This window comes from Perissodus microlepis, chromosome 12 (assembly GCF_051167445.1).
Source record: "Perissodus microlepis isolate ML-2025 ecotype Zambia chromosome 12, ASM5116744v1, whole genome shotgun sequence".
Lineage (NCBI taxonomy): Eukaryota > Metazoa > Chordata > Actinopteri > Cichliformes > Cichlidae > Perissodus > Perissodus microlepis.
The window spans coordinates 17902494-18178800 of NC_140472.1; the positions used below are offsets into that span (position 1 = coordinate 17902494).

At 40.8% G+C, this 276307-nt stretch overlaps 23 protein-coding genes across 45 annotated transcripts; 13 read left to right on the forward strand and 10 right to left on the reverse strand.

The window, feature by feature from the left end:
• Positions 1-5326: 5326 nt before the first annotated feature.
• On the forward strand, positions 5327-12041 carry riok2 (RIO kinase 2 (yeast)). Its single transcript, XM_084947149.1, has 10 exons — positions 5327-5651; positions 6991-7129; positions 7220-7336; positions 7472-7647; positions 7753-7841; positions 7960-8151; positions 8244-8336; positions 9539-9979; positions 11107-11206; positions 11528-12041. Exons 1-10 carry the CDS (start codon positions 5586-5588, stop codon positions 11687-11689), a joined length of 1575 nt encoding a protein of 524 aa, XP_084803275.1. The 5' UTR covers positions 5327-5585; the 3' UTR covers positions 11690-12041.
• A 778-nt stretch (positions 12042-12819) lies between these two features.
• LOC146376094 (protein limb expression 1-like) lies at positions 12820-22683 on the forward strand. 2 transcript variants are annotated; one of them, XM_084947142.1, is made up of 10 exons: positions 12820-13101; positions 13698-13894; positions 14502-14642; positions 14722-14817; positions 15750-15827; positions 15908-18897; positions 19473-19576; positions 19768-19923; positions 21605-21695; positions 21828-22683. In XM_084947142.1, exons 1-6 carry the CDS (start codon positions 13026-13028, stop codon positions 16352-16354), a joined length of 1035 nt encoding a protein of 344 aa, XP_084803268.1. In that variant the 5' UTR covers positions 12820-13025; the 3' UTR covers positions 16355-18897; positions 19473-19576; positions 19768-19923; positions 21605-21695; positions 21828-22683. The 2 variants fall into 2 exon arrangements, with proteins under 2 accessions (XP_084803268.1, XP_084803269.1); XM_084947143.1 differs by having other exon boundaries at positions 19498-19576.
• Positions 22684-24364: 1681 nt separating this feature from the next.
• epg5 (ectopic P-granules autophagy protein 5 homolog (C. elegans)) lies at positions 24365-46785 on the forward strand. Of its 2 annotated transcripts, none has more exons than XM_084946365.1 (45): positions 24365-25063; positions 26922-27578; positions 27681-27941; positions 28023-28221; positions 28307-28446; positions 28547-28654; positions 28749-28822; positions 28990-29098; positions 31154-31268; positions 31348-31498; positions 31617-31778; positions 31875-32032; positions 32300-32451; positions 32571-32711; positions 32831-32995; positions 33079-33201; positions 33294-33556; positions 33916-34056; positions 34157-34301; positions 34859-35056; positions 35230-35337; positions 35439-35561; positions 35793-35959; positions 36053-36286; positions 36412-36535; positions 36629-36773; positions 37167-37338; positions 37436-37598; positions 37750-37892; positions 38023-38179; positions 38431-38625; positions 38721-38934; positions 39419-39606; positions 39762-39969; positions 40094-40169; positions 40594-40697; positions 40823-40998; positions 41652-41876; positions 41979-42188; positions 43308-43452; positions 44131-44373; positions 44530-44743; positions 44832-45050; positions 45171-45285; positions 45372-46785. In XM_084946365.1, exons 1-45 carry the CDS (start codon positions 25010-25012, stop codon positions 45552-45554), a joined length of 7767 nt encoding a protein of 2588 aa, XP_084802491.1. In that variant the 5' UTR covers positions 24365-25009; the 3' UTR covers positions 45555-46785. The 2 variants fall into 2 exon arrangements, with proteins under 2 accessions (XP_084802491.1, XP_084802492.1); XM_084946366.1 differs by having other exon boundaries at positions 26922-27572.
• A 2755-nt stretch (positions 46786-49540) lies between these two features.
• Positions 49541-59289, forward strand: dnajb5 (DnaJ heat shock protein family (Hsp40) member B5). 2 transcript variants are annotated; one of them, XM_084945344.1, is made up of 4 exons: positions 49541-49675; positions 50873-51136; positions 51861-52522; positions 57280-59289. In XM_084945344.1, the coding sequence occupies exons 2-4, from the start codon at positions 50926-50928 to the stop codon at positions 57511-57513; spliced, it is 1107 nt and encodes a 368-aa protein (XP_084801470.1). In that variant the 5' UTR covers positions 49541-49675; positions 50873-50925; the 3' UTR covers positions 57514-59289. The 2 variants fall into 2 exon arrangements, with proteins under 2 accessions (XP_084801470.1, XP_084801469.1); XM_084945343.1 differs by lacking the exon at positions 49541-49675 and adding an exon at positions 50090-50225.
• Positions 59290-59398: 109 nt separating this feature from the next.
• On the forward strand, positions 59399-64914 carry akr1a1a (aldo-keto reductase family 1, member A1a (aldehyde reductase)). The gene is made up of 9 exons (XM_084945346.1): positions 59399-61035; positions 61781-61878; positions 61974-62093; positions 63010-63161; positions 63273-63468; positions 63544-63593; positions 63685-63834; positions 63935-64094; positions 64368-64914. The coding sequence occupies exons 2-9, from the start codon at positions 61798-61800 to the stop codon at positions 64431-64433; spliced, it is 975 nt and encodes a 324-aa protein (XP_084801472.1). The 5' UTR covers positions 59399-61035; positions 61781-61797; the 3' UTR covers positions 64434-64914.
• Positions 64915-64999: 85 nt separating this feature from the next.
• Positions 65000-74996, reverse strand: vcp (valosin containing protein). The gene is made up of 17 exons (XM_084945338.1): positions 74858-74996; positions 72939-73050; positions 72657-72829; positions 72433-72575; positions 72191-72321; positions 71956-72087; positions 71261-71363; positions 70930-71063; positions 70465-70600; positions 69391-69503; positions 68825-68989; positions 68452-68574; positions 68137-68349; positions 67692-68000; positions 67107-67262; positions 66840-66994; positions 65000-65592 (listed from the first exon to the last, which is right to left on the reverse strand). Exons 1-17 carry the CDS (start codon positions 74872-74874, stop codon positions 65487-65489), a joined length of 2421 nt encoding a protein of 806 aa, XP_084801464.1. The 5' UTR covers positions 74875-74996; the 3' UTR covers positions 65000-65486.
• Positions 74997-75316: 320 nt separating this feature from the next.
• fancg (FA complementation group G) lies at positions 75317-87267 on the reverse strand. Of its 4 annotated transcripts, none has more exons than XM_084945341.1 (14): positions 85896-87264; positions 85249-85345; positions 84220-84345; positions 83921-84093; positions 83336-83489; positions 82880-83010; positions 82644-82790; positions 82286-82446; positions 82103-82169; positions 81705-82021; positions 79295-79335; positions 79039-79212; positions 78284-78398; positions 75317-76153 (listed from the first exon to the last, which is right to left on the reverse strand). In XM_084945341.1, exons 1-14 carry the CDS (start codon positions 85962-85964, stop codon positions 76060-76062), a joined length of 1866 nt encoding a protein of 621 aa, XP_084801467.1. In that variant the 5' UTR covers positions 85965-87264; the 3' UTR covers positions 75317-76059. The 4 variants fall into 4 exon arrangements, with proteins under 4 accessions (XP_084801467.1, XP_084801466.1, XP_084801465.1 ...); XM_084945340.1 differs by having other exon boundaries at positions 85249-85348; XM_084945342.1 differs by lacking the exon at positions 75317-76153 and adding an exon at positions 76161-78201 and having other exon boundaries at positions 85249-85348; positions 85896-87267.
• A 1203-nt stretch (positions 87268-88470) lies between these two features.
• On the forward strand, positions 88471-93067 carry LOC146376100 (uncharacterized). The gene is made up of 4 exons (XM_084946944.1): positions 88471-89346; positions 90551-90750; positions 90868-90992; positions 91088-93067. Exons 1-4 carry the CDS (start codon positions 88596-88598, stop codon positions 92403-92405), a joined length of 2394 nt encoding a protein of 797 aa, XP_084803070.1. The 5' UTR covers positions 88471-88595; the 3' UTR covers positions 92406-93067.
• A 1999-nt stretch (positions 93068-95066) lies between these two features.
• thoc5 (THO complex 5) lies at positions 95067-102427 on the reverse strand. Its single transcript, XM_084946636.1, has 20 exons — positions 102317-102427; positions 102009-102113; positions 100138-100281; positions 99863-99976; positions 99434-99531; positions 99099-99245; positions 98835-98949; positions 98570-98702; positions 98398-98475; positions 98258-98301; positions 97712-97811; positions 96812-96920; positions 96624-96725; positions 96449-96545; positions 96251-96362; positions 96066-96169; positions 95883-95970; positions 95665-95780; positions 95388-95578; positions 95067-95299 (listed from the first exon to the last, which is right to left on the reverse strand). Exons 2-20 carry the CDS (start codon positions 102105-102107, stop codon positions 95236-95238), a joined length of 2055 nt encoding a protein of 684 aa, XP_084802762.1. The 5' UTR covers positions 102108-102113; positions 102317-102427; the 3' UTR covers positions 95067-95235.
• Positions 102428-103104: 677 nt separating this feature from the next.
• Positions 103105-108764, reverse strand: tfip11 (tuftelin interacting protein 11). The gene is made up of 15 exons (XM_084946635.1): positions 108640-108764; positions 107515-107722; positions 107260-107422; positions 107006-107162; positions 106772-106899; positions 106502-106663; positions 106090-106281; positions 105752-105931; positions 105380-105514; positions 105189-105292; positions 104886-105054; positions 104482-104725; positions 103963-104105; positions 103674-103839; positions 103105-103583 (listed from the first exon to the last, which is right to left on the reverse strand). Exons 2-15 carry the CDS (start codon positions 107718-107720, stop codon positions 103237-103239), a joined length of 2496 nt encoding a protein of 831 aa, XP_084802761.1. The 5' UTR covers positions 107721-107722; positions 108640-108764; the 3' UTR covers positions 103105-103236.
• Positions 108765-109526: 762 nt separating this feature from the next.
• On the forward strand, positions 109527-111567 carry srrd (SRR1 domain containing). The gene is made up of 6 exons (XM_084946621.1): positions 109527-109805; positions 109897-109937; positions 110018-110205; positions 110300-110398; positions 110623-110774; positions 110864-111567. The coding sequence occupies exons 1-6, from the start codon at positions 109663-109665 to the stop codon at positions 111102-111104; spliced, it is 864 nt and encodes a 287-aa protein (XP_084802747.1). The 5' UTR covers positions 109527-109662; the 3' UTR covers positions 111105-111567.
• Positions 111555-124281, reverse strand: LOC146376104 (clustered mitochondria protein homolog). Its single transcript, XM_084946620.1, has 28 exons — positions 123951-124281; positions 121844-121953; positions 121355-121526; positions 120595-120732; positions 120346-120500; positions 120113-120267; positions 118741-118863; positions 118458-118590; positions 118285-118377; positions 118017-118183; positions 117670-117849; positions 117156-117584; positions 117004-117077; positions 116803-116907; positions 116620-116720; positions 116384-116536; positions 116238-116300; positions 115870-116099; positions 115689-115773; positions 115375-115528; positions 115129-115268; positions 114321-114401; positions 114109-114234; positions 113894-114003; positions 113687-113780; positions 113459-113584; positions 113302-113375; positions 111555-113117 (listed from the first exon to the last, which is right to left on the reverse strand). The coding sequence occupies exons 1-28, from the start codon at positions 123997-123999 to the stop codon at positions 112598-112600; spliced, it is 4140 nt and encodes a 1379-aa protein (XP_084802746.1). The 5' UTR covers positions 124000-124281; the 3' UTR covers positions 111555-112597.
• Positions 124282-125335: 1054 nt separating this feature from the next.
• Positions 125336-138047, forward strand: ddhd2 (DDHD domain containing 2). Of its 5 annotated transcripts, none has more exons than XM_084946721.1 (20): positions 125336-125463; positions 125942-126176; positions 127956-128148; positions 129246-129442; positions 129570-129659; positions 131052-131172; positions 131272-131361; positions 131435-131576; positions 131696-131904; positions 132002-132063; positions 132168-132284; positions 132419-132514; positions 132722-132898; positions 133008-133034; positions 133531-133686; positions 133993-134095; positions 134170-134331; positions 134530-134634; positions 135935-136103; positions 136190-138047. In XM_084946721.1, the coding sequence occupies exons 2-20, from the start codon at positions 126057-126059 to the stop codon at positions 136269-136271; spliced, it is 2418 nt and encodes an 805-aa protein (XP_084802847.1). In that variant the 5' UTR covers positions 125336-125463; positions 125942-126056; the 3' UTR covers positions 136272-138047. The 5 variants fall into 5 exon arrangements, with proteins under 5 accessions (XP_084802847.1, XP_084802846.1, XP_084802850.1 ...); XM_084946720.1 differs by having other exon boundaries at positions 125985-126176; XM_084946722.1 differs by lacking the exon at positions 125336-125463 and adding an exon at positions 125503-125747 and having other exon boundaries at positions 125985-126176.
• A 2276-nt stretch (positions 138048-140323) lies between these two features.
• LOC146376106 (transforming acidic coiled-coil-containing protein 1-like) lies at positions 140324-163864 on the forward strand. Of its 5 annotated transcripts, none has more exons than XM_084945623.1 (14): positions 140324-140627; positions 150348-150439; positions 154676-155102; positions 156360-156395; positions 156833-156887; positions 156993-157074; positions 157632-157684; positions 159606-159740; positions 159880-159956; positions 160105-160148; positions 160402-160562; positions 160983-161089; positions 161182-161302; positions 162250-163864. In XM_084945623.1, the coding sequence occupies exons 1-14, from the start codon at positions 140563-140565 to the stop codon at positions 162316-162318; spliced, it is 1524 nt and encodes a 507-aa protein (XP_084801749.1). In that variant the 5' UTR covers positions 140324-140562; the 3' UTR covers positions 162319-163864. The 5 variants fall into 5 exon arrangements, with proteins under 5 accessions (XP_084801749.1, XP_084801745.1, XP_084801746.1 ...); XM_084945619.1 differs by lacking the exon at positions 140324-140627 and adding an exon at positions 148324-148851; XM_084945620.1 differs by lacking the exon at positions 140324-140627 and adding an exon at positions 148330-148851 and having other exon boundaries at positions 159609-159740.
• Positions 163865-163953: 89 nt separating this feature from the next.
• Positions 163954-165573, forward strand: LOC146376107 (uncharacterized). The gene is made up of 3 exons (XM_084945628.1): positions 163954-164351; positions 164708-164821; positions 165353-165573. Exons 1-3 carry the CDS (start codon positions 164303-164305, stop codon positions 165568-165570), a joined length of 381 nt encoding a protein of 126 aa, XP_084801754.1. The 5' UTR covers positions 163954-164302; the 3' UTR covers positions 165571-165573.
• A 1929-nt stretch (positions 165574-167502) lies between these two features.
• On the forward strand, positions 167503-180040 carry plekha2 (pleckstrin homology domain containing A2). Of its 3 annotated transcripts, none has more exons than XM_084945624.1 (12): positions 167503-167653; positions 170589-170749; positions 170879-170935; positions 171344-171392; positions 171522-171619; positions 172757-172888; positions 173068-173157; positions 173245-173313; positions 173483-173553; positions 175874-175937; positions 177429-177506; positions 177624-180040. In XM_084945624.1, exons 1-12 carry the CDS (start codon positions 167503-167505, stop codon positions 178065-178067), a joined length of 1464 nt encoding a protein of 487 aa, XP_084801750.1. In that variant the 3' UTR covers positions 178068-180040. The 3 variants fall into 3 exon arrangements, with proteins under 3 accessions (XP_084801750.1, XP_084801752.1, XP_084801753.1); XM_084945626.1 differs by having other exon boundaries at positions 177696-180040; XM_084945627.1 differs by lacking the exon at positions 167503-167653 and having other exon boundaries at positions 170609-170749.
• A 6602-nt stretch (positions 180041-186642) lies between these two features.
• Positions 186643-198186, forward strand: LOC146376109 (T-box transcription factor TBX5-like). The gene is made up of 8 exons (XM_084947409.1): positions 186643-186931; positions 187198-187292; positions 187588-187707; positions 189180-189327; positions 190715-190867; positions 193012-193103; positions 194071-194324; positions 195923-198186. The coding sequence occupies exons 1-8, from the start codon at positions 186689-186691 to the stop codon at positions 196507-196509; spliced, it is 1692 nt and encodes a 563-aa protein (XP_084803535.1). The 5' UTR covers positions 186643-186688; the 3' UTR covers positions 196510-198186.
• Positions 198187-217051: 18865 nt separating this feature from the next.
• Positions 217052-222414, reverse strand: drc10 (dynein regulatory complex subunit 10). 2 transcript variants are annotated; one of them, XM_084945931.1, is made up of 5 exons: positions 222155-222414; positions 221109-221756; positions 220777-221013; positions 220610-220681; positions 217052-219687 (listed from the first exon to the last, which is right to left on the reverse strand). In XM_084945931.1, the coding sequence occupies exons 1-5, from the start codon at positions 222221-222223 to the stop codon at positions 219394-219396; spliced, it is 1320 nt and encodes a 439-aa protein (XP_084802057.1). In that variant the 5' UTR covers positions 222224-222414; the 3' UTR covers positions 217052-219393. The 2 variants fall into 2 exon arrangements, with proteins under 2 accessions (XP_084802057.1, XP_084802056.1); XM_084945930.1 differs by lacking the exon at positions 222155-222414 and having other exon boundaries at positions 221109-222032.
• A 22-nt stretch (positions 222415-222436) lies between these two features.
• tpcn1 (two pore segment channel 1) lies at positions 222437-235178 on the forward strand. Of its 2 annotated transcripts, none has more exons than XM_084945927.1 (26): positions 222437-223077; positions 225977-226110; positions 227210-227386; positions 228102-228215; positions 228696-228826; positions 229176-229264; positions 229404-229438; positions 229575-229633; positions 229828-229927; positions 230046-230162; positions 230277-230401; positions 230492-230540; positions 230638-230699; positions 230794-230840; positions 230924-230980; positions 232378-232431; positions 232568-232640; positions 232903-233010; positions 233109-233270; positions 233372-233487; positions 233631-233677; positions 233773-233841; positions 234071-234167; positions 234252-234391; positions 234481-234561; positions 234648-235178. In XM_084945927.1, exons 1-26 carry the CDS (start codon positions 222987-222989, stop codon positions 234789-234791), a joined length of 2478 nt encoding a protein of 825 aa, XP_084802053.1. In that variant the 5' UTR covers positions 222437-222986; the 3' UTR covers positions 234792-235178. The 2 variants fall into 2 exon arrangements, with proteins under 2 accessions (XP_084802053.1, XP_084802052.1); XM_084945926.1 differs by lacking the exon at positions 222437-223077 and adding an exon at positions 224621-225898.
• Positions 235179-235291: 113 nt separating this feature from the next.
• slc8b1 (solute carrier family 8 member B1) lies at positions 235292-244869 on the reverse strand. Of its 2 annotated transcripts, none has more exons than XM_084945928.1 (15): positions 244448-244869; positions 241992-242144; positions 241380-241432; positions 240949-241006; positions 240289-240394; positions 240035-240202; positions 238388-238501; positions 238201-238275; positions 237953-238083; positions 237714-237855; positions 237497-237618; positions 236194-236347; positions 236023-236103; positions 235867-235931; positions 235292-235765 (listed from the first exon to the last, which is right to left on the reverse strand). In XM_084945928.1, exons 1-15 carry the CDS (start codon positions 244604-244606, stop codon positions 235574-235576), a joined length of 1773 nt encoding a protein of 590 aa, XP_084802054.1. In that variant the 5' UTR covers positions 244607-244869; the 3' UTR covers positions 235292-235573. The 2 variants fall into 2 exon arrangements, with proteins under 2 accessions (XP_084802054.1, XP_084802055.1); XM_084945929.1 differs by having other exon boundaries at positions 238201-238272; positions 244448-244868.
• A 674-nt stretch (positions 244870-245543) lies between these two features.
• Positions 245544-253172, reverse strand: LOC146376113 (acyl-CoA dehydrogenase family member 11). Of its 2 annotated transcripts, XM_084945279.1 has the most exons (15): positions 253061-253172; positions 251615-251927; positions 250907-251130; positions 250699-250798; positions 249849-249966; positions 249494-249636; positions 249263-249415; positions 247672-247766; positions 247470-247569; positions 247252-247392; positions 247075-247167; positions 246889-246996; positions 246632-246803; positions 246218-246284; positions 245544-246102 (listed from the first exon to the last, which is right to left on the reverse strand). In XM_084945279.1, exons 2-15 carry the CDS (start codon positions 251897-251899, stop codon positions 245991-245993), a joined length of 1911 nt encoding a protein of 636 aa, XP_084801405.1. In that variant the 5' UTR covers positions 251900-251927; positions 253061-253172; the 3' UTR covers positions 245544-245990. The 2 variants fall into 2 exon arrangements, with proteins under 2 accessions (XP_084801405.1, XP_084801404.1); XM_084945278.1 differs by having other exon boundaries at positions 251615-253112.
• Positions 253173-253919: 747 nt separating this feature from the next.
• morc2 (MORC family CW-type zinc finger 2) lies at positions 253920-270826 on the reverse strand. Of its 3 annotated transcripts, none has more exons than XM_084945275.1 (29): positions 270705-270826; positions 270232-270315; positions 269970-270124; positions 268843-268896; positions 268694-268728; positions 268526-268594; positions 268321-268411; positions 268122-268230; positions 265172-265331; positions 264972-265083; positions 264390-264515; positions 264224-264303; positions 264056-264138; positions 263711-263796; positions 263371-263511; positions 263127-263281; positions 262621-262749; positions 262417-262522; positions 259651-259783; positions 259449-259532; positions 257889-258140; positions 257518-257772; positions 256884-256997; positions 256529-256586; positions 256318-256456; positions 256054-256221; positions 255860-255953; positions 254908-255096; positions 253920-254806 (listed from the first exon to the last, which is right to left on the reverse strand). In XM_084945275.1, exons 3-29 carry the CDS (start codon positions 270035-270037, stop codon positions 254738-254740), a joined length of 3159 nt encoding a protein of 1052 aa, XP_084801401.1. In that variant the 5' UTR covers positions 270038-270124; positions 270232-270315; positions 270705-270826; the 3' UTR covers positions 253920-254737. The 3 variants fall into 3 exon arrangements, with proteins under 3 accessions (XP_084801401.1, XP_084801399.1, XP_084801402.1); XM_084945273.1 differs by having other exon boundaries at positions 270232-270318; positions 270705-270824; XM_084945276.1 differs by lacking the exon at positions 256884-256997 and having other exon boundaries at positions 270232-270318; positions 270705-270824.
• A 782-nt stretch (positions 270827-271608) lies between these two features.
• On the reverse strand, positions 271609-275613 carry LOC146376115 (transmembrane protein 248). The gene is made up of 8 exons (XM_084945282.1): positions 275512-275613; positions 274923-275002; positions 273965-274157; positions 273111-273372; positions 272923-273022; positions 272662-272803; positions 272432-272572; positions 271609-272339 (listed from the first exon to the last, which is right to left on the reverse strand). Exons 3-8 carry the CDS (start codon positions 274124-274126, stop codon positions 272319-272321), a joined length of 828 nt encoding a protein of 275 aa, XP_084801408.1. The 5' UTR covers positions 274127-274157; positions 274923-275002; positions 275512-275613; the 3' UTR covers positions 271609-272318.
• Positions 275614-276307: the final 694 nt, after the last annotated feature.

Sequence of the window (276307 nt, forward strand, 5' to 3'; positions counted from 1 at the left end):
GCACACCAAGGATGCTCCTGGCAATTAATTTTTTAGTCGGCTACACAAGGGGGGGAAACAAATAGACTAATCAACTAGTCTAAAACTAAGAAACACACAAAAAAGAGATCCTCCAAGAGAAAGAACAGCAGGACATAGAACCGAGAGACATGCAGTGCAAACTCCAAGGCATGCAGGAAAAATACAGAGCGCTGCAGATGAAGCACAATAAAACAACAGTTGCTTCAAGAGAAGAAGCAACTGGACATAAAACAGAAAGAAATGAACTGCAAGCTTGAAGACATGGAGGAAAAATTCAGAGTGCTGCAAATGAGGCTCGATAAAACACTGCACAGGAATAAAGAGTTTCTTCATGAGAAAGAACAGCAGGACATAAAAGAGGAAGAAATGGATTGCAAACTTGAAGACATGGAGGAAAAATACAAAATGCTCCAGGTAACTCTTAATGAAACACTGCTCCAAAATCGAGAGTTGCTTCAAGAGAAGGAGCAACAGGACATACAACAGAAAGAAGAAAAACTTATTCTCCAGAGGAAAAATTAAAAACTCCAAAAATTTTATAATGAAATGAAGTACAAAGCAGCTGAACTGGAAGAAGAAAAGAAAAAACTGGAAAAACAATGCTCAGAGATGCAGAGTAGCATCAATGAAATGCTGAGAAAAAACACAGAACTTGAGGAACTTTCTAACAACTTGAAGTACAAATACACTGAAATCCAGGCGCAAAAGCAACAATAACAGAAAACACATGAAGACCTGCAGTGTACACTTCAAGAAATCCAGAAGAGAAACCAGCAGTTAGAAGACATGCACAAGAAAGTAGAACAGATAAATACAGATATGAACAAGGCAAAGCTAATAGAGGAGGCAACATTTAAAGAACTGAAAGACAAGCTTGAAGAAAAACAAGCACAATTAGAAGACGTGGAGAAAAGATGCAAGAAACTTGCAACCTCCCCCCCAACTTTTTCAATTTCCTCCATCATCTCCTAATCCTCTGTTCCCTTTTGAGAACACAGGGTTGGGAGATGGGGGGGAACAATAAACACAATTGGCCACATTTTACATGTGTCAGATCAATATCTTCATTCAACAATAGCTGCATGTGTGTTTGTGTGTGTGCATAATATACATGCTTAACTTGTTGGATCCAAATCCCAGAAGGAATTACATAAAACAAGAAGTCAAACAGAAAAACAAAAGAAAAATGTGTTTCTCTCCCTTCACAGCTTAGGTTTGGTTTTACATCCTGATTTGTATCAGCTACCAGCTGACCGATATTAGTTCCTTTCAGATTAATCTAAGTTTCTTTTAGTTGTTGTTCTAACTCTCTGTTCTAACTCTCAATACTAGTCCACTCAGTTCTATCGATTTAATTTAGCCTGATGCAGTTCACCCAATGCTTTCACTCACTGTATGCACAAAGTGGCTAATTATGAATACCCAATAACACTTCAATGAGTTACCAATATGTCAGTAGCTGGTTCTCTGACCCAGCAGTTTATTCCTCTATTTCTTTTCTTAGGTATATTGAAGGTATGTTAAGTTCTTGTTGTGGCTGTTATTAGTTTAGATCTGAGTTTCCTTGTATATTGTTATTCATTGTTTATGGTTAAGTCCATCTAGTCATAATCTCCAAGATGGCCTAGTTATACTCCTTTGTTTATTAAGATTCCTTTGTGTCATCACCTCTGTTAAGTCTCCCTTGTTGGTTAGTGTGTCTAACCTGTCTTGTTTCATGTCTGTGTGGTTCATGTTGTCGTGTTGTGTCATGTCTGCGTCATGTCATGTTTCCTATTTATTTTGAAAGTCTTGTTTCCATATTCTATGTGCTTAGTTTACACTTCCCTGTGGCGTCATTATGTTCATTCTAGTCAGCTGTTTCCTCACGTGTTTTTACTTCCCTGATCACCTCCTTTAGTCTTTGTGTTTCCTTTCAGTCTTTGTCAGATCATTTGTGTTACCACCCGTCTCGTCAAGGTTTTCTCGCGTTTTTTTTCCCTGTTAATCTGCACCACACTGCAGCACAAAACCCTTGCCCCCTCCACCACCATTATTACCATGACCACCAAAACATAACTGTTTTAGGGCCCCCGCTAATGGGTCAAGTGACTTCTTCAATATTATCACTATTTTGCATTGTTCCATATTTGTTTGATAGCTTTTCAACAGTAACACTGATATAGCTTTTAACTTACTGTATTTTCCAACAGAATACAAATGACAAGCAAAGTTCTCTGGATCCGGATACATTGGAAAATGAGGGGGGGAAAGAGCAGGGAAAGATTTACCTTTAACTATCAGTAAACCAGAAACCTTTGATTCTGAGTTTAGACATATGTGGACAAACATGGCAGCAACATCTTTAAAAAGATGCCCACTGTGAAGCACTGTTCATATTTAAGCCAGGGAATAAGGAACAGCCAGCAGCAGAGGAAGGTTTTGGCCAGGCCATTGACATCTGTCATCAGGTTCCATGTCTGGCCAGAGAAATGTCAACCACTGTTTTTAGCGGCTCTCATGAGGACATCAAGGCTGTGAAAAAAGAAAACCTTTGTCCCAATTTCCCACAAACTAGTGGTGCAAGCTACAAAGGATGTCATCCAGTGAAGACAATTTGGAGACAAACTTACCAGCAAGCTGAACTCCAGCCTTCCGGTCTTGGTTAATGTAAGTAATTCAGTGATAATCCAGACTCAGGCTGGGAATAGCATCCATCCATCCATCCATCCATCTATCTTCCACTTAACCAAAGACAAAAACTATTATGAACTACATAATATTGTTCACAGTTTGTGAACAAACTATCTTTTTGTTTATATAATGATGATGAGTTTCTATAGTCTTTGGATTTACAGGAAAGCTTTAGAACAAATGGTCAAAACATGATATAATTGTAAATGCATAGGTGCTATTATTAAGGAAGCACATTCATGTACCCTTTGCTAAAGTGGTTCTCTAAGTGTTATCATATGTGTTGCCAGAGAGGTTCCTGCACCTTGAAACATCTTTTTCTAGAGCTTTCTGTCAGTCTTACTGTGTTGTTCTATACTTAACTTTCCCAAAGAGGCTCCAGTGTGTGGGAGAGCAGGATGAGTAATGTGTCTGTGTACCTAACCTGCTGTAGGGCATTCAAAAACCTGCCAGTAAATCTCTGTTCAACACTTTCTCCCACACACACACCTGACCTTCAGATTTCACAGGGTTGACACAGTGTTTCCTGCAGTTCAGCTTTTACAGATATTTCTTACTTTTTTCAATAAAATGCGCTATGCTTTATTGCTCCTGTGCAAAACCTGTCTCTTATTCACAGCAGTGAGCTATCATGACAGCAGGACTCCATACCACTCAACATTCAAACCTACTGCCATATTTTTATTCTATACTCTTTTACAAAACATTTATCTGGCCTTTTCATCAGGTGAGAAAAAGGTTTGGGTGATATTGGACCGATCGGTTGATAGAGTGAGTTGTCTACCAATTGGAAGGTCAGTGATTTGAGCCCTGAGTCATCTACTTGTCTACCAAGGCATCCTCAGATAAAATACTGAATCCTGATTTACCCCTGAAGCATCAATCACAGCATGACTGTGTGTGTGTTAGAAAGTGCTTAGGCGTAGATAAAAGGGGCGTGTGTGTGTGTGTGTGTGTGTGTGTGTGTGTGTGTGTGTGTGTGTGTGTGTGTGTAGAAAGGCTCTATGAAAGTACCAGTCCATTTACCAGAGTTGAATTGCTTATAATAGGGAAAACACAGGTGTTACTAACAGAGATGGGCAGTAACGTGTTACTGTAATCCGATTACTTTTTTCAAGTAACGAGCAAAGTAAGGGATTACTATTGCAAAAAGGGTAATTAGATTACTGTTACTTTCCCGTGAGATGACATGACAATGACGAGCGAGTGCTACGTTCGTGGCATCAGCTGTGTGCAGATCAACAATGGATAATATATCGAGTGCGGGAGAGAGTATGAGCGTGCAGCATTTAAAGTGTGGAAGTACTGACCTTACTTTGAGTTTAATTCCGGAAAAAGTGACAAAAACATTAGCGTCTGCTGTTCGAAGAAAATTTCTTTTTACAGCGATAAAAAAACCCTAAACTTCCGCACAAGCACTGAGTACGCTGCCATGGGAATGTGAAATTCACAGAAAAACTCACGGATTCTTCCACTGACATGACAGCTGCGACACACCTGCACCAGGGCAAACCTCCGCCTGCCCCACTCCTGCTAAACAGGTGAAAATAGAGCAACAGGACCGCTGATTCTTTGATTTTGTTTATTTTCTGCTGTGTTTTACTTGCATCTATTTGAAAGAGTGAGTGTAAACACAAAAAACTATTTTATTTTATGTGCTGGAATGTGCAGAAAATAGGTTTAAATGTTAAACAAATTTCTTCCAGTCAGAGAATGTTGCATATAATTTAATTTTTGCTTGATGCATAAAGTTAAAAGATTAAAACTAATAAAACAAGTTTTAAAAAAGAGACTTTTTCATTTGATTACATTTTATATGATGGATTATGCAGAAAAAGGGTGTAAAATGTTTTTAAAAAGTAACTAAGTAACTAATTACTTTCAAAAATAAGTAATCAGTAAGGTAACAGGATTACTTTTGGCGGGAAGTAATCAGTAATTAGTTACTGATTACTTTTTTAAAGTAACTTGACCAACACTGGTTACTAATAACATTACCAGTGACCTTATTCTGTCTTCCAGTAAGCCACTGTGAAGGTGAATCACACCTCATTTGTATTCCCTGGCTTTTTTTTTTAACTTATTTTTGATTATTATTGTTGATTTGCTTCGATTCACCAAGAAAAAAGGCTGCAGAGGATGGTGAAGTGCAGGGACACCCGTCAGGTGTGCCTGGAGGTAGCAGAGGAGCGTTCTGATCAGTGGCAGGTAGAGTTGAGAGTTCTGCTCACCCAGGGTAAGTACTGACCCAACTGACAAATGAGATAAGACTAGTATTTTAAAAAATAAATGACAGCCGATGTTCTTCTTTCTATTAGTAGTTTGGGACTGAAGTAAGGGATTGAAGAGGATGTTTGGGGACACTGGCTGTTTTAATATTTTAAACAGACTTTTAGTGTTTTTAAGGATTTGTGCAGATTGTGTCTACTAGAATTTTATTTTTATAGTTATATTTTCATTTCTGTTGCCCCCTGGTTTTTATTCCTTGTTTTATTATAAATAAACAACATTGTAATATGGAAAACTAGGGTGACACTAGGGGGGACAAGAGATTATTTTAGGGTGGCACATGCCATCATATGCCCCTACAGTAGATGCAGTAGATGCGCCCCTGTGTTGGCTAATAAGAGTTAAAACTGTGTCCCTCCAGCAGATCCAATCTGGCACGTTTCCATCTGCTGGCGGGACACAGTGGGCTCTGCTGTGATTGGAGGTCAGGGTACTTGCAGCAGCGTCCAATCCGGCGTCAGTTTTTCTAGAGCCAGAAGTGACGTCTTTTCCGTTCCTAGAACTTCCGCCTTGCACGTGTGTTTACAAGAAATGTGGCACCTTTAGGTTAAAAAAAGCTTGAAGAGCTAGCTCAGTGTAACCGTGTGTGTGTCGGCTAAAATATGGGAAAGTTAAATGTTGTGATATTGAGATATTTATCCCGAGATGACTTCCGAGTCCTTACTGCGGTAAGTACAAAGCTAACTGCTAATTCGGTCCCAGTTGGTTAGCCTGTGCTAAGCCAGCGCTTGGTCAGCTGGTTATTGCTCATTAATGAACTTTTACACATGCCACTGTTACAGCAGCCTGCGAGATGTTAATGTAGTTGTAATGAAGGCGAGCACACATACACAGGCATTCATAGTTCATGTCAGGTAAACGGAACATCGTTTCACTGTACTCCTGTGGTTTAGTGACTGATGGTGGATTCACAAGACGCATATTTAAAACAATTAATTTCAAAATATGAGTGTCAGTGGTAGAAATATTCTGAGTTTGGGATCTGTCATTAGTAACAAACAAACCACTGGCGACATTGGTTGCCAAGCATACGTACTTGTCCTGTGCACAGTAGCTCTGAAGAGTCGCTTGATCTGCATATGTATTAATCCTTGCTTTATCTACCTCATATCTGTAATGTGAAATTGCTGCTGCAGCACTTCAGTTGCCCTATAGGGATTTGTCTGCCATTGAGGCTAATATGTTCCTTGTGATATGTGTTAGACCATTAAAGCAGCTTTCTTCTAAAGTTAGTGTTTGTTTTCAGACTTTTAGGCACAAAATTAGGGTCCTGGGTTTTGCTGCATGCCCTCCTTCATTGATCTATGGATCATCGTGACCTATGACGTCTGCAGATGATATTATGAACTCTGTAATGAAAGTAGGGAGCAGGTGGAAGAGAGTCTGGAGAGGTAGCAAAATGGTGGGAACAGCTCTCCAGGTTAAGGGAAAGGGGAGGTTTACAGTAAGACCTGCTATAATGTATGATTTGGAGATAGTGGCACTAAAAACAGACAGGAAGCTGAGCTGGAGGTGGCATACCTGAAGAGACTAATATTGTTGTTGGGAGTGACCAGGAAGGACAGGATTAGAAACATCTAATCATTACATCAAAGGGACAGCTCAGGCTGAGCAGTTTGGAGACCAACGTGGTGAGGCAAACTTGATACATGTGCAGATGGCTAATAGATATATTGAGCGAAGGATGTTGAATATGGAGTGGCCAGCCAGGAGGTAAAGAAGATGACCACAGAGTATGGATCTAGTGAAGGAGGACAAGCAAAGATTGGTGAGTCAATGGAGGATGCTAGGAATAGGGTGAGATGGAGGCATATGATCTGTTGTGGTGACCCCTGAAGGAAGTAACTGGAAGAAGAATTTAACATGGGAATTTTAAGGACATAGAAGGAATGAGCAAAGGCTGTTTTTCCTGAAATATACATTACAACGCAGATAAGCTTGTAATTTAATCTGTCAGCTCACTGGTGATGATAATTTTGATGACAATGATGATAATTTTTCACGCAGGTTGAGATGGGGATGAAAAACCATGAGATTGTTCCAGTAAGTCTTCTGTCTTCCATTGCAAGCCTCAAGCACGGTGGCTGCAACAAGATCCTCAGAGAGCTTGTGAAACACAAGCTTGTGGTCTATGAGCGCACCAAGAGTAAGAAAACTTACAAAAACACTAGCTTTGTCTCACAAGTTATGATGTAAGTGATTAGCTTTCTAACATGATGGCGTGTGTTGATCTCAGCTGTCCAGGGTTACAAGTTGAATTATGGAGGATATGACTACTTGGCCTTAAAGACTTTGTGCGCCAGAGAAATAATCATTTCTGTTGGCAACCAAATGGGTGTTGGCAAAGAGTCGGGTAAGTGTTTTGTTTTGTTTTTTAAATTTATAATCATAATGTGTTTTCTTTCAGGTTTTCAGGCTTTTACCGTCAATCTTTTATGTGCTCATGTTTATATAAATATTTCTTTCTTTCTGTTCACCTTGCATGTAGATATATATATTGTGGCGAGTCCAAGCGGAGAGCAGTATGCTCTGAAGCTGCACAGGTTGGGGCGTACATCTTTCAGGAATCTGAAGAACAAGAGAGATTACCACAAACACAGGAAGAACATGTCCTGGCTCTATCTGTCCCGACTCTCTGCCATGAAGGAGTTTGCCTACATGAAGGTAATGAACCAAATGAGTGAGAGTCTGTTCTGGACCACTTACAAGTGTGATAGAAAAAACTGTTTTGTTGGAGGATTTTAATGTCTGTCTCCTCTTTAATCCCAGGCATTGTACGATCGAGGCTTTCCAGTTCCCAAACCTGTGGATTATAACAGACATGCTGTAGTGATGGAGCTCATCAATGGATATCCGCTGTATGTTAATAAGCCATTGATTTCCTCTTTTTATTTGTATATTAAAATAGAAATAACGTACTGTTCTTACTGGGGGGGGTTTCTTCCATAATTTGTGTGCATTGTCTCACTCTACTAGGTGTCAGGTTCATGAATTACAGGATCCATCAGCCTTGTACAGTGAGTTCATGGACCTCATAGTCAAACTGGCCAATCATGGCCTGATTCATGGAGATTTTAACGAGTTCAACCTCATGTTGGATGACCAGGACCACATAACAATGATTGACTTCCCTCAGATGGTGTCTACATCACACCCCAATGCTGAATGGTGGGTTTATTTGCTCGAGTTTTAAAGTTGGCAGTTAAAAATATTAAAGCATACAACTTATAATTGTCTACTTTTACGACTCCTTTTTGTAGGTACTTTGATCGAGACGTCAAATGTATCCGCGACTTCTTTGCAAAGCGATTCAATTATGAAAGCGAGCTCTTTCCAACTTTCAAAGACATCAGGTAACTGCTTGTACTTTATTTTAGTCAAAACTAGGGATGGGTATCGTTTAGGTTTTATCCGATACCGGTGCCATACCTGTACTTTTGAAACGGTGCCGGTGCTTAAACGGTGCTCAAACCGGTGCTTAAAGAATGGAGAACACAAAATTGGTCCAAAAACCTCTCATGTTCAGCTGTTTTTTTGTAAAAAGATAACAATGTTAGCCTTTTCTACAGCTATAGGGGATTTATGGTATCACTCTTGGCTGGAAGCAGTGCTTAAACAATGGAAAAAACACAAACTTTGTCCAAAAACCTCTCATGTTTAACTGTTTTCCACTTTTTCTTTGGTCATTTTAGCCTTTTTGGCCAGGGTGAAGGGAGTATCTGCCATCAAACAAGAAGACAGCCGCATGTAGCTATGATGATGTTTGCTAGTTCACCTTACATGCATTAATGTAATAACGTGGTTAGCCTACTCAACGTAAATTACACACGAACAACATTAAGCTACTCACGCAGAGAAGAACGGCTGCTGCTGCCATCATCATCCGTCATCATTTCTGCTACACTGGCAGGGCTAGGGGCCAGGACTCTACTCTTCGGGTTTTTTGGGTATGTTGCTAACTCCGTGTCCGATAACAGGCACCACACCCGCAGTAGATGTGCTCGGTGTGAGGTCTTGCAGCAAGCTATCAAATACGGCGCATTTCTCGGCTTTTAAAAAAACCGCTATGCGTCGCCAGGTGTTTCATCGGATTTGAGGTGTTACCTCCTTTGACAGTATCACAGTATCAGCTTAAAGCACTTGTTGCAGGCTGCTGAGTTTGCATATTTTGCTGTGAAGTACAGCCAGACTTTTGACCGCTTCGCCTTGGGCATTTTTAATCTGTAGCTCTGCTCTAAAAGAACGTACGTACCTGGACCCGCCTACTATCCTCGGAAACGTAAAATGATTGGCTGGAATCTAAAGTGTATCACAGCTCAGGAAAAAAAAGCACCGAAATAAAGCACCGAAATGTGCGCTGCTTTTCGGTCTGGTTACTACCGTTTATGTCAGAACCGGTGCCATCATGGCACCGGATATCGGTACCCATTCCTAGTCAAAACATAACAAACATGTATGAATACAGGGAACTGAATTACATTTTAAATGGTAAATGTGGAGGTCAGACTCTGAACTGAAAAGCAGTTCTAACATGATCTCCTGTTTCTTTCCAAAGGCGGTTATATTCTCTAGATGTTGAAGTCTCAGCCAGTGGCTTTACGAAAGACATGGAGAGAGATGGTGCATTGCTACACCCAGCTGGACCTGAGGACGATGAGGAGGAGGAGGACGACGACGACGATGACAATGACAACGAGGATGCCAAAGAGGCAACAGATGAGGAAAGAGAGGAGGCTGTGGAAATGGAGGAATATAAACATGCAATGCTGGAACTGGAGGGATTACGAATCAGCGAAACACCTGCAGAGACACAAGATCAGGACGGTGAAAAGAGTAAGAACAAGGTTCAAGAGGATCAAGAGACTGAGACTGCATCTTCGCCTCCAGGTGATGAAGAAACAGAGAAGCAGTTAGATGAAGAGTTGGAGGAAGCAGAGGATGAGTTCCCAGAGCTGGCAGACCTTTCTGCCTCCAACAAGGAGTTTAAACCTTTCAGGTAAAAGCAGTGGATAGCCAACACAATAAAACACCCAAAATGAAGATTATTCTTTGATGATTATGTGCCACTATTAGATAAATGGTACTGCAGGAAAACGGCATATGGGAAATATAAGACAACTGCTGATGAACTGCTTAGCTCATCTGTGTGGTATGTCCTTTTATGTGATCATTTGTGTTTTGTAATGTTCAAATAACTCTGCAGCTGGCTAATAAAGCCCCAATCATAGCAGTCTAAAGACCAGTCACAGACCTTCTGGCAACCACTGGTTAGTAAATTTTGTTGTACCTGACAGGTTGACAAGTAGTTGTGGGGGTTGCTGGTAATCTAATCAGTTGCTAAACTCTATTGACTCAGGGCTAGAGACTTGTCTGTGATCCTCTGGCAGCTGCCACTTGCAAGGGAAAAGGGTGTTTTCTGCAATCGGTCGGCAAGTGTTTGCTGGCGCTCACTAGTGTGAAATCGGTTGTAAAGAGGTATAGTACTGCACTGAAACCTTCTTGTTATTGCTTTGGTCACTGCTACATTTACAAGTACTTTAGACAAAAGATGCCAAGTTTTCTGCAAACAGTCAAACTACAGTAGTGAAACTATGTAAGACTAATGGAACATTTTCCTTTTGAAACGTGTTGGTGGTAACAGTAATCTGCATCGTAAACCTTGAAGCTGTGCATTCGTTTTTGGTTTGTCCCATGCTTTTTCAAGTTTCAGTACAGCTCAGAGTAAATGGTGAGTGTTTGAGGACAAGTCTGTGTCTTCCATGCAAACTACAGGCAACTGCAGCAACCTGCTAGCGATCAGAGCAGTTAAAAGGTTTCTTTCTGGTGCAGCAAAGCAGCCTAACGACAGGCAACAACCACTCGGCAACCTGTCAGAGAATATACGTTTTTCCCTAGTAACCAAAGCAGTCTCTTATCCCGTGGATCTGAGGCTTTAATAGGATTGTTTGGCAAAGTATTATTGAGACAAGCCAGAAATATTTTTTTTCTGAATTGTTAGTGAATTATAGAGACAATGAATCAAAATTTATGCTAATTTGTGTCAAATTAAGCTGGTTTAATGAAGTATGTACATTACAGTACATTTATGTGCTTTGCTATGATGTAATTTTTATCTCCCTGCAGAGATGCAGATAGTCTTCTACAAATTGTAGAGCACAGGAGGAAAAGGACAGACAGTGAGGCCACGATGGGAAGCACAGGGAGCTGCTCTACCATACCACCAGTAAGTATAACATAGATTTACACTGTTGATATATCTGGTTGACAGGGACACTCTGCTAATCTACCCAGTAACCAGAAACATGGTGACAGATTTGATATCTTCATTATTTGGAAGTTTCAGCCAACGCTGCAGCAGACACATTATACAGTTTTGGGGAAAATCTTAAAATGTCCCGTAGGTGTTGCTAAAGAGCTTCAGTTTGTTAGAAGGGGAATTAACACAGAAACAACATGCCAGCACAGTGTTGTGTCTGGCTTTCAGAGACAGGAGGTGAGTATATTCATCTGTTATGACCTGTTGTTGTTATCATGTGTCCTGCAGGAGGTAATCCGTCAGAAGGTGCGGAGGCAGCTCACCAAACAGCAGAAGGCGGCGCAGAGGAGACGTCTACAGAAGGGAGAGGCCAACTTGGAAACCAAATCCAGGAGGGAAAACCAAAATAACATCAAGTCTAGCATGGAGACCAGTGAATTCTGGGGATAAAGAGAACAGCATTGATGAAATTCATGTTAACACCTTTTTTTTTTTTTTTTTTTTTTTTTTTTTTTTTTTGCTTTTTGAATTTTTTTTGTCTGAAGTTGTAAACACAATTAATAAATACTGTGTATTTATTCAAAAACTCAGCTTATTTGAATCATGACAGAGAAATCAAAGTGGAGGTCACATAAAGTGAAAACTGTTTTGGATGCTGTTCTCATAAAATCTCTTGGTTTTCTTTTTGAACTTAAGTAAAATTTTGTTGCTTGCATACACAAATATGGACTGCTTAATATAGCAAAATAGTATGATTAAACTATGGAAGTGTTTTTCTTATTAAATAAAGGCACTTGTTTTCACAAAACACTTGTTATTTATCATTGTGTTAGTGCTTCATTTTTTGTGTGTGTGCTGATACCTACATGAGCTCTACAACAGATTGAACAATGTTAATTAGCTTCCTGTTACAGAGTCAAAGGTTCATGCTCAGTCTGGATGTGCTGCTTACAAAGTGACTAACGTGGACAGGGATTTAAAATTCAAATGGTGCACATTCATAGAGAGCACACACCAACGCATTAATCATGAAAGGGTGACGGAAATGGATGGGCTACATATTGAGGCAGTCCGAAGGAAGAAAACGAAACATGTTTTTTCTTCAAATTCAGTTAATTTATGCGTAGGAGGCTTTCAGAGAGCGTCTGAATTCACACATGAACAATGGCCTTTCATAGTGAACAGAGTGAGTGAAGCTCAGTGGGCCCAAATTTGCGTGTGAAGTCAAAAATATCCCACCCCCCACATATCCAAAAAAGGCCTGGGTAAAAATTTTCGCTGTAATCCTGAGAACGGGCATTTATTATTTTTTTAAGGTGGACCTCTTCACATAATTTCCTCTTCTGTTTTTTTCATTATAAAAAATTGTGGTTTCAACTTGGCTGCTAGGTCGAGTTTAAACCGTCCGACTGTGCTCAAGGATTAGGCAGCTGCACAGCCCCAGAGGAGGGGCTCAGCATTCCAGCTCTGCACCTCTGTGTGTGTGCATGTACAAGAGGACCGAGGGGCCCTCTGAGCTAATTGGCAGAGAGGGTGACAAAGGTGGTCTGCTTCAAAAGAGAAGCCCTGGCGAGATGGTCAAACAGACGAGGAGGAGGGGGATTTGGGGAGGTGGAGAAAGGGGAGTGGAGGTTCCTTCTAATTTTGAGCCATGGTGACGGTGGTGGCTACTCAGTTACTACTCTACTTAGCTACTCAGAGTCAGACGTGCTGTTTTGGTGGATCATTTTAATAAGAGAATGGTCTGAACGTGTTTGAGGCAGCAGGAACTAAATGCTGAAAGAAGATGAGTGACGTGAAAGTGGAGGAGAGCATCATGTCGTACTTATCACAAACTGAGACTGGCGCCGGCCCCAAAGACTGTGAGTAGGCAAGAAACTTTGTGACAAACTTACAGGTTAGTTTCTACAGCAAAGACGATATTAGAGCACAGCTACAAGTCTTACTGCTTAACAGTGGTTTTTACCACTAGCAAGGCAATAATGCATCACATTAAAAGAAAGTCAGGGGAGTGTTTCATTGTTTTACTTTGTAACATTTCCTCTAAAGCTCAAATAAATGCGAGTTAAGTTCTCCCTGTTGCCATAAATGGCCCTAAAGTGACTTTCCTGCCACGAAGTAAAGGACTCTGGGAACATTTAAACCCATTTCTGGGTCAGAGTGAGCACAAAAGTGTTCGGAAATGCTGATATTGTTAAGTGGTGAGGTGCTTCCCTTCAGTTCCAGAGTCTACTTAAATATAAGCTGTCTGGGTATGCAGATAAACACAGATGTCTGATTTCTATTTTTAAGTCAAAATTTCTGCTCAGCAAGTGTGATGACACAGGAGAGTTAGCAGAATGATATAAGGGAACCCCAGACAGATGAATAACATCTCCTTGATACAAATGCAAGAATTCCTAACAGTGGCCTTTCACAAACATTTTCAATCTTCGTGCTGACATGCATGTATGTGCAGTAAACGTGGTGGCCATTCTTCATAACTTCTGGGAGCAGAAGCAGCTGAATGGTTCCTCCAGTGACTCGGATGGTTTTGGTGGGAAGGGAGCTGGCCAGACAGAGAGCCTGCTGTTGTACGAATCTGCACCTTCCCCTGGTCCTCCGTACGTCTGCTATGTCACGCTTCCTGGAGGAAGCTGTTTTGGTAACTATAAGGTGTGTTTGACATCAACAGTGCTCTAACGACACTTTCATCTAATGTGCTTATATGAATAAACAGCTGTTATCCTTAAAGCCCTACAGGAAATATACCACTATATGCTAAAGGTTGAGTACATAAATAACAGAATTAGAGCAAGTAATAGTAATAACCAGTATTAACTTATGCTACATTATCACTTCTTTCACTTTTTAATAATATTACAAAATTGCTTTGCACCAGCACAATTCAACAAAATTACCAGCAAATAAAAGCCATAGCAAGCTTTTATACAAAATGTTATTCTTTTGGTTTTTAGAATCAAATTTCACATTGTCACACTGACTTTAAAAGTCGTTTTAAAATGATGTTGTTCAGTTTAAATCTCATGATGCTTCTCAATGGGCTCATTGTGATCCAGACAGCAGCCCCCAGCTCAGAGGCAGCATATGATTGGGTATCTGTGAATTCCTAATCTCAATAGTGATGTGAGTTCAGAGCCCATGATTAGCTGCAGTCAAGTGCAAAATTATCAAAAAAATACAAGACTGGGTGCCCATTTATGGATATGTGGGCCCGCACACTCCTTTTGACGCACTTTGCTGGTTTTCTGCTCATACTCAGGTGTGTGAAACTCAAGCAGAAGCTCGGAGGGACGCGGCTCGTGTGGCTCTGATGAACTCACTTGTGAATGAGTTGCCATGTCGACGCATTGACCCTGAGTTCATCGCTCATAGTTTGCGTCAGGCGGCCAGAGACAGTGCTGTATGTGTAAGCTAGTTCAAACACACATTATTACAACTTGTATGTCTCAGTATTAACAGGCTTTGTGATGCGTTTAAAGGTTTCTGTAGAAGATGCATGTGATTCGGGTACCAGTATAGGAACCTACAGTTTGCTGCTTCACTCCTACATTGGAAGGAGCATGCTGGAGTTCCAGGTAAAGAACAAAGAAACATTCATTTCTTTTGCTTTACATAAATATGGCTTCATGACTAGATAGACTGAAAGATCCCAAGCATTACACTTACAATGTAAAGTGCCACTTTGCACTATAAATAGAGTGTTTATAATAACACCCATAATTTAAGTATCAACAGTTTATTATAAGGCAAACATTTTAAAAACAATGCCACCCACAGGGTGGCAATTCTGCCCTTCCTTGGAATCGTTTACCCCTCTGTTCTGCTCTTACATATCTGTCAGACCCTGGCAGAGACATGTGTTATTAAACACCTAATATTTCTACCTTTTGTATAAATAAGCACATGCCTGCAGACAGAAGGAAATGAGGTCATTATCATTCCTGCTAAAACTCAACTCATAGAGATGGATTGTGTCCAAGTAATACACACACTATCCACATGCACATGGGCTGAAATGTAGTCACACTTGTGCACAGGTCTGCACGCAGCATTGAGTATAAGCTTTGCAGCTGTCACTAGAATGTATAATTTATAATTGCAGTTAATGCAGGAGGTGTCAAATAGTTTCGTAGTGCAGCAGAATTGTAAACAGAGCAGCAGGTACAACACGGATGTCAACCTGAAACAACTTTCCATCTGCGTCTAATTATGTTGGTTTAAGTTAATGTATGGACTCTCTGTTTAACAGTAATGTCACTAGTTTCCCAACACATGGCAGCTGTTCACCCAGTTGGTGTTTTATAAATCGAGGTGAAACATACCTTGTGCTTGAGGATTTGTGATAGTTTTGTCAAACCAACCACTTACATGTAATAAATATTCATATTTTTGTCTTTGTCAAACTTACAACGCTAATCTGGTTTGTTAGGTTTAACTCATTACTCGTGGAGCTGCATTAAACTTTCCTTTCTGACTGTGTTTCTTTCTCAACCTCATCTTTCTGTAGGAGATGATGACAATTTTCCAGTTGTTGCACTGGAACGGGACTCTGAAAGCTCTGAGGGAAAGACAGTGCTCTCGACAGGTATGGGTCCTGCTTGATTAAGTGTCAGCATCTCCGTATCTATGAAGTGATGATGGCCTATTTTCTCTCCTCCATCTCAGAGTGTGATTAGATATTACTCTCAGCGAGGACTTGATGAGTACGTGCGCAGCAATATGGCTCTGGATTGGCTCGGATGGGAGCAGAGATCACCGGGTCTCATCGGAGCTGAGTTGCAGGTGGCACAGAGGGAGCTAGTGTTGGCCCGGCGTCGAGGCGTCGAGCTGCGCTTCTACAAGGAAAAGACAGAGATCCTTAGCTTGGCTCTCAGCCAAGCATACATTCACCACACACCTGAGGTCTTCAGCCATTCGCTGAGTCGCAAATACGAGCAAGAGCATCTGCCTTTAGACACATTTTACAGCCAGGAAACAGAAGCCCAGCGAGCCCCACCCTTAAGCCATTTGCCACCGGTCCATAAAAACACACAGCAAACAGCCTCTGGACTCTCTGATAGTCCTTCACCATGCTCAGAGCAAACATTTGAGCCTTTAGATGACTTTGAATAAACTGAATCACAAAGTAGAGGATGGGCAAAACATATTGCCATTTAACTCTATACCTCCTAAAGGCCCACTAGGATTAACCAAGAAGCTCTTTTCTGAAGTGTTTTCTGTCATATTTTACACATGAGAAGTTAGTGAGGGTATTCTTTGCCTATGCAGCTAAAAAATTCTTCTACATCTACATTTGCTACACAGAAGGCAACTAGAATGTTTTTTGTCAGCATGACTGAGAGTTTAAAAAGAGGTTTTACAAAATTGGGTCGAGGTGTTATTATGATGCCCAACCATTATTTACATACAGTTTAGTTTGTGACTATAAAAGTATGGCTCACTGTAATGTATAAGCAGCTTTAACAACAATAAATGTAGCATTCAAGTGATTTAGATTAAATGGTAGAAAACGTAATTACATTTTTAACGTGGACCTCAGTTTTTTATTTGTTTTTGTTTGTTTGTTTTATGAAGAGCACTCTGTCACTGTCCTACATTTTATTTATGCACATTCTTGTAGCAATGTAGCATGCACAGTCACAAAAAAGAGCATTTTCATAGCACTCTATGCAGTCCTACCTAAAGCACCTCTAGCAGCAGTAACTTGACTTTATCAGTCTTTTTTTTACAACTTTGCTTTAGTTCATTTAGGTTTGTTAGCATTTGTTATCCACAGCTCTCTTGAAGTCCACCTGCAGTATTTCAATAAGGTTAAGGTCTGGACTTTGACTCGGCCACTAAACACATTGATTCTTTCCTTTTTCAGCTTTTCTGTTGTAGATTTGCTGTTGTGCTTGGAATCATTGTCCTGGCATGTGACACAATTTGATCAAAGTTTTAGAGTTCATGGTGGACTCAGGGACTGCAAGGTGCCTAGGTCCTGTGACTTCAAAACAAGCTTAAACTATCACCCTTCCACCACTGTGGTGACAGTTGTGTTTGTGCTGATATGCTGCGTTTGGGCTTTGCCAAATGTAGTGCTGCGCATTATGAACAAATAGCTCCACCTTGGACTCATCTCTCAAGAAGATTTGTCATTTGTTCTGATGCAACTTGTGCTGTCATGTTCTTTTTAGACAGAATAGGCTTTCCCCTGGCAAACTTTCCAAACAACTTATACTCCTTCTGTCTTTCGTTAATTGTAACACTGAACATACTGAGGCCAGTGGAGTCTTTCTGTTTGTCAGCTAATCAAATGCATTTGATTAACAGCACCTGGCTGCCGCTCACCCTTTTAGTTCCTATGGAAGCAGTCAGGGTGTCCTTAGTTTTTCACAGGAAATCATAGAAGGCTTAGACACTCTTTTTCACATGACTGTATGTAAACTTGTTCTCCCTGCTTCACTCCTCCCTGCATGTCTAGGCTGCCATGTAATGTGTCAGGTTTTTTTTAAGAACAGTGAAAGATCCTTACCTATTACATGTTATTTGATTGTTTTACATTGATAAAGGACACATGGCAAATGCATAGTTCAGGGGAAACGTTAATTTCGTCATTTTAAAAGTACATTTCAAAATGAATGTTTTTTCTGCCCTCATAACCTGTGACTTTTTTTGTTTGTTTGGGTTTTTTTTAAATATCCTATGTGTCATTTCAGACTGTGATCATTTGATTATGTCATAGTGCATTAGTCAAATTTTAGATTTTAAGTATGTTGATGGAGGAAATTATGCAGTGATTCCACTAACTTGCAGATAAAGACATTTATGACTTTGTAGTGAGTGAAAATAATTATCTAAGGCAGGAGTGTCACACGTACAGCCAGCGGACCACATCCGTGCCCGCCTGAGAATTTCATATGTCAATTATCAATGGCCCGTCAGTATGCAGGAGCAGGCAGGGGTGAGACTTTATATTGATAGGCACACCATGCAAAGACAGACTGTCATCATACCATTATGCGAAACAAGGAATAGGGACTGATGTTCAGTCGTATAGGCCAGGTACACAAGGAGACCAAAGTTGGATTTAAATGCAAGGGTGTCGGAAAAAGGTGAAAAAACGAGCGAAGACCAGTGGTGTGCGATACTGTAAATTTAGGTATTGATGATACCAAATAAATAGAGGGCCAGTATTGCCAATACCAATACTGATACCGACACTTTTAACTTATAAAGGCAGTTTATGTAGGGAAGAGTGCTGTGTAATGATTTATGAGATAAATCATGATGAATTTGCAAATTCTGATTTTAACTACAACTAAATCACTGCACTCTAAGAAATGACACACTGATGTTGGTAGCATTATGTAAATGCTTCATGTTAAAACTAATGCCACCAATTGATTTTTAACTTTAAACACAAGTATGTTGTTTTGAATTTAATTAACAACATAATATTTCAATACAACAAAATGCAATAAATTAAATCCAACGTAAAAAGTTCATTTAAAATGAAGAGCACTTTAATTTAAAGAGGATTGTCCTAATAGGCTCTCCGTACTTCTGAGTGTGCACATGTGCAGTGTGGAAGTTTGATCATCCGCCATTTTCAACTGAGACTTGCATATGCTTAGCATCCTGGATAGAATCCATCGCCATCTGAGGATTATTTGGTAAGTACAACAATTTAAGGATGACAAATTTGATTAATGTATACTAACTGATAAACATCTGACACTTTCGGGAATACTTTTGCATTTTTTTTAAACAAATGATGCCTGGCAAATTTTTTAACACTCTAGCTTGTATACCTCTCTCACATGTTAGAAGTATGAAAACATTTAACAAATATTGTTGAACCTGCTTCGGTGTAATTTTCCAAAATCTTTTGCGATTCTTGTTAAGGTGAGACTTGCCTACTAAGACCGACAGTTTTAAAATTACTCCCAACATCTACCGCACCTGCTCCCTGACATCAGTAATGACCACTGGGAGCGCCAGCGATCCTGTAGTTTGAAGAATGAAATGAATGTGTAGTGTATTTTAGAAATGTGCATCAATTAAGTTGCTACATTGTTTGAAAGAATTCGACTCCATGTTGATTTCTGGTTTAGTGTCAAATGCAGGGATTTAAGCAATTAACACTTTGATTTGTAAAGTATAAGACATGCGTTCATCTGTTGTCATTGAAGTGCAGAATAATGTGTAATACTGTTATATATATAATGCATTTAACTCCTTGTATCAGTTTCCATTGGTTATCATCCCTACAGAAGACAGGAAATCATCAAAGACATGCCATTCATTGCAGAGGTCAACAACAGTTGGCCTGCCCTGTTTTCAGAGACTGAGGTAATTCTAACTAACTTTGTTATTGCAAGTCATTTTCATAACAACCTGTATTTGAAGAAGAACAAAGTACTGTAAATTGTTAATTTTAAAAGATACAAAATGTTTGACTGAAAGTTGTAACATTCTTGCATGTGGCCTCTAATAAAATTAATAGAGAATACTCTCTAGTTGTAATTTTTAATATGTTTCAGGTTGTTGCGGAGTTCACCCGCATCACCATGGCCCCTTTGTTGTCGACTTTCATGGCCAAGCTGGATCACTACGCTGACCACCTTCTTAGAGTATTCAAAAAGAAGGGGGGAACAGCTAAATGCAATATCAATTTAATCATGGCAGCCATGGATGAGGTATGTATTTTAGTTGACCTTGATTGAGCTCTGAAATTATTTGAATGCTTCTTAAACTTCTGTCATTAATCAGAATTTTTTTTCAACTGAATATGTGTATATTTGAATATTTTGTAGATACATGTGAATCAGTGACATGCAGTCAAGTGAGGCACCTTAATGAGAAGTAAAATACTAACAAAAGAGAAATTCAATTTGTACACTAGATTTTAAATTTGCTTTCTGTGTGATTTCAATATTTTTATGGTCAAAATTGCTGTCATTACGGATTTTCTGTTCAAATACAAGGTAAAACGCTGAGAGGGGGCAATGATGATGCTGTGTCTCACCGCGGACACACACATGTGCAATCCCACTGCTGTTTCTCTAAATCGCCAACATACATGTTTGATTACACATGCAATACAGATGATGACTTGATGCAGACTACCTCATTTATTTGACGAATGTGTGTTACATGTTTAATGTTATTGGTCATAAATGTGCTGCAAAAATGCATGGAGTGAGGCTGATGGAGGGCAGTGCTGAACCCTAAAGGCAACATGTATAAGAGGTACACGTATATGGATTCACAGTGTAATCACATTACACTGAGAGCGCCATTGACACAGTGGATAAAGCAGTGCACTTAGGGAACATCAGTAAATTTCACAAAGGACAAATTGACACCAAATCAGTCCTAAGCAATGAGACGCACCAGTTTTATTTCAATGCATCTCCTATTTATAAATTAATAAATTGATGTAAAATTAATGATTTTTCTATAATTGCTTCCAAGTCATTTGACCAATGTATTTACTACACACAAAAATGAGACACACCAAACCTAAATAAATTGTAATGCATCTTCTGTAGGGCTGGGCACTTATTGCATCGCTTATCAATATTGTGATAACACACGTCCTATGTGATTAAAATGATAGACTGCTTTCAAACCTCTAAAAAAATATATGATCATTTAGTTGAGACTATTACTTCCATTAATGTCAAACTTATCATCAGTTCAACAAGATAAATAACTGCTGGTTTGTCTAAATAGCACATTTGCTAAGTTTAATTTGCAGTATTTGTATTTGTGAGGCTGCATTGATAGATTTATAGGCAAAAATACTATTATGATCTTTTATTGTAACTCTTGTTGTTAAGAAGCTTGGAAAGAAAAGCGTCTGGACTTCTTTAAGTTGCTTGAAGACGTTTCATCTCTCATCCGAGAAGCTTCTTCACTGAAGAAGCTTCACTTTTCTTTCCAAGCTCCTTAGACTACGATGACCTAGATGACTGTGAACCTTAACAGACTTATTGTTATCCACAAAATGTCATGATAGGATTTTAAGTCCATATTGCCCAGTTCTAATCTATTTAATTTTAATATTTTTAGGGGCACAATTATTAAATATATTGTTGAACAATCTAGAATTGATTAAAGCAAAAATGAAAGCTTTCACGTAATGTCAAAATTGAAAAGCTTCGATTTTTGGGTTCATATATTTGTTAATCTGACACAGAGGAGTCAGTGCCTTACCAATCATGAACCTCACTGCACGTCACTGATGTGAGTTATGAAACATTGCTTAATCACATATCTGCATTATGTGTTAATATTTTTGACTTTGTTTTGTAAAGAGGTTGAAAGGAACCAAAATAGGAAACTTCTCTCATATTGAGTTCTTATCTCCACCAGAATCCCAGCGTTGATGTTTGACAGGAATGCATTCTGAAAGCTGTGTGTCTACTTAAATGAAAAGCCAGATGACCTGTTCAAGGAATTCTTGGTAAGTTAAAAAAGGAAAACGATCAGTTATTTTCCTTTTTTAAATTTGGGATTGGAAATGGAAGGTGGACTTACTTGTCCATATGTATATGTACGCAATTAACTTATCTTTTTTTTTAATTTTTATTTAAAGGATGTGGATCTTGGTGCAAGCAGAGAAACGGAGCAGCTGACTTTGGGAGTCTATGTTGTCAGACATGAAGGAGCAAACTCTGCAGATACACCTGAGGACATTGGTGTCATCATAGAAGGATGCACTGTGCTGCAAGCTCTTAGTGATGTGGCAAAGGGTTGTGCCCTCCTGCTTGGACTAATCTATAGTCTAAATCTGAGCTACCCAAAGCACCTGAAATACACATTTGAATTTCTTCAGAAGGTGCTGATGGAGTTGGATGGGAACAACCTATCCATGAAGGTGCAGGTTCTGAAAAACAAACTGCTTGAGTGAAACAGCCTGCAGTGAACTATAGAGGACACTGAACTTTAAGGTTCTTGAACCCTTCTCCTTGCACTTCATAAACTGTTCAGTTTGAATTGCCACAAGAACTTCTGCAAGGCCTTTCACTTTTCTGCGTTCTTTGTTCTTGAACCTTTACCAACATCCAACTACACTGAAAAAGACTGCTCCTAACTTTGGACTTCAGTTTAAGTTTTGAAGCAAAGGTTATTTTTCTAAATATGGACAAAAATGACACAAAAGTAATTTTTACCTGCTGTTTGCAGGGCTGTATTGTGGGCTTTTCATTGTAGCCCAATCAAGTTTAAATTAAGTCATGTTAATGTTAAAAATGTTGGAATCACAACACTTTCCAGTTTTAATCATTTCAGTTTAACATGACATTCTGTATCTTGTCTTCCTGCACTTAAAATGCACTTGAATATATGTAAAGATTGTTTAGGGAAAAAGATCTAGAAGCATTTGAATTGCTCAAAGTGTGCTTCAACAAGTTTTACACAAAGTGTTATTAAAGTTAGGTTAACTGAATAAACTTGTGTTCGATTTATTTAATTTACAAACTTAAATAGAGTAAGTTGCAATTCTGTTAAAGTGATTTAATCCTATAGTTTCAGTAGAGCGTGTTTTGGGTGAGTAGATTTATCAGATTTACTTAAAATTTCTTGTTCAAATTAAATATATCATACATTTTATATTTCACTAATCCAGTTGTGTGGAACCGGTTGACATAACTGGGTGGAGTAAATCCAACATGTTATTTCTCAAAGTAAGTACAGCTTGTTTTGGTTGAGTAGGTTTTATTTAGTCTTCTCAATTTAAATCAACAAGGTTAGTTATATCAACATTATGATATTCAGCTAATACAACATGATTCTTTTGATTTGCATTTAATTATCCAAATCTTATCAGATGTACTTAAAATTTCTTGTTCAAATTAAATGTATCATACATTTTATATTTCACTAACCCAGTTGTGTGGAACCAGTTGACATAACTGGGTGGAGTAAATACAACATTTTATTTCTTAGAGTGTGTGAACAATTAGTTAACACAACAAAACACACCCCTCAGCTTTTCATATATTTTGAAACTGGGTTTATTGAGACCTGGAATGTAAATGTTTATGATTTATGATTAGGCTGATGATCAATAATGGGTCAATGACCCTCCTAGGGACACTCCCAATAAGGCTTAAAAATCTGGGACTCTTCACCAACTGCTCTTAGGATTAAAGAAGCTTCTTGGACGAGTGATGAAATATCTTCAAGAAACTTAAAGAAGTCCAGTCGCTTTTCTTTCAAAGTTCCTTAGATTGCTTCTAAAGCACTTTGGGTCCTCTTCTGTAGTTTAAATGTGTTATAGGACATAAATAAAATAGACATGACTCACTTTCAGATATTTTTCATAGTGCATGTTTGAGGTATATTTATTTATTTCCTAAAAAATGATCTATTTAACACAATTAAGTGGGCTACATGCCGAACTTAAAGGATTGAAACAAAGTATCGATTCTATTACAATAATATAGATCTGATACCAATACCAGCATTGGTATCTTTTATCGATATCTGGATCGATCTGCCTATCTCTAGCAAAAACGTAAAATAATCAGCAACTGGCTGTATTTCAATGATATCGGAGACTGCAAAGCTGAGTGCAGAATTTAAAAAATTCAGAGCTGGATACAATGATACCCGTTTTTATTTTTAGCCATTTTCCATTGTGGAGGGCTAAAGGTTTTACACTTGTCCATACCTTAAACCTCACGTGTTGTCCCTAGTAGTAAATGCATAAAAATAAGGCTTTTAGGAAAACACTTAATAAACATTTGCTGCCTTGAAAAAGACTCAATTTACATTGCAGTAGTATGAATGTTACATAAAATAAACTATATACAAGGTGTCTTTGAACAGGAGCGATTCATAAATGTCTGCATGTAGCTTAGAGCCATTTGGCGCAGTGTCTTACAGTTTCTTACAGTTGAAGTCCAAAGAGTCGTGCTGACACGATTCTTTGTTTGTCACAGCAGATTTTCTTTATCGTGTAGAAAACCAGTTAAATATGTAACTTCTTTACACTGACAGAAAGGGGAGTTTCACTGGTCGGGCCGCGATGTAAAAGGAGTTTGACACCCGTCACTAAATATGAACATTTGACAGAAAATCGTCTTTGCCTATTAGGTTTGGCCTAGCTGCTACTCCGTAGAGAGGTGGAGCAGTCACGTGATCAGAGATTTTGATCGAGGAGTTCCTGGAACAAACAAAACAAACAGCAGCCTGGCAGCGGACGTGGCTGTCACTGCGTCTCACTCTCTGGGACGAGTGGAAATTTGATTTCTTATTATGTGAGCAGCAGCACGGAAAACCGAGAGCCGCTGGTAAATAAACAACTCAATAGAAACACCGCCTAACGGGCGAGTGGCTCGGCGTTAGCGTAGCTTAGCCTTCGTACAGTGTCACCAACTGTACCTCCGTGGGGCTTCATGGTTTCGTTTTCCCCAAAATGTGCTGTCTGAATATTTTGTTCACGCTAGGTGGCCTGCTAATCTTGATATTCTCCGCAGATGAATCCTGTCAACGGAATATAAAAGTGTGTTTTGTTTACAGTCAGTGACTGTGTTTATCTTGTCAGCACAACCAGCCACGGGGTGCTTATCACAGGAAATACCTCGCTGTCTGTTCCAGCTAATGGTCGCCTGTTGTTTTTGGTATATTTAGATCACCTATAATGACTGCTCAGATGATCAGCGGTTTTCAGGTGATCGGCATCATTTCCACCAGGAAACTCCTCAGTCAGCTGTTTGTGAGAGTGATCTGAGCTGTAAAAACAGCTGATGCGGACACGAACAGACACTAAAAATGGAGGCTGTGAGACCAAAGAAGAACAAAGCAAAGGCCAGCGGAAAATCTCAGGTGATTAAATCAAGTACCTTACAGGTATTCTTTACCTTCTTCTCTTTTCACGAGGGAATGAAGGGCCTTCAAAGTATAAACGTCCCAAACAGAGTGAGCTCCCCAGTAAAATACATTTCTCTTCACATGTAGGGACAGTTGCAGGTATCCACTTCGATACAGACAGGTGACAAGAATGAAAGTATTGAACCTGTGAACCATCTAGAGAGGGGATCTGCTGCTTTCCCTTGACAGTTTATAATCACTCATCATGGGCATGATTGTCATTGTAGTTTTGAGCTTTTAATGTTTGTTTTTTCGAACTGTTCTTTTTCAGGTTTGATGATTGTACAGAATACATCTTAAATGAGTTTAGAAAAAATCAAGAATTAGGTACACACACTTGAATTTATTTTAGATTTTCACTAAACCACAGAATGTCGAAATTTTACATACAGGCTCTTGCATATCCAAATAATATTAGCAAATTACACCTCAACCAGACACTTGTTGTGCCTATCAACAAAGATTCGGGGATAATTCTGGCTGAATATTTGACCACTCTTCTTGGCAGAATTGGTAGAGTTCATTTAAGTTACCTAGTCTCCTGTTCTTTTAAGCTTAGTCCACAAATTTTCAGTAAGGTCAAGTTTGGGGCTTTCGGGAGCCAATTCCAGAAGCTTAATATTAACCTGCTTTATCCATTCTAAAACAAAATTGGATGTGTATTTGGGATCATTGTCCATTTGGAACACCCAGCATTGTCAAGTTTCAGCCATCTAGCTGTCGATTTGAGATGAAGTTGAAGTATTTTGAAGTGGTCCTCCTTCATTATTCCATCCACTTTGTGCAATGTACCAGTACCACTGGCAGCAAAACAGCCCCAGAGCATGATGCTACCTCCACAAGACTTGACAGTTGATACAGTGTTCTTCAGGTTGAAAGCTTCACCTTGACTTCTCCAAACATACCTCTTGTCATATTGTCCAAATAAGTCAATTTTGTCTCATCTTACTTTAAAACCAGAGAGCATTTGGCCTCTCCATGTAGGCAGCTATAAATTTCAGTTGATCTTGAAGGTGTCGATTTTAGAACAGGAGCTTCTTTCTTGGTCGGCACCCTCGCAATGACAATGTAAAACTCACTTCACTGTGGACAGTGACACTAGTGTTCTAACACTTTCCCATTCATGGCAGAGCCACGTGAGTTTTGGTGGTTCCTGGGTTGTTGCTGAACATGCAATTTCCAGCCATCTGAGGGTAAAACAAATCACAAAGCAAAGAGGAACTATCAGTTATAGTCAGTAAGTATAGTAACCCCATCCATGGAACCAGAGAGGTTCAGTAAATTGGTTTGATTATTTTGTAAATGATGTGAGTCATATGCTGTGGTTTTTTGCAGTGGCCAGGTCTCATCCCTGTTAAACCTTGTTGGGAGATTTTAAACTGAAAACTGAAATATTAGACACTCTGCCCCAGTCACCAAAACACCACAGGGGTAGCTAGCCTATGAAAAAACAGCTTGATCCCTGCTTGATCCTCCCAGAGACTTGGAGCATGTACCAATGCAAGTTGAAGCTGTTGTGAAGGCACTTTGTTTTTCCTCTTTTTTTCTTTCAGTCTGTACTTTTATTCTTTAGAGATTGATAATAAATCAAATGACTTGCAAAACACATAAATTTAACATACCACCATGATCCAAACAACAAAAATATCCATGATTACAAATGCAGATTATTTTTTGGCACATTCATAGCAGTGTTTGTTCTGTACTCACATGACTATGGTCACATGTAAAAAGCTGTTACACAAACTTGGTTGTCCTCCAAGAAGAAATTGATGCGTCATTGTTGATTTTTTTTCTTTTTTTTTGCACACAGCTGGTCAGGAAGCAGAAGCAGGCAGAGGAAGACAAAAGAGCCCCAGCTCCCTCAGCTGTACCTGAGGCCTCCACTTCTGACTTCACTGAGATCCCCCTGAGTCTGCCCTATCAGGAAAAGGAGGAGGAGGAGAATAAGCTAGACACTGTTCAGAGTCCTGAAGCCACAGCACAGTCATCAGACCTGCCCTCTGAGAAGCCACAGGCAGAAAACACAGCATCATTGCTGAGTAAGACTCTACAGCCAAGTCTGAACTCCTCAACAGTGACATCACAGGTCACAGCGCAAGAGTCCAAAAAGGAGGAAGAGGAGGCTGATGTGCAGGAAGCTCAGGGGGCTGGGCTTAAAATTGTGCCACAAACCACTGAGCTTGAAAAGGATGAACAGTCATGGAATCAGCTGTGTGTTTTAACTCAGTTTGAAGCTTCAAATGTCCCAAGTGCCCCAGCACTGTATCCGTCTCTTCCTACACTAGAAGAAGGTTCAGTGATACAGTTCTGTGGGGAAGCTGTGGAAACATGTGGAAAGGAACCTGCAGTTTTGGCACTTCCTGAGCAGGAATCTTCTCCTCCAAGTTTGCGGCCTTTGGAGTCCGTGGCCGACCTTTCTCGGAGCAAACTCTACCCAGAATTACCCAAAACGGCTTTAGAGGTTCAGGTGATCTAATGTACCATGAGATCAAATTTATTGCTAATGCTAAGTTTTATTTACAATAAAATGGTCTGTATTACTGTATTATTTAATCTTTTTGCTCTGTAGCCGTTCTCACTGGAGCAGCTGAGTGTTTGGGAGCCAGGCGGAGGGTTGCGAGCATGGCTGGAGGGGGTTGAGGTTTGTGCAGCACAGTTTTGTGCTCTGGCGCGGCAGGAGAAACACGAACTGACTGAACTGTTGCAGAACTACTGGCGCTGCCGCAGACAGCTGACCCAGTCGCACACACAGCTTCACACACAGTCATCTGAGTGCAAAAGCACACAGAATCGTCTGTGGAGCTTCAGAGATGAACAGCTCACACTTCAGGTGTGTTTTACAAAACATCTATAGTACAGAAAGATCAAATGTCCCACTATTGCATTCGCACTTATAATTTCTATCCTACAGGGTGTGTGTGCAGATCAGACAAAGGTATGTGGGTATCACCGCTTCCAGCAGGCAGAGTTTAGTGAGAGTGTGCAGGCTGAGCTGAGAAGACTGTTTGAAGCTTGCAGTGAGCTGCTCCATCAAAAGGTCGTGCTGCATGCGTACACCGCTCTGCTGTCACGCCTGCAGGTGGAATCATACCTGTACAGTCTTATAAAAGGTGGGAAGAATTATTTTACCTGTACTTCTGATATTACTAGTGTAAAATGTATGTGTTACATCAGTTTTGTCTGTTGCTGTCTCAGATTTTCAGTTAGATGGCCAAACACAGCCGTGTTCTCTCCAACCTCTGAAAGAGGCCATCAGCGTCCTGTTTAGTTTCACACGAAGAGTCCTTGATGACACACAGTTCCAGTCAGACATCCATCACTGGCTTGAGAGATTGGTATACACACAAACCCCAAACCATTTTTCAAACTTACTGCCCCAGTGGTCAAGGCAATTTGTTGTTGCAATCCTTCATGTGTTCCTGGTCTATTCTCCAGGTCGCCGTCCTGCTGCATGTTGGAGGGTCAGGGGAGCACCTGTACCTCCTGTGCCATCTTCTGTGCTGTCCTGCTGGGGTGGGAAAGTGGGCTGCACACTTCCTTCAGGTTAGTTAGGAACACAAGCCTGTCATTTATCATTTTATCACGTCAATTGCTGTACATACAGAGGAGTAGAGTTCTTCTTTATTATCTTACCCAGATCCAAGTTTGGGGGAACACCTCTGGAGTTCAGCAATTTATGCAAGCTCTGGCCATTCTAATGTCACCTGCTAGGTAAAAATGCAAGTCTCTACATGAGTTTCTTCTTTTCACCCACCGACTGTGAGCTATACACTGCAAATTATGCTTTTGGCTTTTATGAGAATCCAGGTCATCTTTTTAAGGGCCAACAGTCTAAGATCTCAGAATGTGGAGCTTTTTTTTTGCTTGTTTTGACTCAGACATCGTGCAGAGTTCCTGGGCCACATGAAGCCGTGTGAGAGCCAGAGCTCAGGTGCTTCTGGACAAGAATCTGGCAACTGGACCTTAGTGGATGAAGGTGGAGAGGAGGTAAGTTTATTAATGTAACAATTTCATTTTGAAGAAAGAGGCACAGTTCACTTCTTTTTGCAATAAACAACAACAGTGAATCATTTAAAGTACGAGGTGCAAGTTCACCATTTCAGATGTACATTTGTACCATAGAAATTGTAAACATGACATGGCAATAAAAAGAAAATAGTTTTTATATCAAAAAAGTGATCCAAATGAGTGACTATAACAGGGAATGCTAGTGCTTTGTGAGCTAAATTGGTTTCCCTGTAAGAAAAACAAAAGTAAATTTATATTTTTTTAATTTAACTTCTCATGCAGTATTGTTAGCTTATTTGTGAAAATAAAATGTAAAATTATTATATAAAATATCATTCAGAAGCAGCTGTAAATAAATGTAGGTACATTAACTCCTCACTGACTATTGTCTGCCCCGTAGATGGTTCCTTGGTGCCCTCTAGGTGAAATGTGGCCAGTTTTGGTGCATACATGCTTACAAAATAAGAGAAAGAAACTTCATCCTCTTTTATTTTTAAGGTTTTATGTATCAGACCACATTACAGGAAGTCAGCAGGTCTTAAAATTAGCACTCTTGTTCAGATGTAGCTCTACAAACCTCAGCCATCCTGCTCTTTTTTAGAGAGGAAACGCTTTCCTCCGTAAACACTCCATGCCTGTTCAGTCTTCTCGTTGTACTGTCATGAACTTTCTTACTGAATAATGGATTTCTTTTCCCAGGTTAATTAGTAGAAACAAGTCCTTTTTTCTTTTCTTTCTTTTTTTTTTTAATCAATGCTGACGTCTTACCTCCTTGACATTGTGTTAACACACCTGAACGCTCCAGACCAGCTAACTGCCAGAACTTCTGTTTTTATAAAGGTGCTCATACTTGCCGATGATCAGTTAATCAAGTGCATTTGATTAGCTGGACCTGACTGCTACTTACCCTTTCAATTCCTGTGGAAGCAGTGAGGGTCTACTTGATATTTTTAGACACTGCTTCTCCATTTTAGCTTTGGTTTTGTTAAATAAACAATGACATGGTATAGGGCAGCGGTCCCCAATCCCCGGGCCTCGGACCGGTACCGGTCCGTGAGTCGTTTGGTACCGGGCCGCGAGAGTTGAGGCTCAGGTGTGAAATGTATGGTTTTCAGGGTTTTTTATCGGTTTTCAGCGTTATTTTGTTATCGTTTTTAGCGTTTACTCGGTTTTCCTTGGTCTTTTCACGTGTGTTATGAATAAATTTTCTTTTTTCGGTACCGGTACTAGTTTTATTTTGTTGTATTTATCCGCGACACCTGAAAGGCCGGTCCATGAAAATGTTGTCGGGCATAAACCGGTCCGTGGCCCAAAAAAGGTTGGGGACCGCTGGTATAGTGGGTCATCTGAGGTTGTATTTATATTATTTTAGGACCTGCTAAGCAACAGGTCTTAAAATCAGATACATTTTCTATTATGTCTTGATATATAAAATGTTAGACGTTAAAGAGGGTGTGCTTTATTTGGAAATAACCACATTTATTGGAAATAACCAATATGTTTTTAAGAAGCATCAAAATGTTATAGTCTCTGAAAATAGGGTCTCTTTTTCTTGTTTTCTTTCACCAGTTATGATGCAGGCGATAATAAATATTCAGTCTGCTTGTTTGTAAAAAAGAGCTGTCACAGATTGTAAATTTGTAGAGAGTGCTTTTTAAAACAAAATGTTCTTGCCTGTCTTCTGATCTTGAGTCACATCAATGATCTGTGGAGAAATTGTGCTAAATGAACACCTATAACCATTTAAATATCAGTCTGCCGGCTTAAAACCACAACTGCTGCCAGTACTAATGTGTTGCCTAGGAACTGTGGTGTTTTCAAAGCTTTTAAAAGTCACATTATTTTAAAAAACACATTTGTGATTTTTTTTTCCAACATGTGTACTGTTAAAAAAAAAAAAAAAAAGCAAGTAGCTTCTGCTTTATATTTTGCCAAAAAAAACAAAAATTAAAAAATGCCAGTCGTAGCATATTGCAAATACTTGCAACATTTAGTAAGTCGGCCCCTAACGACATTGTTGTCTTCTGTGTTTAGGATGAGGACCCAGAAACCAGCTGGTTGTTACTATGTGAGGAAGATCTGATTTTATTGATTACCCAGTTCCCCTTCCAGCAGCTCTACTCATACATGCTTGGGATGAGCAAGCAGGGTAAGAGAGTCAGTCTGACCCATCTGTCTGTTAGTTTGTTTGACTCACGGTGTGAACTAACAGGTGCGTCTGTCCCCAGGTGTGTATGAGCCCCAGGCCTGCTCCAGTCAGAAGATGATGCGGGTGTTTGCTTTCGCTTCCTCACTCATTGAAATTCTCGCTCTCGGTCTACAAACCTATAACAGATCCCGATACAGACAGCTAGTCAAACGAATAGGGCACATCATACGGTCAGTTCGCCAAGCACATAAGCAGCTTCTATGTCCTGACACTTCTCAGGCCATATCACAGTCAGAGGATGCATTAATAAAATGTTATGTTTGGCTTTTCTTTTCTGCTCTCCCCCAGAATGACAGTTTGCTATGTGAGTGATCACTGGGCCCAGTATGTGAGTGTGACTGATGCCGCTGGATCTAGCTCTCAAGTACACTCTCTGTCTTTGGAAAAACTGCAGATAGAATATGATCATCTTTTCCTCCGAGCTGTTTTACATGTACTCAGAAACAAAAGGTGAGGAGTTAGCCTCAAGTTTCCATTTTAACTGGGAGCAATTTACTTTACAGACTTTGATATTTGTTATTTATTTTGTGTGTTTATCCTCTACAGGTTGGGCATTTGGTTGTTTATGTCTGAGATGCCATATGGGACTTTGTCCAGCTCCATGCTCTGGAAGATCCTTTATGTTATGCAGAGCGCAGAGACTGCAGGGCTAGAAACACTCAGCACAGCTGGTGACACATACTCCTGCATTCAGGCTCTCAGAGGTACAATTAAACACACATAAGATACACAAAATTTTAGCTTTCACATCCTTAAAACTTGCTTGTTGAATATGTTAATGCACAGAAGTGTCCACTCAGTTTCATCATCATATTAAAAAGGAACTTTTTAAAATATCCCAAAAACATTCAATTTGAGCTTTGAACAAACTCATTTTCTATTGTACTTCTTTCCTGGATCTAAAGTTACATCATGTTGGTCTTCTTAGTCTGGAGTTGTCATTGTGATTTTATTTTTTCTCTCGGATACAGACCCACAGCATCAGGCGAGTTTTGAACAGTGGCTGTGTGAGGTGAACAGCTCTGACGGCATCTCGCTCCTCACTGCATTAGCACAAATGGCGACACCCACTCAGCGCTCTGACTCACAATTCATCACCACTATAACTCTCCTGATTTACCAGGTAGGGGGGGCTAATTTTTCTGAAACTAGTATCAACTTTGTAACACAACACAATTCATCATCACTGATTAGGATCTGTACTGTCTCCGCCTGACATCCATTTCCTCATTTTTGCTTCAGGTCTCTTATGTGAGTGTGTCCACCAGAGAAACCTACTCCAAGGTGGGGAGGGAGTTACTGGCTGCTATAGCAGCAGCCCACCCATATGTTATCTCGGTGCTCCTTGAGAGACTGAGGGACACTATACAGACTGTGGGAATGGTTGGTATTGTGATTCCATATTAAAGGTTTTAGCTGTACGTAGTTTTTAGTCATCAAATGTTTAATTTGATCCATGTGACACTCGTGTGTTTTTATTTGCATGTTTTGTTTGTGTGTAGGTGGCTTTGTACTTGTGTAAAGAGCTGCCTCTGAGTCTTTGGCAGCCGCAGCAAGAAGAAATATGCGTGATTGGAGCGTGGCTCCTTCAGCATCCTCTGTCAGCTGTAGAGAACCGGCTGGCCTGTGTCATCCTTGAGGGTCTGAACTGGGGGTTCAACACTCAGGTAGAGAGGATGTCTTAGACTCCTGACAGTGCATTCGTGAGTTTGTCACTACCAACCTTCACTAACCTTGTTTCCTTATGTAGGATGGCTCTTTGTTCCTGTCTTCAATTCTCCACAATGAGGTGGCACTGCTGGTGGCAGAAGCCTATCAGAAGTACCTTACAGACAAACCATACAGTGGGCTCATATCAGAGGGAATCAAACAGGTGGCACATTTACACTTGCCTCACATCTGCTGAAGTCTTTAATGCTTATTTCTGCATTACGCATCATTCTCTCTCTTTCTATCTCCTTTCAGGTCTCTTACCTTGCAAGTGTCCTTCGTTTGGGCGTATCTCCTGAAGCGTCCTTTAGTCAGTGGGCATGGCAGCTGCTGCTGAGGCTGAAGCTTCATGGCAATTCTCAGAACCCTAAAGGAGCCTGGGTGGTCCCTGCTTTGGCATCCAACCCACCTCCAGAGCTTACGCACTCTCCTAGCATGCACTCTGTTCTGAGGGCTGTAAAAGCAGGCATCCCGATTGGATGCTACCTGTCCATTGCAATGACAACCGTGGGACATAGGTTTGTATTAACACACTAGGAGAACATTTACGGCTGACTTATACATTGTGAAGGATTGAACTGGTTAGAGATGGGTGTAGTTTTTGGAAAACTCAGCCTTGTTTTACCCAAGAAAGGCAAAAACAATTTGAAAATAATACAAAATATGATAAAATAATTTAACACAATTTGATATACAAATATTAATCAATTAATGTTGCAAATAGAACTCTTGCTTTTCAGCAAAAGTGTATCAGGGGCTAATATAGCTACAGTATATTATGTAAGGTGTAGATGCGCAAGGTTTCTAACTTTAGTTGTATGGCAATCACATGTATAAGTTGAATAATCTTGTGTGGATTTTGTCTTTATTTTTTCAGCCTGGAACATTTCTGTACTGATGGTGTTGGCTTGTTGAAAAGTCTGATTCAGTCTCGCCATCTGAGAGCTGCTGTGCATCTGTTAGATAACATCCTACCCCCAACCTATCCTCTTAGCTACTACCTGCTCAACAACGCTCAGTAAGAAACAGGCATCCTTCGTAACACATGTAAAATCTGCAGCTAACTCGAGCACTGACTTTATTCCGACATCTCTTGTCTTGCTCTTTGTTAATGGCAGGTTTGTAAGCTGTATTCAGTTGTTCTTGCAGTACGACAGCGTGTGTCCTCAGGGCATGACGCAGCAGGTCACGCATCGAGTGGCGCCACTTCTCACTGGAACCAGTTATGGAGACAACGTCCGTCTGCTGAACAGTGTCATTCAGGTGCATGGTGAAACTTTTGTGCATGTTGTGTGCAAGATTCCTGAATTTATATGAGAAACAATGAAAAAAAAAATATGGAAAAGAAGCAGATTTTAATTATTGTGTGTCTGGGAAAAAATGCAATAATGTGCATTTATTTTTTTGTTGTTTAAATTACTATGAAACAGTAATTAAATTACCAAGTATTTTCCTCACCCTCGACATTGCTGCCCCTCTCTAAGCCTTTTCTGGAGGTTTCTTCCTGTTAAAAGGGAGTTATTCCTTCCCACTGTCACCAAATATTGCTCATAGGGGGTCATCTGATTGTTAGGGTTTTCTCTCTATTATTATAGGGTCGACACCTTATAATATAAAGCACCTTGAGCTGACTGTGGTATTGAATTGGCACTATATAAATAAAGTTTTATTTAATTTAATTATTCGGGATAGTTGAACAAAGTTTGAGCCAGCTAAACCATGTTGGAAGGGGTTTTGTTTTATTTTACTTGTAAACACACTCAATAATTCAGTCCTCATTACTTTGGGACTCATTACTCATTTTTTAACTCATCTTTCAGAGTCATGTGGTAGAAAGTTCGAAACCAGGCCTTGTTGGAGCTGCAGCAGTTCTGGAGTTTTGGGTGGGAATTCTGACTCAACAGAACTTGTGGTACCGAGACAAAACAGTCCTGTTCCTCATGGATCAGATCTGCTGCGCTGCCTTCACTTACCACCAAGAGGAATGTGTCCAAAAACTCCTGTACCAGCAACATAAGGTATTTACAAAGTGGTGTTTGATTTGCATGATTAAGCAACCTCTGAACTTCACATTAATATTTAATGAGACACAAACCAAACAGACCGGGAATAAGGTGAGGAAAGCTAATTAGCAGCAATGTTTGGTTCAGTTTGCTTCAGTTTTTTTTACTGTTTTTCATACTTTCTGCAGACTGCTTTGGGTTATCATGGAGACCGGGGTCTGCTCTCTTCTCTGGTTGGCTGGATTTCTGGAAATGCCACACCCTCCTTCATCGAGGGCCAATCCTTGAGTGCTGAGGTGAGAGACAACAAGGGAACAACCGCATGTGTAAATACAATTGATCACATTAGTAGAATTCTCCATCCTCACTGGCCTGTTAACATTTATGTTTTCTTTAGATCTGGTTTGCCTGGATGGTGCTGAATATGGAGGGTGTGTTTGAGGAAGATTCTCAGCTGAGGCGCTGTGTTGAGCATGAACTCCTGTCAGAGCTTAATATCTCCCCCGAACAAGCCTTAAAGGTAGACAGTTTATCAGTAATAGGTTCATTATCTCATTACATGATGTGACATTTTACATCCTTCTTCAGAGAAGATGTACTCTATGACCTTTGAATAAAAGTGAACAGACTATTTGCAAAGCTAAAGAGCAGAAATATCATATAAAGTACTTAGGATCCTGGTCTACTGCTGTTCAATGATTTGGAGTGTTGTGTTTAGGTGATGTTAACAATATTTCTGTTTCTGAGCCAGAAGGCTCAACAGAGGCTTAAGTTGCCGGTAGCCCCGTCTCTGCAGAGGCTTCAGGTATATCGTTGGGCATATCAGGCCGCAGCTACACCACCTGATCACCCCCTCCTACCCCTCATCTGGCAGAAATTCCTGCAGCTCTACCTTAGACAGCCTGGACCTGAGTACGGGTATGATAAACATGCTCATGTGTTATGATCCCCAGTCAAAGAAAGCAGAGAACAGGCAGAATCTGTATCTATCTGTCCATGTGTCTCTAACAGGCTGGCTGCAGGAGGATGTATCGGCAAGAGGTTCTTCCAGGCCTCTTCCCAGGCTGCTTTCCTCCGAGATCTGAGGCAGAGAATACAGGAAGTGTCTGACTTCCACCACGCTGCCAGTCAGGCCCTCCGGGTACTCCCACCGAACACACCCTCATCAGACCAGGGTGACGAAACCCCCAATAATCCCGGACCACCTTACCTCACTTCTCCTCAGCTACATACAGAACTGGTCAGGTATGGTGCTGATCCTGACACAGAGCTTTTATAAAATCTTTCTTATTTTTTGTTTAAAGATCATTTCCTATATTCCAGGCTATGGCAGGCTCTAAATTCTCAGCTGCTTGTTTGTTTGTCTACAGGTTGTTTGGAGTATTTTCTGTGTGGCTGGATGACGAGACTCTGCAGAAGCAAGAAGTGTATCTTCCCTCTCTTCCTCCAGAGTATGAACCACACAGACTGGCACAGGTCATGCAGCGGCATCAGGTGAGTATAATTTTTTTTAATATATATATTATAATATATTATTCATTTATTAATTGTTTTTGTTTTGTGTTGTTTTTTGGGTTTTTTTTGTAGGAACTTTGGCTGGAATATGTGGACCAGGAGCGTCTACAATATGATCAGAGGGAAGTTTTGTCTCTTTGGAAGAAGGTGCAGAGTGAGCCAACATTCCTCCAGACTCAAACCTCTGGTTTCACTGACTACACCAGCCTCAGCAATGGTACGGAGCCAAGCTTTATAGCCAAACGATTAAGCAGGGGTTAAATAAAAAGAAAAAATACAGATACCAAAAATGCAATTCTGTAAGAAGTTTATATACTGTGTGTCAGCTTCAGAACAATAAATAATATATTCTCTGTTCGAGATATTTTTCACAGGAGACATTTTCACTTTTTATTTGTTAGTGTTTTTCCTGCTTTTACATGTCAGAAACTCTCCTGTAATAAAGAATTGTTCTCTTGTTGATTTAATTCCCTTTTCTCCTTTGTCTTTGAGACCAAAATTATGTAGACCAACTATACACAAGTGTATTTGTTTCACTTTTCATATGTGCCACAATCTACTTCTACTTCCAAATCTAAAAATGCTTGCATTTGATATTGTCTTAATTCAGCAAGGGAGCGTATCCTGTCCAATCTGCAGAAACATCCAGTTCCCCGTTTAGCTCCTGAACTGCATAAGCTGAAGGCACCAGTACCTGAAGTGCCTACCGCCTGTCTCACTGACTGTAAAGCTGCCTGTAAACTGTTAGAGCAGGACCTCAGCATTTTGCAAGATCAAGCCAGGTATGTGTAAATCATAAAATAAAAGATTTTATTTTGAATTATCTATAAACATAAACAAGCCGCATGCAGATTCCCAAATAATTTATCTTGGCACCAGGATTGCTGTAGCACGTGAAGCCCAGCAGGTGGCAATGGAGCAGGAGCTGCTGGAGAGCCTTCCTTTACTATTTAAGAACCGACCAGAGCAAGTCACCATGGCCCTGAAGTGTAAAGGGAAGGGTGGACAACCATGCCAAGGAGCTGCAAACATCACTGTCACAGTAAGACCTCTCATACTGCAGGCTAGCCACGTTTTAAGTTACAGATTTGGTATGTTGTTTTATTAGTGTGTGTGTGTGTGTGTGTGTGTGTGTGTGTGTGTGTGTGTGTGTGTGTGTGTGTGTGTGTGTGTGTGTGTGTGTAAATTTGTAGTGTGAGCATGTGCAGAAGCAGGAGGCAGTGCAGACTCAGATAACATCACTGCGCAGGGACATCAAAAAGCTTCAAACCGATGCTATGGCTCCGCCACCTGAAATCCTGGCCCAGGCTGCCGTTCACACTGAAAACTTCATCACGTCAGTACAATCAGATTTTATATCATTCATATCAAGATGCATTATATAATGTATAGAATTTTCCATTTTACATATATGATGGTAGATGGGGAATGTCTTGACTCACGTGCACCTTGTTTCATGGTCTTAGGGCTTTGGTGAATATGCACAAAGCACAAAAATCTCCTGCAGTCCAGAAAGTTGGTGTGTCTGCTTTTTACAAGGTGGTCTCCTTTGTATGTGAGGACACGCTCCGTCATCCACCAACTCGTCAGTACCTGTCTTCATGTGTGGAGGTACTGGGACAGGTGTGTATATGCTCTAACAAATACATGCACATATTGCAGAGTAGCAGTGGTTTTATTTATTGTTGTGTGGAATATATAAGTACAAAAAATGGGTATTTGAGCCAGCTGGAGTACTAGAGAATAACCCTAACCTCCTTGAATAAAGGGCATAAAGCATTATTGTGTACATAAAGAACACACATCATAGATATGTTGGATGGATTAGCTGCGATTAACTACTCAAATTAAAGTGTATTTAATTTTGTGTGTAGGTATTTATCCAGGGAAATGCAGAGGAGTGTGGCCGTGTCCTGAAGACTATCCTGGAGCAGCGGCGGCTTTGCCCTCTCATTTCCCCCTTCTTCACTCCCAACGCAGCGCCCAGTCAGCTGGTGTTTCTCTACCAAGACGTCGTGACATCGCTGTCCCTCGACAGCGCCGATGTCGTTTTCATGCTGCTCACTAAGGTTAGTCCACGTGCAAGTGGAATGGAGAAATGGGATGTATACGCCACAAACCACGTGCCAGTTACAATGTCCACTTCTGACTCTTTTCCCTGCAGTTTGATTTGTCTCAGTGGCTGAATGAAGCCCATCCCGTGTTTTCGGAGAGGACACGTTTGCTGGAATTGGTCCATGGAGCTCTCTGCGTCTGCGGCCAAGACCCCGAGCCTGAGTTTCTCACGCCTTTTCACCTTTTCACCAAACACTGGACCTGGCTTTTACGGCATCATTTCCCCGACCATTACAGCGATTGCCTTCGCCTCCTCATGACCAGTGAGTTGATCTGTTCTGAAGTGATAAATTGCGATTACCCTCGATTTTTTATTTTTTTTTTTTGTCATTTCTTTCCCTTCAGTGTAGTAAAGAATGAAAATTTCCTTAAGAGACATCTTTCTTGGACTCTTATATTAAACAGCCATTTTTCCCTTCTTGCACATCACGTTAGACCCTGACTGCTATTTATTTTAGAAATTGAATCTAAGAAAATGCATTAATCTTCCTGAAAGGATGCAAGTTACGATTAAACTGATTAATGAAAAATGAAGTCAGTTCATTTTGAACAACAGATGCAAATTTAGTGTCCGTGTCAGTGAGTGATTCATCATTGTTTGGCTTTTGTTTTTCTGGTTTTTGTTAAGAGATTATTCCAAATGGAGCCGCTGATGTCAGCTGTGATTACAGAACTAATCAAGAATAATCAGTTTGGGTGTTTTGTTGGGAACTTCTTCAACAGAAGGATTTTTTTTAACCTCCTCAGGCTCATCCAACCAGCTGCTCAGTCCGGAGTGCTGGAAAGTGACTCTGCGAGTGCTCGGCTGTTTACCTCCATCCCGCAGCACCAAGGGCAAAGCTGAAGCAGCTGTGTGCAGCACTGAAGTCTCCACCCGTGGTGTCGCACCCCCAGCCTCCCCCTACAGGTCCCCCATCACCCTCTCTCCTCAGCAGGTAGTCTTGGCGTTGTAAATATATGATTCACATCTCTATTAAGAGTCAGCATGCTGCGCGTTAAGCCGAAGTTTCTTGCAAAATGCTAGTTTGTGTTTTTGTTCAGTTTTATGACGCTTAAATCTTCGTTTTTGTATTTTATTTGTTGCTAACAGGTGGATGAGACAGTCGATTGGCTGAGTGACTACTTTTTACGAAGTCGTCTCAGTAAGACGGACCTCCGCAGCTTCGGCCTCTATGCTTCCTGGACTCCCTACATCGAGGATGTCGTTTCCTTCTGGGACCATTTGATCAGTTGCCTCATCAATGTGCAGCTCAACAGCTGCGCCCGAGAGTCAGTGGGCAGCAGCAAAATAATGAAAGGTAGCTGCAGATTATTAGCTTACATTCATGTCAAACCTCTGATCATTTATAGAGTTTAACTTCTAGTTTTGTGCATATCGGTTGTAATGCATCATTGTGAAAAAGAAATATGGCACTCTCACAGCTCTGCAGGACCTGCACAGTAAGACTGTGAAGTTATTTAAGCCATGGATCTTTCCTGTGGACGCTGGCGAGGGCGGGTAAGTGTCTCACATCTCAGACAGGAACAAAGATCTGCTATCAGTTAGCAAGAGTTAAAACAGATGTGAGCATAGATAGAGCAAATTTTACACAGGGCAGTTATATAAGCTGATCTTTCTTAGTTTTCTTAGTTTCTTTTCACAGGGCAGTCATTAAAGGTTATAGTCATTACTTAACTGAATCACACTACACATTACCCAGAATAAAGCACTGCTGTAGCATTGTTCAGAAAAAAAAGAATGCATTAATTATTTATTGAATGGCACACAAGAACGTCAATAAAGTATGTCCTTTTTATCTCATTGTCATTAATAGAAGGGACCTGATAGGTGAATTTGCAGTTTGATTCTAATTTTAGAGGACAAACCAAGAGTAACAGCAAATTATGGACAAATAATCTCAATAACTGCATCTTTATCTCAGTAACATCAAGTGTTACCCCTGGCTGGAGACGGATGCGAGTGCAGCAGGATGTATGGTTGGCCTCTACATTCAGATCACTGACCTGCTTCATCACAAGTTCAGAGGCAAGTATGCACAAGCAACAGTTTAAGCTGCAGTGATCTTTGTCGTCTGTGCTGTAATAACACGGAGAAGCTAGAACCATAAAGGATGTGTTTACTTACACGTTGTGTGCGTGTTTATGTTGCAGATCGTCTGCTGCCTGGTCAGAGGGGTGCTCTGTGGCTGTGTATGATGCAGTACTGTGAGAGCTGTACCTCACCACGCACACCGGAGTACCTGCTCTACTTGTATCACACACACCTACGCAGTCTGCCCTGGAGACACCTGCACCCTGACACTAAGCTCATGGAGCAACTCTTCAGTGTGAGATACTTTGCCCCTAGACCCCTAACACCTCACACTGATTTAGACATGTATGTCACAGGGAAGCTTGTTAACCTGAGACCATGATCCTTGGCCCCAGCTTCTATTAGTAGCCTGCACTTACAGAAATACAGTCACAGCTCCTTGTTCTTGGAAAAAAGCTGCGTCTCAAGGCCCCTGTCAATCAATCTTTGAAGGCTATCCTGTGGAATCTATTAGCATAGATAGGATACTTGAATTCATAATAATAAATGTCTGATTTAAAGATTGAAAAGAATGCATGCTTATCTGTGAACACTGAAGAGTAGCAGAAATTAATATTGGAAGCATGAAGAAGGTTACCAAGCAACCTCTTACATTATTCAAGCTAATATATTAAACTTTAAACACTTTTGATATGTGTGCATCATTATGGGGTTTAATACTCCTACTACTGAGATGTTTAATGATTTATCATAAATAAATGCATCAGTGTATCGATATTTACACTGTTATAGCTACTTTCACAGTAACAGGAGCCTAAAATGTGATGTGCACTTTACATTTACCTTACATTAAACAGATTTGTAACTGATACTTTGAATACAGTCCAAAGCAAAAGGATTTGATGTGTTTGGTGCTTTTTCGATTACTTGCGCTTCTTGTGCCTACAGGTGGAGAGAGGAAGTCCCAAGAGCTGCTTCCTGTTTATGGGAGAAGTGTTATGTGAAGTTAACTGGGTCAGCGTCCTGAGTGACCACTTACAAACACCTCCCGGCTCCACAACATATCCAGCTGTGTCAGAAATGGCCACACAGAAAGAGTCGCACACTATGTTGGTATACCTGCTCTACATGCTCGTTTTTCTGGCAAAGGAGGAACAACTCCTGAGTCAGCAGGTGAGTTCAGGCTAGTGTGGTATCGCATCAGAATCAAGAATCAGACCTGTTTCCTTTTTTCAATCATTTTTCTTTTCTTTTTTTTCCCTATTTAACCTCCAGGACTCACCTCTGTTCAGTCTGCTGGTTCAGTCCACATCTCTACCCTGGCACAAACTGGACCTGTCCTCGTACCAGAGCATTCTGGGATACGTTAGCACCCACTACCCTCCCTCTTTGCTTCTCAGTGCTGATTCTGCACCTCAGCTGCTGCTGAAATCACTCCGTAGTGCTGCTGGGCTCCACCCCTGCCCCGGTGAAGCTCCACACCAGGTGAGACGTTACAATCCTGTTTGTTTTCTGCATCAGATTTGTTAAGGTGCCGTAAATCTCTTAAGGCAGGCTAAACCAGCAAATGGATTACTCTGAGAACGTTTCAACTCTTGCTTTTAACTTGATCAAACCAATGACAGAAAATTATAAAATATAATTATTAGAATAGTATTATGCTGTATAAAATATATGGCTTGTGTTGAAGAATATAGGAATTTTTGAACAACTTCTATTTCTGTCAGCATCTCGAGTTCACTAAACTGGCATACCTGCTATAAAAGTGCAAGGTTTGGAACATACACATGAAACTTAAACTTAAGCAGTTGCAGCTTTCGGGGAACTCAGGATGTAAGTCAGAGCCTTGGTCTGGGGCAGATTGACAGGAAAACTCGCGTGTTTCATGGTAGAGCTCCTTGACCCAGAATCCTACCACAGAGCCACTGTGCTGTCCATAACACTCAATCTGTGTAGCTGCTTTAGATGTATGTTTGCAGTACGACATTTTATACATCATCTGATATTTTTCCCAAAATATCCAATGTCCAAAAAAATATATTGGCAAGCTCTGTACAATCCTTCTAACTTTACATACGACTGTTTCAGGATCTAGCAGAAATACGTGGCAAAAGCTGTGAAAAAAAGAATACATTTAACATAAAGCATGAAACTCACTGTAAATGTAAAACAGACATATTTTACTTATTATCTACAAGGTTTTCCTCTCAAAGTAAGGAGCAATAAACAGTTCCTCGCTAGTCTAAAAAATAGTCTAATTTTTGACAAAATGCGGTCGTTTACTTCCATTTATTGTGGGCTTGGTAATTTGGGGCTTTTAACAATTTTCTTTAAACAGTTATTTTCCAAGGGTGGAATGATTGTACAGCATCTTTAATAACTTTAATAAAAAAAAACAAGAATAGGAGTTAATGATGTAAAATAATCACGTCCATTTTCGGCCTGAATTCATTTAAAGTGTTTCATCTGTTTTAGCAGTCAGGAACCTTTAGTTTACCGAAAACTGATATATATTTTATAGTCAACAGTATAACAACAAATAAAAAAAGACGAAAAAACCCTACAATTTCTTTTCTTTTTTTATTTTTTTGTTTTTCGTATCAGGAAGAGACGCTAAAGGCTGGAGCCTACATTTGCTGGTGTGTGCAATCTCTGGTGACTCTGGAGCAAGGAGGCAGCATCACCCTCACCAGCCTGGAGGCTCAACTGGAAACACTTTTGGAGAGCATCATAACCTTCAACCCACCAGGTGAATTGTCCTCACCGTCTTGCTAATCAAAATCTTCAACCATCAGTAAAAACAGTCTTCTATAACAGAGATGTCAAACTCATTTTACGTGGTGGGCCACATATACAGCCCACTTTGATCGTAAGTGGGCCAGACCAGTGAAACTCTCCTTTCTGTCAGCGTAAGAAAGTTTAACTGAGCATTTAATCTCTCAAATATCTAAATATAAGAAAAAGAAGTGCAGTGAATGCAGTAAATGTAATTGTAAGAAATAAATGTGTAAAATTTCAATAAAAGAAAGAAAGAGTCTGTTAGCTCGCAGAAAATATCCCTTTGCTTTTTACTCTGAAGCTTTTTTATTAAAACGGGACTTTCTATTGTAAAGAATTGTTAAAAAACAAACAAACAAACCAAACAAAACAGGAACCTTTCTGTGATTTTAATTGTTTGGGTTTTTTTTTTTATTGTATTGCTTAATTACTTTGGTGTAGTATGATTGGTCACGGGGGAGGTCTTTATCAGTAGGAGAAGCTGCTAAACTTATAAAAATACAGTTAAAAGTCCAAACTGCATGCCCTCCTTCTTTTTTTCAATGCTGGGCCGAATTGGAGTCCTTGCCAGGCCAATTCTGGCCCTGGGCCTTATGTTTGACACTCCATTTCTACAGCCTTATTTCTACTCCTTCCTGTTCCCTTTCAGAGGTGGATTTGGAGCAGAGGCACATGGCGTTCTGCAGTCTCTTCAGTGATGCTTTGGCTTTGCTCAACGGCGTGGGCGTCTCAACAGGCGAGGCACTCGCTGCCTATGTCATTACCTGGCTGGACAGGAAAGGGAGGGGCTTTCCAACTCTTCCCCTTCTCACAGCCTGCTCCCGTTGCCTTGCATCAGTGCGACACATGACACGCATCATGGAGGCATGCATTACAGGGTACTTCAACCATGGTAAGTAACAGTTTAGGGTATGCGGCCCTTTACTTCAGTGCTACCATTTCCCCTGAAAGTTGGTTTAGTCCTTTTCTTTTCAAAACATTTGAAGAGAACGAGAGGATGTCCGAAAATTGACTAATTTTTTTTTCCACATCCGTGATTTCAATTCAGCCGAGGAAGAGTCTGTAAGGTGGGGACCTGTGTTGGCATCGCTGCAGGTGCCCGAGCTCACGGTAGATGACTTCCTTTCTGAGAGCCAATCAGGAGGCAGTTTCCTGACGCTCTACGCCTTTATTCTGCAGCGTCTCAACAGTGAATACACAGCAGCCAATGAGAGGAGGACTCTGGCTCTAATTAACACTTGGACCAATCAGGTCTTTCCCAGGTTTGTCCCTTTCACTCGCTCTTGTGTAGCATGTAGCGTTTGTCCTCTGTGAGCTGTAAACATATGAACATGTTTCATTTGTCTCTAGCGGTCCGGCTGATGAAGCCAAGCTGTTTCTGTGGTGGCACAAATCCCTGAATCTTTCAGCGGAGCAGCTGCAGCCACAGGCAGGCTTGACTGAAGTATCAGGTGTGGTCTTGGGCCTGATGAGGTTTCAAACTAGGCTGCTTCAACTAGGAGAAGAAAGACTGAACTCTGGCCTGCTCGGAGCTATAGGCCTTGGAAAAAGGTCTCCTGTCTCTAATAGGTGAGCTGGCTTGCACATTATTAGTAAATCAAAACACCTGTAGTCCATAAAGAGTAAAAAATGTGTAAAACAAATTTACAAATGTTCATAACCTAACTGTTTATGTATACAATGCTTTAGGTTCAGGGTGGTGGTACGCAGTCTGGCAGCTTTTCTGTCCATTCAAGTGCCATCAGAGAGCGAGCTTCGACTTCAACCTACCACTGACTTGCAGCTCTCTGCAAAAGCACAGCAAGTATGCAAAAACCTGAAGTGTTTCATTTTCTAGTTTGTAATTATCACCTAAAAATAACTTCTTTTTTTCCTTTCCGATGGTTTCAGATGTTGGGGACGCTGGAAGCCATGCCCAGTAATAAGCAGTACGCCGAGTTGGAGGACTCTGTGAATAAAGCTGTCCAGTTCATTCGCTACCCAGGACATTGTCTCAAAGATGGACCCCGGCTGCTGGCCCTCCTAGCTAACCTCCTATACCCCGACCTCAGATACCTGCACATTATCCGCTGACTGTGAACTCACCTTCTACCTGAGAGTAAACAATTGTTCAATAGAGTCAAAAATCCTGAAGGAGCACAAAAGTTTTAAGTGATGAAGACACTTGTTCTGAATTGCCTTTTTATTGTGTCAGCGGGGGACTTGTGTGACAGAAACTTACTCATTAAAGCTGACTGAACATTTGTGCGGAACAAACCTCTTGACTGCTAGAGTACAGTGAAGGAACACAGATCCTTCAGAAGTTTAAGCAATCATGTGTGCTAATCTTTGACATTTAGGCACTTTATTTTCTTCTGATGTTCATGCCTTGTTGCTTTTTGCATAAGTTGCCTGTTGATTTTCAGCTCCATCGGATCTGTTCTTGATTTGAGAGGATGTTGAATGTATTTATTGAAGTAGAACTCATGAATCAGAATTCAGCAGCAGGCTCTGTGGGTGGGAGTTTCACACCTGTACATGGAATCTGACAGGAAAAAAAGATGAAGGGTCCACAGATTATTTAGAGGATGTTAAAGGACTCATTTAATAGACCTATAGGTTTGGTAGTACCTTCTTAAAATAGGGTGTGGGACATACCAGGAATGCTGGTAGTTGGGTTTCATTGCTTAACACAAGTCTTGTTTTTTGCTGCTGATGCTTGCATATCCATGATCCGCAGTCTGAAATATTTCAATCCAAGGTACTGTATACAGTAGGAGGTGATCATGTCTAGTAACAGCACATTTGCCAGTATTATGTTCATTTCCAGCCAAAAGTGCTTTCCTTGTTCTGCCAAAGAGATGTTATTTTCATCTGCTCAGCTACTTAAACCTCCTTAACCGTGATCTCTGGTTGTGTCATCAGTGTCCGTTAAGTCCAAAACTACAGTCTGGAAAAGCGAAGTACAACTTGTCTTCCTTTTGGAATTGTATGTGCAGTGTTATTCAAATTGCTAATGTTATAATGAGGTTTTAATGCTGTTGAAGCTAGAACAGAACTGGACAGCTTTCTTACTTTAATTACTCCTGTCAACTCACCACTTCTGTTGCTCTGTGCCATCTCAGTAATCATCGAGCTGCACTTCAGCAGCCTGCAGCTCGCCTTATCGCTGGTATTATGTGGTGACTGTTAATGTCAAAAGCGTTTCTTTTTTATGAGTCAGTGATCAGGAATGGGTCTGTAAGGACTGCTGCAGGAGGTGTACTCCGTAGCCAAACAGAACAAAAGAGACATGACTGCTCAATAAAGGGAACTGAACACCTCACAGCTGGTATTTATCAATATAACGCAGCAATCTGGGACCAGATGTTGCACATGGAGCCGCTGAAAGCACAAACAGGACAGGTCCAGACAGCAATTAGAGGTACAATGCATTGTTCAGCCTCTACAACAAAACAAAGTTGTCTTTATCTTCACTTTCCGCTCATAATGCTCCCGACGGATAGACTTAAACTGCATCTTCCTCGTCAAAGAAGGCAGTTATGACAGAACCTATTGTGGACTGATTTTCATGGACAGCCACATCCTCCTGTTCTCTTCATATGCACAAAGTAACAGTACATGCCCACCACTAAAAAAAAATTTTGAAAAAGTACTCTTCCCCTATAAATAGAGCCTTTAAAAAGCAGGGGGTGTTGAAAATGAGCTTTTGTGTGCATGCATACATCCAGCATTTGACACCACCACTTCTGTCTCAGAGAAAAACCTATCTTCGGGCAACTGTGGTCTCTATGGTTACTGGAAGGGTGGAAGTGAGAGAGGAGGTGGAGAGGACGGGAGAAAAGAAGGGGAGGTGGGAGATGCTTGCAGACACTCGTCTCCTCTTGGCTCTCGAAAACGGCCTTCGGCGCGTTCTGTGAAGCCGTCGGTGTGTTTGTCTCTCACCGTCTAATTCGACCTTCTGTTCTCCCGTCTCTCAGCTCAGGTGGTGAAGTGCTGTGGAGTGGTCGGTACTTATGTGAGAGAGTTTGCTCTGGAAACATTAGCCTCATAAAATTTCTCCTCCCAAACCCATCCAGCGTGTCCTCCATCCCATCCGGCCTGCATACACATGCACGTGCTCGGCGGGACCCGTTGCTGATATTCTTAGCAGACACATCAGTGTCTGGCAGATCCCTGTGTCACCATGGAAACCCAGCATCACCCCGTTTCGGTGCACACTCAGCATCAGAGGAGCACGTGGATGAGCTCCCAGGCAGTCATCAATGGCTATTAGTTTGCAAACAAACACACACATGGTGCACGGCAGCAGAAATGTGACTCTGTTCTCTGAAAGCTCACCAGTTATGCAAGACCTCCTGCCTGTAATGAATAAGAATAGTCGATTGTGTAACCAGTTCAGTGATTTGATACAGACAGATGCGGATCTTCACCTAACCGGATGTTGCATTGCAGTCAGCTTCAACATGTTTCAGTGGCAGTCACATTCCCAAGCACGAATAGCACTCCACCACTAACCAGTTGTTCTTGTGGGACAGCTGCAATGGCTCAAAGTCCCTCCCCGCTGCCAAAACACACACACACCTATTGAGACGCACAGGAATGTCTCCCCAGTGCCCTGCACAGCTATACGCCAGTTCTCTTCGTGCTTGCTTTATTTTGAATGTTAAGCGTGTGTCAGACAGACTCCTCCATTGAGACGCCCACTTTTCTCGCACCTCCTCGCTAGTCCAGTGAGGAGTGATGACTCAAACCTAAATGAGCCTTTATTTCTCTCTCATTATCTCTCCCCGTCTCAATTCGACAAGAAGCGTTTCACCCTGCTGGGTGTACCTTCCTGTGCACTTAACGCTAAAAGTCATCAATAATGACTCAGACCTCCGCATTACATGCAATTTTCTTCTACTTTTTTTTTTTTTAAAGCTAGGTAGGCTGCTCCTTGATCTGATCTGCACAAAGGAATATTTCTCCTTTGAGATGTGATGTGTGGAATGAAATCTCCCTGCAGTGAAAGACGGAAAAAAAATCTCCAAATAAGGCAAATTTTATTGAACACGATCTATTTAATGTATCTCTGGGGATTTTAAGCACGTGGCCACCACTCTTCTCTACTGTTACCCACACTTTGTCTTTAGGTCCTACATCTGGTATCTGAGTTCATATTAATGTGAACTCAGATATTACAAGATGTGAAATCTTGTAATATCAGGTTCACTTGTACACAAGGACAGTCCAGGGGTCACTCTGAGCTTTAAGACCATTTGTCAACAGGTTTGGGTAAGTTTAACTGTTTGTTTGGGAATCCTCACTAGTAAAGCACATAACCCGATGAAGGCCTAAATGTGGATGCTTATTGCTTACTGATTTGTCAAATTAAGACTTATTATACTTATTATATATACTTATATACTTATTATAATAAGACATTATTTAGAAGCTGTGTATGTGTTGAATCTCTACCAAACATCAACCTTGATGGAGCCATTTTTACTCTCCAACAATCTCCAAGCAGCTCTGGGTCAAGGTTTGGGGTCAGATGGATTATTTTGGAAATGGCTAAACTTGGATTTATAATAATAGGTGAAAGGCTTAAAGATTGGGAGGAAAAAGGGTAATCTATGTGTTGGGGGTAAGGTTAAGTGTAAAAGTGAAAACATTAAAAAATAAGATTTGGGTTGAGGATGTAACGGGTTTTTGAGGGATGAGAAAGCGTGAAAGTTGAGGTTTGGTGTTGAGAAAGTAGGATGTGACTGTGAATAGATGTTAACTTTTCACAAAGATAGAAGATGAAAATGCGTGTGTGTGAAAGAGGGGAGTCATCACATGACTCAGCAGTCAGTGTTTATACCGATTAAATCCAGGCACGACTGCAGGATCACACGCATTAACACACACCGCTTTCTTTTTCCTTTAAAAAAAAAAAAAAAATTAAAGCAAGGTATCAGGACGACGCCTCTCCAAATATGTCCACCCAAGCCCCAGACCTGCCAGCTTGGACTGCCCATAAATCAAAAAGTTAAACCAATGCCACTAATTTAACTTAAATCCTAAATAGAAATCAGCCTGTGCTGTTTGTGTGTATGTGAGCAGACCCTGAACAAAGAGTGCTGCTGGCTGCTGGCTGACAGAGGGTTGGGTCTGCTCTCCCGGCTGCAATTTTCAGACACAGGACCAGAATCGGAAACAAGGCAGCAGCAGCAGGAGGAGCAGGCTCGGTAAGGAAATGTTTTGACGCTTTTTAAGGAAAAGCTTTCTATATTTGCGCAAATTTCAAAGTCGGGTGGACCAGAAAAGAACACGACTGCGGACGAGAAGCGGGGTTAGGTTTATCAACCATCACCAGAGTGAAAGGAGTTATTAAAAACCGAACACAGCCCCGTATCAAAGAAGTTACAATCACTTAGTAACTTTTTCATAGATTCCTTGCGCACCCATGCTTTAATCCCTTTTTAGAGAACGGTATCCTGATTTTAAAATATATATTATTATTATTATTATTATTACCCAAGGTGGATGTGGACTCGAAGGTTCACGGACATTTGTCCGAGATTTTTCAGAGAAACGTCAGGGGGATCTCGGTGTTTGGTCACCGGTTATTTCGGAGCCAGTGATCCTCCCGGCGTCCTGACGTCAATTTATAAGGACCCAGCAGCATCAGAGCAGCAGGCAGGCAGACAGCAGGGGCTGAAGGGAAGAAAGACAGAGAGAGACAGGGAGAAGCCGGGCCATGCTGTTCTGATTCTTCATTAATTGCAAAGCTTCCTGGTAGGATTTTGCTTGTATTTCTTCTCACTGTCCATTTATTCGTTTTTTATTTTTTAGGCTTTTCCTTTCTGTCGGAATGTGAGTCAGATTAAACCCGCCGTTGGTTTTTACAGTGGCACAAATAAAGCTGAAATTGTCACGCTAAAGGATTTTTTTCCGTGGGAGTGGGCTTTACTGTAATAGCGAACGGTTTCTGTAGCAGCAGATAGTCAGGGTGTTTTAGTGTTCCAGATGAAACCAGGCTTTCCCCCTGCCTTGTGCGCTCCCGCTGTGTCCACCGCAGTGCTTCGGCGAAGCGCTTCTGCCTGTCCATTTGGGTTTATATGCCCGGATGGTTAAACAAAACTGGGATGGAGGCAGATAATCATCACCATTATTATTAAAGTATTATCTATACCCTGCCTAACAGGCTGAGCTGGTCGCCAGAAGCCCTGTGATGAATTAGATGAAGGGGGATTCCTCGGCACTCTTGATTTTTCAGCAGTGAAAGCAGCACTTTCTATTTCCAGCTACAGCATCATTAAATAGTGTTCACAGTAAAACCCTAATGGATGCAGTCCACTCTGCACCTTTTCCAACTCAAATATAACCTCTCCTTCAGCGTAGTATCCATCTTAAGACTCTAAAGTAGTCTTGTGTCTCACCAGTGACTGACAACAGCCTGAGCTGAAGAGGGGGTCCCATTCCTGAGAGTGCCACCATGGGGAAGGACTACTACAAGACCTTGGGCATCCCCAAGGGCTCCAACGAGGAGGAAATCAAGAAGGCCTACCGGCGCATGGCGCTCCGCTTTCACCCAGACAAGAACAAGGATCCTAGCGCAGAGGAGAAGTTCAAGGAGATCGCAGAAGCCTATGAGGTGCTGAGTGACCCCAAGAAGAGGGTGGTCTATGATCAGCTGGGAGAGGAAGGTAAGGAAAGGGCGTTCTGGGTCATTTGAGTGCAAGGGGTCAGAGAGTGCAGGCTTTGTTAGTGAAGCCTTATTAAGCCGGGGTTATGATGGATTAAGTTGTTATTGAAATAGCTCAGGAACCATCTCATATCGCAGCTTGGTGGGTTTCAGTCACTGAAGTAATAATGCCGTCTCTTCCATGTTTTCATGTTTATGTGCTGGCACATGTTTAATTTTCTGTTGCTGTCTTCGGTGTCAACAACACTTACCAGCTGTAATACCTTATAGTCTACCTCAGCTGCCCGTGGAGTGTGTATGTAACTCTGTGTGCGTGTCTGTGTGGTGTGCTAGATGACAGACAGATGGCATAAGACCATTACGTGGTTCAGATATGAATAGCAGCGACTGCTGTAGTTTGCATTTGTGGGTGTTCTGTGCATGTGTCTCTGCTGAAAACGTGTGCGTGTAAGTGTGTGTTTTTGTGCGAGTGTGTTGGATGGAGTGACCTGAGTTTCTCCAACAGCAGTGCTTTTGGAAGACCGGTGATGCTGTGGGATTTTTCCCACCTACGCGGGCACCACTCTTCTCTCTACTGTTACCCACACTTTGTGTTTAGGTCCTACGTCTGGTATCTGAATTCATATTACTGTGTGTATTTTAGCTGGTGGGTGTTTGAGTGTGTGCATGTGAGGTCTCACATTCTTGTTCTCTTTCTCTCTCTCTCTCTTTTTTAAATCTGTCAGGCTTAAAAACAGGAGGCAGCAGCTCTTCGGGTCCTCCCGGAAGTTCATCGTACCACTACACTTTTCATGGAGATCCCCATGCCACCTTTGCCTCCTTCTTCGGTGGCTCCAACCCCTTTGATATGTTTTTCGGCTCCAACCGCAGTCACAGTCGCTCCAACGGCTTTTCCTTCCACAACGACCACAGCAATGACACGGAGCAGGACGCGGAAATGGACGAGGATGATCCCTTTACCCATTTTGGGAGGCAGTTTGGCTTTCCGGGGGGGATGAACAATGGCTTCCCAGGGGAAGGCCGCAGGAGGAGAGGCGTACCATCAGAGCGCCTCGGGACCAACCGAAAGCAGCAGGATCCTCCGGTCGTCCACGAGCTGAAGGTCTCGCTGGAAGAGATCTTCCACGGCTGCACCAAGCGCATGAAGATCACGCGCCGCAGGTTGAACCCAGACGGACGGAGCATGAGGACGGAGGACAAGATCCTCAACATTGTCATCAAGAAAGGCTGGAAGGAGGGGACCAAGATTACTTTCCCAAAGGAAGGGGACGAGACCCCTGAGAACATTCCCGCCGACATAGCGTTTGTGCTTAAAGACAAGGGGCACGCCCACTTCAAAAGAGACGGTTCCAACATAATCTATAACTGCAAGATCAGCCTAAAAGAGGTGCGCCTGTCTCCTTTGATTTAACTTCCCTCTCTCTTCTGTCTTGTCTTCTGATTTTCCCTCTGTCACCAGTTGAACTCTCTTTGTTGCTGTTCTACATGTAGTTGGTAGCTTCTGATGTTGATTCCCAGTGGAGCAGTCCCAGGTTAATTTTTAATGAAGATGTGCAAAGTTTGAACTAAAAATACAAATTATTCATGTCATTCAGCCCAGAGAGGTGTGTCTGTAATTTAACAGTGCTGGGTGGGTGGTCATATCAAGGTGGGAGAGTGTGTGCATCAGAGTCTCTGCCACTGCGCTGTGATAGAGGAAGCCAGAATGTGGTGTATTTGTGTGACTGGCACAAAGCCATTATCCTCACTTGTTCTGCACACTGTATGAAAACATATGCATCAATACATAAATAGACACACAAGCACAAAGCTGCACACAAGCGTGTGTGTGTGTGTGTGTGTGTGTGTGTGTGTGTGTGTGTGTGTGTGTGTGCGCACACTCTCCATCTTCAAGCGTATTTGCCAACACACTCCATTAAAGACGGATTGCAGTGTGACATTGGTGATGATCCAGGCTGTTATTACTGTGACTGGCAGGACATTTAATTAGAGGGCAGCGAGTCCAGCACCAGCTCTGCACTGGCTCTATATTAGACAAACTTTAATGTTTCTAATAGCGCTGCCACTCACTGGCCTGCTCTCCACGTGATCTGCTTAATGGCAGGTGCTCTCAAATAGCTGGAGATGTCAGGGGAGATGTTGTTTTTACTCAACTCGGGCCCATTTTTTTTTTTTTAGCAGGTTTCCTCTAAAAGCAGCACTGACTCTCGCACCGTGCAGTTAATGCGCTGGAAAATAAGTGCGTCTGCACACGGAAAGACAATGAAGCCTAAGTTGACGAGAGCACATTAGAGTTTGTTGAGTCACATTAAGCAGGGGATGGTACTTGATCAAACCAGCACAGTGATTAGGTTTGCACTGCAGAACTCCCACAGCTAAAACCCTCTGTTCCCACAGCAGCCAGATAAGAGACTTAATTTCTGACGCAGCTAAAGTTGAGATGAGGAAGCGAAGGGGAACTGTGGCAGGGATGTGTGTGTCAGGGGGGGTATCTAGGGAATATTAGGGAAGCGGGTCAGATGATTCAGTATCCAAAGCAAATAAGAGCTCATATTCCACTGCTCTCCTGAAGATGTGATGCTAAATACTGCAGTAAAATCACAGCACCAGATGCATGCCGCATGCTAGAAAACCTACCACGCATAATGTGGCAAATGTTATCCAGTTCTTCAGTAGAGAATATAGCTTCACTAATGAGATGATTGATTATATTAGTAAAAATCTCTGCAAGTGCTCATTACAAAGTAAAAACCAAAAGGGGTGAGACTGAGGCATGCTGATATTTGCAATCGCCTTTCTGAAGCAGGTATCTCTATTTAGTCATATTTTGGCTGCTGTATGAGTGTCCAGATATTTGGCTGTTCAGTTTTGCTTTCTGCCTGAAGCATGCCCTGATCAGCGGCTCAGTTTAGTGTCTCCAAGTTTGTTTGGCTATGCTATAAACTCCTGGGAGACATTAGCAGAGGTAACATTCAGCCCCGCTGTCTTTTCACTGTGACAGTCAGAAGCAATTTGAGAGTTTACCTCAAATATGATACACTGGCTTCCCTGAAACCAGTCTATATTAGGATCTATAGGTAGGCTCTATGGCAATAATGAAGCCTCTGAGTTGTCTAGCTCCTGTCATTGCTGTAAAATCCACATCCAGGACAACTGTGGCTGCTGGGCTCTAAAGGCAACGTGGACAGCTTTTTTGCAGCTCTCTGGCAAATAACTGCTGAATCTATGGGAGTAAGACAGCATTTGCATTTTGCAGCATCTGTTGTGTGTAGCATTAGCAACCAGTATTTCAGGACAGGCTCTGTGACAGGCGGCCCACACTTGTAAGGACACTTCGGACTATGAGCACGCCTTAAGCTGGCTCTGACAGCTAAATGTAACAAAACTGTTGGGTTTTAACAGTGAAAGTTAACATTAGCATATGGCCCTCAGTAATACAAGTCTAGAAAATGTTCTTTCAAATATAGCAAAAAGTGACTGTGTGTCTGTGTCAGTTTCTAAAGCCTTGTTGTCTGTGTTGAGGCTTATGCAATCAGTGGGCCCTCGGATCAGCTGGCAATGTGTGTTGAGCGTCATGGCAACCTGTCTGTGTGCGAGACGTGTGTTAGTCAATGGAGCTGTCCATAACTGAAGGATGAGCCACTGCTCTCCACTGCAGTCAAATAAATCACCCTCTAATGTATGTGATGGGTTAAAGGATGATGATGATGTCATGGCTGGAAAACTTGGTCCTGTGAAGCAGCTGCTCTCCAGGCCACATTTACACCCCAGTTTCTTTTCAAAGAAACAGGCACAGCCTGAAAATCTTCCAATTAGTACAATAGTGTCTAAGCGCATGGATTGGATCTTGGAGCTATTATTCTGGGCAAAAATCACAATTACATCAGAAGGGATTGAATTTATACATCTCTAGCTATTGAGTATCTTAATCCTTCAGGGATTTGATCTTTTATGATACCCAGGTGATATAAGCGATCTCCCTTTTTATATCTAGCACCACTACAGTTACTTGTACTAGATGCACACTCACTGCTTTATTAGGTAGGTATGTAGTGCTGGATTGGACACGCTTTTGGTTTGCTATAAGTCTGCTGGAAACAGAGGTGCTGGAGATTTTAGTCCATATTGACATGACAGCATCAGACAGATACTGCAGATTTGTCAGTTGCACATCCATGATGTGAAATCCAGTTCCACAACATCCCAGAGCCACTATGTTGGATTGAGAAAGCCATTTGAGTACAGTGTTTAAGAATCCTGTATTAGATTATTTGAGCTTTGTGACATGGTGTGTTATCCTGCTGGAAGCAGCCATCAGAAGATGGGCACACTGTGGCCATAAAGGGATGGCTGTGGCTGTGGTTTAAGTGATGCTCAGTGGGTACAAGCCCAAAGTGTGCCAGGAAAATATCTCCCACACCAGCAGCGTGAACCATTAATAAAAGGAAGGATGAATCCATGCCAAATTTGGACCCTACCATGTGAATATCATGCCATAAATAGAGATTTATCAGACTGAATGTTTTTCCATCCTTCTTTTGTTCAATTTTGGTGAGCCCTTGTAAATTGTAGCTTTAGTTTTTTGTTCTTAGCTGACATGAGTGTGGTGTTCCTGCTGCTGTAGCCCATCTGCTTCAAGGTACGACGCATTGTGCATTCAGAGATGCTCTCTTGCATACCTTATTTGTAATGTGTGGTTATTTGAGTTGTTTTTTCCTTCTTATTAGATCAAAGCACTTCTCTGCTGATCTCTGGCATCGACAAGGCATTTTCACCCAGAAAACTGACACTCACTGGATATTTTCTCTTTCTTGGAACACAGCCTGTAAACACTAGGGATGGTTGTGTTGGAAAATCCCAGTAGATCAGCAGTTTCTGAAATATTCAGACCAGCCTGTCTGACAGCAACAACCACGTGTCACGTTCAGAGTCATTTAAATCACATTTCTTCCTCATTCTGATGCTCTGTTTGAACTGCAAATGCATTGAGTTGCTGCCATATCTAATAAAGTGGCTGGTGAGTGTATTTCATCAGTCTTGGCTGTAAATGCATTTAAAAGTAGCACAGTAACAATAGCAACATGCTGTTAAAATTGGTCTATACCTGATGAACGGTAACATTTTTATCTCCTCGGCTAAAGTTTAATGGAGCCAGTAACAAATGGCATAAGAGAGCCGACCCTTTAACAACTTTAAAATGTTTAATTTTAATTTCTATATCTTTCTTTGTCTTAGAGTAGTTTGAGGAATCTCCAAATTAGGCTTCTGTTCCCCTGTCTTCATTATTTAACCTAACCCTTTAGCTCACAGTGAATTCTACTGCTGATCATTCTCACTGGTTTTCTCTCTCTTTTCCATACCTTTTTATAGTATTTATTTACTGTTTTATTTGTAGTGATGTATTTTTCAAGTGTTATATTTAAAAAAAAAAAAAAAAAAAAAAAAAAAGGGAAGTCCATTCACACAGTTGTGGATTTAAATAGTTCTTTCCATTAAGTGCAAATCTGGTGAATGATGCTCACTGGAAAGCCTGTGAAGTCGTGATAACCGGAAAGTCTCTGTGTTTAGTTTAGCGCTCTCTACACGGACTGGATGCATCAGGCACTGTGATAAGGAGGTGAGGCATGTGAGTGAGTGTGCGTCTGTGCATGTGTGTGTTTGTGTGCATGTGGGGATCTGACAGGCCCTCCAACTATTTACGAGCTCAGCCGATTCCTGCCTCACTTCATTAGTCCCAGCTATGAGACCGTTGCTAAAATTAGTCCCCTGTGCAATGTGGGGCCCTGCAACGCTGACACACTTACACACACTCCCTAACACACATGCACACACAGACACACACAAACACACTCGCACACAAAGACTAGAAAACTTTCCCACTGCCAAGTCATGTTTTCCTAAATGTTCCTGTTCCAAATACTGCTCTTTCGACCCCCGCAGTGCTGTCAGTACAATTTCTTTTCTTCACATACTTTTACACACACCACACCGAAAGCACAACAAATACTGCCTCCCGATAGCGTACTGGGGGACGATATGAAGACTGCAGACTTTAACAAAACATTACATCACCGAGATATTCATGGATTTGGCATTTTATTCCTATTAATGATGTTAACCCTTTTAATCTCCTCTCTTCTCCAGGCGTTGTGTGGCTGCACAGTTAGCATTCCCACGCTGGAAAACCGCGTCATCTCCCTCCCTTGTCACGACATCATCAAGCCAGGGACGGTGAAACGACTCAGAGGCGAAGGCCTACCTTTTCCAAAGAACCCCTCACAGCGTGGTGACCTCATCGTGGAGTTTTCGGTCCGTTTTCCTGACAGGATCCCCCCTCAGTCCAGAGAAATTATCAGACAGCACCTCCCCCAGTCCTAGAAAGACACATCTCTAACTCCTCCACCACAAACTCCAGACTAAACCTGAGGAAAAAAACCACACTCCTTCATCTACTCCTTCTTTGTTTGTAGTTACCCTCATGTCCCTGTGAATGAATACAGCTTTGAACATGTGCTGTGATAATTTAGGGACTTCACAAAAGGAAGAATGGCAGTATCAGGATGTAAAGTACTCATATTTATTTTGTCTTTCAGCCCAAACGCGCGCGCACACAGACACACACAGACCCACAAATACACACACAAGCACCCTGAGCAGCGGAGCGGTGCTGAGGATGGGCTCAGCACGATTCTGGTTTTTAAGGGAACCTCTTTTCTTAACTGTTTTATACGGATTTATCAGTGGTTTTATATGCCATCCGACTCGGATCCTCGTCTTTTTGTGATGGGATAAAGCGTGAAATATTTTATAACAAGAACAGGATTTTGTTTTCCAAACATGTCAAAATAGGATTGCTTAATTTTTACATTAAATGTACCAGCAGGTTCAGTGGTTTTTAGCATAGCCTTTCCTTTGGCACATGCCGGAGTTTTTCTTCTTTTTTCTTCCCCATGCTTTCAATCTAATAAAGAATTGTGCTTGAAAATCTGTAGGCCATTAGTATGATCTGTCTCCCCTAAAATATCCCTAGACATGCAGTGCCACAGAGCTCTAAAAACTCTTCCATTACTCCAATGATATTAGCATAGTTTAGCTGCAATGGAAAAATCTGGGAATGACAATCACGTAACTGTAACAGCAGTGTAAGTTTAGATATCTGCACATAATATCGGTGCTTTCCCTTCTGAGCTGTGAACTGAATAGCCTGGCTCAATATCTGAGGGACATTTAGGTGCCTTAGCCCGGTGTCATACCACATATGTGAACACACATACAGGTCACACTATAATAAAGACAAATAGCCATGAACACAACACATGATGCCCTATGCTGTGTTAGGCGTTACCACCAGGACCTGGTAATTTTATAAAAAATTAATTAAAAAACGGTAAGCAAGCTATGTAAAGTAATTCACCTTACTGTACTGTATGTAAGAAGGATCATTTATAGGAAGTGATTTGATACAAGACTGATGATTTTTGCCAATTCGTCTTTGTAAAGTGCCATACAAGTAATTGCTGGATTTCCCAGAGGAATGCAAGCGTGACGTTAGACCGATTCCTGTGGGAAAGCCAGCTTTGTTGTGGGGATATTCTGCTTTCTCTTGTGGCATTTGAAGGCCATGTCTCGGTGCTACTGTGAGCAATGCCAAAAAGTAGACCGCATTGTTGTCTACTTTTTTGGTTACATGGAGTCCTCAGTTTCCGATGTGATAAATGCCTCTGTTCCCTAACAGCTGTACATCAAACGTTACAAACTGTAGTAGTGCAAATAGAAAAACTGTTCTCTGTCTCAGCTGCAGGGGACGCCCTTGAGCTCTTCCTCGCTGTAATTTGCAGCAGTGGTGAGAATATGTGTGGGTTATGCTGACAGTCCTAGTAGGTCGTATAAATGAGGTGTACAGGAAAATATTTGAATGCTTCGTGTTTGATAAATTCTCTTTTATATTGTGAAAGACAAAACTATGAGATGATATGTTTTTTTTTCTCTTTGGGGAGAGACTTGAATGACTTGTGTGATGGTCCTGTGGCAACAACCAGGCTTAACAAGTGCTGCTGCTGCTAATCAAAGACTCACTTACACTGCTTATTGTGCATATGCCAATATCTATGAATTTTTCAAAATGAAAACAAATAAACCAAATGTGTGAAGTTAGCACTTTTCTTCATTTTCATTTATTGCTGCTTGAGAACAAGTACCAGTTCCTAATAACATTCACCTCAAAGTGGTTTACATTCTAAGAAAAACTCCTATGAGCAAGCACTTGGCAACAGTGGGAAAGAAGAAAACCTCAAGGAGGGGGGGGGAGAAAAGACCAACATGCAACATTATATAAGATTAAAACCCTTCTCAGCGCACAACAGCAACAACAAACATACCTTAACCTGTTAATTTTGCCTCTTTTACACCACCACGGTGGAGTTTAAACCAGGCATAAAGATGTGTTTGAAGTGCAGATTCTCTGATTTCATTAAAGGGGTTTTACAAAACACCTCCATTCACTGCTTAACAATTATGGCCATTGGCTGACAACCAGTTTCATGGCCAACTGAGGCCTGTTTTCTCATTATTCCAGGATAAACCGTAATATGAGATCCAAGGATATATTGATGGAAATGAAGGAGGATGCCATAAGACTGAAAAACCAAATACGAGTAGTTTTCACTGTGTTGTAGACCTTCTGTATTTATTTTCATAATCGAATGTAGACCTTTGAAGGATAGGCCTACCAGAGAGTGTTCTTGACTTTGTTAGATGTTGTTTCTCTTAACCATGCACACAATTCTGTCTTTGAGCACCATATTTGTCTCCTGTTGTACCAAAAGCAAGTTCATCACTTGGAGTCCATTCCAACTCCATATCTTCTATCTGCGCCATTTATCATTAAATAACAAAGGAACAGATCTCACCTGGCCATGAAACTGCGTGTCAGACGATGATTTTTAAGTATCGGAAAATGGGAGACTATAAATGGCTGTAATTTCTAAAAAGTTAATGCAATACTTTTGTAAAATACTTTGAGCTAAAGCTAAAAGTTTGCACTTCACTCACACTGTTCGAGTTCTGTTTGATCTGAAATCTTCTGTGGTTGCGTACAGAGGCAAGAGTGGACAGCATAGAAAGACATTCACAGGTATGACCAATTTAGAATCGCCAATTAAGTTTCACGAATGTTATTCGGACCCTCAGGAGTACCATGCAGGCACAGGGAAAACATGCTCCACTCAGAAAGGCCCCAGCCATGCAACATGAACCAGTAACTGTCTTGTTAACCACTTTACCACTATGACACCTGCCTGTCCTTACCTTGCTTGTAAAGTTAAAATTGTTGGGTTTTCTGTATTTGTATTTTTGCTTTGCGCATGAAGGCCACTGTAATACATTTATCTGACAGTTTTTATTACAGTTGTAAGGTTAACAAGGTCCATCAAGATTTGTTCGTCTAATCTTCAGTCATGGTTTTGTTTAACTTCATGTTTGAAGACTAAATTATCTGACATTTCTTTAGAGAAAATAGTCAAAAGAATGTAAACAAATCTCTGTATCAAAACTATTTTTTCATCTTCCCAGCTGCATTCATCTTCTCAGACATAGATAGATGGATAGATTATTGATTTGATTGGGCATTTAAGGTTAGCAAGATCAAAACTGGAATAAGACTCCAAATTCTGATAGTAATATGGAAGTAAAAATTTAGCAGCCACCAGCACCTCTAAACGAATAAATCTGCCTTGTGACCCTGGTCATGAATGTTTAACAGCGAGCATGGTGGAATTTGGACATTTTCTATCAGCCGTAGTTACAGATAAACATATGAAGACAGACTGACCTCAGCGTGCTAAAATTCTGATGGACTCAACCTTCGACTGATCGCCGGTTCATCTTCTGAAGCGATTCCAGGTACGAGAAGAAAGACTTTATATTCAAATGCTGGTTGTGTTTGATGGTTACTGGTTTAAATGTTTTCTCCTGCACCCTGGGCAGAGCAAAGGGAAGGTGATCTGTGCTGGGAGATCACGTGAAACAACTGCAGTGCCTGATGAGCAAAGTCTGTGTGTGCGCCCCACATGTTGAGGATAAAACAGGCAATTAGTGAACCATGGAAAGGCTGCCTGAGATGTGCTCCAGTAACTCTGCACTGTGACGAATGGCATCTAGCCGCATCAGCCATTTCTTGCGACGGGGCTGAGTTCACAAAGAGTTTATATTTTCACCGAAACACAGTTTTAAGCTCAAATGGCAAAAGAACAGCTAATAACAGAAAAGTGGGTCAGCAAGCAAGACGATTGCTTGTTAAAGGAATTTGCATATGTAGAGTATATGATTCATACACATGACCCCAGCTGTAGTGCAGAGTTAATGAACTCATATGTGTTTTAATCAGTAACTCAGTGTTAGGACTTGGTCATGATGACCAGACAACTAAGCCTCATATGAGCTCGCAAGTGAAGACCTCACACACTCCTCTTTGTCTTTTCTCCGCCAGGTTCTCGGAGTTGGAGCTGTAGTGCAGAGTTAATGAACTCATATGTGTTTTAATTCGTAACTCAGTGTTAGGACTTGGTCATGATGACCAGACAACTAAGCCTCATATAAGCTCGCGAGTGAAGACCTCACACACTCCTCTTTGTCTTTTCTCCGCCAGGTTCTCAGAGTTGGAGCATGAACACCTTTGTGACTCTCTCGACACGGCAGAGGATGCCCGTGATTGGACTCGGCACATGGAAAAGTACCTCGGGACAGGCAGGGACATAAACACTGTCCAGCAGGTCCAACAAATGTTTTTGGACATGGTGGAATTTTAAAGAAAGCTTACGTCTGTCTCTGTGTGTTCTCAGGTGAAGCAGGCGGTGCATACAGCTTTAGAGTGTGGATACAGGCACTTTGATTGTGCTGCTGCTTATGAGAATGAAAAGGAGGTTGGAGAGGCTCTGGCTCTCTGGGTGGGTCCAGGAAAGGTGAGCTTTGGTGGCCTTTTAATCAGCTCCAGGTGCCTTTATTCTCTTCACGTCAGCCACATCAGTAGGCTGGTGTGGACACGTGCCATAAAAATACATACAAAAGTAAAAACTACAAATATTTAGCCGAACTTTTCAAAGCAATCCACATGCTTTCTTGACTCAGAGCTTTAAAAGTGAGCTTTAGAATGATATTAAGAATTGTAGGAGCTATCTGCTGGACCATGTAATAGGGTAGCCTATCAGACACATGCAGTGCTACTGTGAGCAAATTAATTATTATTATTATTATTTATTTATTTATTCATTTTTTTACAATTAAATAGAATTTCCTGGCAGTTATTTCATGTTTCAGGCTTTACAGTGTTAACTGATAAATCTACTGACATTCAGCTAAAAAACGGATAAATATTTTCAGTTTAGTCACATAAACAAACAAGATATCTGCTCCTTATCTTACCTGTGAAGTGTTTTTCTGTTGATTGTTGCTGTTGTTTATTAAACCTGAGGGCCACTGCAGGGTTAGAGATGTATGACAGTTTTAGTTATATTTCTGAGGTTAGGAAGCTCTGCCAAGATGTTTTTTCATCTATACTTCTCTCATGGGTTTTTTGTTGTTGTTGTTTTTTTTTTTTCAAATAAATGTCAGAAACCCAAATAACATAATGTTTCTTTAAAGAAGAGTCCAAAGAGTGTATACAAATCACTGTGTCAGCAAATGGTTTTGATGAAGTGGTTAATATTTGGTCTGTAAGCCAAAACATGTAGATGAAGATTGGTTTTAACATAGGTTCAAGTCTGCAGTTCACTACCATCAGGCTCAAACTTGTCACTGTCTGTAATGTGCCCTGTTCAAGTGTTTCCCTGTATTCAGAGCAGTCATTGGTTTGTATCTGTGTCATACTTTCCGCTCCAGGCTCTGCAGCGTGAAGAAGTGTTTGTGACTTCCAAACTGTGGAACACCAAACACGACCCTCAGGATGTTGAAGAGGCATGCAGGACCAGTTTAGCAGATCTGGGTCTCTCCTACCTGGACCTTTACCTCATGCACTGGCCCATTGCATTTCAGTGAGTAACTACACACACTCAGTAATGTTAATACGTCTCCATCTGGCTGTAACTGAGCAGAGATTGAATTGTCACTTTACCTGAAGCAGCTATTCTGTGTGGGCGTTTCAGGAGGGGGGAGGAACTGATGCCTCGAAAGGAAGATGGAAGCATTTGTTACTCTGACACACACTACAGGGATACTTGGACTGCCATGGAGAGCCTCGTAGATAGAGGGCTAGTCAAGGCTATAGGTCTGTCCAACTTCAATGCCAGGCAGACTGATGACATCATAAGCATGGCCAGACACAAACCTGTAGTAAACCAGGTGCAGCTACATTTTTTCAGCTCTGTTCAAACAAGTCAGTAAACTGTAACTAATAATTGTGTGTCTGTGTTACAGGTTGAATGCCATCCTTATTTGTCTCAAGCAGATCTCCTCTCACACTGTCGGTCAGTTTAATGATTGTTTAACATTCAAACTGGCAGTCATCATTTCTGAGATTAATATGTCAAAGTAACAGGTTTCATACCTCCATCTCAGCTCAGTGGGAGTTTGTGTGACAGCTTACAGTCCTCTGGGCAGTGGAGACAGACCCTGGGCCTCCGCTAATGAACCAAGTCTGCTAGCAGATCCTCGACTGGGAGCCATAGCCCAAAGATACAAGAAGACACCGGCCCAGGTTATACTCCGGTAAGGCAGGAAAACTCAAAGTAATACAATCACCACTAATCCCTTTAACAGTTTCCTCCATTTATTTGACTAATCACATGACTCAATGACTCATTTGCAGGTGGCACATTCAGAGGGGTGTTGTGTGTATTCCCAAAAGCGTGACGCCTTCCAGAATCCAGCAGAACTTGAATGTGTTTGACTTTTCCTTGTCAGAAGAGGACACGAAGAGCATTGAATCCTTCAACCACAACAAGCGTTTCATCGCTCCAACAGTCGAGGTAAGTCACCAAGTTTCCTTGGCACCTAAAAACAATTCTGAACTGCTTCTTCCCCCAGAGCCTAAATATTTAGATGTTTATATACCAAAGCATGAACTATTGTAGTCTCCCTCTGGAGAAGGCTCACAGCTGGTGATTTCAGTAGGTCTTGGATTTTAATCAGTTTCTCAGAAGTGTACTGTGAGGTGTTTGGAGTTAGTTGGGTATAGTAGTACATTAATAGGCAAATTGTTAAAATAAACCATTAACTACAATTTGCATTTGTTTCTACAGAGAGACGGCAAGAGAGTGTGGAGAGATGCTGAACATCCTCATTTCCCCTTCCATGATGCTTACTGAGTCTCCAGTTAAGTCAATGTATACTTTTTAAGAAGAGTTGTCACTATGACTGTAATTTCATAGTAATTTTAGTTCAGTAATTTTGATCAATTTGGTTTTGATCAATTTTCACACACACCCCCCTCATTACATTTTCAGTATGGGGGAAGAAAAGAAAAAAAATCCAAGCAGCAGTGTTTCTCTCACAGCTACAGTGACACTGTGTGGACAGAAACTGAACAGCATCTTAGCCCAGTGACAGCACTACTGATCACGTCTTTATACTTTCACTCTGCTGGCAGCAGAGAACAGACAGAACTCATCAACTACAAACTGCCCTGTAAAGAGTTTTAGTGTCTGGTAGAAGAAGTAGGGGGGGAAAAAACAAACAAACAAAAACTTTGTTACATGCTGTCTTTCTGCAAGATTTACATCTCTGTCAAACAGGCAGATAAATGGCAAATAATACCAGGTACCATAAATGCAGATGATTTAACCTCACTCTGATGAATCAAGTATCTGTTTAACTTAATTTTGTAATGCCTAATATACAAGCAATAAAAAAGCTTAATAGAAACTGACAACAGTTCTGTTTCGTGAGATTTTATTTTCCAACAACATAACCTTGACAAATTTGTAATACATTATATGCTACTGTTTATTTAAAAAAACAAAACAAAAAAAGGAAGTCATTAGCAATATGTTTGTGTTTTTTTTCTCTTTTCTTTCTAGCATAGAATTCCATCACTATAGTCATTCATGTTGGTTGTGATATACTGAGAATGAGGCCACTCAAACATCACCCCCCACCCCAGGAAAAAGAAATCCACAGTCAGTTTTTCCACCTTCCAATTCCAACATCCCCTTACCCCACCCACATCAAAGCCAGGGCAAACCAAGCAGCTACATGCTTTCTCCAAGGGGGAAAAAAAAAAGAAAAAAGAGGGGGGAAAAAAACCATACAAAAGAAAAAAAAGGAACACATGAAAGAAGCACAAAGTCCTAAAAATGTGGAATCTGGTGACATTTGTACAGGTGTGATCCCAGTACTGACCACTGTGGGGCAGTGTATGTTTATCCATACAGGTCATCATCATTATCTTCATTGAACACTGGACCGCTGCCAGTTCCACCAGAGCCATGGCTTGGACCACTGCCGCCTGCAGCACTGGAGGGAAACCTGAAAGGAAACATTTTTATTTATTCTTTATTCTTACATTCAGAGGAAACTTCTCCAGATATCCTTTAAATACACAGCTGGTTTCAGCTTTTGAGTGTATTAAAGAATCTACTCTACTCAAAATAGTCATATTACAGTTAGAGCTGGGCGATATAAGATTTTTTCATATCATGATATGAGCCACTAAAGCATTTAAGTTTCAAAATAGAACAAACAAAACAGACTACTAAATTGTCACTTAGAAACAAAATATTAATTCTAAAAATAAATCGTAGTTTATTTTACAGAAGAAGAGACAAAATTGACTAACTTATATAATATTGCTTTGGAAGTGCTGTCTGAGAGAAATGTTTATGTCCAGGGAGTTGGTAACAAGGATCCATTACCTTAATTAGCTGCTTGAATCCTTCATTTTCGACCGTGTTTATTGGTAGCATGTCTTTAGCAAGACAGTAAGCTATGGCATTCGTTATGTTGCTATGTCTCTCAGCTTTTTTGTCATATGGTAAGACGCTGGAGAAAGCCGACTTAATTGACTGTTGCTGCTTCACAGGGATTCCCCTGGTTGTTTTCGATGACGAATTAGCGCTTTCAGTCAGAGATTGAGCGTGCTCTAGTGGGTGACACTGCTTCAGTTGATAAAAAAGGTTTGTTGTATTTCCAGACTTTGTGGGAACATGCTTTCGGCACAATTTACAGTGCGTGTTACTCTGTTTTTTGGTCAGACTTCAAATAGCCGAAATACCTCCACACTACGGAACTTCTCTGGCCTTTCCTTTCGACAATCTCTCCGGCTTTGGAACCGTCATCGGTGTTCTCTTCGGTAACCTGGTCAACCAAGCTCTCGGTTGATTTTTCTCTAGTCGGCACACTCATTTCCTCCATTACCCGGCCGGCACGGTGGCTGGCTGCTTCCCAAACAAATACACATGTGCGGCTTGGCTCTTGTGCTGTATGTAACAAGTTACGTGACGTGAAGCTGCGGCTGTGATTGGTTCGGCTCTGCGCTACTTAATTTGTATTGGCTATTCATTTTTTTAATAAGAGAGAGAGAGATGAGGTCTATCGCAATAGTTTCATTTTTCTATCGAGAAAAAGTTATTTCGCAATACATATCGTTCTATCGCCCAGCTCTAATTACAGTACAATCAATGAGAACTTAGAAGGAATAGCATCCACATTAATGGTTCTTTTCTGCAAAACTTAAAACTACATGACTTTCAAAATTTAGTATGAAATGGAAGTACCTGAAGCTGCCAAAGCCACGGCTCTGCTGCAGTGTCTGAGCGAACATCTCGTATTTGCGAATGTCATTGTCACTGACGGAGCGGCGAGCAAATCGCATTGCCTCTTCAAAGTGGTCCTTCCTGATCTCCGGTACAGGATCATCCTCTTCTACCTCCTATGAAATCAACATTTTATACATGAGAGACCAGAGGCAGCAGCATTGCAATAGTTTGAAAATGCTCATCCTGATATGAAAAAGTGAACAAGGAGATAAAACAAGTGCTGACCATAGCTGATGGGTTGGTCTGCCTCTCCCTCTCTCTGCGGATCTCGTTTTCAATGCTCTCCCTGATGGCCAGTTTACACGCCCGCTGGCAGATCTCTGTGAGATCAGCTCCAGAGAAGCCGTTGGTCATCTTAGCCAGGAAGTCCAAGTCCACATCCTATCAAACGGAGACAATGTCAAATTTTAACTTCTATTCAGTTACAATTAGTAAGTCACATTTTTTGTTAGCTACTTTTGGCTGCTCCCCTTGTCACAAGGGGGCCATCATATTGGGCATCTCTGCTGAGGTTTCATTTGGCAGTTTTTACACCAGATGCCACTCCTGATGAAACCTCAAAGGGGACATTTCTATTAATGTTCTAAATTGCTTGTAAGACCATTTCTTAACATCTATCTTTGTTCTAATAAACAATCCTGAAGTAATTAGAAGCAAATTTTACATTTTTAACAAAATGACAACATTTCACAGGAATTCAGCATCAACTGTTTGTATGCTACTTTATGCTACAGTAACTACACCAAGAAAAAAAAACCACAAGAGCTAAGTGGGTATGTCAGTTGTGTGAGTAAGTAGCAGCTTTGTCACCTTGCTGATGGGACTCTTGCGGAGGTTGGCCTTCAGGATGCTGACCCTGCTCTTCTCATCAGGCAGGGGGATGTAGATGAGCTGATCCAGACGGCCAGGTCTCAGGATGGCAGGGTCGATGATGTCTGGTCTGTTTGTGGCTCCAATGATAAAGACGTTTTTCTTGCTTGACATTCCATCCATCTCAGTCAGGATCTGGTTGATGACACGGTCTGCGGCTCCACCGCCATCTCCCACGTTGCCACCACGGGCCTTGGCTATGGAGTCCAGCTCATCAAAGAAGAGAACGCATGGGGCTGCTTGACGAGCCTACATGTAGAAGATGAGCACACAGATCAAATATACAAAGAAATCTGTCCTATCCAGCACCAAACTGTTAAATGTGACAGCTCTGATTTAACAAACAATATCCAAATTCAACGACAGACATCCTACAAAGTCTCACCTTGTCGAAGATCTCTCTGACATTAGCCTCAGACTCTCCAAACCACATAGTGAGCAGCTCAGGTCCTTTGATAGATATGAAGTTTGCCTGGCACTCGTTGGCAATGGCTTTGGCCAACAGAGTCTTACCACATCCAGGGGGACCATAGAATAGCACACCCTTGGATGGGGTCATGCCAAACTTGAGGAACTTGTCTGGGTGCTCCACTGGGTACTAAATTAAGTACAAGTAAGGGGGAAAACAGTTAGAGACAACACTAAGCCTTCAGTTTACGACGTATCAGTTGTTTCAGACATTTCTAAATGAGGCTCATACCTGCACCAACTCCTGCAGCTCCCTCTTGACATCATCCAGACCACCAATATCCTCCCAGGTAATGTTGGGAACCTCAACAACAGTCTCTCTCAGGGCTGATGGGTTGCTCTGGCTCAGAGCCCACTGGATAACAGAGTTGATTGTGTTAGTATTGACGCCAAAAGGCAACTACTGGCTATGTGAATACCATCTTAGGCCGGAACTGCTGAAGACATCAGACATGCACTTTCTTGAACACAGAACCTGGCATAGCCCCTAATGAAATTTGCATCAATCCAACTCCAGACTCAGATACATAGTACTGTCCCTACCATGACAGCAACCCTGTATGTAACAGTAACCCCGGTTAACGAAGGAGTATCAGATTGCTTACCTTGAAGTCATCCATGGTGACAGCAAGAGAGTTCATGACTTCAGCATCAATGGTCTCATCCTCCAGGTCAATCAGGTCCATCTTCTTCCTAATGGCCTGCAGAGCAGCCTCAGAGCACAGAGCTGCCAGATCTGCACCCACATGCCCGTGAGTCTCATTGGCTACCTAAAATTGGAAACAGAGAGCTCAACACTTAGGAATTCTTCCCTAGGTTTCCAAGCAATGTGCCTTACATGTGACAAAGACCTACATCTGTAGCTTTATGCAACTCAGCTACTTGATAATGGATGACTGTGTCACAAGGAACAATTATAATACACTGAATGCCAGGCCAAGTACAGTCACTAAGGTTAGCTTGGGAACTGAGTAATGTGAAAGTAGCTCTTCATTAGATAGTATAACAGCAGATTAACAATAGTTACATATAATTACTTGAAACATGTAGTACAATTTTACTTCTAAGTCTCAGGCAATAATAACCATATGGCTATACCCATCGTTCAAGGAATCCGTGTGTTGTATCTTTAAACCACACCAATTACAAGAAAGGAGTTATGTGTACAAACCTGTTCCAAGTCAACATCATCAGCCAGCTTCATGTTCTTGGTGTGAATCTGGAGAATCTCCAACCTTCCAGTAGCATCAGGGATACCAATGTCAACTTCCCTGTCAAAACGCCCTGAAAGTGACAAAGATTAAACCCAAGTATTAGTTTTAATGAGAAACCGTTACATGAATAAGATTATTAAAGTCCAAGAGTAAACTCAAAAGTAAAACTAGCTGTTTATTTAAATACAAACAAGAAAAATTGTTTTTTTGCATTGGTGCATACACCATGTTTCAGGAATGTGGAAACATGGTGTGGGAATTCATGACTGATGTGTTTGCACAGTAACAACCCATCTTAACTTCCTGTTGAGCACATATTGCAGCTGATGCATCCCCCCATCATAGTTCACTGAACATTATTAAAAAAAATAAAATAAAATAAAACATTTACACCCCATGTTTAGCGCCTCGCTAACAGAGAAGTACAACACTATCTGCTGATGTTACAGAAGTATTTTAGTATGAAGACCAGCATAAATCATTCCATTTAACAGCATTCATATTTGAATGTTCAGAAAACATCCATGTCTAACTCTTTGAAAAGCCTTTGTTAGGATGTTTCTGACAGCTTTGACAAACTGAAGTGCAGAGTTGTGAGAAAGTGACCCACAATTAAACTGCAGACCCCACAAAATCAACACACCAGCAGTTTTAAAACTGCAACGACATGGTTTTAGGAGGCATTCAAACAGAACTCTTCATGTTATCTAAAAATCTAACAACTTCATGTGCACGAATCGGTTCAAGTAATGATTTAACTTGAAAAATTATATTTGAATTTGCCTGAAGAGAAGCTGTAACGAACATATTCTGACACTGCTGAATATTATGCAAAAATAAATACATAAATAAATGATTAAAGTCTTAAATTTAAGCCACAAATTTGTAGTGAAATGGTGAGATGTTATAAATTAAATTGCTGGTGTGTTGCTGACTTAACATTTTATGAGAAACAGACACACACAAAGTGGATGTTTCTTTAGGTTTTGGCCCATAAAGTAAATTAAAGACATGCTTTAAATACAGTTTACCAAATCTCCTGAGAGCCGGATCAATGCTGTTGGGTCTGTTGGTGGCAGCCATGACAATGACATGAGCTCTCTGTTTCAGGCCATCCATAAGAGTCAGAAGCTGAGAAACAATGCGCCTCTCCACCTCTCCATGAGTCTATAAAAAAAAAAAAAAACAAAAACAAAAAAAAAAACAAAAAAAAAACAGAGGACATTTTAAATCCCATGTAGAAATTAGAGTGCTGACTGAATTAGAGTACCTAATCAGGCAGTAATCAATACGACAGAGTTTTGGTTCAAGTCGCAGCTGCTAGATTTTTAACACAGTAAAAAAAGAAACTTCAATAAATACATAAATAATTGCTAAACATTTTGTTTTCATTTCCAAGGTCCATAAACTTTTGCATTTATTTCACAAGAGTCACATAATAAAACTGACTGTGTGTATGTATTTAGCCACCTATTCAGTTCCATGATCTTGCTTACCTTTTCTCTCTTTGGAGCAATTGCATCAAGCTCATCGATAAAGATGATGGCAGGAGCATTCTTTTCAGCTTCCTCAAAGGCCTTTCTCAGGTTACTCTCACTTTCTCCAGCCAGCTTACTCATGATCTCAGGGCCTAAGACACAGGCAAACAGTTTGAAAAGCAATCTCACCCATAGTATCAGCTACTGATAGGATTCTCATAAATACTCATTTAAATCAATCACAGACATTAAAAAACAAAAACAGCAAACCCTATCTAAATCCATTCCAGCATCAAACAGTCCTAACTAGGATTACGTAGGTATAGAAGAAATAAATTAACGTTCACACCATTAATCAGAAAGAAGAAAGCTCCCGTTTCATTGGCCACAGCTCTGGCAATCAAAGTTTTTCCAGTTCCAGGGGGTCCGTAAAGCAGAATTCCACGTGGTGGCTGTAAATAAGGGGGGTGAGGAATGAAATCAAATTTAAGACAAGATTTTTTTTTTTCTTAAAATGAAAGTATTTTATGACGGATATAAAGGCGGCAGACTGAATCTCTTTGAACTTTGAACCTCTTGTCAACCATTACATGAAACTAACTGAAACTCAAACAAAATATAGAAAGCACTCTTACTATACTTTGATGAAATACTAGAAATGCATACCAGATATGATAAGCATAGCACAACAGCCCAAAAAAAAGAACAAAAAATGAAACAAACAAACAGAAAAAACAAAAAACAAAAAAAACCCCACAACAACACACATACACACAGATGAAGAATACTCTAAAAGTCCGTGTCATTACCAGTAGGTATTTTCCACAGGTCATTCCTGCACAGGTATACTTTTACTGGAACAGATTAGGATCTCTAGGCTGTATAAATTGTTTAGCTGAGTGGGAAAATTGGACTCATTCTTTTCAAAAATACAGTTAAAATTCTTACTTTACAATTCTAGAAGAAAGCTAAACCGGATTTTCAATTTACATTTTTTTAAGTTAATTTAAAAAATAAAGAAAGAAATAGCCCCAGCAGTCTCACCTTGACTCCTATGGCCTTAAACAGGGCTGGGTGCCTGAGTGGCAGTTCCACCATCTCTTTGATCTGAGCCAACTGCTTCCTTACTCCTCCAATGTCATCGTAGCCCACTTCATTCAGGGACTCTTCCTCATCCTGCATGTTCAAACACAAGCTGTTCACATTTTTGTGCAGTTGATTTTTTCCATTTCTTTTCTTTTCGGTACAAGTTAAACCACACACAGTTGCTGCTACCTACCTCTCTCCGAATTGGCTCTCCCTCACAGTGAATGACAGTATCAGGAGCAACGATGCAGTAAGGGGATGGGTCAGTCTCTACCACCTTGAACTCCACAGCACGCATTCCTCCTCTGACCAGGAAAATGTCACCTTGACAAGGTAAAAGTTGAAAACATACAGTTTCAATAGAGTGGTAAGCTGGTGTACCCTGAAAAATATGCAAATAAAACCTCTGGTCTGACAAAAGAAACTGGTACTCACCTTTGCGGATTGGCCTGTAAGCCTCCAAGAAATATGGCTTCAGGTAGACCTCAAACAGGTTGCCAGTAATTCCTTCTACTGTGTCATCTATTGGAAGAACATGAATCCTCTTTCCGTACTTCACATCAGGACATGGCTGAATGCTGAGGGAGATAATAGCCTTAAAAACACAAATTTTTCAAAAGTCGTTACATTTTTTTATAAAGTTGTGTGCTTTTACATACCTGATGACGTCACCCAGGCGGACCCTCAGATTGTTGCGGACCACCCTGTTCATGCGAACTTTTTCGTCAGAACAGGTGTCATCAGACAGCACAATACACACAGTCTCGCGCCTCTTCTTTCCTTTCATCAGCACTGTGTCTCCACGGAAGAGCTGCAGCTCATCCATTTTGGTCTTTAAACACATTAAACCATTATTTTGTGAATATCAGTGTTACTACCTTTCATGACAAATCAAAGTCTTGAACTTGTTAATAAAGCCATAAACCATTCCAACTATTTACCTGAGAGAGGGAGACCACGCTGTTGTCTTCATTGATGGATTCATCAACAATCAGTCTGTTGGGTCTGTTCTTCTGTTTCAGAATTGCAGTTGCAAGATCATCATTTTTGGATCTATGAGGAACGCAAAATAAAAAAAGTCAAACACAATATTTCAGTACCTTTAAGGTCTCATGTGTAGTTTCCACCACTGAAGGAAAAAAAGTGCTGACCAAGTCAAAATTTGAGGTTACCATCTCAAAATCTTGATTTTTTTCTGAGATAATCAATTGAAATGTTAACGACGCTCTGCCTGGCAATTTTTTTTTCCAAGCCCGCGCATATTATATACATTACAATAAATAGAAAAGGAAACCTACTTGTAAATAAAAACAGTCAAATGTTATCATTACCATGTCATAGAACAAGTCAATTTTAAGTGTAGTAACATCATTAATAAAGTTGACGAAACTGGCTCAAAAATTGCTGTGCACACTGTGAAACTTGTAACAGTTTCTGGCTTTGTCTTTGGGGAAATGCAAAGCACTTTTTTCTACCCTGTTTTGAAAGAAACTTTAATAATGGAGTCAACTTTAATAAAGGAGTCAATAATGTGAACTCCTTCAAAAATTGCTTGTGCAACACTGTAAAAACAACACTGGCATGTCTAGTACTCAAATGGGAGTTCTTGTACAATAAAGTTTTGGTACCTTGTGTTGTTACTGCAAATGCTTAAGTTGTGTACGTCAGTGTATTGTTTGTAGACTTTTATAATGACCCACAGAAATAAGTATTATAAATGTAATTTACAGGATGTGGCAGAAACCCCCATTTTATATTCCATGCCCATGTTTCTACATTAACTCTTGTAATTAAGCACTTATGACCAACTTTGAGGTATTCAGTGCAAACAGGTCGTTTACACAACTCGCCGATTGTGATTCAGTGCTACATACGGACAATTCACGCCATCATTCGTACATTCAAAATATTAAAATAAAACATATGGGTATAATATCGCCAATATGATTCTGTAAAAGTCCGGGACAGTTTATATGGTTTCTCTTTCATGTTGTTAGCACGCTAACCGTAGCTTTTGCGCTAACCCACTGGCGAGTAAGCGAGCCCAGATGACACAGCAAAAGAATTAGAAAAACTTTGTTAGCTAGGTCCTCCCTAAGCACTCGTGCTACAAATGTAGCGTGACTTTTCAGACGTTAGCTACCAACGTAATCGTTGGGTACATATTGCTTACATGTATTATTTCATTACTGTTCAGCTAACGGAAAACAGAATCCAACTAAACAGAGGCATTTGGAATGAGTGTCCAACACTGTTAGCCTGCTAGCTTGTTTGTACTGTGCAGCTATAGCTATAAAGATAGCCATTTAGCTGCCTAGCGTTTTCTTTACTAAAGCCTTTAACAGGTAACATGGGTTTATGCCATTTACTGAGCTCATTTATATTCGCTGTAATGAAAATCTGATAACCAATCTAAAAACGGGCCATTCACCGGTGGGTAGGCCACTGTGTCGGTATGATGTGTGATGGTGGATGGCTGTGGCCTTGCCAGTGCTGCTAAGCTAATGTTAGCATTCAAACACGACAGCGATGACTGCGCTTTGTCACACAGCTGGCTAACGCTCAGCACCGTTAACCGGTCAACGACAACGGCCTGAATGACAACAGTTAGACAAATGTCAACAATCATAGGGAATTGTACAATTGTGAGAACTACACTGTTACGTTAACCAACGGACAAAAGTGCGGAGGATGAAGTGACTGACCCCATTAGCTACCCTGTTAGCAATGTATTAGCATTCCAGCTAACTTTAATAAACTAACGTATTTTAACTTACATTAGGTAATTAAAAGGGATTTGTTGGTTGGTCTTTTTTTCGAAATAAACATTGTCTGAATACACTATGATATTTATACTCACTCCCCTCCCGAAGCCATGGTCGTCCAACCTGGATTACAATTAATAAATAAATTCTAGCTAAATGTTTAAGAAGCTTAACCGGTTCTCTGCTCAACCTTCTCTGAGATTTCACGCGAAAGAGCAGCGGTTTCCGTGCTTTCTTTACACTTATACCATGAACTGGATGCATCCTTCATTCTGATTGGCTAGCGGTTGTCTGTCAAACCCATTAACCAATCAAATAATTGGAGTTTGTTGTTACTGAGTCTTTTGGACGAAGGTTTTTCTTCTTATTGGTCCTTCGACTGAATTCAGCCACCCAATTAACGTTCACCGCGTTGATATAGAATAATCACCAAAATATGAAATTGACTCTTTCTGTTGGTAACAGCAAATGTGTAAGATTAAATTTATGGAAGACAGATAACACATGTATACACACACTTTCAAGGTAAATAATGCATTTTTTCCAAGAAAAACAACAGGATATACTTCATTTATTCAAATTTAAAAAAAAAAAATGAGACAAGACGTTAGATAGCAATACATTTTTGTAGCTTGAAATTTGATCAAAGACATCCTAAGTAAATTATGTTCCCTTAATGGATTGTCGGCTAACCCATCCACAACACCTCATTCCAAACTTTTTTAACACCAGCCATCACACAGTCTGATATATGGTATACATCATTTATCAAGGCAGTCCATCATGTAATGATCAATGTCCAGTTTATCTTAATGGAGATGCTGATGGAACAGTTGTCAGCTAGAGTGTGGTATGGTAACTAAGCTGAGTATTATACTGGAGGAACTGGCATGACAGATACTTTTCCCTGTATGGTGTGTGGAGGGGGGACTGCAGTGTAGCTCATTGTTTTTTGTTTTTTTTGCTTAACCGTTTTTGAAAATTCAGCTGACAGTGCATGTACAGCATATTAAAGGTTTGCTAATGTAGAGAGAACTTTATTGGCTATATCACCTCACCAGACTTTTCTTTCTTAAAGCCAGTTCAGCAACTCCAAACAATGTATCCCCTAATCTTCCATCATTTCATGCATACAATACACATACCCTGTGCCCATCCTTAGTTTCAAATGCTTACAGTAAGCTTTATTTTATTGTCCCTGTAGGTCCATGTTTGTATGGCGTGTGAAATGAAACCCATAGCAAAATCGATCCAGCTCATTAAGTCACAAGTAATTCTTCTTTTGTCTCCAGTCTGATTAGGTAAGGCCAAGTTCCTGTATTCTAAGGCGCAACTCCACAGAGTCCAACAAAGGGCCAGACTGAGGATCCTGTAGGTACAAAGGCAGTTTTCTGCAACACAGACAAAGATTAGAGTCATCATTGCATAGCTAATGTATCTGCATATAGAGAAGTGATTAAACTATCAATCCTAGGGAAAGAGGCAGGGAAGACCCTGGTCAGGTCAGACAACCTTCCACGTAGTTTCATCACAAATTAACATAACATGTGTGTCTGTGGGAGGAAGCCAGAATACCCAGAGAGAGAACCTGCAAACTGTCAGCTTGTATTTTGTGAGGTGACAGTGCTGACCTCTGATAACCACTGGAATAACATCCTGGTCGGGCCAAGTATGTTAAACTCCTGCTAGACAATCCAGCTAAATCAAACTCCACTTTGTGTGTGTAATTAGAAATGATCTCAAATCCCTTTTGAGTGCTTGTTCTTGTTTACATGCAATTTCCAACAAAAAACAACAAGAGCGAGAACAAACAAATTGTCACCTTGTGACTGACTGTCAACCAACAACAATGAAGTTGCTGTTTCATTCATGCTCTATTAAGCCATAAGATGTAATCACTTAATTTTAATTCATCTTTAAGCTTTCTAAGCCACTTTATTTGTCTCCAACTTTTTTTTAGCAATAAGCTACAGACCAACACCTGAAGGAGTGTCAATCCCTGTGCAATTTATTGAGAAACTGCACTGTGTAGCTACAGCACAAATTCCTGATTTATTTAGCTCATCCTTGACCCCAACTAAACGTTTGTGTCTAAATTGAAGAAATCTCCTCAAGGCATTTGAGAGAAATTGCTTTCATGAGAATGGAAGGAATATACAAACAGCCGGAAAACATTTGCACATAGCGAGAGAAATTGACTGAACCACAGAGGACTAGCGATGGCAATGTTAAGGCTAACTCTTTAATACACATTTGACCTTATATTACCTGGTAACATTTTTTGTGTATACTAGCAACAAAAAAAAAAATGGCACAGCAGTATTTTGGACACATCTGAAACTGTGCTGTAGAGAAGGTTATTGAACAAACTGTGATCCACCACGGATAATCCTGACCACCCCTGCAGAATTTACAGGACATGCAGCTGAAAACCTTCTCCAAACAGGCTAATTTAGGTCCTCGCCATAAACACAGATAAAGGAAATCTTTAAAGCTCATCCAGTATCTCCAGATCACAATACATCTGACTAGCTGATCTAACCGTCCACCATATTTTACACTGTCTGACATATGATGTACTTACCTCATTTACACCATTACTGGTTCATTTTATTTTATTGATTTTGAGCCATTTTATTATTGTGTGGTGCAATTGTGTGATGTTGTATTATTATTATTATTGTTATAATAAGCATTTTACATTTGTACTGTATTTAAATATTTAAATTTCTTTCAGTTATATTTTTACCTATCGAGTTTCTTTTTTTCTCTTTATCTTTATTTAACTTTCTATCATTTCTACCTTAATGCATTATTCAGATTTTCTTGAAATACTGAAGGCTGTTGTAACTCAAGAATTTCCCAACTTATGGGATATATAAAGCACATCTAATGCTTTATAAATATTGCTGTGAATAGGAGTTAAAAGATGTCCACATCTATTGAAATTAATGCTGAAATGATTCTGCTATCGAGTTGTGCCCTAGCCTGGAAATCTATGTGGTTACAGCAATCTGACAGCAGAAGGGTTATTAACATTATGAAAATTCACTGAATGCAAATTGAGGAAAAGCTTTGAATGTGACTTTATCAAAAGACTGAAACAGTGGCACTGGTATAGCCACATATTATACTGTGGTATTGAGAAACCTGCAAAATAAAAAAAAATGCATGAATTGTATAAAACTTGCCAAATTCCAAGGTGTCAGTGCCTGTCAGTAGATGCAGCTAAGATATCAGTATGAGAGGCCAGTATGACATCCTTCCTGGATAAAAACATCAATGACCTAGTTTTAAGAAAGAAAAAAAAAACCTAGGTGACATCCTTTTCGAGCTGTTGTGTACACAAGATATTCAGAAAACTTGACCTCTAACCTTGACCTTATCATGCTCCCCAACTGTGTCCCGGAGTTCCAGTCACCATAGGATCAAATATCTTCTACAGTATGACGTACAGCAGTTAACATTATAAACTTCAAATGTAGTGACGGCATTTAACAATACAAGAATGAAAGCCTTACTCCACTGAGGTCTGAGTCGTGAGGCTCCAGGTCTTTTCCCAGCAAGCTGCTGCCTCGTGCTTCCTGCCAAGCCTCCATAGCACCTCACCGCACCACAGCCCAGCTCCTGTATAATCTGAGACAACACATACAGCACAACGACGTGTTATAGCACAATACCATGTAAATCAAATCCACACTCAATACAATCCTGTGGTCTACAGCGTTATGGCCCCTCCCCTTTTTGTCTCTGCAGGGTTTCCTCCTGCAGAGGACAGTAGTGGAGAGGGTCATTGGGATAATTGGTTTACACCTGTGTAGCATATTCCACATGGTTTAAGCAGGCCTGAGCTCCTAGGAATGACACCTCCAGATTTTGTTTGTTTCCTCTTTCACACCGATGCCAACATCAGCACATACATGTAATGCTCATCCGTGCATCCATGTAATGACTGATACTTCTGACTCCTCATACCTCATGTTTATTAGTTTTCTTTATGGTAAATAAAACAATGATAAGCAATACAACCTGTCTTGTGTCCCCTATTTGTCACTGAGTGTGGGCCAATAGTGAAGAACAATGTGATAAATGTTACATATAAGAAAAAAAGTATTATATACACTGATGTATAAGATTAGGAGTCTATGACTTATATTATTTTCTCTTTGTATGACCAGCTAGCTACAATGACAGAGTACTGCTGATATATCAAATGTCAGAAATAGCTTCAACTTCTGCTATTCACAGGATTAAGTTACAGCTGTGGCGTGTATACCTGGGAAGGCCTGCAGGCTGAGCTGGAGGTCCCTCAGCGCCTCTCTCAGCTGGTCCATCTGGGTGAAGCTGATACCCCTCCATGCTAGTGAAAGCCCCTTCATTCTTTGCAGGGCGCAGAGATCTTTCCCATGCTTAACATTCTCATCTGCAGCAGGGATCTGTGGTTGGAAATCTGTAATCGACCATAAAATACAGAAAATAACAGAAAGACAGAAAAATCTCCCAAGTATTTATAAACTCATTAAGGTACTCACCTCTGTTTTTTAAGTGCACCTTCACCAGCAGGTTGATGCACCTGTAATACAGAATGCAGTGTTTTGTTTTACAGTTTTTTCTGATGGCTTTAACCCTAACTGTGATTCTTATAGCACAATTCCTAAAACTATTAATACTTATAGCAAAACCACTCACTGAGTTTGCAAAACTAAAAGCACAAACACTGCTTTGCACTCAGTTTGCAATTTTGTAACACACACTTTGCAAAACTGTAGGCACAATTCACTGCACAACACTCTTTTTGCAGAACTTTAAACACAACTCACTGCTTACACTCAATTACCAAATTTCCAACACACTCCTAGCAAAATTATACACATGTATGGCTATCATTAACACTATTTTGCCAACTGTCTGGCACACTTTCACATGTGAAAACTGTTTTAGATAATTAGTCCACTTTGCAATCAGCCTAAGCACTATAAACAGGCCACAGGTAAGCTGTCTATGTGGAGTACAATGGAAGGAGCAGTAAGAGTGAGAAGAGTGAGAATCAGAGGAGGCCGAGGGAGAGGACGTGGAGGTGAAGAAGTTGGAGGAAGAGGACGTGGAGGTGAAGAAGCAAGAGGGTTAGAGGAAGTTAGAGGAAGAGGACAAGGAGGAGCAAGAAGAGGACGAGGAGGGGAAAGAGGAAGGGTAAGAAGAGTAAGAAACAGAATAACTGATGACATCAGAGCTACAATAGTGGACCATGTCATCAACCATGGGATGACCCTGAGGGAAGCTGGCCAACGGGTTCAGCCTAAACTGAGCCGCTACACTGTGGCAAGCATCATTAGGACATTTCGAAATGAGAATCGGTAAGTACTTTGTAGCACTGCCATACTCTAATGAGAAACACAACAGTACCATTCATGCAAAACTACTGAAATTGTTACTTTACAGAATTGCTAGACGTCCAGATGTTGGGGGCAGAGGCAGAATGTTCACTCCAGAGCAAGAGACCCATATAGTGAACATGGTGATTGCCAATAATGCAATAAGACTGCGCGAAATACAGCAGCGCATAATTGATAATGACACCATCTTTCAAAATATACACAGTGCAAGCATTTCTGCACTAAGTCGTGTACTTGCGCGCCACAGAATAAGAATGAAGAAAATTTACAGAGTTCCTTTCGAGAGAAACACAGAACGTGTAAAGTAACTGCGATATGACTATGTGCAGGTAAGCTAGTGTCATTGGTTCTGAATTTGGAAGTGCATACTGTAGTGCTGTGCATGGGCCTGATGTGTTGCATTTGTTTTGTCTTGTCCAGAGAGTGATGGAACTAGAAGCAGATGCAATGGGACATGAGCTACTTTTTGTAGATGAGGCCTGTTTTAACCTCAGTAAAACCAGGAGACGTGGCAGGAACATTATTGGACACCGTGCCATCATCAATGTCCCAGGACAACGTGGTGGTAACATAACCATGTGTGCAGCTATTAGCCAAAATGGTGTTGTTCACCATCATGCAACCATAGGCCCATACAACACTGCACACATTATTGCATTCCTGGACACCTTGCATGACATGCTTACTGTTCAGAGACCAGAGCAGACCCGATATGTCATCATATGGGACAATGTTAGTTTCCATAGGGCTGCTTTGGTCCGCAACTGGTTTACAGACCACCCATCCTTCATGGCACTCAACCTCCCTCCATACTCTCCATTCTTAAATCCCATCGAGGAGTTCTTCTCTGCCTGGCGCTGGAAAGTGTACGACCGTCATCCTCATCAACAGGTAGCCCTTTTACAGGCAATGGAGGAGGCATGTGGAGATATTGACCAGGCATCATGTCAGGCCTGGATACGGCATTCAAGGAGATATTTTCCCCGGTGCCTTGGACTGGAGGATATCGCATGCGATGTGGACGAAATTTTGTGGCCGGACCCAGAAAGACGACATGATGTAGGCTGATTGTCTTTTTTTTTCCTTTTTTTGTGAAATTCCTATTTTGTGTTCTGACTTTGTCTTGGTTTTGATGAGTGTGAATAAACACCAATACTTGAAGTTTGGATCCTTGTATGTTTACATGACACTATGACAAAAGTGTGACCTCAAATTGACATCTGTACACAGAGAAAGCAAAAGCCAGATGTGTTTTGTATTCATACCATCAGTGTGCAGTTGGCGCATTGTGTGCTTAGTAGATGATGGCTTGTGTGTACTGTTTGATATGTAAACACCATTTTTACGAAGGTGTGAAGAGTTAATCTAGCTGTGTTCGCTTTTGCAAGAGAACTACAATGTTTTGATAATTGGGTGACAGGTTTTCTTATTTGTGTGTAGAGTTTTGCAAAAATAGCCAATAGTTACAAAAAATGTGCTTAAGCAATCAGAAAAAACTGTAATAACCAAATTACACAGAAACAAATAAAATTACTTTCATCTCTCACACCTCGTGTAATGAGTCACAGCTTGTTTCCAGTCCTTCAAGTGAGCGTGGCAGTGACCCTGGAGGAGGTAGGCAGCTGCAGCCCAGAGGAGCATCGCCACCTTATCTTCACCCTCCACACTCAGACCCCTCGCGTCTCCTCCAATTCCTTCCTCTGGCTCTTCCAACACCACTTTCTCTGGTACCAGCTCCAGTGTCGTGCTGATGACTTCATTGCAGAGCGCCATACAATCTGCAGGACGCCGGGTAAAGAGCAAGGCAGTGCCAGCCTCCAGGTAAAGCTCCGGCATCCTGGGGAGGACAGAAACCTCAGCATCAACCTGAGGCAAACAAATACATGTCATTGAACCCATTAAGGAGAATTGAATTGTGATTTTGTTTGTTATTATTTTCACTCTTACTGCATGTTGATCCTCTGAGTGAAGAGCAGCCAGCAGATCCAGATAATGTTCAACACCCTCAGTAACCCTGCAGAAACATCACCAACACTCCACTGTTAATACAAGTATACTTTTCTCCTCCTCTCTATTGGCATTTTCTGTTTTGGAGTAGAGGTCAGCTAGCATCCCTGCTGCTCTTCTTACCTGCCACTGAGCACACACTTGAGGGCAAGGCTGTAAAGGACACTTAGGGCAGACGGGACTGAAAGAAGCCTGCTTAGTGATTGGCTACTGAGGAGTAAGGACGGAGAGAGGGGATGGATACCTCCCAGAACGGGCTCTGTAGCAGGGGGCAACATCAAAGTCTGTGGGAAAAGATAGGTCTGATGTTTGATGCAGGCCTGAATTTAACTGAAAATATGTCAGTGATCAAAATAAACTTCTTTATCTTCATCTGTGAGGCTTCTAACTTAAAAATATATGTACATGCAGGGATTACCGGCATTCTTTCTCTCGTCTGCATGTATGGGCTGTATATGGAGAGTGTATGTGCATCACTCACTGAGTGCAGTAGGCGAAGAGCCTGTATCTCAGCCTGTGTGTTTCCCAGCTGTCTATAGATGAGCATGCTTCGGTACAGAGCACACACACAACGGGAGTCTGTCTCGAGTGCCCTCTTGTAACACTGCAGTGCCATCTGTGGGCGGTTCTAGAGACAATCGGAAAGACAAACACTAACTTAAGACAACTGCTTAAAGGCTGCTCTTTTGTTTATATGATTACAGTGCATGTGTATACCATATGAGCGAGGCAGGAGCCTGAAAGAAGGTGTGTATATGCCACTAGAGCCCTGGTAGCTGGCAGGGCAGAAGCCGCCTGTAGATCAGACAATGCTTCTGAACTCCGACCCTCATTCAGCTTTTCTGCACCTTTTTTAAACATGTGGAGTCACACAGAGGAAGTCTATGAATACATCACAGTCATATTTCACCATCATCAGTGTTCATAGCTGTCGCTAGTGTAAAAAGACACATTAGCAACACACAAACCTTTAAACATGTCACAAATACTCATTTTGGAAGCATGTAATAATAGTTTGCTAACAAGGGATCACCAAGGTGAAATGTTAATTTGCAAGGCAGAGAGCAGAAATCTACACTATGACTTATGCCTTATTAAATATGGTAGCATGAGCAGAAACAACTATAACTGAGCCTCAAAAATACATTGCTAAAAAGCATGAATGTAGCCAACCTTGAGCAATAGAAGTGCAGATCTGTAATAATTCGGTAAGCCTTTTCGGTTCCATCACCAACAGAGGACTCTTTGACAACCTTCCTTTTGCCTCGCTTGGACTGCCATCCCCAACTCCATCACATACTATCTCACAAAGAGAAGACATCTGCTCCTGCATGACATGAAAGAATACAATAACTGAATCATTTTAAACAAGAACAAAAACAAATCCAAGATCAACCTTCCATCTCCACTTGACAGATGGGGACTGCACACAGGTCTTTAAATGCTTATACACTGTGGAGTACCATTAATGTAGTTTGTATTACATGCAGTGACAGAAAACACTGGGACAGCATGAATCCAACAAATAACTGTGGGAAAATAGTTTTTACCAACTCTGTGTCAGGTGACTTACCGGTAATTTCTACAAGGTAACAAAGAACAGCCATGAAATTTGAGTCAAAATCAGCACAGTGATTTTTCCCATATAAAGCAGTTAAACAGGCATCTCATGTGGCTAATCAATGCATAGATCCTATAGTTTGTTTAAAACTAAAAAGAAAGTAGAAAGCCGTGGACATAACCTAAAAATCATCTTACCTGTAATTCCCCTATATTTTCTAGCTGGCATTTGGCCAGCCATAGTGCCCACTGCAGACAGAGGAGGTACAAAACATGAGGATGCAAAGCTGTGTTTCCCGCTGATTTAAGCCCTGCTCTCCACAGCACAAGCGGATCAGAAGTATCAGCGTTATTTCCTGTCACCTGTAACACTGTAAAGAACAAGGGCAGGCTGTAAAATTCACACTTGAGAATCTCTGAACTTACAAAAATTTGGATTTGTGGCATTAGTTCCTGAATCATATCATATATGGCAATTTTTTCACACAGAGGCCTACCTCGCTCAGTGGCTTCTTTGAGGAGCAGCTCAGCTTCTGAAAATTGAGACTGAGCAGTAAAGCATACACACGTATTGTACACCACTGCCAACTCCAGCTGCGAGTGATCTACATGAGGAGGGATACCTGCAGAGGAGAGACGCGTAAAAAAAACTGCATTAAGTTAAATTATACGGCGTCATGATTTCCTTTTTTAAATATATATTTGTCACACTTGCATGCTTCAGATCATTAAACTAATTTCAATATTAGACAAAGATAAACTGAGTAAATCAGAATTATTTTTTTTTATTAAACCTTCAAAAAGTTCAACCTTTCATTTCATCAGCCTACAAAATATTCTCCTGTCTTGGGGATCGAGAAGTCTTTGTGTTTGAGCAGTGGTTTTGTCCTTGAACTCTCCTATGGATCCCATTGTTGCCCATTCTCTTTCTTATTATTGAATCATCAACTCTGACCTTAACTGAGACATATGAAGTCTGCAGTTCTTTAATGTTGTTCTGGGGTATTTTCTGACCTCCTGGATGAGGCGTCGCTGCACTCTTGGAGTAATTTTGGCCTCCTGGTCACTCCTGAGAAGTTTCCCCACTGTTCCAAGTTTTTCTCCATTTGTGTATGATGGCTCTTACTGTGGTTCACTGGAATCCTAAAGCCGTAGGAAATTGCTTTGTAGCCCTTTCCGGACTGAAGGATGTCAGTGAATTTGTTTCTCGGGTGGTTCTTTGGGTCGTGGCATAATGTGTTGCTTTTTGAGAACTTTTCACTTTGTCAGACCGTTTTAATTTAAGAGATTTCTTGATTCAGCTGGTCTGGCAGTAATCAGACCTGGGTGTGGCTAGTGAACCTGACCTCAGCTTTCCGAGGTGGGTAGGTTTGGATAGCTTTTTTTTTTAATGAATAGCTCTTGATAAATGAACTAATCATTTACATTTAAAAAATGCTTTTTGTATTTACTCAAATTATCTGCGTCTAATATTAACATTTGTGATGATTTGAAAAATAAAATGTGACAAATATATCACATAGTACCTTGGATTTTCCTCAAAAGTTTGTGAAATTCAGAGGAACACCACCTCAGGCTGGACTGGCTGTGGTCTCGGCTCACAGCACCTCCACCTGCCTCCTGCTGCTGAAACAATCAAGTGAAAGCAAAATGACACCATGATCAGGATGTACCACAGTGTTGGATAAATTTATGTCAGATACCTTCATGAGAGTATTTTTGAGCGCACTTCACATTACAAACTACCATCATGAGGGATACCCCCTACTCCTTTCTTATGTTTGGTATAAGTGGCTTTGTGTAACTTAACGCTGTTCTACATCTCCAATAATAATCCAAAACAATATCATAAAGAAGACTTCATGACTTGTTCTCCAGGTAGAGTATTTTACATAATTGTATAACACCTTAATACATACGCAAACCTCTTCTATTTCTGTATTATGTTACGGTAGGGAGGCTAATATACAATCATTAAAGAAAAAGACAGCACAGAAGGACTTCAGTCTGTCAGGAGAAAAACTGGCTCTGTTTTACATTTTAGCACATGAATTAAACTATGAGATTTTTAGTCATCAAATCTATTCGCAGTTACAGTTTTATTTGATGTTAGTATTGCTAATTAATCGCAGAGCTGTGATTAAATGTAGACCTGCTAGCCGGCCTTACCCACCTTACACTTATTTACCAACTCGTTGTTCTCCTGACTCCACTTCTCGAGTAAAGAGGGCGGCTGATACATTTTAACCACACATCACATCGGTGTTTGGTGAAAAAGCTGGAGTGGTTTCGTTTGAACTTTCCCTCGTTTGTCAAAGAGAAGCGAGCAACGCAGGAAATAAAACGTTACAGGCTGAGTGGCAGCGGGGCTCTGCTGCCCCCTGTGGACACATGTGGGGACGACACCGGCATTCTGCTGACTGACCAGCAGGTGGTGCTGTGACGGAGTCAAGTTTAGATGCTTTCTAGAAAGTTCAATCTCTGGGTTTGGCAGAGCCATGATCAAGCTGTGAGCTACTTCTCTATGGTCAGTAAATTTCCACAGTTACAAAGCTATTTTTTATTATCTGCATGACTGCTGTGTAGTTCTGAAAAAAAGCATCAGCCTCAGTTACATGCATAAACATGCATGCACACATACTCAAACACACAGAAGTCTAATGTAAGGAAACACTATCTAAAACCTTAATTGAATTACAGCTGATTCATCCGTTAGACTTCCGGACTACCATTTTTCTGGATGTCATTCCCAAGGTGACTCCCTGTTTTGTCCCCCAGTTCCAGTCACACCCTGTCATCCCTCCTTCAGTGCATCCACTTGTTCCCTGACGACTGTGTTCTTCGTTGTCTGCCTTCCAACACAGCCTTGCAGCTCTTCTGTTCTCTGATAGTCTCAAATCACTGAAATGTCTAAATATACCCCTCTGAAACAAGGGAAACTCCACAGCCTAAACTCAGTGCACCTGCAAATGCAAGATATCATTCCTCTGGGACAGGTTTCACTTTTTTCTGACGTTTTCCTCTGCATCGATTCTGCTATTTTCCATCTCTGTATCTGTCTCACTCTGCTGCTGTCTGCCCATCCATCGCTTCAAGGACAAGGCCGCTACATGGCAACATCCTTTGTGCTCTTCTATCAAAAGCCTTTGCAGTGGCAGTCATCAAGCTTTCAGCTATATTGAAAAATGTGACTGATTAATTCACCTATGACAGCACAGGAGAGAGGATTATGTTAATTCTGAGAAGCAAAAGCAGCAGACAGACTGCAGGTGACCTGTTATTTGGAGGTCATATTCCAAGCAATATATCTTAGTTTGGCTGTTACGAGATTTTTGGTTTCAAGTAACAGATACTCGTGCTTTCAGGCCAGACTGTTTTCAGTTACTGCAATAACTGCTGATAAACCTCAGATCTGGCCTGCTGCTTATATTTCATGTGCACTTACATTTTGACATGCGCTACAGAAAGTGCCTTTCACAGCAGAATCCTGTCATCTCTGTTGCATTATCCTCATCTATAAAACATGCAGCCAGTGGATGGAGGGGCTGTGACGCATGTAATTCTTATGCTGGAGAACCCCCACCCCCACCACCCCACCCCAAACGTGTGAGACATGATGCAAAGCACACAGAGACTTTGCGTGTTTCATTACAAATGTAGCACATCTGCTATAGAGCACTTAAGTGTCACACATCTATGGGTGTCACTGAGCTGATGACATTAATGTTACAATAACAAAGAATGGCTGAAAATTAGAAATCACTGCTGTCTGCTAAATGGTGGATTCTTCCAAATATTTGTTCATATTAAAGGCGAGGCCTACAGTTTCCCTTTAAGGTAGAATAAACTCACTCACCCTGAGTGATCAATAGGTGCTGTATGTGCTCTTCAGAACTGCTCCTCTTCTCAGAGCAGACATCTCTTTAGATCAGCAGAGGCAGCTGTTTGGGGTTTCTGTGAATGCTGTATCAGTGTAACTCATGCTGCTGTTTTTGGTTTCTGTGTCATTTGTGTGCAAATGACACAGACTTGCAATCAGATTCTGCACATGTTAAAATTGCTCTCTCAAAAAGAAGCAGAAACTAAGTGACGGGAAGCTGCTTTCTGAAAAGGGGAAAGAAGGAAATATTCTTTGTGTGTGTGCCTGTACTAAAAGAAGGAGTCTGTCAATGGCCCAGCAGTTGAGTTGAGTCCCAGGGGGTATGGCTGTGGATCTGCAAACTCACACTGCAGCAGTGAAGCTACAGAGAGCATCAGCAGAACACAGTGGACACCCACACAATCAGTCACAGATGGAAATGAGCAAATTTGCTAAAATCATTTACAGTTTGTCACATTTTAAAGTGGTATTTATTATTAAGGTGAGTTGTCCCTATTAAAGAAACATATTAGAAAGAAGGTCCACCAAGACTTTAGCCACATGTATGCCCACAGTATTCCCATGTGTTTTTAAATATATATATATTTTAAAACTGTGTAAAGAAACCCAGAAGCAGGCATTTGTGAATATGGTTAAAATTATTTATATTACAATCTTGTTTTGAAACATCGCCTAGATTTTTCCAGGTGCAGTTTTGGATGCTTAAAAAACATATCGCATGTTATAGTCCCAATATTTAGGATTGTTCCGTCAGTAAAGTATCCCCTCATCAACACCTCTAATGCCTTCAAAATACATACTTATCATCAGGATCCTACACTAACGGGAGCGAGTATCGTCTTGCCATTCCTGCACAGCCGGTAGTTTTCTGAGGAAAAGGTATCTCTTTAAAAACGAGCGTGTCTTGGTGCTGACTACTGTCTTTTCCCTCCCTCCTATAAAAGCTGATCGCTCTCCCTCCTACTGCAGTCAGTTCTCACCGGCCCAGCCAACATGAGTTTCACGGTAGAGCATCACTTCATGGGCCCGAGCTCGTACCGCAAGGCTCGGCCCGCCTCCGTGTCCTCCAGCGGCTTTCACTCCCAGCGCCGTCGCCTCACCTACAGCCAGCCATCCTCAATCGACAGCTTGGAGACCTTTAACGGCGACATGACTCGGAAGAGCGAGAAAGAGATCCTGCAAGCTCTGAACGACCGGTTCGCCGGCTACATCGACAAGGTGCGCAACCTGGAGATGCACAACCGCAACCTGGAGGCTGAAGCGGCGGCGCTGCGGCAGAACCAAGCCGGGCGCGCCTCGGTCGGGGAGCACTACGAGAGGGAACTGGGTGACCTCAGGGGTCTCCTGCAGCAGCTGACCGGGGAGAAGGCCCGCGCGGCTGTGGAGCACGAGCACTTGGAAGAGGACATCCAGCACCTGCGGGTCAGGCTGGAGGATGAAGCGCGGAACCGGGAAGAGTTGGAGGCTGCCGCTCGCGCTATGAAAAAGTACGTCGAGGAGTGCCGGCTGGTACGCCTGGAGCTAGACAAGAAGCTCCGTGCGCTGGAAGAGGAGGCCGCTTTTCTTAAGAAGAACCACGAGGAAGAAGTGGCGGAGCTCTTGGAGCAGATTCAGAGCGCGCAGGTGAGCTTCGACATGCGGGACACCCTGAAGGCGGACGTCACCACCGCACTGCGAGAGATCCGCTCGCAGCTGGACAGTCACGCATCCAAGACCTCGGTGCACGCCGAGGAGTGGTTCAAAGGTGAGTCCGATCAAAAAAGAGGAGGAAAGTTTATTGAAACGATCAAAAGTCTCCGTGCGTAAAGTCATGTTTGTCCGCTGTCCGTGGTGCTGAAGTGTGCCACATGGATCCACATCGGGATTTATTTGAGGCGTCTCCGACTGTTACGTTGGAATGTTGGTTGATAACATTTATTCATCTATCACATCGAAAACTTTAGAGGTTAAATTACAAGTGACGAATTACGCGAAAGAAGCAAGATAACCAGTTTTGAAATGCGCAAATAAATACATAAAATAATAATAATCACTTAAATAATATCAATAATTTACCTTTTATCTTAGTTGGTGCCCTTTTCTATGACTGCGCAGTTGCGGCATAGTGACCTTTTAAAAAAAAAAATTAAAGGCCAGCCCTGCAGAGGTGAGGTGGCACACAGAGAAGAGACTACGATTAATTTGCACTCTTGCCGGCTAACAGTGGGTGTTCACTGCATGTTTCTCTTTTTGCTGTGCTGATGGATCTGACCCTGGACTTCCACGAGTAGAAAAGTACCTTTCAAGGTCGCGGCGGGCTGATAATGTTTCATCAGTCGGTCGTGCTTTTTACAGCCATCTTCTCCTGGCTGATGTGATTAATAAAAGCACCTGGACGTAGATCTGATGCATAGAATTACTAGCAAAGCAATAAGTGAGACATGATCTTACAGCCACTGTGAGCAGCACTTAGACACAGCGCTTCTGACTTTTATGGTGCTACATAAACACACTGCTGACAACTTTGAAGGCCCAGAAGGGTTTCCTGCGCATTGTAGTTTTGGGTATGTCAAAGGACATATTGGTCTATACCCAATCCCTCTCAGTAGGTGTACATTTTGACCTGGTACAGCTAGTAAAAGGTACAAACAAATTGACCTTCTTTGAGTCCAGCTGACTGCAGCAGTGGTTTATTCATGCTTGGATGCGGGAGGGAGCTGAGTCAGACTATTGACTGGCAGCTGGACAGTGTCAAGGTTACAGAGGCTCTTTGTAGTAACTGTCTGTTCTCTAAAGCAGGAATGGTTAAATATTTTCAGTTAAAAAAAAAAAAGGCCTACGTCTTTAGACTCAAAATGTTCCCCTTTCTTTTAAAAGTATGCATATGTGTCATATTTCAGGCAATTATCTTAATTAAAAGTGATTTCTAAACATGTTATGTACTTTTTAAAATTCGTTTTTTTCCACAGTGCGCATGGAGCATCTGTCCGAGGCTGCTCGGTCTAACCAGGATGCAATCCGTGGAACCCAAGAAGAGATTGCAGAATACCGCCGCCAGCTCCAGAGCCGCACCATTGAGCTGGAGACTCTTCGAGGAACCAAGGAGTCACTGGAGAGGCAGCGTATAGAGAGTGAAGACAGACACCAAGACGACCTCAACTCACTACAGGCAAGGCATCAGCACAGACATGCAGAAAAAGCAGAAATGCACCAATACTGCAAATCTCTTTTCAGACACTTGATGAATGATATGTGACCAGAGAGGATGTTTACGTTTGTTTTGCAGGAAACCATCAATCAGCTCGACAACGAGTTAAAAACTACAAAATGGGAGATGGCTAGCCAGCTAAAAGATTACCAGGAGCTTCTGAATGTGAAGATGGCTCTGGATATCGAAATTGCTGCTTACAGGTTAGTTGGGATCTAAAAAATGTAACTTTAAATTGGTTTCTTTATGCTAAAAGTGATTAACATTTTCATTCTCTGTGTTCTTGTCTTCCAAACAGGAAACTACTGGAGGGAGAGGAGAATCGCTTTGTGTCAGGTGGAGGCCCATACTCCTACCTGGAAAGCAGAATCTCTGCCCACTTGAAAGTAAAAGGAGAAGAGATCTCTGATACAGTCATTGTAGAGGAACAGACAGATGAAACACAGGTGACGGAGGTGACAGAGGAAGCAGATGAAGATGAGGAGGAAAAGAAAGAAGAAGATGAAGAAGAAGCAGAGGAAGGAGAGGGTGAAGAAACCAAAGAAGAAGAGGGTGAAGAAGAAGGTGAGGAAAAAGGAGATGAGAAGCAGGAAGGAGAGGGAGAGGAAGAAAAAGAGGAGGAAAAGGAAGAAGAGGGAGAGGAAGAGGAGAAAGGAGAGGAAGAAAAGGCAGGTGAAGAAGAAGAAAAGTCCAAATCTCCAGAAAAAGCTGCTTCCCCTCCTTCAAAATCTCCTCAATCTAAATCTCCTACTGTCAAATCACCAGAATCTAAATCGCCACAAAAATCACCAGAAGCCAAATCACCAGCAGCCAAATCCCCAATGCCCAAATCACCTGCCAAGTCCCCTGCAGCCAAGTCTCCTGCAGGAGATGAGTCAAAGTCACCCGTGTCCAAATCCCCACCCAGCAAGTCTCCTGAGTCCAAATCTCCTCCTCCCAAGAGCCCTGAACCAAAGTCTCCAGAGAAGGAGAAGGCCAAACCATTTTCTGCCAAAGACACCCCTAAAAAGGAGGAAAAAGAGGAGAAAAAAGAGAAGCCTCAGCCTGTCAAAGAGGAAAAGAAGGAGAAAGAGCAGCCTGTGAAGGAGGAGAAGAAGCAGGAACCCAAAGAGAAAGAACCAGAGAAGGTGGACAAACCTGAAACAAAGAAAGAAAGCAAAGAAGAGGAAACACCAAAAAAGGAAGAGGCTTCAAAACCTGTAACTCCCAGCAAGCCTGCTGAGGACAAGCCAGCCCCCAAGTCTGAGGCTAAAGAGAGTACTCCCCCTGCCAAGGAGGAGGAGAAGCCCTCTGCTCCTAAATCAGAGAAGGCCGAACCTGAGGCAAAGCCAGCTGCTAAAGCAGAGCCTGAGAAAACAGAGAGCAAGAAGGAGGAGAAGAAGCCAGAGGAGAAGAAACCAGAGGAGAAAAAAACAGAGGAGAAGAAGCCAGAAGAGAAGCCTAAAGCAGAGCCTGAGAAAAAAGATAGCAAGAAAGAGGAGAAGAAGCCAGAGGAGAAAAAGGAGGCTAGTAAAGAAGAGAGTAAAGAGGTGAAGGAAGGAGCAAAGACGGAGAAGGCTGAGAAATCTTCTGGCACTGAGTCAAAGGAAAGCAAGGAGGAGAAACCCAAGAAGTAAGACAAAAATGCTGCGTTTCAGGGCTAGAGGAGGAGATGCCAAAGATCTGTGATGGAGGGAGGTGAGGTGAGGAAAGGGCAAAAAGTGACTGAAGAGAAAGAGAAGCTGGATGTACCCAGCAGTTCAGATGGGCAATAAAATGCCCAAAGCCAAGCAGGTAACAGTATGTAAGCAATAGTGATTTCTGTAGCAAATACCCCCCCGCTCCCTACGTATGGCCATTATATGCCCCTGATGCTTCTGATGTACGACTGTAGTGAATGCAGAATGCTCTTAAACTCTTTATCAGAATGTGACAACTGCCCTTAATCAATATCAAGTGCATTTAAACAGGATTCCCGCTGATGGGGGCAGGAGGACCCTGCTGCACCTACGCAAGCCTTCAAGGGTAGAGATGTCAAACCAATGTCTAGCTAAAGATTGTCACAGATATTGAATATGAAAACTTATATTTAGGGAAACACAAATGTTATATTTACAAATGAATAAATAAGGAAGACTTGAATTTTGCTTGTTGTGCACCTTAATGCAGCTTCTCCTTACAGGTGAACTGGAGTGTCTCACTCTTCTAGTCTGCAGTGTTAGGACAATGATGACTGTGCTCTGTATAAACTGCTGAGAATATGCAATATGAAACACAAAAATAAAGAATGAAAAATGAAGCACACAAGGCTTGGCGGCTTTTCTTCATGTATGCAGAAATCCGCAGCTCATTAAAGTGAAGATTAATAAAGTGTCAAGAGAAATTCTACGAGGTGCGATGCCAAAAGGTAAACGCTGCGAGTTATTGCACTGCATTGCGGCTGTGGAGAGGGGGAGCTGTACCCACTCTCCACAGCTGCTGCACCCTTCCTCACGTCCCACAGACCGTGTTCATGTATAAATCAAGAGCAGTGTCGCCGGCTCGCACAGACTCTCTCTCTCATTTTCAAGGCCTGTCTCATTACAAACAGGAGCAGAGGACCCACATTTATCTTAGGATTGTTAATTAAAAATCACCAGAATGATCAAATTGTCCTACTGGCACAGCCATAAAATTAGACAGAGCAGGCTTTTGCTTTGAAACGTATAAATTAATAAGAAATGCAAATCCTCCTCTGTCACTTGTGGTTTGGTAATATTTTGAAATATTCAGAGATTTCTTTTGTTTCACAGAAAAAAAATGTGCGGTTACTTTTAATAGGATTTCCTAATGAGTGCTGGTGAAAAAGACATGCATTACCATCCTACTGAAAAGCAGGTAACTGTTAGATTTGTGCCATCACCAAAAGCTTCTCTTTCTTGGTGAAACACTGACATTGGACACACTTTGGCTGACATTGTGAGGCTCTCTCTCCTGGCACGACTGCACCCCCCTGTAATCCAATTTCACTGCATCTAATAGATGGCTGTGTATTAATGAGATCAGCGACCGTGTCATTAAAAAACCAGAGTCAGAAGACGGAGATTGCTTTGACTGCTGTCACTGCCATCTGTTGTTAAACAGAAATTGATTGTTTTATTGATGATTGTGTACTCTGTAAAGTTTATTTTTTTCCAAAACATTTACATCATTACTAAATGTGACTGCTCTCGGTGCAAACTGAACAAAAGTGAACCAATATAAGATTCATCAATTTTAACTGCTCGTCCTCTTTGGGGTCGCAGAGCCTATCCCAGCTGTCACAAGGCGGGAGAGGTACATCCTGGATAGATTGCCAGTCTCTCACAGGGCGAACAGAGATACACATTCACACCTACGGCCCATTTAGAATCACAAGTTAACCTAACGTGCATGTCTTTGGCCTGTTGGATGAAACTGGAGTACAGGGGGAACATGCACACTCTACACAGTGGCTGGGTGGTGCGTTCATACCCAGTGCAAACCAATCCACCACGACACACTGGAAAACACTTCAGTATTCACATTTCATCATAGACGATCACTCACAACTTTGTACTGGTTAGTGGTGACTCTTAACTCCAAATGGCGATAAGTTGGCTCAACAATATGCTTGTAAGATGCTCCCATGTCTTTGCACAGCCAACAGACACTCATCTGTTGGGCTTCATGTTTGTGCCACTGATAAACTTTACAGTATTCTCAATCTATTGAATCATTTTGTACCATTTACCAATCTCATCTCAACCATTAGCATTTACTGCCCATTTTCCAATAAATAATGCTTCCTTTCTCTTGTAATTACAGGCATCTATTTCCATGCATCTGTGCAGCATTGGATTCCTAGATTCGATTACCTGCTGCTGGACCTTTGCTGCAACACACAAGAGCAAAGGAGAGAGATTCTTCTATAAAGCTAAAGCTAGCTAATCATTAAATGACTGTTTTCCTTGACTTTAGCATAAAGTCAGAAATTGAGGATCAGTATCCTACATGAAAACCAGTTGCTCTTTACTGAAACTATGATGATAAATGAGAAGTCAAAGGCTAACAGCAGACAATAGACCAAATATTTTATTCAATGCGAGAGATCCTCTGTGGAAATGACTCAGCTATAACCAGCACTGAACCACAATGGCATAATAATCAGCGACACCTATAAATAGAGCAGCACTCAGAGAGGTGAGGGTGGAGAGGAAGGAAAGGGGATAAAACAGAAACATTTTGTGTGCATAACAAAGCCTGTATGCAGCGAAGGAAGACAAAAAAAGACAAACTCATTCCAGAAAATAGGATGTTCTTTTATTTTCAAACTGGTATGAAGTGTTTAAAAAGGATACTTGTGTGTCAAAGAGTCACAAAGGTAATCTTGAGGGAGTTAAGAGTGATAAACTACAGAAGGAGAATTATATACATACGCACACACACACAATTATGTGCACACAAATTTTAGCGATGACTGAAGAAACCCTGAGGATGGTTATACTTGAACGGCTTCAGACGATTAGGACCCCTGCATTGAAAGAGACAAACCGGCGGTCAGAGATAAAATCTTTCACCAAATGTATCAAAAAGTTTCCCGCTTCTTTCTCTAACTGTACCTGACAGTGCGTAGGCACATCTTCTCACGGGGGAACTCTCGCGGTCCTTCCACGCTGTCGTCTTGTCCTTCTGTCTCCAAATAAACATCCAGGCAGACGCACAGTCGTGCAAACTGATTGGTCAGGAGCTGGTGCCCAGGACGTGGTCCTTGTAGTTCGTTTTTGAACACGTTAACTTCGCTCTCCATGGCCTTAAAAGTGAAAAAGGGGAGTCAAAAAGTGAAAAATGACTTGTATTTATAAACAATCATACTGAGAGGTTTTGAAATGTTCATACTCGAAGGTTGTCGTCAGTGCGTCCGCTGCGCTCTCCCTTCCAGCTCAGAGAGAGGGAGAAGACAGGAGATATCTCTGGGTATCTGGGACTCAGCACCACTGCAGCATTAAGACGAGCTGAAAGAGACACAGATGGGTTTGCGTATAGAATCACATTCAAAGCAAACAAAAAAAAAAACATCAGTAATATTCAGTTATGCTGTCAGCGACAGGATTTACCTGTGCCTCTTTCAACCACTCCCATAAAGTAGAGATCAGTCTCCTTCGCCAGCCCAGCTTCAGTCACATGACGTGTATATGGAAATTCCTGCAAAAGAAAGGAAATATCAAAATCAGTCACACTTCTAACTAATGCTTTCTTTACATTTGAGTACAATCATTTGACAATTTGTTTTCACTTACCAAGTACTCCTGGTAAGTGATTGTGGTCCAACGTGCCAAACGGGAAAGGATCTTGGCAGGAAAAAGGTGCTGACACTCGCTGGAGATGGGGATGATGCTGTGTTCTGATGACGGGAGCACAAACAAACTTAACAATCTCTTCATTAGGATGATTCAGTGTGCAAGGTTGTAAACAAATAACATACCTAAAGAGGCAAACTGTCTGTGCAAAGCCAAGCGGGACTGGACTCGTCCCCTCAGCAGCTTCATGGTGTTCTCCATGTGGCTCGCACTCAGTGAACTACCCACGCGCACACCCTAAAAAAAAAAAAAAAAAAATTAGCAAAAGTTAACATTATACAGTTGTAACACATGGTGTATACTTGAGGTTAGCACACACGCACCTCCGAAGCGTCACTAGGAAAATGAAGTCCTCCGAGATTCTGAACCCACATGTAGGGATGGCCCAGCTCCTCCACATAATCGCCAAAGGAAATGATCCTAAAAATAACTTATAGGTTAATTCAGCCAGCTGTAATCCAGTACACACCACATCAACCATGAACATTACTTCCTTACCCGACTTTATCAAACTGGTAGCGGTTAGCTGGATTGGGTGTTTCTCGTCCCTGGTCGCTGGTGTAGAGACAGCTGAGGAGAGTGTCTGACTTCAGGAGCTCCCTGGGGGAAAAAAAAGTCATTGTTAGGTTTTTTATAAGGCTGTCATGGTCAGAGAGAGAGCCAAATCCTTACGTTTACACACATACCCTGCGCTGATGGCCGTGTTGAGATCGGTGGAGGTGGACACTTTGGTCTTGACAGTCATAATGTTCAGATTCATCAGGTAGTAGAAGTAAAGATGGAGTACACTGCCATCTGTAGACACAAGGATGACAACACATGGTGTTACACTAATGGACTGCTATCTTAATCTTATATTCTCTCTACTCAATCTTTTCATTAATCCTGCCAGTGATAGCCCCTCTGGGTTTATATTACACTGCAGCGCATTACAGAGCAATAACAGGCCTTGGTCATGGCAGCAGCTAATGGCACCTATGGGATACCGGCTACACCGATGGTCATCATTCTCGCTGCACTCTCTGCAGTCACGGTGAACTCAGTGACACATTGTCACTCACTCACACCTACACCGCTCACTTTTTGCTTTTACTGCACTAGACCGAATGCTGCAGCTGGCAGCAGAGAGGATAACTGAGGAAAGGAGGGGCTCCAGAAATAAAAGCAGAAGTCAGACAAAGAGCGGTGATGAGAAAAACTGCTTACAAGATGTTGTAGGTGCTGCAGAACTACAAGGCTGCAAGCATCTTTCTCACCTCCATCCCTCCGCCTCCCCCTCACTTCCTCCCTCCACCCCCCCTTAGGTAGAGTTACGCCTGCAATGCAGATCTCCCTATAATCTGTCACTGTATTCCATATATCGCCAGCAGAGGGAACACAAGGGTCAAGTGGTGTCATGTCACAGCCACAGTTGCTTTGTTTCACATGCCATCTGATAGGTGTACAGTTGCACAGCACCATATATATATGGTCACTTTACAAGGGTTGGAGCACAAAGGGGCTGCAAATATTTGGGTTGAAGGATGCTGTGTGAATACAGAGAATGCTTTTGCCAACAAGGACATGAAGCACACAGAAAGACTTACCTTTACACTTCAAGTCTATGCCTAGGGACAGAGGGTGCCTCTTCAGCATCTCTCGCCTTTTATCATCCAGCTGGCCACCTGCAGTTGGCCTTCTTCTCTTCTGTCAAATGGACAATAAAAAGCAATTGAATGAAAAGACAAAAAAAGAAAAAAATAATAAATAAAAGACGTAATTCCAGTGACATAGCATCTCTAAAATGTTAGCCCCCGGCAAGTACATTTAAAAAGAATACCAAAAGGAAGCCTGAAAAGCAAACAGTACTCCAGATGAGCTCAAACATGGAGATAGAACAAAAGAAATACACACTGTATACACAATCAAATACAAACCTAAGATCCGGTTACAGTCACCGAGCCATTCTCGGTAAATATTTCCCAGAACACCCCCACTGCCACTCCGATCAATAGCTGCCAGTCAATGCATGACAGCTATGGCTTCAGAGACAGTTCATGTGTCCAGAGCAGTGATTTGTATACTAACAATAGACCTCAGTGTCCTGAGTGTGTGTGTGTTCGTTCATGAGTAAAGCAGTGCCTGATACTCACAGTTTTCTCTTGCTCCTCCTCTGCATCAGAATCACTCTCATCATCTGAATAAAACCAGAATACACAGTTTTAGGTTTGTTGATGAATCCCAAAATGAGTCGTCTGTGTGTTATACATAGATTAAATGTGTGCCTTTGTACCCTGGGAATCTTCTGGAGGTTTGGACAGGGCTTTGGCCTCATCTACATCCCCACTAATTGAGACAATCAGGTTCTTGTCTGCAATAAAATCAAAGCGATCCAAACTTCAATCCTTTAAAGAAAAACTAATATTTTGTCTTGGAAAACATCATTGTCTCTCATCCTTACTCACCACACGCCTGGCCATAAGCATTTGCTTGAACAAACAGGACATAGAGAGGTGGAGGCAGATGGCGGGCAATCTCCGTCTGCTTCTGAGTCTGTTCAAAAGGCATAGACAGGAACTCCTGGACTGGGAGGGAGGCCTGTGAGCATACATAGGAGGCATACGTGGTGTAAACTGTTGGCACGGCAGTTAAAAATTCACCTCAACAAGTACAAAACACCGCTGAACTTTTCTTTAGACTACAAACTATAAATGAACACAGCAATGATACCTGCATGATGGCATTAAGACCTGGCTGCAAGCTTCTCAGATGCTCCTTCTTCACCTCAATGCTCTTCTGAATTGTCTCCTTTGACGCTAGTGATTCCTTGTATTTCTCTGCCAACCTGCATCCAACAACAGACTGTTAACAAGTGTTCAGTGTCCCTATTATCCATTAGAAAATTAGTTTTTAAACACAGCATGCTGCAAATGCTTTGTGCAGGCACAAATCCTTCACTCTGCCTTGTGGTTTGTTTGTTTGTTTTTTAAATACCTCTTCCGTTGTTCAAGCTCCCAGTCCAGTCGCGCCAGTGTGAGTTGGTGGGGGTCATTTTTTGTGAGTTGAGGCCTGGAAATTTCCAGCGGTGCCTCCTGGTAAAACTCTTCTTCACTCACCAAGTCAATTTCTTCATGCTTAGACCTGGAATGTGGAAACGAGTACTCATTATTACTGTGAGACATTTATATACATTTCTGAAAATCTAAGTATAAACTAAAAACAAGGGAACTAATAAGCAACAAACGCTATTCTAATTATTCTCTGTAAGTTCAAGTTAGGAAAACCAATGAGCAATTTTAAATGAAATCCTTTTTTTTTTTTTTACTAACTTAAACTCCAGACACTTGCTGATCTCCTTCTGAAGATGCATGACTTCATACAGCAGATTTTGCAGCTGAAGGTGCAGCACATCGACTTTCTGTTTTGCCTGAGGAGAGACAGAGAGATTGTTAAAGTTGACTCGCAAACTTTAAGTAAATATTTTTAGATGCTTAATACAATACTGAAGTTTGATTGAAAATGTCTTAAGACTAACAAACTAAATCCAAAGGCATAAAAACCCCGATTGCTGACAGAGGCAGCTGCTACTGTTAGGTGCTACAAGGAAACCAAAGTGCTCAGTGGTCAGTTCTGGTTTCGAGGTCAGCACAAAGGAGGCTTGAGGCAGCACTTTTTTAGTAAGCGAATGAAAGAGTGATAGTAACCTAAGCTGTTACTTGGTTTTACTTGAGAGTGCTTGAGACTTGCGTGGGAGTTACCTCGTGTGTCTGGTCTCTGCCTTTCTTTAGACGCATATGAGCAAGTCGATTGAGCTTTTTCAGATTCATGAAGTGGATGCAGCTCTGCATACGTTTCTTCTCAACCTCTGCACACTGAGGAGACATACAACCAGTCACCCTTCATTATTATTGAGAAAAGACACAATAAATGTTATGGTGCTTTAGATATACTTATACTACAAACTCTATGTGTAAGGTGTCTGCTGTACATGAATCGTTTGCCATTAAATCAGCATATAATGACACATTCTTACCCCGTCCTTAGCTCCGTTGGCCTTAAGCTCTTGGATCTCACTCATGAGATTAGCCAGACTCTCACATGTTTCTTTGTATTGGAGGTAGTCCTGCTGAGGGTCCCTGCCATCAAGCTCCACCTCCTCATGATACACACGCACATCCTGGCCAAAAAAGTATATAAATTAGTAAGTAAATATATGTGTGGCGGGGCGTGGCTTGCGGATGCCGTGCAGGTGCGTCCGCCTCCTCTGCACGGCACCGCAGGCCACGCCCCGCCACAATATGACATAAATGTATATTGAGTACAAGGTTCAAACGGGGGGTGGGGGCTGATAACACTAATCAGAAGAGGATGGATGTATAACTATAAGATATTAGTCATGGTTAAACTTGATATCATTTATTTAACTGCTCTGAGAGGTCTAAGTGTGACTAGGTTAAATATGACTTAAAGGTGATATATTTTTCATTTCATACTTTGGTCTATAATATGCTGTGAGATGAGATGAGCTGCAGTATAAAGGATGGATATAAAACACCTTTTTAAAACTGCTCATCATTCAAAGGTATTTCAGTATAGATCCAGAACAAAGACAGCATTATAAATTGCTGAAAGCTGTTGAGTGAACTCTAAATTTCTAAGGATAAAATGTAGGATCCACATTATAAAACACACAGGCAGAATATACCCCTTCAGCTGGAACTGACCTCCTGGATCATTTTAACTGCAGTTTAAAAACTCTCTGTTTCCATTAAGGTTGAGGCAAAAACACATCATGGAGCACAACCAGTCTACAAAGGCATGTGAGGAGGAGATGCTAGCAGCTGGTGAGGTGCGGCCCAAAGATAAACGAGTGACTCAAACAAACAATGCTACCTACACTTGTTAGTTGTGTTCTGTTTAACAGGAAGAGCAAACTGTGGAAGAAAATTACTAATTCGGGTACATGCTGGTAAAAGGAGCTTTTAGCAAGTGATTAAAAAGTTTGAACACCCCATGTAGAAAATATTTTTCAATTTCATTATGCAACAACACTGTGCAGCTCCTGAAGAGTTACAAGGTTAAGATACTTTTGTTACTGTTAGACTAAAGTGTGAAGCAGGTATGTTATACTTTTACTTAAAATTTCTAGGGAAAACACAGGGGTGTCAAACTCATTTTACATGGTGGGCCACAAAAAGCCCACTTTGATCTTATGTGGGCCGAATCAGTGAAACTCCCCATTGTATCAGTGTAAAGAAGTTTAAGATTACAGAAAAAAAATCTGGTAGCTCTTCACCCAGATGCTCTGCTTTTGTGTTGTTAACAAGTTAAGAATTATAAATTTTCTTGAAGTGTACAATCAGGCCTGTGAGACTCCTTTAGACACTCAGCCAGATGCTGCTCATTTTACGTTTTTGCTCGTTTCTTCACATTTTCCCAACATGCTTCCATGTAAATCCAGCGTCCCCGTCTCTCTGTTGGTCTGAACCACTACACTAAGTAGTGTAAATACTTCAAAAGTATATGAGCTTTTCTTCCTCCTGTACTGAAAGAGTATTAAATCAGAATTTTGCGAAAAAAGTGGAAACAACCTCATTAAAGTTAGAAGTTGGAAATCGTGGGTTTGAGGGAAAATGACCCAGGTTTATTTTAAACAAGAGTCTCGCTGTTTGATTCAACAGTCTCTATACCTTCCATTTGAAAATCTAATTCAGATAGAAGATGTATTTGTGTAAAAGGACCACTTTAACTGTATCAACTTTAAAGGGCAGACACTGCTTAGCACATTAGGGTCTAAATACTTTAATTTTAAAATGTATACTAACGTCTGTGCATTACTACCCAAAGCCACTTTGATAATGACACAGGTGATCGAGGAGTCGTGTATCTTCTCCTCAACTTTACCTGTTGGTCCGCATCTGCTCGACCCCGCTTCATCTCCGGGGTTCCTCCTTCGTTGCGGAGAACCTTGGACTTTCGTTTTTTCAGGGCGTCCGACGACATGAGTAGCTGGATAAAAATGGAAAATATGACATTAAAAGCCGTGAATACCTTTCTGTTAGCAAGCTGGCTAATGTTAGCACTGTGCTACGGTAGTTCATTGGATAGCAATCGTTAGTTTTGAGGCTCATTAAACCACATTAAACATGTTAGATGTTAAATAAACCGCAGGCTATGTTCGACTATATATGTATATATAAATATTCACATACCTTCTTGGTGCAAAACCGTTAATCACGAACAAATGAACCAACTCGCTGCTCGCACCGCAAAGCGCCCACTTCCAACGGAAGCCCTGACGTACCAAAACACCTCAAACAGGAGGAAGCAGCAGCAACTGCAGTGCCACCTTCCTGTTATCGTTTGTATCGCATTGTTAACGTTCACAAATAGGGTTTCAATCTGTTGAATAATGCTTAAAGCTACTCTAAAAACTTAACCTTAAAACTGCAAGTTAAGGGTTTGCTAACAATCATATCATGGACGAATATGCTGCAAGTTTGTTTGTTCTTATGCACATAAATAAAAGCTAAAACTATTTTTGTGCAAGTCTTATTTTTCAAGTCATTCCTTTTTTCTATTAAAACCATTAAATGTTGAAAACTATGATCAGCTCAGATGCTTTTCAGTCCGTTAAGGTTCAGCAGGGATTTCTTTTAGGAGACACTTTTCTTGTGAGACTTGTAGGTCTTTTGCCTCTCGTAAAGCCAATTAAACTGTGGGTATAAATGGTCACCTCCACACAGACCAATACGCTGTCACAGACAAAAAGAAAAATGAACAACACCAAAAATGTACTCCAATTACTTAACTGTTGATGTTACAATAGAAACATTGAAGGTAAGCACTGTTTTTGTATGTGTATCAAGAGGACATTATAATGACCGTGACCGTTAAGCAGCTTTTGTATAAAAATGTGCAATATGTGAAAACATATGTACTTTTCACTGTACAAGTACAGTATTTAAAATTCATTTTTGAGCAATAAAGAGAGTCAGCATGCATTCAAAAGTTATTTATTCACAATTCTGACCTCTTAGAGAAAGAGTCATATGATAGAGAAGTTACTTAAAAACAAAAAATATTTCCTGTTTTCCTTACACTTGTCAGACCTAAATATGTCAGTCCACGCTCACTTTGCCATATCGATCAGACTCTGCAGAGATGTGGGTACCCAAGTCTTCTCTCCTTGCACAAACACCACCCCTCGATCTATGTAGATAACAATACGCCCAAATGTGTACAGCTGTTTTCCCTCATGTCGTTTAGCCACTAAGGGCATGAAAACGATGTTGTTCTCCTCCGCCTTGGCCTGGATGAGATCCTTAAAGTTAGTCGGCACACCGGCGCTGATCCCTCTGTGGGCCACGCTCTCGGCGTCCCTGCGCTCCTGCATGGCTTCATACTGGAAGTCCTTGCGTCTCTCAGTCTGTGTGAGATATGCAATGTTCTCCCTTGCTCCAGGTTGCATATAACCACCTGAAATTACACGAAAAAAAGAAAGTTATACTTTAAGTGATACTCATTTTTGTGTGTTCATTATACATCTTCAGACTGTGGAGTATGAACCTATGCCTGAAGAGACCGCACGGTTCATGATGTCCAAAGCCTCATTGAATTTCTCTTTAATGAGGGGCTGGGCCAACAAGACGTCACTAAACATGCTTTTCCAGCCGAGGTACCACTTCGTGATTTCCTCATAGTTGGGACTGTTGCTCAGCCATGAACACAGGACCTATAATCCACAAAAAGCAAAAAAAAAAAAAAAAAAAAACAAAACCCAAAAGGTATAAAATCCAAAAAGCAATTATATGAAACACCAAAATGCTCAGTTCTGAGTACATTTTAATTCACTGACCTGTAACCATTTTGTGAAAAAGTTTTTGTCAAGCAGTGACACGAGGCTGGAGGGGGACAGCATGCCCTCCCAGTCCATGACCCAGTGAAATGGCTCCATCTGCTGCTGGTGAGGGTTGATAACCAGCTCTTCCAGACACAAAGCTGCAGAGAGAAAGATCAGCAGTTGCATGAAGAGATATCAGTGGGGCTACTTGAGAATGGAAACGTGGAGGGGTTCATTTTCATTCATGTCTTTGGCACACTGGTGCAGTTTCCTGTCGATTTATAGCTTCTGTTCAGTTGTTTATCGTATTTACCAGGTCTAAACTGAGTGTATATGTTATAAATCCCCATCTTTTGAATGTCACAATTAAAACATCCACTCTAGTCAAATAAATAGGTAACTGTACTTCTGACTTCTTACACCTGCGCCTAAACCTAATTAATGAGGCAAGGCTTGACTTTAATAAGAGGTTGGCTCATCTCCTTCGATTTTCCTCCCAGCACACACTTGACGTCATCACAGATGAAGACATACCTAGTTTAGGGATGATGTTTTTCACCATGAAGGCCTCCCATGCACCTGGTGTGAATACATCTTTCCACGGCTGTAGGATGAGGCGAGCTGAGGCGTCGCTGGGATGCCAGCGCTGCAAGGCGTTGGACAGTTTGCTCCTAATTGGCGGATAAAGAGGCTCTAGACGTGACTGGAGCAGAGGCAGCCAAGGGTGGATCCAGGAGTGGATAGGCACCGTGTCAGTTAAAGGGTTCCAGTTATCTACCTGTTAAACAGGGAACAAAGAGAGAGGTTTACATGTGACAAAACTGCCTTTGATACTGATGGAGGCATAAAGTCAGTATAGCATATAGTAAACAGTTTTTCACTCATAAATAATGGGAGCAAATCAAAAATATTTCTCTTTATCAGCGTGTGTGACTTGCCTCTCGCTGTAATCTGGGTAAGATCAGCTGCTCCAACAGGTGATCCAGTATCCACAGGGGCAGAAGAGGAGCCCACACTTCTACACAGTCCACCATCGGCCCGACCATACGAGGCTGCCAGCCTGACACGCAAGTCCGCATCACTGGGATCCACACTTCCCATAAGAGTCTGAAACACAAAGACCACACGCATTTTACAGACACATGTAGTTAAAAAAAAAGGGCTGGATCACATATAACCAACATTTATTCACATAAATACACAAAGCACAACCTAATATATGTTTGTGTGTTCAAATTTACCTGTGATAAGGATCCATATTTGAATCTGGGCCACTGGAGTGCATATCCCGAGATTCAAGGATTGCTCTCCACTGACCAATATCTTCCAGACAGTAAGAGCTGTCCTGAAATAATAATTAAAATGTGGTAGAGAATTATTAACATGTAAAAAGGATGCAGTTATCTTAAACGATATACTCGCAAAAGTGTACCTTCAGGGGGTCCCAGAAATGAAGTTTCTCTTTAAGTAACGGATGAACAACAGCTACAGCAAGGTCTGCTAAACCCATCATCTTGTATTCTTCATAATAATCTGTTTGCAAGGTCTCAAAGATGCGAGCACACTCCTGAACAAAGAGAAGAACCGAAAATTACTAAAATGATTATATGAAAACTGAGCAAGCACTCAGTTTCCATCCTGTTCTCACTTTGTCTCTGTTTCACAATTTTTGCACATGTTTTTATGTTGTTTTATTCTCCGGTTTTTAAATGATTTTCTGACAGAAGACTGCTTTGAAACTTTACACCTAACACAAAATTCTAAAAAGGTGTAGGTGCTCAGTCCATTCTCTTTTTATATGCACCTGCAGAGTAGGACCCTCCCCTGGTGGTGTCTCCCCAGATGGAAAACGCTCCACTAATGTCAGCACAGCTTCCATTCTCTGGATGGCATCTTGCTCCGTATCCAGTCTGTTCTGCAAGGCTCTTGACTCGTGGCTCAGAGAAACAACAACATCTTTTTCATGCTGCAGACGTCTGGCAGACTATACCAGGGTTATATGAAAAAAGAAAAAGATTAAAAAAATAAATAATAAATATCTGCTAAATTATAAAGGAAGCCCCAGTTTGCTGATCTAATAAGGAGGCATTATCTTAGTTATAGCCAAATATATTTGGAAAAACAATTTTGGTATCCTCATACCTGTAATATGTCCTGTTCTGTAAGGTCTATCAACAGCTGAAGGTTATGTTCAAGCTCAGGGAGCGCAAAGCATGATCCCTTCTGATCCCGAGTAGACATGCTTGGTGGACCTTCATCAGGAACACTGTGCTTGTTGGATATCTGACTGTAACTGTAGTACACCTTCTGCTCTCTTCCAGTCATGTCTATCACCTAGGCACCAGGGGCAGGTACGGGGTAAAAAAAGGTTAAAAACAAAACAAACAATAATAGCAGAGTGCATGTGCTTATATAGATACACCAAACAACTTCACCCATAGAGTCTAATACTGACTACAATTAACTTTAGCTGCTAAAGTTTGTTGTAAAAATACAACCAAGCCACAGTGCCCTTATAACACACCTCTGAGAAAGGACAAAAAAGCACTAATACCTTGACCTGTGCCAGCTCCCCAGCAGATGCCGCTGTAGCCCGCCCCGCCACTTTGCCTTTAGCTCTGAGCTCATCTGCAGTTCTGTAGGAGTACTTCGGTTTCTTCTTTCCTGCCGACCCTGCAGGATCCTTACGCCACTGGCCCAGCTCCTTCTGGAACTCCTACATCAGCACGAATTTAGATTAATGTAAAAAAAAAAAAATGACTCTACAATTCAACATCTGCTTACACATAGAAAAAGGAAAAGCACATTTATGTGCACACAGTACCTTTTCCTCATCTTCATCAGAGTCCACCACAGGAAAATCTTGGAGAGACTGCTGGGTTCGCTCATTTCCATAGGCTCCGACTGCCCCCTTTCCCTTACGAACCTTTGCTTCAATAGGGTTTACAATACCTGCGGCAAATGAGAGTGTGGAAAAACAAAATAGATCAGCTCTGAAATACACACAATACTCTTAAATACTTCATTAATGTGGCCTTCTCAGCCTTTCCTACCCTACCTTGAGCATTCTTTCCCAGGCCTTTTCCTGGTTGGTAGCCCATTTTCTGCAGTAGTTTCTGCCCAATTCCCCTAGTGTGTTTCTCCCAGCTGCCAATGCCGTGTCCAGACTGTATGCCACCTGCAAACCTCTGTGACTGATTCCCACGGAAATTACCCTAGCAAAACAATTCAGCATATAATTGTTCCTATAAACTTCTTTGAGATATTTATCTGCAATGTACACACAAACAAATCACACATAACCAAATTTACCATTTGGAGTTTTTTGGGTGCACGAGAAGGTGGAGGAGCTGCAGGACCATCATCATCATCAGAGTCATCAGAGCCTCCTTCCCCTTTCAGCTGTTTCTCCTCTGCTGCCGTCTTTCGCAGACCAGCACTCACAAAGTTCACTGGGACAGTGTAGTCTTTAGATCTAGCAATGAAAACACAGACAGCAAACTCAATCTCCTACTAATGGCAGACTTTAAAGCTGTGGGCAGCAGCAAAAACAAACCCACGCCTCACCTCTTGCCACCAAAGCTGGGCCTCTCATCTTCGTCTGAATCCCTGTCAGCCCAGATGCCGTAAGTGGCCTGTTCCTTGGTCTGCCTGTGTCTGTGGCGGTCTGGGTTGAACTCGTTGGCCAGGTCCCAGTCTGTCACCTCAAAGCTCTCAACCTCAACACCCTCCTCCTCCTCATCTCTCCGCCCATATAGGTGTGACATGGACATCTCTGGAGATCATAATGAACAAAATCACAATTTAAAGAAATGTAAAAACTCAGCATAAGTAATTTCAAATAAATTTGCTCTACTTGTGTAAAGGTTTAGGTAAAGCCCTTGGACATGGGATTGGAATAATAAAATACATCCCTCTCCATAGCAACGGATCAAACTCAATCTACTGTTTAAAGCAATGAGTTGTAGCTCAGAGCACAGGGAAAAACAAAATCAAACACATTATAATAAAACATAACATTTTTCTTATTCCAGCTGTTCTCTTTAGAGGTCGCCACAGCAGATCCTCTAACCCTGTCCCTAACATCCTCCTCTAGCACAGCAACACTCTGCATGTCCTCCTTCACTTCCTCTATGAATCTCTTCTGTGGTCTTCCTCTTTTCCTCCTGCCTGGCAGCTCAATATCTTGGATTCCATATCAAACCACTCTCCGTCCTCGTCGTTACTTTTACACCCATCTCTCTCTCATCCTCTCACATGTCCTCTGTTCTCCAGAGCATACCTCCAGCAGTCCAGGCTCTTTCACCTGCTTTCTACTCTAACTACAGACCGCAACGTTATCTGAGAACATCCTACCCGACCTCATCTATCAGCCTGTCCACACTTTGAGGCTCTATTGCTGCAGATTCCAGATCAGCAACAGTGTCGCAAAAATTAGATCAGTATAAATTTAAAGGAAATTTTTATTTTATAGAGACACGTCTTAAACATACACATCACTATCTCAAATATTTGGTTTGCTAGTTGACACTAACGACACCGAACAAATTCATCTCTGTGGAGAAAACGTAATGTAAGCTAACGATAACTAGCTATAGCTAAGGTTAGTTACCCTCTACAGCATGAATGTCTTGCTATACGTAATAATCTCGAGTGTTGAGAGCAGTGTAAACACCATGTTCTCTAACGCACCTGAACAGTTATATAAAGGTCGGCGTGGAGATCAATTGGACATGCTTTCTTTCAAAAACGATGAGAAGTAATCCACACTAACGCTCCTTCGTTTAGTGCACGAAAACACAAGTACTTCCGGTATAATGGTGTTACACCAAAATCTGTACCCCTCTAAAATATTTCGTTGGTTCTTAGTAATGACTGTTGGCGTAGAAAGGGCAAAGATGCGTTTATCTCATTGACTTTGCGAAGTAATGTTCGTTTCAGTAGTAAATAATAATAATAATAATAATAATAATAAAAAACACGGTATATAAAACTCAGTTTTGTTTTTCCCCAGGTTAATAGAAAATCATATTACATCATACTATTAGTTTAAAAAAGCTTCATATGTTAAATATATCAAATGCATTTCAAAATGTATTTATTTGTTTATTTAGTTAGAAAAAAATGTGCCTACCCACTTTCAGAATTTTATTTTACTTCGTAGTAATTTGAGGCAATGTTTGAACATGAATACCTAAAAATTATTAAAGATAAAAGTCGCAGTGACTTCACTATAAAAGTGAATCATGATCTGTAATTTGGGACACACTGGTTAAATAAAATATTAAATAAGTACATACAAAAATACATAAAACCACACTGCAAAGTCCTATATGAGAATGAATTAATAAACAAAATTAGCTAAAAACAACGTGGCAATTTCTAGTTTGCTTTACAATAATATACATAATTATATATAGTAATAGTATATTTAAAAATAAAAATAAAAATAAATATCGCAGTTTCTGTAAATCAACCGAGCTGTGCATTATTTCTATAGTAATTTAATGACCGTACACCACCACCAGGTGGATGTTATTTGATGGACTACAAATTTGGCGTAACGCCGGAAGAGGAAACGCGTGTTACACCCAAAATATTCCCACATGTTGGTCACTTGTCTACTGAAGGAAAAAAAAATGCGTTTTGTCCTTTGATAATTGGACGATTTTTAAAAAAATGATATGCAGGGGTATTGGTGCTAAGTTAGCATAAATGTCGGACACCGGAGGGGAGTGGCAGGTGGCTCGGCGACGAAAAGGTGCGTCGAGGAGCTCAAAGTCTCTTCAGGTGTCTGCAGCATGCGGCCAGGAGTCGCTGGACGTCGGGAAAACCGTTAAACGCATCAGAGACACCGTGTATGAAATTCAAGTATAGCTCAGCAGCAACACCTCGGACGTCTCATCTTCACCACAGTCCCATAACTCTGCTTTTATTTTACCTCTGCAGGTCTGAACTAAGATGCGAAGAGTTTTGGCACGATTGGAAGGGTAGGTTTTGCTTTGAAAGTTGGGGTTACCACCAAACATCTGGCTTGCAGCTGTGTGTGTTATTGTGTTTCTGCCTTTAGAGCAGCTCTTGGTGGCGGCATCAGCATCTCTTTCAAAATCTCCAGCGGACAAGGACGCTGAGGACCAGCGGATCCGCAGGACATGCCAGCAGCTGGAGTGTGTGTGTTATGGCCTCGGTCCGTTTGCCTCCTGTGTCTCAGCCCGCTACCAGCTTGCCATGTTGCTTCTTCTACTGGAAGTAGGACAGGTCAGGGGAGGCTTCATCATTAGTTAGATGACAAACACTCACACCAGACCCTGCTTGTTATACATATTCTGTGTCTCCCTGTTAATATCTTCAGATTCCTCTAAAGGACTGCTCTGTCTATGATCCAGTCTTCTCTTCTGGAGAGAGAGATGTTTTGAGAGACCTGGGTCTGACTGTACTCTCAGAAAATGAGGTCAGTTGTTGCTCCCTCATGTCCTGGTAATTAAGTGAAACACTGTTAATAGGCATATACTAAAGAGAACTGTGTCATATAGTACATAAAACTTTACAGTTCATCCAAATGTCAACTATATTATTATTTACTATCCATTTTATATTGAAAATGGGGACTACAAAATTGTTTAGGGGAGTAGACTGTGCAAACAGTGTGTGATCCTGTGTGTCTGTATTGTTCAGGAGGGGAAACGTTTGGTAGAAAAACCCACATTTTTTTACCTGATGCATTGTGGGAAAGCCCTCTACAACAACCTTCTGTGGAAGAACTGGAGTGCACGGGGTCTCCCTCTGATGATAATCATCGGAAACAGCTTCAGTGGGATGAGGGATAGGTTTGTACGAGACGACACGTAGACGATGGAGTAAACGTTTAAGCAAGAGCAGTGGAGATGAAGTTGACATCTGTCTGTTTCCCCAACAGAACGATTGAGAAAGAGTTTACGCGAGACTACAGCTACATCAGTAAGGCTGTGGATTTTAGTGTGGAGAGAAAGCTTGCATGCCCATCTCATCTGATAGACGTCTTCAATGACACAGCAGTCATCACATTTCCTTCCAACAGCCTTAATGGACTCCCACAGTCTACCTGGGCAGAGTCACCTGAACCACAGTACCCACACAGCCCTGATTTGGAGATTATACTGAAGGAAACTCGGAGCTAAGGCAGGAGATTGATATAGGACATTTTTTATTGACTGTTGTCATTCATATGACAAGTTTTTTTTTTGATTTTTTAATGGACATGTTGTACTTTTACTTAATTATATATGGTGACAATGATGGGTTTTCATATTAAACATCAACCAAGTTTCAGAGTTTTCCAGTGAGCTAGAACCTCAGGCATCAGACTGCCCTAAACTAAGACCATCAGAGAACCTTAATTTGGTCAGTTCCAGATGTATGGGACAGAAGCCCCACCCACTTACTGTTCAAACCCTCTGTAAGCAGAAGCCAATCAAAAGAAAGCTGGCATAAAATGGAGGAGAGCTAAAACAGCTTCTTTACAAACAGTGACAAATTGAGGGGCTGGGCATGAAGGCCCACTATAAAACAAGGATTATTTTGAGCTGTGGACCATGCAATCTATTCAAGAAGAGCACAAGAATTAAAAATTGTTGGAACAAATCCTGCTCATGTCTGACTTTATTCAGCCGTAACAAATTCTTTAATAGAACTAACATTTTGTGTGTCTGGTCCTGAATTAGCCACGATACAACCAAAGTATGCAAAAGAGCATATCTGAACACACAATGTTGAAGCAGGTGAGATTCAGCAGCAGAAGACCACACCGGCTGTCACTAATGTCAGCTAAGAACAGGAAACTGAGGCTACAATTCACATGGAAAATGATTTGCATGGATCCGTTCTGCCTTATATCTACAATTCAGGCTCGTAGTGTTGTTTGGGAGATTTTCTTGACACTTTGGCTCTTTAGTGCAAACTAGGCATTATTTAAACACCACAGTGTGCCCATCTTCTGATGGCTGCTTCAAGCAAAATAACATGTCACAAAGCACAAATCAAACTGGTTTCCACACCCCACCAAGCAAACACACATTAGCATGTTACAAAAATTAACCTTTTATCAACTCCACAGATTTTATTTATAATCACATTAATGGAAATTCTCATAGGGTTGAACTGTTACATTAGTAATTTTAGTATATAAAGACAATAAGTTGTATTTCTTATGTTTGAACCAATCAGATTCAGTTTTATATAGAATAGTAAGTAACCCTTTTTATTTTACAGTCTTCCACCTTCCAGTGTTTCAGCTCACCTGTGTACAAATAGAACTTTAAATTTGGTTGGTTCGTTGGAAGATGCATCCTGATTTACAGATGAAGAGTTTAGAGTTTTAAAATTCACATGATATAAAGTCATGTCATGTAAGTGCATTAAAAACCAAAAAACCTGAAGGCACACTTTTTAATACACCAAGGTAAAAAAGTTTATTGAAAAAACAAAAAACAAACAAGGTTAAACCCTCTCCGAGTCAGTACTAAGGTAAAATCTTCAGGATAAAGTAATAGTCATTCTGTCCTTCTTGTTCATTGGATCAAATTTCATCAGGAAATACTGGAAGAGTTTTTTTTTTTAATCTTACAGCAGTGACTTTGGAAAACTTTATTACAACTGTTTGTTGGCTTCGTGATCATTCTTCAGCTGGTCCATTGGCAGTGCTGCCATCTCCTTCTCCATTTACGGCTGTAGCCTTGCCTCTGGACTTTGAAACAACATCTGCCCAGCTCACGTCACTTCTCAGGGCCGATGGGCTTGCAGGGACGTCCATCCTTCCATTTATTTCGCCTGAGCTCGACTCCATCTCATCATTTACCGTTTTGACCTCAGAGGCCGCTTTGTCACCTTCTGCACTGGTTTTCTCCTTTTGCTGGTTTTGCTCAGCTGGCTCAATCATATGACCATTAGCTGAAACTTTCCCAGTGCTCTCCAGAGATCCTTCTTCTACTTGTTGGTCCTGCTGGCACTTGCTTGTATCCTCTGCTGGGTTTCCCCCACCCTCTGGTTCCTTCCCACATCCCTTTTCTCGGTCTGAACGTTTCCCTCCTCCATTCACAGCCACTGAGGCGACATTAGGTAGTTTTAGTCCCAGCTCTTTCACCACTGCAGCCTTTAGCTCAAGATGTTTCTGCTTATACTCCTGGAACCTATTACTGTGAAAACAGTCGTGTCATAAGTGGGTTTATACATAAGAAATGCTAATACTGAAATAAGCCACATACAAGCCAACTAGAATTTAAAACACCATTTCTAAAGTCCATTTTTGGGTCCATTCTTGAGATGTGCATTGTCACGTTGCTTTAACACTGGGTATGCCATCCCACTATGAATATTTACCTCTGTGTAATATTCCTGATCCCCGTAACTAGAACCATCTGCTCCAGAATAATGTCGGATGTTGGACTGAGACACTGGGGGAAATGGAGAACAATGGAGTTTAGCATGCTTTACTTTTTCCTTTGAAAGAGAGTTGCGCATGCTTTCAGGCACCTACCTCCACAGTTGCCTCTGTGCACTCAGCTCCTGCCTGTCTGAGAGTGCGTTCAACTTTTACCGCTTGCTTGGTTATGGTGGACAGGAAGTCTTTGCTGCAGTGTGTTTGTGGGTGATCTTCTCCAAACTAAAGAGGGGGGCAGGAAAAAAAATAAATAAATAAAAAATTTAAGTCCATGCAAATACAGTCAGTCACCCACTTTACTTCCTCTCTCACACTTTTACTGACCAGAGAGGTAAAGGCAGTCAAGGCCTCTTTCTCATGTGTCATAGCACTTCTGTAGTCACCCTTAGTGCACATCCACTGGGCCAACAAGTGCTGACTGCACAGACAAGAATCAGGGAGAAACATGGTCATGTTTTGGGGAGAGACGATAATAGACATCTCACTGACTTTTTATTCAAAATATTATCAAGAGTATAAATCACATCTTACTTTAGAGCAGTCTGTAGACATGTGGGGCCAAAGAAGGAAGTGTTAAGTCTCACAGCATTCTTTAGGAACTGGCCTGTCTGATCTTCTGCTAGCACCAGCCCAAGGCAGTTCTACAAGAAGAAAATGTTAGCACTTTCATATAGTCATGTCACTTTTCATTATATTGTCAAAAGCTTTTCTTCTGAGCATTCCAGACTCAAGTCCATCAAACCTACATCCAGTGTTGCTGTGTATGGATGGTCTTCTCCGTGCACTGTAAGCATTAACAGACGAGCTCTGAGGAAACACTTCTGTGCCAGGGTGGTCTCCCCTCCAGCATACACATACACACCTAAGAGGGCCTACATACAAAAACAATGGCAACTGTGACTTTGTGATGACTGGATAAAGTACATTATCTAATATACAAATGTGTAGCTGTACTCACGTATTGCTGAATTGTGTTTGGATGATCGAAGCCGAGCACCCTCTCACTGATGACAACTGCCTTCAGCTGGACACTGCGGGCCTTAAGGAGAAAGAAAGTCAGATGAGAAATTGATAGTTTCATCTATATTAAAAGGAACAGTTTAGGGAGGGAGCAGTGCATACATGTCTGCATCAATCAACCAAAAGAATCATGCAATGCAGATGAGACAAACAAAAATACAGGATCACCTTACACCTACAGCAGCTGCTCAGCCGCAGAAACCCATGTCATGAAGCTCCTGATGCAGTTTGTGCAGATGTTAATGTTTTATAGAGGCCGATTGGTGAGTCAGAGCCTTTGTGACCCTGCTCTAACTTTGTGGTCTGACACACTGGGGCCGAGTTGCTGTGGTTCCTAAATGCTTCCACTTTGCAATAACGCCACTTACAGTTTATGGTGGAATATTTAGGAGGGAAGAAATTTCACAGACTGACTTGTGCAGCAGTGGCTTCCCACTACAGCACCATGCTCAAATTCAGGAAGCTCTTTAGAATGACCCAATCTTTCACTAACGTTTGTAAAGGCAGACAGCATGAGTAGGCATTTGGTTTACACACCTGTGACAATGGGACTGAAAACACCTGAATTCAAAGATTTAAAATGTGCGGCCCAATAATTTGTACATCTGGTGTAATTAATGCTGCAGTGTTCTCTCAAACGTGGCATAAATTGTTTTTCAAAGATCCAGTAAAGCCGTCCTATTATTTTCACCTCTATTATGTGTTAATGTTTGTGGCTAACAGAAACCATTGATCAGTCAGCATACCTCAGCAGTTTTCCCCTGGAGGTAAGCCACCTTGGCCAGCAAGGTGTGGCAATAACCAGCCTCAGGGTGCAGATCGTCACACGCTCTACCATACAGGTAAACCGCTTCTTTTAACTGCTCATGGGCCTGATCCAGCAGACCTGCAATCATAACACAAAGCTTATTTTTCAGTAAATTCACACTGCGGGGAAGAAAAAATAAATAAATAAATAAATAGAGACAATAGTCTGCAGCTGTTGGACTTACCCTTCTGAATGGAGAGCTGTGCAGCTTGATATACTTTAGAGGCATCCACAGTTGGCATGTGAATGTGCTTGACAACAGGGATCATGTTGATGATGTCCTCTGGACCAATAGGAGCTTTGTTTTGGTTGTCAAAGGAGTAGTCTCTCAGTCTCAACTAGTGTGGATACAGGATTAAAAAGTGCCTTTCCCTTTTAATATACAGAATTTGATTTTTAAAAGCTAATTTTGCAACTTAAATGTACATATTAATATCCATATCCTCTACTTGGACTGACAAATTTAAAACTGCATTCATATTTCCAGATGTCTGTTACCTGTACACCAGTCTTTAAACAGAACTCTCTGAGCAAGGAGAGCTTCTGCAGGCCATAGTGCTGCACCAGGTAGTTTGGCCCAGAGCTGTTCCACAAAAAAAAAACAACACAGATTGTTCTCAAATTGATTCTCTACTATTAGATAATAAATGCATGTGGAGAACAAAGGCCATGCCCTCACCCCAGGCTATCAAAGACATAGGTTTCAGCAGCATCCTGGCAGACCAGGTTCCACAGCTCTGCTCCTGTGAGTGTGCTCCAGGGTGTGCTTTCAGAGGCCCCGGCCCCTCGGCCACGCCGTCTTGACTTCTTCTTCGTATCCTCTCCTACAGAGGTGGGCGGGAAGTGGGGAACCAACAGGCAGCTAAGGAAGTGACTGACGGCTGCGGAGAGACTCGGCACATCCACGCCCTACAGAGACATGAATGGAGGCTTTAGTTCATTCCTTGGAAACCACACCTGCTGCCTTTTTAAAAACCCAAGGTGTGAAAACATGGGTGATTAATTGGCAGTCTCATCAAGGAACATTTAAAAATAAAAAATAAGTACCTGGAGGAAACTGTTGAACACCCTTCTTGTTGAACGAATAAAAATTTCAGCTACGGCCGTTCTCTGGTGAAAACAGGAAGGAGGATGTAAGAAAGCAGCATCACCATAAAGACTGAGTTAGGCTTTGTTTTTAAAGTTAAACGAACCATTATATGCCTCAGGTGCTCATTGTGTTCTGACTGGGCAATAGCCTTGACCACATGGCCCAGGTACCGGAGGTTGATGCCTCTCTGATGTAGAGCATTTTTTAGAGTAGCTCCGTCCATTGGAGCCTCACCGTTGTGCAAACAACCCTCCAACTGCAGACACAAACAGGCATCTAGTGAACATGTTTGTTTTCAAAAGACACCATTTGGAGCACATTAACTCTGATTGGACTTACAAAAGCTGGTATCTGGTGTGTGATGATGAAAGCTGCCGCTTCCCTCAGTAACCGTTCCTGCAGCTTTGTTGATGTGCTTTCCCCCGGAGGAAATGCTACCCCTAAAATTTGTACAAGAAGCATGTCATGATGCGTTCTAATAAGAGCTCTGCTATAGCATACTTGCGTAGTTAGTCTGCATACCTGGAGAAAATACATTTGGATTAAAGCGCATCTCAAAGAGGATGTCACTAACTGAGCCCACGTCTTTACACGCAGCTCGGACGGCAGCAGTGGCTCGAGAGTCACCTGCGAAAAAGAAATAAATGACAACTGACTTAAAATGTGCTGAAGTACAGCCATGATTTCAGTGTCCATTCAGTAAGAACTACTAACACTTCTTACCAGATGTGGCACATTCTTCAAATCCTCCATTTTCATCCAACAACTCTCTGACACGCTGAGTGAACTGGCAATGTCTTAAAAACAAAACAAGAGAAACTTAAACTTCACGAAAACTTAAAAGTTTAAAATAAATCTTCTGATTTACTACTCACTTGTGTTGACTGAAAGCCTGCATCAGTTCTGGTCTCAGTCTGCAGAGGCCATGAGGAAAACTCCTTGGAAGGTCAGTATTTGCATGATAATCCTCTGGCCAACCTTCTTTTATACAGTCATTCTTATTCTCATCCTCATTACTCTCTTCTTCTCCTCCAGTCACCGTGCAGCTTTCAGTCTGTGCCTCTGGACAGAAGTTGGCATCAGCTGGGAAACTTCTAAAAACATCTAATAAGTAGAACCTCCCATCAGCTCCCAACAGTCCCTGCGCATCCACCGAGGTGAACAGGGGCACCTGGTGACCGTTGGGTGCCAGGACAACATGTCTCTGCAGCGAAAGGGACTTGGCTGCATGAGCCAACAGTTCTAGTAGCCGTCTACGATGGGGAGACTCTTGTGGTCCTGCATTTACACCATACAGCAAACCTCTGAAGGTCGAATGAGACCGGTAGCATTAAAATCTGTGAAAATTTAATACCACTAAACATTCTTAAACAGCTTCAGGGAGTGTACCTTGAAGCAGGAGCAGTTCCCTGGTCCTGCTCCGAGCCCTCCAAGCCAGGGGCCAGACCCTGGGCAGACAGGCGAACCCCTCTGTAGTCAACAATGGCTGTGGGTATAGTGTGCAGCCCCTGCAGACCCTCCAAGTCACTGTAAGCCTGCACACCGTTAAGCTCCAGCCTCTGAGCAGCCCTGCAAATACAAGGAGGAGGATAAAAATAATCAGTGCCAATATAAAACACAACTACAATGCAAGAGTCATTTTATCATACACAACATGGGATGGATCATATACGTACATCCCATAAGAAGCAAAGGGCATCAGGTCGTCTTGTCCTTTTTAGGGAGTTTGCACTTACCTGCGACCCCTTTCGCCACCAAACACTGCACTTGCTGCCCCCTGGCTCATGAAAAGGCCACCCCACAGGAAAGCTGGGTCCCCTGGGTTTCCATTAACTGGCTCAACAAAACCGTCTACCACAGTCTCGGCCCCTTGCATAACAGTACTCACAAATGCACTGTTCACCTGAGCAAAAAGGAAGGAATGAATGAAGAGTATATGAAAGTGAATGAAAAAAGACAAATACAATCTATTACATCAAGCTAAATGACAGCTTCCATATTTACCTGAAGCACTGCTTTGTCTCTCTGCAGCCTCTCCTCCAGACTTCCTTGAGGAAGATCTCTGGCTGCTTGTAGCTCCTCGTTCCAGTCTGGAGGCTGCGTATAAACAAAGGCATGCGTAATTAGGATCACTGCCAACAGCCATCGGAAAACAACTGTCTTCTGCTATAAACAACCTGTGTTGCTGCCTGATCATCTACTCCCAGTCTGGTGAAGGTGTTTTTGTGAGTGCGTGTAGCGCACGGAGGACCGAGCCAACTGATCGTATGGTAGGGTGTAGGTATCACCTCTACTGGCGGTTGCAGGGGCCTAAAAAGAGGAAAAAGCTGCTTTACTCCAAATACGATTCAGTTGGTTATTTTCAAAGCAATACTAAACATTTCTTTTGCCAATCGAAAGGCTGGAAGGGATGCATATTCAGTGCTGAGGTACTCACTTTATAAAGAACAATGTTGTTACCTGTTTTTGAGTGTGGTAAAAGTTTGTTTGAAGGCAGGACTAATATGACAAAGCAAGTCGGTTAAACAGTGACAAACTGGAGAAGACTGTGCAGGACGAGGATCAAACACATCCTCGGTGGACCTGCAAAAGATGTCAGAGAGAGAGAATAGGATTAAACCAACTTTGATGCAGTCGTTTCATTTTCTTTCTTTGTGTGCATTGGCCCAGAAAGTATGCAAGTAGGTACATATCCAATTCTGAAAGAGTCGGGACAAAAAAAAAAAAAAAAAAAAAAAAAAAAAGTACTAGAATGAAATAGCTGGAGGAACATTTTGTAACCAGTTAGGTTAGCTACAGGTCAGCAACATGATTGGGTATAAAGAGAGTGTAAATAAAGTTGGCTCGAGTTTCACTAGTGCGGGGAAAAACAAAAACAAACCTGCATCTACAAACTGGAAAGTTTCAGAATAATGTTCCTCAACATAAAAATTGTGAAGACTTTGAATATCTCATGATCTACTCATCATCAAAAGAGACATATAGCATCTGCTACAACAACATGCCTTCATAGTTACAGAGTTCAGGTGCTGACGTGCTGCAGTCGAGCTCTTTCACCAACGGAAAACTTGAAAAATTTGGAGCATCATGAAATTAAAATATACAAAAGTGACCCAGGACTGTTGAGCAGCTAGAATGGGACAACACTCCTCTCACAAATGTCCAGCAGCTGGCCTCCTCAGTTTCCAGAGTTTAAAGAGAGGATGCTACAGAGTGGGAAACATGGCGCTGACACACATTTTGAGTCCTGTTGCTGCCATCCAACTCTCTTAAAACAAAAGAGGTACATTTTCTCAGATTCTTCCTAAATGCAGGCCAATGTACCATATTCCAGTCCTCTTCTTATAATGTGTCCACACAATTTTGCTCGCTTGTCATTCTTACATAGTGAGCTTTTGTCTTCTTTTAAAACTTCAACAATCATTCTGTGTGCGATATTCTCGTCATCTGCATACCTCAGGTTATTAATAAAGGTACCCACTAACCACATTGCCTGTCATTCCATCAATCTCATGATGATGCTCTCACAGTACAGAGAACATTAGGTCAGGTGACAGCACACCCTTGCTGTAAACCTTCAGATTTTGATAAATTCTCCAATGTCATTGAACTTTGTTCCCAGTAGAGGTTCTTTATAACTATGAAGTCTTTCCTGTCAGTGTTCAGAACTAATAATAACCAATTAAATATTCATCACTGCTTGTGTCAAAGGCCACAATAAAACAAAGTACAACATGAGTATAAGGATTGTGGGTTGTGTATTATTAGCCTGCTGTTGCTTTTCCTCACCGCCACAGAAAGCAGTTTGATTAAATAAAATGAATTCCTTTACCTATTTAGGAAAAAACCTTTTGGACAGGATGTGATGTCACAGCGTCGCCCCTCCATTGTAACTGCAGTGATGTACAGGAAGTCCCCCTGCAACTTCCTGTGTCCTGGAGGAGGGTTCCAGCAGCTGAGAGACAGGTCCTTCAGGTAACTGGGGGCCTGATGAGGATAAAGTGATGCAGAGTTAGTGAATGTGTTTAGGTGAAACAAATAAAAAGATTCCATTTATTTGTGCACCTCTGGTTGGGAGCTATGTGGGAGCAGGGCCATGAGCGGTCTTTCCGAGGAACCGGGGAGGAGGTAGTCAGGCGGCGCTCCATCCTGGCTGGTTGATTCAGTTTTTGTGTGGCTTAGAGAGCGCTTAAGGCTCTTTCCATTTTGTAAGCTAGCTTCTACATTGGGGAAAAAAAAGAGATTCGACTGAGTTAGAGTCCATTTTTGGTGTACGTGTTACAATTTGTCTAAATGCACAGGGTGTGTGTTTACCTGGCATTTGTGTATGTGTGAGTGCCTCCAGTATGCTAGGTGAGCGTCCTTCTCTCAGTGAATCCTGAGGTCCAGATGCTCTCAGCAGCTCAAGCACACGAGCCAGATGCACTCTGGCTGAGCGGAAAGTGTAAGGCTCTGAAAAGACATGCGCTGGTTAACAGAAAATTTAAATCGACCAATTATAAAACTCTCAGCAATACGACAAAGATCTGATAACCACCTGAAAGTGGTCAGCCCTGTTTTCAAAGAACAAGCCGTACAGAGTTCGACAAAGAAGATACATAAGGAATGTGCTCGAGGGTACATTGTTTCAGCAGCTAGAGGGTGAAATACTTGAGTTTGCACTTATGGTTGCAAAGACTACAACTAAATCTCTGCATCTATAAACCTTTGTGTGATGACTCAGAAAAAGTGAGTCAGGTGTTTACACTGAGCCAAGATAAACTTAGGTGTCTGTGGAGGAGAAAGGGTGAGAGTGTGGTGAAAATATGGATAGGATTATTGTTAAAATTAACAAGCTATGAACATAATTGTGCTCTGGAATGCTCTCCCTCCAACCTCGAGGTCTGCTAAGAACTCAAAAAAAAAAAAAAAAAAAAAAAAAGGTGCTATAGAATTAAAATGTTACTAATGTGTAAATGGGTTGAATTACCAAAAGAATAAAACAGGCAGTAATTGACTTAATAAGAAATTCACCAATGTAAGAATTGTTGAGTGGTAGCCAAAGACAGCTTATTAAAAAACAGAAACATGATACCTTCCACAAGGCGAAGGATGGCACCTGCTTTAAGACCCTTGACGTTTTGCAGTTGAGCAAGGGGATCCAGAGTTGCCCCGGCCAGTGTGAGTGAGAGGTTGGAGCGCGGGCACACCTCATTCCTCGAAAGCAGAGTCATTACTGCATCTTGAACAAGCCAAAAGCCATGGACCTACAGAGATGAATTTTTAAACACACACCAGTTAAATCCAATCTGCGAACACTCAAATATCTACTTGTGAGGAGAACTTCAGACATACAGAATTATCCACAGTGGCAAATATAACAAAGGATAAAAATGATAAACCATAAATACATAGTTCCAGCTAAATTTTAATTTCAATATTTCTATATATAGTGCCAAATCACAGCGATTATTACCTCAAGGTGCTTTATATTGTAAGGTAAAGACCCTACAAGAATAGCCATCACCGCTTTAAAAAAAACAAAACAAAACAAGGAAAATAGGAACAGACAGTGAGTCAGTACCTGCAGCTCAAAGGGCTCTACTCCTGCTCCCTGGATCTTTACAGAAAACGATGTGACGTCATCTAGGCGAATACTGACAGCATCGCTTCCAACAGTCACGCTGTTTGCATCTGTTTGAAGGAGAAAACAGAGGAACAGATTCAACAGGATAATCAAGAGTTCTGCAAAAGGAGCAGAACATGTCAGTTTGAGTGAAACACCTGCTAATCATTTAATCATCATATCTGATTGCAAACATTTTGAAGGACAGCAAAAAGTAGCATCAAGTTTGGGTGAGTTACATATCTCTGAAGGCACCATTTATGTTGAAGTATTTTATTCCCTTTTTCAGGGAAGGCCTTGCTTCCTTCAGCGAGACAAACAATATTTCTGCACCCATTTGAGCAGCATGTCAGAAAAAGCCTGCAGTCCGAACCTGCCACCCACTGAAACATCTGGCACATGATTAAAAGAAAAATATGACAAAGGCCCTGAACTGTTGAGCAGCAAGAATGAAAAAACCTTTCAGCAGCAGATGGCCCCCTCAGTTCCCAAACACTTGCAGGGCTGTTAAGAAGAAGCGGACACATGCAGCACGGTGGGAAAGGAGCCTGACTTTTATGGAATGGTTTGCTCGAAGTATATACTAAAAAGAAAAGATTACAGCTTCTCAGCTGTAACATTTGGCACGTTCTTGCTGTACTACTTGCAAATCATTGCCTTCCTTTTGCATTTTACCTACCGTGATGAGGCAGGGACTCAATCTGGGCAACATTCACAATACTCTTGCTTAGTTGCCACTTTTAAAACAGAGTCAAACAACAAAGGGATAGTAATAATTATTTATCACGTTCTTCCCACTAATTTCCTCTAAAATGAGTATGAGCTAGGATGGAAAGTTTGGTATGTAACAGAGTGCCTGAAGGAGAGTGTGAATTTATACAAGTAAGAGGGGAGGGGGGGGGAGAGAGAGAGAGAGAGAGAGAGAGAAACATGGGGAGTGTCTAGCTTTTTACACACACTTGCAGGGAGAACAGGACTTGGCGTGTTCCACTAATGGAAGTATGGCTAAACCTGTTGCATTTGCATACTGGCCTACATGCCATCTCAGAGTGAAAGGACAGCCAACACCCAACGCTGCTATGTAGATAAAAGCAGCAAACTGTGACACAAAACTAAAACCTAGGTGATGGATCAGGCTTGCTTGCAATGATGCATTCACACAATGGCTACTAAAACATAACATGCACATTGCAGAGGCCAAAAATAACTTTGATCTTATCTCTGGCTACTGTCATTCATTCACTCTGCAGCACAGCCACAACTCTTGCTGTCAGTCTGGGACTACTTTGCAACTGGAAAGCACCCAAAACAATAGCAGTTTGTGATTGGTCGTCAGAATGTCCCTCCTCTCCTCCACTTCTCTTTTGGAGCTCGTACAGAGTCTATATTGGCATTGATTCCTGAAGTTGGCTTGCACTATAATCGAGCTAGGAAGCAAAGAAATGTATATGCTACAGCGCATTCATGGTAACCATGCAAAACGGTAATTGTCAGAACATTCCTCTGTACTTTGAAATTACCTAAACTGTCAATCACAGTTCAAAGATTAATGACATTTTTTGAAAGAAAAACGCCCTCGGGGCAATTTAATTGGTGACAGGCTAGCGCACATTCTACCTTAACTCAATCAGCATGTTATGTATGAGGGGAGTGGCAACACGTTAGGAGGTCCTCACAAGAGTGTGGCAACTGTTTTGGACAAAAATCAAGAAAGTGTGTCGAGTTTCACTTCTTAAAAAGGTTGTAAGTGGATATTGTAAGGCCCCTTACACATCTGTGTACATATTCCTATTGATTTTAGCTGCATCACAGCACGTGTGTATGCGTGTGTGGCACTCAATAAATGCGCAAAATACACAGCAGGAGATGCTTCAAGTGGTCAGGAAGTTGGTAAAAGCAGAAAAGTAGCACCGGCCATGTTCAGAGCAGTAGTACAGTGCTGGAATCTCTCACCCTCCACACATTCTCCTGCTACAAGAGACACCCCTCGCACAAGCACAAAAAGGAAGAAAGTGCCAAAGAGAGGAGCGCTCACGTAAAACATATCCCACAGACTAGTTCTTACCAGCCTTGGCTTGATTTCTTCCTCCTCCTCTCCTCACTTTGTCCTTCATGGCTGCCTGCTGAAGTTTTTCCTGGAGCTGTCTTCTTGTGTTTTACTTCTTCTGTGGTGGAAGCTGCTACCACGCAGTCGTGTTTAAAAACTCCCGGAAAAAAGACCGAGCGAAGACAAGTGGAAACGCGCAGCCCTACTGACTGAAGGTAAAATGCCTGCTCAGGACTGCAACTCCTGCCCTGTCTACAAAGCAAACTTAGCTTATCTGCTCTCCCTGTGTAAAAAGCCACACCCTCCTCTTATTGCTCCACACAGGCTCATTACTCCGGCTGTCTCACACGCTTGTTGGACTGGGTGTGTCTTTGTTCACTCCTCCCTCCAGAAGCCCTGGAGTAGAAGTGAGAATTAAAGACTGCTTTGACACCAGTCCAACAAAAACTGCTTTTGAATCTAAGTGTTTTATATTGCATTATGTGGAAGCTCGCTCAGCGCATTGGTCCACACATGTCCAGATGTTAACAAAAGGGAATGATGAGGCCGTGTTCTGTAATCTAACGCCAAGTGAGTGCTGCTGGGTGCAGCTTCTGGGCTTCTTCATTTGTGACAAGTTTACTCAGAGTCTGCAGAAAATACAACCGTGAGAAAGCTACCCTTCCACAAATGGGTGCGCCCGTGTGTGACTTGGTTACTCATCTCTGTTGAAAAGTGTACACCTACTACAGTCACATTTTACGCATACCTGTGCAGATTTCAGTCCAAACACGCATTGAGATTTCTGGGTTCGGCTGCTACAATCTCATAAAACTATGTTTTAGTCTTCTACAGTGTGCTCGGTGGTGGTGTTATAAAACATCTCTCAGCTGAAAGTCAGGGAATATCCCTGTGGGGATATCTTATAATATCCCCACAGGATCGAAATATCCCAGGTTATGGTGGATGATGGCTTTTTGACACTCGTCACGTTTACGTTTTTCTATATAACTGGATGAATGCACAAGTATCAGAGTAGGGTACACCTCGTTTTCAGCACAGTGAAACACCCCGTACCACGTTAGGGACGTAAACGTAACGTTACATTCAGGAGCCCCTTGTAGATTTCATTTTGATTACGAAAATGCAGCTCTTTAGTTCATGTTTTGTGATACTATTCCTTGGGGTTTTAATGTAACTGCTCTTATAATAACCTATATATAAAAATACTTTAATGATAAAGATGCGTTTATTTTATTTTATAAAGACTAATACTAACACTAGACGCTATGGTTAAGTACTTCGCCTTCTAATGATCACACTTTGTAGTACAGGCATCGGAGAAACATCCAAATTGATGTAGTTATCCCGAGTCTGTGGTTTTGACCTACATTGTAGTCAGTCGTGAATGCTCACCAGTAAAGTTCATATTTCCGAGGTCACTGCAATCTAGCATCTTTTCAGGAGGCTGTCCTCGGCTAACCGAGCTAGCCACAAGATAGAATAAACAAACAATTTAAATCCTCTGCATTAGGTCTTTGTGAAGTTGTCGGTGAGTTTAACTTAACAGCTGTCTGTTACTAATGCTGTGATGTCTAATAACACTGTTTGGAAACAAAAAGAACTGTAATAATAGCGTCCCGTCCAGCCATTGTAACTCAGTTAGCATAAACCTCAACCAGCGTTACAACTCTTGGCCTCGGCGATTGTGTTTTTGCATCCTTTAAAATACAAGGCTTACAACGTAGCAGTTAACCATGAACATTGTTTTAGTCAAGATAATGTACAGCGTTTCCCTGCCACGTACATCATCACAACTTGTGATACAGCCGTTGTGTGAGTGAACTTTTAGCTTTTTGTATTTCCATTCTGTTCACCGTTGCTGACCAGCAGCTAAGGAGACAGCTGTCAGTTTATCCTTGGAGCTTAGCTGGCTCTTCTTTTCTCACCACCTGTGATTCTCTCTGTGCCACAATCTGATGCAACACTTTCATTCGTTTTGTAATTTTTGTTTTTACATGTTGTAACAGGTTATGTATGGGATGCCACTGACTGTCCGTGTCATCCATGCAGAACTCGGTTGTTACATGTCCTGTGACTGTGTGGCCTCCTGCCCGCTTCATGTAAGAGTTGATCATCGGGCTCATGTCAGTCAGTGAAGGTGAAGAGGGGGGTCTCTTTCGGGCTGCCCCAAGCGATAACTCCCAAGACCTGCTCGACAACCCCACTAAGACAGTGGCCACGGGGAGCACACCTGAGGATCAGGTGAGGGTACATGCATAACCATGGGGGGGATAAATGTTGCTGGATGCAGCAACACTAACCCTAATATGAATTTAGTCCTAACCTGTTTCACCAGACATAAAAAAGTGACAGAAGGGACTATACATAAAATGAAATGTAGCATAAATGACATCTTGATGCATGCTCAATCATCCAAGTAAGTAAACATAAATGACATATTAGCTCTCACTAAAGTGCATCTGAGTTTGAAAAAGTGCTGTTGATTTGGAGTTTACCAGCAACGATGTGGCTTTCCCCAAGCATCTGTTTGAAATCAGTTCTCAGTAAGTCTCAATAACAGGATGTAAAGTGTAATTGTTTGTAATCTTGTCTTCCCTGAAAAATGGCTTCAGTGTTCTCTAATTACTGACTGGCAGAAAGGTGAAAAGGAAATGGTGAGTGTGTGGCTAGTGAAATGATTAGGGCAGGGGTGCTCGCACTGTTTAATAACATGCCCAAAAAACAATTCATACTCTACATCCCATTTTTTTTAATTTTTATTAATAATTAAACCTAAAAAACAAAACCCCAAAGGCATGAAGGATAGGCTTGAGCAGTCAGATTTGGAGATTTTTATGCTTGATCTTCTTTCTGATGCAACCCCCAATGGATATCTGTCTCCCCCCAGAAAGGAACCAGGGATCTTTCCCTTGTTAGCCAATTGTGTAAACCACTACTCTGTAGAGCCACTTAATAAAGGACAGCAGGATAATGGGAGTAATTTTTAAACTTCATATCCCAAAAGGTGATTATGTTTATCTGGATGCAGTGTTTTCAGTGGGGGTGACTTCTTTGCCTTTCTGGGACTTCCTTATTAAGCATGCATCACAATATAAAAGCCATATTAATCTAAATTAAGATTTTGGATTCCCAGCCTGTCACCGGCCAGTCTCTAGGCCTGTCTGACTGAGGCTTTAACTTCACCAATCTGCAGTTTGAGAGCCACTCTGGTAGTGTGTAGTAGTAATAGATGGACATTAAATAGTGTTTATTTTTTGTGGTTTGACTCATTGTAAAGTTTTAAGTAAAGCAGGTAATGCAAAAGTGACAACAGTCCTGGTGTGATCATCTGGGCTACTGTCAGAATATCTCTGCCTGTGACTTTGGAGTTTTATCATTTACATTCCTGATGGTTTGTTGCTTTTTTCCCCTGCATGACATGTCATTAAATATGTGGTACAGTTAGTTGTGTGCCTAACAAAGTCTCAGGGAGATATTTTACTTGCAAGATAACAGCAAGATTTAATTCCTAGGAAAGGTGCTTCGGTCACATTCCACTTTATTCGCAGTCATTATAAATCTGTCCAGATGCTTTATGCAGAATGATTTGGCTGCTGTCAGTAATGTGGGCGGTTGTTGTGTCAGGCACTGTTTGACACAATGAATTGCCAAAATTATTACTGGCAGCATTGTGTGTTAACACTGGATTTTCAGTGGAAGTAGATTGTTTACAAGCTATAGTTTTATCAGTTGTGGAAAGAAGAACAGACAAGAGGCAGCTTGTAAAGAAACGCATAAAGTAGGGCTTTGTGCTTCTTACAAAGACAAGGCCTAATCCTGTCTTTCCTGACACCCCTTGTTCTGTCTCATGGTTTGGGCTTGCTTCATAGGATTTTACAGAAAGGCACAGCCTGGTTCAGACTTCTGAATTTACTGGTTCTAATAATTGCTGAGTTGAACAGTGCACTGTTCCAAAGACAGTAAGCACAGGAAGAAATACTGATGTCAGATTTTGATCATGTCGCCATAATTTTTCTTCAGGCTTCACCTGTGGTGGACGAAGCTTCTCCTTCTTCAGCGTCCTCTTTCGAGATGCTTGACATGGAGTCAGCTCATGCTCCTTACCAAGAAGTGCAGCCTCACTGGTTCTTCTGTCGACGTGCTGATGACAACACCTCCTGGCTTCCTTTCAGCAGAGAAGACTCTGACAAACTTGAGAATGCCTTCACCAACAGTAAGAATGTATTTTACTTGTACGTTATAAAAGATACTGTGTATTTAAATTATTACAAATGGATAGTCTGGGGTTATATCAGCAGGCATTTTTCTGGCCCTTTGTTGACAGTAGGGTGTGGTTGGAGGGTACGAACATGTGTTTGTCAGTTTGCTTAACAAAGGTCATAAAAATAGATTCTATACTGGGAACAAACAAACAAAATCCCATTTGAAAAGCTGGTTAAAAAATAAATTTTTATTAAAACTTGTGATTTTCCTTTAAGGAAAATGCCAGGAAGTAAGACCTGATTTTATTGTATCCAGGAAAAACTGCATAATCCCTGTGTCATTATTACAAAAGTTGGAGTGAGTTTTCCTGGAACAACTGATGGAAAGATAAGGCCATTTGACTGTTCTGTTAGGACATGCTCCCTGCTATTAACAATATAACCAACCGAAGTTCAGTTTCTGGGTTGGTTTGGGTGTGTCTTAGTGTTCTTAACTCCCACTGACACACTAATGTTTTGAACATCCCCATCCAAAGGAAAACAAACACAATAATAAAACAGCAGTATAAGAATGTAATTTTAAAAGTATGACTCATACATTTTAAAAGTATGACTCTTTGAACAAATAACATACTCCTCAGAAAGATGTACTTATCAGTAGATAATTTTACAATATTTAAAGACCAAAGAAAGAGTCTAAATCTACGTTTAGGTGGGAGCATGTAGTTTTATTATTATTATTAATATTGATCTTGTGTGTGACAACCGCAATGAAAATATGAATGGTGTTGTACAAAATGTTGTCAATAAAGGTTAAGTTGACAAGTAAAAGAGTATGAGTCTCCATTAAACTAAAGACAGGGACGGTGTTTCTAACAGCAGGTACATGATTAAATTATTTCAGAAGAATAAACTTATTGTTCACTTGGTGATGCTGATGAAGTCACCGATGAGTGACCAGTAATTGCTGCAAAGTAAAACGTGTGATCAAATTTAACTTGTAAAGTAACTTCTTTAGTCCTGTAAAAATAGCATACGCTGTAATTAAATCAAAGCACCAGAGTGCTTTCTTTCTTTATATCTGCGTTTGTATGTTTTTACCTCGCAGTCAGCGACGAGGGCGAGGAGGATACGGTGGTAGCTGTGGAAGGGCAACGGTATGATGTACATGTCAAGGAAAGGAAGCGTTACGCTGTGTATTGGGAGCAAGCTCCCTCTGAGGTCCGCAGGTGCACCTGGTTTTACAAAGGAGATAAAGACACCAGATTCATGCCTTATCCTGAGGATTTCAGCAAGGATCTGGAGGTAGTCAGACACAAATAATGAGCTTTCACCAGCACTCCTTTCTTCTCTATAGCTGACTACTTTCTAACTTTATAGTCTTCTCAACTTTGGTCTTAAGTAACACTTTTAATATATAAATATTTTGCAGGAAGCCTATAGGAAATCAGTGACTTCAGATGAATGGAAGAAGAAATTGGATTTTCCCACTGGAGAGACTGTCATCTTACACAATCCGAAGGTAAAGCCTGCTGTTAAAATATCAAAGAGTAATTCTGTTCATGAGACTGCCACTCAAAGAACTATTTGCATACTTAAAATGTTTTTTATTTCACTGAATTAGAAACAAAATGAAAGCAAATTACATTTATTATATTAAAAAAACAACCAGGAAACAGACCTTATTTAGATAATAAAATATTAGAGATTTTCTCTACTGTGAACCTGCTGGGTAAAATTTTAAAAAAGCCACCCATTGCCAAAAACAATCTTCTTATGACTAATGTGATGTGAGCTTGGAGAGCACTCACAAAATTATTTAATAGCACTCTCTCTCTTTTATCTTATAACAACACTGGCTGATAACCCAGAGCTGTTATCACAGGAAACTTATCAAATTTTACATTTTGGCAAAGAGCGGGTGCTGTGAGCCTCTTTAATCTTTTTGAGAATGGAAGACTTAAAACATTTGATTCACTGACAGTTCAGTTTAATACATCAAATCTTATACAAATATTTAGAGATCAAACACTTTGAGTCTAAGCTCAGATGACTCTGAACTGTTAGATAGATTTTTATTATTTTTTTTAGATATCCAGATGCTGTTCTGAGGAGTTAACTTTGAGCCTGGGTAAACTTTAATGGCAGTTTGCAGCAGGCATAAAAAGTTACAGTATAATATTTTACCACACATCTGCACATGTCCGTTCATCTTTTGTAAGTACACAACAGGAACCACTCCAGACTGTCCCAGTTTGAAATGTAAGCCTCGTTAACACCAGGTTGCATTGCAATCAAATGTGCCGGGCACCACTATGTTCAAGTGTTAATGCAGCAATAGGTCAACAAGTTTCAGCAGATCTGTGTCTGGTTTGGAAGGTCTCCGCCTCTTCTAAAGAAAAGAAAGATGCAATTCAGCCTTTTTTCATGTTAGCAAGGAAAGCTATAATGGTGATGTGGGTCAGAGATGAGATCCTTGATTGACACACTGCTCCCTTTTCCATGTGGAAATCACAGATCTCAGAGATGTGAATAAAAGAAAAACTTGGACACTTTATTTATGGAAGGACTTTACTTTTGCAGCAGGAATGGGAGAGGCCACTGGAACTTGTTGGGGTTGATTATAATTTGTTTAAAAGTAGATGACACGGACAATTGCCACATTTTTTTGACTGGAATCAAATGACATGGATGACATTTGTTCATATATTACTCATTGTTGTACTTCACCAAACTATTGTGCAAGTGTATTGTTTTGGGTCACTATTATTAATGTCACAACTTCTCTTGCTTTATGTATTATTGTATCAGCATTGTTTTTTGTTTATCTTTAAAAAAAATGATTAAAAAAAAAAGATATAATTAAACTTATTTGTCACCCATATAAGTCTCTACCCACTGTTTTTCTTCTCAGTTGATAATGCAGTATCAGCCAATAGGATTGCAGGATGACTGGGTGTCCTCCCCCTCAGAACATACCCGGCCAAGAACTGTCAAAAGGGGAGTAGACAACATCTCTGTAGAAATACCTGATGGTATGTATGATAATGTAGTGAAAGCTACTCGTCACCAGTTTCAGAAAGTATCCCACACAGTCAGCGCTTTAGGCTCATCATATTTGTACGTGTTTGCAGGTGAACCAGAAAAGGTGGACCATGTTGTCTTCATGGTGCACGGCATTGGCCCTGCGTGCGACTTACGTTTCCGATCCATCATACAGTGTGGTAAGTTTCTTTGTTTATATGTATATATAAATGTTCCCATGTGTGTTTATGACCTCTTTTAATATCTTTCCAGTGAATGACTTCAGGAGTGTTTCCCTATCCCTCCTGGCCTCTCATTATAAGCGTGCTCAGCAGGAAGGTCAGGTGGGCCGAGTAGAGTTCCTCCCAGTCAACTGGCACAGTGCTCTACACGGAGATGCCACTGGTGTTGATGAGTAAGTATGAACAGAAATTGGACATCGACAAAACAGGATTTCTCTGTTGCAGTTCAGCTCATGACCTTGTTAGACGCTTTTCTTGTTTTCTGATTTGTCTTGTCTTCCCCACTTTCCAGGGACATCCAGAGGATCACTCTCCCCAGCATCAGCAGGCTGAGACATTTCACCAATGACACTCTGCTGGACTTGTTTTTCTATAACAGCCCCACTTACTGCCAGACCATAGTGGACACAGTGGCCTCGGAGTTCAACAGGCTACATGTACTCTTTAAGCAGAGACACCCAGAGTTCAGCGGGACAGTTTCAGTAGTAGGCCATAGCCTGGGTTAGAGATGTGCAAACACAGAAACTCTCGCAATCACAAAGAAGTGGGACCTAAAATGCAGAGTTTTAACTTTTCTGCTTTGCCTCTTGTTTTGCAGGTTCACTGATCCTGTTTGATCTGCTAACCAATCAGAGGGATGAATCACAAGCTAGACAAGGGGTACAACATGACATTCCCAGCAAAGAATAATGAAACTTTACTGATTAGGAAAGATTGTATATTTCTTCATGGCTTTTTCAGTTCTATTTCCTCTTCTACTTAAGATCTCTAGTGAGCCCTGTCATCTGAACTGCAACACACTGGAGCAGACTCTGAACAGACTGGGCCTACAGCAATATCTGGATGTGCTGCAGAACGAAAATCTGGATCTCGAATCTCTGGTAACACATAATGAATATACACACTGAGAGAACTGAAGGTTCTATCTATGCATTACATGTTGTATACTGTTCACATAATAACACCCACTGAGTCATTTGATCTGACTTAAAAACCCATTGATCTTCTTTTTTAGGCTCTTTGCCGTGACAGTGATCTTAAAGATTTGGGAATTCCTCTTGGACCTAGGAAGAAGATCCTGAATTATGTCAGAAGGAAATGGCTTCCAGAGGTCTGGCTCATTTCAATTATGTGGATTTTCTTTCTCCTTTTTTTTTTTTTAGAATTTGTACTTGAATGAAATGCAGTTGGAGAATATTGGTGAATTTTAGTGATTTACATGAATATGCTAATTTACTTTCCTTTTTTTGGTTTAACATGGTTTAAGCCATGTTTGGAAAACCTGCTGATAATGTTTTATATTTCTTATTCATAACAGGACTGCAGGATGGGAGCAGTGTGTCAGGCACAAGGGCCACAACTTCAGCCTGAAGTGACAAGTACTCAGGATGGCAATGAGTCTTCAGGATTACCACCTCAGCAGTTCCACTTGCACAGGCCGCAGTCTGTCACTAGTGCTGTGGACTATGAGTACTTCGATGTGGGCATTGGACAGGTACAACACATGCAGACAAATACACCATTGTTATTTTTGCTCAGGGGGTGAAGCTTTGATGCATCACCTTCCTGCTTCTCTCCTCCCCTCCGCCCGCTTACCTGGACAGACCAATGGAGGCATAGCCAAGGGACAGGTGTGTCTCACATGATGTCCACATACTCTTCGGCTTTGTCCTTTGCTGTCTTTGACCTAACTGTGTCTGGAGTTTCTGTTCATATATACTTCAGTCAGAATAGGGGGCTCTCAAGGGAGCTAAACTACAGCAGATCAATGATAAGAGAACTTTTGTGCCTAAGTCACATTGTGCCATTATTAGGGTACCGTGTTTGTCCCATTGAAAGGTACATCCCAGTGCCATTGTCTGTCTGTCCTCACACACATGAGTCAGTCCTGCATGAGTGGCCATCTCCCTGGTGTCCTCCTCACCTGCTGGTGTACTTCCTGGATGTTGTAATATTTTCAGATGGCACAGCTAACCAAAGGAGACATTTCTTATTTGTGTGTGTGTGTGTGTGTGTGTGTGTGTGTGTGTGTGTGTGTGTGTGTGTGTGTGTGCGCGCGCGCGCTACAGCAGAATCTGTTTAAATTATAAGTCACTGTAACTAGCTAACCCCACCATTTTTCGACAGGTATCCATTGATTACCCGCAGCTTGAATTCCACCCTCAGACGTTTTTTGCATTCGGTTCTCCAATTGGTATGTTTCTGACTGTACGTGGGCTTAAACACATCGATCCAAACTACACCTTCCCCACCTGCAAGAGCTTTTACAACATCTACCACCCAGTGAGTAACTCCTTACTTAACTCAAATGCCCACTCTGATTCTGCACTCATCTCTTAAAGGAACATCACCTGCCAGTATGAGTTGGGGAAAAAAGAGGAAATGAAAAATGTTAACTGCTTTAGATTAAGGTAATTGGATTAAAGTAGACAGCTTCTTTGCACTTTACTACTTCTTTATTTAGTTGTTGAATTGAAGATTAAAAGATTTGCCAAAGAAATAGTTGGTATATAGACAAGCACCTGCTGGACTCTTTCTCTACTCACATGATGAAAGAGGTCATCTTTTATGCCTTTTGTCTGTGTTTAGTATGATCCTGTTGCCTATCGGATAGAGCCCATGATTGTTTCCGAGGTGGACCTGGAGCCCATGCTAATCCCTCACCATAAAGGCCGCAAGAGGATGCACCTGGGTATGATTATTTCTCTGTACTGAAATAAGCTGTACTATTGTAGGAACTCATTTCCGTTTCTCTTTGTTTTGTAGAACTAAAGGACAGCTTGACCCGAATGAGCATGGATTTGAAGAACAATGTTCTGGGATCATTACGGACTGCGTGGCAGTCCTTTGCCAGACTGCCGGTTGCTGCGCTGCCTCCAGGGGAAGGAGGAGAAACTACAACAGAGAAAACCCTTGAGGAGACGCAGGGTAAATAACGCATGTTCATTTGCTTTATTTGTGTGTGTTGTGTGTGTTTGCGTGTGTGAGCGAATGTGCACACGTGTGTCTAACTCAGTCTCCTCGTACTCCTCTCACCCCTCTCTGCATGTTGCCCTCCTCTGTTCTGCTCTATCTGGTGTTTTCTTCTGCTTCCCTCACCCTTTACTACTTTACTATGAACCTCAGCCTCAGCGGCAGTCACTGCTTCTACTAAGAGGGAAGACAAAAGGGCTAATTTTTGGACTAAAATACTGGCGTGGTCCAGTGCCATTCATAGGCATTACTTTCGAGGTAAGCTAGCATAGTCATTTGCGTGGGGTTGATTAACAAAACAAGTAATTAACTCATTGTAATTTATAGCTGCTGTAACATTGGTTTAATGACCTTTTAGTCCTCTCTTAGAAAGCTCTAAGCCTATGAATACATCATTACTCATCTTGACCTAGAAAACTAACATGTTTCCAGTATTCATACAAAAGAGGCAGAATTAATTATTTCTACTTTGCTGCTCAGTTACAGAGGTTTACATCGGCATTTACATTTGCTCATATACAAAGAGTGAATATGATGTATTTTTCCTGTAGCTCATTACTGACTCAGGCTCCGTTAGGCTTCTGCCTCCCGCTCTTCCTTTTAGTTCTGGCTGGTGGATCCTCAGTATCATAAGCCGGTGTAACTAAAGCAGTGGACTGAACAAGCAGCACTAGCAGTTTTAAAGCAGTCAAGTTTTCTTTTCTTTCTTTTTTTAATTACATGAGAAATTAGCTGGCATATGATATTTATCTGTAGACCTCGTGCAGTAGCTACATGTGGGTGCACGTCCTGCAATTAAGTGACATGATACCGTTTTGTTTTTTTTTGTTTTTTTTTATCTCAGGACTCACGGCTATTCATTTACAACTTTATTCTAATGGAATGTTATTTGAGAGTTTTTATGTTTTAATGTCAGGATTACAAGCCAGTACATGCAAAGATAGATTGAGACGCTGACAGCCAACAGCAGCAGGTTCATCAGAAGTGCATTGGGGTTTTGTGGGGAGCCTCGAGGGATTCATTGCAAGCTAACAAGCACATCAGTCAAAACTACCCCAACTTACTGACATTTACTCATGATTTGCCTATAATTTTACGCGTACCTGATACTGCATCAAATGAACTAAAATGTCATAGTAGACAAGTATTGACAAACCTCCTTCACTAACATAAACCCATAAAAACACATTTTGTTTGTTTTGCTTTTTTTAGCCTAAAATGTATATTAACTAATGCCATGGGGTAGCGGTAACCCCATCTGACAGGATCTATGATGGTAGTATATACTGATTGATGTTTGGAGTAGACTTCTCAGAGTATTGTTAGTAGTGTTTGCAGAAGTGGATTTAGCTGCACTGTTTGCATTTAACTTGTATTACTCTGTAAATTTAGTTTTGTGTTGCTCACTGCAAACAGCACATGCTTCCCTCTTTGCTCTCACTTAGTTATCTGTTAATTATTTTATAACAGAGGGTAAGTAAAAGCAAAGAGCCTCTGTTGGGTTTTGTCATGGTTTCGGTGCGTGCAGCCTTGTTTGAAATGATTTCTGTCCCTTCAGGAGGGTTTGATGAGGCAGAGTCCTCAGAGTCAGTGGAAGAAAGAGAGCATCGTGAGATTAAAATGGGGATGTTAAATGGAGGTCGACGCATCGACTATGTGCTTCAGGAGAAACCCATTGAGAGCTTCAACGAGTACCTGTTTGCCATCCAGTCTCATCTGTGTTACTGGTGAGTTTTTCGTGTCTGTGCAGGGTTGATGGGAATGATTTAAAAATTTTTACTTCAAATAAAAGGTTTGTCTTTCTGCTTGTTAGGGAATCGGAGGATACAGCTCTACTGCTGCTGAAGGAGATTTACGACAACCTAGGTGTGGCTATCGAACAGCCACAACAGTAGGAAAGTTGTATTAATGAAGAAATGTTTGCCTGATTTTAGGAAAATGAAGGACAACTGATAGAGCCAGAGTTTGTACATTATTTTTCCAGAATGCCTTACTGTCGGGATGATACATGCCTGCCAGAATCTATCCAAACCCTTCAGTAGTGACAGTTTGACTCCAGTCAGGTGATCTAGGTTCACCTTAATTTAGGATGGCAGCTGCTTCTTGCCACTACAGGAAGCACCGTCATGCTTCTGGTTGCACTATTTTTAATCATTCTTTACTTTACTCTTCTTTTACTTCAAGTTGCTGAGTTACTGAAATATTGTGCTCACAACTACCAGAAAACGCACACAATACCTTTGTACTTGTTTGTCGTCGAACTAGAACTCATTTTCAGGTGGCACTTTCAACAAAAACATATTTACGATTTCATTAATAAAATCAAAATAGCACATATATTCTTTTATATTTATTTATAGTCTGTAAAAAAAATTATAGATTTCCCAACTCTGTGCACAGTCTGCAATCACACATGTAGAGTTGTTTTGTTTGACTTAATAGGATTTTTGCTTCATAAACAGGTAAATGAAAGTTTATGTTTTGTCTGTTACGTTTTTCTGGCAGCTCTATTCTCTCTGCCCACATCAGAGACACTTGAAACCCCAAAGCTGCTTTCCCATACATTTGTGCAGTGTTTTGGTAATGTTGGTGTCACTCCTGTTACTTCACAAACATACTGCTGTTAATGTAAGTAATGTTTGTGTCTAACACATGTATCTGTATGAAGGAACCATGATGATGTTTGGAAATGCAGGTGTCTTTTTGTATGCACTCTAAGTGTGGGTTGGTATTCTATGTTTTAAGATTGTGTAAACTAATGAAAAGGTCACATTCACCCACTCTCCCTTAGTTTTGTACCATTTCCTCTTTACCACGTCATTGCTTCTTTGCATTTGGCCCAGCAATGCATCGTCTGTCCTAAAATATAGTTGCTTCGGATTCAGACTACAGTCTTCGGGCAGTTGTAACTTTGGCGTTATCTACGGGTCAGATTTTTCTTATCTCCGTCTTTGTACTGAAGTTTTGTAAATCACCCTTTCTGTTTGCACTGCATGCACTTCTTTTTTAAAATAGCACAGAGTTTTGCAACATATTCTGATCCTGTTTCAATTCTTATCCCCTAACATGTTAATGAATATTATGCACATGGCAAAAGAAGTTTGTTGTAAAATTCATAAGAATTTCATTTCAAGTACAAGATGTATTAAAAGATGTTTCAAATGTATTTATTTTATATAAAAATATATATTTGTTGGAAAATATCAGTATTATAAGTAAGATAAATTTGCATATCAACCAACATAATGTCAATACTAATGAGTTAAAAACTGTGTGTGTTAGAGTAATTTACCTTTGTAAGACTCTTGTTATCACTATCAGGGTAGCACAGCCCTCTGCATGTGACATTTGCATAAATAATGAATTAACCTGCTCAGCTGGTTCTTTTTCTTCTTTTAGAAATGCACTAAATGCGCCGTAACCATGACGATGTTCTGTAGAACCTAATGATTGTCTGTAAATTTCACTTTATAAACCACAGCCATGATAAACAGTAGAAAACAGGACTGAATAGTCAGAATAGTCCATGAGTCTTCTACAAAACCATAACCATTGTTTTGGGCACTTTATACTGATATACTGTTATATACCAAATACAAAAAAAAAATCCTTTCTGATACCCTGTAAATGTGGTTACATGTTTTGTGTGCCATAATAAAATATTCCAAATGCGTTGTGCTTTTTCAGGTTTATTGAAGCATGATTGTTTTGAATTTGAAATAAATAAATAGCTTTTGTAGGTTTACTTCTACAGTCCATGGACTTCATCGCATGTTGTTTCATTCCTTAAGACACTCCACTAGACCTTCACTGCAGCCACTGCTGCTTATTTGTGGGTCTCTGCTTTCAGTTTTGCCTTCAGTAACTGTAAAGCTTCTCTGTTCCATTTGCACTGTGAAGTGGTATCTGATCAGCATATGTCCCTGTACACTCACATCATCAACAAATGCTAGTGGCCCGGTTCCACTGGTATCCACGTATGTCCATGCCATGACACTGTTGACTGATAAAATTCTAAAAATGCAGCCAAGTGGGTTTTTTTTAAAAAAATATCAATTTCAAACTATTTACAGAACAATCAGGCAGAACAAACTGCAGGTTTTCTGCATCAAAAAAGGTGCCACACAAATTATTTGTGCCTCTCCAAAAATTAATTTCTGTCATCTATAAGATGAAGGAGAACATCACAAGCCTGATAGCTGCAGGCCTGAAAGCAGGCGGTGAATCACTCCTGTTTTCTACCTGGAGACAGTGTTTAAATTGCAATCTGCCTTTAGTGGCTTTTTGGCAGCAACTGTGACATTCAGCAGTCGCCTTGTTGTTCTGACCAATGACTGTGTGCTCCATGTTTACTGCAGTCATAGATAAAAATATGTACCACAGCCTCATCAGGCAGGTTTCCATGACAAATTTTCTGTATATGTATATTAAATTTCATTTTCGTGATTTTATGAGCTTTTTCAAAAGTGTATATATTTTTTTTAAGTTCATAGATTTTTTTAAATTCTTTTACTTTATTTAGTTTTTAACGTTTGGTTAGAAGCAACACAACAAAAAACTTTCTCATTCAATTCAGATTTGCAAAGTAATAAATCCTTCAAACGAAGACGAGGTGATGTTTTAAAGTAAGTAAGAGCAGCCAAAAAAAGTAAACCACACACGAAGGACGCAGCTCATAATTGTCAGATGTACGATCTCATTGTCGTTACTATAGCAAATCACTCGGGCATGCGCAGTTAAGTGATAAACACACTATCAGTCGCAGCGGTTGAGTTGGCCTGCAGATTTGGGCAAAAGCAATGAGGTAAGTCAAAGTCTTGAACTTGTTTTTACGGTTAGTCTTAAAGCTTTTTGTCAGAGGTGTTTGTCTTCGTTTTAATGCTCGTGTTTTCTTGAATGCATGTTGCAGGTCAAACGATAAAAAAAAACGATAAAACAGTAGCTCCCAAACTGAGAGACCACAAAAGAGTTCATGCTTGTAGTAATAGCTGGTAAATTGTACTTTTATATTTTCAGCGCATTTCCGTAGTTGTCCCTGTTGGGTAAAAATGTGTGTCATTCAAAAGCTGGGACCTCCATACTGAGCCTCGTGTGATTCACTTCAGTGGGAGGAAATTATGTGCTAAAGCTTTTGGGTGACTCCAATTACTGACCCTGCAACACTCTGAGGTTTTAAACCATTCTTCCTTTAATCATTAGAGACAGACGTGGTCAGACTGACTTGAATCAAGAGCTGTGGTTTCTTTATTTATTCATTAATCGTCTCTGCTGCACTGTGACTCAGCATGAGGATTGGACCAACCCTATAAGCGCTTTCCTTCAAATTAATGGTTAAACAATAGCTTTTTTATTTTCATAACAGTTTTTAGTCTTTATCAGCCTTGATTAAGCCTCTTGTCATTTTAATCACACTGTATGACCTGATTCTGAAGTAAACTTAGAGGCTGATTAAGGGTTAAGAGGTCAAAATCTAACCAATCAACATAAGAAATTAAAGTGTACAAACAATACTTCCTTACAGTGAAAGGGCATGTTTGTTGTCATGTTAAATCTATTTTTTTTTGGGGGGGGGGGGGGCTTTGGGTCACAGCAGGTAGCGGGAATGTGATATAACAAGTGGAGCTGTGTTTTATGCCACCAACTCTTTCCCTCCCCCTGGATGTCAGATCTGTTATTCAGCCCACGAACAATAGAAGAGGCTCTCTCTGTCTTAAACAATTCTGTCAAGTCTGCCAGATACCCCCGTGACACACTGGCACACACACTGTATCTGCCTCCTGTCCAACTCTTTATGCTTGATCCTAATTTTCCCCCGTCACACACACATTTAACTTCTCTATCTTTCTCCAAAGGGCAGTGCTATTGGTCTGGGGTGTGTGTGTGTGTGTGTGTTTTGAAGGAGAAAGAGAGGGAGATGATGAAGCTTGGGAAGTAGAGCAAGGAGGCGGGACTTGTCACCATTCACGTGTAGTGCTGATGATGCTCCGTAGAGCATCAACAGAGTCTGTGAAAGAGGAAAGAGGAGAGGCCGCTTGGTTAAATAATAACTAGTCAGCCATGAGGAGCGGTGTGTTGCGCTGCTCTGAAGCTGAGCCAGACTGTCGGGAGGAGACACAGAGGTGAAACTCGGAAGTGGAAGAAGACATCTGGGACGTACCTGTACCAAGCACAGACGCTGCTGTTGCCATGGGGGGCTCTCTCAGCCAGCACAGGAAGGGATCTGTCAGCTCTCCTCGCAAGAAGAACAGCATGTAAGGCTAGATTCTTCATATGTTTGTCTGCGAGCGTGGGGAGATGCTCCAGCTCTTTGGTGTTTTGTCTAACGTGGATGCTTCTGTCAGTGAGGGGGAAGAGAAGTGGGAGATAAAGTGCAGTGTTGGGACACTGAAGCAAACAGGACTTTCTGTGCTAGGCAAATTTGCCCATCGTGGGAGTTTGAATACTAGTTAGGTATTCAAATCAGACTAAAGGCAGAAAGCAAGCGAGCTCGACTGAGGAGTGGCGCAGCTGATAACATGAGCTGAAGGTCTAAAGCAGTTCAGTTTTGACAGCTGCTGTAGTTACCACAGTATAAAACACAATGCTGCTGGCAGGTTTTGATTATGCCGCTGTGACCCTAATTCTAACCCTAATCTGCACTGCGTTAATCGCACAAATTGTGCAGTCCATTTCTTTCAGGTACTGCAGATTCCTGTTTCGTTCATGCATCGTGTTTGACATCCTTAAAGACCCGTGAGATGTGAAAACCGCAGCTGTCTGGAACACTTATATTGAAAAAAAGGGCATTTAAATGTTTGAGCTGAGGCTAGAAAGCACCCAGTCACCGCTCATCCTCTTCTTTTTCTTAATCCTTTGTCACAAAGAGCGAGTCCTTTCACTTCGTCCTACTTAAAAGCTTTTCTAAGCTCCTTGTAGCAAAACAACAGTTTCGCATTGTGTGTTATTTTAGTGGTTCTTGTCAGTGGCTGTTAATATGAGAAGCACTGCCGCCATGTACTGAAACAGATATTATTTTGGAGATGGCAGCAGAACACAGAGAGCGACTGTAAGAAAAAGCTGCAGAGAACTCAAAGGGACAAACACTGAGACAAAGCCGTGTTTAAGAAATGCTCAGCTGGTTTAAAAAAAATCTCACCGCTCAAGCATACTCCAGTCTTCTGTATCCATCTGTGTTTTTGTAAGGTCAGATGGGGGTTGGGGTCCTCTTTGAGAGAAAACTGGGAAACCAAACACTGCTGTGGGATTGGAGCTTTCAGCTTAGGATCTAAATTTAGTTGGCTTCATCATCCATTTTATATCCTAACTGGAGCAGTCTTAGATGTACACTGTTTTTTTTTGCTCTCCAAAGTGTCTCACTTGGGAAAAAGCTGCCCTGCATTTGGAGCTCATTTCCGTCTCCATGGTACAAATCAATCTAACGTGGAGTGAAATGTCACTGTCTTCATGTATTGTGAATACATGAAGATGTGACAAATCTAAGGATAAGCATTGATTTTAAGCATAAGGCTTCGCTGTGGGGTATTACCAGCATAAAGATGAAAATCACGGCTAAATAATTGTGAAGTTAACAGGTAAAAACTTTGATTTGCACCATACATTGGATGTTGAAATGAAGTTAAGAATAAGTATAGCTATATTGGCTTTCTAATGGCAGTTAAACTTGTTTTGATTTGATTTGAAGATATGAATGTAAATACAAACATAAGTTGCAGTGGGGTGTGTCGACTCCCTCCCACACTATGGACATGAACTGTAGTGTGGGAATTGTGTGCTCTTTTGTTCCTGCTGTAGTCCAAAACAGTAGCTCAGCTGGTGCCTGTGCATCAGTCCTCCTCTCTTATTCTCTCATCGCCTCATTCTTTCTCTCTTTGTTTTATCATGTCGCTGTCAGTCGGGTTATTTTAGTGCATTGCAGCACTGCAAGGGCTTCGGCTCTGATGATTGTAACTGTGTTCACTCCGAGCTAGTTTTCCGCTCTGACGCAAATAATTGAATGTTCTCTATAAAATATTCAGGAACTCTTTCGCGATGTGCTTCCCAAAAGCATACCAAAGAATTTGGAGCACGAGTCTCTCTTTGTGTAAATTTATCTCTGTGTGTCTTTTATAACAGCCCTTCCCAAACTGAAGAATGCCACCGCCCAGACTGAAATCTGAAAATCTTCTGCTGTCCCACCAAAATTTTAATCACAGCTCTGATCAGCACATCAGATTAAGATAAAATAGTTTACTGCTTTACAATTCTGAACTGCTAAAATCTCATAGACAAAAATGTTTTATTCACAACAGAACATAGAAAAGCTATTGAATGTTTAAACATAGACATTTTACAGTTTCATGAAAGATATTTGGTCATTTTAAATTTGATGGCAGCAAAAAAAGTTGGGACGAGGTGACAAAAGACTGGAAAAGTAACGATAGACAGATTTGCAAATCTGCAGGAAAACTGCATTTACAAACCTCACTGCATTGGCTCTGGAATTTTTCTGGAAAACCATTCACTCTGCCATCCACAAATGCAGATTAAAACTTTCATGCCATATTGATTGTCTGTTTTAGTTCAGACGATTAATATGTGAATGGGATCCATAAATGCTGCTCACTTCTCTGGACCAAAGCTTATTTAAAATGGACAGACGCAAAGTGAAAACTGTTCTGTGGTCAGATGAATCTGGAATTCCTTTGGGAAAACATGGATGCAGCATCCTTTTTAGTAGGTGAGGTGAGCAACCATCCAGGCTTTTTTAGGGAAGGTCTTGCATATTTCAGCAAGACAATGCTAAACTACATGCCTCATCAGTGACAAGAGCATGTCTTCATAGTACAAGATTCCACGTGGTGAACTGACATGCCTGCAGTCCAGACATTTCACCAACTGAAAACACCCAGAGCATCATGACATGGAAAATACAACAAAGGAGACCCAGGGCTGTTGAGCAGCTAGAATCCGATATTCCAGCGAGAATTAGAGAACATTCCTCTCCCCAGAGTCCAACAGCTGGTCTCTCAGTTCCCAGATGTTTACAGACTGTTGTTAAAAGAGAGATATGTTACTGCCAAATTCAAAATGACCTTGTATTTTTCTTAACATGGTACATTTGAATTCTGTTTTTATTCACATTTCACACAGAATATCAACTTTTTTGGAAATGGGGTAGTAATTATTAACAACAGCATCAGGTTTCCACCTACCGACAGATGAAAAATTAAAGTACCAGAAATTTTTGTAGTAAGTTGATGTGGCAACAAGTGCAGCAAGAACAACCTGATTCTAATTCTATGCTAATTCTATAAGTCTGTGTAACCTCACTGGAGGGATGAGGGCTATTATTTCTTCATCTTGGGGTTTGATGATGGTTTTGGAGAGAGAGCTGTTCAAAATCTCCCACGGGTGTTCAACTGGGTTAGTATTTGGTGATTTTGAAGGCCCTTGTGAATAACTGGCACCATTTTCATATAAATCTAATCATGCAGTGACCCCTTGTGCTCTATGGAGAACATTTAACATTTTTAAAGAGGACACTCCCATCCCATCAGGAGTGAAATATTTAGGCTCCCAAAGATGACACCTGATTTTTTTACATTTATTTTTTGTGTCATGTCTTTTGCATCCATGTTTTGTATTATTGAATCGCTGACTGAAGCTGGTGTTGGCCTTTGTGTCATTTCGTTTTTCTTACGTGAGGAATAGTTCCATAAATGACCACTAGATGGAGCCATATCTTTTAGGAAGCCCAACATAGTGTTCTGTTTGGATTAGATAATATTACAACAGACTGTCTTTTGTGAGACATTAAACATGCTCTTATGTAAAAGGGAATCCAGGCTCTGTTATGTTTGTATTCCACCAAGTGGAAGTTGAATCTGTTAAAAAAAAAAATATATAGAAAAAATGTTACTTTTTAATTTTAGCCATTTGAGGTTGGACGCAGTAGCACTGGTGTGTACGTCACATGACATGTTTGCCGTTTAGCATTTGTGCTGTGTGATTGTTGATCAAAGAAGAACCATTCAAGGATGACATTTTGCGCATTCACTCGAGTGCAGTTTCTAATTGAAACACAGCCGGAGCTGAAATCTAACATTAAAAGAATGTAAGCTGTAATTACACTGGACACAAAACATGCTGATGACTCTGTTATTCTTAGCTGTACTGGGGATAGAAACATAAAGTCAGGTTGGGATGACTGTTATAATCAAAGGCTTTGTAACCTTTTGGGGCTGCCCAAAGTCATTTCAGCTACAGCTTAACTTTATTTTTTTCTGGTAGAATGTGTCTTGCGGCCAGGAGAAAGGCAAAAAAGCCAAATAATAACATAAAATACACAGAACAGACTAAAAGATGTAAAATAAAAATGTAAGACGTGAATAAGTGACAATAGTGTAGTATTCCTTGGGTATAAAGGCAACATTTTCAACAGTTTATCATAGCAATCTGCTCGTCTCGTGAGACACAGGGCCACTTTTTGTGAAAAGGTGAGCTTTTGTCCAGCTGATGAAGAGGGAAACACAAGAATGTCCAAATTAAAAAATACTTGATAAATTTCAAAGTGAAATCATGTCCAGTGTAACAAAAACTGTTATTAGTATTCATCTAAGGACAAAGAATATTTACAGGCAGTGTGTAAACTTTATACTGGCGCTAAAGTGAGCGTCGGGCGGCTAACCTTATATCATCATGCAATGGATTAGGCATAGAAATAAACAGTTTGTGATAGCTGGGATGCCTCACTAATTCCTTCTTAGTCTACACACAAACACACACTTATCTCTTCCAGTATCACATCACCTCTGCTGCGGCTCACAGACATGTTTATCACGGCCGATATATATAGCTCGTAACCACACATGCTCCTTTCAGTCAACATCTATTCCGTGATTAAGGATGTGCATTCTTGCTACATTAACTGACGGCACACCCATATAATAGACGTGGTCAAGTGTGTAGGAGTGTGCCTTTTTAATGTGCCATAGTCGTTTCTTTTTGTTTTTGTGTGTGTGTTACTACGAGAGCCGATGACCACTTATAGGAGAACGTGTATGTGTGGGCTTTGACACTGTTACTTGTCTGTGCTATTTGTGGTTTCAAGGTATTACATAAGAGTTGATTTTTTTCCCCTTGTATTTTCCTCCTGCTTCTGTCTGCGGTCTGTGCCTCTGCCAGGGAGAGAGTGAGGGATATTTCCACTCACAGACGGTGTACTGTTTTACTTACTGTTTTCCTCGTATGGCCAGTTCACATCTCCAGGTGTTGCAGGGTGAAGAGTTTGTGCAGCACATAGTGTATATCACATATGGCTACTTTATTATGATTATGTAATGATCATGATTATTTGAACTTTGAATGAACTTGTATTTCTCATTCTACACTGGACTTTTTGAGACTAAAATGTTTCCAAACAGCTGGCTTGGTTTTAATATCTAAAGCCATTGTTGTAACTGAAATTGAATAAATAATCTTGCATGGCCTTTTCACTTCACCTTTGTGTGCTGCTTGAAGGGCTTTGTTAGCTGCAGGCAGACCGTCCTCTCCAGGACAGACAGGTTTGTCTTCTCATCTGTCCTGATAAGGGAACAAAGGCGACTAAAAGCAAACACAAACAAATGTTTGAGATTCTTCTCCCGCCCCAAACGTTCTTTTTCTTTTCTCTTTCATATCCCAGATCTTTTCATTTCTATTATCTCCCTCTTTCTGCCTCTCTTCTTTCTAACACTTCCCCCGTCTCTGCGCGCTTAATTAAATCAGTCTTTTCCGGTTGCCATGGCTCTCATTTGCTCTGTTTTCGCTGTCGACTCATCATAGGCTGAACAGAGCCTCTTTTTATGTGTTCGCCAGTGTGTAAAAAAAATATGTGTGAGTGCACTGGTTAATCTTTCCCTCTCTCGCTGCCTGCGTGTATCTGTGGATCAGCTCAGTGTGATAATAGCGCTCCTGTCTTTCCTTCCACGTGTTTTGTGGGAGCAGTAAATGGCAGGACGGGCACCTTCGAGTGCAAATAAAAAGCATAAGCAATAAAATGCTTTCGTTCTCATTCCCAGTTCACCTTTTTCACAGTAGTTGGAGCTTCTTCCTGTTATTAGATTATTCATGGTTCATGTTTTTTTTTGTTGTCAAAGAATACATCTCATCTGGCCTAGATACCGTGTGTGTGTGAGAGAGAAAGGGAGAGAGGTATAAATGTGAAAGCCTGGACTTACATAAGCCACCAATGAGCAACCTCAGATGCATTTGTGTGAGCAACGATGAAGCTTTCAGCGAAATACTTTATTCCGCCGGTGTCGTGCTGAGCTGCATCGTTACTGCTGAATTTAGGTTTGCTGTATTGATTTGTCCTCAGGCTGGCTTGGATCGTTTAAGTGAATAGTAGCTCTGTTAGTTGATGACATATTACTAGATCAGCAACTTTATTCTCAGCTCAGATTTTACTTGCCTGCATTATTATAAATGTAAAGAGACTATTGTTAGTCCTCGTTAGAAATATTTGATCTCGAATCCTCTTTTTCATGCGGGCCTCTGTGTTGCCAAGTCAAACTGTTACAGCAAATTAAGCTAAAGTACCTTTCAGTCTCACTAAGCAAATTAAGTGACTGAGCAGCATCTCAGTCATTTAATTTGTGAGAAACATCCTTCAATCCATGATAATAAAAAGCCAGGACGTCTGTTTTAAAGCAGCCAAAATTGTAAAGATTTTATCGCATCTGGAAAGCTCTCAGAGTACATACACCACCCACTTTGTGAGATGTGCCTTGGCCTTGACCTCTTTTTGCCTTCAGAATTGCCTTAATTTTTTGTGGCACAGATTCAACTGGAAATATTTCTCAGAAATGTTGGTCCATGTTGACATGATAGAATCACACAATTGCTGCAGATTTGTCAAATGTACATCCAAGATGTGAGTCTCCCGTTCCACCACATTCCAGATGTGCTCTGTTGGATTGAGTTTTGGTGGCTGCGGAGGCCATTTGTTTACTGTGAACTCAGTGTCATGTTCAAAAGTTGACTTTTATCCTGATAGTCTGTTATCCATGGTCCTGGATACACTGTAGTCATAAAGAGATGGATGTGGTCAGCAACAATACTCAGGTTGGCTCTGAGGTTTGAACGATGCTCATATGCCAAGAAAATATTCCCCACACCGTTACGCCAACATCACCAGCCTGAACCGTTGATACAAGGCAGGATGGATAGATACTTTCATGATTTCTGATCAGCCAAAGTTTTTGCCCATGTGAATTGAGCCTGTTTCCTGTTCTGAGATGACAAGAGTAGGACTCTGTGTGGTCCTCTGCTGTTATAGCCTCTCAGCTTCAAGGTTCGATTCAGAGATGTTCTTCTGCTTATCTTGACTGTAATTATTTGAGTTACTGTTGCCTTTCTATCAGCTCAAAGCAGTCTGGCCATTCTCTGGCTCTTTGAATTAAAAAGGTATTTTTCTTGAGAGAGCTGAGGCTGACTGGATAGTTTTACAACTCTAGAGGTTTTGTGTGACAAGCATAGTAGTTAGCAGTTTGTGAAATGCTCAGAAATGCTTGTGTCTAGATGCATAAATGAGTGCTTTGAGGTTTATAGTTGTGGGGGGAGGGGGTGATGTTGAGTAAATGGGCTTTATAGCAGGGTATAATTTCCAGATAGCATTTGCACCAGTCTTTTCAGAATACTTCATATACTTACAGCTTTTAAAATGTATATATGCCCTATTAATTCTTCTCCCTTAGCCTGATCAACTCATCCACTTTTTCTGTAGTAGTCTGTCTGTCCCAGAGAAAACAGACCCTTCTTGCCTCTTTAAACAGGAAGCTTTGGCTCTCCTTTCCCCCCCTCTCCTCGCTTAACCCTGAAAGGATCGGAGCGGGGAAAGGCAACCTCCTGAGGACAAACAAGAGAGTTAGCAAACATGTGGGAGCAGGGCGAGCTGATGTCTGTTAACCAGCTGATCGTCCGCCCAGACAGAGCGGAGAGTGAAAAAAGGAGGGGAGCAGAGGGAGGAGTGAATACTGATGCTCCAGTAATCTGTGCCGTGTGAGTCAGTGCTGTTTAGAGCAGAGCGGCAACAGAAGCAGCTGCAGCAGTGTGAGGCACGTTTCTCTCTCACGAACGTCAACAAAGCAGAAGAGCAGGATGGGAAATCTAAGCGGCTAAGCAAGAGGAGGAAGTGAGACAGCAAACAGACAAGGCAAAAGAAGAGGAAGAGAATCAAAAACACAGATCGTGCACTCGTGTTCGCCTTTCTTTTCTTTTCTTTTCTTGCGGCACTCCAAGATAAACTGCCAGTTTCGTTGACAGCAGTAGTAATCGAAACAGAGGAAAAGGAAGGTCACTATTAATTCTTAGAAGTGTCGTCACGCTCGGGACTGAACGTGTCGCAAGGATGTCCTGGTTGTCGCCGGTCCAGTGGGCGAAATGGACGTGGTCAGCAGTGACTGGAGGTTCAGCTGATGATGAGCAGCCCGCAGCGAAGAATAATGGAGAAGACATGTAAGAGTGCATGAAGTGAATAGAGAAACATAGCTGCTGCAGTATAATAAATACACTCTGATAGAGAAGATTTGATGCCACGGACTCTCGCGGGTTGATTGTGAATGTGGGTGTTTGTGTGATGACTTCCCTGAGTCATGCTGACAGGTGGTGGTTGTATACAAAGAGACAGGGCATCACTTACAGCAGACAAACTGCCCAGAGCTGTGATAATCTCTGATGCTTTCCTGTGCTGAGGATTGATGATGCTGTCATTTGCTAAAAACAGATTCTTGTTTAAAACCCAGGCGCTCAGGTTGCTGTTTCACGAGTGTCTGTTTTATGTGCACCGTCGTGTTTCTTTGAGAAACCAACGGTAGGACTGTCTAGGCCTGTTTTTATGGGTGTTTGGGTGTTTGTGAGGGCTCTGTGGTAGTTGGAGAACAGTTGCTGAAAACTGTGGGCAGGAGAAAAAAAGCCACAGTTTCCAAAGCTTTAGATTTTTTTTTCTTGTCCATTTCTAGTCTCTAAGTAACCTTCCAAGATTGCAGCCGTTGGGGCCGTCACTGGGATGTGACTCAGAGTGTGTGTGTGTGTACACAGTGAGGGGGCGAGTGGGTATGTATATTAGGATTAGCTGCTGATGGTGGGGTTGTATGGAGCCCCAGAGTGTCAGTGTGTTTGCGTGAGCTGGTTATCAGAGGTGAAGTGTGGCTGGGACTGTGAGCTTTGTTGCTTGTTGTGCTGTCTTTCATTAGAGTGCAGACATTTTGATGTGCTTTGAAGTCACACACACACACACACACACACACACACACACACACACACACACACACCCTCGCTGTTGATGTCCCTCCTTTTTTTTAGTCTCTCCACAGTTTGGAAATAAATTTTGGCTGGTTGCCGTGGCAGCTGACACAGCAGACCCAAAGACTGCGTGTGTGTCTGTGTTTGTGTGTTGCGGGACACAGTGTGTCATTACTAAAGAGCAAAGGATGCAGGTGGCCTTGTAGTGCTTCACTTCCTCTCCTCTCCCTTCCTCTAACTTCCTTTAAAATAAAAGCACTTTATGTTTGGTCACTTTGAACTTTCAGCGCTATTGTGCTTGGGTCACTTAAAAAAAACATGAATTCCATACTGAAAACCTGTTCTGTGTTTGTTAGAAGGAACAAGACGATCCAACGCCCCAAAACAGCATTCAAAGTTTTATAAACACAATTTAGTAGCTGTTTGTAGGACATATGTGCAGCTTATGAAGCTTTTCAGTGCCTCTCTGTTCTCACAGACAGCACACCGTTGTCTGAAACGCTTTCTTTAAACCAGACAATGTGATGTTTATTTTTAGCCCATCTTCTAAAGATTTTTGCAAATACAATGTTGTATATTGTGTTTTCTCATTTTCAGCACATTTTATTTTCAAAAGGCAACATTTGACTTTTAGTTCCAGATAATATCATGAATAGTTGAGCTCAGTTGTTGCTCAGTTTCATGAATCTATTCATTCCTCTGTCTCACAGTTCGGACTCCGAGGGGACCTTCGAGACTCCAGAGGCCGAGTCTCCGAGTGTTGTGAAGCTGCTGGGCCAACTGGACAACTCCAACCATTCAGGTGAGATTGCTCAGCTGCTTAGCTAGCCCAGTGTTCGTACACTTGTCAGAATCCACCCTACCTGCAGGATGAGCGTGATTGGTGGTACAGAAAAGGCAATGAGTCTGTGTCCTCTTATTTAACAGACATGAATTGGTTTCTCGTCATTTCATAAACAAAATAAGCTTCATGCTTGAGAAAATGAAAACCTGATTAACAAAATTGGTAAACCACATTTATTCTATTAGCTACACATATTCAGTTATTTAATCAGCCAATCACATGGCAGCATTTAGGCACACAGACATGGTTAATATGAGCAAACTGAGATTAAGGAAGGGTAAGAAAGATGATCTAAGTGAGTTAAACAGCATGAAAACATGTATACATTCTGCTGTATGATGTAAGGGTCTGTAACCGTTGACCATGTCCATCCCTTTATGACCACACTGTGCCTGTGTGTCTTCTGATAGACATGGACGCAATTAATCTCACACTGGGAAAATTCAGTTATTACAACAAGGGTCAGGAAGAAAAAGTTAATTAAAGACGTGGTAAAAAAAATAATAAAAATAACAATATCACCCCGATTTGTATGGACAAATGGTTACCAAATGCAGTAAATTACACAGAGATTTTTTTTTATATGTACTTACAGTGCAGTGGGAATGATAATGTTTACAGATGGGTTTTTTAGCTGGTATTTATCCTGCGTGGTTATTGTGCAGTCTGACTGCTGTTGGGATGAAGCACCTACGCCCTGTCCTACACTGTGGCTGCAACAGTCGACTCCTGAATGTCTGCTTACATCAGGATAATGGACCATGCCACATATTTCCAATCATTTGTGATTTTGTTTTAGCTCTGAGAGGGGTGTTAAAAGCACCTCTGCGCATGAAGCCTAATCGGACTGACTGCTGACATTACACACTCACAGGTGGGGCTGGGTAACAAGCTGGTTTTTCTTGTGTCACACAATGCTGAAAATTAGTCTTCCATACTTTCTATAACATGTATTTGTTTTGGTACGGAAGCACAGATAATCCATAAGCGTTTTAAACAATACCTGGCCTAATTCTCAGGTTGCTGCCAAGATTTCCAGTGTGAAAGGTTTTCCTCATAAGATGTCTGATCTAAATCTGCACTGAGAGTCAGTTTAGACAGGCGGACATAAAGAAAGATGTCACAGTTATTGTTATTGCTTCAGAATAATAGCTTGTTGAAGACTATTACTTTCATAATTATGCCTTCTTTTTCGGGTTGGATTTGTTTTTGCTTTCTTTTGTAATTTGGAGAAAAGTGATACTTTTGTTGTAACAGTAGTATTTACGCTAGTGTGCGTTTAAAAATGTTCAGACAATGCAAAGTTGCTTTGTGTAACTTCATACTGGGAATATTATGTTGCTCATTATGCAGTTTTAGCGTGCCAGAATCTGGTCTCGGATCAGCGTACTGTGATCTGCTCAAAGTGTGCTTATGAAAGGTAATCAGACATGTAAATGAGCTCACTTCAGTGAGGCACAGACTTGCAAATGACGTGGGTTGAATCCTCTCTTTTTGAACCTGCCAGCAAGGCCTACTGGGGTGCTTCTCACCCCCTCTTCCTCAGCTGTCCTGCTTTCAGACACGCACAGACACAAGTACCACGCATTACCATGGCGATGGCGTTTCTGTGTGGAAGCAAATGTGATTGTCACAAATGTTTCTCCATGTCCTTTAATGATGATTAAAAAGTGATTGATTTCGTCTGTGTGTGTGGATATGTTGTGTCCATTTTGCACGGATGTGTTATGTAACCACAGTATATGTGAAGCTGTGCCACACAGTAATAGAGATTACCGTATTTGTTATTGAAAGTAGTTTGCAGACAATAGCATTCTCCTTTTTGGGCTGAAACAGTCAGTTAAGTTAAAAAAATCTGGGTTAGTTTCATGAATAAAAGATCAACTGTGGAGAAACTGATACTCGGGTTCCCTATAATTAGAAGACTTGTGGTTCTGGGAAACTACTGCCTTTTCTTGGGAACATCCACACGCCACAATCTAACTAGATGTATTATTTAAACAATAATGAAGATGAAACCTTAGGCAGTTGTGTGTATGCTTGTATTTGTTTCTCTGTTCCCCATCAGTCTTCTGTTCCTTTCTTTTTCAGTGAGCTGTGAATCTGTAATTCAGCTTGATGTTGTTTTTGTTGCTAAGCCACGTGGTGGTGGTGCATACGTCCTTTGCATGACTGGGTGTGGTTCCTCTACATCTGTTCCTTGTCTCCAAAGGGCGTTTCTGTTGTGTGCCTGAAAGTATCCTGATTTCAGCTGAAGCTTAGCTGAACTTATTCTGTGATTCAGTGAGCCTCACGTTAGCATTCGATCAGAGCAAACTGTGTGAGAAAGAGCTGAAACCACAAAGCCTCGATTCATGTTAGCGTACGGAGAGGTCCCTGTTGCGTTATTAACGGGCGTAGTATTGTAAGTTTAACAGTATGTGGATGGGTGAGGGGGTCTGACTTGTTATAGAGATTCCTGTGTTTCAGCAGCAGTGTGATTCAGCTGCTGCTGTGGTTGTTAGCTAGCTCTTAAAGAGATGTATAAGGACACAGGAAATGAAGTGTTCTTTGAGGAAGCCAGCAGCCATTTTAAGTGCTCTAACAGGAGAAGGAAAAGTTTCATGAATCACTGCAAGGTTAAATCCTCCAGAGACAGATGCAGTCTTAACATAGACACAGGATGGGGATGTGAGGTTTCATGGTTTACAATCAGAGAGTCTGGAGGAACTGGAGGAGTGGATTTATAGATAGCAATGTTTTGCACAAGTTATTACATTTAACATGTTGGTTAACACCCCTATTGTATTCTTTCATTAGCAGCAAATTATGATGCCAAAATGTTAGTGTCAAAGTTACAGTTTATTATGTGCCTTCTAATCCATCCACCTATGGATGCATCAGGGGCAACTCAGGGTTCAGTAACTTGCCCAGGGGAACTGTGACAAGCAGCCATGGGGAGCAGAGTTATTATAGTTTTTGTATTTTCTGAGTAGTTTTTTATTTTAATTTCATTTTGAAATTTTGTTTAATTTAGTTTCAGTTAGTTAGTTTCCGCAGTGGATTTTCTTGCGTCAGTTTAGCTTTTATTGTTTGAAAGTGTTTAGTTTAAGTTTAGTCCTTGTTATTACTGAATGGAGTACATATGTCAGAGGCAAAATGCAAGGAAACCAGTACAGTGTCACAAAGTCTTGTATACATCCAAAGTCTTTATAAACACATCCATCGAAGCCTCATCAGGCAAGTTGTAATGAAATTGTTACTAAACTAAAACTCAGAACATTTGCTGAGTTTTCCAAGCTAATTAAATATTTTCAGGTCATTTCTTTGTCTAAAATCTAGTTTTTATCTTTATTAGAGTTAACCCTTTTTTGTAGTTTAAGTCAGGTCAAGTCAGCTTTATTTGTATAGCACATTTAAAAGACATCAAGCGTCGGCCAAAGTGCTGAACAGAGGGACAATGTAATTAAACAAAAGAAAGAATTTAGATAAATGAGGTAAAAAAATTGTAATAACCTTGATGGGGAGCTGGGTAGTAAACCTTCCGATTGCCAGCTGTCCCGCTCTACCTCACGATATACTATATGGACAAAAGTATTGGGCCACACCTCTCAACCTTTGAATCCAGGCGTTTTCCGTCTTAGCTCGCCCTTTTCCCTCATTTAATTTCTTTTTTTTTCACAGTACAAAGGTTAACTAGTTAACTTATATGACAAACTAGCTAAGTAGTGACATTTAAATAGAGGATTCTTTTTGTTTCTAGATTTTCAGTTCTGTAGTCTGTACGGAGCAGTTCATTGACTTTTTCCAGCTGCAAATCTCAGATGAGATTGGCGCCCTCTTCACCTGCCTCACCAAAACATAACTGGATCCTTTGCAAGTGATCCTGTACAGACGCTTGTTTGACACAGATCCTGATTTTATTACAGCTGTTTTCTCTCGATCACTTTCGATACAGCTCTTCAGGATCAGTCACATACATACATTAAAAATATCTTTGCAGCCCTGTGGCACAAGTAGATCGATAAAGGCTGTCAGCAACATATGAGTCTGTTTTTAGGGTTTTGCATCCTAAATGTTGAAACTCTCACTGTAGAGAGTTGAAAACAGCTTCCGTAAACCTACATTAGTGCGCATTTTAGTCTCCACATGTGTTTAAATCAGCATACCCAAATTGTAAATAAACTGACTTCTATTTTTCGTTTTTTTCCACAGTTTTTCCTGATGTTACAAACCACATTCTGAATACAGTCTCCAGCCAGGATCTTGGTACCGCTCCATCCCAAGAGGTCGATTCTCTGAACAACCTTACCAGCTCCTCGCCTGACAACAGCAGGTTCAGTTTGGATCAGAACCTTAATTTGACCCTCAGTAACAAACCCGAAGTGGTCATTTCCCCATCAAAGACTCTTCCACAGGCTGCCCGGCCTCCGACGCTGTCTGTCGTCTCTCCGCTGAACAAACCCGATCCCTCCGAGGTGGATGACGAGGCTCCGGTGACGTCCGACTCAAGCCCGGATTCAAACTTGACTCTCAGTCATGACATTAGTGTGGATTCGGATTTGCTCAATGGCAACATGGACTCTGACATTTCGCTACCAAGCACAAAACTGACCTGCGAGCCCAAAGGGTCAATTATCACGTGAGTACGTTACAGACTTGTATACGAAGCCCTGTCCTTTCCAGTCATCAGCCATAATCATCCCTGTTCCAGTCGGTGACTGCAGTTACACAAATGCTGAATCTGAGCCAAGGTGACTCACACATTTTCAAGCTGAACAAGTGCTTTTCTCTTTTAGTGGCTGTAGGGAACAGTACTGAATGCTCACTATTGTCCTCAATGAACCTAGGAGATCAAAGTGTTCCCATTTTAATCAGCCGTGGTCGCCTGTTGTGTGTCTTGAAAAAGTCCTGTGAGCTGTTTTTTCTTCTTCTCTTCTTTCTAATGAAGAAGTAATATTCAGCATTATCGTGTTTAATAATGCTTTTTTTTGCAGTAGTGTTGGTTTTATTTTAAGAAGTTTTAGAATTCAGTCAGAAAAGATTTTATTTAAAATGCCTGATTTTAACCCGTGGATGCTGATGAAAGGCTGGATGTTGTAGTCCTGTCTTCATACCTGGATTAAGTATTTTTAAGAAAAGCTTTGTTTTTGCAAAAAGATTTCTTTCTCTTCAAAGGTATTAACCTCCTTAACGTTTCTGTAACCCCCTCGTCGTACGATGTTAAGATGTCAAGCATCGCCCTCTGGTGGTTTTTAACCAGAACTCCATATTTACCACTAATTCGAGCTTTTAAAAAAGATTCGGCACAGGCATGGTTTTTTTTTTTTTTCCTGTTTTTTAACTAATGGATGGTTTAAAAAGCAACTTAACTGTTGTTTTATTAACATATCCCAAAAATGATCCTGATGTGAAATGGCATTCGGAATTTTATTGATATTTCTTTATGCATAAACTCAATGTGCTTAACACAGAAGATTAAAACAAAGAAACAAATTTTACCAAATTAAAGTCAAAAACACATTATAGTTAGTTATAGTTAGTTTTGAGAGTTCACAATATCATTTCAATAATTTTTAGTGTTACTTATTTTATTTAACAAAAGTGGGGTTTTTTGGACCTAGATTTTTTTTATTTTAGTTTTAGTTATTCAAGGTATCTGAGTGAACGATCACATATGAGGGTAAAAATAGCACCGGCAGGTAGATGTTTAGGACATGTTTGGATGATCTCTTTATCTGCCGTCTAGTTTTTGCCTCAGTTTTCAGTTTACTAAAGAACAATAATCCTGCACTCACCTTGTGTTTACCCTGACCCCTATCCTGTCCTCTCCTGTGTCTTTCCTTCCTTTTCCTTCAAACCCTGTCATGCTGTGTCCCTTTTCTCTGTGTGGCCTCAGGACTGCTGAGCAAGTCCATTTCCTCTGTGTTCTGTTGTAAGTACTTTGTAACTGTAGGTGCAGAAATGTTTGTGTGGTGTAACTGCAGCTCTTTTTTTTTGTCTTGCATACATTCATTAATTCTCCTTTGATCACAAAGCGAAGGTGGAAGAAATTGTGGAATTCATTTTATTAAGTAGATGAGAGAAATGGTTAGTGGTAACCCTATACATCCCTCCAATGCTCTGTGCAAATGTTATTTAAATTTGGCAAACAGCTTCTTCATTAATCTGCTTTTTTTGCTGTGTGTAATTCAGCACTTTTAGCAGAGCATGCGAGCTCAGCACACACAAAGCAAAGCTATGTGGCCCAGCTGTAAGGCTTCCTCTGTCTCCTAATTTCTCTTCTCGTCATCACACTTGTCCACATGTATGCACACACGGATGTGATCTGTTTGTGTTAGTGCTGATGTTGTCGTTTGCCTTCATATTCAGGAACTCCTGCAAAGTAAAGCAGAACCAGCCGATCCAGAACGACTTTAACGGACAGGTAAGCACTAATAGGTTTTCTGCTGTTGAGCAGCTTCAGACTCGTTCATTAGCACTGCAAACTACATGCAATGGCTATGGATGATTGAGTTTGCTGCTGTTGAAGGATGACCATCATGGAGACCACGCCACAGATGAGGAGAAACTGGCGAGCAGCGTCGGGGTCAAACCAGAAAAGGACCAGAACAGTGAGTCAAATGATTAATTTAGGTTTATTTATACTTTTATACTATATTTACTTTTCTCATGGCCACTTCACCATAATACACACAGTACACAGGGCACACACTATCCCAATATCAGATAACTGTTAATAATTGTCAGCCTGCATCAGCTTTCCACTTGGATCAAACAATCAGCCAGGGTTAATCAATACTGCACATCAACTAGGTCATCTTTGCTGTACCGTCACATACACAGTAATCATTAACTTCACATGTAATTTTGCATCACATTGAACCCTGTTACTTTGTGAGTTATGAGCATGAGAAAGTGAAAGAAAATCATTATGAAAATGTGCTAGGGGCCTAGAAGCATTGAAATACAGCTCACATTCACAATAATTCAAATGTATGTACAGTGAGTGAAATACTTACATCATAATTTTAAAAAAAAAGTAAATGCAATTAGATTTTACACAACAAAATGTTGTTTAGAAGAATACATTTATATTTTGTGTACTGTAACCTAGTCTGTTACATTATATGGCACTAAATATGACCCAGTGACTGCTGTTTCCTTCTAGTCCAAGATTGCCAGGTGACATCCAAACCTGAGGCATCAGACTGCTGCTCTGTGGTGAGATACCGTCACATTTTACCACCCAGTCATTTCCCTACATCTGCTGCATGTACAATCCATTTAAAGACAGCAAAAGTCTTACTATATAGAGCAATTTCACTGTTAGACCAATGATTTTTGGCTTGAGGCTTTCATGTTGGTCAATGTGCTGTTGGAGCTTTGACCTTTTTAGTCTTTTTCCCTCCTCCATGCATCTCCATGGAAGTAGGTGAAGTTGTGCCAGAAACCTGTGCTCTGCTCTCTGGTCTATTTATACATCATCAAACTAGAAGCTGTCCTGCATATTCTTTGTTTGTTTGCACCTTCCATGATAATACCATCTAGTGAACACTAGGTGGGGCTAAAGCAATATTTTATGTCTCAGGCAAAGCTTTTAACATTCACTAGTCAAGTGTTTGACTCACAGTCGGCTTCTCATTTGTTCTAGTTTGCTTAGCGTCTGTGTTAAAAATAAAAACGTTATAAGAAAAAAATAAAGAATAATGGCAATGAGCACTTAATTGTAAGCTTCCCATGTAACATATATAGCTCCAATAATTATGACGCTTTATGTGAAATAGTAAATGCCATTTGTGGACTACAGTTTGGCTATAAATATGACTTTGGAGAAATACCAACGCACTGATACCTACCTTACCTCTTAAAATTCACAACTGGACAAATTATTTTGAGATTTGTGGGACTTTGATGTTGCGACCAAATTTTAGCTGGATGAAAAGAGGGCAAAATGCAGCCTTGATGTTCAGACCGAATTTTAGGCAGTTTTCAAGTAGAAATGGTAACATCTCTACTTATATTGTTAAATAGACTGTAATCAACAGGATTTATGAAGGGATTATATATAAAATAAAGAAATTACCTGTTTTGCAAGTATCTTTATGACTCTGCATTATTGTACCTACATTATAAGGAATCCGTTTCTTTTTGGCCACTTAAAACATCTTTGTGGAACTGTTATATTATATCTGTTGCAATTTCTGCTGCCATCTTGGCCAGATCTGTCTTGAAAAACATTTCTTTTTACGTCAGTGACACTTTTTAGCGGGATAAACAGAGGATATATAAAAGTCACTTTGCCAAAAAAATGATTGGAACTTCTGCCTTGTGACAGGAATGTTGTTTGTGGCTCTAAATGTAGTCTAGTATAAATGCAGTCTGCAGACAAAACACTCACTTTAAAAACAATGGCTTTGACATGTCCTGGCATGTTCCAGCACTATGTGTAAAAGTAACAGTGGTACTTTGCCGCTTCATAATAAATTAATTGATACTTCTGCACAGTAAAAATAGAAAGATTGTCTGGCTGAATGCTCAGTGTGCAGTTTAGAGCTCAAAACTAGTACAGTACTGATACGATGACTTCACTGTGCTGCAGGAGGTATTTAGTGTCTGCCACTGTGCTCATGTGCTCAGGTGACAGATGGATTATGATTATCATTCAGCAGATTAGAATATGACAGCCGTAATCCAGGGAAGGACAAAACAACAGAGGAGAGAGAGACGGAGAGAAGGAGGAGGATTGAGGTCTGTAAGAACGCCGATCGAAAGCCAACGGCTGGTGTGAGGTGAAAGATGAGCAGTTTGAGAGAAAAATAAAAGGAAAACAAAGAGAAGGAAAGGAGTTGGTGTGTGGAATATCTTCATATAACAGAAAAGTTGCACAAAAACAAGAAAACAGCACAGTTTACATGGAATATATGGTGTAAATATAAAACGGCATTGAACGCTAAACCAGTACAGAGAAAAAGTTTGTTCAGTTTTATGGGAGTTTTGTTGAATGCTGTTTCCCAAAATAGTGAAAACTGTTTGTGGCCTAGATAACTTTAAATTCTCGACAGTTTAGTGGGTAAACCGCTTATTAGCCCCGTACAAAAGAAAAAGACACAGGAGAGCATGACTGATTTCCTTCTGCTCTCAGCAGTATGAAGACACGTGCAAATTGAAGAACAAGTCGGGGGGAAGTGAGATGCAGAAAACGGGAAGTCAGGTCCTGGATTCCATCTGCATCAGTGAGGCAGAAAAACAGGCTGTTCTCACCCTTATCAGAGAGGAGGTACACTCTTCTATCACACTCATTCATCAGTGTTGCATGTCATCAGTGTACTTATTTATTTATTTATTTGTATTTTTTTACTTTGACAAGGTTTCATTCATGCACACAGTTCATGCTCACAGGAAACGTCTTCTTTCAGATCATCACTAAGGAGGCTGAAGTCAGTGACTGGAAGAAAAAGTATGAAGACTGCAGGAAAGAAGTGGATGAGATGAGGTTAGAAATATGAGAAACCACTACCATGAGAGTGGTCGCGTAAGGTTTTGATAAACTATGATAGGTTAACTTATCTCGCCTCTATCACCTTTAAAAGCAGAATGAATGAATATGTAGCCCTTAGAAACCATTCTGTGTCTTATTACAGAAAGATTGTTGCAGAATATGAGAAGACAATCGCTCAGATGATTGGTGAGTGGAAATACTGAGAGATATATTTGAACAATTTTTTTTTTTCCATCAAATCAAAATTTTCCATTAAATCAAACATTTCAAAGAATTTGTGTTATCTCTTATCGAGCCTGCAGTTATGATTTCTGATGTCACATCAGTGAAAAACCAAATTCCTCCCTGCTTGTGATTAAAAATGCAATATTTCAAGCAGTTGAGTCTGAGAAAAAGTTGTGTACCACGCCTTAACAATAGCTGCTTCTTCTTCTGCCAGAGGACGAGCAGCGCAACACTGTGAGTGCCCAGAAGGCTTTGCACACAGTGACGATGGAGAAAGACGCTGCCCTGGCAGACCTGAACTCAGTGGAGCGCTCGCTTTCTGACGTCTTTCGCCGTTACGAAAATATGAAGAGCACCCTGGAGGGCTTTAAGAAAGTAAGGGGTATATGCCTGTCAAGTCCAAGTGCTGTGATGATGAGCTGGTAGTAGCACAAATTGGAGGATTGTAAGAGGATTAAGGTCAGAATAAGGTTGGATGGTATCCTGTGATTAAGGGCAGTGGTCTTAAGAGCAACAATACAGGTTTAGATCAATATTTCATGGTTCCCATCTTCGTCAGATGCCACATAAAAACTAATTGTATGCTGAAATCTTTACCTCAGTTTGGTCCAGGACTTAAATAGACTCCTCACTTTATGTGGTTGTATTGGAAAGACTTCTAGGTGTAAACGTGTTAAATCACAGTGTAGGGCATTACTCTAGTTAAAGACTCGAGCTAAGGGAAGAATTAGAATAACAAAAGCATTCACTGTAAAGATGACTTCTAAGGTGCACTGTGTTTGTTTCCTCATGGAGAATGAAGAGGTGTTGAAGAAGTGTGCACAAGAGTATCTGGCCAGAGTCAAGCAGGAGGAGCAGAGATACCAAACACTAAAGCTGCATGCAGAGGAGAAACTGGACAAGTATGTAGAGAGCAAATATAAAACTACAATAAGAAACGAAACACTCGACAGATTCAGTTTCTGTTAATTATCTCATTTCATGCATCTCTTAGAGCTAATGAGGAGATCGCTCAGGTGCGTGCAAAGGCGAGCGCAGAAAACATGGCGATGACCGCCAGCCTGAGGAAGGAACAGATGAAGAACGAGTCTCTGGAACAAGCCCTGCAGCAGAAGGTGAATTGCATTATGGATACAAAATCTGCTCTGAGCCCCTTTTTGTGTGTAGTAGTGATGGACGGGCTGACAGAGGAAGTCAGGCAGAAGGCTCTTTGGACTATTATGTTTAGAGAAGACATTGTCATTTATAGCGAGAGTAGGGAGCAAGTGCAAGAGAGTCTGGAGAGGTGGAGGTATGCACTTGAGATAAGAGCAAGCAAGACAGGTGTGAAGTTGCAAGGAGCAGAGATAGTGAAGGTGGATGAGTTTAACCTGGGGTCAGCGATCCAAACAATCGACAATGCAATTCAATTCACTTTTATTTATACAACGCCAAATCACAACAACAGTCGCCTCAAGGCACTTTATATTGTAAGGTACACCCTACAATAATACATGACCCCACAATAATACAGTAATAAGACAGTGAAGAAGAGAGTGCAGGCAGGGTGGACATGCAGAAGGGTGGTGTGACAGAGGTGCATAGTAGGGATGAGGTGAGAAGGATGCAGATGATCCGCTGTGGCGACCCCCAAAGGGAAAAGCCAAAAAAGTAGTTGAATACAATAAATAATCTGGACTTGGACTGGATCATTTCCAAATAAGCGTACTTAAAGAAACAATCCGATTAATATTTACATATGATTTGCACTTGTATTTGTTAAACTAAAGGGATCATGCAGCTGGCTTGCACTGCCACTCAGCTGAGGTGCACACCATGAAAGTTTAGTTACAGCTTGTCACACTTGAACGATCACGAGCCACTTCCTTCTACAGTGAAGTTCGCTAAATAGAAATTTGTTCCTACATGAAACTGCTTACAAGAAAACTTTTGTTGTGTTTTTTCTTCTTCTGGGTATCTAGGTCATGATTTCTGGCAAATGACAGTGCTGCTGAGTTTTAAAAAAGCATTTTTGGTGGTTAGATGGTATTTAATTACTTTCCTCTATTCTGTTTTTTTACAGAATCAAGAGATCGAAGAACTGACAAAAATCTGTGACGAGCTGATTGCCAAAATGGGAAAAACAGACTGAGGATTTCTTTATGGGAATCAACCATGATTGTCCGTTCCTCTGGCCCCGTGCATGCATTCAGCCCTGAAGCAGTTCTTATACCCTGTACCTGCCCTGCATCTCAGAGCCTGCTTATGTACAGACGTCTAAAGTAACTTCTTGTATACTACGATTGCACTACATGTGACAGGAACCAAGAACGCTCTATACATGTTAATTACGTGTGATTATCTTAGTTTGTTTTGACTTCGTGCCCATTTTGAGGCCATCTGGGGGCCTTGTGCTTTTGTCAATCATTCCAGCGAACAACAGCTCACTTGTGACTCAACTTAATTTTCCCAGCAGCTTAACCGCTAAATTCCCAGCAACTCCTCATGCAGGGTGACATCAGATTTAATCTAGGTCGAGATTTGTTTTAAAGTTACATTTCAGCTCAGTTTTGTAGAAGGAATATTTTCTATAAAAGAAGCAGTCTATAAAGTGTATTTTTCTACGACGCAAACGTGGGTTTTATGCTCACCAAGGAAGGCTCAGGGGTATTTCGTCAGGGTTGAATGAGGTCAAGGTTAAAGTCAAGCTGCACAAAACGGGAAGAAAGGGGTTTAGGATCATTTGAGGAAGTACAGCAGCCCACAGAGGCTTTTGTTTGTTTGTTCAGTTATGATATTGAAAGCAAGCTGCACATAATTAATATCATTTGTTTAAACTGGTTCAGACGGCGGCACATTTGGGATGCTCGACAATTCAAAAAGCCACAGAATATTAATCAGTCACTTTATATGTAAAAAAATTAATTAATTAACCTGACAATCACATAAAAATTCACGGCTTCATCCTGTGTGCATAAACACAAATTTGACTAACTGGTGTTAATGATCGCGAACAGCTGGAAAGGAGAAAAAGAGTCACTCTGTATGTCGGCTGAAGGCTAAAGGCTATTATATTTTTTTAAGTGCTGCTGTTCTGTGTGTCAACAGTTTTTGTTTAACTTTCAGTATGTCACCAATTGCTCACTAAATCACATTTATCTCTCAGACTTTGACACCTTTGTATTTTTTTCCATTGCTTATGTGCGATGATGAACATGTGAGCCTTATTGCTTGTGTTTACAGCAGTACACTAGTAATGCAACAGAAAAATATCAATTTATTGCATGTTTACTTTCACATCTTTGCATTTTTCAGAATGCACACAGTTTTTTCTTAGCACACCAATAAAAACTAGATCGGCACAGCGCCGCAACAACAGTAAAATTAGAGCTGGTTCCCATTTTATACAGAAAAAAAGTGTTCTCTTTTAGAAAAACAAAAGAAATGTGTGAAAAGATCAAAGCTCATTCAGGTTTTATCATAAACTAAAAATATAAGCCTTTCATTTTGGTGTTGGTACTTTTTGGTCAGTCACTACTGTAACTTTCTTAATGTCGGATAACTTAATTGGCTTTGTAACTTTAGCCCCTGTAATTATTTAAATATATATTTGTGAATTAGAAATGACGATCTCACTCCTGTGTAGAAGCGACTTGAGCGTTTGTACATCCTTCCTGAATAAACCTAAATAGAATTTGTTCTGCTATGTTTGATTTTTGTTTTCCTGTCTGAGTTCTCTGTATGTGTCAGTGTGCATGTGATGGCCGCAGCTTTGGACTCGCTGCTGATTACGATGCATACCGCTTACATTTTGCACATACATTACATTTTTTATGCACACTGTAAAAAGCTTTAGTAGTTAGAAAAACAAACAAATTACCTCATAATTCTGTTAATAACACCAAACTCTAACTGTGTGTCTCTCCCTGGGAAAGCTTGCTTTAAGTCAATTACAGCAGTGTGCTGGCTGTGCATCATAGATGGAGATTACAGCGGTAAGACTTTAATGCCCTCAGACACCTTCCCCTCCAGCTCCACCTCAACTTCCCGTGTCTCCTCCATCAGACGCTCATCTCGGCTCATCCACTCTTTCTCTGGACTCTTGAAAAGACACAGTGACCCATCGCCCTGCTGCCATGAAGACTGCTCTGGCTGTGCTGCTGCTCATCTCTCTGGCCTGCCACAGTAAGTTTTTAGGAAAAGGGATCAACTTTGCTGATTACATACTAATTGGAGACTTTGTGGTGGAGAGAATCCATTTTTTGGGGAGAATTAGTCACTATATTTCAAATTAAGCCTGTCTGTTGGACATACTTAAATACCTTTGAGTGTGGCAGATGTTCCCCAGTCTCAAATTGTAGGAGGCGACAGAAGCTGGATACTCTGCTCAGTGTGTGTGTGTGTGCGTGTGTGTTTACACCTGTGTGTATGGGTGAATGGACTAATAAGAAGGTCGTTGCATACCTGCATGCTTGCAGCCACTTTTTGAATATGCATGCTTAGTCTCAAGCCAGGCACTCTCTCCTGTTCTGTCTGTGAAGGCCATGCTCTCAAATGTCACACATGCGTGGCGTCCAATGAGGAAGACTGCAACCGTCAGGGCTCCACCACCTGTCCTCAGTACGCTGATGCCTGCTCCACCATCACAGGGCCCAGTGAGTAAACACTCACACACATATACATGTACAAACACACACAGAAAAACAAGCAGAACCAGTATGATGTGACTGGATACAGTAGTGCCTCACTAGAGGTCAGCACAACACTGACAACCCACTGCTTGATTGTGTCACAGATTCAGGAAACCAGTGCTCCTTAAAATAGTGCTCAAACAGTTTCCATTTCCATAAAAAAGAGTTTTTTTTTTTAGTCAATATTAAAATCCATAAACCACAAACTAATAAAACTCACTTAGCTGCTTCTCTTTTCTCATGCATTTAGCTGAAGGGGCTGTGGCAAGACCTTTTTCTGTTGGTAACAAAAATCTAAGATTGTTATTTCACAGAGTGAATTCGTAACAGATCAGATGCATCTGATGATATTCTAAGCACTAAAATGACCTAAAGTTTTTTTCACATATTGGTCACATGACATCTTTTACGTGTGTGTCCATTTGCGTGCTTGGAAAGTCTTCAGTTACTTCAACGCAGCTTACCCGTCACCCTCTCTGACCCGATCTCTTTCAGACACAGTTATGAAGTCGTGCACATACAAGGCCTTCTGTGACAAGGCTAACAGCGGCACTTCCGGAGCCAAGATGCATTGCTGCTTTGGCGATGACTGTAACGGGCCCCACAAGAGTCACAGCCACGGTGATCATCACAACAGCACAGGGGCAATTTCTTCCAGCCCAGTCCTGCTGATCACAGCCCTGCTGCTGCGTATGGCCTTGAGTCAGCTGTAAATTCCTCCATCTCTTCCTCCCTTTTTTTGTTTTGTTTTCCTTCCAGTGATTCATCACCTCCTCTTTATCTGTTTTATTTTTAAGTTCAAAAAAGGGATTTGAGTTGCAGAGAGTTTCATGTGGTTTGTGACAAATATCGTGTTTCAACGAGGGTTTTTGACGGCTGTGGTGGAAGGGAGTGTGGTCTGTTCTGCAGGTACAAGCTGCTTTAAAGCAGCTTCCTTTGTCTAAGTTATCATCCTCTCAAACAGTACCCTTGTTCTCTGTAGCAGCTTGTTGAATTTAAGAGGATTTGAACCTGGGGAGTGTTTGTGGTGAATAAATGTGTACAAAGTTAAGAACAGCTCACAGCTCTGATGCACCCAGGGGGGGACTCGGGTGTGGTTTTGGTAACTAAGTGCTGGGGTGCCTCACTAGTTTAGTGCACAGCTAGCTTGCTTCACACCATAGAACCACAAAACGAATCTCTTTCGCACGGTAATCTGAAACTGATTTAAAAGGTTTAAAATTGTCTGTGATGATGCTTTGTTATTTTATCTGTATGCAAGCTTGTCTGAATAAAGACCTAATCACACCCTTGTTTCGTGTGTGGGTGCAGTGCATGGTAAACTGTGGCTAAGGTACCCTTGGTGTGGCATTTGACACACTGCTCCTCACTAAATTTGTGTTTATGTTAATGTCTCTGATGTAAAAGCACACCTCGGCCGTCTTCTGTACAGTAAAGGAAACATTCAGTCTGTGATTTTCAGCAGCAACAGAAGGGTCTGCTGAAACTTCAAAGCTTCCTTTTGCAACAGTGTAAGTTAATTTCTGTGCAGTCGCCACAGGATATGAAATCAGTGAGGTAGGTCTCCGTCCTGAGGCAGGTCATATGACGTGCAACCACTTCCTCTTAACAGGAGGACACAATTTTTCCGAAAGCAACAAAAGTGAACACAGAATCCCTCCTGTGAATGTAGATATTTGTTATTTCAGCACTTACAAAGGTGTCGTGCTCAGATCCAGGAGAGACTTTACATGTGTGAAAACTTTAAAACCAGAATCTTGACTAAACTTGGAGTGAGATGTTGAAACTGAGAGGTCAGGTCAGTTCACATTTTAAGCCCTCTTTTTTTTTTTTTTAATCACTCAAGTGTTTCATCACAGACCTCAATTGTGGTCACTTTTGTGTAAAGGTGGAATAAAGCAGGCTTTAAGCATTTTATTAGAATACGCTGAGTTTCTTTACATCCTGTGGCAATGTCAGATGGATGACTTATTTCTTTACACAACATTTAACACTGAAGTTGCTGTTTTGCAAGTTAGACAAATTTAAGATACTTGCTAAAGTTTTATCTATGAGCTCTTCAACTTAAGTACCCATAGAAACTGCCAATAAGGTAATGTGTTAAAAAGGATCCTTTCTGTATAAGTTTAAAGCCTGAATTTCCATGAACACCTTTGACTGACAGCCTTAAACTCCTCCACACTTGCATATATTTGCTTTTGATGTGTCTTCTTTAACTTTGGATGTTTGTCTCTGATAGCACTGGGCTACACTAGTGCTTTGTCGTTGTGCTTCAACGGTCGTGCTTCGGGATATAAGGTTAGTAAATTATAAGTCTGATAACCACAAATGCTTTCTCATGGAATATGTTTTGCATATTTTTTTTGCACGGGATCACATGCAGCTACAACACTCAACTCTTCCAATAGCACGCACTAATCGGCATAACCGACCGTTTTCTCTTTATCTAAATAATGCAGGACTTTCATGCAGGCGTGCGGCTGCTATTGATGACACTGTGGTCATGTGACACGATAATTTATGGGGTTAAAGGTCTGCAGAGGAGCTCTATCAACAAATACACTTACAACTACACGACGAAGTTGATTTTTTTTTTTCCTTTTTAATGTGTGAAAGCGTTTGAAACAGTTTAAAGGGTTCCCGTGATGCAGTTAATATCTTTAAATTTGAACAACAGCCCCGCTTTTGGTGGAGAACCTTTAACTTTAGGCTTACTTTATATATATTTTAAAGCACCAACTGTTTGTGGCATAACATCTCGCACCTGTCAGCCTCACCTGCCAGCGGTAATGACACGTGAGTCTTGTATTCCTGTTTATCCAGGTTTACACTCCCTTCCCTTTCAGCTGTTCTATGTGAACTACCGGGTTCATCTGAGCGTGTGCGTCTCGTGTTTGTCGTTTTTTTGGGTTTTTTTTTTGCAACTTAAAACTGAAGATAAAAGTAGTGTGTGTGTGTGACAGAGGGAAAAAAAAAGACCTGTTCAGATTAAAGCAGCAGCAGACAGGAGGAGGAGGAGAGCCCTGCTTGTGCTCATGGGACGCATAGATCACATCCGGGGCTGGTTTATTCTAATAACGAAACGTCCAACCCGGAAAAAAGGACAAGTCTTCTGTAATCGGATCACACAAACAAATTGAAGAGGGTGTCGGAGTTTCACGCACGCCGGTCTTGCGAATATCCACGGCTTATTTTAGGTTTTAAAAACTTTATTTAGCATGCTTCTGTTCACCAAACTCGCGTCTCTCTCCGCTGCTTCGTAGCCCTGCGGGGCGCTGGCTTTGGCGCACGCCGACTCTCCATAGCGGGTAAGTTAAGTCGACAGGGGTACTTTGTGACTTTGTGTGTGTGTGTGTGTGTGTGCGCGCGCGCGGTACAGTAGGTGTGGCTGGCCGTTGAGTCGTTGGATCTGGTGAGTCAGTGCAGGTCATCTGAGCTGAACAAATGTAATGTCTGTCAGGTGTTGCTGAGTAATTGCGCCTGATCACATTTTGACACTTTTCATTGCATGCTCATAATCACGTTGGACATGCACGCGCATGGCAGTCAAGCTTGGTATCCAGGGGCGTGCTGCACGCCGCTGCTTTTACTGTCAGTTAAACGATTTGCTCGATTAACTGGTCCACAAAATGCCAAACATCTTAAAATAGCGCTCCAGACTAGACGAAAACCCCCCAATTGTGTTCCGGATTTCAAGATCCGGATTTCTGCTTTTGTATAATCCTTTAAGATCATTTTATTTATTTATTAAATTTTACATAAAAGTGATTGTAGGGAGTGTTGAAACTACTTGGGTGAAGATTGTTTGATGACACAACAAACTGTATTTTTATTTTTATTTTATTAAGGAGCTATTCACAGTTTTCACACCTCAAAGTTAACTCAAATACCAGAGGAAGAACTACCGAGCCTGTCTTTAGCAGCTCTGGGGTGAACTTTGATAAATCTGAGAACAAAGTAAAGCATTTACCAGGCAGAACAAAAGATGCTGCACTGCTGTAATATGTCTGTAACAAGTTCCCCCAACGATTAAGAAGAACATGACTAAACCTCTCAGACATGCCACACGTTGGTCTAAGAGATTTACTATCAGTTTCTGTCAAACTGTGTTGTGTTTGCACACAGATGAAGCAGATATGTAAAGGTGCTGTAGGTGGTTTTCATTTCATTACCTTGGATGTGGTATAAGTCAATTAATATCGCTGCTGTGATCTGTACATTCTGTTTTCCTGCACACAAACTGATGATTGCTCTGTTTATATTATCCTGCCACGTTTCAAAGCTAAGGTACTTGATAGAAATGTAAAGACAGTTGAAATGACATTTGTCAATGTAGTTTTACCAAAGATGCCACAGCTTCGCCGCTGCTTGTCTTTATAATGGCCAAGCCAGATGTTTTCTGATGCCCAAAATGGTTTATTGTGCACATGGGTGCATGTGTGGGGAGTGTGCTACTGTCAGAGCTGACCTCTGTGGCATCGTTTTCATTTTTCCATTACACCAAGACTTTCTGTAGAGCGCCTCTGTATCTTTGACCTATTTAAATAGCAGCAGACTAACACATCAGAAGCACAACCCACTAATTTTTTCAAAGCAGTTTCAAAATGAAACATTTTCTTACCCACGAACTCAAAAATAGATTCACTGGAGATTCATCGGCACGGTGAAGACATAGTCTGTGTTTGTCTTCTGTTCCTCTGAGCGGGTTGTCTGAATATTTTCATGGAAATGTTGATAATTTCCATCTCCTGAAGGCTTCCGAGCCAGGACGAGCCCGTAAAAAAGTACTGGCAGGGCGCACGGCCATTCAGTCTTGATTATGTATTTTATATGACTGTCACGTTATAATTTTTGGTCTTGTATAAAAAGATCAGTCACAGATGTGGCCTAGTTTGCCATCATATTACCTTTGTGGCCTCATTACATTCAAGTTTTTCCATAGATTCAAATCTAGTAAGGATCTTCCAAATGGATCTATTAATTTATTTGATTATTTATTTTACTGGGTGCATCCAACTTTGGAGTTTGTCTTTGTGATTACTTCACATTTAGTTGACAGAGATGCAAAAGAGGCTCCGTCAACAGTGAAAGTTCCTTTGGCAACTTCAGGAGGACAAGAATATAAATGAAGCCATAAGCCTTGTGGTTCCCCATTAGAAAAATAAATACTATGAGATGTTTGCCAATTGATAAAATGTAATTGAAAGTCTATAGAGCTGAAGCTCTCTGGGCCAAATGAGCCTCGACTGTGTTGAGGAATCAGTCAGCAGCTTGGTGATTCACACGCATGGCATTGTTTCAATGAACAAATCTCACCAGCTTTCTCCCCCTCCTCTCATCTTCTTTCTTCCCTCCCTTGCTCCCTGCCTTTCCTCCCTCTCCTCTCTCCTTGCTCCTCTCTCTTCTCTGGCCAATGGAAATGTGCGTGTGTGCAGATCATGAGTGCAGTCTGTAATTTTTGGCTGTGGTGGAGGGCCTCAGCTCAGCCTCGGGCTTCAGGGTTTGCTGCACAGCCTCAATCACGTCACATGAAAAACTGCTGAGTGCGAGTGGTCTATTTCTTCCTGCGTGTGTGCGCGCATGCATGCCTGTGTGCGCTTGAACACTAAATGAAAGATGATTTATCCTCCACATCTGCCTGTCTTTGCCTCCTGTTGCTCCCTTCACATGTTGTCTCTCTTTGTCCATCCCACTCGAATCTTTCTCTTCCTAACTGTCCGTCTGTCCCCAGTGATATGTGATATCGACAGCATGCCGTACGTGGACCGGTTGAACCGTGTGTGCGGCTTCCTGGACATCGAAGAGAAGGAGAACAGCTGCCGCTTCCAGAGACGATACTTCATCCTTGACACGCAGGGAAATGCACTGCTGTGGTATATGGACAACCCTCAGGTGCTCCACACGCGCATGCACGACCCACACTTTCACAAATAGCAAGAGGAAATGAAATTGACCAATAGTGGTCATATAACCTTGGACTCTGAGCCAACGACGAGTCTGTGTATTTGTGTTTGTATGCAGAACCTGCCCAGTGGAGCCAGCTCTGTTGGCAGCCTGAAATTAACCTACATCTCTAAGGTAAACCACTTTCATGACTGACTCCGCAGTGTGGTTGCATACAGTAAAGTCCAGCGCACCAACTTAGTTATCTAAAATGCGAGCACACAAGAATTCACAGAATACACACAAATAGCATGCAAATTTGTGCAAGAGTTCATAGATACACAAAGAGGTCAGAGTTATCTCTAGTTAACGGTCACATGCAGCGCAGAGCTGAGGCAGACGCTGTGAAGTTTTCCAGATGTCAGCGCGCTCACTGAGGTAACCACAGATAATGACATCTGGCTCCTCTGCACTGCAGCGCTGACGGCTTCTCCCTGGACACTCAGTCAGAGCTATGTCAAAAATGTGAATCTTCTATTCCTCTGTTTTTTTTCACTCCTTTCAGTTTATATTCACATTTCTTTTCTCTTCTTCTATCCTCAGGTGAGTGAAGCTACAACGAAGCAAAAGCCCAAGACAGAGTTCTGCTTTGGTGAGTTTTTTAGGGAGGAACAGAGTGACGCTGATGAAATGCTTCACAATCACATAATCTCCCATATGTGATAGTATTGTCCATTGCATTTAATGTGGATATTTACGGAACTGATTTCTTCTCCGGCAGTCATCAATGCACTTTCGCGACGGTACTTCCTGCAAGCCAATGATGTGACCGACATGAGAGACTGGGTGGCTGCTCTCAACAAGGCCAGCAAGATAACAGTAAGTGCCGTTACATGAGAAAATGCTTGATCTAGCAGTTATTGGTGGTGTTAGGGTGGGGGAGTGGGGGTTGTTTCCACCTGAGTGCAGGAAGCTGCAATTTTGCTGCGGTGGGACTGAAACCAGTTTGACCCAGGCGGCTGCAAATGCCAGCCCGTTGCCCACAGATACCCCTTCACACACGCACACACACACACAGACACACACACACATGCACACAGACACATTGCTGAATGAGGAAACTGTGAATGTGCAAGAAGACGAGTGATAACACAAACGTCACTGCGGTGAAGGTGTCGAAACTTGTTCATATGTATTTGCATAATATTTGTGTGAGCTCAATGAAATGTCCGGGAGCCTCGTTGATCAGTGATATTCAGATGTCTCCTGATGGAAGGTAACAGAGAAGAGTGTCTCTCTGCCTCTCTCACCTGCTCACTGACACAGGAAGCGGCACTGTTCACTCTTTTTCACTTCCCCATCGAGGGCAGGGCTGCTCTGCCGCCTTTTTTTTTTTTTTTTTTCTTTCATCTTTTCTTTTTCTTTTTCTGAGCGAGTGTAAAAAAGGAAATCATGATGTAATTGCAGGAATAAAAGTAGCACGGGGGGGAAGTAAAGTTATTAAAATGCATCTCTTAATATTTGTCTGTTTGAGCTAGATGTGTTGCAGTTTATTAGGAAATTATACATTTAGCTGAATGATTCAGCTGTATGACCAGTTTTGGGAAACTGTAGGCTAGATAACGGCTCTAAAAGCAGAAAATGCAGCACAGCATCACACAGCCCTACTATTGTTTTTACTGTATGACCAGCATGCACCTGCAAATCTGTTGTTTTTCTTCTTTTCCTGCTCCCTACTTGATATACACCCCACGCTAACATTTGCGTGTCTAGTGGGCTTTATTTGCTTGGATACACTTGGTTGCGCTTTCGTGCATCAGTGGACTTTGAGAAAGCTTGCAATCTCTCATAGCAGATCACATTTGAGGTGTTTTTCAGTTATCTCTGCAGTAAAACAGTCACGGTGTTGTGGCGAGCGTATGACTAAAAGTATTCCCAGAGTGAGGAAGCGCGGCTGTGGAAATTAAACAATTAAGTCCTTTTATTTGCTCTCAGAGGTGTCCCGTCTGTTCACAGGTGCCTAAGTCTTGCCCTGCACCTGTGAGGCCTGATGTGACCACAGTGATCAGTGACGCTCAAGGAGGGAAGAGACAACAGGCCTACAAGGCTGAGATTATTGGCGGCGTGGTGGTGCACACTCCTATTCAGGTAAAATGAATAGGACAGACACACACACACACTTTTTTTTAGCATTATAAGAATCAAAACTGTGGCAAAAGCACACAAAAATGCGGTGTGCTAAGCTAGTCTGAGTTATCGACAGTGTTGGTTTCCGTGACCATGATATCTAAAGTGATAATAAAGATGGTTTTCATGAAATGTTTCAGAACGACAATGAAGAGACGGAAGGGAGAGAGAGGAAGGGCAACAGGCCGGGTTTGCTGAGATGTGGTTACTGTGTTAAACAGGGAAATGTGGTGAGTCTCATAACAGGTTCAGACTGAGACTGAGTCTGAGTAAAAAACAGCATGAGTGTGGAAATGGTAATGTGGTATGTGTTTCAGAGGAAGAGCTGGAAGAGGCGGTTTTTCACCCTGGATGACAACGCAGTCAATTACTACAAGACTGAGTCGGTGAGAAACCAGGGTTTTCATGTTTTTGCCCCTGTTTCTACATGCTTCAGAGTGACTGTTATCTTTGTCTGAATATTTTTGTCCCAAAATTTTGAAAACTACAGTGTTATAGCAGCCAAAACATTAAAAAATAACTCACAATAATACAAAAACAAAAAATCTGTCCTAGGAGAAAGATTTTATCCGATCTATTCCACTGAGGGACATTCAGAAGGTGCATGAATGCCTCGTCAAGTCGGGGTGAGTAAAACATGAAAGTTGTCTGAGTCTGCCAGCATTTTTGCTTTCCCTCTGTCTGGTTATCGCTATACTATGTAAACAATTGTGAATACTTGCATGTGAGCAGATGATGCACTCTTAACCGGTTTTAAAGTGTTGCATTGCATGTATGGACGGACAAGTTTATCCTTATCATTTTTAGATGAGTTTCACAGGTTTTAAAAGAGGCCCTTAAATATAAGTTATAAATGGTGTGAACAAAGGTAGTGAAAGTTTGAAATAATGAGGTCAACATGTGATCGTTATGAGCCAAACGTGTAGGCTTCGGTCTGATCTAAACCCAGATTATTTTTTTTCTACTCATAACTCTGTGAGCCTTCTCAGAGAAGCTCCTCTCACCTGCTGCCCAAACCTTCTGTTTGCGAGAGGCAGCTAATCAGAAGACAGCTGGCTCAAAGGGAGCAAAAACAAATAGCTTTAGACAGATGATAAACTGAAGAACTGCACCATGGCTCAGTATTAGGAAATTAGGTTACACTTTATGATACGCCCCATGACTAAAACTGTAATTCCTCTGTAATTAAATTAAACTTTTTTTATTTGAAATTACAATCTAATTATATTTCCCTACAAATGCTTAAAGGTAGGTAGACTACCAAAAGGTGTTAACAAGTCAGGATTTTACAGGAAACACTGAAATAATTGCACTGTGTAAGTAATTTTATGCCGTACAGTAATTTTAAGTATTGCATAACTGAAATGCACTCCATAATATGGCCCCTGCCCCAAAAAGTACAGCATACTTACAGTATAAGATGGGGAAATATTGTATTTTTATCCATAAAATGACCAAGAAATTACAAAATATCTAAAATTACTTACAGTATCATTTCTGTCTTTTTTTTTCCTGTAAAATACATCAAGTTATGCACTACTTAGATTTATTTACAATATAATATTTTTTTGGTTTCCTCTAGAAACCTGTCTTGTTACCCCCTTTTTATTCTAGTGTACCGTATTTTTCGGACCATAAGGCGCATTAAGCGAAACAAGCATTAGCATTCATCCTCCAGCTTCACTGTTTATGTTATGCTAGCGATCACGTAGCACATCATTATATACCAGCTAGTCCAACTTCAGTAACCCTACAAACTTCACTGCTGTTTCGTTTTCTGTCTTCATTTATGTTGGAAGTTATAGCAGAGCTGTACGTTTTAATTTTTTCAGAAATCTCTCAGTCAGAACATCATGTTTCGGTGGAAACTAGCGAGCTAACTGCCTGCTAACTTCTAACTCTGTTAAATTTAATAAATTCTGTTTTCATGGATGCCTGGATGTTAAACTTAATTGTTACACCTGGTAAAGCAGCAAAGCTGATCATTTTATTAATGATGAAAGAATTTAGACAGTTTTTAAGTCTCAGTGATGCCGCATTGTACGTTTGACTTTGGGACCTGAAGGGAAGGAGTTTTGGACCCAGATAACTCCGAGGTTCCTGACTACGGTAGCCGCAATGCTCAAGCGGTGCGGCTTCGTTGCTTACCAAAGTCGTACTAAGACATTTTTTGACAGATGTTTGAGTGCCGTGAACCACATAAAATCGGTTCGAGGTCAGTAAGCAAAACCAGAATTCATACATAAGGCGCACTTTCGGTATACATGTCTTTAAGTATTTGTAGGTAGGTAAATATAATTAGATTACACTTTAAAATAAAATACATAGAAATTCCATTTAATTACAGGGGGATTACGTCCTTAGTCACTGGCCATATTATGAACTGTTGCAGAAAATTAAGAATTATTTAGTATTGTAAATTCACAGCTACTGTAATCAAGAGTCCAAGAAAAACTGGAACTGCAAATGATCATCATAGGTCCCCTTTTAAATATCAGTGCAAGATAAAGTTTTATATATTTTATAGTTTATATAGTTTTAGCTCATGATCCAGTATTAAAGTTGGACACTGAATACAACTTGACAGCTGGAGAAGTTGTGGATGGTCTTAAAAAATACATGGAAAATATTTTTGTTCAGATCTTTAGTATGAGTTTTTGGAGTTTTTATAAATGGACATTACAAACAAACTTTATTTTCATGTCTACCGTCTTATTGTATGCACTGTTACAGTGTTTTTCCCCCCTCTGTTGAAACCTCTCTTTCTCCCTTAATAATTAGTCACTTTAGGCTTGAAGTTGAGCTTCAGTTGCGAACCTATTAGATTCATTTGTATATACTTGCTGAACTTGAATGTATAAGTATTGTAAATGACACTGTAAAACACACTCTAGCTTTTGTCCCTTTCTTTAGCTGCTTTAAGTTTTAACTTTTTGCATCCATCAGGGAGCTCCTGCTTAGAGACAACCTCTTTGAGATCATCACCAGTAACCGAACGTTCTACATTCAGGTAAAACCTTGTTCTCCTTTTCTATACAACACAAGGCCTGCATTCATGAAATGAAGGGAATGTCCCTGTTGTATTTTTAGATATTTGAATAAGAACAGAGAAGCTCTGTATTCCCTGGAGACACCGTCCTGATCTGTCGACATGTTTTCTCTAAATGCTCTGCTGCTGAAGTGTGGCGCAGTCGCTTTTTTAAGGAGCATGCGAAGTTTGTTTTTGTGAAAGGGGCACAGCCATCTGTTACCATAACAACAATAATATCCGTTCCCCCTCCTCTCCCCCGGGAGAACAGCTGACGGAGGCGTTGGGGGCTGGATCAGATAGGAAGTGCGGGGATAGAGACAGACTGCAGGCATGAGCGCTTTTGTTTGTTTGTGCAAGGGAAAAAAAGGAAGTGTGAAAAACAAATAATAAAATTAAGTAAATAAAAACAGGATAACCACAACTTCTCATTCCGTGTGTGGACACTGTAATAAAAAGTGATCTAAGCTAAAATAAAGATGAATATTGGAGTCCTTACACACCTTTAATAGCTTGAGAGCGGATAGTGATCTCCTGTCGTGCATTCTTTCCAAACATAAACACATGACAAGTAAGTACAGTTACCACCGAGGATAATTTTTGAGTACTGTTCTAGCTTTTTTTCTGATAACATCAGGCAATTCCCATGTAGTGCCAAACCACAATAATAGTTGCCTTAAGGTGCTTTATATTATAAGATGAAGACACTACAATAATAGAAAACCCAAACAATCAGACGACCCCCTATAAGCACGCAGCTGACGACAGTGGGAAGGGAAAACTCGCTTTTAATAGGAAGACACCTCTGGCAGAATCAGGCTAAGGGGTGGCGATCTGCCAAGACCAGTTATGGTTGGGAAAGGGGGACAGGAGGAAAGACAGCCAGAGATTATTAATAACTAATGATTAAGTGCAAAGTGGTGTATAAACACATAGAGAGTGAAGAAGAAATGCTCAGTCCACACCAGCAGCCTAGATGTATTGTAGTGTAACTCAGGAAGGGTATGGGGTCATGTGAGCCAATCCTAAGTTTAAGCTTTATCAAAAAGGGAAAAGAGTGTCCAGGGTTGCCAGTTTGGAATTTGTCTGTGGAGCTTGCTCCAAAGACGAGGGAAGCTGAAAGCTCTGTCTCCCATTCTATTTTTATGATTAATATTTGTGTTGCTGTCGAACACCAGCGATATCTTTGCTGATGCCTCACTACCTGCTGAAGCGAGTTCTGGTGCTCTGCCTTTGGCAGCTGGGTAATTTGAGCCTGGTTCTGTTGGAGGCTTCTTCCTGTTAAAAATGAGTTTTTCCTTCCCGCCATTGCCAGGTGGTTGCTCATAGAGCATTGTTTGATTTTTGGGTCTTTACCTTACAGTATACAGCACCGTGTGACGACTGCTGTTGTTGCGTTTTGGCCTTATTAAAGGGCAGGTAACAAGCACAAAAGCTACCATGAAACATAACATGGGCCCTTTCTCTCTACAGACAGACTCGCCAGAGGAAATGCATGGTTGGATCAGGGACATTCAGATGAAGATCCAGGATTTCAGGGGTCCCTCTAAGGTAACTCTATCTTCAGAAATGGATAATTCTTTACTTCTAGCTAGAAGTTATTGGGAGAAAAGTGTAAATCCTTGCTTACGATTGACAGCGGGGATGCTTTTGTCTCTTTAATTGCAGGGTTTTTCTTTTAAACGTGCTTCTTCGTGCTATCGGAGTTACAATCCTTCCTCTACATCTCGTGGTTCGCAGAGTGAAGCAGATAGGAGACCTCAGCTGGTGAAGTCCTGCTCTGTGGCGCCAGGATGGCAGCCCTGGACACCCGTTCCATCGTGTGAACCGTCTATCATGGATAACGAGGATGAGGACAGCGCCTTCAGCTCTGTGCCACTCTCCTCTTCGTCCACCTCCTCATCTGCTTCCTCCTCCTCAAACTCCCTCTCTACCCAAAATCCTTGCCCCGTCACACATCCGGCACCTTCGGCCAGTGGACTGGGGATGCTCACAGCATCCGCAGATGCGGCGAGTGGGCGTCGAAGGCACCGCTCGCAGCCTCAGCCTCAAACCGGCTGCAGCTTTCCCTTCAGCCTGGATGACGACAGCATCCGCACCACAGACGTGTAATCCAGAGATGTTTGAGGAGACTCCTGCGTGGGCTGTGCTGACACCTGTTTTTAAATGAATGTGACTCCTATTGAAGGGCCACTGTGACCATCTGCCTCAATGCCAGGCCGTGAGCTTGGTGCCCCCTACTGGTGAAGTAGCACTTATACAGATGAAGGATGCACCCGGCTGCAGGAAGGCTAAGAGGCACAGTGTTTGTTGTACACAGGCCTGTGAACAGATAAGATGGAGTGTTTTCTTTTTCCTTTTTTTGTAAGTGTAACTTCCTCTGAAAACTTGAATGATTTTGTTGATTATTGCCGACTGTAAAATGATGGCACACGCTTTTCACTCTGTGGCTTTGCTCCTATCAGCAGGACCCCATTATCACCCCAGTTACAAGTGTTCACATTCACAATATATTTTTATGTCCAAGCTTGTTTTTGTGTTTAAATGTATCAGACGGTTGTGTTTCTTTTTTTTCCGGGCCAACAGTGTTTTCCTTCTTTGCTCTTGAGGGGCATCGTGTGTGGAAAAACTTCACATAATAATTAACAAGCATTTTATACCTGTTGTCTTTCATGTGTTTTGCCATGAAAACCCTCAGAGGCAAGTAAAGGGGGAAAAAAATCTGGTGATCCATTTCTAAACCTGCTCTATGTTGTTTCTTCTCTTGTTTGTATGAATTAAGAATGGCTAACATTTTTTTTTTACATTTCATTCACTTTTTGCTAAATGTCATCTATTTGCTCTGTCTTCCTGTAAGGCTTTGCTCTTGCTATAGTCATTTTAGCCACATTACGCCAACACTCCATTTTTAAAGCAGACAAAGCCAGACATGTTTTCCCTTTAGTTGGATTATTGTGTCTTAAAGGGAGCACACAAGTTCACCCATGGCTTGACACGCCTTCCACAACAGCAACTCTAAGGTACTAGGAAGATTGTACAGTTGATGCGAAGAAGAGTAACACTAATGACTGTGTGCACGATAACATCTGTATCAACGCAATTTACTTCAGCTTGTGTCCGCTGGCATGTTTTTTTCGCAGCATGCTGGGAAAACCCAACCCACCTACGTACGTCAAAAGAAAAGCAAGATGGGAACTTTAGATAAGTTCTTAAGACATAACAAATTAACAAATGCTTTAAGCTTAGAACATGGCACAGTGGGACCTGTCAACCTCTCATGGCCAATATAAGCATTACAGAAATGGCAAAGGGCAGGAAATTTTTTTTTTTTTTTTTTTTACTTGTTTTCAGTGAAAAAAACCCATAGAAAAGCCCGTTTTTCTCACAAAAGGTTTTTCTTCCAGCTGTTTTCCAACATGAGAAGAAAGTGAGTTGGAAAAATGGTTCTGACACTGGCAGCCTTTGCCTCTTTTTTTTAAAATGTGCCAGAGCATTTTAGGGGGAAAATTTAATTTAGAAAATTAACCTTGCCAAACCAGCCCTTGTTTTTCATAAACCCGGGATGGAGAACAAGTTAGAGTTTGCAAATGGATCTCTGCAAATTTTTGTTCTTGCTTGCCTCTCAGGGCTTTCGTATCCACCACTATTAATATTAATACTTGGCTTAAAGATCAATTTTCAGTAAGCTGTGACTCTTCCGTTTGGTTTGAACACGGTACCATACTAATGCTGCAGTGTTTTCATGGTACTAATTTAGCTCAGTTGTTGGTAAAGCAGTTTTCTTTTTGCAGAATTATGTGGGAAGATTTGCGACTGCCTTGGGTAATGTTATCTGCACTTTGTGTTTCTTATTTTTACTTGTGTTTTTTTTCTTGTTTTGTCACAGCTTTCACACCATGTACTACAGTTTCCTCTTAGATTATGCCTTTTGTTTTTTACACCCTTGTTAGGTTCACCTTGAGATTTCATTGATGTGGTACCAGGTTTATTCCTGTTTCCGTTTTCTGATGCTATATGCACTCATCTGCCTGCAATTAAGCTTAATTTTCTTTCTTGTGAATAAAACAAGGCTTTTTATTTGTCTAGTTTAGGCTGTTTTTGATTTTTAAGGTTTACAACTTTCCCACCTTCTGTCATGTAATGCCTTGTATGCCCATACAGAGTTTAAACCTAAATACATTGTAACGTTAAGGTTATCTTTTGATCGAAGTGATGCTGGTGAGTCTTAAAAACTTTTTATGTGTTTTCTCTGTAAAGGGCGAAAATCCCCAACTTCCAAACATTCAAAGGGTCAGTGCCAGAACACTTGCCCTTTAACACTGTCACCTTAAAACACATGCATGACATATAGACACAAACACGAGCGTGCATGCACACGCCAATTGAGTGGCCAGAGGCTGAGTTAAGTGAAGTGTTTCACACATCCAGTGCAAAGTCCATTAGATAAATTGCCCTAAAACTCTGTCCTGACCTCTGTCCACTTCGCTCTGTGCCTCCTAGGGCAGCTGTGCGACTGGTGAGGGTGAAATGTCTCCAACTGAACAGCTTAAATTGTGTCAGTATAGGTAAAAAGGCCCTCAGTGCTCGTGAAATGTCAGCTGTGTTGAAATGAGTTCTCAGTCTGTTAAAGACAAAGCTCCTGGAGGTAATGAGAGAAATACAAGCAGAAACACGTGGCAGGAAAAGTGGAGATGAAGCCAGTGACTAATTTTTTACGAGGTTTAGGAAAGAAAAGAAGAAATGAAGTGGATAGGGGGTGACATTCTGGGGAACGTGTACCTGTGTACGACCTCCAGGTTTAAAAACTTCCTTAACTGTGGGGCTTGGCTTGGATCTGAAACTTGAAAGCAACACAGAAAGCTCAGAAGTAATCTGAGGAGTTTCTTGCCTCTCTGAATTTGTTCATAGTTTGAGAAGCAAAGAGATAAACGTCTGGAAATACAGCGTCACGGTAGAAGCCTTCGAGGTTGAACTTCTTTTTCCTGTCTGCACAAATATAACTTAAAGGTCACACAGCACTTCGGTCTGATGCCTGTGAGTGACAGGCAGCTATGAGGGCAGGCAGACACACTGCTCCCCTAAATGTTAATGTTCCCACATGAATGACTCTGCAGCACACTGCACTCTCTCTCTCTCTGCCTCCTGCTCACATTGGTTACACTCTGGTGATTTTAAATGTTACAAAATAAAATTATTTCTCTCAGCAGAAATGATTTTACGATTAAAGCTTGTTGTTGCTTGTACACCGATTTGAGGAGTCTGTAAGTGATGGAGTTAAATACAGCGGGTTTTATTTGTTTCTTATGACATCTTATGATAATCATCTCTTATGCTACCAGTTATTAGTTCCCCGTTTGCAGAAGATTACCACTAGAGGGAGCTGTGATACACCGCACTTCATTCAACATACTATGAGGCTGTCAAAACACTCAATGAGCAGCATGCTTGTAGTTCAGTGAGATTACATTGACCTGCTGTAAACCCCCTAAAAAGTCTGACAAGAAGCTGTAAAGCCTTTCAGCATTAAAGCACTGAAAGAGTATTATAAATCTGAACAGTTGCAGCATTTTCCCAATGATTTTCACACTAATCCCCTGCAAGATATAAGCACAATAATAAAACCAAGGAGGGCAAATCATAACAAAGACTTGTTTAGAAAAGAAGTGTATTATCAGTAATCACAGACTGGCTGTATTATATAAAAATAAACACATTAAAACTAGACAGACTCGGTCAAGTTTTGTTCTAGAGAAAAAATCTTTTGTATATAAATTTGATTCTCCGGGGGTTTAAGGGTTACTTTGTGTTTTGTATAGCTTATAGGCCCTGAATACAATCCAGTGCAAAAATGTAGACACTGTGGCATGAATATCCAAGTGGGACTTGAAGTTTATGTGTCAAGCTCTATTTCATACCCTTAAAATCTCAGAGAAGCTGAGCACAGGTCAATAAACTGAGAGTGTTCATTCATTCATGGGTAACGGTGTTGTAAAGCTCTGGAAGAGTGTGTCTGTGACACTACTTCTAATTGCAAGACTTTCTCGGGTTCCTGTAGTTCAGATTAATAATAGCTAATAATTTAGATTAAACTAGTTAATGTGTAAATGTGTGTGTGCGTGTGTGTGTGTGTGTGTGTGTGTGTGTGTGTGTTCTGGTTTAGTGTGATGTCATATTGCTCTGTTATTAGTCCGTTAATTCTCTGATATTACAGATGAGCAAAGCATTAAATTAGTGCCCAGCAGAAAGCAGAGGCTTTCCAACATGTGTAATATGAAGTCATATTAATGTGGAACAGGTTTTCCTTCATCTGGACTCAGAGGCCCCCTCTGGACCACTGCCAAACCTCCACCCTCCGCTGTTCCCACATCAGACCACCTTACAAACTGGAGGCAGGGGGGGTTTGGAATGTATTTTGCCCTGTGTGATGTGATTGTTTGCAGAGAAATGGGTTGACCTTGCCCTCCAGTGCCACACACACATACACACACTCGCTCTAGCCGAGCTGGAGGTGTGTGAGACAGACCTGCTGAGTGCAGGAGGTCTGGGACCCCTTCACCACTTCCTCCAGACAGAGAACAGAGGATCCAGTCAGCTGAAGCCAGGATGGGACAATAATGAGCCTTCCAGCAACCACCACCACCTCATTTATTCAAACTGTTGCCTCTAGCTTTTCTTCTTCTGGACCAAGCAGCTACAGGATCATACCAAATGAAGAGTTATACCCTAAGAAGCCGATTTAATAATGAGATTAAGCACTCAAAACTAAAGATTAAAATATTAGACGTGGGACTGTTTTAAATAGCAAGTACACGAAAGTATTCAGTCAAACATGAACTTGACTGAATACTGAGGCTGCGTATTGCTCAAAATGGCATGTGTGTGCAAGTGTGTGCCCTGTAAAAATGTGGTTTCCAATAGTAAATGTTTCATTTTCAAAGAAATGTGCCTACATTTTGAGAGCAATCGGATAGTTAGACAAAAAAACATTTGTTCTTAAAGACAAGTTTCAAACTCATAATTTAAATGATAAATTAACGCTCTTTGTTAAGTAAGATTTTTTTTAAAGAATTAGTAGTTCTGTCAGTATTTGGTTATTAATCCGAAGTATTTCTCCAAAGTTTTTATTTTGACGTATCTAATTATCACAAATATTTATAGGCCGTCTATAGAAAAATGGTTAAAAGAAAATTATCATGTTTTAACGTTTATAAAGAAGCGCTAAACTGCGTGTATTTTAAGCGGCAATTCGGCAGATTTCGATTTAGCTTGCAGGCCCATATTAATAATTAATTGACTTTTAGCAAATATTTCTGGGAAACTATATTTAAACTTAAAAAACCTTGTGTTTCGAGGAATAGAGAAAATACTTGTAATTTTCTAAATAAATAAACGGATTGCAACAACCTTCCAATAGCCTGAAAACCAAAAATACATTAATAATATGTTTCTTTTACGTAGGAAGCCCTCTGAAATATATATATTTTTAAATCTTGTATGTTTGTATGTGGGTTTGCTGTTTCAGATAGATTAAAAAGCAGATGAGGTGAGTAATTAAACCAAAGTTAATTGCGAAAAAGTTTATTGTGGGAATTGTCCAGCCTATTTCTTTCTGCAGGACTGTTGTTTCAACGGTGTCATCACACAAATACAGTTTTAAAGAAATGCAAAAGAGTCTTTGTTGTGCAAAAATATTTAAGTCACTTAAGCTGAAAAGCAAAATCTTTGAGCAGTGGACTATAAAATGACGCACGAAGAGCTCCAACAAACAAAAACCTTCTGTAAACAAACATAATAAATGTGACGAACATTATTCAGGCCAATCTTTCTGGCAGGGAAACGCTAATCTGCCCAGACTGTATAGGCTCGGCTACATCAACAAAATAATCTACTGCAGCTTCTCTTGAATTTTCATTTCCCACCTCCCAAAAATGATTGTTTAGAAATGACTTTAGAAACTATGCTGGTACTAAAAATGTGTAACATGTGGCCTATGGAAGCTTTTCATTCTAAACTTCACATCAGTGTGACAATCAGTGGGAAAACAGTGAATAACTTATCAGATCAAAATCCACGCTGCGTGTAACCTAATCGTCACCGCCAGCTTAAAACGCAGAGATGTAGCGTGCGTCTGAGCGTATATACTGTTAGGCTTATTGGCGTGGTGTCCGAGCAGCTCGGAAACTTGATGGATCTGCATTTACACACATGAACGCACACTAGCACACACACAATTACACACAGAGGGTACGGACCCTGTCCCTCCTAGTGGCAGCGCGCTCGCTGCAGTACCCGCTTGCCGCGTTATGCAGGAGAGGCTGTGGACCAAACTGCGGTAACCAGAGGTCTACACCTGGGATTTGGATAATTCAAAACGGTAAGAGCTGCAATTATGACTGCGTATTTGAACCAAAACATAGTCACGTGCAGGTCGATTAAACCTGAGACTTTCTCGTGCGTAAAAGAGCGCTATTTATGCGCAAGAATTGCCTGCAGGAGATAACATTTTTACATTAATTTGATGTAGTAATCTTAGCGTATCGAATAACTGCTGTGTTATGTCCTAAACCAGTATGTCAGTACATGTAAGCTCTAGTATTTTCTGGTAAGCTATTTTAGACCTTGTCCACCTGTCATGTCTAAGATGGTTATGTCGTGAATATCTCGGATATTTTGCTTAAATTATTCATCTGAAAATCTGGTTGATGCTTAAATTAATACACAAAAGATGAATGGAGAGACTGCAGTTAAGCTGAATGGTGGAAATGTGTAATGCTGACCTCCCGGTGACCTCTTCAACTTTCAACTCTGGATGCCTCAGGTTATCAAGATCTACAGTAATCCAGCTCGCGTCAACTCGATGCTGTTGCTACTATAGGCCCCTCCGTGCCCGAATAATCTCCTATAAAAAAGATCTCTGTATCTAGCCTCGTGTGAGTTTATATTTGGGGGTTTATCTTGAAACAACCCAAATCCACGTCACATTTTCTTGGTATGTAGTAGCCTAACATATATGTAGATATATATAAAATTGTGCTTTAATCACTAATATGGCACAGACACGAATCAATAACCTATTAGTACGTAAATAAATCTGCCAGCAGTTATCAGCTAATATGTCTTCTTTTCGCGTGAGGGGAATGCTCACACACGAATGAAAATTTGTCTAAAAATCAGACCACGTCTCTCTTATTTTCATTTTACTCTAGCTTTGCCGACAGTCTCCTTCCACTCACCCATCACGAGTCTAATGTTTATTTAATTCAAGCGTAAAATATCTCCCCTCTGTCCTGAAACAGGAAGTAACAATTTTCTCTGATCAAGCAGGACATTTTCATGAATAATACAGATTTTTTTTTTTCAGGTAGGAAATGAATCAGCGATCATTTTGTCAACTTGAAGTCTGTGTGACATAACACCAAGTGAGAAGGCTGTAAAATACATCATTGATGCTGTGGGGAAAATAGACGCTGTGAGAAAAAATATGTATAAATATATATTTTCATATAAATGTATATAAATAAATAATTCCCCATCGAGGGTACGTGCGTGCGTCTGGGTCTCTGTGTGTGTGTTTCTGCGCGCGTGATTGGCCAGTGTCACAGCCATGATTTGGGCTGCAGATACCGATGCACCGTGCAGACCTATGAGAGCGCGGGGATGGCAAAAGGGGGAGGGCAGAGTACGTGAGGCGGACTTGACTCCATTTGTTGTGAAGGATCTGATGAGCTGGGTTCAGATCAAGGCTACCGCTGGGTCCGCGAGGACAATGGGGAGTGAGCGAGACAAATGAGGAAGGAATTACAGGCGCTGTGAGCAGATCTCAGACTTCACCACAGCTGTGGACGGGAAGCAGCGAGGCGGACGCGCCTCTCCGTGTGCGCGCAGGGAGACAGACAGCGAAACGAAGAAGAAAAAAAAATAGACCAAAACAAAAAACTACAATATGACAAAGCTGCAGAGGAGACGTGGATTTTTTAAGAACCACCTTGGAAATATTTAAAATTTTTATATTTTTTTAATTAAAAAAATATATACGTATATATACTCGCTCTACAGCCTGCAGAGCGCGCGAGGATGAGAGTGTTTTCTGCAGGGGGAGCAGGGCAGTGCATTTGAGGTAAAGGCCCTCAGAGAGAGCACACAAAATAAACATGCCAGACATACACTGTGGTTATATTTGATGTGCACTTTCAAAACTGCAGGCTGTGATTGTGGTAGCTGTACAGTTCTGTGCACTGTTAACACTGGAATGTAAAGCTTCAGATATCATGTACTGTAAACCATGAACTTAGTGCTTTTATTACGGCATCTGTAAGTGCAGTCCAGTTTGGTAGCTGGGATGTTTAGATCTCATAAAACTGGTAGTGAATCTGAGCCTTCTTCGAAAACAATGCTCAAGATCAAGCTGCACGTTTAATCTCATTTCAAGTGTAAGTCTGTAATTAGGTGATTGGATGAGTTAGTCTATTGTAACTCTATGTGAGCTATTGTAATCTATTGTGAGTGATTGGTCTTTTTAGGGAAACAAGGCCAGGAGTTCTTTGTGGGGGGTTTTCACCACAAACTCAAATTGTGGCCTCTTTGCGCTCCCTCTAACAAAAGACCGTTTTGTCCCCATATATAATTTATTATTATTTAGAAATATTATTCGTATAGGTGCTGACTTTGAGGTTACCCAATTGGCATCCAGAGTGTCAAACAGCGCATAGAATTTGATCAGATAAACCAGTAAAATGGGCGAATGTCTGGTGTGTGTGTGTGTGTGTGTGTGTGTGTGTGTGTGTGTGTGTGTGTGTGTGTGTGTGTGTGTGTGTGTGTGTGTGCATCAGTGGGACATGGCAAACGGAGGGGACCAGTACGGCCTTGCAGAGCCCCCTGACTCGGACTGTATGGATTCCCCAAAAGAGACCAAACAGGAAAATCCCAGCTTCACCCTGAACTCACCAGCTTCACCGCAGAGCGCGTCCAGTCAGCAGGTACCAACCTGTAGCTTACTCTGGATTTTAATTTAAATTTACTTTAAAAAATTAATTCAATGTTGTTGTTTTTTTTTTACCAAACAAACAATAGCTGCTCGTCCAGTCATATTCTGGATGCAGAAAAAAGTAAACAAAACTTTGTCATTGCTGTTGGTTTAATTTGCCACGGATTTGGCTTATAATGCCTATTAATTACTAAATAATTATTTAAATATAACTAGAGTTTAAACTTTAACTCGTGCACTCATTATATTTTTGTACAGGGGATGGAGGGAATCAAAGTTTTCCTTCATGATAGGGAACTTTGGACCAAGTTTGATGAAGTAGGAACGGAAATGATCATCACCAAGGCTGGAAGGTAAAACTGTCGAATGACTTTAACACAAAGTAATTTTTATTGGTGGTTCGTGTTGTCCCGCTTGAAAACAATGCAAATTATTTTTAATGTCACACTTTTGATCAAAACATAAACCTAACGGGACAAAATACAGTACGCGGGTGCCACCGGGCCTCAGCAGGGAAATTTTCTAAAGGAAACCAAATCCCTAAAGGAATCATTTTATTTTTTATTTTATTCATTTAAAAAAAAAAATCAATATTTAATCATATATGTCGCTGTTTTTATTTGTTTTTTCTGGATGTGCTCCCTGAAGGAGGATGTTCCCCAGTTATAAAGTGAAGGTCACAGGACTCAACCCGAAAACCAAGTACATTCTCCTGATGGACATCATTCCCGGAGATGACCATCGCTACAAATTCGCAGACAACAAATGGTTCGTAGGAACATGTCTAAAACACGGTACACACGCTTACAGGACATTCAAAGTCATGTTAGTATGGTAGTGAACGTTGTATGGCAGTGTGTTCGGGGTATAGGTCAGCTTCCCCACCAAAAACATATCTGAATATATAAATGTTTTAAGTGTATGGTAAAACAGAAAGAGGATGATAACAAATATACAGCTATTTAAAATAAATGAATAAATACAATAATAGCTTTCCGAAAAAAATAAATAAATCAAAATTTCCATTTCCAGATCTCAGATTCCGCCATCTCCTTCCCCCTCTTTGCTTATGAACCTTATATCAAGAAACCTCTGAACTTAACTCTGGGTAAACCTTGTTGTTGTGGGTTTATACCCTCCACTCCACCCACGCTTGTGCACTCTGTAAAGGTCGGGTCCTTCTTGCAGACTGGGATGGCCTAGTTCCCCGTGTTTCCCCCCGTTTCTGCCCGCCGGTTACATCAGAATATGACGGGTTCACGGGGCGGACAGACGGCGCAGACCGGATTAAAATCTCCAATTCAGCTGTTTGTGTGTGTGTGTGTTGCTGCTGAAGGGAAATCCGACGGACAACTGACTCTGCAGCGAGATATCTGCCCCTTCAGAGCATCATTTGGTTATTACAAAGACACAAGGGGTCTGTGGATTACCTGACACAAAGTCCCAGCTCAGAGAGTAAAGTTACTGGAGGAGCTCGGTGTTTACACGGTAGCCTGTAAGTCGTTGCTGGTCCGTAGGGCTTTGTTTCACCTTGTCCTGGGAGTTTGTAGAAATATTTTTGTCTTCCGGTGTAGGAGGATGCACAATACTTTCCACAAATGATGAAAAGTTCACACATCACAGACTCCCAGGTTAAACAGAAGCCTAAATCACTTCTGACACCGCGGAATCAATTCTTAATACTTTAGGAGCTGAATGTCCATGGCACTATTGGTAGTTTCCACGCACATGCGCCCTAGTTGTTTGGGAAAATACATATCGACTCGTTTATGCTGTGCAAAGTATCCAAAGTATGTGGGGGGAAAACTCATCTGTACAAGTGTAACACATTATAAAATGTGCAGATGTTTTCTCTGTCTGTTTCTCAGTGACTACAAGGAAATTAGGAAAATAATGAGTAATAAAGATGGTAGACCTTTATTGTTATTTTTCTTAATTATTAAAAAATACAGGTTATGTTAACGATTTCAGACTTTTGCCTGGAAATAGACAAAAACGGGATACGCGCTAGAGCAGTTTAGGAGGAAACGGTTCATTTGGGTTAACCGAGTTAAGGTCCAGATGTGGGTGTCTGCGTAAGCTCCAGCAAAACATAGTTTGTCTAATTAAAGAACCAACCAGGCCTTCTGCAGCCGGCGGCAGCGCTGGCCTGCTACACCACGAAAACCACTGGGACCGTGTGTGTGTGTGTGTCAGTGTCAGAGCATTTTCTGATCCACCGCGTTTCCTTGGTCATAAAGGTCGATAACGGGGAAGGCAGAGCCCGCGATGCCCGGTAGGCTCTACGTCCATCCGGACTCTCCCGCCACAGGGGCGCACTGGAGCCGCCAGCTTGTCTCTTTCCAGAAACTCAAACTCACCAACAACCACCTGGACCCCTTTGGACACGTGAGTCTGTCTGCTTAACAGTATTTTTTTTGCTTGTTTGCTTTGTTTCTGTGTCTGTCACAGACAGAACAAGAACACACGCTCTTCTCTGTTTGATACAATAAAAAAAAGTTTGCCCTTTGAATTTAGTTCCATTATTTTTACTCATAATAAGCATACAAACCATCAGCTGTCCTAATGAAGGTGGCCTGCGGGCCAAACTAAATAGCCTTTATACGCATTTTAAATAATTAAACCTGAGAGGTGTTTTCAGTGTAAGAAAAACGACTATACAAAGTACAGCACAGGTCCGGTCAGCCAACACGGTCTCGGTCAGCAGGCAGGCAAAACCCGAGGAGCCCGTGAAGCTCACTCCTCGGGGTATAACTCACCCGACATCACAACACAACACAAATCACCGCGAGAGCCGCACAGCTCACACTGCACACTTGAGATGAGACACATACGGTTACAGGCGCGTGAGAGCAGATGATAGGCTATCGTTCTGCGCGCGCCTCTTGGTTCCAGTGCATGCGCACGCAGAAAAAAGGGAAAAAAGACGAAAAAAAGGACACAACTGTAATATTTTTATACTTGTTAATTTAGAGATAATCTGCAACTTTGCAGTTAAACCGAGAGCCCCCTGCGTAAACAAACGTGGTCTTGCCCAAATGCGCGCAGAGAGGGCCGCCATCCAGCCAAGAACCACTTGTGGAGTTGTCAGTGTCGTGGGAAATAGTTTAGACCGTGCGCAGAATTCACAGTTTTTAATAGTTTAAAGTTACCAGTATGTCCAAACTAAAGCTTAAAGTCTTTAACAATATTAACGGGAATGAATCAGAAAGTCTAATTAGACATAGCGGAAATAGTTTGTTGACGATCAGTGAGTGCTGAAGACATTTTTTAAATTCTGCATTATACCAGATGGTTGCTCGGGTGCGTACAATTTATTCAAAAGGCTTTAAATGTCATACCAGATTAATAAACAAAGATTAATATGTTGATTTAAAATGGAGTTTCTTTTATGTATATTTATTTCCTTTTTTCTTTACTTTATAGGACAACATGACCTTCATGAATAATTTTTGCGATTTTTCTAACCAATGCAGATGAAAAAAACCAAAACACTTGCAGGGTTCACATTACTGTGAGAAAATTAGTCTCGGATTGTAACTGTATAAACAAAGATCCTTTATTGTTTTTACTGCTGACATTCACTTTGATCCTACTCACAGGTAATCTCTGTTTTAAACATTTATGTCAGCCAAGGATTCTGGAAATCAAAGTACCTTTACATGGGATTAATCGCCACCTGTATTCTAAAGTCTAGATCCAAGCATCTGCTAGTGATTTTCTGGAAACATGACAGGCCTGTCAGTCTCACCTACATAATATCTCCCCCATGTAGATAATACTCAACTCTATGCACAAATACCAGCCTCGTCTCCATATTGTCAAGGCAGATGAGAACAATGGCTTTGGTTCCAAAAACACAGCTTTCTGCACTCACATCTTCCCCGAGACTGCCTTCATCGCTGTGACGTCCTATCAGAACCACAAGGTAAGCCTAATGCAGAGCACACTACGAAGCACTGTTAAACATGGGAAGCCAACTGCAAATGCTGTAGCAAGTACTGGAAGTTTCACAATGTATATGAGTACAGTAGGGGTACTCTAAGTAACACAGATGCATTAGAAGTCCTTATAATGGTATAAGAACCCTTTAATGATGTTTATACAGTTTAACAATTGTTGATGTGAATATAAAGTGTAGAGTGATTTCACTGGCTGAGCTACAGTATGTTACAGTTATTCAAACAATAATGGAAATGGATTTTATAGTCTAATATTTGCACGTAAGAGCTGCTCTACTGTCACATCAGTGACAGATACATGCATATTTTTTGGCCTTTTGGTCAGTAGTTATAGTCAAATTTCTTTCTCACACACACAAAGGCTCTCACACACACAGGCGCACACACACACACACACACACACACACACACACTGTTTGTATTACTGTCTTTATTTTGTATCCAAAAAGCCAATTAGCATGCTCTTTGTTTATGCGTCATAGCTTAGTATTTGTAAACATGTAAACATTAAGTTTCTCCCTTTCTCTGTGTGTGTGTGTGCGTTTGTATGCTCGAGCTCGTGTGAGTGTCAGCCTCTAATGACCTGTTTCTTTCCTTTAATCTGAGCTGAGCTAGTTTCCTCGGCATCTATTAGAAACACAGATTGCTGAAGCTTTGAGCCTCGTTGCTGAATACGTTCACATGCGATGGCTTCATTTTCATCACGTTTAATTTTCATAACAAATAACTGTAACTTAAATAGTTACAGCTAAGAAAGTTTTCTGTCACAATTTATATTTCTATAGTTTGTCTTTTGATTTTCTTTTAGAAATTATAAATTGTAAGAAAAATGTTTTGGTAGACAAAACAGAAGCAAAAATCTTTGTAGCTTTAATGTGACATTCTTCATTTTATTTATTATATAATTAAAGTTGAGGTTAAAAAACCCCCAATAATAATGATTTAATCCATCAGAAGGCATTTTGAGCTTATAACCAATTTGCATTGCATTGTTTTCTGTACATAGATATACTGCAATGTATTTCAACTTTAGCTATAATTATTATCATTATAGTGTCAAGTTTGCATAAAATACTATAGGTAATACATGTACTTCATAATAATAAAATGGTAATAATTGTTAAATTATTATATTTAATACAAGTATGTAATTATAAGTACAGTATAATTCTTGCTTACAATACATTTTATCACAAAGTCTATGTATAAGTTCATATATAAATAAATATATTTCTCAAATATATATATATATATATATATATCTAGTAAGAGTAAGACTGTATTTGTATGACTTTTACACTTACACTTTTGCACTTACACTTTTACACTTACAGTGCTACAATAATAATAATAATATGATATATTACAGTGATAAAAATGTCCAGAAGAATTATTACAGCTCTTTTTCTTCTTCTTCTTCTTCTTCTTCTTCTTCTTCTTATTATTATTATTATTATTATTATTATTAGAGATTGTATTAATTTTTTCAATTCTTTTGGTGAAACATATGATTACTAAAAAGCTTTATAGTTACATGGTAGCTATAGTTAACACAAGCAGTATAAATAAGTAATATGTAAGACACTAATGTGGTGCTAAATAGAAATCAGAGCTCTTTAGCCAGCAGTTTGGTGTGGGTTATCAGTATTTTCAGCACTTCAAAGTTTGTTTGGACCTGAGCTCGTGTCAGATCTTCAGCCGGCTCGCCTCTTGTGTGATGGTCTTGGACTTTGACCAAATGAAATCCCTCAAAAACCGCAAAGATTTACCTCCATGACATAACTGGGAGAAGTTTGAAGCTTTAACATCAAAGCTCGAAGCTTTGGACCTCTAAAAGCTTTGGCCTGAAATCCTTAAACCTGGCGACTGTTTGGGTAAACAGTTTATTCTGTGTCAGCTGGCGAGAACACTGTTCGCTCCGTTAGAAACGTAAGCGGCTGAGGAATGTTGGCCATGCAGAGCTCCAGCAGTCCTCCTTTTAACACTTGGAGGGCCTCCGAATAATAGTAAACCATTGGTTTAGTCAATGGAAAAAAACCCAAAAAAAACAGAGCATGCCTTTGGGCCTGCAGACCTGTGCAAGTAAAATATTGCTCTGCTTTGTCCTCAGATTACACAGCTGAAGATAGAAAATAATCCTTTTGCTAAGGGATTCAGAGGCAGCGACGACAATGAGCTGCATCGCATGGCAAAGTTACAAGGGTGAGTACAGTTTCGTTGATGTGTGTGTGCTTGTGAGCTTTTATAAGACACAATTGCTATTCTTCTTTCTCGACCTCCGTCAGCTGGGAGGGGGAGGTTGATATGATGGGGTACATATGGTCTAAGACACAAGTGTGTCTGTGAGTGGAGCCAAGTGGTATAAAGAGATGTCAGCCATTGTCACCTGAAGGTTGATCTTACCCTGAAACCCCGCCCTGAACATGCAGCACAAACACAAACGCACACCCAGCATCATTTTCTTTGCTGCATTGATAAGTCCATGATATCATGTTGCTGCTGGTCTATTTAGGCTGTCACCACTGATCAGCTGACAGGCCTATATTGTGTCGGGTTGCGTGCTGAACTAATCTCCATTTGAGTGGTGTTGTGGCAGGCAGTTTAGAGGTTTTTGCAAGCCAATGGGATAGGCTGTCACTGAAGGGAGGTTGAGGAAAGACAAGGGGGGAGACAGAGGGTGGGAGAGCAACATTATATACAGAACCCCTGCTTTATTGGAGAGGAGAGGAGGGGAGAGGAGAGGAGATTCTATGTGAAGTGACAGGGATGAATGTTTATTTTTAGAACGTTGAATTATCTCACAACAGCACTGTGTATGTGTGTGTGTGTGTGTGTATGCATGCACGAGTGTGTTACTGTCTCAGTGGGAGTCAGGGCACTGTGGCCCGCTGTCTCCCGCACATCACTGAGTTCACCAAGAGGGCAGTGTGCACAGAAAGAGATCAGAGCTGAAAGGATGGAGAATATCTAAATAGACTTGAAGGAAAAGGGGCAAAAAACAAGAATTCAAGAATTCAACCAAGCAGAATTTAATAATAAGAATATAATAATACATGCACAGATTTGCACATTTGAGAACAGAAGGCTTGTGCTGCTTTCCTGTGCTTGTTACAACATCTGAGATAAACTGTTACCCCATGCTGTAATCTTGTTTTCCTCTCTGTTACAGCAAGGATTACCCAGTGGTCCCTCGTAGTACTGTCCGTCAGAGAGCCTGTTCTTCTGGGAGTCCCTTCAGTGGGGAGGGTCGCGGTTTGCGGGGCTCCCCCGAGGCTGTTGGGTCTCCTTATAGCTGTGAGAATGGCTTGAATGGTAGCAGCCCTCAGGAGCTACTGAGTGCTCCACCCACGCATTACACCCTGCCTCATCCACACCTGCAGTCTGGCCAACAGCAGCAGGTGTACCACTGCACCAAGAGAAAAGGTCAGAGGAAATCGTGTGTTCACACCAGGTTTAAGTAAATCATATAACAATGAAGACAAAGGGAATACAGAGTTTTATTTAATATAAAGTTTTGTCTTTTTGAATGAGCATTCAAGGATGCACCATCATCCTTCCAGTTTCCAGCTTGTTTTCAAAAGCATTCATGAGAATATATTTATCTATCTATATACATATATATAGATAGATAAATAGATAGATAATTACTAACTAATTAGTAATTAGTTAGTAAATTAGTACATTTAACTAACCAACAACAAAGACGTTCATCTACCAGTGCATGGGTGATGTAGTGAAGTTTATATTAAACTATTATTCTACACTCTGCTTGACAAGGAGAGTGTTATTATTATTATTATTATTATTATTATTATTATTATTATTATTATTATTATTATTATTATTATTATTAAATAATTTGCCTATATTTAATTGAAAAATGTTGAAGCTGCGAAACCTCGAGTGATTTTGAAAAAAAAATGTGCTCATTGGCAAGTGATGGCAACCACTTGTTTCAGAAAAGACATGTTTATTATGTTACACTGCCCTGCATTGTTGTATTTTCTATTCCATAATGCACCAAAGTCTTGGAGTAGGTGATAGGTCTGGTCTGGACGCTGGCCAGTTTATCAGCTGACTCGTACTTGGCAACATTTGACATTGTTTGCTATTGTACTGCTGAAATAAGCCAGTACTTCCCTGAATGGCAGCATATGCTGCTCAATAACTTGTATTTATTGTTCGGCATTAATGGAGTCTTTACAGATGTTACACATGTCACATCATGGAGGGCCTGAGTATAAATGTCTATGAACTGTAAGTGTTCTTCTTTTTTTCATGGGAAAGTTTAAAATTGCGACATTAGTGGTGAAATGTGTTCACTGGTGATGGCTTCCTGAGCCCACGGAGTCCTTTCTACAGCAGAATGTTGTCTATTTTAGGGCACCAAAGCTCAGTATTGGTCTTTGGCTTTGTTTTTTATTTACAGAGATTTCTCTGAATTCTCTGAACATTTTATTACCTTTATTTGTATAGCGTATGATGAATTAGCTAAATTGTTTGCAGTTTTTCTTAATTAAGAAACAGAAGTCTTATTTTGTAATTAAAGTCTTATTCTTCAACTTCAAGTCTTACAGCCTGAAAATGGGATCAAATCCAAAAACGTGCATTAAAAAATTAATGAAATAAAATTTCTTAGTTTCACCATTTGACATGTTGGCATTGTGTTATTTGTAATTAAATATAATGATTAAATGATTCACAAATGATGGCATTCTGTTATCTTTAACATTTTACATAGATCCCCCATTGATCTGGGTGCAGTTCTGGTGCTTTGATGTTTATTTCAAGGGTTTTTTTTTCTACAAACAGCATTGCCAAAATTTGAAAGTATTGAAAAGAGTTATAGACAGGCCTACTTTGAAATTTGAAACTTCATGTGTACATTTTTTTTTGTATCTCAGCTACTTAAACTGCAGTAAATGGGAAGTTATAAATTGAAAGCTGGAACTCTCGCAGCTCTCATTTATCTTCAACTTCAAATGGAAAACCAATATTTTTCTTTCTCTGTCTTTCTGTAGTGGAGGAAAACTGCTCCTCGGAAAACCACCAGCTTTCATACAAGAAACCCTTCATTGGTAGTTCACCAAGTGAAGGGGAATCGTACTATCACCCCTCCTCCTATCCCCCTCCTCCACCCGGTCTATCCAACAACCCAGCCCTGGGGCTCACTGACTCTCCTTACAGCTCTGACATGGGACAGCGTCAGGCCTGCATGTTTGCCGGATCGGAGCCCAGAATGGATGAACTCAGCTGTGCATCCTGGTCATACCCCTGCCCCATCCCGACCGCCATGACCCCATTGGAGCCCTACCCGCCTTACACCCCTCATCCACCCTACAGCTCCAGTCCTCGGGGTTCTCGACTCAGCGCTATAGCCCACCAGACCTCTCCGCCACTCGGAGAACACATCACCCACGATCCCTACCAGAGACAGAACTCCGCACCTCCATCTCAGAGCTCCCAAAACATTCCCAGCAGGCAGCTCGGCTCTCCTCTCAGAGAATATCCCCGATACACGCCCAATCTGTCTCCTCCTCTCTACCACACACTAGAGACGCACACACACATCCGGTGTGGAGTGCCAGAATGGAGTGCAGCCTCCTAACTAAACCAGAGGATATATCTAAAGACTGATGAGTGGACAGAGATTCCAAGTCCCAAATTTAAAGAGTCTTCTTTTCGCTCTTCTGAAAGAAGCTGCACTACATATGGACTAAATATGATATTAATTTTGTAATATAATTGTGAAAAGTGTGATCTTGTGCTGTGTGAAGCGGTCTCATCTGTTAGTCATGTTTCTCCCCTCTGCTGGAAGGAGTAGTAGATTGTTGAGGACAGGACCTGGACAACAATGATGCTCCAGATGTTCACAAAAGAAAAGCTCCTTCTAACTGCAAAGTGAAAATCAAAGTTTGTGTTTTGTTGTCTTTGCGTAACTCAAAGACTGGTGTGATTCAAATGTTTGCGCTGTGAGCACTAGACTTGTTCTCCTCTCAGTGACTCCCACTTTTTTTTTGGTATTGTGAAGGATTTAAATTGTGACCCACTGTTAGACAGGCAGTGACATTTACTGACCAAAAGCTCTCACAGCAGAGCCTAAGGGAGACATTTTTCCTCTTTAGTGTTCAAAGCGCAGCTCTATGCTCAGTCTCGGTGAAGGAGAAAAGGCATGAGTTGTCCGAGTGAGCGTGTGAGCCTGTGTATATGTAAAGCCTATGTCAGCTCAGCTCAAGAATGCTATGAGTTCATTTCCAATGAGACAGGCAGTGGTAGCTGCAGGCACTGCACCATCGAGATAAACAGTTTGTTTAGACCGCGCTACAGGCCCAAAGACCTGTAAACACTGTTTCCACTGCATTCTGGGTAAATGCACAACTCAGCGTCACACAGCTGTCACCGTTGTCCTCTCAGTCACCCTAGCCTGACCAATCAGCTTGCTCTGCTCACTCGGAACACGCCAATGAGCGCATGGCTTTCTTTTATCCTTAGCTGACCAGTTGGATCAGGAGTGCAGCGCGTGTTATACTTGCGTGCGTTGGGCCCATTTTTGTTTGTTTGTGAATTATTCATGAGTCCAGTGGTGATCCTTGACACGTGAGGATTGCTCAGCAATCACAAAGAAACACAGAGCTGTAAATGTTGATACACCAACTCCTGTTTTAAGTCTGAATTAGTCCCTGTCATACATACAGCCTTACTTCATTGCTTGCTAGATTTGGTTAGGTACGCACATTTCCCTGCAGTCCTTGGGACACTTTCATCCTTGTAGCTAAATGTGAAAAACAAGCAAACAAAAGAAACAAACAAGAAGTGTGGCCCTTTTTGTGAAGAATAGGTACAGGCCTCTGGTTTATGTGTTAACAGTCTGTTTTTTTTTATATCTCTGCCCAGGTGTTTTAACATGCAGTAACTTGTGATATGGTGCTCTAACATTACAAATTATTCATCCAGAGAGAAGATCTTCATCATTCCTTGATATCTATTCGATTTGTGTGTGTGTGAGAATGTGTGTGCGTGACGTTGAAATAAGAATTGATTGTTCTTTTTAGTTTGTTTTTTTTAGCCCTGTTCCTGCCAATAGTATTTATTACTCTAGATTTGTAAAGAATAGTTTGTTGTTTGTGAAATAAGATGGTATTGTTCGGAGATCATTGTTTCTCTTTGAGGGTTTGTTTCCAGTTTTGCCCTCCATCTTCAAGTGGTGATAAATATTTGTGATAAACAAACTTTTCTGTTCTATGAAATTACAAAAAAAGGGATTTATAAACAGAAATTGAATAAATTTTAGAGAGAAAGTCCTTTGGTTGTAGCATTCTTCTTTGTGACTAGGCAGCAAACACAGCAAGGACAAACGATTAACATTCCCGGCGGGTTATTTAAAGTATGTTCGGCACCTCTGGAGTGGAAACTCTTTTAAGTGGAGGGCAGTTTATCTATTTTGAAGCATGTATGAATTTGAAAGATCTGATAACAAGTGTAAGCTCATTCAACAGTGTTGGAGAGAATTGTTTAAAGTGTAAGAGTGTTTACTATGCTGTCTTATCAAGCATAATGGACCCCAGTGTCTGTTACTCTTCTTCTCAGCAGCCAAACCTCCAGAGCAGTCTGGGAGCTGCACATACCTTGTCCACCTCTTCTTATCTCTGACAGGTTGTTTGGCATCTCTAGTCTCCACCAGCTGGACCGCCTCACTGACAACCTGCTGCCCAGAAAAGGGAGGGGTCTGTTGGGATCGAGGACAAAGGAAGGTGGGGGTGTGTTGGTGGTCCCCACACTTCTCTTAGACTCCTTTCCAAATTGCCGTTTGCCATCCTGCCGTCTCATGTTCCTGTGTCTCCACAAGAAAAACCTTGTATATTGCTACACCTGACAATTCAGAACTGATTTTTTTCTTTTATTGCAAAAGTGTTTAAATAGCCTTTAACCATTGTATTTTAATTGTACTTTATGTTTGTTAGAAGTTTTCAAACTTTCCTTTCCCTTTTGTTCCTTTTGTTCCTTCCTCTGTCTCTCATACACCATGAGGTCAAAGGCTAAGCAGGCAGCTCTTTAGAGGGTCTGTTCCTCATTAACCCTTTCGTCTCCAGAGACAAAGGATCTCTGGGGCCTCCAATGCTACAAGGAGAATCAGAGAGTTTCATGCCTGCTTATAGTGTGAGGGGGCTCTGTGATGTCTCTTTATGGCTGGGAAGTTAAGAGTAAAGCGCTGGGTTAAGTGTTGAGGTAATATTAAACACAGCAAGCGCAGGTTGTGTGTGTGTGTGGTGTGTGTAAAGGACCTTAATTAATCAGTGGAGGACTTTCTCAGACCAGCTGGTTAGACAGTAGATTGATGAACCTTTGTGATCAAAGAGCCTAAGTGGTGCTTATCATTATCTCCCCATCACCCCCCCTCCAGCACACACACACACACACACACACACACACACACACACACACACACACACACACACACATGCACGCAGGCACTCAGAGCTATAACCCTCTCCTCTACATATACTAATTTTCTTCTGCTTATCCAAATCTGCTCATCCAACAGTCTTTTCTAACAGCCATAGAGTGTAAACAACACACACACAGACACATCAAGATACCACATGTTAAAAGACTGACATTTTCAAATGTCACCTATTTGGCCTACAGAGCTACATTTTTGTATAGCAACTAAACCATGAGAGTTACTGACTGCTGGGTCGCATGTTAAAGCTGCTGCCCAGCTGTGCACAGCGATTTCTGTTGCAATGCTTTTTTAAAAGACATCAAAGACTTATTTGAAGCTTTTTTCATTACAGTCTGAACTATTTGTTTGAAAATATAAATGTGCACTGGAGTCGCTCGCGGAGCTCCGAGAGGCATTTGTGTGATGTCCAGCATTCGTGATGTCATTTTGTGTGGAATAAGTGGTCTGAGATGGAGCATAATTGGTAAAGCTGATTATGGCTCGTCTCTGTGAGCCTGACGGTGCTCCGTCTCTGTGGCAGTAAAGGGCGACAAGGCTTAGTCCGTCCTGACTAGCATGGCACTAGTCAAAACAACTGCTACTCTGGAATCCCAAGCTTAGATCAGCCCATTTCCCACGTTTTGAAAGTTTGGGCGTATCTAAGCCTGTAGGATTTTTCCTAAGTGGCTTTCAAGAAACTCCAACATCATTACCAAACCCTGTTCAGCTTCCTCTGGTATTCACAAATTGAAAAGACATCACTGTAAAATAGGTTGACGGACGCATTAAACCATTTTTTCCACATATGTTAGTGTCACTAATTAGAGTCAGTAAGCTCTGTGGCACTAAGAGGACAGCACAATGGCAATACAATAATGTAAAACAATGAATGCCTGGCCATTACATGTAGTGTAACAAAGTAGGATGGCGGAGGTTTATTTGAATGGTCCTATCCATCCTTGTTGTTATTTAAAAGCCACAAGAATGGCGTAATGCTGTTAAGGACGGTATAGTAACAAGACTCAAAGCCAAGCTAATTTCCCCCTAAATGAGAGTTTATGGCTGAAACAGCCCTGAAATCACTGAAGTAGATCTTAATATGAGCGTAAGGGCTGTCAAGGATAAGAGGCCAAGTCGGAGTGTGTGTGTGTGTGTGTGTGCGCGCGGGTAAGTGAGTGTGCTTGAGGTTGTCTGCATGTTGAGTCTGAAAGACAAAGGGAGAGGTTATGGGTCAAACTAACAACAGACAGGCCCGTTCAGGGTCAGAGGGCTCAGACTAACCTGATCAGCGATGGCTGTTTATCTATAGACTTCAGAACCATCACCCTGATGGAGCCTGATGGAGCTTTCCCCTTCAGTGCCGGACTCTCACTTTTAGACCACTTCAGCGCCACTTTTGAAGAATAGCTGATTCCTCTGAAAAAAACATACAGACGCAGCATGGTATGTAGAGTCAGGTCCAACAGCTGAGGCCAACGTCTCTTATTCTCCGTCACTCTCACTGGTGGAAGGTAAATTTGTTTAAATAAAAGGACTCTCTGATGTGAGCAGAATTCATTGTTTTAAATCCTAATATGCAACCAAAGTCTTGAGACCAGTAGCCAAACACATATGACAGACTGAAAAGGGATAGAGGTACTCTCCCAGTGGGCGACGGGCCGTCGTGGAGCCAGTGTCCCGTCTCATTACAGCCAGAGGACTGGAGAGGCACGCTAATCCTCCACACCCACCCACCTATCCACACACATACACACACACACACACACACACAGAGACAAATGGAGATGTACACATACACTGTCTTGAACACAAAGACACCCAAACAAGCATGACAGACAGACACACACCAACCTATTCAAGAAATTACACCCTACACCCTACACTCCCCTGACCTCACTCCGAGCTCTTCATCCAGACAGGATAGGAAGAACAATGATATCACTTTCAGCAGGACTTCACTTTATGTTGCCACTCTGTTTGCACACTAGTGCAGACTAGCTGTGGCCTCACATCTTCCCAGTTCTTAATAACGAAATATTGTGCTTGTTCACAGTGAAGGTTCACGCTGTGTCAGTTGTTCAATTTGGTTTGATTCTGGAGCGGAAACACTGATTCCCCTTCTCTTTATTTATTTTTTAATGATTGTAGAGCTTAAAATCATTAAGCTCAAACAACAACGTGGAAATAATGCGATTTTCTCCCCCCAAATCTGGCAGGTTCAATAAACTAGTAAAATCAGAAACGACTTAGCACCATGTGACAGAAATTTCTGGCTGATTGCTTCTTATTTGATCATATTAATTAGATCAAATAATACATAAGCCACAATTAAAGGGAGGTTGTGGTTCAACTCTTCAAAACAAGTAAAAAAAAGCCACATACCATTGTATTGAGAGATCATCAGGAGCACTCTTAAACTTTGCTCTAGTCTACAGGTACCATTTGCCTCAGCATCGCTTGGCAGGCTTCCCCCTCTCGCTGCATTTCTATTACCCACTCATTCCTGCAGGCTTGTTGCTGCTCGTTTACAAACATGTTTGCAAACAGGCCAGACAAGACCACTGCTGTGAGACAAACACAAAACACAAACATCAATAAACAAATAAATCCACTCACACACATCACTTCCTCCGAAGAAGAATGCATGCACACTGAGGCCGATTCCAAAGCACTCACTCAAGCCTGCTGGCAGCTCTCAGGAGCAGCATTGTTTGGTTCATATGCAGTGCATTTCTGCAGTCTTGTCTCATTATTAATAGATGGTGTCAGAGAGTCGCCGGCCTCTCTGTCTGACAAGGCATTAGCATAAACACAAACTCCCTCTCAATATCTATTTGTAACGCACTGTTGACCTTCAATTATGGATGTATAAATGTTTGTTACCCGTCCACTTAAGTGTGTGTGTGTGCATGTGTGGGCTACAGAAAAAGTAACATTTTTCACTGGTTATGAGACAGATGATTCTTTTTTTTCTTTTTTTTTAAAGTTTTGCACTAATCTAAGTCAGACACTCGAGAACAATCGCAGAATTAAACTTAATGTCTGACATCACATTTTTTAAAGAGCTTTAACCTCAAGATCTGCACAACAAAAGTTAAACTGGGGAAAACTGCACTTCCTCGGATGGCCTTTTCTAGGGTGACTCCAGGAAGCGAGTCCGTGCCCACAGACTTCAAGGCTACAAGTTTGTAGCCTATGGATTTTAGTTATTTAGTTATTTATTTATAACTCACCTGTTTAAATTTTGTTAGTACTTAAAGTTATTCACAACTGAGGATACGACTAATGCACAGGTATCGACTCCTGGAGGAATTATGGTCCAGTGGCGGTAGCACATGGGCAGTCTCTCTGCAGAGTGTCTGTATTCAGATGTGGGGCAGTGCCAAAAACAACGGGTCTGTGGGGCACTCTTGTGCTGTCGCTGGTCCTTCAGCCAGCCATGGTGAATAGCCAAGTCATAACATACAAAGAGCTGAAGTGAAGCTGAGTGTTAAAAACAGTGAACGTTTCCATCGCAGTCACCATCGATGCTTTTCATTCTGAATTTTTTAATTTTTTCATCTTTGATGTCTTTTGTGGTTCTCCCATTCTTGGTGAACACTGGCCTACTTGTCAACCAGCCACCATTCAAGCATCATGCAGTTGGGATTTTTGAGGATTGCATGGGAGCCTGTCTGCAATGGCTGAAAACCCCTTTCCAAAGTTAAATGCCTGTGCAAACAGAAACAGTATAAATTAAACATTAGGTGGCCCTAGCCAGCAGCTATCTGCTAGGCTTTATCTCCACTAATTCAATCCACTCAACTGGACCTCTCCACCATGTTTCTGGTGATGGTGCCTTTTGATAAATAATATAGCTTTCTGCGTGGCTTAATTACATTAACGGCTTGTAGACGATGTCTGTGCTCCAGCTATAGCGAGTGACCCTACTGTCTGAATGTTACAGCAGAAAAGAAACTTGTCTGACCAGGCAACTTTTTCCAGTCTTCTATTGTCAAATTTTTGGTGAACCCATGTGAATTGTAGCCACAATTTCCTGTTCTTGGCTAATAGGAGAGGCACTTGCTGTGCTCTTCCTCTGCTGTAGCCCATCTGCTCCAAGGTTTGATATGTTGTGCCTTAACTCGAAGCAGTCTGGGCATTCTCTGATGACCTTTGTTGTCAACAAGGCATTTTCTTGCAGCGAACTCCCTCACTGAATATTTTCTCTCGTTTGGACCTTTCTTTGTGTTGGAAAATCCAGTAGATCAGCAGTTTCTGAAATGGTAAATCGCTTTACTAGTCCCTAAGGACCCCAAAGCGCTTTACATATCCAGTCACCCACCCATTCACACACTGGTGATGGCAAGCTACATTGTAGCCACAGCCACCCTGGGGCGCACTGACAGAGGCGAGGCTGCCGGGCCCTCTGACCACCAGTAGGCAACGGGTGAAGTGTCTTGCCCAAGGACACAACGACCGAGACTGTCCAAGCCGGGGCTCGAACCGGCAACCTTCCGATTACAAGGTGAACTCCCAACTCTTGAGCCACGATCGCCCCGATGCCCAAACCAGCCAGTCTAGCACCAATAATCTTTACTTGTATAGCACTTTTCAAAACACAGACCTACAAAGTGTTTCACAGTTTGAATAAAAGGTACACATTAAAGGTGAGTGTGCATGTTCGAACATATAGACACTTAAACAGACAAATAATTAACCACATGGTCAGCCATTCATACCAACATACAGACATGTAGTTGCAAACTATGGCTTAAAATAAAGGGGAAAAGATTAAGGAAAAGCTAACCTATTAAAATGTGTTTTCAACAGTCATTTGGAACAAATAACAGACTCAACAGAATCCTAATAGACTGAGAAAGGCTCTTCCACAGTTTGGGCACAAAACAACCTCAAAAGTATGATTACCTCTGGTTTTAAAATCAGAGCGAAGGACTTTATGGAGTGCCTGGTTTAGATGATCGGAGAGGCCAGCTGCAGTGATAAGGTCTCAGAAGATCTGCTATATAAGCTGGTTCATGTGTATGTAGAGCCTTATATGTTAATAAAAGGATTTAAAAGTGTATTTGGAATTTCTCTGCAAGCCAGTGAAGAAATGCAGGAATAGTGTAATTATTACCCCAGCTTTTACCTGCTGGTTGTAACCAGTAGTTATTTGAGTTACGATTGCTTTCCTATCAGCTCAGAATAGCTTGGCTACTCTCCTCTGACCTCTGGCATGTGACATCAACAAGGCATTTTCACTGAGAGAAATGCTGTTCACTTAATATTTTCTGTTTGGCACCAGTTAACATGCCACTTTCAGTCACTTAAATCATCTTTCTTCCACATTCTAAAGCTCAACATCGGACATAACAGATTTCTTTTTTATGACAGTAATCTACTTTTAAACGTTGTGTTACGTAACACTGTCATACATAGCAGTAGTGACTTACACTAAAGAGTTACAAATCTTTATTTGTACATACAGTGCTTAACAAATGCATTAGACCATAAAATATAGATCATAAAAACTAGAAAAACACAAATATTTTTAAACATTCCTCAAAAACTTGTTTAAAACAGAATTATGTTATTATTTGTTTGGCAGTTAAAAAAAACTGCATTTACATTTTTCAACCCACACTGGACTTCTCTAAGAAGTCAGAAATTAATCAAGCATAACATTCATCCATGTGAACTATTTTTTTTTTCTGTTCAGCACTTCATGTGACTGTGGTGATATTAAGTGTAAGTGGACATCTTTAAAAAAAAATAAAATTTGATTATCTTTTTTTTAAATTGTTTTTTGCAAGACAGTAAATTTGAAAATTCATGGATAAAAAAACAATATATATTTTTTATAATTAAAAATATTACTTTAATTGAAGAGCTTGTGCATACTGGTGGGTTAACCATTAGCCATTAGCCTTGATTTGGGTAATTACCAGTACTATTAATTCAGGGCAGCTGTGGCATAAGCCCTAACACTGGGTGGTAGTCTAATAAATTTGTTAAGCACTTTACATATGCATGCAGAATTAAAACGTGTATATCCATGACACTGCAGCAAATAGTCTGCTTCAAGTGCATTTACACCGAAATTGTTCCATGTGATTTAGGAGTGGGAGGTTGCTTGCCACTGGAGGAAAGACACATGATCACCTATGAGACAAATATGACCTGAGTAAGTGCAATTTTGAAATGATGAAGCTATCTAAACCTATGTGGCCCCATATGCCACGATCTAGAGAAACAGATGAGAAACAAAGTAATTGACGTCCATCGGTCTGGAAATGGCTACAAAGCCATTTGAAATACTTTAGAACTCCAGTGAATCACGGTGAGAGTCATTATCCACAAATGGAGAAAACTCATGACTCATCCAGGAGGTCACAAAAGAGGCCAGAACAACATCCAAAGCACTTCTGGCCTCACTTGCCTCAGTCAAGGTCACAGTTCATGATTCTAAAATAAAAAGAGAGTGGGCAAAAATGGCAGCCATGGGAGAGTTCCAGGGAGAAAACCATTGCTGACCAAAAAGAACACAACAGCTTGTCTCATATTTGCCCCAAAACATCTTGATGTTCCCCAAGACAAGAAAATATTCTGTGGAAAAGCTTGACCCTTTTCCCCCGTTACATCTGGCATAAGACTAACGTAGCATTTCACAGATAGAACATCACACCAACAGTCAAGCATGGTGGTGGTAGTGTGATGGTCTGGGGCAGCTTTGGTAGTTTAGGGCCTGGAAGACTTGCTGTAATTGTTGAAACAATTAATTCTGCTCTCTAACAGCAAATCATAAAGAAGAACGCCCAGACACCAGTTCATCCCTTGAAGCTCAAGAGCACTAAGTTATGCAGCAGGACAAAGATCCGAAACACACCAGCAAGTCAACCTCTGAATGACCAAAAATAAAACAATAAATCATGGTTTTTGAGTGTCCTAGTTAAAGTCCAGAATTAAAACATCACCTTAAACAAGTTGTGCTCAAAAATCCTCCACTGTGGCTAAATTAAAACAATTCTACAAAGAAAAGAGTCAAAATTGTTCCACGGTAGTGTGAAAGACTCACAAATGGCAATTGCAACCCTTGGTGACAAGGGCGGTACAACCAGTCATTAGGTTTAGGAGGCATCTGCTTTTTTACACAGAGCCAGGTATGTTTGGATAGTTTATTTCCCTTAATAAATTAAATCATCCTTTAAAAATTGCATATTGTATTTACTGTCCAATATTAAACTGTGTTTAAAAAAATAATTAAAGAATTTTTAAATTTTAAATCACCATCATTATGATAAATATTTTCTCATTGCGTCATGGTTCAGGTGAGTCCACAGAGTCATAGTTTCCACCCCTGGGTGGAGTCGCGGCATCCCTGCGTGTCTCCACGCCTGCTGGCAATTGAGCTGCCAGTATATAGGACCAGAGCTCACCACTACTCTTCGCCAAGTATTCAGCTAACCATATCATCCTGTTGTCTGCCATTTCACCCTGTGGTTATACTCACCTTCATCTCGGCGTTGGTTGGTACTCGGCACCTCTTTGCATCATAGCTCAAGTTGGCTTCACTCACCTGCCTGCCCTCCTGCTACAGTACTCTATGGATCACCCTCACCTGGAAACCACGCTGCCTCGTCCAGACCACTTACCAAATCCTCCACCTGCTAAATGTTCAGAGATTCCAGGTTGATTCCCCCTCCCCTTGTCACAGAATCAAAGTGCATTATGTTAATCTGCTACTTCACATTATTTATAGCCATTCAAGTTTCTACTGTTTGTTAGAGCCACAGATTATCCTACGTAGTTCACAGTTCACAGTCTAAGTTGCTATTTTCCTTGTTCTTGTGAATAAAGGTTTTGCGTTAATCACGCTCACCAGTGCCCCTGTGTGTCATCTGCATATTGAGTCTTTTGGCCGGTTCGGCCTCAGCCGTGGCACACTGGGGGGCTCACTTACATAAGCATTGTGCACAATTGAACAAAAATCTCCAAAATAACAGTGAAACACAGAGATTTATTTAAAAAAAAAACATAACACACAACAGTTGCCTTTATTTTATGACTTTTTAATGCTTACTGCTTAGTCAACTTCTACAGGCCTATTCTGAGCTGTAAAAACCCTGAGTCAGTCGATCACTGAATCCTAACTTTGAGGAGAAAAGTGTTGATGTTGGGAAAGCTTTGTTTAAAGATGACCCCTAATACCTACTGGTTTAAAAATAACCCCAATATAAACACCAAACCAGAGCGGTGCATCAATCTAAAAAACATTTTGGATTTCGATAGATTAAAACTTGATGTAGTGAAACAACAGCATTGTGCTGTTTATCTGCAAATTAATAGAAAATTGTACAAATTATAAGGGCAATAGAAATGGACAGTGATATCACTACTTTCTAACTTCTTCATGTGTTTTATGCCTAACAGACTCTGACCTGTTCGTTTTCTTCTCCTCATCCTCCTGAGCTGTTAAAAGGTCTGCTGGTGTTTACATGGGTGTGATAGCTCAATCTCCACAGCCTCACACTTCACACATCACCTAACACAACATGCTTTTATTAAAATAAGATCTTTCCATTAGTACTAATAAAGTACTTTGTGTTAGTGTGTGCAGAAAGCCAGCCATTCATTAAAAATGAATAGAGCAGCATCTCAGCCTGCAGCTATCTGTGTTGTTGTTTTTCCCCTTCACTGCCTTTGTGTCATGTATTTCTTTGCTTTCTCCTCCATATTTCTCAACTGATTGAACCAGATGTGTTTCTCTGGTTCTGCTGCTGTCACTGTCCACATCCCTATCTTCACCACACCTGGCAATTATTATGCAAAAATAACAGCACACACAGCATTTCCATTAAGTGTTAATGCCGCCTCCCTCATTCATCATGTGGCACTATGCCCCCAGTATGTTCGTGCACTGTAAAATGACCATTTATTCAGTCCTGAATGGGTCTTGCTTTAAGGTGATGACAAGTCTTTGAATATATTATACACACGATCTCAGTCAGAATGTTCAAGAAAGAGAAATATCTTTCATCAAATGACCATGAAAAAGCTGATTTGGACCTTTCAGTCATGGCCATGGTTTCCAGTGCCAAAATTCATTGTTATTTCTCCAGATCAATCCTCAATGAAGGTGTATCTTTAGTTATACAACACAAATATCTAAACAGCCAATCACATGGCAGCAACTCGCTGCATTTACAACTGTAGACATAGTCAAGATGACCTGCTGAAGTTCGAACTGAGCATCAGAATGGGGAAGAAAGGCGATTTAATAGACTTTGAACGTGGCTATGCGCACTGGTCTGAGTATTTCAGAAATCTGCTGGGATTTTCCCACACAACAGGTTTACGAATGGTCTGGAAAACAAAAAAATTCCAGTGAGGGGCAGTTCTCTGATAATGTTTTGTTGATGTTAGAGGTCAGCATAGAATGGTCAGACTGCTCTGGGCTGATAGGAAGACGACAGTAACTTAAATAACCAGTCGTAACAACCAAAGTATGCAGAAGAGCATCTTTGAATGGAGAACAGGTCAAATGTTGCAGCAGATGGGCTACATCAACAGAAAACCACTAGGTGCAAGTCCTGTCAGCTAAGAACAGGAAACTGAGGATGCAATTCACACAAACTCATTAAAATTAGACAATAAAAGTGTTGCCTGATCTGATGAGTCTCAATTTCTTGTAGGATCAATCTTTGGTCTAAACAGCATAATAGCATAGACCCATCAGCCTTGTATCAACTGTTCAGGCTGCTGGTGTTGGTGGTGTAATAGTGCATGATTAGGACATATCTTTTTGTCACACACAGATGCTCTTTAGTATCAGCTTAAACCCCACAGTCTACCTGAATATTGTTGCTGACATTCTTCATCCCTTTGTGACCACAGTGTACCCATCTTCTGATGGCTGCTTCGAGCAGGATAACACATCATCTCATAATGATAAGAACATTTTAGCATGTTTTTTGGAACATGATGAGTTCCACAGTCAACAGAATTTCATCCAATAGCGCACCTTTGAGCTGTGGTGGAATAGGAGATTCACATCTGGAGGATCTGTGTAATGATATCATGTCAATATGGACCAGAATCTTTAATGAATGTCTCCAGCAAATTGTTCAATCTGTTCAATCACAGAGAATTTAAGCGGTTCTAAAAACAAAAGTGGGTCCAACCCAGTACCAACAAGGTGTACCTAATGAAGTGGCTGGTGAGTGTGCATGAATTCCATTCGCTTAGAAACAAAATGTCAAAGAAATTGCTATACAAGTACAGTTACCGAGCAACGGTTTCTACAAAAAAAGGATGGTTAATGTGCTCAAAATGAAGACAGAAAAGTACTTGGGCACCCATTAGTGCCTTTACTATTGATCATATTACAGCATTTAAGTATTTAGATCAGGAAACCTTAACCTTGCAAAGTTGCAAATCAATCAGTAAATCTATCTATCTATCTATCTATCTATCTATCTATCTATCTATCTATCTATCTATCTATCTATCTATCTATCTATCTATCTATCTATCTATCTATCTATCTATCTATCTATCTATCTATCTATCTATCTCTCTCTCTCTATATATATATATATATATGTATATATGAACAGGAATGGATTACAGTGCATACTATGTATAGAATCCTTGGTTCAGTTAAGGCTGTTTCTAGTTTTGATTATTATGCATGCATTTATAGTGCCTTGTCCTAAGAAAAATATAGTTTAAAAACACAATAAAACATACACTTAAGCTGTATAGAATGATTTTGTTTTCTACTCCGCGGCTGCTGAGTGACCCCTCATCTGGGGCTCTCCTCAGCTCTTTCTGGGATAGTGGCAAGGCTGCCCCTCTGTTGGTCTTCCTTGGTCTCTTGTGTTCTGAGGGCCTCTGGATGTCTGGAGTTTTGATCTCCTCCATACCTGCTTCATGCCCTGGATGACGGGGCTGTGGCTCCACCCTCTAGCAGATCATTACATGAAGGAACCTTTTACAGTTTTTCTCAGTCGCTTTGGTGCGTTCCTCAGAACACCATTAACATTTGCACAGCAGTTAGTGCATTTCCCAAAACAATTAGTGCAAACTGCAAAACCTAGTGGATAGCCTGCAAAAGCACGTCACATGCACAGAATTGATTATCCATACCTCAAAAGCAAGTATCCATGTCAATGAAACTGTCAGTGCCATCAAAATGAAAAGTCTTGACACCATCTTTATGAACAAGATAGTCAAATGGCATTGTCATGTTTCCACTATGACAGTTTATAATTTCAGTGTTTCCCATTGCAAAAACAATTGGTGACACCTGAAAATGCTGACGACAGCACGATGGCCTACCTGTACAGCCATCTGAAATGTGCAGTAAAGTCACTGTAGATGTTATGGGAGTCTTGGGAGTAACTGAGACACTGAATACGTACGTTTCACATTTCCATTGTGTAGAAGTGTTTGTAATCCTACAGAATTGTGCAAAAGAAAAATATGCTACAGTCACTTGTTCACTGTAGAATACATGTAAACATAAAATCACCCATTTGGTAGAGCTGTGCACTAATGTGAACAATAAACAGCACATGTAACAGTACAGTAAATCATTCTGGCACATCCAGACGTTCCTGTCTGTCTGGCCACATATTTTCATCTACATCACAACAGATGTTATCCCTCACAATGCAGCGAGGAAAGTATCTCCTGGAGTGGCGAATCCATCCTCTGCAGGACCCTGCTGTGATGTCGTCACATGCTGCATCCATGGCTGCTAGCAGGGCCATTTGCTCATGTGGATGCCGGTCATAAACTTTCCACCTCCAGGCAGAGAAAAACTCCTCTATTGGATTAAGGAATGGGGAATATGGAGGGAGATATTCAACCAGAAGTCTGTCATGTGCTGCAAACCACTCTCTGACCTGATGGGAGTGGTGAAAACGGACATTATCCCAGACAACAACATACTTGCTGAGTTGGCCTCCACCTCTCTCATTCTCAGGGACTAGGTCCCTGTAAAGAGTGTCTAAAAATGTCAGGAGATGTTGGGTATTGTATGGACCAAGAAGGGGGATATGGGTGAGGACGCCGTTGTCTGAGATGGCTGCACACATGGTAATATTCCCTCCGCGCTGACCAGGGACTTCAGTGGTTGCCCTCTGTCCAATGTGATTCCTTCCACGCCTTCTGCCTTTGGCCAGATTGAAACCTGCCTCATCAACATATATGAATGTGTGCAGTGTTTCCCTGGCTTCCAGCTCCAGTACACGCTTTAGAGAGAGACAGAAATGCAATGTCACAATATGCCTGTGTACAGTAACAAACAGTAATGCATGCATTTGGTAAAACACATTGTAGAGTATGTGCTGTGGAATTGCAAGTGTACTGCATGAAACTACGAAGTACTGTAAAACAGTTTGCAGTGCAGAACATAGAAGACCAGCTTTACCTGCACATACTGGTGACGGATCTCATTCACCCTGTCACTGTTTCGTTCAAATGGCACCTCATACAATTGCTTCATGTGGATTTCATTTTTCTTGAGTACTCTGTCAATTGTTGAAATTGAAACAGATTCAATATTGCCAAATACCGTGTGATTCTCTATGACAGCGCTTTGTATTTCTCTCAGCTTTATTGCATTGTTTGCAATGACCATTGCACAAATGGCTTCTTCTTGCTGTGGGGTAAAAAGGGGCCCTCTTCCGCCTCCGCGAGGTTGTCTTACAATCCTATGTGGTGCAGAGTGAACTTTTTGTGAAATTGCAAATACAGTACAGTAACATGTGATGTGTCTGAGATGGCACAGTACAGTACAGTGTATTACTGTTTGCATACCTGTTTTCCCTACGGAATGTTTGGATGATTGAACTGACAGTAGTTCTTCCAATATTGGGTTGCACCCTTCGACCAGCCTCCTCCATGGTGAGGCCATGATTGACAACATGGTCCACAATTGTAGCCCTTATTTCATTAGGAATCCGCCTATATCTGCCTCTTCTCCCTCTTCCCCTTCCCCTTCCTCCCCGCATCCTCACCCCTCTTCCACGGTGCTGACCTTCCATTTTGTGTCACAGAAGTGTAGAAATGGTACACACTAGCTCCTGCGCAGTTTATATATGCTTGCCAATTGGGGATTCACAGGATTCATCCATAATTGACAGTGAACAAGTTGTTGGTAACAACTAAACTTTCACACGCCTCCTCATGAGTGACAGCTGTGATTCACCTGAGATCAATTGTTCAATTTCGGAGACATTTCCAGGAAAAATGATACAGAAAGGTATAGGATTTGCTTGACAGATGGCCAATATTTGGCATGTGATAACTAGTTCAACAATTTTGTGTGTGATGACTCAAGCAATGGATGTATGACTATTAGTTTTATTGGGAACGACTATTCAGCATCCATAGGTATGATTACTTTTGACTGACATGACATAAGCAAATGGAAATGTCAGAAAGCAGCAGGGAAATGTATGGAAGCAACTGATTCATGTCCAAAATCATTAGCAGTTTGTTCAGAGAGAGGAGAAATTGCTACTATGATGTGCACAAATGACTGAGTGTTGTGGAGGTTGAACTAATAGTTATGAGAATTTCAATTCTGATCTGAGAAACGCACCAAAGCGACTGAGAAAAACTGTAATACAAGCGTGCTCATGCTCACAGGTGTACACACAGGTGCTCACACACACAAACTACACCCTTTTTGGCTCCTACCTCAAAGCACACTGTGCGCTGTCGATCTTACGTGCTGCACAATAATGTTTAATATTTAGTATTTACTGTTATATTCCCATAGATCATCATGATGTTGTTTATTATGTTGCACTTTTTTTTTCTTCTGCTTGTTTTCTCTTTTTTCTTTCTCAACAGGTGATCCAAGTGATTGATATATGTATTTTTTGTCTGCTTATTTTGTTGGTTTTTGTTTTTTGCCCTTTATCCCCATCCCTCTTCCCCGCTGTTTTTCTTTCCCTCTTTCTTTCTCCCCTTTCTTTTCCCCAGCCAAGTCTGTCCTGTATTTAGCAAGTGAAAATGAAATAAAATAAACAATAAAAGGTGAATCAAATTGACCATTACGGCAAGGCTGGGATGGTCCATTTGGTAAAGTAAATCCGTTGGGCATCTTTCTTCGCCTTTAGACAATAATTCTGATGGCAAAAGAGCCAAACGGGACAGGCTAAAAAAAAGAAAAAAAAAATGAATGATTTTGTTTTGAGTCATTGAAACAGTTGGAACAGTTTCCAAAAAACTTGCCAGTCTCCAATGAATCCTTGCACTAATTAGACTCATTAGGCTCAATCCAGCGTAGGCCAAACAGTTTCATAAACCTGATCTTGTTTTTGACAGGCTGCAGCAAAGTGTCATCATGTGTGCCTGTGTCAGCCAGTCGAGTGTATGGTAAGAAGCACAGTGTGTTACCACGTGCTTGCGTGCACTGCTCAGTGCTGTCAGAGAGTCCACAGTGAAAGGTGTGATCTTAAGTGTGATTTTTGTGCTCAGAGTGAAATAATCACACTTTTCCCAGTGGTCACACTTGTCAATCAGATGTCTTAAACTTACATTTCAGGGGTCACTTCACTGATGTCAATGCTATAAAAACATTTTTAGATGTTTTTAATCATATAGATGGACAAATTATAAGGCAAAAGGTGCATGAAAAAAGGAAGTCAGAGGCCCCCTGTGGACAGAGCCAGGCTTCTCTTAGTACTTTTAAAAGCTTGTACGGTATCCATGGTATAAAAGTGCAACTTCAATGTTTGGTTCAAATCGTAAAATAAGAGGGTTTCTGACTTTGTCAATAACCACACATGGTCTACACTAATACACATTCAAAACTGGCACCACAGAGAACCTGAGTGTGTGGCTCACAGCACATTGGTGGATGGAAGCTGCCCAGCATGCAATAATGGTGCACCCAGTGGTACCTTAGGAATCCCCCAGCATATCAAGCAGTACCCAGCTCAGCCACACAGCAGTCTGTTTTACCTGATGCCCTGTAGTAGGAGATATATACAACAAAATATTCTATTTTTCTTGTTTGTGGGCAGTATTTTACAGTAACCAGAGTATTTATTTTTTCTAGTTGTCGATCAGTCTTCTCTAAACCTACTAGCTGACTCGTCGCCTGAGCTGCTGTAACACTGTGGTCTTACAGATTAAGTGTTTTGAAAGTTGTTAGTGGGTTTCTAAGTGGAAAAGCTGGGATGTGCCTTCAAAATTCCTGTTATGTGTTGACATTTAACGAGTGGGCTCAGACTTGTGCATGCTATTAGGCAGTCTAATAACTAAGCGTACGATGGGAAGAACATGTGCTATTAACTCCAAATGTTCAAAGACAACACAGTCGTGAGTGGTCCTGCCCATTTGAGCGTGTGAAGCTTAGCCAGAATCAATCTGAGCAATCGATGCTAATAACTTACTAGTATGCCTGCGTGCAAACAGATTGTTAACTAGTGAGATGAGAGTGACAGGAGACATGATGGGATCTGCACCCTCATTACTAACAGAAGCTTATTAAATTTAAGCCTCATCAGTTATGTTTTGTTCCTAGCTAGAAGGAGAAAGTACAACCACAGGTCCTGCATCTGAGCCTACCTTTCTGTGTGGAATTTGTAAGTTTCCTTGTGTTTATGTGGATTCCCCGGCTACTCCAGCTTCCTTCCTCAGTTCAAAAACATGCATGTTAGGATTCTGCATTTATTTTTAAAGTGTGTGCCTGTACATCTTTCTGTTGATTTGCTCACCTCACGCCCTGTGATAGCTAGCTCTTAAAAATGTCAAACATCCAGTGAGTGGCAATTGTTCACATGGATAAGTGATGTTGATGAGAGGTTAGAGGAGAATGTGTGCACATGCTCTGAAAAACTGAACTGCTAAAGAGTGGAAAAAGCTTGGATTAAAAAATCTGTCTTTGGCCTGAGGCGTGCAGATGGTGAGCTCAGAGAAGAACATCATGGACCCAACCTGCCACGAGTCAACAGTCCAGGCAGCTGCTGCTGGTGTAATGATATGAGGAGTGTTTTCATGGTAGTTAGTGTTTGAAAGTTAGCGTAGGTGCTTTTATTGCCACAGTTTACCATCTTGTAATAGTCCATTAAAAAAAGCCATCTCCAACTGGTTTCATGAACATGACAGAGAGGCCATTTTGCTTAATTTGCCTTTTCAGTAGACTTGTAGTCAAGACCGCCTAAACCAAGACCAAGACAGACCGAGTCAAGACCAAGACAAAGTCGAGACGAGACCGAGACAAAAAAGCCTTTAAACTGCAGCCAGGTGCTGCTTCGTTTACGGGTGTCAGGCATATTTATGTGTTTTTGCAATGCACTCGCACAGCCCTCCTCACCGCTGTCTACTGTCTCCCTCACTTACTGAGAGGACAGACACACGCTCCACTTGACTGTCGCGTCTCTCACCCTCTGTTTTTCACATAATGATATTATCCTATATCCTCGCATGAGATTGGCCACAATATGGAGGGATTGGAGCATAGCTGAGCCACTGTGTGAGAGCTGAGCAGCGAAAGGAAATTAAGTGAGGAGCCGGCTCTCGCTCAATGGGAGTCGACTCTTCTGATTCACTACAAAGCGCTCTCTAAGCACGGCTCTTAGAGCTGGTGCTTTTGCGCATGACACATTATCGAACTTTACGTTGTGTGTCGATCTGAGACAGCAAGACTGAGACAGCAAGACCAAAACAAGACCGAGGAATCCGAGACCAAGACAAGACCAAGACCACGTAAAAATGGTCTCGAGACCACATCCAACTCTACTTTTCAGTCATTTGATCTTAATCCACAAGACACTTTTTGAGTGTGGTAGAACTGCATATTACTGGTACGAGAGTGCAGATGATGAATGAACAGAAATGATGGGATGTAATATGACAACCGGAAACAGAAACTCATGAATCCATGCCTATGAGAACTGAAGCTGTTTAAGAGCTCAACAAGTAACAGGATACTGTGCCTAATAAAGTTTATATGATCCTAAATTACACTCCTTAGTTATGCAAGCACCAATTTGTTAATGTTCACTCACAGCCACTTCATTAGGCACATTACATAATTAGGTGCAATCACATGACAGCAATTCACTACTCATAGGCATGTAGACATTTTCAAGATGATCTGTTGAAGTTCAAGCATCAGAATTGAGAAGAAAGGTGACTTAAGTGACTTTGAATGCAGTATAGTTGTTGTTTCCAAACAGAAAATATGCAGTGAGCAGCAGGTCTCTCAGAAAAATAAATCCTCTTTTATGCCAGAGCTCAGATGAGATCTAGACTGCTTTGAGCTGATAGGAAGGAAACAGTACTAACTCCTATAAGTACTGGTAACAACCAAGGTATGCAGAAAATCATCTTAGCACAGTGAATGGAACCAGGCTTGAGGGACTTGAGATAAGAATACACTGGGTGCCACTCTAGTCAGTAAGAACTGGAAACAGGGGCTATAACGCACACAGTCTCACAAAAATCGGACAATATATAGAAGACTGGAAAAACACAGACTTGTCTGGCGAGACTCATCAGAATTTGGCATAAACATGAAAAGAAAAGAGGAATCCTTCTTCCTTATGTCAACAGATCAGGGTGTGTAGGTTGTGTAATGGTTTGGGGGAAACTTTGTTCCCATTAGTAGCAGATGAGCATCTTTTTAAATCTTTATAAGTTTAAAAAAAAATCTTAAACTGGTTTCTTGGACATGAAAATGAATTTACTGTATGCAATTAGCCTCCGCAGTCATCAGATCTCAATCCAATAGAGCACCTTTGGGATGGGATACAACAGGAGATAGGCCTCATGTAATAATAATAATAATATCAATAATAATAACAATAACAATAATAATAATAATAATAATAAGAAGAAGAAGAAGACATGGGATATTTTTCCAAGGCACTTGTATAATTATTAGCTTAATTCGTTCATTTGTTTTGACTAAGTAACTCAACTTGGTGCATAATTTAACACAAAGGTTTCCTTATATGTTCTGAATGTAACAAACTGCATGTTACTGTGCAACTCAATTCTAAATATTTCACATGCTGTGACTGTGTGGAAGTCAAAGATGTTTCCTAACAACCAAACAAAGTGTCTGTCATAAAAATATTTTTCTAATTACTAATCTGTTGTTTTCAAAACATGCCATTTCCAAAGCTCCCAAACGTTTACACTTTTAAAAAGGCTCCAAAACTCCCGAACATTGTTTGGTTGTTATGGCTGGCTGCTCTAAATCTTGACTCATCTCTCAAAGATGGCCTAAACAGTAGAAACACTACTTTAATATACATACTGTTGTCTAAAATAGGTTATCTTACTGCTTCTTCCTATTTTCTTTTTAATCAAAAAAAGTTACAATAATCATACTAACAGGGATGGCTTTTGTTTCAGATGAGTTGCCTCTGACAAAAGCAAAAAAACCTTTTAATGTGATTTGAGCAGATGGCGATATTTGTTTTGGGGGATACACCCTAATGTGTGTTACAGTATGAAGACATGCAGATGCTCTATCAGAGAAACAACGCACAGGTGTAAGATGTTCAGAGTAAACCAAAGCTGAGTCTGGAGGACTCTAAGAACAATCAGCTGTCCTGGTTCCACAGCTGGAGAAAACTTACTCTGAACTAACCAGGTATAATCCTGGATCAAACTTTAATCAGTGACCATTGGGTACACCACATGTCTAGTCTGCTTCTTGAATCAGATCACCTGTATAATGAACAAGAAAAAGTAGAACTACATTCAACATACAGCAGAGAAAATACTTGGATTGAGACAGATCAGGATGGTGACCTTAAACGTCTGTGGAATGAGGTGTAAGATGTGAAGATACTGTGAAATGAGAGGAAGGTGTAGCTATGAATGACAGAGAAACAGGAAACTATCTTGAAAAGGATGCAGACAAAAAACATGTCACACTTGATATAAAAAGAAGAAATCCTGGACACAGCTGAATGTAAAACAAACAAACAAACAAACAAAACCCCTTTAAGTAAATTTCCGTTCTTTACCTATAAATCCACATAATTATCATTGAATAGTTCATTTAAAGTTAGTCCTGAGTTCACTGAACTTTAGAGTTAAAGGCAGTGAACTTGTATTAAGATTCTTGTGACTTATCTTACACTGTGAAACCTAAATATTGGCGAGTACTCTAATAACCTCACAGTGTACCTTAATACACTTACTGACTTCAGTGAGTAACCAACAGAACCTTGTTCTAATGACCGGAGCTTGACTAATAATTCTGATGTGAATCTAGTGGGAAGTGTAACAGCTTTTTAGATTTTAAGCACTGTTACCTCACAGTGAGTGAAGCTGGGGCATTTCTGTGTGGAGTTTGCAACTCCCCATGTTTGCGTGGGTTCTCTCATAGGTGTGAATGTGAGTGTGAATGGATGCCTATCTCTCTGTGTTAGCCCTGTGTCAGATTGGCAACCCGTCCAGCGTTTACTCAGGATAAGGATAATTAGGAATAGAAAGGCTAGATTGATGGGTTAAACAATAAATATGCAATACCAGGGGTTCACTCCCTGCTTTCTGTTTATGACTACCAAATAACAACAATGTAATGTACATCATTCAGCACACAGGGGTCTGCACTGCCCCCCTATGGCCTTTAGATTCAACAGCAGCTCTTATACTGAGTAGATGGGTCCCCCTTTGAACTGATTTGGCTGATTTCACCTGTTTCCAGTGAAAAGTGGAGTTTACATGTGGTGGACATTTGCTGCAAAAGAACTACAGATGTGTTAACAGAAGTCAATCAAACACACCCATGCAGAGCTGAATTCACATCCAAACTGCCAAACTCTTTTTTGTTGACACTGACAAATAAAAATGCTACTCTATCTGGTGTTTTTTCAGTCTAATGACTCTAATGATGTTGACAACATCAACTCAGAATGTTTTTGTTTTTATAAGTAACACAGAGCCACAGAAACTACTCAACACACAAAACAGGAAATACTTGCTGGAAACATAAATACTTCATTTAAAAACAAAACAACATTCACACTCTACAAGAGGAGTGTGTCTTGGCAAAGAAACACTGATGCAATAAGGCATGGTTTATTTGGTCTTCTTGCCTTTGCCCTTTCCTTTGTCCCTTTTGGCCTTTTTGCTTTTGGCCTTATTCTTTAAGGCCTTGCGAACGCTGTAGCCTCTCCACCAGGCCTGGATCAGAATGGCAGCTTTGGTCTTCAACTCCAGCTCTCTGATCTCCTCCTGTCTCTTCTCTTCAGCCAGCCGCCTCCTCTCCTGGATCTGATTGTATTCCATCTCCAGGGTAGAAAAGGGTTTCTCAAACTTCTTCCGCTCATTGTCCTCCATTTCATAAGCATTTTCATTCACCTCCAGTTTGGCCTGAGAAAGGCGATGGTGGCATTGGGGGTGTGTTGTGTCAAAAGTGGAGAAGAGGGAGATGGCAGTGGATATGGTTGTGGAGTGAAGAAAAAACAGAAAAGTGGTGAAAATATAAGAAATGCTTTCACTGACACTGAGCATCCTTAATTTACTAAGGACATAAAAAGGTAACAATGACCTAAAAGAAAACCCAGGACAACACCTTTATTTCCAGATGTTATACAAGAGTAAATACAACAGTTCTGGATTTTAAAGCATAGAAACTTGGATGTTATTTTATATGCTGTGATAGAGCAGATCATGTATGCCACAGTATCCTTGGGCAAGATTATGAACCTAAGTTGTTTTGAGTGCTCAAGTAGAAACGTTATATATAAGAACCAGCTGATTTACCAATTACAATGAGCTCATAGAATAAATATAAGTTTTATGTGTAAAATTGAAAATTAAATGTGTAAACACTTTCCCCATTGGATGCTTACTAGGGGTAACCATTGTTTTTCTTTTCTGAACTGAGTGGTTTCGGGCCTGCTTCCTGAACAAACTGACTGGGATTGTTTTCTATACAGGAACCTATTCTAATGGTCATCAAACTACATCTTTATTGATATAACCTTAGGTGTCAAAACTTGTCATTAAGTGTACAGGGCTGTCACGTGTTAATATTGAGCTGGTACTGTACTGTAAATACAGTAAATGTCACAACTTTGCATGGCAGGATTAGCCAGGATACTGTGGCATACAGTTTACCCAGTTTATTGTGAGGTGTCACATACTGTGCAACTGTGATAACCTTAACATAATATTTTAGGGACATATTCTGAATATAGTAATGAGTAATAAGTTTGTAGAAAGACCCCATGTTAATATTTTACAGACCATTTCTGGTACTTTGCAGTACTTTGCAGTGGAAAGTTTGTACCTGGATTTCTCCTATTTCGTTGTCAAACTTTTGGATTAAGGAGTCAATTTTCCCTTGCATCTTTTCATTTTTCTGCCAAAAAACAATAACAGTGAACATGAGTTTAATGAAAACCAAATACACTACCACAAGTAAAACATGAAACCTTATTGTTACACTAAACGTACCTCTTGGAGTAATCTCTCAGCCTGTCTGTTCTCAAGCACAACATTTTTGAGCTGAATTTTCAGTTGATCAATTTCCTGCTGTAAACGGTCCTGCTTCAGCTTTGACACCTGAATGTGTGCCTGCACCTGTTTGTCTTCAAAAGGCGACATGTTATCATCTGACACATCACCTTCTTGAGGGCTGCACGCCTGCAGCAAACTTTCCAAGTGTTTGATTGTGTTCTCTTTCTGGGAAATCTGTGATATCAAAAGCAATGGATAGGAGGTGAGAAGATGGAAAAAATGAAGATTCTGCTTCTCTAGATGCTAATGAAAAAGCCTTGATACCTTACCTCAGCATCTACTTGCTGTATAGCTTTAGCTACTTCTTCTTCCTCCAGTGAAATATTTTTCTCCAGATCTTTTGCAGAGGATGAAAACTCTTTCTGCTTTGTGATGAGCTGTAGCTCCTCGTCCGGGCTGATCAGAAACTTTTCTACCATGTGGCTATGAAGCACCTTTAATCCTTTAATTAATTTGTACTCCTTTTCCTCTATTTTTATATCTAGTTCTGCCCTCAAGCCAATAATGCCATCTGAATGGGCTCGGCAATAACGGAGAATATCCCTGACAGAGTTCTTGAGATCATTCCCAAGCTGAGCGCTCTCCTTCTCTCCTCCGATCCTGGCATCTCTTATTTGTTCTTCAACGGACTCCTGTTTGAGACTTTCTAGTTTCTCCAGTCTTTCCACTAAAATCCAATGTTTTTCAAGTGCCTTGCTCAAGTCCTTGTGAACAATCTCAGACTTACTGTTAAGGTGGAGGAGAGCGGGCAGAGCTGCTGCGGTTTCAATTTTACTGATGCAGTTTTCAAGTATGCTTAAAATAATATGAGCCTCACTAGAGAGGTGCTTGCTCTGTACCAAGCAACCATCTTCTGACTGGCTGTTTGGCAGCAATGCCAACCAATCTTCAGACATGTCAACACTCAGTGGCTTCAACTGGGAAAAAAAAAAAAGTCTGGTTTTGTCTACAGTGTCTTAGCTTTTGATAAAGGCAGTGTGTTCTATGAATGAATTTAGCACGAGTTCGTATATTTCACTTTACTCTATATGTCACACTTGTTAAATCAGAAAACTAATTTTAATATTAGACAGTTTTAGTCTAAAGTCACGGGCTCTTTGTGAAGTACTGTATTGGTTTTATTTTATACCTGGTAAATTAATTTTCTTATTAGCGAGCCAGTTAAGTATCTATAGTACTGTGAGTGGTAAACGTTCTAAACTACACATCGTAAATTTAAAAAATGAAAAGGTTGTTCTCGGTTTTTGTTTGCTTGTGGCACATAAGCAGCTTTTACTTTAGTTGTGTAATATACAAAGTTAGCTAAGCTACATACCTGTAGACGTCCCTCAGTATGTGTATGGGTTTTATTTGTTTTCCTGTTGCTAGGATACCAAATAGCCATTTACCGCTTCAGCATTGGATCATATTACAGATTGCTTATGTTGACAAAATATACACACATATATATGAATACTTTACCATATTTCAAACAAATTCATACAGGTATTAGCTTTAAATTAATATACTATGATGTGTTAAAATTGCCGACTTTTACTTTGGAAATATGCATGGTCACTTACTTAGCCTGCCGTTAACTGCTGCTAGTGTCGTAAAAGTTTGTTTATCCAGTTCTGCCCATAAGTTGTAGGTATCTCTAGAGTTTTTGCGGCGTCGTTCTTGCACATAATGTTGCTCTCAAAAAGATAAAGCTAGACGTCAATTAGCTGCGAGTGGTTATCCGTTCTATGTGTAATCAAATTAGTTGTGTAGCTGTGCGGAAATGGTGCTGCCGCGATGGACCCAGACGGACAGCTTGTTAGCCTGCGTGACAGCGAGCCAGTTAAATCGAAGATAGATATTTGTGACAAGGAAGACACCAAATCTGTAAGCTCCCCAACCCCATGTCTGTTTAGCATACTGTAAAAGGCGCTAGAGCCTGTTTTTGACTATTCTACTATCGATATTTGAACTTGCATTTAACACACTGTTCGGTTTGTCTGCTAATATCTAACCCTGCCGTCCGTCCTCAACAAGATGTGCAGTTCTACTGCTGTTTGCGGAGAGGAGAAAACCTTACACTTATTTAGCTGTTAGGTAGCTTATATTAAGTCTGACAAAAAGGTGGAATTCCAAGCAGGTTGCAGTCTGTTTATCTGCTAGCTAGCATGGAGACTGACGACGATGTGCCTCTCATCTTAACCTGGGACGAAGCAAATAGTGGTCTGCTCAGCGAGGAGCCTGAAAGAGGAGACGAAAGTAAGTCTATACAGTGATATCATCACATACCTCTGTAGTCAAGCAATGCAAACAATGTACATATACACCAAGGAAAGGAACATGATCGGGGGAAGTGGTTTGGTGTCTCTACTGTAATGCTGTCGCAGTAGACATGAAAGTAATACACAGATCCCATTAAGAAAGCACACCCGGCCAAAACTAATGCACTCCTGTGTAACACCTGTGTAATAATCCCCACCTTTAAGAAGGCTGTGGTGTTGGGGGTTCGTTCACCCCCAACATTTTAAATACACTATTAGAGTCAAAATTACAACAGACCCAAGTTTCTAAGATTCAATAAGTTAAATCACTACTTCTGTACAGGTTCAGTCTGCTTCTTCTTCTTTTGGCTGCTCACTTCATAGGTCACCACAGCAGATTATCTCCCTCTATCTCACCCTATTCCTACATCCTCCTTTGTCCTGGCAACCCTCTTTTTGTCTACACCCTTGAATCTTCTCTGTGCTCTTCCTCCTTTTCACCTGCCTGGCAGCTCCATGTTCAGGATCCTTTGTTAAATACATCCACTATCTCTCCACTGTACCTTGCCCCTTGAAGTTTGTCTCCTAAGCCCACCGCCTGATCTGTCCCTCTGATATACTCATCTCTAATCCTGTCCATTCTGGTGACTCCTAATCAAAACTCTGCCACCTCCAGCTCTGCCTTCTGTTTTTTTGTCACAGCCACCATTTCCAAACTGTACATTGCAGCAGGTCTCACTATCATTTTGTAAACCTTCAATTTCACTCTTGCTGCTGTCCTTCTGTCACAGACCCACCCCTCTCTTCTTCATCTCTCTTGTGCCGCTGTTTATCGCTTTGGATGGTTGACACCAGGTATTTAAACAAAAACAGTTCAATCAATACTTTTCTAAAGGTAGTCCAGATAAAATGTCAGCTGAGTATTGAACTCTGATGGTTGTTTTTACTGTACACTACAGTATTCAGAGAGGAGTGTTTGCATAAACTGTTTATTTTATTATAGCTGTATATAGATGGAGTTAATGTTGTTTTTTTAACTTACCATAATGCACTTGTGCAGTCAGAAGCGCTGTAATGTTGACAGTCAGCTGCATATATGTTGCACATCCAGGCTCTGCTGTTTGAATGGAGAAAACAGATTGTCCACCAGGCTCTGGGATCACGTGTGGGTGGAGCATGTATGAGTATCTGTGCATCTGCTTGACATAGTAATCCTGCTGCCTTTGTTTTCCTCACATATAAGCTACAAAATGACCCATCTGAAAAACTGCTGGCTCAGCTTAGAACTGTGTGCCCCTCAGCCCCTCCCCGGTGCATATGGGTAGCGTGTGTTTGTGTGTGTGTGTGTGTGTGTGCGTGTGTGTGAGTGAGTATCATTTTCTCTAGCTCTGGCATGAACAGGAAGAGGAGAGGAGTGTTTTTTCTGTCATATATGGGAGTGGTGTACAAGTGGGACAAGTCCTGCTGTTCTTGCCTGCTTGCTGCCAAAGCCTTCTGGAAATAGAGGGAGTATGAACCTGGACTCTATGAAATAAAGCTGCCTCTTATCACTTGAGTGACAAATCACATGCTTGGATAGAAGTGAGGAATTTAGTTTTTATTGCCCATGTTCCGGACCCTTTATTTTTCTGGGACAAGTAGACATGACTGCTGGATCTGTTTATGTGAGCCTGGCGTCACTGTGTTATTGACTGGGAGCTTCAAACGTATTATTGTTCTCAAACAAATGAGTGGTCGGAGTGGCACACAGCAGACGATGGGTGTACTTCTGTCAGAGTAACGGGTAGGCTGCCACTGGATTGGAACTTAAGCTTCTCGTTTCAGCTCAGTCTGCTGCTGTCATGGTGGATAGAAAACATCTGTGACCTGCAGCAAGTTGGATTCTAAGGAGTCGTGCCCGAAGAGAAAATATGTGATGTACAGTGTGTGGGAAGAGTACCCCAACAGACTTGCGCCAGAGTAAAGTATGCAGCTGCAGAAAGCCGCATGGAGGGACAGCTTTGTTTGAGGAAGAACCTGGGACCAGGCTTGAGTTTGAATACTGACTTTGTCTGGATTTTATCTTGGTCACTTGACTTAATTTATACGATATTATGTTTATTTGTTTTAAGCCCTAACATAGGAGTTTCATGTCTTCCGAAGTTAGTCACTCGCTTTCGTCTGGTATTGCAAAATCAGTTCCTTTTGTGGTTTTTCTGTCTCGTGCCTGCATCCTGTTTGTGGTATGACAGAGGCTTAATAGCAAATGTGATGTGATTGAAAGCACACTTTATTACTGACTGGCAGCACTGGGATCAAGGTTCACGTTGTGCCACAGAGTCAGGAGGAAGTAATTTTTCAGTCTGGCAAAAAATGTAATATCACTCTTCTGTGTGACTTTTGTTCCAAAACAAGCAACTGATTCTCAAAGAACTACAAGTGCAGAACCTCAAGAGCATCTGTGATCATTTTAAAAGGGGTCCGCTCTCCAGAGTCCTTTTGATCTCCGGGATATTTCCGGATCTGTAAGGATTTCATCCGGATCCACTTGTGACTTGGTTTCTGTTGTTTGCATCAGGTCTGTGTGGAATGTCTGGCCATCTGTATCTCCAGATGTGTATTGATGCTGGAACGAGACCAGCATACTGTGACTGGGACACACATGTACACTTGGTCCTTGGAAGTGAGGGATGTTAATACCGTCACACAGCTGATGAATCCAGACTGACAAATGGAGAGTTCGCACACACAGGCAGCTGGTTTCCGTGAAGATCAGTCGCATATCGAGAGCCCTGTAGTGACTTCATCCTTTGCCTTACAGTTAGAACTAGAATGCATTGGTAGGCGGATACCCCTTTGTGTGACTCACATAAATAAGGGGTGTATGAGAACACTCACAGTTAAGTCTTGTCTTCCAGATGGAGGAGGCAGTTATGACGTAGTTAACAACGCTGTGATCTCAACGCCTGGCCCACAAAACTACAGATCCCAAAATGTGTCCTTGCGACAAAGCTGGGAGATGAACTACCAAGAGGCAGCCATCTACCTGCAGGTATTTACAACCAGAGCATTGCTGCATTTATTAGTGTATGCACTCATTCACATGATCACATTATAGTTTTATTATACCTTCTACACTGTATTACTTGTAGATAGTTAAACCTTGTCCTCTCCCTGTGAGCTATATTTGCATCCTGAAAAGCTGCAGGATGTTATAAATCTATAAACATGCAAAACTGTGCAAAATAAAATACAAAGGCAGTGTTGATGTACATGAAAGGAACTTTTTGCCAAAAATGGGATTTTTGTCTTGTTGCTGATACAAAAACATAACCTCATAAGGTTTTGTAACTGTATTTTAAAAAGCCACAATTGGTGTAAAAATTATACCCGACTGATTTTATTGGTTGATTATTGGCAGATTTGTTGATTTATACACAGCGTTTATGCAAAAATCTGACTTTTATAATGGTATTGACACATTCAGCAGAATGCAGATTATTGATTTGTAAAACCTTTGAACTGATACGATGGAGATGCCAAGTTGGCCAGTACTGGTCGGTTTGCTTTTATTTTTCTTTTTAGGGAAAGAAGCAATCTTTATTACAAATAAATTCCTGTTTTAAAGTCTCTCTCTTTCTCACAACATGTTTGAATATCCAACCAGTGCAAAATTAATGTCAAAGAACAAACTCATAAACACTGATAAATCAGACAAGAAAGCTGCTGTCAATCAATATTTATCTGTGTGTCTCTTATCAATGTCTGAATGTTTTACTTTCTAAAATTGGCAGTGGCTCCTAGATTTGGTTGGCCTGTTTTAAATCATTTGAAGAGCTGCAAATTAAAAGTAACAGTAAGCACACTTGTGCATTTGATAAATATACATACTTGTATTCGCTTTTTGTATGCCTTTGAGAAGTTCTTTTTACATCGTTGGTCTGAATGTTGAGTTCTGCTCAGTTTAAATTAAGTGCAGAAAAACATTTTCTGTTATGTGGAAGAAAAAAATTGAAAAACCAATTTAAAAAAAAAAACACTCGGGGAATTAAAGCTGTTTAAAAAATTAGAAACGTTCATATCCATACATCCATCCATCACTTTTGCCAACTTGTATGCACAAATGTGTAACTTTTACATTTTCTGTGTAGGAAGGAGAGAACAATGATAAGTTCTTCACTCACCCTCGAAACCCAAAGGCACTTGCGGCGTACCTGTTTGCGCACAACCACCTGTTCTACATGATGGAGCTGCTGACAGGCCTGCTGCTGCTGATGCTTTCACTGTGCGAGGCTCCTGCTGTACCCTCACTGCGCCTGGATGTCTATGTGGGTGAATCTCTACTCGCTAACATACTAATATGAACTAAAAACGCAACTTTACCTTACAGTCGCAGGCCACTTTATAATTTACATCTTGATAACACTGGGTTGGACCCTTATCCTCTTCAGAACTGTACTAATTCTGCAGATTCATCAAGGTGCAGGAAACATTGCTCATAGACATGATAGAATCACACGGTTGCTGCAGATTTGTTGGCTGCACATCCGTGATGAGAATCTCCAGTTCATCCCAAAGGGGCTCTGATTGAAATCTGGTGACTGTGGAGGCCATTTGAGGACAGTGAATTCTCTGTCTCAGTTTGAGATTAGTTTTGTGACATGGTGTGTTGTCCTGCTAGAAGCAGCCATCAGAAGATGGGCACAATGTGGTCATAAAGCGATCCAAATGATTAGCAGCAATTTGGTTTGTTTAAAGGATGCTCAGTTGGTACTAAGGGGCCCAAAGTGTGCCTAGAAAATATCTCTCATTACACCACTAGCATCATGAATCATAACCCCAAAACAGGAGGGATCCATGCTTTCATGTTGTGTACACCAGTTCTACCAGCAGGTTTCCTTGACATGCCTAAACACCATGTGATATGTCATGTGATTGGCTCATTAAAGACTTGTGTTGATGTGCAGTTTAATAGGTGTACCTAACAAAATGACTAATGAGTGGCTAGTTTCCTTTATAACTTGTGTATTTGATGCCATTCAGGTCCATGCCACGCTGGAGCTGCTGGCTTTGGTTATGGTGGCATTTGAGCTATGCATGAAACTCCGCTGGTTAGGCTTCCACACCTTCATACGGCACAAGAGGACAATGGTTAAGGTAACTGTTACATGTTAATAATTTCATAATTATTGTGCGTGTGTGTGTGTGTGTGGCAGTCGGGTTGCTGTTACATTGTGTGGATCTCAGTTACGGTCAGAGGTCATGTTTTCTAAAAAACCTCGTGAATATGATAACTCAAAAAGAAAGTCAACTGGGTTTTTCAAATTCATACCATAGTTGTATCTACTAATAATCACAGATGACTTTAAATGAGGGAATGTACAAAAAAATGGGAAAACAGAGGGACAGATATGTTTGCTTCTGGGGAAAAGACACACCACACACACACAAGCATAAATGTGAGCAATGACGTCAACCACTTACGTAGGTGATACAAAGATTCCCAACAGACGTCTAAATTAGGGATTAGTCTGAAGAAAGGCGATTAAACTTTGCTATCTGCAGATCTGATGTTATAGTTTGGGATTCAGCTTTCATTATCCTACACTGTACATGTTGTCTTATCTCTTTGCACAGACGTGTGTGTTACTGGTACAGTTTGTGGAGGCCATAGTGGTTCTGATCCGACAAACTTCTCACATGCGAGTGACCAGAGCGCTCAGACCAATATTCCTGGTGGACTGTAGATATTGTGGTGCTGTGCGCAGGTAAATAATGACTTTCACACACACACAGATTCAGTCTGGCCCAAGTCATTGCCACAAAGTAGATATTACATTTTTGATTGAGCACAAATTTGACTTGCATACTGGAAAATACTAGCGGGAACAGAGAGACTAGTCGTCCCCGCCCGGGCGCCAAGCAACCGTCTTGCCATATGAAAGAAAACGGTGACTCAATTCTGTGGGTTTGTAAAGCCAGACAAAATTAAACAAACTCAGTGAGATTTCAGCTCCAACTATCTTGCTAACAAATGTTTCTGAGAAGTTCTTTTGTTTTCTGTTGTGGCCACCCACAAGGCAGTTGTCACTGACGAGGTTTCTTTCATCCAATCAGAAACTTGCGTCAGATCTTCCAGTCTCTCCCGCCTTTTATTGACATCCTCCTGCTGCTGCTTTTCTTCATGGTTATATTTGCTATTCTTGGTAAGAGTGCATAAAGAAACACTTTGATTATTTTCTGTCCTCTATTTGTTAAACTTGTTTATTCAAGCAGAGGAAACGCCTCATGAAGAAAGCTGTTTTTGTTAATGTTCGTATTTGATTAGCTCTTTGTGTCCTCCAGGCTTCTGTCTCTTCTCCACGAACACCTCTGATCCGGTATGTTGAGTCTTCCTTCTCACTTACAAGAGTTTGTTTGAGTCATGTCATTTCAGGGATTTGGGTGGTTCTTCTCTTTGTGCCAGTTTTGTGTCTGGTCATATTTCCTGTCTTGAACCCTATCCTCTCACCACAGTACTTCAACACTATGGAGAACAGCCTTGTCAGCCTGTTTGTGCTGCTGACCACAGCAAAGTAAGCACGGCAATACACGTACTACTGCCGCTTGGTTATCTTTACACATGGGGCATGTAAGCAGTGCTCACCACGTTTAGAGCTTCTCATAAATCCTTTTACCACTTTTGCTTAATCTGCTTCCACATTTTTTTTATTTTTTGCATCTTATGACTCGGTCTGCATCTGATGACATCTCTCTTTCATTTTTGTAGTTTCCCCGATGTGATGATGCCAGCATACTCCAAGAACCGCTGGTCCTGTGTTTTCTTCATTGTATACCTCTCTATCGAGCTCTACTTTATCATGAACCTGGTAGAAGAAGCTTGTTTTTTTTCACAATTTCTGAGGTGTCTTTGAGTCCTATTGAAAATACACATGGCTTGAAGTTTTCCCAGTTACTCATCATCGCCGTCTGTGCCCCCCTCTCCAGCTCCTGGCGGTCGTGTTTGATACATTTAATGATGTTGAGAAAATGAAGTTTAAATCTCTCTTGCTTCACAAACGCTCTGCTATCGACCACGCCTTTCAGCTGTTAGTTAGCCGTCAGGTATGCCTGTTTTAGTTTTTTATTATTATTATTATTTGTAACATGTCTTTCCTTTTTCTTTAACACTGTCAGGTGTTTTCTTAATCTTTTCTAACGTTTCTCTGTGTTACACAGAGACCGATGGGTGTGTCTCTGAAGCAGTTCGATGGTCTGATGCGTTTTTACAGACCACGCATGTCTGCAAGAGACCGCTTCCTCACTTACAAAGCTCTTAACACATCAGGGGCTCCCATGCTCAGGTAACTGTCTCCCTTCCACTTCTCAGAATGAAAATCCTTTTACATTGATTTGCTTTGTCACTGATTTAATGGTGGTGTGTTCTGTTGCAGCCTGCAGGACTTTTATAAGTTCTATGAGGTCACTGGCCTTAAATGGAAGGTAATTAGCCTGACATTTCTGCTGTGTAGCTGCTCTATTTTTGTGCTCCTCTGGTTGATTCAAATATACATTTACTGTCAATCTGTGTGTTGTTTAGGCACGTCGCAGTGGAGAACACTGGTTTGATGATCTTCCACACACAGCCTTCCTCATTTTCAAAGGAAAGTTCTCTTTCTCTCTTTTCTTCTGTTGTCAGGCAAAATAAGATTGGCTCTTGATCCCTTATTGTGGATACTTTCCTCTCTACTTTATTAGGTATCCATTTGCTTGTGAAGTCAAAGGCCTTTCAGTATGCTATGTGTAAGTGTAATCATTGACCTTCTCCCAGCTGCTATCAGTGATACTGATCAAAGTCTCTTATCAAAGTGTTTTTGTGACTGTAGATGTGGTGGTGGCCATCAACGGTGTTTGGATCCTTGTGGAGACGTACCAGCTGAATAGTAAGATCTTTAACCGTAATCTGCAGTACTGTGCAAAAGTCACGAACCCCTCATATCTTGATATTTTGCCTTTAAGGAGCCAGACTTTCTTGTCATTTTAAATTGGTTTTGAGCAATAGTTCTCCATTCTTTCTGGCGGCCTTTAAAAGCTTTTCTTTCGACATTGGCTGCTTTTTTACTTAGGCCAGTCCTCATCCCTGACCGTTTTCAGTGGAATGTTTTTGTTGTTTGATAAACCGCTTAACTCTGACCTATGACTCAATGATAAAAAAGGCCCCTAACTCAAGGGATGAACCAGTGTTGTGTCTACACATAAAAGACAACTAAGCAAAAAAATAATAATAATTATTAATATTCCATCTTTAGGCATATTATTACTAGCACCCTGATGTAGAAAGGGATAACTTGTTTCCATTTCTATAGTTGAATCTATGAAAAACAGCACAAATGAACAACATCTGAAAGTCACGTCCTTAAGAAATTGAAAGAAATTCAGCAAAGACCTGATGCAGGATCCCGAGAGATGCATCTGGCCATTCAGTCGATCCATCTACTGTACACTGAAGCCTCATCAGAAAAGGTCTCAGTGGAAGGGTGGCTGTCAAGAAGCCATTCTTGAGGAAGGGAAACGGGAAGAAAACGCTGAGGTTTGCCAAATTACACAAGAACTGGACTGAATCAGTGGAAAATGTGTCTGATAGAGTGAAGAACAATAAATTTGACATTTTTGGTCAAATCATTGTCAGTATGTACAGAGGAAGTCAGAAAAGAAGTACAACAGTGAGTGTCTACATCCATTTGTAAAGCATGTTGGAGACTCTCATTGTTTGGGGCTCCATTTCAGCCAGTGGTTTTGGGGCTGTTGACAGGATTGTGAATGCAGAAAAGTACTGCCAGATTTGGATTCACCATGCAGTATATTCTGCAAAACGTCTAACTGACAACAGCTTAATTATTTAGCATGACAATGAACTCAAACACATTGGCAATGTGTTTAATCTACCTAGGTAGGTTAGCTTCCCCAGAACCTGGACCTCAACATTATTGAAGCAGTGTGGGATCATCTAGATGGAGAGCAGAACTAAAAGGGAGCCAACATCCAAAGAAGAGCTTTGAATGTCCTTGAAGTAGTCTTCAGTATTCCTGAAGACCTATGCCTATGAGAGTTCAGGCTGTGCTGAAGAATAAAGGTGGTCATACCAAATATTGAATTTCAAGCTCTTAATAATTGCACAAACTCAGTTTTTGCTTTATACACGTATGGTTGCATGTGTTCCAGTGAATAACTGCGCTTAATTTCCTGGCAATATACTAAAAAAAATGCCCCAAGACTTTTGCACAGTACTTAGGCATGTGTTCCAATACTCCAGGTGTTTTACCTTCCTCTCCTCTTGCAGGTGGATTTTCCTGGTCCAAATTGGTTCCCTGGAGTTACATTGTTTTTCTGACCAGTAAGTAGGCTGCATGGCACCCTCCCCACCCAAACCCTGCACCCCACATAGAAAGTCCAGATAGTATTAAAATGTCATAAGGTGTCGAGGATTAATTACAGTCGTTTACACTGTGTGTCTGTCCTTCCACTTTCAGTTTATGGTGTAGAAGTGTTATTGAAAATATCAGGTTTGGGGCCAGTTGCCTATTTCAGCTCTGGGTGGAATCTGTGAGTAACACACATTGAAAACACAAATCTGTGCTGCATCTAAAACTCAAACTGTGCACTCTGTTAAACACAAACAATGTCTAAATCAACAGACTCCATTTGAGTGTGGAAATTTTAGGAATCTTTAATAATTAAATGTGACATGTTGTTTTTCAGTAGGCCTACTTATATTTAAAAGAAAATCACAGAAATGCCTCTGAGCTGATATGAAACCCTGTTTCTCTGCTTTTGCTGGTAATCCTCATTGTGCTCTTCTGTCCAGGTTTGACTTCTCTGTGACGGTTTTTGCCTTCTTGGGCCTCATTGCTCTCGCCTTCGATAAGGAGCCGTTCTACTTTATTGTAATTCTCAGACCGCTTCAGCTGCTAAGGTATGATTTCCGATCTCCTTTAACGTGACAGCAGGTATGCACATAATGGCAATAGTCATTTATTTTACATTCAAATTTCTGTGTGTTGCCTTTTGCAGGTTATTTAAGATAAAGCAGAGGTATCGTAATGTTTTAGACACCATGTTTGAGCTCTTCCCCAGGATGGCCAGTCTAGGGTTGACATTAATCATCTTCTACTATTCCTTTGCTATTGTGGGAATGGAGTTCTTTGCAGATGTGGTTTACCCCAACTGCTGCAAGTGAGTCGTGGTGTCATGAGACGCAAATGGAAAAAGTGGGTCTCTCCATTGGCGATTCATTACTTCATTAATTTATTCTTCCTTTTTTCTCTCCCTCTCAGTACGAGCACAGTGGCCGATTCCTACAGACTGATCAACAACACACAAGGCAACAAAACAGTGCTGGAAGAGGGCTACTATTATCTCAATAACTTCAACAACATCCTCAGTAGCTTTGGTAATAATCCCTTTTTCCTTTTTGTCAAAATTCTGTATTTGTATATTATCTACATCTGTTGTGTGTTCATGTGCGTTATTATTCTGACTGCACCAGTTTTCTAGAATTTTAAAAACATTTACTCATTTTTTGTTTATCTCCAGTGACTCTGTTTGAACTGACCGTGGTCAACAACTGGTACATCACTATGGTGAGATTGAGTTTATCTGTGGTTCAAAATCTGTCGCCACTCGGCAGCCTGAGCACAGATCGTCGGGTGTCTGACTGCTTTTTGCTCTTTCACAGGAAGGAGTGACGTCTATGACGAGCCACTGGAGCCGTCTGTACTTCATGACTTTTTATATAGTTACAATGGTGAGTAGGAATGCGAACAGAGGAACAAAACAAAACTCAGAGGTTTTGCATATCTGAGACAAATTGAAGCCTTTTATTCTTTATCAATGCTTCTATCCAGCCCTGAGGAGCCTGTGTAGTCTTACTTTAATGTTGTCCTCTGCATTCGTTCTCTGCATAATCTACTGAAGAATCAGTGTGTGGGAATGTAACCATATTGCACACAATGTTTTGTCTGTGCACTGTGCAGGTGGTGATGACCATCATCGTGGCGTTCATTTTAGATGCATTTGTGTTCCGCATGAACTACAGTCGCAAGAACCGGGAACCGCTAGAAAATCCAGAGGGTGGGTTTGAGTGTGTGTGAGATTGTATGCAGGTTAAGAGTTGTCAGCCAGGATCTAAATTAAATGTGTTTGTACATGCTGTAGATGAGAATGGGATCGTGTTTGAAGTAGAGGTGAGTCGTGATGACGTTCTCGCCGCTCTCGAGCTGTACAAGCAGATGTGCCCAGGATCGTCTTCCCTCAGCTCTCTGCAGGGAGTCTTACAGACTATGGACAAAAGTGGGGTAAGAACACACGCAAACAGCAAGAAGTCGTCTTCTTCTGCTCTTTAAGTCCCTCTAATTAATTTTCACTCCCGATTTGTTGTGCGCAGCACTCGTCTTTAGTGTACCTAGGTCGCAGGTCTAGGACGAAGAGCGACCTCAGCATGAAAATGTACGAGGAGGAGATACAGGTAAGAAACTAAAGATGTAATCCTGAATACCATGTCAGGACTTGGACTATCATGATGTGTTGGTCTTTTCTGGGTTGTTTCTTAAGGAGTGGTATGCAGAATATTCGAGGGAAGCCCTGCCTGAACCAGACCAAAGCCTGGAGCGGGATCCAGACAGCCCCATGCCTGACTTGTCTCCCTTCCCAGAGCCTCAGCTCAACTCACAGACTGGACCTCACAGCATCAATTAATGCAAAGTTTGCTAGGGAAACATGCACATTGTCATTCCAACATTTTCCTTTCAAGGCAGAAGCTGCAGTAATCAGGAAGCCTGGACTCCCATATTATGTGTGCATATACTGCTGTTGGCCTTTTGTGCCCTATTGTAAATCATGACGCATCTAAACCTGATGCCTTAGTTTAACGGCTCCTCTGATCAGTATTAACACACCCACTGAGTTTTCCAAAGACCAAAATATATAAACACTTAATACTCCTTTTAGCTCAACTGAACAAATTATGACATTTTCCCTCAACTAATGTCTCAGCAGACTTAGAATATTTTACTTTTATATAACTTCTTATTCTGTAATGTATTTGAGTTTATTTGAATAAACTGTTAGAACTTGTCAAACTGATGTTCATTGATGTTGCTGGATTATAACACTGCTGGCTGTAAAAATTACCTATTTACTCTATTTAGAGAAGTTGGAAGGAAAAAAAAAATTAAAGCACATACACTCCAAAAAAATTAAACCAAAATCATTTAATTACCCCAAAGCAGCATGCACAAGTCATTAACATTTAGATCAATAATTAATGGAGACAATTCAGTGTTTCAAATTACAAAAGGCACAGTGTGAGTCGTTTCAGTCCTCCCTGAGCAGACTTTGCTCGCCTGATTTCATTATCCAACCACAGGAACTCTGTGGGTAGTAGTCAAGTGGAACAAAGGTTACAGCTGATTCTTGTAAAAAAAATAGTGCATAAATAGTTGTAGTTGTCATTTTTCAGACCGGCCGCAGCATCAGGTCTACGTAACACGAATCTTGCCAAACTCTGTAAGAAGTGCAATGATAAGGAAGACGACATAGAAGATGAGGAGAAAGATGCCATAGGCCCGACCCAAGTGGAAGCGGCACAGTGGAACGATGACAAAGGACAGGACCAAAGACAAACCCAGAGATCCTGCAAGAATCCATGTCAGCAAACCTTCTGGTTCAACCTGAGAAGGAACAAGAACAAAGGCTTATTATCTTCATAGTGTCTGAAACAGGCTCGTGTAGCTTGGGTTAGATTACGCTGCATCTTAGAGGAGGAGATTACCTGCACGTCGGCATGTGTTTGGAGCATTTGCACCAGACATCCTAAACCCACTCCAAACAACATGTCTGAAGGAAGTAAGAGTCAAGGATACTAAAAACCTCTTTTATACATGCATGATAGGTGTTGTTTTACAGAGAGTCACAAAAACAAGGATACTGAAAATGATGCCTCCAAAGCAGGCGGATATAGCCATCCGTGGGTAACCCTGCCGAGCGATGGTGATGTCAGAAAAGCAGTCTGAAAATAAGAGACAATTTTTTTAAACAACCGAAGTTACATACAGTATGTTTTTGGAGAAAAATACTGAATGGAGTTTTTAAGCATTACCTCCAATGCTGTTTCCCCAGGCCAACAGAGTCAATCCCAACACAGTGTTGCTCAGACGCAGCACAACCCCGAGCATGTGCAGAAGACTGACCACTTCAGAGGCCGCCGCACTGATCAACACTGCACTCACCACAAACCCCAAAAGAGCAAAGAACTGGGGGGGAGACAAGAAATTTACAAACAAGTATCATCATAGCATAAATGTAAAAACTTCAAAATAAAAAAATTTAAGCCCTGTGATGTAGTTTTAATCTTGAATCAATATGAGAAACGCAAATATTTTAAGCCACCTTAGAAGCTTGATGGCAGTGTTGCTAAAACAAAAACAGCAATTACCGGATATCCATCAGCCTCAGCTGTACTTAATTTGTGTTTTGTGTTAATTAGCAAATGTCAACTAAATCAGTGTACTCAACATGCTAAACCATTATACCTGCACTCAAACTCATAGCATCACTGTGCATCAGAAGAGCTAGACATATAAGGGACACAGCACTCAGAGAATAATGAATAAACAGCAATAGGAGAGTTAAATAATGCCAAACGTGGCAGGTGACTTGCCTATGCCCCAGTAAAGCACATCAGTAATCAACAAGGAAACATAAGCTGTAGATAAATATGCAAAAACAACTGGCTCATGAGGTCCATGAGTTTGTATTGTGTGGTAGCAGCTATATCTACAGGGCGTAATAAAGATGCATGTAAGTGTAGTGTATTGTGTTGTTCTTGGGGTTTTTTTTTTTTTTTGTGGTGCATGAAACAACAACAGATACAGAAAACAGAAGAGTAACTGAAGCCTGAATGTGGAGTAATTTTGCACATGTGCAGTAAAAGAATAGCGATAAATGCTTTCTACATTTATTTGGCCAGTGAATTCAAAGTTTTGTTTTTAGCCATTTTTAAAAGACTTGACAGTTAAAGTTAAATTAATACAAGCACCTTTTTCTATCCAACAGTCACACACTTGCACTCTGATGATTGCATCAGGGGAAAGTAAGGATACTTCGACATCAGTCTTCTGATTAGCAGACCACCCGCTCTACTTCCTGAGCCATAAATGGCCTTGACGTTAACGGCACCCAGTATTCCCCAGCAGACTCCTCTTTTAAATACTAATCAGACAAGACACTGCCAAACTTTGAAAATCAAACAGTACTCAGTTATGGCTGCAAGCCATTCTCAGATGTGGAGTTCAAGGGGGGGCAACAGTGCCAACTACTGCACCACTGTCCCACTTGGCTACAGTATTACAAAAAGGAGTAATCATCATCATCATCATCATACTTATTCCACACACACTTACTGAGTGATATCTGGGAGGACAGTCATTGCTGGTTGAGCAGAAGACAATAGCAGAAACGAAAAGTCCCAGCAGGAGAAACAGCAGCCAGAGGGGAAACTGCCCTTGGATCATATAATTTCCATCTGATAGATTAAAAAGAAAATAATGTAATCATATGCTTATTTTGATTAAGACTAGGACTTCAAGCTGCTTCTGTTGTAAAATGTTAAGCACTTACACGCTCCAGACTGGAAGACGAGCACACACACCAGAGGAGCAGTGATCAGGTGGAGGCAGTTTAGGGGGCGTCTCCAGTTTCTGTCTTCTTTGTCAGGGTCGACCACAGGGATACAGAGCAGCAGCAGCACTTCCAGAGGCGTCTGATGGGTGCAGACCAAGAACCACAGAATAATTTACTTTAATTTACATTGAAAGACAAGTTTTGACTGGATTTCACTTAAGTCTGTGAACCAGTACCTTGAGTACTTTAAGGACTTTCCACTTCCACGATTTCCTCCTCCACTTACGGTTGTCGACTGGATTCAAAGAGCTCAGCAGGATCTGACTTGTAGACTCAGAGTAGGGCAGAAGTGGTCGATACTCTGACTCTGCAACACACAGGTGTAAATTATGATCTGATCACTCAGGAATGTGCTGCAGTAAATTTACTTTTGGGTTTAGTTTTTTGTTTTTGTTTTTTTAAATGGAGGCTGCTGCATTCCTACCATACTCCTGATGAAGACTCCTGCCTGTCAGACAGGGAACGTCATCATCTGATGAGTCAGACGAATGAAAGTCTGCTTCAAAGAAAAACAAAACAAAACAAAACAAAAAAAAAAAAAACAACACATCACTTGGAACTGTGTGGTTTTTATTTGTCTGTGTGTAAGAGCGTATGTTTATATATCCAACCTGGAACATGTGTAACATTCTGGACACTCGTGTTGTCAGAATACTTTTGCCGGTTGTAAATGAACGCACTGATGATAACAATCACGACGTACAGGACGTAGAGGCCAAGGTACCCTAGAAAAAAGAAAAACACAGAGACATGTTTTCCAACTAGTTAAAACTAGTCTTGACTATTTTTAATTAACCTCTTCTTTTTGACCCTGTGGGTTCCTCACCAGACCAACGACATTGCCGCTGATCTGGCTCACGATCAATCACATTTCACAGGATATTACAATTTGTGAAGAGCAGAAAGAAGGTGTTAAGTTTACTTGTCATTAGTGGTAAAAACTAATGAGAACTAAAGGCTCACACACAGTCGTATTCAGGACAAATTAATCAAATTTACCACCATGCCATGTTTGAGATCAGGAGTATTATGACTACATGGTTAAAACTAACCACGGCCATTTAATAAAAAACAAACAAACAAACAAACAAACATGAATACATGTAAATGCAGCAGCTTATCAAAGCATTCGCCATGTTACTGATCACTGATCACATCCCATGATGGTTACAAGTGATATTTAAAGCCATCACATCATCTGGTATTTCATGAAGTTCTTGCATTGTCATTTTATGTATCGAGAATCTTAATTTAAGGACTTTGCTAAATGTACCAAAGAACATTCAAGCCATCAAAAAAAACTAAGTAATGTGCATGCAGTTTATGCTGTGAAAATGGAAGCGTGACAGTAAAATGATAAACTGGACCGCAGCCTCGAGCACAGACTTAGACGATCACTATGTGCAAGTGTCTCTTAACCAATACTCTAAGGGAAGGAATGATTCTTGTGAAGTGTAAATAGATGGAAGGACAGTCGGAGGCTTTGCCATGGTATGAGCTGAAAAGTTATCACAGAAAGATTTACTCAAAGAAGAAAACACAAGTTAATACTTCAGTTTACTGCCTATAAATCACCAAAAGTATAAGTAATTGACCGTTTTAATATTTTCTCCCCCTGCAGGGATGAATGAAGACTATCCGATACTTGCAGCTGTGAAGAAAACATCATCACTTCATGTCCAGAGTGACTTCAAATGTCATATTGTGTGTGAGGTGATTCTTTGAAAGTATGGCTGGGGACTCTTTAAGCTTCTCTGAGACAACTTTGAAACTTGTGTCTTGAAGTGAGCACCGCAGTAAAAGAGAATTTAGCCTCCACTGCAGCAGCAAGTTCATTCCTGGACCTTTGCCCAAACCTAACATAACTTCCTTGCAACCTGGTACCATATTATACCACTAGCTTCTTACCGTCAAAGCAATGTGTCAGATGACTAATGATCACGTGTTTAATTACGCTAAGATGTTTGTGTGGTTCTCGTAAGAAACAAAAGTCATTTTTTGGGCTTTCAAACAGCCCACTGACTGACACTCAGACAAAAGTCAGAAGCAGAATAACAAAAGTGAAAATGAATGAGCTGTCGAGTCTAGTCAGGATTCACTGATGGCGAATTAGAACAAATGTAAATAGATTTAAAATTATAATATTTGTTCAAAATTCAATGAAAAGCTTTCTAAAACCGGACCAACAAAGAAAAATCGAGAGGTCAAATAGGATGCATAAATAATGCAAGACCATGTGTGCGTGTGTCGCTGTATACCCAGTGTTTCTCCCAGCGTCACAGTTCCTCTGTACAATATGAGGAAAGTCCAAAACACTGCAACCATGTAGAAGATGACATCACGCAGAAACGGACGAGAAGCTACAGCAAAAGGCTTGACCAGCGCCACGCTGCCAGCAACTACTGTAGTAACAAATATCCCGGCTCCTGGAAAGGCAAACAGGCTGTCACATCTCAAGGCGTTTTAAAATGTATTTACATATCGGTGTGAGTGTGCGCAAGTCTGTGCCTACCAAATAAGGCTCCGACAGCCAACCCCGCTGTGTGCGGGTGGGAAAATGCTGCAATGGCACTGAAGATGTCAGGAGCTCCATTACCAAGAGCCAGAAATGTCACACCCTGATCACAGGCAGCAGTCAAGGAAAATATTCTTCTCAGAAACTATAATATAAACAGTAGTGTGCAAAAGTTTTGAGCCTCCCCTTATTTCTTTATTTTTTGGCTTCCAAGGAGCCAGACTTTCTCGTAATCTGGTTTTGAGCAATAGCTCTCCAGACTTTTTATTTGAAGTATTTCTTTGAACATTTGCTGCTTTTACACTCATTTTCAGTCCAGTTCTTGTACTGATACTTTTCAGTGGAGTGAGTGTTTTTTGTGATATTGATAGAAAAAAAAAATGGTTTTCCACTGTGTGTAAAAGTATTCATGGTGTCAAAATTATTAGAGCAGTGTAGAATTGCACAAACTCAGTTATTTCTCATCTTCTAGCCTGTATTTCCATACATTTCAATAAATAGCTGCACACTTCCAAAGAAGTGAAAAAGAAACAAAAAAGGTAGATCAATAATTTTACCCAGTATTGTATATTCTAATATTTAACAGTCTAAGAGGTCAAACAGAAACTTCAGACTGCAGCCCATGGGTAGTGTTCAGGCGATGGAGAGAAAGGATACGGCCACATTGTGGGTGAGGCGCAGACTGGAGGAGATGGCAGACAGGTTGGGACAGAAGCTGGAGAGGGGGGGAAAAATAAATACAATTCAATAATCTTGTTGAGAAAACAATAATTTAATACCTCAATTTACAAAAAAGCTATGTCTCAGTAGATACTTTTCATTGAACACACAACAGCTTCTTTGCAGTAGTGTGTAAAGTGAAGTGGGTAGGTTTAAAAAAAACAAAAACAGAAGCAAAAGTTCTTTCTTTGAGGAAATCTCACAATCTTACAACAAAAGTGAAACAGTAGTGAAAACTCTCCACTCATGTGACTTTTCTTTGCATGGCCATTTTGCTGAAACCATGGATATGTGTGTGTGTGTGTGTGTGTGTGTGTGTGTGTGTGTGTGTGTGTGTGTGTGTGTTGAATAACACCAGCGACACTTACAACTTAGAGGCAGTAAGTCCCAGAATAATGAACAAAAAGAAGAGCCATATAATCTGTGGAGAAGCAGAAAAAAAGACAGCAGTTGTTGGTTTGTGAGGTAAAAACTATTGTTTAAACAAAAGAAAAGAAAAGAAAAGAAAAAAAAGTGTGAATGCCTTTACAGTTACAAATATGACACTGACTACATTGGTCATATTGTCCCTGACCACAGATTTCTCTTTTAGGTTTCATTTGCAGATTCTCACTTACACTGTTTTTAACCAAACACTTCAGTTAATCCCATTTAAGACTTTGGGTATCTTGCAAACAGGGGAACTGGAAAATATCCACCATTATGAAAACACATTTAGCTAAAACAAAAAGGGGATTGTTTTCCTAGTTCTGTTGAAGCAAAGTTTACTTCCTCATGTGAGTTTTATGTTGATTCACAAACAGTAACCAAGCCCAAAAACCGAAGCACCTAACACCTCTCACCCACATTAAAAAAAAAAACAAAAAAAACAACAAGGTAAAAAGGTGACCAATATGCTATAAGGATAATGCCACCTGGTCTTTCTCCCAGCTTTTTCCTAATTGTTATAGAAATAATATAGAAATAACTCAGAGTCTTACACAGAGAAAGATGGTGAGTGGTGTGAGGTTGGGAGGCAGCAGACAGAAGGCCACTTCAAGGTAATTGATGAAGCCATCTTCCATTGAACAGTCTGGTGTTTTCTTCACGAATGCACAGCGGTCTGCAACACTGTAGTTCATCACCAAGTCGCACTGCACACACACACGCACACACAGTTATCTAAATGGCTCAACATTTTCATGCAATCATTTGTGGCTTAAACAGTGGAACAACAACATGTGCATCTCTTTCGTAATGACTGATGAAGGTGAGTGTACCATACATTTATTTTTGTGTTTAAGATAAGATAAAACTTTATTAATCCCTCGAATAAGAATACAAGTGAAGAGGCACTACAGCTTAGTTGTTCCCCCCTCCTTTGTCCTCCTGTTTCCCCTCCAGAGAGGAGTTAAACAGTCTGATGGCGTGTGGGACAAAGGAGTTTTTAAGTCTGTTGGTTCTTGTCTTTGGGAGAAGCAACCTGTCACTGAATAGACTCCTCTGGTTGTTTGTGGCCGTGTGCAGAGGATGCCCAGCATTGTCCATAATGTCCAGCAATTTTTTTAGTGTCCTTTTCTCTGCCACTGTCACCAGAGTGTCCAGCTTCATGCCGACCACAGAGCTAGCCTTCCTGATCAGTTTTTCCAGCCTGGATGAGTCCTTCTTTGCTGTGCTGCTCCCCCAGCACACCACAGCATAGAAAAGTACTCCAACAACCACTGACTGGTAAAACATCCTCAGGAGCTTCCTGCAGATGTTAAAAGACCTCAGCCTCCTGAGGAAATAAAGTCGGCTTTGGGCTTTTTTATACAGGTGCTCTGTGATGCATGACCAGTCCAGTTTGTTGTCCACCCACAGCTCGAGGTACTTGTACTTGTTGACCACCTCCACCTCCTCTCCCTCTATCTGAACCGGCTTTATATATTATATACTTTTTATATATATTTAGGCTTTATATATTTGAATATGAATGAAAACACACTACAAATCCATCTGAATATAAGTAATAATAATAATAATGGATTGCATTTATTTGCCTTTTCTAGGCACCCAAAGCGCTTTACAATTCCACTGTGGTGAAGGCAAGCTACAGTTGTAGCCACAGCTGCCCTGGGGCAGACTGACAGAAGCGAGGCTGCCATATCGCGCCATCGGCCCCTCTGGCCAACACCAGTAGGCGGTAGGGTCAAGGGTCTTGCCCAAGGACACAACGACCAGGACAGAGAGAGCAGGGGGATCGAAGCGGCAACCTTCCAGTTACAGATGAGCTTCCCAATCCCCTGAGCCACAGCTGAAACATAGGCGCTACATTTTGATATAACAACAACATCATCATCATCATCATCATCATCTAACAGCACTGAGCTGCATGCAATCATGATATAAGGTGATAAATAACAAATCACCAGAAAGCTCTTTAATTTTGGATCACTGCTTACAATGGGCCTGCATACCAAGAGACCACATTAACAAATTTGTCTTATCACACACACACACACACACACACACACCTCTAACAGAGGTGTAACTTTGATGCAATCCAATTCTACTCATCACCTTTACAGAGATAAATTGTGATAAACTGATATTGTCCAGATAATTATTTGCACATTTCGTTAAAATTCAGTCTAGTACAACGCCAACCACTACAACCTTAGCAATAAACAGACACCTGAATTCGCCTTTACTGGAAAACGTAAAAACACAAGACTTGCCATACAAGTTTCCTTAAGGCAACATATATGGCATACCTTTTCAGCGTAACTGCTTGTGACGAGTGAAACTGCTAAACTGTAACAAATAAAATGACGAAGGGGGTCAAGAATTGAGTGAAATAATATAGTTTTTAAAAAGCAAACAGAGGATGAGGCTCACTCAATTCAGATCCCGACTTAACCATTTCCGCTTGTGACAGGTGATGGCTCTGGGTATTTCGTATTTTCACAAAAACAGTGGACCGATGGGAGTCGTGAGTATGGGATGCTTTACCTGAGCTAAACCTGTCTTGATGAGGAGTGGTAAACTGCAGTGTGTATTATGCTTGGCATGAAGGCTCGATTTACTTGATTTAAATCAGACACCTACATTCCCTAATCAGAATGAGATGTCAGATCAAATTTTGTGTATGTTTTTCATCCACTGCAAAACAAGCAAAAGCACACCACCCACCCATGCAGAGGTCCTTCTGTATACTACACACATTCAGTGCTCTTTTCAGCTTTGCACTGAGGGTCTATAGTTTACTGACGGATGTGAACCAAGCCGATCAAACTTGACTTACGCCCTTAGCTTTCGCTAATCATGTGACAGGTGAAAAAAAAACTAACCAAAAAAAAAAACCCTTGCTGACCTGAACCAGAAGACAAGCAGCTGACGAACACCTGATAATAAAATACAGCACTCACAGATAACACGTTCATTTCCAAGCAAAAGCAAAGAAAAACATTTCACTGACCTCATCGTTGTTGTTGTTTTCAGCCACCACCGGTGAGGACCAACGTCCAGCCATTCCAACCCGGACACCAGACTCGTTTCGTAAAAGCTCTGAGCCCGAGGTGAGCTGCCAGCCATACGGCAGCACCACGAAAAGTGGCAAGAAAATACCGCAAAACATGATTCACTTTATCCCGGAGCCGGTTCCATTCTGCTGGGAAGCTAACAGGACATCCGTGGGCTGGTTTACTCTTTTAATTCCCGGGCGGTTAGCCTAAAAATTAAGTCGAAGACCTCAAAAACATGTCCAGGTTGTCGTATTTGTTACTGGTCTCAAATAACTTGTTTTCAAGCGTTCACACAGTCTAAGCTCAGATTCAATCCCGTTGAACATTTTGTACACCTTACTCTAAAACTCCTCCCACCGCTTTCCCAATCAGACATGTGCCACGTTCACGGACTCCTCGTAAACCCAGAAGAAGCAAAGGAACGAGTGCTGGAATGCAGACAGCAAAAGGTAAACGGCAAATACGAGGCTGTTAAAATACGTTAATATGTGTATTTAAAAGCTTAGTTTATTAGAGGTATATACTCCAGAGAACCAGCCTATTCATTTATTGCCTCTATAATGGACATTTGTTTATGGTCTATATTTTTTGACTCATTTGAGCTACCCTACAAAGTCCTGACGTACTAAACATCTCGTGTATTTCATGACGTATCTCATGGATGGCCTCTTTTAGCTCCAAAGAGGCAGGAAATCACAAAAAAAACCGATCGGTTTTCTGCCCCGTCTTATTGTTTCAGGTAGCCTTGCAGTGTTCGAATGTCTGATATAACTTCCTGTTTGCAAAAATCATATTGAACATCTAAATTTGCAAAAAAAAAAAAAAAAAAAATGTACAGAAAACAATTGCAACAATAAGTTTTTTGAGTAAAAAGTATTTATCGCCATTAGAAAAAAAAACATTTCGCACCTACTCCCACCTCGATATATATCAACATATTTTAAAAAGAGGTGTTGGATATTGTTTGGGTGTTTATTTTATGTTTTTGCTGTGTATCACATGGGAGCAATGTTCATTTTTGAAAATAAAAAACACAGTGACTCAGTAAACTCAGTTAAAGTCGCTACAGTTTAATGAATATCAAAAAATTGCGTTAAAACTGCCAAGTTTTTACTGTTTTAAAGTTTATACATCAATATGTATGTGCAGGTTTTCCAGCAGTACAGTAAAGCAGTGTGTATGAACCTGGTCAGTCAGGCCCTGTTTTGCTTATGACCTATGTGAAGTTAATCTCTGGGCTGCTGATCATTTGCCTTTATTTAAAAAACTACATTTAACTGTGGAAATTCACATTTCAATTTACTGTCCAGTATTTACTCTGATACTGAAGACACAACCCATTCTCCATTTTATTTACATGCTTATTCAAGACCGAATTTCATTTTTAATGAAACATGATTTCAATCATCCACAAAAACACAAACAACAATATAGCAGACAATAAATCTGTTTGTCACTAAGACAGACCACAGGGCTCAGCAGTGACTCAGTGATTCTTCAGCCCTGTATCGACTGGTCAAAGACTAAAGAAGCATCAAGTGAAGTGTTGAAATCATAGTGACCTCTTCTCTGGTTCCTTGCCACGGGACACAAGTCCTGTTCGCACCACCTGGAAAATAAAAAAAAGTGATAAAAAATAATGATAAATAGTAACAAAATTCTAGTGCATTTTTAAAAAATATTTTAGACAACTGCAAATTTACATTTTTCTTTTTTTTTTTTACCTGAGAGCTGCATAGGTGTCAGATGGAGAAGCTCCTTTCCAACATGCATGATCAATAAGAAGGGCTCCTGATAACAGAGTTGGGAACGATAACAAGGTGCATAGAGGTAAATGTGTTTATTGTTTGAATGTTTGGCCACGATAACAGTACAGCTGACTGATTACATTACTGACTTAGAGGTTTGTTAGACTGAAAGATGTCAGCTTAAGCTTATGTTTTCAAAATGCTGATTTAGTTAATAACTTAATTACAAACTCAAAAAGCTGAAAAAAAAAGCAGAAAAATTTTAGTGAATATTTGACTTATGCTTAAAATTATTTATAATTATTTTTATGTTGATCAGCTAACCTGTAAATTAACTCATAGTTGCAGCTCTGGTGTGTGTGTGTGTGTGTGTGTGTGTGTGGTATACACCTGTGTAGATGCGAGCCAGGCTGTATGCCAGGTCTCTTGCTGCTAGCTCCAGGTAGCTGGGTGCTCTGGTTGCTGCTACCTGAACAAACTCTTCCAGCTCGCAAAGAGCTCCGCCCACTGCTTTCACAGCTGGGGCCAATAAGGAAACGCTGGAGGCGCCCGCCAGCAGAGACTATAACACAAAGAAAACAAGCGCACTTCACATTTTTGTTCTGCTCAGTCACAAAGAAGATTTTTTTCATTAAACTTGCTTTGACCTTGGTATGGCTGAAGTAGGCATGAAGAACCATCCCTGAGCTACGAGCCACACACCGCAGCACATCCAGAGACAAAACATTTGTGGTACCTTCCCATATGCTCAAAACCTGGAAGAGGAAGAGCTAAGTTAGTCTTTCACTCTTTTTGTAAATCTCAAGCTATCACACCTCTAGTATCAAACTCACCTGTGCATCACGGAGTATTCCAGGCAAGCCGGTATCCTCGATGTATCCCTGGCCACCAAAGCTTTCCAAACCCTCCGACACCACAGCCACAGCCTGAGACAAACACAACACTGAAACAATTAAACAATCAAAACAGGCAAATAACAGCTAACGCTAGCATTCACACAAACTGTTCACCTGCTTCCCAGTGTACAGTTTGACGACCGGAGTGAGCAGCCGGAGAAGGTGAGCATCGTGCTCGGTTGCCACTCCACTTTCTTCTCGGCCCAACAGACGACACACATCCATCACCAGAAGAAAGGCCCCTCGAGACTCTACCTGTAGTGTGACAAGCATGTGTCCTGAAGCATGACAGGAAACACTGTGTGGAGTTTGTTCACCCCCTCCCAGCTTACCTCCATTCTAGCAAGAGTCTGCATGTGCAGTGGGTGGTCTTTAAGAAGCTTTCCAAAGGCAGTGCGCCGAGTGGCATAGTCACGAGCTAACTGGAGCACCCTGTGAAGACACACAGTTACACAAATGTTTAACCAGCTTACTCATGCTGTGCTTTAAGAAATCAGCACAGATTCAAGTGTGGTAGTATGAGCGGTGTCCTGCCTTCTCATAGCGGCTGCTGCAGAGACGCTGTTGTGGATCCTGGTTATGGTCAGCATATTAGCTATGGAGGACACACCTCTCCCCTCCTCTGAGAGCTGTTGTGGAAAACAAGTTGTCAAAGATTTGGACACATTATAGAAAAAAAAAAATTACAAGGAACATGGCTTGTCTTGTTTCTCTAACAGTGAAGGTTGGTGGAGTGGACCATAAACTGCCTGAAAATGTCCATACCTTTAAAAAAAAAAATGTTGGATGATTTCCCTCACAGTGGTTAATTACACTTTTGCCATATAACCATGTGTTATATAGCAAAAGTGTAATTAATGCTCACACTGTGACAAATTTCCGTAAAAATTCTCCCCCAGCAGGGTAATGCAGGATTTGTGGTATCACACTCGTGTCCCCCATGCTTAAGTGTTCTGTGTATGCACCCTACACAGCTGTGCTTGTGTTACAGTCCAAAAAGGCCAAGATTATGAGCTTGACACAGATAGCGCTATGAGTGAGTCCAATTCTGAGCTTTTAAAAAGTGGGCCTGAACAGGAAAGGGAGCAAACATTATCGAAAAGTCAACCAAAAGAAAACAGCAGGAGAACCACAGTCATTGTTTGCAGTGGACACTTGTCCTTATTTTTAACACTCAGTTTCACTTCAGCTTTCTTTATGTTGTAACTTTGGTCTTCCCCGCAGCTAGCTGAAGGACCAACAACAGCAAGAACAGACCAGCTGTTCCACATATTGGTCACAATATGCCTCCTGCTGACAGTAAACAACTGCAACATGTAAGTGACTGAACACAAAGCTCTGTGTAGGACAGACACGCAACCATGCTTGTTCCTTAATGCCCCCCACCACACTGCAAACGCTAGTCAGAAACCTACACGAGAAGCACAACAAAGAATCCGAGGGATTGACACCACCTCAAAAATCCCCACAACCCAATCTAAATTGGTATCCACGGGTTGCACAGGAGCAAGCCTGATCCAAAGAGGCTTACATGAATCGAAGAATTTACAACATCCTGGTGGCTGGAGAAGAGCCAGAGACAAGTCAATGCTACTTTAGAGGCAAAGTAGTAAAAGGAAAAAATTAATCTGTTCTTACCAACAACGAATGCAGATCTCTACTTCTTGTCTTGGTTTGCTGTTTTTTCTGAGCTTGTTTTGCTTTAAGTGATTCCTCATATTAATTTAGCTGCAGCCATTCACAGCTCATTATCTCATGCTGACTGAATGCTACCTGCCCGAGTGCTGCCGCTGGAGCTGCAAGCAGCTGGAACTCTCATGAGTTGCACATCTCAACAAGTTTCTGAGGATTCAGTGGGTTAAGTCAGAAGTGCTACAAAAGTTGATTTGTGTTTTTACAAAGCACAGTGTGTACTTTTTTGTTACTGAGGAGTGGCAAATAAAATCACTGTGAATTTTTCCACCTAGCACACAAATGCAGGAATGGTTCTGCTTATCATTGCTGCACATAACTTGTTTTTGTGTGTGTGTGTTTAAGCAATTGCTCATATCTGCACAGATAGGAGACAAAGCCTATAGTTTGTCAATAAATTGTTATATCCAATGACCCTGCATGTGTAACTGACCCTGTGCGCTGGCAGGCCGTCCAGCAGCAGCTCAGCAGTCGGCATTTGGCGTGTCCCCAGCTTGTCCTTCAGTCGCTGAACCTCAATACCCCTCAATCGACCATCCTCATCTCGACTCACCTCCGCATAGAAGAGAGACAAACCTTTGCTACCCTGTGGGACAGAGAACAGCAGTCAATTATATCACTCTGCAAGTTATTGACAATGCTTTGTGACTGATGTCAGCAGTACTGGTATGGTTGCTCCCATTTTGTCCTGCACTCTGGCCAGCGTAAGAGTCATGTCTGCGTCCGTAGCAGACGTGAACCACTTGAAGCCGTGGAGCTTGTAGGAACCATCTGTTTGTGGAACAGCCACCGTCTCAGTGCCGCTGGCTGAGGACAATGAAAACAACTCATGAAGCATTACAACAGTTACTCTTGTTCTGCATGACAAAGCGGAAAAAAAAAGTATGCCAACAAAGAATCTCCTCCACAGATATCTCATCCCTTGAAAAGCACAATTACAACACTGTTGTACTGCAGCTCTTAATTTACAGATTGAATCTGGGACTGATAAATGCAGAAAACAGTGTGTCACTACTTACCCACATCAGAGCCTCCCTGTCTCTCTGTCATCCACTGTCCGGATGTCCAGAAGTGTTCTGGATGGCGGGTGGTCAAACGACTGTAGGCGTCTTCTACTGGCCACGGAACACCTAAGGACTTCTCATACACAAATCCAAACAATCATTCACTGTGCTTACAAGGAAAAACAGAACTGGGTCAAGCAAGTCAAAAATATGTGTACATTCACTACTATACAGCCATTACAGCAAAATATAGAGTTTTATTCAGTTGCTCATCAATCTAATATACAGTTCCTTCAAGTACATGCTGCTGTTTTAAACAAAAGCTGGCATATTTTACATTTTTTTTATTAATATTATCAACGTACACTGTGCAAACTGATTGGAAGGCAAATTCTCCTTAACACAAACAGGAAAATAAACAGCAAAAACATAATCTCCCTATAAAAGAAATAAATAACACAATAAAAGATAATACAAATATACAATATAAAAGGAAATAGGGTGCAAAATGCATATAGTGCAAACTGTTCCAGATATGGCTATGATTATGTGGTTCCTCAGCCAGTTAAAACAATTTTACTGGGGTGACTTGATGGACTGATTAAATGCTTGTATAACTTTTGAGATGAAACTGTCTCTGAGCCTTTAGTCTCAGCATGAAATTGTCTGTAGCGTTTGACGGATGGGAGGACGATGAATTTATATTCTTAAAATGCCAATGTTTTAAACTACATTGGCTACAATATTCTTCACTTAATTCAGTTTTAAATGATTGGAGGTAAATCCCATTACTAGTTCTGTTGTTCTAATCAGTTTGGCTTACAGGACACTGTATTAGTCATGTTATTCACTTCTTTAAACACACCTGGATAACTTTTGCAGCTCCGTCGGTCATAGCAAGAGGACAGGTGTAGAGGCCAGATGAGGGAGAGAAAAGGTACAGCTTGCTCATCTGGTACACACGACTAGGAAACACATACATACACTTTTTGGAAGATGACAAAAACACGTTACTGAAGTGAAATAAGACACATGAGCTAAACTGAAAAAAGAAAGTGCAACGGCCTTCTAACCTCCACTCGCCAAATGACCTCTCATAGCCAATGGCAACGAGTCCTTCCTGCGCTGACAGGTCTTTCATGCGTTTCCAAGCATGGGAGGTCACAATGTGGTCCACTCGGCGACCCCAGGGATCAAAGTGCACCAACCGTGGAGGATTGACCTCACACTCTCTACCCCAGCTATCCACCTCCTTTGCCACGTGTTCTCCAAATGCACACAAGTCTGAGAGAATCGCCTGTAGACAAATTTATACACATACTATTCACACACACACACACACACACATATACATATATAAATTTTGTACTAATGTATGGTGACCTTGAGGGTCTTTAAAGGTGCTTATTATTACACACAATATATCGCAGACCTTATGAAACAGATCTCAGCCTGTTTACCTGATAGGACAGCTCCTTGCTGGCTTTTTAATAGTAACAAAGACCAAAGTCAAACTCTTATTGCTTTTTATAAAATGAATCCGTGCTGGTGCAACAAAACTTAAGGAAAAATATGCATTACATACTGTGCATATACCCAACACTTCTTTCAAAAAGAAAACAAGTTATGAGCACATTAAAAAACAACAACAACAAAAAACACATTATAATATAGTAATATACACCTAATATGGACATTGTTATTTAATGGGCCTGTTGCTCTTGCTCTAAAACTGGTAGTATGACACCCTTTCTTGGGAAAAACATGTAATCCCTGCTCACCTCCTGGGGTATGTGTCTCTTCAGATATCCTCTGAGCAAGGCATCTTCTACAAATGGGTTCTTCAGCACTGGGTTTCCCTGAAAGAAAGGCCCTATCCTGGCTCGGGTGAATGGCAAGTAGCCTGCTGCCTCCCACAGCTGTTCTTCATTGAATCTTCTTCTGCCTGGCTCAGCTACAGAAGCTGATCTGACGTGGATCAGTGGTCGAGGTGAAGGAATGACACACCACAACCTGCAGGAGCCTCCGGCTACACGTCGGCTCAGGAGGGCTGAGGACACTGACATGGCCCAATACCTTCAGTCTGAGGTCTGACTAGGGAGTCAACACAATGCCATTAGAGCAGGGACAGGTGATATTTAGATAAAGGCAGGAATGCTTCAGTTTTTTTAAATGGGGTGGCACGGGGCTGGTGAGTGGCGTCCAAGAACTAGTTGGGATCAGGGAAAAAAAAGTGAGTTATAATAATTTTAATTTGCACAGACCTCCTTCTCCATAGACATCTATCTGGAAATACAGTAATAACAAAATGCAAGCCACATTGAAGCACAATAAGTAAGGTAACAAGCTAATAAAAATGAATCTGGATAAAACTGTTAATGGGTGTCATTTTTAGATATAAATAAGGGGGTCTCACACATCCTTTGTTTAGAGTTTGTAAAGTAAGCGATAGTAGTGGACCAAACCAATGTGAAGTACAAGAGGGGAAGTCCATCTTTCAAATTAAATCATTATTTTCCATTAATATGTAAACCAGTAGCATTCACGGGATGTAATAACATTTAAGATCAAATAGTTGCTTTGAAGCAATAAACTAATGGCAAGGACAAGTTGTATTGAAGCATTAAAGAGGACAACGGCACCCTCTGGGCAATGCCACCCCAGTGCCCTTTAGCACCACCCCTGGTCCTCCCGGGGGCAGAACAGGGAGGTGCATTCAGCTGAAAGCAATTTCTGTATATTTGGTTTTTATTTATTACTCAGAAAACAGGCGCATTTTTGCTGATTTACTGATTCCGGATAGGATTACCTTCTTTGTTTCTCCATTGCTGATACTTATTTCTTTATGTAAATTTATCTAGCTGGCTTGCAGACCATGGAGAAGACTGACAACCAAAGAAATGGGTCAAAGTTCATCTGGTTGCGTCGTTGCCTTTGTGCAGATATTATCTTACCGCTTGTATTCGAGGGTTTCCTTTATATTATTTAAATATATTTAAATATTAAACAGAGGCATATACTTGCTATCCTCTTCTTGAAACCCTTTATCATAACGCGTACTCTTCACACTCCAACCCGACAACAACACAGCAGTTAGCAATGACGTTTAACAAAGTTGTGAGCGCTTTATTCACGGGCAAGCTTACACAGACAACGCTGAATTAGTTTTAAATGAAACTTAAAAGCATCCCAAATATCAAAGATATAGCTGCTAGCAGTCATCTTACCAAACGTTTTCCCAGCTGCGTTCACGTTCACGGCGGCAACTTAAGTTTCGCCTTCAAAATAAAAGTCTCTCCTCGTTTAAAGGTTCAAGTAGCACCTCCTGCTGATGCAGCAGCGACAAAAACAGCACGCAAACACACAGGTGACAAACACTTCTATCAAGGATCTATAGTGTATACAAAAGATAAAATATCAGGTATGATATAATGTTTATATTAATAAATATAAAACATCCATTTTAGTTATGTTTTTTGTAACTGCGTTGACGAGATGACTCAAAATAAACAAAAAAAAGTGTTTACGCTCATTGTTAATTTTTTTTTTAAAGCCAATGAACCTGTTATAGTTCATGAACGCTAGCTTCTGCACCTCCTAGCAGATGGCAGGAAAGGAAAGATTTTAGTAGGAAGTGTTCTTATGAATCATCTGAGCCTTCAGTAAAAGCCGACGGTAGAAACTGGTGGATACCTGGACTCTGTTGTGTGTACTATTAGCTAAGCAGCTTCCACAACATACTAAGAGATTGTGCATCCAGTCAGGTTACCTTCCACTGTGAAGCTGGACAGACTTGTAAGAATCCCTGTAAGAATGTTCTGCCGTTTAAACCTTGTGTTTCATGTCTAATTTATATAAAATAGATCCAAGAGTAGAAAAAACGGATTGAAAATGGATTGTTTGTAAAGACAAAGATAATCCACAGAACACAGGGCTCTAAGCACCACCAACAAAGCTAAATTCAACAATATTTACTGTCATGGTGACAGAAATCCCCTCCTGTAACACTATAATTTACTTAAGCCCAAATGTAAAATTTCCCAGAACGAATACTTTATTATACACCACATTCTGACCAACATAATGTGTTGCTGAACCAGTTTTATTGTTCCAAGTAAAGGTTTGTCAAAAATACAGTATCCTTTGTTCCAACGAGAACATAAAGACTGAAAGCATGCACCGTTTAATAAAACATTTCCATGATGGGTTAAAAATCTGTTCAAAAAGAAGGACAGAGGCACTGAATAATTATTAAACAATTCAGCAGTTAACCATTTTTTTTCTTCCCAAAATGAACACAGAACAGTCAAAGGTTAAATGAAGAAGGAATTTAAAGGAATAATAAATGTACTGATATAACCCAGTATGTAGCTCCTGTTTATGGATGGGGAATATCTCCCAAACATAAAAGATGAACCCGGTTTTCTGTCCAGGTTGGAGAACACTGATGTGTTTTTAGTGTGCAAAAATAAAAAATAACTGTTTAACTACAGGCTGCAATACAGAACAGAGACGAGTTAAGCCCAAGTCTTTAGTGTGAAAATGTCACCTGACAATGGACCAAAATGAAGAAATGTAGTTTGTCACAACAACAGTTGACTATATAAAAGAGCATACGCCGCAATAAACATACAAATTATTTAACAGCTCAACCAGGATAGCATGTTTTAAACATAGATTAACAGATGTAAGAGGGTAATAAAAAGGGACAAAATAAAACCACAGGCCCAGAGGCAATCGACAGTGAGAACCTAAAAATACAAACCGGTTACAAACTGATTCAACACATGGAGGGATTAATGAAAACAAACCCCAAATATTCACACATGAGAGTGGGTCCATGGAGACTTGAAATGATGACCAGTTTGTTAATGTTCACATCTTTCATTTGATTTTGGTTTTCTTTAATCACCCTTTGTGAGGAGGTCTTCTATGTAAGCATCAAGTTCATCATCTGTGTTTATGTCAATATCCTGTGGGAGGAAAAAAGGCACGATAATCACTCACTTTCTGCAAAGGGGGGGGGGTATCAACAATGTGCACATGATGAGGAGCACAGATTAAAAAGTGTTACCTCTTGTACTTTCTGCAGAAGGGCCACAATGTTTGTTCTGAGTTTCTGTAATTTCTCGTCTGCCTCCTTTAGTTTGAGCTCAGTGTTGTTGTTTTTCTCCTCCACAGCTTTGGCCCTGGCATCAGCTCTGCTCTGGTATGAATTACACAATGACTGCAGGCCCGATTCATACTGCTGGAAATACTCTTTCTATATGCAGGAGGAAAAAAAAACAAAAACAAATTAGTGGGAGAATTCAACAGAATTGGCAAGAAAACAGCAGTTAACATCTTCACTTATAATTTCAATGTTAATTTATGCACTATTGCCATTGTTAAATAACTATCTAGTTATTTAACAAGTTTTTTTTCCATCTAGTTTCCTCTCACACTAAAAGATCAAACTATTATCCATCTAGTTTCTGGCACTTATCCAGCAAACTAAGCAGAGATGACCAGCCTTAACTCCTTGGCCAACTCCTCCAGCTGGTCTTGTGAAACACCGAGGCATTCCCAAGCTGCAGCGGAACCCTACACACTGCAGCGGAAGATCATTTTCACTACAATCTAATTTTTCCATCAGACTTGTGGACACTGATGAGGTGTGAAAAAGTCTGGCTCAAGTGTCAAAGACGGTGATAGGTAAGTAGACTGAGCAGACATTTTGGGTTCCCAAAGATGGTCAATTCATTTACAGTGACCTCCATCAATTTGAAACTTTGTGGGAACAGATCAACCAGTAAATTCAGTTCTACTTTCACTCTTTCTTCATCACGCAAGACTGATACAACAAGCACATGATCCCAGCTGCCATAGGGCGAGAGGCATGGTGAATACAGAAACAGACAACATTCACATTCATATTTCTTTTTGCTGTGCTATTTAAGCTTCTTTTTCTTGCATCTTTCTGCTTAAATTTAGCATTCTGCTTTTGCTTATCCGTCACAAGATAGAAGAAGCTTTTATTATCTCACCAAAGGAAAGGCAACCAGCTCCTCGGCTGTCATGCTATTAACATCGTCCTTTGGGATCCGAAAAGCAGGAGGAAAGAAGTAACGCAGCATTGTTCTAGAAACATCAAGAGCACAGTAAACACACAGCAGTTATGAGAGTTACAAGACTTCAATAAAGAATGATAACAACATTGTAACCATTGTAACCAGCTCACCTCAACATGGTGACCAGGCTGTCAGTCACCTCTCGGCTGGTTCCTGGCTGAGTAGTGTCTGGCTCCATGGGTGCCGGACCCTTCTCGGTCTCCTGCTGGGTGTCAGGTGTCTGAGAGATTGGAGATGGTGGTCGCATCAGCCGGACTTCATCGCTACCCTTAAATACCCTTTACAGAGAGATACATACATGTATAAGATTTGAATCACCTGCCATGTCATCAAAACATGTTCAGAAAGCAACATTCACACAGACTGCATCTTACCATCGATCTTTAGGGGTGGACCGAGGTACGTAGTCAAATTTAACTTTCCAGCGAACACTTTGTTTATTCGCCTCAACAGCGATGACTTTGCCCGTATACCACTCCTTATTGACACGTACTTCGACCAGCAGACCCTTATCTGGAGAAGAAAATACTCATTTTCCAGTTCTGTATTTGATTCACATCAGTAGAGAGTGGACCATCATCTCACCTTTCTGAGCATTTTTAGTGTCGTTTTCTGGTTCCTGTTGTAGAGCTTTATCAGGTGCCTGTAAAAATACAAACAAAATATGACCACAACAGTTTGAGAAATCACTGAAAAGGCAGTCGGGTTAGATAAAGTCTTCAACAACTTAGAGGTTGAAATGAATGGCATGCTTGGTTATAAAGAAACTGTTAAATATTAATAAAATGATTGGTTTTGTTTTCAAAGATCTGTTAATCTATCACTACACTATATATGTATATGAGCTGAAAAAGTAAGTGTTGATTGTTAGAAGTTGTGAGAGCAGCAGGCAGCCCAGCTTGATTCGACAGTAGAAGAGAGAGGGACCCAATAAAGCTACCTTTTCTTTAGCCCCGTGTGTAGAAACAGATTTAGGGGCAGAGGATGGTGTTGTTGGTGCCTGCCGTGTAGGGGCAGACACTCCTTTCTTCTCAAGTTGAGAGTGTGTTTTAACCTGCAAGGTCAATAGCAAAGGGGTTCTGATCGGAGGTTCAGCAACCTGATGGACCACCCAGGTATGTCCATGTTCCCTTAGTGTCTTAAGCAGGAGTCTAAGATACTTTAATTGCAGCTACTTTGTGTTCAGACACCATAAAGTAAGCGAGCAGTATGAGTAAAGCTTTGCTCCAATAAGCAGCTAATTAATTAAAAACTGACAGACTTTACCTGAATTAATGCAGATATCATAATAATGTTGAGCATACAATCACTTCCTAGTCCATTCATTACCTTATCCACATCTTGAAATTTCTTTCTCATAAAGCAAAAGCGGGAAAATGCGAGCAAAAGCAAAAGTCCTTTGAGCAAGCTGCACGCTGAACACGCAGGATTAAGGTTTGTGCAGAATTACTATTGCTCTCATTTCACACCCCAGGTTAATCATCTTGTTTTGATGTGCAGTTGTTTTTCAGAGCTGTAATACATTATCAGCAGAGTTACAAATCTGCACTACAGTTTTTGCCTCTGTTCTTTACCTCATCCAACTTTCCACGTTTGGGAGGTGGGGCCTTCTCTACGACTTTGCCACGGTTAGTGGCAGCTGCAGCCATCTTGGATTTTTTTGTCTGTGGTTCTTCTTCACTCTCCTCGCTGCCGCCTCCTTCTTCTTCTTCTTCCTCCTCCTCCTCCTCCTCCTCTTCTTCTTCTTCTTCCTCACTCTCCTCCTGCTCTATTATTCTCTTGCGCTGTCCAGCAGCTGCTGGTTTGGCAGGTGAAGCTTTGGCAGATGCCTATATGAGGAGACAGCTTTCAGTATTTTACACTGCTTTATGGCAGGATTTGTACATGAAGCCATATGAAATACTTTTACAACAAAACCTTTTCTTAAATCAAACGTATAACGTACCCGTGAGCTGCGGCTGGGTGCAGGTGTTTTGGCAGTAGCTTTGGGAACGGGTTTTGCTGCAGATGGAGGAGGTTTTGCTGCAGCTCTGGACCTGGATGGCTCAACCTTTGGTGGAGTTGGTGGTATGGCTGATGTTCGGGTGGGCCGCTGAGAAGCACTACGTCCTGGTGGGGCACTTGGGGCATTTTTGAGGTGAGCTGGGAGTGGTGGGGAGCGTGGGCGTGCAACAGACCTTTCAGAAGACCTGGTTGCCTGAATTGTTAACATGAAAGGACACAAAACTAGTATTTGAGTATGATAATGAATACATTTGAACAAAGAGGAAAAAAAAAAAAGGAAAAAAAGGATCACCATCAACAGCAGTGTTTGTCTTTAGTCTGACCCTTTTACAGCGCAATTAAATTGTTTAAGACTGAACATACAAAACTCCTTTTTTACATTTTCAGTTCATATTTACATAGAAAAGGAAACATACAGTTCATCCAGTGAGTATTCCCAGCATTCCACTTGTTCTACATTTTGTCATGTTACAGTCTTATTCCAAAATTGATTGGAGTTTACCAAAAGACATCCGAAGGACTCTCAGACGATGAGAAACAAAATTCAAAAATAAATCTGTACCAAGGATTGAACTCTTTGGTCTGAATGCCAAGTGTCATGTCAGGAGGAAACCAGGAACTGCTGTATGGGTGGCCAGTACCATCCCTACAGTGAATCGTGGTGATGGCAGCATCATGCTGTGTGGATATTTTTTGGCAGGAGAAAATCGGAGATGAGTCAGAGTCTTGGGAATGCAGTGACATAAACGAAATCCTTGAGAATAACCTGCTTCAGAGAGCTCTGGACCTCGGACTGGGGCGAAGGTTCATATTCCAACAGAACAACGGCTCTAAACACACAACTAAGCTAACAAAGCAGAGGCTCCAGGACCACTCTGTGAATGTCCTTGAGTGGCCCAACCAGAGCTCAGATTTAAACTATATTGAACATCTCTGAAAGGATCTGAAAATACCTGTGTACTGATGCTCCCCATCCAACCTGATGGAGCTTGAGAGGTTATACAAAGAAAAATGGAAAAAAAACTCTTATGGCTGTAATTACTGCCAAAGGTGCTTCAACAAGACAATAACCAAAGTCTGTAAATATTTACTTTTTTCACGTTGTATTTATGGGTTATTGTGAGTAGAATTTTGAGGTAAAAAAAATAATTAAATCCATTTTGGAATAAGTCTATAACACGACAAAATGTGGAATACGTGAGGTGCTATGAATACTTTCTGGATATAATGTACCTGTGATGGTAAAACAATAAAACAAATAAATAAATAGAAAGAGAGAGAATAGAATAGAATACAATAGAATAGAAGTTTCTTTTTATCATTTTCTAATGATTAAGTTTTTTCTTTAATAGCAAATCTCATTCAACTACTTTGGTAGTTTTCCTGTTTTTTCTCATACGTGCAGTGATATTAAAATTAGAAATACATATACGATATGCTGAGAGTTAACTAGTAGAAAAAGACAAGAAGACAGTACAGGGAGTTTTTTGTTTGTTTTTACCTGAGAGGAACTCTCTGTTGGTTTCATGCTAACCTCCAATGGGAGCTTTCTTACATCTGCCGCAGATTTGATGGTGCTGGTTTTCTGGCAGGGAACAAACAGAATATACATATACTGTGGTGATAGACACAAAACAGAGAGATTTAAAAAACAAACCAAACACAGACACAGAAACACAGACAGCAAGAGTTGGACAGGATACCTGCAAGGCCTCCAGCTTCTCCTGCTGCTGTTTGATTTTCTCTGCTATCTCTTTTTGTTTGTCTTCAGCTGTTGGCTTATCTTTCTTCAAAACACCAGATGGGAGATTCTGTTTCTGTTCAGGAGCGTCACATCTGAAAACAATTTCCAAACAATATATAACAATATGTGAACAATTTATATAGAACATACAAAATATATTACCACACTAGTAGGTACTTTCTCATGGCATAAGCACTTCAGCTAATACATTATTCAAAGTTCTTTTGTTGTTGTTTTTTTGTTTATTGCTGCAGAATCTCCAACTTCTGGTTGGATTTGAACTCCTCTTAAGCACTATCAGTGCATAGGGTTTTTCTTATCACTAGAAAAACAGAGAGGAAAAAAAAAAGTGGTACGCTAAATATACCCTGACATTTTGGTCACATTCGTGATTACACAACAACCTCATCTGTAGGCACAAGAGGCACCTGTGGCAAAGTTCAATGAAGATTTGCTATATTTACACTTATAACTGAAGTGTCATTTATAACATCGGCTATTTGGAGGATACTATCAGACACCAGTACCTTCAACTATGGCACAGTTGATGAGCTGACATGAACGATATGATGATATGAACAGTGTTACAAACAAACTATTTAACAACCCCCCCCCAAAAAAAGCTGTGTGCTTGTAGGGTAACACATAAAATCCCTCTGAACATTTTGTGTTTAAAATATTTTTCGGACTCACCTATTTTTCACTGGATGAATTTGTGGCATTTTTTTTTTCGAACCAAGCTCGATTTTTCTAATCCGAATGAATAGATCTCACCAATCAGATCACTGCATTTGGTATCAAGCGCACTCATAGCTGAAATTGCGCACTGGTACTGAATCTACAATGATATATAATTAATAATTACAATAATAATTTCACCTCAGAGAGCAAGATACTGCTCTGGGGGTCAATCAGCTCTCTGAATTTATTTCTTTACCTCCTCAGATGTGGTCTGCTAACATAAGGTCAAATTGCCCCACTGACATCCTTTTACACATGTATGAAAGCCACAATATAGCTTCCACTCCCAGATCAAACCATTATATTCTTCCTGCTGCTGCTTTGTCACGAGAACTGAATGAACCCAGAATCTCTATTTAGGAACATCAGGACCAGCTCATCATTGCTTCATAACTACTTAATTTTTTTTCCTTTCTTTCTCCAAATTCCTTTTTTAGGGCAAATTTTTCCACAAAAATGCAACACATTCAGTGTGTATATACGTTCGGATCCGTAAAATTAGGAATTTGTGTCGCTTTTTCGCAACGCATTTAGTGTGTAACGGACTTTAGTTGTATTTGCCAAGTATCATCAATTTCTTATTCTTTCTTTTATTTTTCAATACCAAACTGTCATAAAACACATAGGTACATATAGAGGTAATAATCTTTTCCTTTTTCTTTTTTATAACATACAAAAAACAAAAAAACAAAACATAAATGGGATGAGTACCTGAATACCCCCCACTCCCTCCCAATAATGTAAAAATGAGTATGTTACAGAGAAAATGAATTGACCCATACAAAAAATGCAAAACCCATACAATAAATAAATAAGTAAATAAATAAATAGGAAAAAAATAATAATAAAAAAATAAAAATTCAACAATAACATAGTGGTACGTATCCTTATAGTTTAATATTAACATCAACATCTGCTAGCCTCAAAAAACAAGGTCTTAACATTAATCAATATTGATATAAATCTTAACCAATATTAACAATAGTAACAATATTAATATTAATGATTACTTGCTCCTCGGTCGAAACAAACTAATAATGCTGGAATATCTTTAAATAAAGTATTCTTATAAGGTAGAACAGCCACTGCTGGGAATAGCAGAAAAATTTGTACACTGTCATATGGTGGACTACAGAGAGATTTCTCGTGCTGGTAACTTTTCCAAGTATTTAAGTAATGGTTTCCAGTGAGTAAAAAATCTATCCGATGAGCCTCTGATGGAGAATTTTATCTTCTCCAGTTTTAAGAGTCCTAAGAAATCCTGTAGCCAGACTTTAATTAATGGTGGCTGAGATGATTTCCACAACAACAAAATTCTTTTTCTAGCGATGAGAGAAGCAAAGGCAATAAGGTTATTTTGAATAGCTGTAGTATGAAGGTTATTTGGTGGTTTGCCAAATATAGCGATATGTGGAGTCGGAGTCAATTTCATACCCAATATATCCGAAATTATTTTGAAGAATTGATGCCGAAATTCAGACAAACTAGGGCACGCCCAGAACATATGAGTAAGATTGCAAGGTATCTGTGAGCATCTGTTACATTTAGCATCAAATTTATCTGGGTATAATTTTGAGAGTTTTTCTTTACTGTAGTGTAATCTGTGGAAAACTTTAAATTGTATTAATGAAAGACGAATTAGTGGCCCAAGTATCATCAATTTCTGTTAAGACCATGGCCCTCTCCTAAGTGGAGAACAAGATGATCTTTATCACATCCACTCAGTGGTTTAATGTCAGCTTTATTTATTTTAGTTGCTAAGATCATATCATCACTGTGCTGCTGTAAATATTTCTGCTGCTTCTGAATAAAGTAACAATTCAGTTGTATAATTTCATTACAACTCTGTTCTAAATTATACTAAAAACAGTTTTTTAGCAATCAAAAATACCCAATAAGTTTAATTAGAAACTTGATAACCGTTTTGCTTAGTGAGATAAGATAAGAAAATGAAGTTATCTGAAAAAGCTCATTGTGTCAGTACCTGTCCTGAGTGCTGTCAGGGTTCATGAGACACACCCAACTGTCTGGGTAGCGTTTGTCCACTGCATCCATCTGGAAAGGCAGCGTTCTCCACTTTAAACATTTATCTTAAAAAAAAAGAAGAAGGAATAGCATAATCAGCGAGTGAGTTTTCTGCAGGAAGCTGAGATACTGCATGTCCTCTAAATGTGTGTGCTCAATTTACCACACTGAATAGTAAGTGGTATCTCCATGGCACGGCGTCTCTTGTATCTCAACTCTGATGATGGAGGTGCAGACCAGCTGGCAGACAGATATCCAAACTCATCCCAGAACTTCACTATGCCTTTCTGTGCTGCATGACAAACACAGATGCAGATGTGAGATCAGTTGATACAGTTGCAAGTCATTTGCTATAATTAAAATAAGTTGAACCAAAGCTGTATTTTTATTTAGGGAAGGAACCCTTAATACAGCTAAAATGAAACTTATACTTCACCTCTGACTCAAACATTTCTCGATCCAATATCACAGGTAATATCACCTTAAAGCTCCAGCAGCTCGTAGATCAATAATGGTGATTACAACTGTATCTGAATTGTCTAACACTCTAGCAGGATAATGTATTAATCATGGAACATGCTTAAAACTCCCAGGAGTATGGGGGGTATTTTTACTTGTAATTTGAGGTGCAGCAATAAACAGAAATCCAGCAACTTCAGGGAAGCTTACCAATGTTTGTGTCCTTCCAGTACTGAGCCAGATGCTCCCCCATGGATTTTAGTAAATGTCGATACTCTTTAGCATCCGCAAAATCTTGTTTGTTGTGAGTAGGCTCTAGAACTAAATATGGGACATCCACTACTCCAACTACACCACCACATGCCCTAAGACACATGAACCAAATAGTTTAAAATTACAACTTAATCACTTGCTCATTTCCTGCCATTTTTCACTTTTAGTGCCTTTTACTTACATGCCTCCCTCCAGTTGAGGACCAGTCTTTTCATACATCTTAATGAGACGAGAGCAGTTGTACACAAACATCCCATCCAGGTCCCTCTGTTCAATGTTCACTCCAAATATAAAATTCAGCTCCTTGGGCTCCTTTAATGCTCTGAAGAATAAGGAAGAAACGTAGATTGGTAAGAAATACATTTACATAAAATTTAGATGCCAAATAATTTGGTCGGCAAACAAAATTAATGTACAAATCTTATTTTGAGGCATTTTTTAATATACATTTCCAGCCAAACAAAGGAACAGAATTTTAACAGCCTACAATCTATAAAGTTTGGCATTTTTGTTAATCATACTTTTGTTTGGCTTCAAGAATCCTTTTTTTCATGTCAGCATCCCTTCGCAGCATCATGGCTGCATCTTGAACTTTTCTCAAAATTGCCTGATGGAGTAAAAGGAGGGAGACAAAGAAGAAATTTAATGTCATCGTTTTTTGGTTGTGAATCAACCACTGAATCATGTCAAAGTACACCTTTTCTTAAATTTCCCTGTTTCTTTAATAATTTGACATATGTAAAACACTTTGATGTGTTTGTCATTAACTGTTGCTATACAACTAAACTTGCTTTGCCCAAAACCCGTTTTACTTAAACACTACACATCTGCACTTGACAATTAACCAAAGGTTTTCCTTAGCTTACCCGTGAGTCTTTTGATAGGTCCTCTCCTAATCTGGCCTCCAAAGCCATGCGTTTACTCTCTGCCTCTCTGGCCTTCTCCTCCGCTGAAATATACACCACATATTATTCTCACATGAACTAAAGCTAAAGCAAACTTTAATTAGCAGGATTAATAACCCACTATCTCACCAATCTTTGCAAGATGATCAGCTTTCTTCACTTCTTGCTCAGCACGGGTCTTGAACCGAGTTGATGAGTATTTATAACACCTTTAAATAAAACAGAAAGTCCAATCAAAGTGTGAACACTGGAATAAACAAGTTACAGAGAGTCCATATGTGCGTTACTGTATTACCTTGGTTTATAAAGACAGCACGAAAGTCTCTTAGTCCTGACTTTATGACCCTGGATAAAAATCCTCATGCGTGGGTCAATGTACAAAACAGCAGCGTATGCCCTGAACGATCTTCTCTCTGGCTTCCTGTGAACAAGAAGTGGTACATTAGACATGCTGTCATCAAACTATTTTTACTTTGTGGTTTTCTGCCTCCTCCAACTAGTCAACTTGCACGGCTCTACCTTTAAACAACGATAAATGATCAATATTAAGCTGAATCACTATTAGCTTGCCAATAAAGATACCCAACTCAACTTAATATTTTATATTAATATTATAAATTCATATGCTAATGCCATAGAGATCCCTTGCTATCCCCTGTGGATAAACAACACCCCCCAGCACAATCAGCAATTATTTGTGAAGTAGTCATTACAAACATTTTGATTTTGAAATTTGATCACCATTAAGTTTGAGTTCCAGCTGGACATTTGATGAAATTTTAAACTGGTTTCTGATACTGAAGTAAAAACCACCAAAATCGTATCTGTGAGCCACAATAATAATGACATCATAACTAACAGTAACAACTGTACTTACACTCCTTCAGCAGGTGTCCCAGCCATCAGTATGTCCTGGTGGTCTGTCTCTACATCCAGCTCTGGTTCTCCATTGTCCATCAGCTTCAAATTATAGATTATCACTAGCGTTCCTATAGATAATATAAAAAGTACCAAAAGTAAGTAACAACATGTCAATTTGTCAGCTCTTCACATAGTGATGCACATTTAAATGCTTACCGCTGTTGCCTTCTATTTTGTTGAACTGCTCCATCAGCTGCTTTTCATTTTTAAAAGGTGAGTATTTGAAGATCAGTTCGGTCTCTATGGCGTACTTTTCTGGATCAGACGTCAGCGGCTCCTTGGTCTTCATATCCCAGGAAGGAAGAGGCACTATCACCTGTACAGGGAGGGGGATGAAAACCCTAAGTAACCCAGAGCAGTTAGCTTTCTACATGTTTTGGAATCTGACAAATGTGACCTTAAATCAGTTTGCTGGAGAGCCACATGGTTTACATTCCACAACATGCTGGGTAAATAAATCCCCAAATGACAAACTACACACATATTATGACATATTACACCATGCCCTTATTTGTTTAACAAAAACTAAGGCAAAATGCAGAAGCACTGTCTACTCCGATTTTAGAGCCAACTTTCAGCATTTCAATCAGGCTGAGATATGAACTTTGACTGGACCCTTCCAACACTTTGATTTGTTTCCTTTTTTTGTCATCTGATTGTAGATTTGCTGCCATGCTTGGGATCAATATCGTGTTAAACGACCCAGTTTCAACCAAGCTTTATTTTTTGGAAAGATGATCCTAGAATACTTTGGTATACAGAGGTCACCTCAATGAGTCCAAGATGCTCAGGTTCTGTTGCTAGAAGACAAGCCCAAATCATCACCCCTCCACCACTGTGCTACGCAGTTATGAGATCTTTGTGCTCATATGCTGCATTTGGTTTTCATTTGGTGCTGTGTATTATGGTCCAACATCTCCACTTTACTCTTGTCTATCCCAATGACATCGTTTCGTAAGACTCGTGGTTTCAGATGTAAATGTGCAAATCTAATCTGAGCCGCAATGTTTATTTGTTTTGTTTTGTTTTAAGAGAAAGGAAGCTTTGTCCTGGTATCTCTTTCAAACGGGTCATACTTATTTTGTCTTCGTCTAATTGTCTGGTCATGAACTTTAACATACTCAGAATCTGAGATGTAGCTCTTGGTTTGTTTGTTTTTTGCAATTTCTGAGGATTTCATAGTCTGACCTTGGTTGCAGTGTAGTTAGTTTCTCACACACTGCTTCTGCATTTTTGTTTATTTATTTATTTATTTTTAAACAGTTTAATATAACATATGTTCAATGTCATATCATATAAGTGCCTTGAGGCGACTTTTGTTGTGATTTGGCGCTGTATAAATAAAATAAAATTGAATATCAGATGAACATGTTTTGCCCATCTGAGGTTTTATTTAGCTAATTTTACGACCGATAGATTTTTTTTATTATGTCCTGATGCACAAAACTTTACAAATGAAAGTGTATCCTTTCTTTTTCACATAAATGTAGATCACTTTTTTACATCCAAATCAATTATATACAAAAATGTATCACTGAGCCACAATTAGTAATCATTTCATCCGTTGTTCCAATCTTCCATTAGGCCAGTGGTTCCCAAACTTTTTTTGCTAGGCCCCCCTTTGTTTTACAAGAAAAATGCCACCCCCGCACACAAACACATCCTCCAACCACACACACCCATATTTTGCACCATTGCGGTTTATTTCACACCTCAAACATTTAGTAAACAATTAAGCAAATACAAGTAAACTGCAATAAATTACAGGTAGCAATAAAATAAACTACTAACTCTTTTATGCTACGTCCACACCTACACGGGTATTTTTGAAAACGCAGCTGTTTCGTTCACACGTAAACGGCGTTTCGAATCACCGAAAACTGAGATTTTTTAAAAATCCTTTTTTGCATTTACGTGTGGACGAGGAATACAGAGTTCATCACGCAACGTCAAAGGTATGTGCCTTTTTTCACATCACGCTGTGCGCCACGTTATTGTTTACATGAGATGAATTGCAGAATGGCAGATAGAGACAAAATACTGTTAATCTGACTATCTTCAGTTTTTAAACGCTTACATACACACGCAGTTACTGTCCCTCCATTTAGAAAGGCAGAGGCGTCACGGTGTGATTATTTTAAGTGTAGTTTTTTTCCTGTGTAATAATATTCAACATTGCTATCAATACATTTTTCAAAAAATGCCTCTCTGTGCAAAATGGGTTCAAAAACATAAACAACTGTGGGATACTGTTTGTCCGTGATTTGAACCGGGGGACAAATCGTGGCAGGATCAGCCTGATATTATTTGTATCCCACTGTAACTTTACTGTATAAAGAGCTAACATCTCCAAAATGTCAGGAGTAGTTAGTCATTATGAGAAGTGTTTGTGAACTAAAAATCAAGAATGTGGGATGTTGTTTGTCCGTGATTTGAACAGCCCAGCGCGTGCTCCCTACGAAGGGAAAACCAATTCTGCAGGGGAGACCTACCTTGGCACTTGTGCAGGTGAAACCAAAGGGAAGATATGCTTCACCATATTTTCTAGTCTTTGGCTTGGAAGGAAGTTGGTTTGGAAACATATTCAGCTATGCTTCATCTCCTGCTTTGCGTTTGTGTGGGCGCCCCATGCTAGCAGTGTCCAAGCGTTTTGGGTTTTTTTTTCCCCTTTTCATACCGCGCCCCCCCCTGCAATGGCTCTGCGCCCCCCCTAGGCATTAGGTCTTGATTTATGCTATAAGATATAAGATTGTTGATATGACTGTGATAACCTTTGGTGTTTTAAATTTATTTAGAAGTTATCTAAATTTTAATATTACACAATTTTCATTTTGCAGTGCTGTCAGTTTTTGTTCCATTCTTTGTATTTGTCCAGGGATTTATAGCATTATTCAAGTAGGCTGCTGTAAAATTTCAACATGTTTCTGAACTGAGCAGAGAGCATGGAGTACTGTTCACACAGACTGAAAGCACACACACAAGCATGAACACACAGGTGTGAATATCTAGACACATATTCAAAGTACACTTTGAAATGAATGTGTGGTGAGTGGCTAAAGCATATCTAACAAAACTCGTCTCTAAGCGTTTCATGACTGCCACTAACCTCATCCAGACCCTCCTCTTCATGGAAAGTCCTCGACAGGAAGAGGCAAGTCAGCGTGTCGTTCTTTTTTGTGAACAAGATAAAGTCTTTTCCGATGCGCATAGAGCCCCTGTGGAAACACACAAACTTCGTAAATATGGACATGCTGGTGTACCAACTTCGTGATCAATACCAGACAGGAACTGGAAAAACAACTCACGATTTCAGTCCGTTTCCATACTGGCCAATCTGAGTGGACTCAGGAGACCGTTTGTTTGACTTTCCAAACTGAATCACATGGGTTGTCTCACCTAAGAAAAAAGCAGTTTAAGGACACAAATTATACACGGTATGTAACCATGGGCCTACAAAAACAACAATAACCTTGCTTTAAATTTGCTCTTTGATCATTTAGTCACACTTACTTGGGTCCATCCCAGTACCATCATCCAGAAAACAAAGCATGTAGCCACCCCTCAGCTCTGTTTTTTTTTCTGTCACACAAGCAGGAAGTCAAAAGACAGATATGAAAAACAATGACTCACTGGATAAGTTTCAGTATACGAAATTGGATATTTTACTCTGAGGTCTACCTGTGTAGATGTCTATACGTGTGGCATTAGCATCTCTGTGAAAGAAATAAAACATATGAGATTTTCTAGATAAAAGATATCAGGTTAATGCAAGTTTTCCCATACTCGATAATTTATTTAAAAATTGTGCTGTGAATCATAACAGGTACCTTGAATTGTCCACAAGTTCTGCCAAGGCTCCAAATAAGAACTCATGTGTTGTCCTAAGAGTTAGACCAAATATTCCATTAATAGAGTAAAAACTGACAAGGGAAGCTCATTAGAGAACAAGGACACATGGGAGATGCTTGGTGACAGCATCTGAACTCCACAGATAGCCAACATACGATTATTATTCTGTTATAAAAACTGTTATTTCTCAAGTCTGCTGACACGTGTCAGCATAAAATGAAGAACTATCAGTTAAGCATGCATTTCCTGGTTAACTGTAAAACTATCTGCTCAGCTTCAAGGACTGACTATCCACAGTTCACCTGACAGCTAACCACTTAAAATGAATTATCATTATAACAAAAAGAACAACAAAAGGGTGCTGCGACCTACTTTGAATATAAGCCACATATACGTTGAACATTACATACCACAGGAGCATATACCAAACTTTTTTTTCTGAGTCATTACTGATCAAACTGAGTGATAAATGTCTGCAAGCAGCCAATATCACATGATTTTTTTTGACAAATAACTGAAGCAAGCACATTTAGCTTCATTGCAAAATTTGTGACGTGTCTATACTCTGTTCTGAGCCTACACTGTCAATTCCACATATTATACACAAAGGCACTATCAAGTTCAGAAAATAAAAATAGCTGATTATATCTAACAAATTTGTTATAACGTTGATGTGGCAAACTGGCAAACAATTTTTCCCCCTTGTGACAATAAAGAAAATGCATAACAACAAAGAGCAAAAACAAAAAGAGTAAAAGAATGGTAGCAGCATCAGCTATTAAAATAAACACCAGCATAGGTTTTGAATTGTGAATGCATACAGACTGAATGGAAAGTATTACTCGTGGAAGGTAAAGTTGTTTGAAATATAAAATGACATGTAGCAAAATGAGGGAAACGTGCTCTACTCGTCTTTCTGGACTATATCTTATTTTCTATTCAACAACATTGCTGGGCATCTTGCAAAAATAAGTAGGTGAGGTGAAGTGGTGCAGTGTATTGTGTGTAGGTGGTTGCTAAAGTTCTATCTTTAAGGCTAACTAGCTGTAACTGTGTATCGTGAAGTTCTTACGGGCAAATTAATTCCCAAAAAGTTGGTACTTACGAATTTGTGTGCAGGTATTCAAAGGTGAGCTGAGCCCTGCTCAGGTTGCTGTAGCTAGAGTAGGCCATGGTCACTCACGATTGTTAACTAGGTACTTCCTGGTGACCTCCACGTCTTCTTGCTGACTGACCAAGCTCTAGTTCAGAGCTTTCATTCTAAAAAAGGAAAGAAGAGATCAAAAATACTGTTGATTTGCCTGCGTGTATCTTCAATCAATTCACTGACATAACGGAAATGACATGACATTAGCTAATGTATATACCTTAGAAAAAGTCAGAGGAGACACTCCTGCGTAATTACAAGTCACCCCGCAGGTGAAGGTACCAGCAAGTAACACGTGGGAGGCCTGCTGAGGAACAACAAAATGTTATGATTAGGCGAAAAGAGCGTCTTTAGGCACGGCTTGAGTAACGAAGACATTAACGTGCATTCGTTCGAGAAGAAGTCAGACCCTTGCCTCGCTGGGTTACTGTAAAATATGACTAAGTCATGTTTGGTTAAGAACATGACATCAACAGTTCAGACGTTTTGCTGCAACTGTTATTAACGGCATGCTAACATTAGCAGCTAGCCGACATTAGCGCAGGAATGTTTATGAGGAAACGGTAGCTAGCTAGCTTTACTGTGGGAAGATGAAGCTAACGTTAGCCGTATCAATTCCTTTCTGCCAGACATTTTCAGATGACCTCGACTTTGCACGCTAATATAGTTAGTCCAAATACTTCTTAACGTTACGTTTTGTTTTCCTTGACATAAAGCAATCCCCGAGGCCGCGAAGAATCCAACTACCATCAACGTCGATGGTTGGTTCTCTAGTTTCCCCTGATCTGAGCTAATCCCGCCTCTATTTTTCGATAATCACCCAATAGCTGTGGACAATAGGAAGGCACCGCGTTATGATTCTAAACCATGATTGGAGGACATCTCGTTACGTAACAAAAGAACTTACCGGTGCACCAGTCTGCTGGCGCCTAGAGAGACCTTCAGAAGTTCATTGCGTTAAGCTCATAATCTATACTTTTGGGGCCATAAAATCAAAAGTATGCTCACAGTTAAAATAAAAACAAAAACACACTGACAATTCACCTTAACCCTAATTTTTATTTTATTTTAGCTACAGCAGTTGAAATGCTGATGAAACATTATTATGATTATTTGATAATAATTCTTCTACAGACATGTACAATATTGAATTACTATCCATCCATCCATCCATCCATTCGCTTCCGCTTATCCTTTTCAGGGTCGCGGGGGGTACTGGAGCCTATCCCAGCTGTCATAGGGCGAGAGGCGGGGTACACCCTGGACAGGTCGCCAGTCTGTCACAGGGCTCCAGTCTGTCACAATTGAATTACTAATTTTACAAAATCCTTATACGTCCTTTCTTTCAGACACTTAAGGAAACATTGAATGAAATTAAAGAAAAAAATAATTTCCTCTTCGATTTCTGTTTCAAGAGGCCTTATATCAGAGAGAAATATGGCACTCACATAAACCTAAAATTAAACCTTGGTGGTGGTAAATCCAAAACCTTCAGGTGGATAGAAAGATATTTAAATGATGCTTAAAAATAATTGCACAAGCAAAATGTATTTGAAGTTTTAAATGTCACTAAAAACTGATGTCACTCACCTTCACATTCCCCTTAGCTTGGCTTTAGCCTTTATTGACATTACAGTTACAGTACAATACAGTGCTTACTGTAATACCTGTGTTTGACACTGACAAATGAATCACATTAGTCAACAAAACAGCCCAAGTAAAGCTATTCCTTCTACAGCAAAGAAACATGTTTGAAACAGCATGACTGCAGTCATTTGTTGCTGAGAAGCGTAAAATCCTGTAGAAAAACAGTTCATAGCACTGCTAATTTCTACACACACACTCTTTACAGTGCCCAATGATCTGTTAATACTTTGTTATTAAACAAATATAAGGCAAATATAATAGCAATTTTAACCCACATTTCATCCATTTTCTTCAGTCTTGAACAATGTCTTCATCACCGCCTTATCATAACATTTTTGTCTTTTATTTTGAAAAGCACATCATAAATAATAAATTATAACTCATTTTCTACCATGGCCATGTTTCTCAAAATGATTTTACATATTGCACATTCGTAATGTAGCAAAACTTGTGAGAGACAGATAAATGGGTTCAAACTGTTCCAAGAGAGGTTGCTGTACCCTGACTTTAGTCCCAAATATGAATTTAGGAGAGCTTTCTCCAAAGCAGCATTATACAAATATTTTCACAGTTAGTAGTACTCCAACAACAAACCAGCTTCTTCTGTAGGCTGTAGTTAGGCGTAGCCCTCTCTTTCCAACCATCAACTGATTTAATCGCTCAGCTGTCTATTAAGGGTTCCTGTAAATAAAGTAAAGTAGCAAAGTTAGGTTAAATAATCTGTATGGATTTCTCAGTAAAAAGGTTCTAAAAACCGAACAATCACGACTTACACTTTGTTGGTTCAGTCCATTCCATTGGTTGCGGCGTTTTAGTGCATGTGGTTGACAAGCAGCTATACAGAGCATCAAACAAACTCCAAGGAGACACACACTGAATTCCAACAGATGTTGCACTGCCACACTCTGTTCCTCCTTTAGAAGTAGGAAATAAATGAGGGTACAAAACAAATCTCTGAATTGTGGCTAAATCAGCTATGCTGTTCAAGTGCAACACACCGTACCTGTGTTAACATGACTGTAAGAGTGGTATCATCCTTGAAGTTCAGACTGTAGCAGGTTGGTGATGCTGTAGGCAGCTGGTTACTTGCCTCCACAAAGAGGGATGAAATATTTTTCTCTGACTCAGGGCACTCTGGAGGACGACTTTATTAAAGTACATAACATTTATGAGTTTTCTGACTTTTTAGGTCACTGAGGAAAAGTCGTAGTTACACTGTAATTAAGTTAAGAAACATGTTCTTTACAGAACATGATAAACTTACACACTTGTTGGCAGGAGGTCACTTGGGGCACTTATAGTGAGGCAGGTGTAGCTACCATTGTCAGATAGAAACTCTAGTGTCAAATTAACATTTTCATTGCCTGGGGAGTAAAAAATTACAATCAGAATGTAAGGTGATAAAAACTTTCACATAATATCACACCCATAGCGCTCCATGGCAAAACTAACCTCCAATAAGCAGCTGACTGGCTCTCAAGGTTGTATGTAGACTGAGATCTCTCAGCGAGACACTCGGAGAGCTGGAAGTCACAAGAGCAAGAGGAACCTTGAGATGTAAATGGGTGACAGAAGAAGGACTCTTTGCTGAGTTAACTGGGGTCTTTCTGTCCTCTTCCTGCTTGATAAGAGGTGATTGGACTGAGGAATTAAGCTCATTTGCTTTCACACATAGGTGGAATGTTGATAAGGAGGACAACACACGGTTCCAGTCCTATGAGAATAGTAAAGTGCACAAATTACACACAGATACAATCAGGGCACAGAATGTGTGGGTATATTCAGTCACAGCCTGTACAGCATCATATTTCCTATGCACACCAGCACCAATTATCTATTTAGAGAAGGCATGGAGGAAAATTAGCTCAGTTTACTAAGGAAACCTACTATACTCATTCCCAGCTCCATATTGTTATCTTTGGACTGATCTAAAAAGTTTCCTTGCATGAGTCACTGCTCTAAAAAAAAAAAAAAAAAAAATTCATATTTGTCTGACATCAGGCCTTGATTCATTCTCAATCTGAACCCAGTCATTTTAACTCCCCTATCTTTAAGGTACATTTCTTCTGATTAATCTGATTAATTGCTCCTCTGTATAGAATATTTGAGCCTCAAAAAGAACCAAGAGTAGAAAAAAAATTGATACAGAGAGCTTAGAGCAGTCTGCAACCTAGGTTTTGACACAGGTTGATTGCACGTAAATATTTGAAACTTCAGCCATGTTTATTGTGCATCCACTACTTTAATATATAGATAACAGAAAAGAGCAAAAACCCAAAATTGCTATAGTTTAAATCACTCCTCACCTTTGTTATGTCAGGGTTAGGCAGAGTGTGAGTGTTGCTGTAAAAACTAAGGCAGATGAATGAAATAGCCAGAGTTAGCAAACACAGGAAAAATGTAGTCCCTGGAGGATTCTGTGACACATAATCTCTAAGATTAGTCAGCGGCTGCCAGAAACCCATCATCAGGCTCCACAAACAGCAGAGATGTGGCGAGCTGTAAACAGAAGAGAAAATTTTCACATAACTTAATGTACCTTTTCATTATTATTAGGCAAGTTCAATACATCTGTTCTTCATAGAGGAAGACAATTTCAGTAGGAAACAAATGGAAGAGAGCCTGGAGAAGTAGAAGTATGCAAAGGAATGAAAGTCAGTAGAAGAAGAGAGAGTATGTGTGTGAATGAGAAGTAGACAGGTGGAGTGAAAGTGAAGCTGCAAGGAGCAGGGGTAGTGAAGGTGGACCTGTGTAAATAGATGGGGTCAACCATTCTAAGCAACAAACATTGCATAAGAGAGGTGAAGAAGAGAGCACATAGAGACGGCAGGATGGAGACAAGTTTTAGGGGTGATTTGTAACAGTAGGATAGCAGCAAGAGCAGAAAGAGAAGGTTTACAAGATGCTAATGAGAAATGCTATAACTGTGGTTTGGAGACAGTGCCACTAACAAAAAGTCAGAATTGTAGGGGGCAGAGTTACTGAGAGTGACCACAGGGACAATTCATGGATTCATATATACATGCAGGGGCAGGGGTGTGACAGAGGAGGATGCTCGGGTCAGAGTAATATGAGGCAGATTGGAAGTCATAAAAGGAGAAAGAAGTCTGTTCAAACCCACTCCAAAATGCTTTTAGCAGAGGTGGGTGCCTATGTCCCACATTTTAGCCAGTGTTGCCCTCTTGGCTGTTTGACCTTTACTCTCCAGAATAATCTCTGTTCAGACTTTGGCACTGGGAGACCAGAAAGTTTATCTCCACTCACCTAACATCTAAATGTAATCTTCCTTGTTGGGAACAGAAAGCCAATCTTCGTCCAACATACAGGCACCCTGTAGTGCAGTGCTACAGATAGTGTACATAAATAGATATAATCATAAATATATACACAACAACTTTGGCATGAACACACATGCTCTGTATTGCACATACATGGAGACATCGCGTATGAAGCAGTTAAACTTTTCTAATGAAAAATCTTTGCATGGATCACCTAGTTATGTTCATGGTGAGCATTAAGCTGTAGAAAATCTGTAACTTTTATTGTGGAAATACTATATAGCTACTGCTTAACAAAACAGGATATTCGGCATGTCTTTTCTCGAGCGGACCTCGTTTTCAACATAACCACATTTAGTTCGAGCAAAGCTGAAAGCACGTACTCTCTGTCACGTGACTGTAGACAGTTAAACGCTTACTTATAAAAAAAAAAGAAGACATCTATGTAGTAATTACATTAAATCAATACTCTACGCAACAGGAGACGTACAACTAGTCTAACAACCAGCTCTACTGGCAAAGATTACCGCTCTTATGACGCTAACTAGCTAGCTTTCTGAAATATAACGTCATACCTCGAGCTCGTATGCTTGTTCACGTCTCCGCGCTTGGTAAAATACACCGGAATAGTTTCTTAAAGACAAGTAAACAAAAGTTCGACATTTAAGAAGGAAGTTCAGCAGTTAAATAGTGACACGACACCGCTGTCACTTTACGACAATACACTGCTATGACGACAACAAGGACCAGATCACATGACTTTAAATGGGTTGAATTGTTTTTTTAAACGGGGGAAAAGCAAGGACACAGCAACAGCAGATATCATTATTGTTATCTTTATTCTTATTTTGAGCATTGGAAGGCAGGATAACACTGGCACTAAATGTTTATTAATGTGCATGTGGTGTTATTTACATATTCACATTTAGCTTAGCGAGTTTGCCACTTCTCAGAGTTCGGGTTATCGAAATAAAGTGTTTACAGGAAGCATAGTTATAAGAAACTTTTTTGAGGGCGGGGGGGCAGAGAAAGATACAATTAATTTATTCTGATTGTTAATAGGGTTTTGAATGTTTCAAGTAAAAACATTTTTAAGGCATCTGCGTAATTCACCCAAACAGGTGTTTTCTTTTATTTACACAGCAAGATTAACATGGATAGTCTAGAGTTTGCGGACATCTTTGTCACTATTCCGCTGGCATTTTTTCATAATTTTATTTGATGAGTTAGAGATCAAATAAAGCTAAGTTACTGAAACAATAAGAAAGTGCCTGGCTTTTAAATAATATAACACTCACTCACTCACTCTCACACACGCATTTGGAGCAGCCTTCGTCGCGTTGCTATGACGTAATCGGCCTGTGACTGTGT

What these genes read in the sequence shown, in the direction of transcription:
- riok2 (XM_084947149.1), top strand. Translation starts at nt 5,586, where the DNA reads ATGGGAAAGTTAAATGTTGTGATATTGAGATATTTATCCCGAGATGAC. An exon ending in AGGAGTTTGCCTACATGAAG is followed by an intron (nt 7,648 to 7,752) that starts GTAATGAACCAA and finishes CTTTAATCCCAG; the next exon opens with GCATTGTACGATCGAGGCTT. An exon ending in CCAACTTTCAAAGACATCAG is followed by an intron (nt 8,337 to 9,538) that starts GTAACTGCTTGT and finishes TTCTTTCCAAAG; the next exon opens with GCGGTTATATTCTCTAGATG.
- LOC146376094 (XM_084947142.1), top strand. Translation starts at nt 13,026, where the DNA reads ATGAGTGACGTGAAAGTGGAGGAGAGCATCATGTCGTACTTATCACAA. An exon ending in GCTGTTTTGGTAACTATAAG is followed by an intron (nt 13,895 to 14,501) that starts GTGTGTTTGACA and finishes GCTCATACTCAG; the next exon opens with GTGTGTGAAACTCAAGCAGA. An exon ending in GGAGCATGCTGGAGTTCCAG is followed by an intron (nt 14,818 to 15,749) that starts GTAAAGAACAAA and finishes ATCTTTCTGTAG; the next exon opens with GAGATGATGACAATTTTCCA.
- epg5 (XM_084946365.1), top strand. Translation starts at nt 25,010, where the DNA reads ATGGAGGCTGTGAGACCAAAGAAGAACAAAGCAAAGGCCAGCGGAAAA. An exon ending in TAACTCTCCTGATTTACCAG is followed by an intron (nt 32,452 to 32,570) that starts GTAGGGGGGGCT and finishes TTTTTGCTTCAG; the next exon opens with GTCTCTTATGTGAGTGTGTC. An exon ending in TCACCCTCTCTCCTCAGCAG is followed by an intron (nt 39,607 to 39,761) that starts GTAGTCTTGGCG and finishes TGTTGCTAACAG; the next exon opens with GTGGATGAGACAGTCGATTG.
- dnajb5 (XM_084945344.1), top strand. Translation starts at nt 50,926, where the DNA reads ATGGGGAAGGACTACTACAAGACCTTGGGCATCCCCAAGGGCTCCAAC. An exon ending in TGATCAGCTGGGAGAGGAAG is followed by an intron (nt 51,137 to 51,860) that starts GTAAGGAAAGGG and finishes TAAATCTGTCAG; the next exon opens with GCTTAAAAACAGGAGGCAGC. An exon ending in GCAAGATCAGCCTAAAAGAG is followed by an intron (nt 52,523 to 57,279) that starts GTGCGCCTGTCT and finishes TCTCTTCTCCAG; the next exon opens with GCGTTGTGTGGCTGCACAGT.
- akr1a1a (XM_084945346.1), top strand. Translation starts at nt 61,798, where the DNA reads ATGAACACCTTTGTGACTCTCTCGACACGGCAGAGGATGCCCGTGATT. An exon ending in ACAAACCTGTAGTAAACCAG is followed by an intron (nt 63,469 to 63,543) that starts GTGCAGCTACAT and finishes TCTGTGTTACAG; the next exon opens with GTTGAATGCCATCCTTATTT. An exon ending in GATCTCCTCTCACACTGTCG is followed by an intron (nt 63,594 to 63,684) that starts GTCAGTTTAATG and finishes CCTCCATCTCAG; the next exon opens with CTCAGTGGGAGTTTGTGTGA.
- vcp (XM_084945338.1), bottom strand. An exon ending in TCAGAGAGATCTTCGACAAG is followed by an intron (nt 68,001 to 68,136) that starts GTGAGACTTTGT and finishes TTCTACATGTAG; the next exon opens with GCTCGTCAAGCAGCCCCATG. An exon ending in AGACCAACCCATCAGCTATG is followed by an intron (nt 66,995 to 67,106) that starts GTCAGCACTTGT and finishes TTGATTTCATAG; the next exon opens with GAGGTAGAAGAGGATGATCC.
- fancg (XM_084945339.1), bottom strand. Translation starts at nt 85,964, where the DNA reads ATGTATCAGCCGCCCTCTTTACTCGAGAAGTGGAGTCAGGAGAACAAC. An exon ending in CTGCACTTCTATTGCTCAAG is followed by an intron (nt 83,011 to 83,335) that starts GTTGGCTACATT and finishes TGTTTAAAAAAG; the next exon opens with GTGCAGAAAAGCTGAATGAG. An exon ending in AAGTGTGTGCTCAGTGGCAG is followed by an intron (nt 82,170 to 82,285) that starts GTAAGAAGAGCA and finishes ATGTTTCTGCAG; the next exon opens with GGTTACTGAGGGTGTTGAAC.
- LOC146376100 (XM_084946944.1), top strand. Translation starts at nt 88,596, where the DNA reads ATGAGTTTCACGGTAGAGCATCACTTCATGGGCCCGAGCTCGTACCGC. An exon ending in CGCCGAGGAGTGGTTCAAAG is followed by an intron (nt 89,347 to 90,550) that starts GTGAGTCCGATC and finishes TTTTTTCCACAG; the next exon opens with TGCGCATGGAGCATCTGTCC. An exon ending in ACGACCTCAACTCACTACAG is followed by an intron (nt 90,751 to 90,867) that starts GCAAGGCATCAG and finishes TTTGTTTTGCAG; the next exon opens with GAAACCATCAATCAGCTCGA.
- thoc5 (XM_084946636.1), bottom strand. Translation starts at nt 102,107, where the DNA reads ATGTCGTCGGACGCCCTGAAAAAACGAAAGTCCAAGGTTCTCCGCAAC. An exon ending in GAGCAGATGCGGACCAACAG is followed by an intron (nt 100,282 to 102,008) that starts GTAAAGTTGAGG and finishes TTTTTTGGCCAG; the next exon opens with GATGTGCGTGTGTATCATGA. An exon ending in GAGCTTGAACAACGGAAGAG is followed by an intron (nt 98,950 to 99,098) that starts GTATTTAAAAAA and finishes TGTTGGATGCAG; the next exon opens with GTTGGCAGAGAAATACAAGG.
- tfip11 (XM_084946635.1), bottom strand. Translation starts at nt 107,720, where the DNA reads ATGTCCATGTCACACCTATATGGGCGGAGAGATGAGGAGGAGGAGGGT. An exon ending in CCTGGGAAAGAATGCTCAAG is followed by an intron (nt 106,900 to 107,005) that starts GTAGGGTAGGAA and finishes CATTTGCCGCAG; the next exon opens with GTATTGTAAACCCTATTGAA. An exon ending in TGCGGTCTCTTCAGGCATAG is followed by an intron (nt 103,584 to 103,673) that starts GTTCATACTCCA and finishes GTGTAATTTCAG; the next exon opens with GTGGTTATATGCAACCTGGA.
- srrd (XM_084946621.1), top strand. Translation starts at nt 109,663, where the DNA reads ATGTCGGACACCGGAGGGGAGTGGCAGGTGGCTCGGCGACGAAAAGGT. An exon ending in TTCTACTGGAAGTAGGACAG is followed by an intron (nt 110,206 to 110,299) that starts GTCAGGGGAGGC and finishes TAATATCTTCAG; the next exon opens with ATTCCTCTAAAGGACTGCTC. An exon ending in TTCAGTGGGATGAGGGATAG is followed by an intron (nt 110,775 to 110,863) that starts GTTTGTACGAGA and finishes TTTCCCCAACAG; the next exon opens with AACGATTGAGAAAGAGTTTA.
- LOC146376104 (XM_084946620.1), bottom strand. Translation starts at nt 123,999, where the DNA reads ATGAAGGACAAAGTGAGGAGAGGAGGAGGAAGAAATCAAGCCAAGGCT. An exon ending in CACACCAGATACCAGCTTTT is followed by an intron (nt 116,537 to 116,619) that starts GTAAGTCCAATC and finishes TTGTGTCTGCAG; the next exon opens with TTGGAGGGTTGTTTGCACAA. An exon ending in TATGTCTTTGATAGCCTGGG is followed by an intron (nt 115,774 to 115,869) that starts GTGAGGGCATGG and finishes TTTGTGGAACAG; the next exon opens with CTCTGGGCCAAACTACCTGG.
- ddhd2 (XM_084946721.1), top strand. Translation starts at nt 126,057, where the DNA reads ATGTCAGTCAGTGAAGGTGAAGAGGGGGGTCTCTTTCGGGCTGCCCCA. An exon ending in CCGATCCATCATACAGTGTG is followed by an intron (nt 131,362 to 131,434) that starts GTAAGTTTCTTT and finishes ATATCTTTCCAG; the next exon opens with TGAATGACTTCAGGAGTGTT. An exon ending in TCGATGTGGGCATTGGACAG is followed by an intron (nt 132,899 to 133,007) that starts GTACAACACATG and finishes TTACCTGGACAG; the next exon opens with ACCAATGGAGGCATAGCCAA.
- LOC146376106 (XM_084945619.1), top strand. Translation starts at nt 148,745, where the DNA reads ATGTCCTGGTTGTCGCCGGTCCAGTGGGCGAAATGGACGTGGTCAGCA. An exon ending in GACAATCGCTCAGATGATTG is followed by an intron (nt 160,149 to 160,401) that starts GTGAGTGGAAAT and finishes TTCTTCTGCCAG; the next exon opens with AGGACGAGCAGCGCAACACT. An exon ending in GCAGAGGAGAAACTGGACAA is followed by an intron (nt 161,090 to 161,181) that starts GTATGTAGAGAG and finishes TGCATCTCTTAG; the next exon opens with AGCTAATGAGGAGATCGCTC.
- LOC146376107 (XM_084945628.1), top strand. Translation starts at nt 164,303, where the DNA reads ATGAAGACTGCTCTGGCTGTGCTGCTGCTCATCTCTCTGGCCTGCCAC. An exon ending in CATCTCTCTGGCCTGCCACA is followed by an intron (nt 164,352 to 164,707) that starts GTAAGTTTTTAG and finishes CTGTCTGTGAAG; the next exon opens with GCCATGCTCTCAAATGTCAC. An exon ending in CTCCACCATCACAGGGCCCA is followed by an intron (nt 164,822 to 165,352) that starts GTGAGTAAACAC and finishes GATCTCTTTCAG; the next exon opens with ACACAGTTATGAAGTCGTGC.
- plekha2 (XM_084945624.1), top strand. Translation starts at nt 167,503, where the DNA reads ATGCAGTTAATATCTTTAAATTTGAACAACAGCCCCGCTTTTGGTGGA. An exon ending in CAAGACAGAGTTCTGCTTTG is followed by an intron (nt 171,393 to 171,521) that starts GTGAGTTTTTTA and finishes CTTCTCCGGCAG; the next exon opens with TCATCAATGCACTTTCGCGA. An exon ending in GAATGCCTCGTCAAGTCGGG is followed by an intron (nt 173,554 to 175,873) that starts GTGAGTAAAACA and finishes TGCATCCATCAG; the next exon opens with GGAGCTCCTGCTTAGAGACA.
- LOC146376109 (XM_084947409.1), top strand. Translation starts at nt 186,689, where the DNA reads ATGGGCGAATGTCTGGTGTGTGTGTGTGTGTGTGTGTGTGTGTGTGTG. An exon ending in AGAGCGCGTCCAGTCAGCAG is followed by an intron (nt 186,932 to 187,197) that starts GTACCAACCTGT and finishes ATTTTTGTACAG; the next exon opens with GGGATGGAGGGAATCAAAGT. An exon ending in ATCATCACCAAGGCTGGAAG is followed by an intron (nt 187,293 to 187,587) that starts GTAAAACTGTCG and finishes TGCTCCCTGAAG; the next exon opens with GAGGATGTTCCCCAGTTATA.
- drc10 (XM_084945931.1), bottom strand. Translation starts at nt 222,223, where the DNA reads ATGGCTATTTGGTATCCTAGCAACAGGAAAACAAATAAAACCCATACA. An exon ending in CTGAGAGATTACTCCAAGAG is followed by an intron (nt 220,682 to 220,776) that starts GTACGTTTAGTG and finishes GTTTTTTGGCAG; the next exon opens with AAAAATGAAAAGATGCAAGG. An exon ending in ACGAAATAGGAGAAATCCAG is followed by an intron (nt 219,688 to 220,609) that starts GTACAAACTTTC and finishes CGCCTTTCTCAG; the next exon opens with GCCAAACTGGAGGTGAATGA.
- tpcn1 (XM_084945926.1), top strand. Translation starts at nt 225,790, where the DNA reads ATGGAGAGTTCGCACACACAGGCAGCTGGTTTCCGTGAAGATCAGTCG. An exon ending in TTACATTGTTTTTCTGACCA is followed by an intron (nt 232,432 to 232,567) that starts GTAAGTAGGCTG and finishes TTCCACTTTCAG; the next exon opens with TTTATGGTGTAGAAGTGTTA. An exon ending in CAACATCCTCAGTAGCTTTG is followed by an intron (nt 233,488 to 233,630) that starts GTAATAATCCCT and finishes GTTTATCTCCAG; the next exon opens with TGACTCTGTTTGAACTGACC.
- slc8b1 (XM_084945928.1), bottom strand. Translation starts at nt 244,606, where the DNA reads ATGTTTTGCGGTATTTTCTTGCCACTTTTCGTGGTGCTGCCGTATGGC. An exon ending in GGACTTACTGCCTCTAAGTT is followed by an intron (nt 241,007 to 241,379) that starts GTAAGTGTCGCT and finishes CCCCCTCTCCAG; the next exon opens with CTTCTGTCCCAACCTGTCTG. An exon ending in AAACACATGCCGACGTGCAG is followed by an intron (nt 235,766 to 235,866) that starts GTAATCTCCTCC and finishes GTTCCTTCTCAG; the next exon opens with GTTGAACCAGAAGGTTTGCT.
- LOC146376113 (XM_084945279.1), bottom strand. Translation starts at nt 251,899, where the DNA reads ATGTCAGTGTCCTCAGCCCTCCTGAGCCGACGTGTAGCCGGAGGCTCC. An exon ending in AACTGTACACTGGGAAGCAG is followed by an intron (nt 247,168 to 247,251) that starts GTGAACAGTTTG and finishes TGTTTGTCTCAG; the next exon opens with GCTGTGGCTGTGGTGTCGGA. An exon ending in CCTGGCTCGCATCTACACAG is followed by an intron (nt 246,285 to 246,631) that starts GTGTATACCACA and finishes CTCTGTTATCAG; the next exon opens with GAGCCCTTCTTATTGATCAT.
- morc2 (XM_084945275.1), bottom strand. Translation starts at nt 270,037, where the DNA reads ATGGCCTACTCTAGCTACAGCAACCTGAGCAGGGCTCAGCTCACCTTT. An exon ending in CAAAATAGAAGGCAACAGCG is followed by an intron (nt 265,084 to 265,171) that starts GTAAGCATTTAA and finishes TATTATCTATAG; the next exon opens with GAACGCTAGTGATAATCTAT. An exon ending in ATTCTTGAAGCCAAACAAAA is followed by an intron (nt 263,512 to 263,710) that starts GTATGATTAACA and finishes CTTATTCTTCAG; the next exon opens with AGCATTAAAGGAGCCCAAGG.
- LOC146376115 (XM_084945282.1), bottom strand. Translation starts at nt 274,126, where the DNA reads ATGATGGGTTTCTGGCAGCCGCTGACTAATCTTAGAGATTATGTGTCA. An exon ending in CTAACCCTGACATAACAAAG is followed by an intron (nt 273,373 to 273,964) that starts GTGAGGAGTGAT and finishes CTATTCTCATAG; the next exon opens with GACTGGAACCGTGTGTTGTC. An exon ending in GACCTCCTGCCAACAAGTGT is followed by an intron (nt 272,804 to 272,922) that starts GTAAGTTTATCA and finishes ACTTTAATAAAG; the next exon opens with TCGTCCTCCAGAGTGCCCTG.